At 37.6% G+C, this 258512-nt stretch overlaps 1 long non-coding RNA gene across 1 annotated transcript; it reads left to right on the forward strand.

Moving 5' to 3' along the window:
* Positions 1 to 116839: 116839 nt before the first annotated feature.
* Positions 116840 to 243259, forward strand: LOC309666685. Its single transcript, XR_014267241.1, has 3 exons — positions 116840 to 118169; positions 224375 to 237559; positions 238161 to 243259. It is a non-coding gene; the product is annotated as an uncharacterized lncRNA (long non-coding RNA).
* The last annotated feature ends 15253 nt before the right edge of the window (positions 243260 to 258512 follow it).

Below are 258512 nucleotides of genomic sequence, written 5' to 3' on the forward strand. Positions count from 1 at the left end.
GCTAAAACAATTGGTAGAAAATAATGTCACTTTACTAGAAATGGTGATTTATCCTTATTGTCAAAGGGAAATTGCACAGTAGCTATTTCTGAAGTCCAAAGGATTCACTAGGTCACCTTGTAAACTTCCATGCACAGTGGAAAATGGAGAACTGCAGCAACCAATAAATATAGGGCTACTGAGGACTTGTATCCTCTGGGAATAAAGTTTCCTTCATCCCACCAGATTAAAGATACAACCAGTCAACATGCCGGTGGAGGGTAAGAGAAATACAGAATGGGTCATGGAAGAAAAAAGCTATTTATCAACTTAGCTTTGAGATCAACTATATAAGAGGGGACTACAGTAGCTATGTTTCATGTAAATTAATTATGTTCCCTCTTTTTTCTTCTATCATATCTGAATGGCACAGTTGGTCCTAATATTTTAATTTAAGTAAAAGGTAATATTAAGACTATAGTGATGTTATTTTGTAATGAGACAAACGAGTTTTCCCTTTGTTAGATAAGAATGAAAAATGATGGGCAAAAGGAGTAGATATTCCCCATTTGTTCTCTATAACCACTTTCCGCTTTTCTCCAACCTACTCTGAAAGGTGATATCTATGAGCTGCCTCATCCAGGCTCTCTGGAGTCTGGCATCTGTTTGAGTTCACACAACAAGAAAGCACCAGCAGGAGAGAAGAGGGCAGGAGGAGACACAGGACAGAGTATTTACTGCCTAATTCCTCCCTGACAAGTATAGGGCAGTGACTGCATTTCTCTCACTATGGTTACCCATTCCAATAAAATTCTGCAAACTCTCTACACGGTGTGTCTTACTGTGGGTTCTAATAACTGCTCCTCTTGCCGCTTCAAGCACAGGGATGGGAATGGATCTCAGCTGCTGTGACTCCCTTTGTGTTTCAGCATCCCTTGTTACTTTCCTTACCCTGCCAACCCCTTCGGAAACAGTGCCTTCATTAAACTCTTTTTAGTTACTCTCGTAGCATAACATCTGTTTCCTGCCTGAACCCTAATTGAGACATATGAAAAGTACATCTTTTTAATGATGCAAGCCAACTCACATCTACCTATCCTTCTGTCTATTTTATTGCCCTTTCTCTCTTTCTTTTTCTGTTTATTGACTTTTCTTTTGCTCTAGGTCTTGTTCTCTTTCCACTATCTCCAGGTAACACAACAGAAATAATAGGTCACAAGTCTTTTGATTTTGCATAAAATATATAAAAGTAAAAATTATGCTTTATACGTAAGATGTGGAATACAGTGATTAAGAATGGGGCTTTAGAATTATCTATACTAATATGTGTCTGAATTCTCATTGACCATCATGAAGCAAGGTTATTTGAATTCCAGTGCTGGTCAAGAGGTAATAAATCTACCAAGGCCTGTCTCTATCAATGATTACAACTAAAACCCCTGAACAAAATGCTAAAAGCAACGAAACGAGGACTCTGAAAAATTAACAATAATGGGCAGATAGAGGAAGGGGGTGAATGTTGAAGAACAATCTATAACGGGGCTAAATTTCTGGGCTTTTTTCCTCTTTTGTCTTGGCTTTAAGCCACAGAGAGTCCCATTGCAAAACTGTGCAGTGGGGCATGAACAGACAAAATCCTGAGAGAAACCTTGTCTTTCTGGCCAGAGGATCAGGATAGGAGGTCCCTGTGAGCTAGAGTGTATGAGGAGGAAGTCCCACTTTTTTTTTTTTCTTTTTGCGCTGCCCCAAAGGCAATCTCATTCATGGAGTGATCCAGTTGTGGTGGTGGTGGTGGCACAGGCATCAGAACCCTGAGAGGAAATCTAGAAAAAGAGGCTTTGGGGACTGAAGACTGTGGAAGGCATCTCTGTCAACTTTTTCTCTCTCTCATTTCTTTCACTGGTTTGCCCAAAAGGGACCCAGGCAGAACTGTGAGACAGCACGAGTGGCTGGATCTCTGAGAGAAGTATGTTCCTAGATCGATTCACCAAGAAGAAACAACAATCATAAATGGGTAGATACACAAAAAAAAAATTCAACAAAATTCAACATCTATACATAATGAAAACTGTCAGTAGAATAGAAATAGATGGCAACTTTCTCAACCTAATATCCTTTCCTTTGATTCTTTGTCCTTTTTTCAGTTGACTGTAGTTATTTTCAGACCAAATATGTGCAATAATGAAAGCTACTTTTCATTCAGCGTGTACTAGCAGAGACTGCCTAAATGCCTTATGTACATTTGTGAATTTAATTCTAAGGTAATTCATCATATGTATGCATACAGATGTGTTTGTGTGTGTGGGTGCGAGAGTGTATATGGGGTATTTTTTTTTCATTGAATTGCCTTCACACCTTTGTCATTTGCATATGTTTAAACTCATCAAATTGTATATGCTAAATATGCACAGTGCATTGTATATCAATTTTACTCCATAAAGCTGTTATAAGAAAGAATAGAGAATTCAGAGTTAGCTGTCAAGGTGAATGAAGAAGGGGAAATGGTATTGAAGACAGATGTGCACAAGTCACTTCAACATTTTAACCGCTTGGGGTGTGGGTGTAATGGCCTGTCTTCTTTCTGAATAAAACAGAAACAAAGGGAATCAAAGCCTCCCTACTCTCTCAGCAGAAAGCTTCTGAGAAGCCGAAAAACAAAACAAAATACACTTAAGATTGTGTGAAGTGAAGGGTTAACTATCAGTAAGGTTATCTCAATATGCCTTGGGGAATTACCAAATTTCCAAGTATACACTAATATAATTTCCCTCATTCTTTACAGTCAACCCTGAGTAAAATTGGCAAAATCAATTTTAATGAAAAATCCTGTAACAATCCAAGACAAGTAGGATTTAAACCACTCTTTTTCACTGTCAGGGAAAAAAAAAAGACAGAGTCATTCTAAGCAACTGATCTGAATATAACCACCGCTCACCCTTTTGTGTTTAAGTATCGATCCAGCCACAATCATTGTTTTCACAGATCCTGACACATGCTGGTATTTTTAAGATAAATTTTAACCTACTCCTCCATATTTAACCTAAGGGTGACAAATTTATCATTCACCTCTGCAACTTGATTACATAGCACAATGCCTGAGAGATAATAATTAATGAATATTTATAAAATAAAGAATGAATTATGGTGTTTGCTTTGCATATCTAAAGCATTTTCCATCTATAATAATAATAATGCTAACTGCTCAATATAGAGTGCTTACTATGAGCCAGGCACTGTTCTAAACGGTTATGTGATATTAACTCATTTAATCCTTACAATTACACTATGACATTAACACTATTATCTTTTTTTTTTCCATATAAAAGAGTACCTGCAAATGCTTAAACAAATAGCCATTTATTTTCACTTCATCATCGAGAGTAAAGACAGAAATAGTTTATATCCCACCCACTTCTTTGGTAAGTATCCCTGAAGGACAAAAAAAAATATGGACTTGATATTTCTCCTGCAGCACCACTTTAATTCCCCACTTCCTCTCTACTCATTAGCTAGAGATACTATTAGACCCACAGTCCTAAGGCGGTCATCCTTTCACCAGGAATCATTTATGTAAAAGCTGTTTCCAGTGCACCAATCATAACACTGGGACATAGTAAACCAATTCGTTGTTGGATTTGCCAAGTTCAGATATGTGTAGGGGAATGTTTAAATGGGATTTTAGAAACAAATGAGTTGTTTCCAAATCATCTATAGAAATACCGAAAGTATTAACATGCTTAATTCTCTATGCAGTATATAGATATGTTTCACATTCTTACTGCAGCCTCTCTTTTCTCACCCCAAGGACTTAAGTTTGAGCTGTGATCTTGCTTCTGGTCGACTTCTCTCACTATGTCATCCTCTTCCTCTTATTCACCATTTGTTCTTTACCTAATGCAATGGCTGTTGTACTTTCAAAATCATCCCAATGTTAAAAGGCTGTGCAAGGATTTTCTATACTTAACTACAGAAAACTTCTACTGTACTCATCTGTCACACTTACATATGTTTGCGTCTTTTACACTTCCTCTTTTTACATGGCACAATCTGTCCATTGCCAGAAATTTATTGACTGCTAAAAGAGAAGCAATTTCTGAACTGCTGAGATTTGGGGGTTGTTTGTTACCACAGCATAAGGCTCGTCCTTTATTGACAACTATAGAATTTACCTACAGAGGAGGATGAAAGGGTCAGAAAAATAAAATGGAGAAACTGATCTTTTGATCGGTTCTAAGATCAATTCTGATCAGTTCTTCTAAGCAACTGATCTTCAGTATGTCTCGAATCTAATAAAGCATTTGATAAAATAGTATGAAGTCTGAGATTTGCTTTAATATATTTTAGGGAAAAAAGCTTAAATAGATAAAACAAGTGTGCCAAAATATTGATAATTGTTAAAGCCAGTCAATTTTTCCCACTTTTAAATATATTTGAAAAATTTTATAAAGCAAAACTTGAGGTAAATTTTCCCAAAGACATGACTAAAGTATAATTGATATGAAGGAAATTGTAATATACCTATGACGATTGGCATGAAATAATGATTCTTATAATAATGGATATAAAATACCTTGAAAAATAAGATTTTTCAGGATTATTTTGCTACTGAGAGATGTACTACAAAGCACATACAATCCCTTTGTCTTCCTATTGACCTAGATAAAATATACCTCAACATCATTTATCAATTGATTTTATAATTATTACTTTGACATCTTGATATTGTGAATGGGTAGCTATTCTAGTCACTGGAAAGGTTCATTCTATCTTTTTAAATGAATATATTGATGCAGTTTCACAGTCAATGCCCTGACTTTGAAATAAGAAAGGTTAGAATGGTCAACAAATATTTATTAAGACCCCATATGTAACCTATTGGAGATGCAACTATGAACAAGACTGAGTTATATGCCCTTAAAGAACATTCCAATGTTTTGCCTTCTGTGTTTTTCTGCAAACTTGAGGAAATTGTTTAATTTTGTTGGGGCTCAGTTTCTTGTCCAAAAAATGAGGTTAATCCTCGCTAACTTGTAGAACTGTTGTAGAAATTAAATGTGATATAGTGTATTAGTAAAGATTCTCCAGAGAAGAGATTTATCATAGGAGTTGGGGTAATGGAAGCTGAGAAGTCCTATGATCTGCCCTCTGCAAGCTGGAGAACCAGGAAAGCCAATGGTGCAATTTGGTTTGAATCCAAAGGCCTGAGAATCGGGTGGAGGGGATGGGGCAATGGTGTAGGTAAGTCCAGGTCTGAATCTGAAAGGTGAAGGCCAAAAGCACATTTGTCCAAGAGCAGGAAAAGTACCAGCTCAAGCAGAGAGAAAATTCACCCGTCCTCTGCCTTTCCGTTCTATTCAGTCCCTCAAAGGATTGAATGATGTCCCCTCGAAGCGGTGAGGGTGGTCTTCTTTACCCTTGAATCTGTCTATTGATTCAAATTTTTTCTAGAGACACTATCACAGATACAGCAAGAAAAATGATGTCTTACCAGCTGCCTGGCATCCCCAGTAGACATTTAAATTAACCATCACATACACTATTGTTGCTGAAACTCGGCCTCTGTTCACTGGTGCCGAATAGAAACGTGGAGACAGGGTTTTGCGTGAAGTAGAAAAGAGAAGCCTTTATTGCTTTGCCAGGCAAAGGGAGCCACAGTGGGCTATCGCCCTCAAGACTGTGTGTCCCGTCCTGGAGAGGGTAGTGAGGAGTCTTTATAGTGTTCAAGGAGCAGGGCGTGATCAGCTTGTGGACATTCTTCTGATTGGTTGGTGGTGAGGTAATCGGGAGTCATTATCACCAACCTCCTGGTTCCAACAAGTCTGGGGTCTACGTGCTTGCGGGCAGCATACAGTTAACTTCTTCCACCTGGTGAGGGTTTCAGTATCTGCAAAACAGCTCAAAGGACATGATTCAGAATATTATCTATAATCCTTAAGGAAGAACTAAAGGTCCTAGACTTTGTTTAATGGCTAAAATATTATTATTTTGTCTTGCTTGACTGTTTTCCTTTCTTTCTGCATTTTCTCACTTCTCTGATTAAATTTATTCTTTGACTAAAGTTTGTCTACAGACAAAAGGCAGGTGGACATGGGTGGAGGTCTCTTCTGGGAAGGCCTCATAGGGTCCTGCTCGGTTACAGTATGAAGCACATAATGGAGTCTAGAACATACCAAAACTATTTTTATTTTCTGGTTTATAGATAATGGATTTGTAGGTTTTGTCAGCATGAAGAAGCATTTCAAATCTTTCTACTTTTTACTGAATTCACAAGATAAAGTTTCTGATCCAACAAAGTTGAGAAGGTATGTTGTTTTCATACAATGCCTACGTTTATGAGACTTTGCCTAAAGTAGATACATGGTTACTATTTATTAATTTTTTAATTAAAAGTTCTAAGAGAATACATTGTAAACATCAGACAATTAGAATTCATCTTCATGCTCAGAGATTAACGTCCTGGGTTTCTGAGCAAGTAATTAGATTCTTTTGTGAATTTATCCAGTTAGAATAAGAGGGACTGTAAGCTTTACGTTAATTAAATTAGTATATTATTTAGGCTACATTCTCAGGGGAAAGTTCGCTATTGAAAAACTAGATGAATGCTTCCCTTTTCATTGGTTTGAAACTGTTGAGGAATTTATTTGGTGTTTGAATATACATACTTTTTTTTTATTACATTATTTATTTTTTTGTTTTGAATTACATTGCCTTTTCTTTTTTTTTTAACATCTTTATTGGAGTATAATTGCTTTACAGTGGCGTGTTAGTTTCTGCTTTATAACATAGTGAATCAGCTATACATTTACATATATCCCCATATCTCTTCCCTCTTGCGTCTCTATACTTGTCTTCCTTTTACCATTCGTTTCTGTCGACAGGTTCAGAATACCTTTTTCTCAAAAATGTTTCAGATGAACAGTGCCAAAAATATGGGTGAACACTAAAATAATAGCTAACCAAAGGTTTCTTTAAATGTTGTCAAATGTGTAGATATTTGGATGCATCCAAATGATTCATTAAGTCTCAGACAGTCTCATTTAACTCATTTTAATTAAATCTCATTTTATTTAAGTAAAGTAGCTCTACGATCTTTCTAGATTACCACAAAAAGGGTATTGTATTTTGCTGGTCAAGCCAAAGTAATCTGTTATTTATGAAATGATGGTCTGATACTGTTGTGAGTCAGGAAAGATAGGGACAAGGCCAGCGTCCTCATGCATAGGCATTAGGCAGAAAGCAGAGCCTTGTTTTGCACTTAATGAGACCATGACATACAGAGGAATGGCATCTAACACAGAAACTCTGTAGCATCTGAACAAGAAACTCTGACCATGAAAACCACGGCGCACGGGCAATAATAATGTACAAGTTGCTGATGACCCTGTAGAATCTTCCACGTGTGGCGCTGAACTAATAAGGGAAAATGTAAGGGAAAACAGCTCTTAGAGCACACGTACAGTGGCTTCAGGACCAGAAGATGATGCAACCTGGTGCAATCCAGGCCACACCTCAACCCTCCCCTCAGTGAATATTCCACCCCTAATCAAAAAGACCCCCATCCATTCAAAGGACTAAAAATAAGATAAAAGGGGGATCGACAACCCTGCGGCACTCTCCCCACTCTCAAGGATGCCTGCACTCTTCTCTGTGTGTGTCTTTCACTTTTGCCTCAATGAACTGCTTCTTTGCTCTCTTTGCTCCTCAGCCTCTGTGTGTGTGTGTGTGTGTTTCCCTTTGTGTTTTGTGTTCTTCGCCCAAAGTCTGTTGGACAAGTTGAACAAGAGCCTGGACTTCTGGTAAACTTTTTCTGGTAACTTTAACTGGGTTGAAACCTAAATGACATCTTTATGGTTTTCTATAGCCATAGTACAGATGGATGCATGGATCAAATTCTACTCTTTACTATGAAATTAAAAAAGAAATATGTGTTTCAATGTCTGAACATTACCTGCAGAAATAAAGTTTCAGAAATACTTGTACGTTAGCACAAAGATTTATTTTAAGATACTCATTGAAGCAGTGCTAACAACTGTGGAAATTTTATAACAATCTAAATATCCCTTAGCAGGTGAGAGGTTAAATAAACTGTAACATATCCATCTTACAGAATATACATAGAAGCCTCTATTTTAACCATCTCTAAGCTAATAAATATATGCTGGTATGTATCAAACAATAGCTTCTTAACCCTACTCACCACCAAAGGATGACTTTTATTGTCCCTCACATTTGAGTTTCAGAACAAACAGATTTTCAAACCCTTCCAGAACCTTTATTGTTTATAAGCTTATATACTACATGAAATATAAGTTGTTAGAGTCATTACAAAATATGAGAAATCTGTATGTAATGCTAGGAAAACAGTGTCAACGCACAAATTTTAATGAAAATAGAAAGTTGCAGGATGATATATTATTACACAATTTATCCAAGAAAATAGTTATACACACATATGTGAATGTGTATGTAAACACACAGAAATTAACTGTAAGTATGCTTATCGAACTGCTAATCACGCTTGTCTCTAGGTGAGGTAATGGATGATTGATTGATGAGGAGTGGGATAAGGAAAAGGGACTAGGGATGCTTTCATCTTTCTCATTATATATTGTTTTATTGTTTTAATTCATTACAATGATTACTTATATAATGAAAAGAGAGAAAGAGAGGATATGAATTTAAAAGAAACACGTGCATAACAAAACAGAACTAGAAACAGAAAAAGAGACGATGCAGTCTTGGCTGGGATCAGTAACAGGTCGGGTTAGCACACTTGTGTATGGGAAAAGCTTAGGAGCTATCATCTTAATTGAAATGGAAGTCTGAAGCTTTTTCGCAGAATAATGTGCAAGAGACTGAAAAATAGCCTAGATTTCATGTGAAAAATCAGGAGACTGAAATTACGAAGAGAGCTAGAGTGAGGCTATCTTTGAAGAGTAACAAAAATGGGGAAAGAAACGAAGAAAAGTACAGAGTAACTGAAGAGGTCTTATGTGAAGAGCCGTTACCTGGAGGCTAGGCATGGCTGAGTGACGGGAGTGTTGTTATGGAGAAGTTAGTGCAAACCATCCACTGCTATGGCTTCATTCTCCAGGTGGACCATAAAATGGGCGACGTGGGGGGAAGAGGGCTGAGGGGTGCCTGCTTTGTTACACCCAGCTTGGTTTTAGTCTCCAGTCTATTTGCTTGTAAAGAATTGCCCGTTGGAATGTGTCGTATGGAGGAAAACTGACCCAGTGACACTTTTCTCTCAAAACCTCTTTGAGCCTCTAGTTTTCCACTTACAAAATATGGAAAACAAGACCTACCTCACAGTGTATTCTGAGTGTCACAGGATACAATGTATATGAAAGTATAGCAAGTTACAAAGTGCCATGCAAAGTTTATATGTTATTTAAAGGGGAAAAAAATAAAGTTCTATGGATGTCAATATAAAATCTGGTAGAAATCTGAAAAACATGGGCTCTAAGCGCAACGTGAAGCCCTATATAAATTTCCCTCCTTAGGCTTGCAAATTAATTTTTTTTTACAATATGTGAAACAAAACCAAATAGAATAGTTGAAAACCTGTAGTAGTGATTCTGTTGGACTTAAATTAGCCCTCTCCTTTTTCATTACTGAAGATTTTCTCTTTTCAATTAGAAAAAGATATGCATAACACAAATCAATTATGGATTTACCCTTGATTATATATCCAAAAATTTTCTTCACAGCATACTCTCTTAATTTCCTTATTCTAATGCTCATTACATTATAAGGGATTTACTAGCACTTCTTTGATATTAAATATCATAATATTTAACTAAAAACAGGATAAAAATAAGATCACTTCATTAGAGAGAATTTTTCAAAAGGAAAATCTGCTTTTTGGAAAATCCTTGTCTTATTTTTGTGCCAAGGATGATGTGAAAGATTAAAAGTGCACACACTAAAATGCCCCTCAAAATATTTTCAGTTTCAGCATCATTAAATGAAGTAAAAATCAAAGTAACAAAGTCTTCACATCAATTATTTACTCCTTTTTAAAAAAATATGATTCCAAAACATAGTTTATCAGGTATCATTTTGTCTCATAACAACATCTATCAAATGTTTACTATTCCAGGAACTGTGTTTTCTACCATCCTGTGGATTATATCATTTAATCTTTCAATACTCCTACAAAATAAATTCTATTTTTATCCCTACTTTATAAGTTTTATAAAAACCTGTCATAGAAGGCAATTTGGCAGCATCTATAAAAATATTAAAAATGGTGTTTATCCCTTAGCCCAGAAATTCTACTAATGGCATTTTATTCTAGAAATATATATACATACTCACATATGATATTATGATATGAAGCATGTAGGGAGTTACTCATTGCAGCTCTGTTTGCGATTAGAAACAATCCAGGTTTCCATCAACCACAAAATAGTAAAATAAATCATAACTCTATTTCAATTACCTGATGCTGTTTAACAACCCACTCCAAGCTTAGTGAGTTAAAACAACAACAATCATTTATTTTTCACATGAGTCTGCAGTTTGGGTGGGGATCAGTAACCACAGGCTATCCCTACTCTGTGCAACATGGGCTGAAGTCACGTGACTGGGGGCCGGACTAGCCACTTTCACGTCGACTTATTGACAACACCTGGCAGGTAGGAGCTGCCTGTCAGCTAGGAGCTCAGGTGGGGCTGTACGCCAGGGGTCATGATGGTTCCTCTTTACCCAGATTGCTTGTTTCCTCACAACATGGCAGCTGAGTCCAAGAACAAGCATCTCACAGGAATCAGAAGGAAGCTAAATCTTCCCTTATACCTCGCCTCCAAAGTCCACGGTATCACTTCCACCTAAGACCCTAACACGCCAATCCTCCCCAATTTAAGAGGAGGTATAATCGGTCACATTTCCTAAGACACAGTAAGAAAAAATTAGATTTTTGATTTTCTACCCTTTCGTATTGTTTTGATTCTTGAATTGTGTGAATGTATGGCATGTGTGTATGTGTACGTATGTGTGTGTATGTGTGTGTGTATGTGTTTCCAGAGACACTTAGAGAAGTTAAGTAACCTACATATGCACACCCAGGTAGCAAGTCACAGAGTTGGGAATTAAAGCCTGGTATATCTAACTTTGAAATGTAAGCTCTTACCCACATTGTGATCCTGCCTCCCTCTCTGGGATCAAATCCACTCTCGAGATCAGGGCAGCTATTCTGCACGATAAGTTCCTGACACACTGGACTACATCCCACCTTCCCTGTAGAGAACGATTGTGAGCTAGCTCTCAGCACATTCCTGATTCCCATATATCTGCCTGATGCCTGCACTCCTTCACACTGAATGCAACAGACTGCTTTGATAATATGACATTTTATTAGTTTAAAAAATAGAGAGAGAAAAATGATGCCTAAGAAGAAATACTTTTACATTTCCAGGATTTTCAGTAGCTAAATAAGATTTTCTTCTAAGATCACATGTAAGAAAAACGAGCAATGTCTACTTTATATATCTCATTGGGACTGTCTGAAAATCCCACAATCTGCAACAAAGTTCGTTGTCAGTATTATTTGTTTTTCAGAGAGAGCATCCCTTTATATTTAGAAACATCAAACATCAAAAATCAAAAGCAGTCTCATAAGGTAAACAAATTGCTAACCACTAATGCTTGGAATGTTGTCTCTCCACCAAATCCCACCCATTGGTGTTCTTATGGTATGAAGAAAACATGGAAGAGAATGACTTCCTGCCTTGGACAGGCCACGTTATTACCACGGACTTTGAATTTTAGAAGGTAACATGGACTAAGGCAGGAAAAAGAACAAGATGAATGGTGACATTAACTAGCACCCTGCTCCCAGCCACCTTTCTGCCCTTCTTGCGGCTCTTTGGACCATGATGAGCTCTGTGAAACAGGTTTGCGCAGTGGAGTGACCTGGTGCATTTATTTGTGCTTCAGTGCATTGGGTCAAGCCACGTGTTACAGTGTGTTGTGGGGAAATGGGGGGACCACTGAATTTAGAGTCAGAAGACTTGAGTTCAAGTTTTAATTATACCACTGAGAATAATAACACACTTGTCCTGCTTATTTCACCAGGTTGATATAAGGCTCAAAAGTACTTTGTAAACTGAATGACAATAAGGCTTTGTTATTATTAAATTAAGGAAAACAAGTCAAGCAGCAGCTGACTTCATGGGGTTACATGGCTTGCATCAGAACTTTACCATAGTAGGAATGAAATAACCAATGTTTCTTTTTTACAAAGGGAAAAAGAGAACAATTCAATTTCCATGATGATTGCATCTTAGATTAATCAATTTTTGCTTTAAAAACTGCTCTAAAATGGAGTCAAATAAAAGAAATGCTAGTGATAACCATAAGGTGTGTATACACATTGTTATTATTGTTGCCATTATTAGTGTTTCCCCAAAATGGTCAATTTGGGGGAAATTGAAAACAAACAAAAGAAAAAATAAAATAAAATGGAGACACTTGTTTTTTGTGTTTTAATTATTTTATTCCTTAGTGCATGAGGTCAGCCCTCTTCTTCAAGTCTGTCTTGGATACAAACTTAGAGGAAGAGAAGGATCTAGTAGCTCTTTAAGTGAGAGAGATGACTTAGTCTTAATAAGAGAAACTGTCCATGCAACCCAAGTTTCCTGTTTCCCTAAAAAGTTGCCAAGAGACAACAATAACATAATATAACCCTAACATCCATCCAACCCTAAAAGAGAACAAAAAGGATGATCTGGAACACCCATTTTTATTATGGAGAGGTTGAGCTAACATTTTTATTTATCTCTGTGTGGGGAATAGGAGCCTTTGGACACCATTAGAATCTAAGTTAGCTTAATTTAATCTCCTAGGAAAAAAACTATAAAAACTAAGACTGTATATGTGACAGTCTTATTGAATTAATTTAAAAGATTCCAGATATCTTGGGTGCCACATATTCATAAATCATTGACTAAGTCTTTAAACGGCATATATATTAATAAATGCACTTCAACAAGAAAAAAAGTGCTACTCAATTGAAAAGAAATGAAGTGAGGATTAAGCTAATGTGATTCAACACTTAGGCACTCAAATTATCAGAAAATTGCTTCAGGTTTTCCATTAAGAAATGATCAGACATTTATTCTGTTTAACATAAATGGCCTTATCACGGCTGATATAAATCACTATTTCAATACAGTTTCTACTTGACCAAATCCACAAATGAATTGCAATTTGTTTACCAACTAATCATAGAAGTTTTCAAAATCTTGACTGGCACACCTTAAAAGGACCCTGCAGTGGAACTGCATGAGCTACTCCTAGTAGGAAACAAACAGAATTTATGATTTTACTGCCTTGGTCTACTTCAGCTGAAAATGATCCAGGGGAGGAAAGTGCAGACAGGCAAACAGTCAGAGGTTTAGACAAAAACATGAGGAAGAATGTAAATGTAAGCAGAAGCCTTTGTTGGAAATGCCGTTGGAGTAGCTTTTATTTCTATCTTTTCGCAATGGTGTTTTATATCACATGTGGGGTATCTGTTAAGAATAGTGGATCCTCCTAGTAGAATGCTGACAGCTCTTCTGAGGAGACTGCCCTCCTTGAGTGGTTGAATTTAATAAATAGAACCAAACCTATAGAGACAGCATAGGTCTCTGCAAAATAAATCTCTTGAACGGTATTATAGACATAAAAAGGGGCAATGGGGCTTCCGTGGTGGCTCAGTGGTTAAGAATCCGCCTGCCAATGCAGGGGACACGGGTTCGAGCCCTGGTCTGGGAAGATCCCACATGCCATGGAGCAACTAAGCCCATGCGCTGCAACTACTGAGCCTGCACTCTAGGGCCCGTGAGCCACAACTACTGAAGCCCGCATGCTGCAACTACTGAAGCCCGTGTGCCTAGAGCCCGTGCTCCACAACAAGAGAAGCCACTGCAATGAGAAGCCCATGCACCGCAACGAAGAGTAGCCCCCGCTCTCTGAAACTAGAGAAAGCCCGCGCGCAGCAACGAAGACCCAACGCAGCCAAAATAAATAAATAAATAATTTTTTTAAAAAAAAAGGGGGAAGAAGAGAATTATAGAGTTCAGATCCTTTTTGCATTTCCATCTTAAGGAGAAATCCCTACATATGCAGTCTATACTGGGAGACACACTGGGCCACATCCATTCATTTTAATTTGTATTATATGTTTAATGATATAATTTCAGACTTAAATAAAGCAATATTTTTCAGTACTGAAAACAGGTATTTGTTCATAAGCCATTTAGAAAACACTTTACAAACATGTCCACTTTGAGAAAAAGACTGATATTTATAACAGGGATATGAATGTAATTTTATTTGGCAGATAGACAACAGTCATCAACCCCCTGATGTAGGGGTATTTTGCCACCTACACAACTTACTTCCTCTGAAATACTTTGTGCTGTGCTGTGCGGCAAGCATCTTCAAACTGAGCTCTTTAAATGACAAAGGCAGAAAATAAAGTCTTTATTTCTGATGTATTATTATGAATGCCACCATAAAATCCACAAGAACCAAAAAAGCAGCTTTTAGGGAATGTATTGTTGAAGTTTTCTTCTTTTCAACTCAAGTACTTAAAGAAACCTTCCTGAACAGATGGATGGCTACAGGCAGGAAAATAACATATATTTGAAACAGCACACCACATTGTGCATGTCAGGAGGGTTCAACAGGCTAAATTAATATATGATGGTTTTCTCTTCCCCCTCCTTGTTTAACACGTGCTGTGATGAGTTTGAAGTCTGAGTGTTTCTAGCTTTCAGTATTAGAACATGGTAAGCTTAAACAATAAATATTGGCTTCTCCCCTGCTTTACAGAGAATGTCTATGCATTTTGTTGATACCCTGCCATGGTCTCCACCAGTTGGATACAGAGGAACCCAACCAGCCACAGCAAATGGGAGGTTTAAACTACTGTCTTGAAAAAAAAAATATTATGTTCCTAAAAGGCAAAATTATTTACTGAGGTTCTCCACCTGCCAAGTATTGAAATAGTAAATTATAAGTATTCTCCCCAGATGCTATAAATTCAAAGCATCTTTGAAAATCACTGTTTGATATTTCCTTACACCTACAAATATAGATACTGTTGAAACCACAAGGAGAAGCTCCTCCCCATTTTGTTAATTAATTAATTTGTTTTCAAGCACAGTTGGCTTCATAACTCTGAATTTTTCAACTAACTGGTTAAATGTTTAATTTTGTAAGTAAACAGGCATATGAGATTTTCATTTTTTAAAGCCAGTTTCTATCATTGCAACTAGAATATTCAGGATCATTATGAGCACAGATATTGATCAGTGTCATGAAAAAAACCAAAAAAACTGGGACCAGTGTCCATAAACTAGAGTTGAAGTCTTAGAAAATTCACGAATTGATGTCAACTTCAATATCTGCTTTCTTCCAGTAATATCACCAGATCAGGATTGGTGATAACCACAGGATTTCTGCCCCCACCATTTCAGTGCCACTGCTCTTGTCAAGTTCACCAGCTACTTCCATGCTGCAAAACTTAATGATAACTATACTCTCTTTATCTCAGTGCAGAAGACATCCAGCAGGGTTTACCGTTCCCGTCACCAGCCCCATCTTCTCTAGGACCACACCCTACAGGTTTTCCTCCTTCCTACTGGCCATTCTCTCTCTCTCTCTCTCTCTCTCTCTCTATATATATATATATACCACAGCTTCTTTATCCATTCATCTGTTGATGGACACTTAGGTTGCTTCCATATCTTGGCTACTGTAAATAAAGCTGCTATGAACATTGGGGTGCATATATCTTTTCCAGTTAGTGCTTTTAGCTTTTTTGAATACATACCCAGGAGTGGAATTGCTGGGTCATGTGGTAGTTCTATTTTTAGTCTTTCTGAGAAACCTTCATACTGGTACTTTACATTACCACCAACAGTGTGCAAGGGTTCCATTTTCTCCGCACCCTCTCCAGTATTTGTTATTTGTAGACTTTTTGATGTTAGCCGTTCTGACAAGTGTGAGGTGATACCTCATTGTGGTTTTAATTTGCATTTCCCTGACGATTAATGATGCTGAGACTCTTTTCATGTACCTGTTGCCCATCCGCATTTACTCTTTGGAAAAATGTCTATTCAGTTCAAATGATATGACCAATAAGGGGTTAATATCCAACATAGGTAAATAGCTCATACAACTCAACATCAAAAAAACAAATAACCCTATTAAAAAATGAGTAGAATATGACTTTTGTTTTATCGTCTCTGTGGATGCTGTCCTGAGAATAGAGACTATAGGAGAGCAAGAAAACAAGAGAGGTTGGTTAAGAGGTTACCACGTTTCTGCCTTATAGGCCTTTGTAAATATTTTTAAAAGGTAAGATGTGCACCCAGCCCATGGCAGGTCCCTTCCCTGCTCCTCTGAAGAAGATTTGAGTTAGGCAGCATCAAAATGACGGCATGGGCATCGAAATGGTGAAAGACTCCCCAGCCCAATAATTAGCTGCAGGATACAATTTTTTTTTTAAGGAAAAGGAAAGAAGAAAAGTAAAAAGAGAGAGAGATTGATTCAGTATACTAATATTACAGGCCTGAAAGGAATTCTCAAATGAACATCTTCAAAAATGAAAAAAATATGCAATTTTGAATTTTTTTTTTAGAAAAACAATTTACAGTATCTCAACTATGTAGACATGCACTTAAAACATTGCCACATCTAAAATGTGTGCTTAAAATAGCACCACAAATTACATTTTTGCACTGCAAATTTTACCCAACTGTATTTTCTTTACCTGAACAATATTATCATATATATTTGCCATTAAGTAAACCTAAATTTTTGCTAGTTCTTGTGAAGGGGAAGAGCACAACCTTTTAATCAGGATACACTCTCCTAAGAAAGGTATTGAAGTAAGATTTTGTAGAAGTCACTAAGCTTTACTTATTTACCAGCTTGGCACTGATGTAATCCATTTCAGGTAAGGGGCATGTTGACAAAGGGAGAAGATGGTCATTACTTTGGAAATCAGTTATCTTGAAAGCATTCAAGGAAAGGGAACAGAAACCAATATAAAAGAACAAAAAGTGAACATAATGAAATGAGAAAAGGCTTATATATTAATTTTTCATAAAAAAATAACACAGTGCCATAAAAGTAAGCGCCTATCATTGAATAGTCACAAAATAAGTACATTTTGGTGATCTGTTTTTAACTACCTATAGCCATGTATCTCAAATTTCTTTTTTAATTTAGAAAGCTTCTGTAACCAAAGAAGATTCCATATTCACCCTGTAAAACACTAAGTGGAAATACTTACAGTAATAAGTATAATAACAAAAATAAATATAATCTATTATATAAATAGCATAATTAGTTAGGTTCTCACCCTCCCACTAAAACTAGAAGATAAGGGTGCTAGCTTCTTGAAGTCTCTTCTTTTTAATTTGTATTTGTCCTTAGAGTGACTGAAAGCATTCTAGGCAAATTTGCCTGTAGAAAAATTGTTAGTACCTGGAAATATAGGCACAAACTAGATAAAGTAGAAAATACTGTACAAACAGTAATTCAATTGAGTGTCAAACTACTATATTTTCCCTAACTGAAGAGCTGATTGATATTAATTAATAAATTATTTTTCTATTTCTAGCTCAAAGCTTTTCCTTTAATAGTTGAAGAATAAAAGTCTTTATTTAAAATTTATAAACATACATCTTTTCTGTCTTTCCTCTTCTACCTGTGAAATTTAGGCTAATTCAGAAAATCACCGCATCTTTGAGATCATCTTTCTAATTCTTTAAAATGGAGATTTAAAACCAAAACTTTGCCAAAACACTGTTGTTTTTCTTCTTCGGACTTGGGCATTCTGGTTAGAAGGAGGAAGAGGAGGAGGAGGAGGGAGAGGAGGGAAAGGGGGAGGAGGAGGAGAGGAGAAGAATGCAGCAAATTAAGGGGAAAAAATTGAGCCAAGATCATAATTTGGTGAGCAGTTGGAAATGCCAATTGAAACTTTCTTGTCATTATGTCTGGTTGAAGAAGAATAAAATCAGTGATAGAAAAAATTCTTACCCACATTCCCATTTGCCTGATCCCCATTTCTCACATCATAATTATCAGGCACCAGACCTTCCATCTCCCTCTATTCTTCTCTCAATGTCATTATAGGGCTACTGAGGGCCTAGGTCACTCTCTGCCTACATCCTCCCCTTTAGTTTTCTCTTTTCTCTCTCACTGCTTTCTCTCTGCAGGCTCAGTTTTAACAGAAACTCAACCCCCCAGGCAGACGCAGTCAATTAGCAAGTGATAAGAAGACACCACCCTCAAAAAAAAAAAGAAAAGAAAAGAAAAAGAAGGACTAAATCATATTTGAAAGCAGCTGAAAGCAGTGAGGAGGAGATGTATGGAAATGTAATACTTTGGTCCAGTTTTTCTCTGTGTATTTAATCATTTCAATGTCCTTACTTAACCTCTGCTATTATCCCAAGTAGATTAACCTCCATTATCTGTTCTCAGGAGCCAGGAGAGAGAGTGAATAAGTTGAGTGCATCAGTGCAGCAGAGAGTGAAAGAGCTGCCCATTTCACCCGTCTTATGGTAGGACTGAGGAAGGAGACAGATAGGCCTCAGGTTAACCTGCTGCAGCCGCTTTCATGCTGACCCTTTGAGATAAAATATCAACAGGAACGATACACCCTGATCAGATGAAAGATAAAGCAACCCACCACAGCCTCCTCGTTTTTGTGGTCGAGAGGATTTCCCAGCCCAACACTTGCCCAGAAGGGGTCTCAAGTCATCCTCTAGAACACTGGCCATGTTGTAATATTATTATAATACCATTAGCATTGCAGTTTTGACCACCGCCCCACCGTGGGTTTTGCTTAGGTGCCCACAGGAAAGATTCAAAAGGTGGCTGGTGGAAACCCAAATAAAGAATTGCAGATGACATGCTTGTAGGGGAGGGGAAGGGAAGTCACCCTCATCTAAACCCCAGAAAACTAACCCCATATTAACAACTTAAGCTATCCCTATAATGTGCAACTCACTCCACAAGTGTGCCTGTGTGTACTTCCACACATACTGTGCTTACAATAAACTCTGTGCCTGCTTTGCAATCTTGCTCTCTTTGTCAAATTCTTTCTTCAAAGAAGACAAGGACTGAGATCCTTTCGCTCAGAAAACAGGACCACAGCTCTCATCATCTGGGCACTTAGTCTAAAAGAATGGGATCATTCAGTTTCATGTTTATTTCATGCATCACTGATATCTCATCTTGTTTATAAAAAAGAGTTCAATATCATGGAAGCAACCTAAATGCCCATCGACAGACGAATGGATAAAGAAGTTGTGGTACATATATACAATGGAATATTACTCAGCCATAAAAAGGAACGAAATTGAGTCATTTGTTGAGATGTGGATGGATCTAGAGACTGTCATACAGAGTGAAGTAAGTCAGAAAGAGAAAAACAAATATCGTATATTAACACATGTATGTGGAACCTAGAAAAATGGTACAGATGAACCGGTTTGCAGGGCAGAAGTTGAGACACAGATGTAGAGAACAAATGTATGGACACCAAGAGTGGAAAACCTGGTGGGGTGGGGATGGTGGTGTGCTGAATTGGGCTATTGGGATTGACATGTATACACTGATGTATATAAAATTGATGACTAATAAGAACCTGCAGTATAAAACAACAAACAAACAACAAAAAAAACAACTAATACTAAACTTTCTTTGGGTTATTTGTAGAAATATGTTAATATAAATATTTCAGACATTACATGAAATTTCTAAAAATCTTATATGTGCTGGTATAATGTTATAAGTCATAATTCTAGTTATTACTTTAAAATGTATGTCTCAGAAATAACTAAATTTCCTTGTCAATTGCAAAAAAGAAGAGTTCAATAGATGATGGACTTTAATTAGTTAATATTGCTTTTTTCAATATTTTCATTAGACTGCAGGTATATCTGTATTATCTTTAAAGGCCAGGTTTCAGGTTAATGCAGAGGTGTCAAACTGGTGACCCACGGGTTGTATATGGCTGTTGCACGAGTTTTCTCTGGCAGACACAGTGTTTTTATAAAAACTGAATTAAAGTCCCTTCAGGAAGTGCACACAACCATGTTCTCTCCAGCCCCCATCCTTCCCTATTATTTTGCACTCAGCCCGACTCACACATTAGTTTATCTGTCTGGCTCTTAGAGATATTTCAGATAGAACCCTCACAGTCCTTCAATGCTGATTTGGATGCACCAAGAAAGGAAATTTGAAATCATAATGTTTCTGTTAAACATCAACTTACTTGCACAGACAGAGCTTTTCAGGTTTCCATGTTCCATATACTTCATCTCAGTTTACCAGATGGTCAAAGAGCTAATGATTTCTGTTTCTAATTCAGTTTCATTATAATTTAACTTCTCTTTGTTTTCTACACAGAAAGGTAGCCAACTATCACTTTTTCTCTGTCTTCAAAATAAGGGATAATTATTAATGATGTCCTTTGAGATTGAAATATATATTTAAGAATTACATACACATTGATAAGTTCCTTTGACCTATTAATCAAATAGTTCAATTTGCATATTCATGGCTATCTTGTGGTATATTTTAGCAATCAGCATATAGAACTGATAAAAATATTTCCATATGGAGCTGAGAACAATGCTTGAACCTCTTTCAGGTTCTTCCGTCTGTTCACTTCACATACCTATGCCACTTCATCCCTGAACACTGTAGGGGCAGGAGAGTGTTCCCCTCTTTTCTTCTAGGTCCTTTGGCTGGTCTAATAATCAAATTGGTATAAGATAGATTAACAGGAGAAAAACAGAAGTTTGATAACATGTATACTCCCTGCATACGTGGGAGTGACCCAGTAAAACTGAGTAGCTCCCCTAAATGGCACAGCGCTCACCTAATACCATCTTCAGCTAAAGACAACAGAAGATATTGGGGGTGGGGAGTCAGGTGTGGGAGGTTACCAGGAAAAGCATAGTAAAAGAGGTTAAGGTTGTTAAGCATATTTAAGTCTGTTGCCTTCTGCATTGATAGTGTTACCGAATTGGTCAACCGACCTACACCAGCGTCCTAGCCCAGGCAGAGACCTCTTGTCTCAGGCAAGGAGGTTCTTTTTCTGATCAGATTCACACAGCCAATAACAAAATCTCTGCTGCGACTGGCACAGCTCAAGCTTTATTAAATGGCCAAAGAACAGAGAAGCCAGAATTTAGTTTACAAATCAACTTCTCAACCCAATTTGGACGGAGACACCAAATATGTAGGAGGGTCAAGGTAAAAGGGAGGGATTTGGAAAGAGTGGGAGGAATATTCATGAGTTAACCAAGAACAGGGGTGTGGTTTGGACCTGGAACTGATGCAGCTCTCCTTTTCAGTCCTTGTATGGTTTTTTCCAGTTGTTGTTATGGCAATCATCACCTGTCATGGCGCTGGTGGGTGTGTCATTTAGCTAATGCTTTATAATGAGCGTATAATGAGTCTCACAGCCTACTGGAAGTCAAATCTTCCACCATCTTGGGCCTAGTTGGTTCTAAGTGGTTCTTGTTATATTCTCTTTGCAGCTTCCTCCTGAAACTTAGATAAGAGTAATTGGTTTCTATTCGAGGGAGGGGCAGGGGTATGATTTTGGGGCTACAGCCTTGGTAACAATAGGATATCCTAGAGATAAGGTCATCTCCCTCTTCCTGGTACAGCGAGGGAGACACCCTTACAAATATTTTTCTTATATATGTAAGTGTCTCGTACAAAAGGGTAACTTCTGCTCAGTTTTCAGAACTTCCCGTATGTCTGCAGTTTCTTAAAAACAATCAGCCTAAAATAATCCTTATGCCAATAAACATATTTTAGGGTGGCAAAGTCTGCTCCCCTGTAAAACCCTCAAGGGTTTGGTTCTCAAAATAAACCAGTTTATTTTCATCTCCTTCATGCGTTTTTTTCATACTCACATCCAGTGTCTTCATTCTGCCTAAAATGAATTTTATTCTCCATTTCACAAATTCATATTCTTCTATCTCAAGCGCAACTCGATTTTTTCCCTATAATGTTGTCCCTGAATAATGTTATCTTCAGAGTAATTGCTTCTTATTGTGACTTTAAGATCCTAAATTATTAAACATTTTGTATATTTTATTTTGAAACAATCCCCCAGACATTTTCTATATTTGTCATACATTCTGAATTAGATTTTAAGTTCCATGAGGACAATAGAGCTATATATCTTCTATTCTTTTATAGTGTTAAAAAAAATCAAAGTTGAACTTAGAAATTAGAAGATCTAATTGGCTTTATTAGGGTAATTCATAAATCCAGCAGCATCCTATCTAGCAGCTGGAAGGGCTCTCTGAGGGGCTGTACAAACGGGAGGCTTTTATAGGAAGATTGGTGAAGCAAGGGACAAGAAGAAGCGGAAGAAAAAGACAAGGAAAAAACAAAAGAAAAGAAAGGATTATTTTTAGGCCAGGACTTCTTTTGAGGGAGTAGAGACAGGGTTTTATCATGCAGATTGCCTCTCCTTCCTCTGGGGGATGGGCTGGTTGATTAAGATTACATTTCTGGTGATGGTCCAAAGTAAAAGTAGGTTAGGTATTAAATCTAGGTTTGGCACCATGGGCACAAGTGACACCATTATGGGCCTGTGGTTTTTTCTCTTTAACAATAGCCACCTGTAGTTACTCTAATTATTAAAGTATTCTAAAAGAATTGCATATTTCATATTTTCTTTCCTCCTACCTCATAAACCATCAACATGTTCCACTTATTCCAACTTTTCAGCCTCTTAATTTCCTAAACTGCATAATAAGGGGGTACAAATAAAAAAACAAAAAAGGCATACAAATCTTTTGTTCCATATTCTGATTTGTAGTTTAGAAAAGATAACTGCTACGCATCCCTAACTAAAAACCCACCGACCGTGCTGGGGTTATGCAACACTTGCTTGGTTGGATTCCAGCACATGGATGAGGTCGCTTAAACTAATGGTCAAGCCACAGGGAAGAGTTAGAAACCATAAGCATTCTTTCTGAGTAGTCCTTCTGTTTGGCTGGAGCCAAAAGAAGGAGTGAAGTGAGGGAGTAGAGCCAGCATGCTCCCCCCACTTCCACTTCTCTCCATGAGGCAGATGTCATAGACTACCCCTGTTTTTCATCCTGGAACAGTTGTGGCAGATCTTGCAGACCATAACTCCTTGCCTTTCATGGAGCTGTTTGTAAATGGTAAGATCCAGCTTCAGCTGTAGCTCAGGGGGCAGGCAGAAGAATGCATGATTCTTTTGGAGGGTCATGTTTCTGTGTTCTTGCTGATTGTATTGACAGGAGAAGAATAGTTAGAACTGTAGCTAGGTATATACTCTCCAGGTCAATTGAAAAGAGTTCTTGCTATTGGAGTTTAGGACCCAAGACACTTAACAATAAGTATTACCATATATTCCTAAGCCATTATTCCTTGTAAGTTCAGCTTCCTCAGTAACCTCATTGGTATGGATAACTGTGGTGTGTGGCAGGATTTATTGATTCCTGTCTCTTGAGGCCATAATACCAACAAAAAATCCAAATTTTTATTGTCAGCATATTTAGACCAAATACAGTACTATTTGTATCACACTTACTGTATATTTATTGAAAGTTACATAACTTAATGAAGGTATATATTTTACGGTATTTCAGAGTATATATTTGAGAGTGCAAACTTTATAAAGAGCATTAGACAAAGAATATAAGTTTATGTGATACCCCAGGGATTGTGTCTGATTAGAAAGAAAATAGAGGCACATTAATGAAAAGAGAAATTTCTAGATAATGATGGGGGAACAAAGCTATATTGTAGATTCTTTCTCTGGAAACTATTTTTTTTTTAAAGCAAGAAAAATATTTACCATTTGTTAAAACAGAAATGGCAGGCCCCAAATAGAGTCATGTGTGCCAAAATCAAGACTTAATACCTAACCTAGTTGCAGTTACGACCTTACCAGGAATGTAATCCTAACCGGTCAGTGTGGAATTTTCTCATTAGTACCAATGAGGCAATGTGTCACATGGGCCCTCTCTATCCCCACTGAAGGAAGATGAGGTAACTCACCTAAAAAGACCCTTTTGTCCCCAAAGAGAGATGACCTAATCTGAAATTTTGTTTGTTTCTTTATTACTTCTTTGCCCTGCCTCTGAAAACCTTTCCCTTTCTGTAGACCTTTGCAGTTCCCCTCTACTCAATAGATGGGAAGCTGTCTGGTCCATGAATCATGCAGCAAAGGCAATTAGATCTTTAAAATTTACTCAGGTGAAATTTGTATTTTAACACCATCAACAAGCAACCGTATAAAGAGCTACAACATAATCTGAAACACATCTAGTCAAAAGATAAAGACAAAAGTTGCTATAAAACTCTGAACCCAATCCTATTCCTGAGAAGAGAGTCAACCAACTCTAAGAATTTTCACTAAATACAAAAATCTGTGGAAAAACTAAATGTTCGTCATCACTAATATGTCCAAACTCAAAGAAAAACAGAGTAAACCATGCAGTTTTTAACTTAGTCCCACTTCCAAGAATGAGTCAAACAATCCTCATTAGTGAATTCTCACTAATATGTGAATATCTGAAGAGAAACTGAGGGGAAATAGCAATTGTTACTGGGAAAGACAAGTATATGAGGAAACTGAAGAGCTGGAGTCTGGTGTTTAAATCCTCAGTTATGAACCAGCTCCAACAAAGCAGAGTAAACATATGGCAGTAAATTTAACAAATATCACATGAGAGGCAGTGTTTTTCGATGGACTGCACAGAGTTTCCACTGAGTTCTTCTCTCCCTTCCCCCTCCCTAAGTCTTTATGAGACAGAATACTTTTGAAACCAATAGAAATATATTGATGTTTGGACAGAGGTAACCCAGTTGACTTAAGTACATGATGAGACACATGGCAGAACAACTATGCAATAAAACCACAAGCAAAAAAAACCCACAAAAATTGTTTAATTGCTTGCTAAAAACAAAGAACTCAGACCAGAAGAAGCAAAAAGCAGAGGAGATGAAACCAAAAAATGAAAAAAAAAAGATGCGATTGTGAAAATGAAGGACACGAGTAAAATACCAGAACAATATCATTATCAGACTAAGTTAGATTTAGCTAGGCAGACCTGAAAAGCAAATTAATGACAACGAAAAGAATAGAGGGTTTTTCTGACAACCAAAGTAAATGGAGAGGAAACCATAAAAGTAAAGCAATTAGAGAAAACAATAAAGAGAACAAAGACAATACAACATAAATATAACTTTCCCTAAGATAGAAAGTCCAACGAACGATTAATTGTACTCCAACATTAAAAAATACTTTGCAGATACCTGGGAAAAACTAAATCTGTTTATGAAAATATATATGATTTCCAGGAAAAATTAAGAAAAAAATAATTGAAATTATAAATATTCTGGATGTTATTAAACTTCAAAAATAAAGAAAAAGTATTTTAAACATTCAAATTGAAAAGAGGGAAGAATAAATCAGGCTGGCTTTAAGCTTCTCCAAATTAATATCTGTTTGTAAGAGAAATTTTTTTAAATGTCTCCAAAGTTGTCAGGACATAGAATTATGACCTAATAATATTACAAGCAATCAGAGATGCCAAAGGTTCTTCAATTATAACATGATATGTTGTATTAGATCCTTATTGCTGCCATAACAAATTATCACAAACTTGATGACTTTAAACAACACAAATTTATTCTCCAAAATTAGTCCGAAGTCCAAAATTAGTCTTATGCACCTGAAATCAAGGTGTTGTGTATAGTATGATTTCAAATCTACTTGTTTATGAGAAAAATGAAGTTGTTTTTAAGAGTGAAGTTGTTTTGATCTAAGAATGAAGTTGTTTTTATAAGTAAAGTTGTTTTGATACAAAATGGAAATTGTGTCAGGATGTCATCACCCACATCTGTGGTTGCTGAGAAGCACTCAGTAAGCTTCTGAGAGGCACCACTTGGGGCTTACCACTAAGAACACAATGGGAAGCAACTATGGCGAGGGGACATTTAGGGTATAAATACCCAGAGCTTGTGGGGACTGTTCAAGAGTGTTTGGTCCGGGCAAGGTGACCCTCTGCTGATCTAAATAGCTCTCCAAAGACTTTGGGGCACCAGCTCCTGCCTGGAAAGCGACTCTGTTTGGCAGTGGTGAAAACCACGCAGTGGCCTCCAGAAGATCATCTTGCATGTCCTACGTCTTCATTCCCTCGAATTGTGCTCTAGCAACAGGGAACTTTTGTTCTTATGCTGGCAGCTGGACGTGAACTCATGGTTGGCTAAACTGACTCTCCCATGAACCAACTGGTAGAAGGGTACATCTTGAACTAAATTTGGACTTTATTCCTTTCATCTCCCCTTACCTGGAACGATAGTGTAATTAATCTATCATTGGTTTGGAGTAGGGTATTTCTTTACTGGCTTATTATGGGACATTATCCTGTATGTTATTGGCTTGTGAAATTAAATAAGTCCTGCAGTGAACCTGTGTTAAATAAAATATTGGCAAAAATAATCTCAGTCTCTGAGCATAATTTGCCCCAAAACAAAACACAAGGTGTCAGCCTGGATGTTCCTTTTGGAGGTTCCAAAGAAGAATTCAGTCCTTGCTTCCTTCAGCTTCTAGAGGCTTCTGGCATTCCTTGGCTGGTGGCTACATCACTTCAATCTTTTCTTTCTTCACATTATCTTCTCCTTCACTGTAATTCTACTGCCTCCCTCTTATAAGGACACTTGTGATTCCGTTGGACCCACCTAGATAATCCAGGGTAACCAAATCTCAAGATCCTTGATTTAATCACATATGTAAATTCTCTTTTGCCATATAAGGTAACATATTGCTATAGACTGAATACTTGTGTCCCCCAAAATTCATATGTTGAAACTTAATTCCCAATATGATATTATTTGTAGGTGGGGCCTTTGGGAGATGATTAGGTCATAAGGGCAGAACACTCATGAATGGGATTATTGCCTTTATAAAAGAGGCCCCAAAGAGCTGCATCTCCCCTTCCAACATGTGAGGTTATAGCCAGAAGATGGTCATCTATTAACCAGGAAGTGGGCTCTCACCGAATCTGCTAGTGCCTTGATCTTGGACTTCCCAACCTCTAGAAACGTGAGGAAAAAATTTCCTTTTTTCTTTTCATTTTTAAGCCACCCAGTCTACAGTATTTTGTTATAGCAGCCAGAACAGACTAAGATACATAGGTTCTAGGAATTAAGATGTAGACATATCTTAGGAGGGTCAACATTCAGCCTATCATGAATTTTCTCAACATATAAGAATTAAAATCAAGTGAATTAAAAGACTAGTCAAAATAATGTCCCCAGAACTTGAAGCTGTTTTAAAGAGATGAGCAGAAATTCATTCATTAGCAATTTAAACACAAAATTAAAACTAATCAACTATATGGTGACACAGCATTTTATAAATGTTACAAACCTTGATAAAGTTAAAAAAAAACTATAGCTATGAATTATGAGATGGTAGTAAGGAGTAGTAAAATGTTATGTTCAACTATTAGAATCTATTAATATAGTATGCAATTAAAAAGCATGATTAAAAATAATGAGACAAATCCTATGTTTAAAAATATTTTATTGACCTTAGTACTTTTAAGAAACAATATCACTCAGAAAAAAAAACATTTATCTGTTGTCACTTTAAAATCTATGTCTGGTAAATGTGCTTTCAATATACTACAGTGATTCTCTAAAGCTGAAAAGTAGTTATATAGTTCTTGAACAACAGCAATAACAACAAAATCAATGGTGTCAAAAGAGAGTTTAGCTACATTCTTTACTAAGAAGTTTAAACAATCACAGAACAAGCAACGTAAATACCCGTTTGTTTTTTTATCTTTTGTTGCAATATGTTATTTCTTCTGCACCCTGTTTTACCCTTGCTTCTTAGATTATTTCTGGCAAGATTCAGATTTTTGCAAGTAGTCCACTAAAATGTCTGTATTCTTTCTCCAGTTTTGTCACCTACTGGGCAAACCCTCACAAAAATATTCCCATCTGAAAAACATGCATTTTAGAAATCTTCAAATCAAGCACTAATTTATCTCAATTTAATACAATTTATGTGATTATATATATACATATATATAGCAATTGAGTAATATCAATTAATTTATTCAAAGTTACTTTTCTGATCACATGTATGTCTTAATTATTCAGTTGTTTTTCATACCCAAAATAATACGTAGTAGTTTTTAGTTAAAGTGTCTGTATTCTGCATAAATGTTTGCCATAATATTCAAATTTTGCTACAATTCCTGCCAAATGGAAAAGTTCCCATAATCATAAAGTTGTTTGGCTAATCCATTGGTGTTAGACATTACATCACTAAGAACTGAATCGTATTCACTACCACGCGGCGTTATTTTTTCTCATTTACATATAGTTTCTGTTCTGCAGCACTGATAATTATAGATTTTAAAAATCAGATTATAATTCTGAACACTTAATATTATTGTTTAATGTGCATTTCTCTTCCTTCATGTTTACCTGAAATACATGAAAAACCTGCCACTCTTTGATACATTGTTTTCTACCTCCAAAGAGTTTGAAATACAGACAAAATACAGAATCCTTTGAAACTGAATGAAGTAACCAGATTCTAGTCATTTTTCTTCCATTTGAAATATTCACATAATATTCATTTCCAAAACTTCCTACTTTTTGGAAAGTTAGAATTTCTGACTTGAGATCAATAACTTTCAAAAAGAGAGTAATTTAAGAGGCAATTTATATAGTCATATACTTAGATTTGCAAAAGCTATATTTAGTTTAATGGATTCTCTAAGATTTTTTTTTCTTGTCTTTTAGTTTTTGGTAAAAAGTATCAGTTATGCTTGATAATTATGAGTATATTTCACTGAAACTAAAGCATTTCTCTTCTTTCCCTGGCATTCTATATTTTCTTCCAAAATATTTCTATGATATAAATAATTTTATTTTTTTTTTCTAATGTCTTTCCATCTTCCATTTTTCTGCTGATTATGATACTTTTATTATTTTATTATTTTCTTTCTGGAACTTTCAAAATTTGTGGCATTTAAAATAACCACATGGTAGGAATATGTCACTACATTTTAACAGCAGTTAATATATGTTAACAATAAAAGTGTCATTAAAAAACTGCAATAATACAATCAGTAGATAATTCCATATTGCTTAGTAATCAATGAAATATCTATCTTGTGGATTATTAGTGGCAAATAGTTATTATTACATTGTTTCATAAATGCCACTTATAATATTAATAATTACCAATTGGAAACTGATTTCAATAGTTTTGGGAGTCATTTGGGATATCACTTCTAAAGACAGAATCTGTGTAAACATTTTCACTTTTCAGTATTTTCATATTTTATAAACCATATTTCCATATGCTGCTTAAGTTTCATTAGTATTCTGGATATATTCATAATTTTACTAATTTAATAATTATTGACCATTTGTCCAACAAATATTTATTAGGCGTCTACCATATGCCAGGGCACTATTCTAAGTCATATTATATTCAGTACATCAGCGCCACTAATTTGAACATTATTTTATATTAACCTTTGACTTGAGAAAATGAAAAGGAACATCAAAGTTAGATCATATAAATTTCATTACTTTGCACTTTTTCTATATATCTGTAAAGATTACAAGCCTTAAAGAGCAAGAGTGTTGTCTGTCAACTTTTAAATATTTTACATCCTGTCCGGCACGATGCCAGCCCACAATACAAGGATCACATCACGATGAAGGCAGGAGGGTCAGGAACAATTAGCAACATTTGCCATGTATGAGCTTTGGCCAGGTAAGGCTGCTGTAATCATCTCAGGGGGTGAGAGTAACAAAGGTTTATTTCTTGCTCAGGTTACATATCAGTTGCAGCTCTGCTCTGGCTGAGATTCTGTTCAATATATCTTCTTCATTCTGAGATTTAGCCTGAAAGAAAAACCACATTCTGAAATGTGCTGAGATGTGAAAAGGAGCATGAGGGCCATTGAAGCGCACAAAGGCTGTTAAATTTTCTACTTTGGTATACAGTCAATGGAGTGCAAGTACACTCCTGGCTTGGGAGACATTGTATGTCATATGGTGATAAGCAGGGAGGTATAATCCTCTTACAGGGAAGGAGTGAGCAACACGGGTTTGAGCCCTGGTCTGGGAAGATCCCACATGCCGCGGAGCAACTAGGCCCGTGAGCCACAACTACTGAGCCTGCGCGTCTGGAGCCTGTGCTCCGCAACAAGAGAGGCCGCGACAGTGAGAGGCCCGCGCACCGCGATGAAGAGTGGCCCCCGCTCGCCGCAACTGGAGAAAGCCCTCGCACAGAAACGAAGACCCAACACAGCCAAAAATAAATAAATAAATAAATAAATAAATAAATAAATAATTAAAGGTGCTAATAATTTTAAAAAAAAGATCATTATTATTACTACTACTATTACTACTGCTGCTGCTACTACTACTATAAAAACCCTGGGATCCAGATGTAAACTGCTGCCTCAAAGTACCATGCCTGATTTTAAACCTCTTGAACACAGAGTTACTATTGCTCCTTTAGATGTACCTTCTGTTTGACTTAATTATACTTGTAACAAGTTGTCAAGGCTGAACCGAAATGGACATATGGGCTTATCAGTTACCAACCGTGTGTGTCAGTGAATAGATGATGTAACCTAGAAAAGGATATTCTTGCTACTTGCAATGAACAGCATATTAGTATTGAGAGTACCTAAAGAACTCCTGCAAACCAATAAACAAAGCACTGACAACCTGATCGAAGAATAGGCAAACAAGAAGATTTCATAGAAGAGGAAACACACATAGCCAATTAATATATGAAGAGTTGTTCAACATCATTAGTGATCAGGGAATTACAAAGCAAGACTACACTTAGATGAATTTTTACACTCATTTGGCAAAAACTTTAAAAATCTGACAATATCACGAGGATGTATATATACTTGCTCTTACATCTTGTTGGTAGGAGGTTTAAATTTCTGCAATAAATTTTGCGAATGTTTTGGTACTATCTCCGAATATTAAGTACTCACATACCCTATGACACAAAAGAATCTATAAGCATATTTCCAAGAGAAAACTTTGCCAGCATACAATAGGAAACCTGTGCACAATATTGTTTATTTGTGTCTTCCTTCTTTTCTCTCTTGATCAATAATGACAGAGGTTTGTTTCTCTATTAGATTTTTTCAAAAAAGCATCTACTTTGTTGGCTGTGTTGAACATCTCTTTTGTATCCTCTCATTTCTATTTTATTGATTTCTGCTCTTATTTTGTTCATTTACTTCTTTCAAATTTTTAGCCTTATGTTTTTCTCTTGCTATATTCTTATGTAAATACTTAGCTTTTTAATTAGGAGCTCTTTGTTTACTAACAAATATATTTAGAGCTCTAACTTAAAATTATACTTATGGCATCTTGTTATTTTTGCTATGTGTGTTTTCACTGGTATGCAGTTCTTGGATTATTTTATTACTTTCAATATTTTTCTTTTTTTAAAAACAGTAAAAAAAAAAAAAACAGTGTTATTTTGGCAGAGAACATATATCACACATACCTTAATTTATGGCCACAATATAAGTAGCTTAGAAGTTAATGACAGGAAAAGAATCTTAAAATGTACATTATGAGTTTGTGTGTTTGTGTGTGTGTGTGTGTGTGTGTGTGTGTGTGTGCACGCGCGCATGCATGTGCATGAGCTGAGGGACAGAGAGAGAGAGGGAAAGAGAGAGGGAGAGAGATTGCACTAAATCTGGATTATCAATTGTTTTACACTGATATGTCAATTCTTAGACCTTTTCTGTGTTTTCTCAGTGCTTTGACTGTATCTGTTACATAAGGCTGAAGACATACTGTTTATGTAAAGAGACTTGCTCTCTTTGGAAGCACTGAGAATTGCCCAGTTTACAGCCCATTACTCCTTGCATATTAGCATACACTGATTAGTCTTTATTTTTTTTCCTTAATTTTTTCTGTATAATTTTTCTTGTGTCATTAAGCAAATCTATTTGTACCAGTGAAGTGTGTGAAACTTTCAAAGTACTCAATAAACATTTGTGAAAGAAATGAATTAATCAATGAGGTATAATTGAGCCACCCATACATTATTAGTCCACTATCAATGAAAATAAATTAGTTTTTCCATAGTGGTAACTTGTATTTCCCTAATTTGTTCAGTTTCTTAGCATTTTAGCACTTTATTGGTCAGCTTGCTCCTGCACTTCCAAATTGTGTCCAAATTTTGTTTTTCAGGACCACAGCAAGTACTGTTTAACCTGTAAATCCAAAATATATATTCTTGAGCTCAAAATTGCATGAGACAATTTTTTCAAAAACTAGCAATCTAAAAAATACAGCTATATTTATGAAATGATAATATGAATGCAAATTTTAGTTTTAATTACTAATCTGACTGTAACTAGATAGTATTTTTAGAGAAGTCATCGGTATTAGGATAAGACTGACTGGTCTACTTTTTCAGGTTCGTTTCTTAGGCTAATGAGGTACCCTTTACTAAATTAAGTATATACAGAATGCTGCAAAGATTTTCCATCCTAAAGGAGTAAAACTAAATACTTAACCAGAGAAACTTATTTGTATAGTTTGCTTGTAGATATTGTTTGCTAAAATCAAAATAAAATTCTACTCTAAGGTAGCATATGAGACTCCTAAGTTTACTCTTATTTCTGTCATTATCAACTGAGCCAGATATGCAGGTAGCTTTGTAGTAGCAACAACAGACTTCATGAAACTGAGAACAGCTTGCCAGCCATATTTTTAATCTATGATACAGGAACAGTACTTATTTAATTTCAAATTAGGTATATATTTCTGTAAGTGCAAAACTGCATATACAAAACTGTTATAGACTAGGCACCCGAAACAATGCAGAGGGATTTGAGATATGCAAAATAGAATACCAATCTTTCTCAAAGTTTTAAAACCAGGAATTAACAATTTAACCAGTTTTCAGTCCCTAGGGTAACAGTTTTGGGTTTGAAACGTAAAAACTGAAATTATTTTAGGTACCAGACAAATCAATACAACATAAGAACCTTATTAAGAGCAGTCACAAGGAAAAATGGTCATCACCGCAACTGCAGGACAGCAAGTTGCTTACTCATGGTTGCTTAGAATAGTACTGTGATATGACAGTTTGGAAAGCCTCTCTCCTATTTCATGTTCTCCAAACTGGTCAATTATAAGATTACTGAATCAGAAAAAAACAGCTGACAGGCAGGAAAGAAAATTCACAAGCAAAAATAGGCATATCATTAATTTGTGGTGAATTTAATGACAACATTTATATCTATCTTTCTACTTCTTTCAAACTTAATAATATGTATTGCTATACATGAATAATTAATAAGGTCAGGTCTTTATGGAGAAGGAAGATCTCATTTAATTCTTAAAAATCCTTCAAGAAATGTAAAATTAGCTCTTGCTATTCAAAATCTCACCATCCATTCACCACGATGATCTGCAAAAAATTTTACCAAAAATTCACTATCAAAATCAAAACATCCCTAAACAAAACTACATGTGCGTATCAGCAGACATCTAAATTGGGTGCTTCTTCTTATGAGAGAACTTGGATCATATTGCAGTTCTAACTCTGCTGTTCTCCTGACGCGACTATGACGTATTTTTTAAACTTATTATATATAGTTGCTATTGTCTTCTCTACCTTTTACTTAGAGGTTTATGCTGACATAGATTCTTACTTGTTTTTGTCAGGTAGGGGAAGGCACTACCAACAGACTTCAACTTAGTCATTTTCTTTTCTATATTTAACATATTGTTTCACTGCATGGTTGCTTTGGAGTACTAGCTCCTTGCAGTGGAACAAGAAAACTCAGAGTCACATTGTCTACTCCAATGACTTTATTACTTTTCAAGTAATTAGATATTTTGTATTTTCAGTGCTTGATGTTATCCAGAAGTCATTTGTGGACTGTTATTTAGGTATTTAAGAATGTGGCTTGGAACCCATCATGATTTTCCCAATAAAAATAAGGGAATATAGGCTCCTGCTCTCTGAAAATCTACAATAAAACACTTCTTGTAGGAATGAAAAAGATTTGGCTAATACGAGATACCTATACTATCATTATAAAAAATTGGCAGGTAAGGAAATAGACTTCCATGTTAGTTCTTTTATTTATTGAACAGATATCTGTGTGTCACAGACTGATGATACAGTAGTGAATAAACAATTATACTTGCCCTCATTCTAAAGAATCCTAGGGAATAAAAGACAATTAGCAAAATAAGTAAATTAGGCTGTATGTTAAGAGATGACATGGAGAAAAACAAAGCAGAGAAGAGTAACAGGGAGTGAGTGGGGAGTGTATGTGGTTGGTCATGAGAGTTTTCATTGTTAAATCATTCTGAACAAAGTGCTACATTAAATGTAGACCATTTTTCTCTGATTCTTGCCAGTTCTGAAGGGCTCACTGTCTGGACAAATTGAGAGAGAGTCCATTCTAGGAAGAATAAATGGAAGCTTGAAGGTTTTTCTGAGAAATCTGAGTCAGTTGGACTTGTGGATATAACTTTAGGAAGAAGATACAGGTTTGCCTCAGTGGGTTAATCTTAGGGGCAGTAACTGGAGCAGAATGGCCACGAATGAGCTGAATAAATCAGCCACTAGATAGAGTGACAAACAGAGATGAATATGAATATTTAGTAAGTAATAAATAAATCTACATCCTCTTGGACACAGAGTTCCTGAACTAGGCTGCTACATTTAGGAGCTACAGTATGCCACAAGGATAAATCTCCTAAATGAAGAGAGCACTATTAATTTCAACAATTATTATTATTATTCCTCTAATGACAAGTATTGCTCCCCACAGCATTTCTCCTCTGGCACAGATCTTCAACTATATTTAAAATGAAATAGCAATGCAGTCACACTGCAGCTCTCACAGGACCTCCTGGAGCAGGAGTTTCTCTAGGGAATCTCTCAGTGACAAACACACGACTGTGTTTTGTCTTGCTGAATTGAACTGATCTGGGTGTTTTTCTCTCTTTTGGGCATGGTTGAGATGCTCCGTGGTCCATAGGCACTAAATGTACTTTGCCCATTAGGATCAGAGCTGCAGGTAGAGAGGTCATTGCAACCACTATTTGAAGGTTGGATTAAAAACACCCTACCATATGTTACAAATCTCTCCCTCCAAATTCATGTTGGATTTTCCTCTTCTCAGTTTAGTCCAATTTGTGTTGAGGCCTCTCTAATCAATTTTATGTCTGTTCTTCTGTTACATTTTTGTTTGCTTGCAAGCATGTGCATGCTCTGTCTTATTGAGAAATCCAAGCTAATGAGAAATTATGATTATCTAGTAGAAAAACATTATAGGAAAAGTTCAGTAATTGGTGAACTAGCCTTTGCTATTTCAACATATTACCTTTTTCTCCATATCCCCTCCACTTTCAGAGGTAACAGATTAATTTACCACATCAACCTTGAAATATTAAACGTGGTTAAAAATTTATAATAGCTAAAGATAAACATATGCTTATGAGTAGAGAATAAGTAATAGTTCATTCCTGTAGAGGATAAAAGTGGGAGTTAGTAGACTCTGTAAGCTGTCCTGGATCCAAATCCCAGCAGAATTACTTTCTAACTCTGAGACAGTGTAAGTCACTTAACTTCTAGCCCTACTCTCCTACTCAGTAAAAATGCATATACACCACCTCATAAGGTTATTGTTAGGCATGAATTTAAAACTACCTGGAATGTAGTATTATGAAATGCCCATTTTTGTATGTAAAAAAAATCTTAAAATACTGGGAATTTCAAGCTAATAAACACTTAATTAGCATCTCTCTTAATTTTCAAGAAAGCTTTATAGAGCTCTTTCTTGGAAAATAAAATAAACCCTATTAAGAGTCTACAGTTGAAGAGCAATTAGCAGTATATACAAATATAAGGAGTCCAGACCCGGCCACTGACAGGAAATCCATATCTGGGCAAATGTCACACGTCTCTGAAGCCAAGGAGATCATCTCTTGGATAATGCTTAATAAGCCAGGATAAATGAACAAATGATTATAACTGAAACTGTAAATGAAGATATAGCTTTATGAGTAAATGTGATAAATAGTCTTTGCTTCTGGACAATAGTCATGAATCATAACATAGCACTAAATAACACTAATTTACATTAGCTGTTTCAATGACTTTAGTAATAGTGACATGGCAACTTTCTCACCAAAAAAAAAAAAAAAAAAAAGTTCAAGGAGGCACATCTCCACTTTCAGATCCTGGGAAGACTCTTGAGATGTACTTTTAAATTTTTTTTGAGGTATAATTGGCATATAACATTATATTAGCTTCATCTGAGATGTGCTTTTGCTGGGTCACCCATATAAAATTCAATGCATTGCAAAAATTTGGTCTGCCATTGATCTTTAGATTAAAAACAGAAAAAAATATTGAGATATACATAGTAATAGTTACAGAATACTAACAATTATAACAGTATAAAAATAAGAATGGGGCACTACAACTTGTAATTTTAAATTAAACTTGAATTTGAGAATATATGTTGTTTCTGTTACAGAAGACTATGTAACAAATTACCCCCAAATTGGGGGGCTTAAAACGACAATTTGTTATTATCTCTTGGGATTCTTTGGGTTGACCAGGTTAAGCTGGTGTTCTCACTTGGCATCTCTCATGCAGTTTTACACCCTTAGAGTCTGGGGTTGGTGTTATCAGAAGGTTCACTTGGAATGTTCATCCACAATGACCTCTTCACTCACATGCCTGAAGCTTCCCTCTGCAGCCTGAATTTTTTATAAGAGAGTCCAGAGCTCCAAGAGGTAGGAGGCAGAAACTGCTCGTCTTCTCAGAGGTTAGGTCTGGAACTGAAGCAGCATCACTATTGCAATATTCTCTTGATCAAAATAGGTATGCCACATAGAGAATCCTAAAGATGCTACCAGAAAACTTCTAGAGCTAATCAATGAATTTGGTAAAGTAGCAGGATACAAAATTAATGCACAGAAATCTCTTGCATTCCTATACACTAATGATGAAAAATCTGAAAGAGAAATTAAGGAAACACTCACATTTACCACTGCAGCAAAAAGAATAAAATCCTAGGAATAAACCTACCTAAGGAGACAAAAGACCTGTATGCAGAAAACTATAAGACACTGATGAAAGAAATTAAAGATCATACAAACAGATGGAGAAATATACCATGTTCTTGGATTGGAAAAATCAAAATTGTGAAAATGACTATACTACCCAAAGCAGTCTATAGATTCAGTGCAATCCCTATCAAACTACCAATGGCATTTTTCACAGAACTAGAACAAAAAATTTCACAATTTGTGTGGAAACACAAAAGACCCCAAGTAGCCAAAGCAATCTTGAGAACGAAAAACGGAGCTGGGGGAATCAGGCTCCCTGACTTCAGACTCTACTACAAAGCTACAGTAATCAAGACAATGTGGTACTGGCACAAAAACAGAAATATAGATCAATGGAACAGGATAGAAAGCCCACAGACAAACCCATGAACACATGGTCACCTTATCTTTGATAAAGGAGGTAAGAATATACAATGGAGAAAAGACAGCCTCTTCAATAAGTGGTGCTGGGAAAACTGGACAGCTACATGTAAAAGAATGAAATTATAACATTCCCTTACACCATACACAAAAATAAACTCAAAATGGATTAAAGACCTAAATGTAAGGGCAGACACTATAAAACTCTTAGAGGAAAACATAGGCAGAACACTCTATGACATAAATCACAGCAAGATCCTTTTTGACCCACCTTCTAGAGAAATGGAAATAAAAACAAAAATAAACAAATGGGAGCTAATGAAACTTAAAAGCTCTTGCACAGCAAAGGAAACCATAAACAAGACAAAAAGACAACCCTCAGAATGGGAGAAAATATTTGAAAATGAAGCAACTGACAAAGGATTAATCTCCAAAATATACAAGCAGCTCATGTAGCTAAATATCAAAAAAACAAACAACCCAATCCAAAAATGGGCAGAAGACTTAAACAGACATTTCTCCAAAGAAGACATACAGATTGCTAACAAACACATGAAAGGATGCTCAACATCACTAATCATTAGAGAAATGCAAATCAAGACTATAATGAGGTATCACCTCACACCAGTCAGAATGGCCATCAACAAAAAAATCTAGAAACAATAAATGCTGGAGAGGGTGTGGAGAAAAGGGAACCCTCTTGCACTGTTGGTGGAAATGTAAAATGATATGGCCACTAGGGAGAACAGTATGGAGGTTCCTTAAAAAACTAAAAATAGAACTACCATACGACCCAGCAATCCCACTACTGGGCATATACCCTGAGAAAACCATAATTCAAAAAGATTCATGTACCAAAATGTTCATTGCAGCTCTATTTACAATAGCCAGGATATGGAAGCAACCTAAGTGTCCATCGACAGATGAATGGATAAAGAAGTTTTGTCACATATATACAATGGAATATTACTCAGCCATAAAAAGAAATGAAATTGAGTTATTTGTAGTGAGGTGGATGGACCTAGAGGCTGTCATCCAGAGTGAAGTAAGCCAGAAAGAAAAAACAAATACCATATGTTAACACATATATATGGAATCTAAAAAAAAAAAAAGGTTCTGAAGATCCTAGGGGCAGGACAGGAGTAAAGACGCAGGCATAGAGAATGGACTTGAGGACACGGGGAGGGGGAAGGGTAAGCTGGGACAAAGTGAGAGAGTGGCATGGACATATATACACTACCAAATGTAAAATAGATAGCTAGTGGGAAGCAGCCGCATAGCACAGGGAGATCGGCTAGGTGCTTTGTGACCACCTAGAGGGGTGGGATAGGGAGGGTGGGAGGGAGGGAGATGCAAGAGGGAAGAGATATGGGGATATATGTATATGTATAGCAGATACACTTTGTCATACAGCAGAAACTAACGCACCTTTGTAAAGCAGTTATACTCCAATAAAGATATTAAGTAAATAAATAAATGGGATTATTGTGTGTCCCCTGGTGGAAGCATTTTTTATCTTGAGAACTTATCCCTCTAGACCAGCAAAAATTCAAAGTTGCAGAGATGGGAAGAAAAAGTAGTTTATTATTAAGTAGTTTATTAAGTTATTCTACCAGTAGTTTATTAAGTATAATAGTGAAAGGAGCCACTCATATTTCCACCCTGGGGAAGGAGTAAAGCAGCTGGCTTGTGATCAGTTTCTCTGTTGATTGCAGGAATCAAAAGAGGATACCTCAGGGAAAGAAAGAAGACAGGTAATGTTGTCTAATTAACTCAAAAGCAAGCTGATATCTGGTTCTTTTAGTAAATAAATTAATGACATTGGCTAAGAAGAGAATATCTGTTGAATACTTTTAGCAGTATATCCCTGCCTCTGGTTTAGAATTGCTTATGGTACATCAAGTTATGAATTTGTGAGTCATGGCTTCCTAAAAATGACACAAAAGCCTTAGTACTATATGGGATGGAAAAAGAAGATATTACCTACCCTGTGTTAGCTGCCCTTCCAATCTCATTAGAAATATCATCTCTTTCTCTAGGCCAGAGAGAGTATGCCTGTGGCTAGAAGGAATGACCTGGGGAGCCACATGGAATATAACAGACCTCTCATGCTTCACCTGTGCCTTTTGATTGCTTGTAACCTTGAAATTCTTAGTAAAGCATTTCACTGGGTAAGATCTCTGATTAGTGTGAGTCTGATTTGATAACTCAATCCTTTTTGTTGGTTCACATCCCTTGATTCTTGAACCCATATATTATGGTCATGGGAGAAAAGACCACCATAGATTGGCTACTAATTCAAAGATATCCTAAAACCAACTCATAGGTCTACATAACCAAGTTTGTTTTCAGAGTGGGAAGCTATTTATAGACATTTTCTAACTGAAACAGAATTAAATTTGTAATATATTAAACTGGAAGATGGAGAACTAGTAAAACTCAATTCTCATCCTACTTCACTTGAAATTAATGTAAAAAAAAAAAAAATAGGAGAAGCACAGCATATCTTCTGGCCAGGAAGAACAGCTGACAGCAAGTGTTATGCCCTAGAACTTGACTGCTCAAATCTTTGGGGATTATTTTATATGAAGCTTGACTAAAAATAAAGACCCCAAGATTACTGAGGCAAAACCAAATGGCAGGTATATAGATTTTGATAAATGGTCACCTGTCACCCATTGATTCTTTCCAGGAGCAATACCTGGGTTAGGTCACAGGTCTGTTGGTGTGTTCAAGTATCCCTCAGGGTAAAATCTGCTTCTTATTAGTGAAGGGATAGCTCACTGGAGTAATGAATAAGTTGACTGATTTAGCAATCACATCATGTATGAACATGAAGAACTATAGCTTAATCAGATCCATTGATTTTTAAAAAATAATCAGTTAGATTTCCACTGAGAAATATTCATAAAAAATGTTCCTAGTATTATATTTGGTTAATCATAGGGATATATATTGACACTGACCTCTGTTTTTCTCAGGCAGTGGCTTTCACCTACACTACACATATCTGACTGGAGAAAGCTAGAGGAAGATTGTGTTACAGGTGCAGCAGTACTCATCCTGACAGGGAGATTTGCCATACTGAAATCAATGTTGCTTGTAGATCTTGAATGATTAGCTCTCTACTAATACTCAGGGATTCAAGAGAAGAAAACAAATCAACAGTACTTATATTGTCACTGATTCTATTGTCAAATCCATGGCAAGGAAGTACAATTCTCCATCATATAAAGAAGAAAATATCCAAAGGATCTGAGTGTGTCTTAGTCAAGGTTTAGGACAAGAAACAAACCCTTATACTTTAATGCAAGAAGAGATTTAATCAGGCAATTAGGTACCTAAACACTGAAAGGGCCTGAGGAGCAGATTCTAGGGGAGATTTCTGTTAAAACAACATGGAATTGATGCCCTAAAGTTACCACCACACAGAAATTTAAAACAAGAATACACAACATCAGCCATGAATCCCTTTTATACCCAGAAGAAAAAACTGAAACTTGAAACTAGGCTCCAGAGTTTAGAACGTAAGAGCAAGAACCCTCATCACTACTGCCATTGCTTCCTGATACACTGAAATCTAGAGATAGGCACTGTGTTGTTTTGCAAGCAGGCCACACATTTCCAGGGACTTTCAGGTAGGTGTAAGTCAAGGACATCGGGCATGTGGTCTCTACCTCACACCTGACTTCCAAACACCATATGAATGTATCTAAATGGCAGAAATTAATGCCCAAAATAAACCTAGTTGCAGAAAAAAAAAATGTGGGAAAGATAGTTTTTGCCTTTCCAAATTTTCCAACCAGTAAAACTTAGAATGGAGGTTGTATTGGACAACCCCAAGTGATCAAAAAATAGCCTAGAATGTTAGGAGTTTTATGTATAAATGATAGAATGATAAGCAGTTTTCTAAAAAAGAAAAACAATAACATTATCATGTATCTGATAACTCAAGTCACAGGTTCACAGGCAGTTATCATTTGCCTGGGTGCCTCAATAAACAGATACATAGAAAAATAAAATAAACAGAAAAAAACAGATCCAACAATTTCACCTGCCTGAATACAATTTCATCCTACTTATCTGTGAAAAATTCATCACAGCAGACTAAAAAGACTTAGCACATTTCATACTACTGCTCTACTATCCAATGTGGTACTTTATGTGCTTCTAGCAAACTTATTATCTTTGTCATGTTTTTAATATCTGCTATTTTTATAAATATGCCTTTTTCATTAATAATACTGTGTATTCCTGTGTTTTGTTTTTTTGATTAATCTTACCAGAAGTTATTTTATTAGATTTTTTTTAAAGAATTAGCCTTAGCTTTATTTTCCCTAAGATTTCTTTGTTTTCTATTCATTAATTTCTTGTATTTAAAATTGCCTGCTCAAACAATCTAAATGCCCATCGACAGACAAATGGATAAAGATGTGGTACATATATACAATGGAATATTACTCAGCCATAAAAGGAACGAAATTGGGTTATTTGTAGAGACGTGGATGGATTTAGAGACTGTCATACAGAGTGAACTAAGTCAGAAAGAGAAAAACAAATATCGTATATCAACACATATATGTGGAATCTAGAAAAATGGTACAGATGAACTGGTTTGCAAGGCAGAAATAGAGACACAGACGTAGAGAACAAACATATGGACACCAAGGGGGGAAAGCAGTGGGGGGGGGGATGAATTGGGAGATTGGGATTCACATATATACACTAATATGTATAAAATAGATAACTAATAAGAACTTGCTGTATAAATAAAATAAAATAAAATAAAATAAATTAAAAAAATAAAATAAAATTGCCTGCTCATTGTCTTGCTTCGGTTCATTCTATTCTTCCTTTCCTAAATTCTTAAACTGGTTTTTTTGGCCCTATTTTTCAGTCTCAATTCCTCTTTAACAGGAAAATAATTCAATATTATTAATATGTCTTTAATTCTATAAATTGTTCCTTTATATACGTTTTTTTATTTAATTTTTTACTTTTGATAAGTAAATTTTTTTACTATTTTTCAATATGAAATATTTTCTAATTTCCTTTTTTATTTTTCTTTGACCCATAATTATCTGAATTATACCTTTTACATATTATGCCTTTTAAATATTTTAAAGGCATAATTTATGAGAATATATTTTTGTAATAGGTTTTTGTAATAGATTTTTAATGTGCATAAAACTTCATTTCTATGCCTTAAAAGTGGCGATGTATTGGTGATTTAATATAGTTTAATCTATAATTGTATTTTGATGAATGTGGCTGTGTATCATACCTACATTCTTTAATTCTTTCAGATTATTTTACAGCCTAGGATGTGGTCAATTTTTCTAAAATTTCTAGAAAATCCGCAAAGCATATTTATTCTTTAGTTTTGGAGTACATGGTTTATATATATGCTTATTAGATCAAATCTATTTATGGAGCTGTCTGAATCTTCTTAAATCCTTCCTGTTTTATCTTCATAATTTGACCTAATTCTTTCTAAGAGAAGTGTATTACAATCTCCCACTATCATGGTAGGTCTTTCTATTACATAAATTTTTGTTTTATGTATTTTAAAGTTATATCATTGGGTACATGTAATTTGAAACTCTCTTCAATTCAAAACTATCTTCAATTCAATGTACTGAATCTTTTTAAAAAAGTACAGTGCCCCTCTTCTCCCCTTTAAAGATTTCTGCCTTAAAATCTATTTTGTACAGTATTAATGTGATTACAAGAGCTTTATTAGGTTGGTTTGTCCTTGATATGGGTTTTCCATTCTTTTACGTCCAGCCTGCTTTTCACTGCCCTTATGTTCTAGCCGTGTCTCTTATAGAAAGTATTCGTTTAATTGATTTTTGACAATCGCTTATCTTTTATTAGGAGAGTTGAAATCACTTACAATGATTACGAATTTTATATATTTCCATTCACTTCTATCACCTAATTTTGTCCCTTTTTTTTCTTTACTCTTTAACAATCCTCTTGCCTTACTTGGATTGACTTTTGCTTTCTCACATTTCATTATTCTATTTTCTGTTAGTGATCATCCAAAATATTTTTACAGACACATTTAACTCTGAATAAAGTTCAGTGATGATCAGCACCTTTGCCCTCTTCCTGAAAAAATATAAAGCAGGTTAGAATGTTCAAACTAATATCACCACACTCTCAACTTATATGATGTTTTCTAGGATTTCAATTCTAGCTTGATTTTAACCCTACAAATTCCATATGTTTATTATTTTTATCCAAGTAGTGTTTCTTCAATTTACTCACCAATTTTCATTTTATATGTTGACATTTCCTTCTTGTACCCCAGACCTATTTCCCACAATTATTTTCCTTTCCCCTGAAGTACACCCTGAAAGATGAAAAGTTCCTGTAGTGAGAGGAGCTTTGTGAGAGGGACGGTTGGCAATGGCATCTCTCCATATGTACTGTCTGGCAATGCCTTTGTTCCAGTGTCTTTATTGAAAGGTATTCTGAATTTACATTTATGACTTATTACCATCTCTCAGCACAGAAAAATATTATTACCACTGTCTTTCAGCTTCCATTGTTTTGGGGGCATTAACAGTCAATATTTAAGTAATCAGTCTTTTTTCTCTGGTTGGGTTTAAGATCTTTCTTTTGTCTCCTGGATCCTTCTGTTTTACTACATTTTGTCTAGGTGTGGATTTTTTTCTTTTTCATTATCCTGCTTGAGATGTGTGGGCTTTTCTGATTCTGAGCGTTTGTGTCTTTAGTAAATTCTGAGGGAAAAATTCAGCTATTGTCTCACGTAATGTAAGTCTTTACCTCTTATTGTCTCCTGGAATGCTTTGACGCTGAACGCCTCTAATCTTTATGTGTTCTAACCTCACTTTCACTTTTTCCATTTCTTTCTTTTGTAGTTTTCTTATGAATAATTTCCTCTGCACTTTGATTTTATCAATTACATCTTTAATTCTGTAATAATTTGCTTTTGTTTCCATTACTATACTATTGTGATTTCCAGAAATCCCATTAATTTATTTTAAATCTACCTGGTGAATTTGGGGAGGCTCATTCCTTAATGATACTCTCAATTCCGTCTTTTATTCTTTCAACACAGTACCTGTATTTATTTTCTTTATCTCATCATTCCGGTACCTCTTATCTCTGTAGGGGTCTGATTCTGCAGCTGGTTATTTCTGCTGAATCTTGCTTATGGTGGATTGTTTCTTCATATAAAAATGTACCACATTTTATTTATCCTTCTCCCTTTTGATGAACACTTAATTTGTTTACAATTCATCCCTGTTGATATCTCCTTAGGCAGATGTGCTAATCTCTGGCAGATACTCAGAATTGAAATTGCTCGTCAGAGGGTTTACACTGTTATTTTACAGCCTCTCAAATTGCTGCAGCCATTTCATCCCCACTAGCAGTGTGGGAGAACAGTTATTTTCAAAGAAACCTCATCAATACCTGATATTTTCAGAATTTTACATTTTTTATCAATCCTATGGGTTACATAGCTATTTTTCAGTTGGCACTTCTCTAAATCACAATGTTATTACACACCTTTTCAAATGGTTATGGCCAGAAATTGTTTTGTTATAACTTTTGTCGGTTTCTCTAAAAAACAAGTGTTTATTAATTAGTTGGATAGCATATTGTTTTGTACTGCAGTTTCTAGTGAAAACTCATATTTGGCACTGTTCATTTGAAAGAGGTCTATATTCCTGTGTTCCAGGCACAGACATAGCAATGTTGAAATGTTTTTGCACACAAAACATTTATTAAGAATTTACTTGCAAAGAAACCCTCCTCTCTCAACCTTCCCTCTCCCCAAATCTCTACTCCTTATAACAACTTTGTTTCTGAAGTAGCACCTGGGAATAATATCACAGTAGGTGGCAGGAAAAATAATTTGCACACATATGCTTCTTCAGTGCCATGTGACAAACAAGGCTCTACACATAATAAGATTTTATTTTTTAAAGTTATATAGTGGCTTGAGTAAAGAGAAATAGACTTTAGATGAGTTTAGTCTTTAGCTATTTTCTCTTTTTAGAAGCTAAAGTTAATATCCTGAATTGTAGGCATTAAGGAACCATCTATCTTGCTGATGCCATAACAGAAGATCTGAAAGTGCAGATGTCAAAACTCAAGGTATTACTTATTTCCAGTATTACACCAGGTCTTAAAATGGATATCATGATTGCCTCAAAGATTTTGGAAACGAACAAAAAACAATCCCAAAGCAACAGTCAGCCAGTCCTACAAAAATTAACATAGCCACAAACTAATCAGCTCTACTGTGAACTGTCAGCATTATTTTCAGGTAAGATTGCTGAGAAATATCTGATTATTCCAAATGCCTGCACCTTTTCAATGATTTACATAGTCATTCTGATAAAAACGTGCTTCAGCAGAATCTAAGAACTACAAGTATTAAAAACACTAAAGAAATTATGTGAGGGTTCTCTTTGCCTAACAAACTGAAATTATATATGAGCAGAGCTATTCACTTTGACACCTAATAAAACTAAAAGCTAACAATAGGCTAAAAGCCAATTTGAACTTGTTTCCATAACCAGAATAACCATTAATAAATTTATTAATCATCAAGGGCTTGTTTATAGGTCTATTGTGAAGCATAATTATTTGCTAGCTTAAATAAAACTCTGTGCTTTGACTACTACTATTATTACGCTAATATATTTAGTAAGGCTGAATATCTCTCAGAAATATAGAAAACACAATTTTGTAGATGCCTGCGAAATTCAAGGACTTTAGGTGTAATTCAATAAGCAATAATAGCTGTCATAAACAAAGGAGACATCAGTTCAAAAAATAAATTACTACACTTGACAATTAGGTAAAATCAAATGTCTAATAAAATGTTTAAGAATTGTTAACCCATGCATGTTCCTGAGTCATGGTCATTGAATTTCCATTCATTCGATAAGCTGTAGAAATTCCACATATGTGTTTGGTGAAGGTGAATAAACTCCTAAACTGTGACATGTAGTGTGTACCTGTGTCCAGAAGCTGTGATGTTGCAGAGGGCAGTCAGGAAATGCCGTTGCTAGGGAACAGATATCTCCTAACTGCAGCCAGCCATTTTGAAAGAGCCACTGGAAGACTATGAGAAAGTATGTCAAGAACGCAAAAAATATAACCAGTATTCAATCCTTCTACAAAAATGAAGCCATTACTTGATAACCAGCTGAATCAGATAACCAGATGAATTTTCAGTTTAAGAAGCATTTTTAAACCGTCTCTGATTTGATTCTTATAACATCAGGCAACAAGACAGATATTATTATTATTCTCATTCTACAAATGAGGAAACCATGGCCCAGAGAAGCCACACACCTCTCAGGTTATAGGCAACACAATGCAAACTCAGGTCTTTGGTACTGATGTCCGGTTCTTTCTTTCTATTACACATTTTCTCAAGTATATGACTTTTACCATAAGACAAGCAGATATTCCAAAATAGCAATTCCATCATGACTGGCAGGTCCAGTTTGACATGGAAGGAGATCAGGGAAAAGCATCCTAACGAGCCTCACCAGTTGTTGCTCCAAGTGTAAAAAATAATGAATGGACAAGAGCCCAAAACAGAGAAACAACCACTGTAGCATAGAAGTAATTTGAATGTTTATCATACCTGCACACTCACACTAACCCTTCAACAACTCTATTTTATGAACAAATAAACGGAAGCTCATCAAAGGGAATCAGTGGTGCTCTGCCACCCGTAAGTGACAGAGCTGAGGTTCCAACTGTCTAATATCAAAGCTAATGCTCTTTTCAAAATACCACATGACATAACAGAACTTGATGCATATAATAAAATAGTCAGATCTTTCCAGGTAGCAAGAGACATGTTACATGTGAACTGCAGTGATACAGCATTGAAAATCAGTACTCACATTGCGTTATCTACACAGACTTTAATTTATATCAATAGGTAGCAACTACTAATTTTGTATGACAAATGTATTTACATGTACTAAAGTTAATTTTGTCCATCTTTATTTTTTGCAAATAAATGTTTTCTTAGGTTCACACACGTTCAAAGATTCATGTTATTCTACTAAAGTTAATAAATCTATCTTATAGTTTTGAAAGAGAATCTGGAGATTTAAGCAAAAGTGTTGACTCTAATATAACCATTTTGTGGACTTTACTATATAGTTAAATTAATACATTTGTATATAACTCAATTTTTTGCAGGTCATTGTGGGATAGGAAATATGATATAAATAATGTTTTAAGAAAATAAATATTTTCTATGAATATCTGTTCCCTAATTTGTAGGCTAAATTTGAAATGTACATCCATATTGTTTTCTTAAATAAATCACAACGTAATTTCATGTCAAGAGATTTGTTTAGTAAGAAAAAGAGATAATAATAGCTAATATTTATTAGGCACCAGACACTGTGCTAGGCATGTTACATGTACATCTTTACATTTAAATTTCAAAATGTCTCTAGGCCACAAGAACTATTATTTGTCCCATTTGACAGACTTACAAATGATAAATAATCAAGTTCACATTGCTAGTAAATGGAACAATCAGAACTTAAACTCATTCTAACTCCTGAATTATTGCTTTCAACCACCAGGAATCATGCTTCCCATGGAGTACCTAGAAAGATTATACAGTGAAAGAGATAATTATAAACGTTTCTATATTCCTTGCCAAGATATAATATTTCCCATAGATTTCACAAAAGGTATTATCTTTCCTAAGCTATAACTGGCATTATGAGATACGTTATTAATAAATACAATTCAATACCTATTTATTTGGCAAAAATATATATTTTTTCCTGCCACAGAACACAATTCCACTTCATTCTAACATATTTTACGTTTTCCGCGGCAATACTCTAAACTGCAAGAAGTTTAAACACACAGCAGGAAACTGCTTAGGAAAGACAAAGAAATCCATTCAATATAGATTTAATTATAAAAGCGTTTAGCTGCACTGGTAGCGATCATTACATGGTAGTTCACACAGCATTAAATGGAGAGCCTGTTACGAAAGACAGATTACTCAGAAATGAAAGCCACTTATGTGTCCCTAAATTGTTAGGCATCTTACGTGTCTCACATGGTTATTTCTTAAAAGTCAAAGGCCAGGCCTGTTCAAAATCCCTCAGCCCGACCTCAAATTTTTCTTGGAAGTAAGTTGGAATAATCACATACTTCCAAATTAAATATTTTTGTTGAACTAAGTTAAATATGTTCTAGAAGAGTATAATATTCAATGATGAGGAATTAATAATGCACATTACTAAAAAATGACTACTTGCATCTCTAATAGTTAGATCATTTTATATTCTACAGCTCTCACTAATTTAATTGAAAGAAGTAATTTAAGTTATAAAACTACTTTAAAAGAAAAGCCATTTAAACTTTATAATATACACACCACATCACACTATTTTAATTCCATTAGTGGTAGGATACAAGTTATATAACTTAAGTTATATAACTTAAGTTATATAACTACTTTAAGTTATGTAACTACTTTAAAAGAAAAGCCATTTAAACTTTATAATATACACACCACATCACACTATTTTAATTCCATTAGTGGTAGGATACAAGTCCTCAGGGATGTGCTTATAGAAGAAACAAGACAGTACAATCAGTGGATCAAGGTTTGTCACTGAAAATGACTTTAACACATACAAGAAATGTGATCACAAGACTTGGAGTCAAACCAAATTTATGAGAGAGACCCAAGTGTCAAACCATGATGACCAAATATCAACATGAAGATCAGAAATTAAGAAACAGGACAGTAAACCAAAAGCCAAGGCAAGTGTAAGAAGTTAAGGAGAGAAATCTGAGAACTAAATCTGAGTTGGGGAACCTAACGTTTAGTGCTATCTCTCATTTCCTTTTCTGCTTTCACTCAAATAGCATCACAAAAATATCTTTCTATGAATATTGTAGTTTGGGAGCCATAATATGCAGATACTAGTCTTATCTCTTTCTTGTATAAATTGTCTGACATCCTTGCCAAATAACCCATGATAATATCTTTAAAATATATACCAATCTATTTCAGGTGATAAACATGTCCCCAGTAAACTGAATATTTCAATATCAGTACATAAGCAAAAGAAAACATCTCACACATGTGACCAGTTACATTTGCACATCAATCTCAAAATAAACAATGATGAAATTAAAGTGCATTCACCCTTCATCTGGCTCAGTTTTATATAGTTACCTTGTGAGATATTTCTGAAAACTGGGTCACTTTTGAACAAATAAAACATATTCAAAATGTGAGGTGTAATAAGTGCTTAGTAAATATTTGTAGAACAAATGAATTAATGTTGCCCTCGGATTCTTCATTCTGAGGGGTGTGTGTATGTGTGTGTGTGTGTGTAAGGGAAGCTTACATAGCATTTCGCTTGTTTTCTTAACGTCTTTCTCTAGTAATACCACATATGCATATATGTGGTATCAAGATGTTTTGAAGTATTCAAAATACACTTATGTTTCTGCTAGGGGACAGATGCCGCTTGAGTCTATATATCCATGTAATAACTTTTATAAATTCTTCCCATTTAAACAGCCAATACTATTAATAATTTAACCTTTTCTCAGTGATTGATTTTTCACCTTTAGCAACATCAATAAATGCAAGATTTCAAGCCTCGAGGGCCTGCCTTCCAGAGTTCTCAAGTTGGGGATGACAGATTTTTTTTTTTATATTAAACAACCACAGAAAAGCTTTTAATGTATTTTGTCTCAATTATATGGGATATTTTTTCTGTTCTCTATGCATTTGCAGAATGCTAAATATTCCAACTTTGGATTTGTCTTAATCTACACCTGGCAGCCCATTTTACCTTTCTAAACTACTGTGTCTGGTCTGCTTCAATTAGTAATTATGTGCAAAATTAGAGTAAATAATTAGATTCTGAATGAAGGCCTAGAATTAAATATTTAGCTAATTGTACCTTCATTTTTAAAAACTACTTACTGCTGTTCTGTATTATTTGGAGTTGCCAGATAGCTGTGTGTGTGTGTGTGTGTGTGTGTGTGTGTGTGTGTGATATTTTACTACTTTAAGTATGGCCAAGATTGGGAAGACACATTGTCATCTTTGGGGACATGTATTATGTACAAAGTTGACCCCTCTGCTGTTTTTTTTTTTGCCTGTTGCTCCCATTCCCACTTCGTCTGCTCTGGTGACTGGTAGGTTTGACCAGGGAATGCACTGGAAGACAGCTGGAGAAAGGGAAAGCCAGGGTATTTCTTGCAACCCCCAGCCCTGCTTTAAGTGGCGTTTTTTTTTTTTTTTTGCAGCTACATCTCCCTTAATATTCTAGCTTCCACTGAATATCCACTCTGTCCATGGGTCTAGCGCCTCCTAGCTTCTGGGTTCTGCAAGCACATCTCTTCTCTGCATTTCCCAGACCTAGGGGTGGTACCAGTGGTATGAGCTTCCTCTTGTTGCTAATCCCTGGGTTGCCTCACCAACCCCTTTTGGCTCTACAACCCCTCCATTACCTGGGTAATCCCCTGCATTAAACCCCTTCTAGTTGAAATGCCTGGAGTGAACACCCGCATGGACCTTCCCTGCAACAACCTATCTGCTTGCTGTGCTCATCTTCCTCAGTCCTTGAGGAGACCACCACTTAGTGCCTGTAGAATAATAATCTGCAGGGAGAAAAGGCTTTTTAGAAAGTCTAGAGTTACTCACAATAAAAAGTACCAGCCTACTGTACCAAGTTTAAAGTCAAGATAAAATCTCAGCTCTTAGTGAAAAAAGTGAACGAATGACCTAAAATAGTAACTGTTGCAAAACAGGTTGTACTTTCAACAATGATTCTACTCAAAAAAACTAGTTCTTACAATAAATATTTTATAAAAATTAAATACCAGATATCCATGTGTTTCCATGAGTATTAAAACAAGATAGTCTTTATATTGCTTATAAACAATTATAAGCAGAATGATAATTCTTGGTACACGTTCAGGTACTATAATCAATTTCTTACCCTCTATGTCACAGCTTTTTTTTTTTTTTTTTTTTTTTATTTTTATTTTTGGCTGTGTTGGGTCTTCGTTTCTGTGCGAGGGCTTTCTCTAGTTGCGGCAAGCGGGGGCCACTCTTCATCGCGGTGCACGGGCCTCTCACTATCGCCGCCTCTCTTGTTGCGGAGCACAGGCTCCAGACGCGCAGGCTCAGTAGTTGTGGCTCACGGGCCCAGTTGCTCCGCGGCATGTGGGATTTTCCCAGACCAGGGCTCGAACCCGTGTCCCCTGCATTGGCAGGAAGATTCTCAACCGCTGTGCCACCAGGGAAGCCCCGCCCCTTCAATATCTTATAAAAGGCCAGAGTCATCCTCTTAACAAGTTTGAAATCCATTTTATTCTATTCTTAATAAAAATTGCCTTTTTCGAACTGTAAAATGATTACAAGTTAATTGTAATGACTTGGGCCATAAAAAGAACACAAAGAAGAGAGTGAAAATAATCTGGACTCGACAAAGCCATGGCAGCATTTCAGTTACGGAAGTCGTAGCTGGACTATGTCAGGAGACGTTATCTTTGAAATTGTATTAATGGAGAGAAGACAAAAAGTGGGATGAGCTTGGGGGGTGAGTGTTATCGCTGGCCCTGCCCATACGATTCAAAAGGGACCCCTTCCATGTCTCACTCTCTGGAGCTTGGGTATCCCTGCTCCATACCAAGTGGGCACCTTCCCAGGGCAGACATCACATGGCTGTGCTGGCGCTCCAGGGGCACCCCCTCGGGAGCTTCTCAGAGAAGTGGGGGACTAGAGTGTTAGACGGTGGTTTCAAAGGTACAAGGACGCCCTGATGTTGCTCCAGAGCTGTGGAAAGTGCAAAGCATGGACAAGTTCCCGTTATGAGAGATAAGAGAAAATGGAGGAGAAGGAGAGTAAAGCTACGGACAAAGAAGAGAAGTGGGTGCAGGTACCAGGAGGAGGAGAGGTACGATGTGCTAGAAGGAGGCACAGCCTAAGAGCTGCTTCCTTCCTCAATACTTCCCGGGACTGGAGCACAAGTCCTTAGGCAGCTGTGTGACAGCCCCGATTGTCCTTGAAGTACCTTGAGTGAGGTACTTCTTCTTGCCACAAAATGGGATTCACAACGTGTTTACATATAGTAAAGAACATAAACCTTAAGTATGGACCTAAATTATTAGTGACAACGTGAAAAATCCTTATAAACTTTATACAAGTCATTATACAAGTGATGCTGAATCATCAGCAGCTCCCCTGAAGCTTCTCTCCTGCCATCTCCCAGCCATTACCTCCTCCCAAGGTTAACTGATATGTCTACCAAACATGTTACTTTTGCTTGTGTGGTTCTTTGGAGCGATGGAATCATACAGTGTATGCTCTTGTCTGTCTGACTCACTCAGGATGAATCACCCAGATTCCTCCGTGCTTTAAATGTAGCAGTACTTTGTTCTTTCTCCTTGTTGTGTAGTATTCTGTTGTGTGAATATACCACAGTTTGTGCATTCTCTCCCAATTTATTAACTATACAATCATCCCTCAGTATCCAGGTTCCAGGTCGCCCACAGATACCAAACTCCATGGATACTAGAGTCCCTTATATAAATGATACATCGATAGTATTTGTGCATGACCTATGCACATCCTCCCATATACTGTAAATCATCTCTAGATTACATATACAGTAAGTCCCCTGCATACGAACATTCAAGTTGTGAACTTTCAAAGATGTGAATGTGCATGCCATCAACGTCAGGCATGAGTGAAATTGCAGCTTGCCCTCCATCTCCTATTGCTGACGATCCTTCAGCTCTACCATCTCCCACCTCCTCTCCCTCTTCCAGTCAGTAACTCTTCTTGCCTGTTCACTCGATGCCAGCCCCTGGATGGCAGCTGTTGTACTGTACTACTGTACTTTTCAAGGTACTGTACTGCAAGGTTAAAAATGTTTTCTTTATTTTTAGTTTGTTTTTTATGTATTATTTGTGTCAAAAGTATTATAAACCTATTACAGTACAGTACCATATAGCCGATTGTGTTAGTTGGGTACCTAGGCTAACTTTGCTGGACTTACAAACAAATTGGACTGACGAACGCATTCTCAGAATGGAACTGGTTCGTATGTAGGGGACTTACTGTAATACCTAATACAATGTAAATACTACAGAAATAGTTGTACAATGTAAATGCTACGTAAATAGTTGCCAGTGCCGGGCAAATTCAAGCTTTTCTTTTTGGAAATTTCTGGAATTTTAAAAATTATTTTCAAACTGCTCTTGGTTGAATCCTCAGGTACATTACCTGCGGATACAGAAGGCCAACTCTATAAGGAGCCAAAGGCTTACGCCTGAACACTTTATGTTGCTTAGCAGCTATTCAAACCATCCTAGCAGCCAAGTTCACGTGTCCTGTCATTGCTACCCTTACTGTCACGGGTCCACAGCTGCTAAAATGGTGTAAGAAGGTCAGACAGTCCCTGCTTCCACACAGCACACCCTTCCCTTCAGACCCCACTCCTCCATGTTACAGCACCTCTCCTCTATATTGGAACCTGCCTGCAGAGCCTTTAAGAATATAGATCCAATAAAACCAGGAAAGACGCTGCAGACTATCTCTTCCATCTCCTCCTCTGCAGCTAAGCAACGCCGAAAAAAAAGAGAATCCTGGGCGGAGATTCTGGATCTCCTATGTGTTGTGATTATCAAAAGCTCTTATTCCTTCAAATGAGTTATCCAGAATTTCTTTCAGATTATTGCACATTATACAGCTCTACAAAGAAAGGGAAGTGTGTGACGATGCCTACAGTCTATACCATTGTGCTCTCATCTATACCATACTGGGGAAAAAAATGTCTCAAACTTGTAGGGGAGAGCTGGCACATCCTTTATTTTCAGAGCTGGTGAAGATGTTACCCCTATTTTTTATTACTTTTTGTTATTTTGGTGAGTTTCTAGGAGAGGGTTCGAACCTTGTTCCTCTGTCTCCATTTTTTCTGAAGCTAGAATTTATTTTAAACTTCAATATGTAAACCAGAATCACAGTTGAGATGGAAAATAAATAATAATAATCAAGTTATTAATAATCAAGTCACAATGTTCTTAGAACAAAGTCCACAACCCTTCAGAGGAGACTCTTAATCTGTCTCTAATTTTTACACACACAAGAAAATAACAAGATAACCAAACGTAGTTCTCCTTTGCTCACTTGACCATGAAGCCCTCGCCTCCTAATTAACACGTTTCTCCGTTTAGAGATCAAATTGAGATTAATCCTATTCTTGTACATTGAAAATAAAACATAGAAGGTCAACATTTTAAGCTAATTATTAAAGTAAATACACTGATGAATTGGGAGTTTTGATTTGTGGGGGGGAGTTGATGGAACAGATAAGCGAAAGTACTCAAAACCTGACAGGGAAATGGAGACCAGTTTTCCACGTCCACCACCATTGCCCCAAAAACTGGAATATAGGTTCAGCATGAAAGTTGGGATAAATAAAGGCAAACTTTCTTTCATGTAATTTTTTTTCCCAAAGCAAGAGTGGCTCAATGTGGCGTCTCTTTCTTTCCCAAGTCTCAATAAAAATCAAATGTAAAACCAGATTAGAATTCCAAAGAAAGAATGGTTTTATAACTTACTGGAAGGATGTAAGATTTCCTCCTCCATAAAAGTTCTAAATTAAAGAATCTCAAAGCCATACTGCAGATAAACCTCTCACATATTTTTAATGATCCATGAAGTTATCAAATAAGTTATCGGGTAAGTAGAGTTTTTTATTAATGTGGTTAACGGACTAGATAGAAATTTTTCTTCTGTGTCATACTTTGCCTCCTCAGGATACAAATCTTAAGTCCAATTTGCCTTGCTAGATACATTTAGACCACATACATGTCTTAACTTTATAAAGTAATATAGAGAGCTTTCACACTGTTGCCTTTTTCTCCCAATTCAAAATCTTCTTATCTAAAGCTAAAAATACTCAAGGTATTTGTTCATATTTTACTGCATTCTGTACACTCCAGAAGTTTTCATTATGTAACTCTAAAATGCTGCAGTGTATATGTGTCTAGGGAGCTAGAAATAATTATATATTTTGAACACAGTGTATGCAAACATAATGATAATTACAGGTCTGCACTGGCTTTCCAATGAAGCAATCTATAGTGATAGTAGACATTACAAGCAGGAAAGAGTTAAAAGGTAAAAACTCATAAATGCTTGTTTGCTTTTGCCTCAACCACAGAAGCTGTGGGAACAGCAATCTGTCATAAAACCTTAGCTTAATTTCAAAACGTTTTCTGAAGCAAGAAGAGATGGCAGTGTTTTAAAAGGGGAAAATAAAATTTTGAAAATTCCAGAAATAGAAATCCTTTATCTTCCAGAAGCTGTTTCCTTAGTAGAGTCATGGTAGAAGCAAGAGATAGACTGCTTGCCACTCCAAGAATACTATCATGAGAACATACGAATCTGCCCTCCTATCACTCAGACAAAAGCAGAGCAGATCTGAAGTAACTAGAAAGAGTCTGCCAATTACTCATCTCACCTCATCTCACTTCAGTAAAGTCCAGGGGAATGAGAACTTCTTTCTCTACTACAGAAAGTACAAATCCCATAGAATCTTGATTAGCCAGTTGGGTCATGTGACTCACCCTCGGCCAGATTCCAGAGGGTTGTGTTGACCCTCTCCTTTCTAGAATCCATGGAGTAGGGGAAGAGCATTTCCCCAAAGGAAAGAGTGCTGCCATCTCCAGAAGATGGGCAAGAACTTCCGGTCAAACTAAAACCAAGTGATGTTCTCCACATATGACAAGGGAGATATGAGCACCGCTGGAAGGAAATAGAAACAAACAAGATTCGACTCACTTCTCATCTGCACTTACATATTTTAAATATTTAACAATTTTAGTGATTATTTAAATTATAAAGATAAAGAGAATAAAATGCATTTTATAACCACTTAAGGAAGTTTTCAGAAAAAAAAGAAGATGTCTTTCAGAATGCTCTTCCAGGTGAATCCAGCGTTTCTCAGCCCTGGGTGGGGAGGTTTCAAAGGACAATTATTACAGAGGGCGAGCACTGGATCCGTTATCAACGTGAATTGTCCTTGAAGACGCTGCATGTGATTAGCCATAGTTTAATAACTAAAGCATTGATCAGTGAGCAGTCTGGGCATGGAATGGGTAGGATATGCAGGTCATGCAGGACCAAGCCAGAACCAAAAGGGAATTCTGCTTCGTATCACATCTACCCACTAAGCCGTACCCAGATTCTAGGGCAGCTGTTTTCAAAATATTTTGCAGCTACATGCTCTATTCACTTTTTTTTGTTGTTAATGAAATTTACTCAGAAGTTCAATATGCATAAATAAAAGTGAAGATCTTTGGATTGAGTGTGGAGAGGAAGGAAGCGCTTTTCCGCTCATCCAGCCCCAACTTCCTCCCGCCACCAGCCCCAAAGCATCTGCTTGGAGCTGGGGCTTCAAGGAAGCCAGCTGGAAATCCACTGTCCCAGTGCACAGTCAGAGTCAGCTTAACAACAGAGGAAGGAGCAGGACCTATAGACGTTAAAATCGTTGCTCTGCTCTATGTCAACTTGCAGTCTGATGATATGATTTTAAGAGTAATTTTTGAATGTGGACAATTTCAGTAGCCACAGTTCCCTCAAACACTAAACATGTCATGACAAAACAAGCAGAGAAGCAAATCAATATGGGAGACTTCAGAACAAAGCTCAGACTATCTGGAGAAATTTCCGTTGTTATCGATGGATAGGTTATTGTGGAAGATTTAGATGCGCCGAAGCTCAGTCCCTAAAACTTACTCTTTCGAGGGACCCAGCTCTCCAGTGACGTAGCCACAGTCCAGGGCCTACAGTGATTTGGAAATCTCTGCAGAGAGAATGCCAGCAAACCGTTTAAGGAGGTTAATTAAAGAACTGGAAAGCAAATTTCCCATTTGGAAGTATCTTTTAACTGAATTGATTGCAGGATAAGATTTCAAATAGCTTTCTGGGAAAAAAAAACCAACTTGTTGAATTTAAATTAAAATAGTTGGAACACACTTATCATAGTGCAATATGTCCCAGAATAACCACAGAGATTATTATTTGTACTCCTAAAAATACAGGCAGCAACTGCTTTTCTCACACGGATACGGTTAGAGAATGAAAAGTATATAGAAAAGCAGCTTTCTTAGCCATGTGTAATTCCTACAAACCATGTAAAGTCTAGTAACTTGTAAAGGGCTTTACAAAAGCTGTTACAATGCTTCAGAATATACAAGGCAGTCAATTTAATACTCTAATAACCCTAAAGCAATTGGAGATATCATCTAATCCACCCTTTCCTTTTAAAGAAAAATTTTACCATCCCATGAAATAGTCACCTGCTCTGCTGAAAATATTACCATGAGAAAATCGAGGAATGTATGACAAAGGACTCAGATGATTTCATTCATCCATTTAGTAAACAGATATCAGGCAATGCCAGCATCTGTCCTGGGCATTAGGGATGCACAGTGAATAAGATACAATCTCCATGAAGAATGTACAGTCTAGTGGGCAAAAGAGTAAAGAGCTAACTTCAGCCTAATGTATGTATTCCGAGAAGCAGTTAAAACATATCTTTGGAAACATGAAGCTGGCACTTAATGACTCCAGAAGAGGACATTCAAGGAAGGGTTTACCATCTGAACGGAGACCTGTCCACAAGTTTGCCAGGTGAGAAGGTGGTTGAAGGCTGTTCCAGTGAGAGGGGACCAAACATGCCAAACCCTAAGGGCAAAAGAGGAAGTGGCTTATTAGAGGCTCAGGAGTAGTTTGGTGTGGTTCTAGTGGGGAGCGGGTTAAGATACCAGGCTGGTGAAATAAGCAGAACCTACATAACGAAAGGCCTTGAATATTATGTTGGGGATTTAGGGGGTTATCATGCAAGCAGTGAGGAAGCAGTAAGGTTTGTAAGCAGAAAATGTATTTAATCAGATCCGAGTATAAGAAAGGTTTCTCTAACTGGGAATGGAGAACAGCTTGAAGGTGGGTAACACCAGATGCAAGGAGGGCAGTGAAGGGGCTGTTGTAGTATTTTCTCAGTGACAGGATTCAGAATTCAGTTCAGATCAAACGAAGACGGCAGTTGTGAGGACAGAGAAAACTTCCCTAATTCAATTGCTCTTTTAGAAGCAGAACAGATCCGATTTCACAACACACAGTAAATGGAGAGTCAGACGAAGGAACTGGGATGCCTGCTGGATTTTTGGTCTTGGGACTGGGTGTCCTTAGAGGGGGAACACAGAAGGAGCGAGACTGAATTAAAGATGATGAATTCCGTTTTTAATGTTGAATTTGGGGTTCCTATGACTCACTCAGTGGAGAATTTTTATTCTTATATTTATCCTGTCTTACTGAACTCAGCTACATTATATAAAGTGGGGCAGGGGGAAGGAAAGATTATATAGTGAAGGCAAACAGTGATGAAAAAAGAGGGTAATTGGAAAACAAAACACTAAACCAGAAATGGAAAAGAGACACTTCTTGGTGAAATATAATTACATAATCATAATAAGTGCTGTTATTAGTTTTCTAAATTTACAAGATCAAAGAAACAAGCAGCATCTGAATTGACCATTTGCAAAGCTTCACTGCTGGCACAGTGTACATACGAAGAAGTCAATGAATACACGGGTTCTCCAAGGACCTTTGGGAGGGGATTTTACACAGGATCATAGAAAGTGATGCCAGGCTGTTTACCGAGGATAGGATTGCTTGTCTGGACATGACTGGCCTTAGTGTCTACATCCACATCTTTAGGACACAGTGTACATGCAAAGTCATCCTTAAACACATTTCGGACTGCATATTCTAAGACTTCTTGCCTGGAGTTCTTAAGCAAAACAAGGCAAAGACCATGTGAAAGGCCATGGTAATTTGTCACAGAACTCTTCCTTGGTCTATTTTTTGCTCAACAATCAACTTATGAACAGAATGCAGATAATATTAGTCTTGGGTTCAATGAACATTTTCTTCCATATAATATGTAGTATTATATGTCATAGGTAATTGTTATCAATCTTAACAAAGTAAAAATTAAAGTACAAATAGAAGCTACAATAGGGAAGTGCTGAAAGGAAGTGAGAGGTACAAATATCCGTATTTTATAAACTAGGGGAAAAAAATTACTGTTTATAGTTGGCAGAACAAAACATAAGGCATGAGAATATTATTAATGTTACAAATGTAAGAATTTAGTAAAAAAAAATACAACTGTGTTGGAATGAAGAAAGATTGCTCAGTTATAAGTGGGCTAAGTCCCCATCTATCTTAACAAGAGATTAATAGAAAATATCTAAAAACTGACAATCAAGAGAGTCCATTTTATTCACATTATTTGCAGAAATGCAGGTAATCTCCAGGGGAAAGAACTGTGAGTGGTAGTGATGGGTCAGTGAGCTCTTGTTTTTGTTTAAGTCCTCTGATTTGTCAACCATAGGTGAGTATTACCTTGCCAAAAGTTTAAAAATTTAAAGATACATAGAAAGGATGTATGCTATGTCACCTGAAAGATTAAAAATGACTCCCAGTTTGACTACAGCCATAACAATGGCATTAATATGTGTGAACAAAGAATGTGTCAATCAGAAAAAAAATACATGTTGAATGTGCACATGTGTGCATGTAACGATGTAAAGACAAAAGCAAGCCTCCACCAACAGACACAGGGAAGAGTGATTTGACTTAAATTAACTGCAAAACTTTCCTTAACATCACATGCACTGTTATGGTCTGAATGTTTGTATCCCCTCAAAATTCATATGTTAAAATCCTAACCCCCAAATTGATGGTATCAGGAGATGAGGCCTTAGGGAGGTGATTAGGTCATGAGGGCAGAGCCCTCACAAATGGAATTAGTGCCCTTATCAAAAAAGCCTGAGAAAGCTTCCTTGCCCCTTCCACCATGTTAGGTTACAGTGAGAAGCCAGCTCTCTCACTCTGGGCCTCACCAGAGACCAAATCTGCCAGCGCCATGGTATTGGACCTCCCAACCTCCAGAACTGTTAGAAATAAATTGTTGTTTACAAGCCACCGAGTCTGTGGTGTTTGGCATAGCAGCCAAACAAACTAAACACACTCCATGTTCTCATTCCGTACTCAGCAAGCAACCTTGTGTTTATAATCAGACTTGTCACTGCAGCTAGCCTGTAGGGAGAGAAACCTTTTCACACCATCTCAAGTATTCCAGACTGTGTAGAGTTTTATTTTACTATAAATTAATAATTGGGCATTCAGGATTATACCTAAGTCTCTGGAGAACCTAGTTATTCTATGTGAAAGTCTTTTAGTCTGTTAAACTCTGTGAGACTAAGAAAAACCATGGCCTGGGAGACTAAAAATAAGGTTTTGGACAGCGTTTAACTCATCATGGACCTCCTGCTAGACAACCACTGGGCGTCTTCTGGGAATTCCTGGGCTTTGCAACACCTGTCTTTCTGCCTTCAATGGTTTGACTAGGCCTCCCTTTGGTTAGATCAGTACACATCTTTGCTTTCCTCCAACTTCCTTGATGTCTATAATGCTGCGAGTCATTCATTTTTTAATAGTGCACACAGAATCAGTGCTCTAAGAAACAGGCAACAGTTCTTGGGTCACAATCTCAGTCCTCTGGATTTGTTCTTAACGTTTGAGAAAAAGCTGAAGAGGAAAACATAACCAGACACAAAATCAAGTGTGGCATATCTGAGACTAGAGAAAGCGGGCCCCTCCAGGGCAAACCTTTTACTCAGAAGGTCCTGTAATCAGAGGCAGATTTGCTGTGAAGCTAATGGAGCTTAACTTCAAGGCAGCTCACTTAGAGGAGGCCCTTGCAAGGCCCTAGGGGATTCCTTCGCAATGTGTTCATAGAATCACTGGTTTCTCTAAAACTTTCAAAAGTGAGAGACTTTAATACAACTGGTTAGGCTGCTGTCTCTTTCCTCTCGACTTCCTCTCCATCACAAATCCCCTGGAGTGAGGTGGTAATGGAGGAGCCACAGGCATTTTAGAATCTGGCGAAGGGAAAGTTGAGGTGGGGATATATTTACTTGGGTTTAATATGTTTACATTTCACAGTTTTTTCCACATATAGTTCAATTGTTGTTGATTCACCGGGCATCACTGAAATGAATGTATATATCCAGAGATCATATCGTGATACGAACAGGCCCTATGATTCCCAGCACAGGACATTTGTAAGTAGGAAAGAAGAAATAAGGTTTGAAATGTACGGAGCAAGAAGGGGATGGGGAAAATTCTTCTAATTATCAGACATGTAACTGTAAGGAGAGTTCTCATTGACACCAATCAAAATGCAAGCTCTATTCCTTCAGGAATATTCTCAATAATGCAGCATACATCATTGTCAGCACTATACAATGTTTTAGAGCAATCTCTCAAAATGAAAATGTATTAGAATTCCTGTGTTTGTGGTGCACATACCAGAGCAGCGATACAAATAGTAAGTATAGCTTATTGTAATATCTCATGTTGAATGCATCCCAGCTCTCAGTTATGAAAAACAAACTTTAATCAGCGACGGTAGAAAAACAGCTTAATTATCTTCTGTAGTTGTTATAGTGAATATTACAAAATCATTTGTCAGAGAACGAGATAATGAAAGAGCTTTCAACTAAATATATGGGGAACAGTATTGTGGGATTTGTGAGGCAGTTCATTAATAAATGTATTAGAGTAAGTTCGCTTCTAGACTTTTAAACATTCATAGACTATGTAAGTTTTTAAAATTTTGTGGGGTTTTTTCTTATCCTATATAAATATTCACATTCGTATCTAACTTTGTGGTTTAAACTTTTTATTCCTTTTATTAAAGAGGACCTCCCCCCTGCCCCAAATTGTATAATCTTCAGGCAAGACAAAGCTGAGCTCCAACCCTTCATGTAATATCAAACTTAAAGTAGTCTCTTAAAATACAAAGTAAAAGATAAAGGGTACTCTGTGCACAAGTTATTACCAGCCCTTACATGTCATGTGCACAGAGAAGGTTGTTTCCAGGGAATAAAAAAAATGTAGAAATATTCAGTTTAAATGTCTTGACAATTATACCAACACAAGTTTCAATCAGTTGCACCTAATTTTCCCTAACTTCCTCTTCTAGGTTACCTTTTTCAAAGACAGTTTGTTTATTAAAGGAAAGATGCCAAGAAAAAAATCTATTTGGATGTTCTCTAAAATTCCAGACACTTTTACAAGGTAAAAAGTACCTTGTAAAAAAAACTTAAGGCATGTTGCTCATTTGAAGGTTGTCAGTGGTATTACAACAAAAGAAGTCCCATGTGGGAACAAGTGAGGTAGCTGTCCTAAATGATTTCCAAAATCATAAAAACTGAATGCGACCATCAAAGTAGAAATGGATGATAAGTTGCACTCCAGTTCTGCATTTATGAAAATCAGGAAAGCACAAACTGAGATAGCAAGTAATGCTTATTCTCTCCAGGTAGAAGCCCAAATTAGACAATAAAATTTAATAACAAATATAACCGTCAGGACTATAATACTAAAATGTAACAATCTTTGGCATGTCTCTGTGAAGGGCTTATCATCCAAATAAAATGCAAAGAGAAAGCATACAGGCTCCCACTGGAACAAAAAGAAAGAAGGGAGAAATGAAAGCTAGTTCAGTCATAAGCAGAAAAGTAGGAAGTGATGGAGAGACAGGAGGCATGACGGAGTGAAAGAAGGAAGGAGGGCAGCTTAATGGAGGACGCGTGGGTGCCCAGCCATGAATTAAGTGTTTTATATCCTTGGACATCACTTAACAGTCACAAACCCTGAGTGGTAATTATTATAATAACCATTATACAGAATAAAAAATTGAAGCAAAGAGAATAAAATCACTGTCTGAGAACACATAGCTGTCAGAGATGAAGCCTGAGTTCACAACCAGATCTGTCTGACTCAAGTCCACACTCTTTTCATTCTCAAGGTCCAGATGTCAAGGATGGCACCGGAAGCATAACTTCTATTTGCACATGGTTGGTTGGCTAGACTTGGCAATAACAACAAATATACTATTGCTAATGCAGCACATACATTTAGTGCTTACTATGTGTGAGACAGAATTCTAAGCACCTGACATATATTGCTTTATTTAACCCTAACAACTGTGTATGGAAAGTACAATACTATTAATTCCATTTGACCAAAGGGGACATTTTAGCATGGAATTCTGCTCCCTAGGCTTCTTCTTTACCTTACCCCCACTGGATGATCTTAACTAAATGATATTAAGGGTGCCAATGAGATTCTTTACCTGTTGTGGCAATGACGGAGGTGAGGGAGGAGATGAAAACATATCAGAAGAAGGAAGATAAATCTCCAAGAGCCATAGAGACCCTCTTTTTATATTTTCTTCTCTTTAGCATTGTAAAATCAGTATTGATTGTAATATAAATGCAAACTCTTTGAAGTGGTTAAAGAGGACATTTCCTGCCACACCCACTGTAATCCCACTTGCAAGCAGTTAGATTGATGCACATAAACATACAATACTAAACTAGAGCTCATGCACTTAAGTTGGCTTCATGATACATGGTGCTATTTTATAAATAGTAGTCCATACTGTGTATGTACCGTAATTCATTTAAGCAGAACTAAAAGGATTTAAATCTATTCAAGGTTCGTGTATCAACAAAAGAAACTACCCTTATGTTTCTGTAGAAACATATCACAGGGTTCCTCTAGCTCCATCACCCTTCCCTACTCTTAGTAGATGCTTAGAGCTCCACTGTGTCGGCAGATCTCTGAACGGACCTCTACAAAACTGACTCCCCAGATTAGCCAACACTCTATTTCCCCAGTGAAATATAGCCGATGATGACTGAAGTTCACTAAGTACTCAAAGCTGCCAAACTGCTTTCTATTGGGTCTCTTCTGCGTCCACCAGTTTCCAAGAGTCAGTTGTGCTTCTACCCAGATAAGTTTATGCCAGTTTTACATGTTATTCTAATTATATTCTGATTATAAATTAAAGAAATATGAGTACAAATATTGTTGTTTATATGAAAGTGAAATTAAATTTTTTTAACTTAATAAAGGTGAGTCGCTAAAATAAAAGTGCTATGAAATTAGATACAAAAGAAAACTATAAAAATTGGTGGGAAATTTACAAAGCTCTACCAGGATTGTGCACTCAGATTGCTTTGCACATGCCTTTAAATTTTTATTTTAGTACTGGAAATACATCTACATACTACGGAAAAATATTGTCCTTGAAAGGACAAAGTTGATCTCTTCCCTAGTCACAGCAAAGAGCTAAAGAGGTGTGGGAATATTTGTCTACTCTACAAGGAATGCTTAAAAGGTGAACCTTATTTTAGAATATATGTAACTGACAAAATTTTAAAAGAGGAAGCATCACATTAGTAAATATGCACCTTATCTCCTTACCTCCCTGCCAAAACATGTGAAAGGAAGTAAGTATTTAGGAAATATTATCCTTGTACTGAGTATATCTTGAAGAGTAATGAGAAAGAAATGATAGATTTTAAGCTTTAATTGAAAAAATGGAGAAACAATTAGAAAAGTAAATAAATGTTCAATGCAAAGATGTAAAATATATGTTGTCAAAATGTCAGTGATGCAATTTATGTGAAATGTCTTTAAACATGTAAAGCAACATAGAAGTATAATGTATGTAGATGATAAATGAATTCTTTTTCAGAATTGAAATAAGAAAGTTTCTGTGATCTTTGTTAGAAAAAGGCTACACGCATACAAAGAAATAACAGTCTTTCCAGGGAAAAACAAATGGTTTAAGAAGGTAGAATTAATACTATAAAGGATGTTTACATCTATTTTTTAAAATTATTTGTTCATTTATTTATTTGTCTGCCCCGGATCTTAGTTGCGACATGCGAGATCTTTAGTTGTATTGCAGCCCCTTGCATTGGGAACACAGAGTCTTAACGCTGGATCACCAGGGAGGTCCCTACATCTATTTTTTTTTTTTTATTGGAGTATAGTTGCTTTACAATATTGTGTTAGTTTATACTGTACCACAAAGTGAATCAGCTATATGTATTAGACAATATAGAAACAGAATAGTTTATCATGTGCAAGTGTAATTTATCCAGGAGATGTAGAGTTAGTTTAATTGTTAAAAATCAATGTAATTCTACCAAATGACCCAGGAATCCCACTCCTGGGCATATACCCGGAGAAAACCATAATTTGAAAAGATACGTGCACCCCAGTGCTCATTGCAGCACTATTTACAATAGCCAGGACATGAAAGCAACCTAAGTGTCCATCAACAGAAGAATGGATAAAGGAGATGTGGTATATGTATACAACGGAATATGACTCAGCCATAAAAAAGAACAAAATAATGCCATTTGCCGCAACTTGGATGGACCTAGAGATTGTCATACTGAGTGAAGTAAGTCAGATACAGAAAGACAAATATCATATGATATCGCTTATATGTGGAATCTAAAAAAAGGGGTACAAATGAACTTATTCACAAGAACAGAAATAGAGTCACTGATGTAGAAAACAAACTTATGGTTACCAGGGGATGGGTGGAGGGAGGGATAAATTGGGAGACTGGGATTGATTTATACACACTACTGTATATGGTAGTGAAACTAATAGGTTACTAATAATAACCTGCTGTATAGCACAGGGAACTCTACTCAATACTCTGTAATGGCCTATATGGGAAAATAATTTTTTAAAAAAAGAGTGGATATATGTATATGTATAACTGATTCACTTTGCTGTTCACCTGGCGCTAACACAACATTGTAAATCAACTGTACTCCAATAAAAAATTTTTAAAATCAAGAAAAGATGAAATAAAGCAAAGTGCCTATAATGTTTCCTCAATAAATTCTATTCTTTCTGCTCCAAAAAAAAAAAAAAAAAAAAAAATTAGGTAGAATTTTTCTAATAGCCATTCCAAGCTTTATAAATCTTAGGAAAAACTTAAACACAGACATCCATTTGTCCTAAATCAATCCTACCAATAACATAGAGAATAAAACAATAAGTAGCAATCCTGAATCTTAATATAAATTGTTATTTAAAATATTTAGAAAACATTTACAAATTTCATAATAATCAACACTTAATCATTTGCTTATTAGAGAGAGACCCCTAAGTATAGAATATAAATTAAATAAGTTTACAGCCCAGTACCAGCCCAGCTCTTGTTGCATAGAACAGAAGCTATTCTTTTAATTGTAATTTTATAAAATACAAAACAACTTTAACAACCCCTGACTTTAACAACCCCTCCATATATTCATCAACATTCTGATCTTTAAAGGAGACAAAACAGGCGAGCAAATAAATTTAGTTTTTAACAAGGCATGTTGTCTGGACAGGTAATAAATCATTTGCGAATATAAAATTTCATTAAAAATGGATCTCTGCTTAGATAAATATGCCCAATAACATTGGCTTTTCTAGTCAACCCAGTAAGACAAAGATAAGTTATCTGATGTATCACGGTATAAATACTGGAAAGAAAGAAACAATGTTATTATTTGTAGAAAATCCTGCTGGAAGAACTGATTAATGCAACATGGCGGGTACAATTTGACAATATGGGGAAAAAACTTACCTTTGATGCAATCATTTTAGCGCAAGAAATTTACTTAAAGTAGATAACTAGAGAAGTGCGCAAATATTTGCGTGAAAGATGTTTATCATAGCTTTATTTCTTTGGTTAAGAAAAAAATAGAAACACCTTTTATGGCCCAAATCATAGAATTAGTTGAATAATACCTATAAAATGAGATGGGAGATATAATATAATCAGTTATGTGGACTTAATTCATCTGAATACAAATCGGTTGGAAAAAGTAGTTGGCCATGGGTGTTGAGCACCTTCTGGTACATCCTTTCTCAGTGAGCTCAGTTACAAGTCTAACCTCCTCTGCCCTGAGGCTGTTTGGGAATCTAGACACATGGGCAGTAAAGCAGGTCAAGGCGACCACAGCATGAAACCATGAGACTGCTCAGGTGGGGCTTGTTTATTGCCTACTACAAAAGATGCTGAGCCCTTAGCCCGGGGTTCCTGAGATAAGGTGCAAATTACTGTGTGTAGAGCTCTCATCCAAGCCACTGAGTCACCCGCTGAGACTTGGGGTCAGGGAAACTGGCGTTATCATGCTAAAGCTCCTGCTGTTTTCTGTGCCGTGAGTAATGAACTGTCTTGTTCAGACTCACTGAGAATCTTAGTCTACCTTCGGCACCTCTGTTACGAGGGTTGAGATTTTTCCTTAACCAACTCCTTGCTTCTTCATCTGCCAATTCTGTGTCACTTCACTTCTTTGTGTTCTGCTTTCTGTTCCTCAAACATAGGGCAATAATAATGCATATTTTCTAGACATATTTGAAGATTAAGTGAGATAATACATGTAAAGCACTTAGAACAGTGCCTGGCACATAAAAGTGTCCAAAAAGTATTTAGCAATCATTATCATTATTATCAACATCATCCCCATTATCATTAGAATGATACAATATATTTACTAAATACCAGAAGCTGTGTTAATATTTGCTAAATAAAACAGCAAGTTATAAAACTCTGTGCACAAATGGGGAAAATGTAAACAATTGTTGAATCTGAGTAAAGAGTATACTGAAGTTCTTTGTGCTAATCTAGCAAATTACATGTAAGTTTAAAATTAAATCAACATAAAGTTACCTAAAGATCCAGTGAGTACAATCAATACCAGTATGAATTTATCTATATATCATGCATTTATATATGTGTATGTGTGTGTGTGTGTAAACACACAGACATCCTATGCACACTTATAAACCCACATAGAAAAAATAAATAAAATGTCTCATTGATCAAAAGCAATTGCCCTCCCCGATGTGATTTGGTACAACTTTCTTTTTTTGCATTATCTCATTATTTTCCAAATTTCTATATAGACGTAAATCATGCTTAAAATAGAAAAAAAGAGCGTCTTATCAAAAAAAGAAATTAACAACTCTTTTTAAGGGAAGTTTTGCATAAAAAAAGGCTTCAAAATACAACTCAGCCCCTATGTCTTTATATCAATATTTAAATGAAGAAATTTAAATGAGGTATTTCAAATAATGTTCATTATTTGAGTAAGTTGGGAAATTAGGCATTCAGAAACCCATGAAGTTAACGACTGAATAAATACATTACTGTGCATGAAGTTTTGGGTTCCAACTCAGTTTGGACTCCCAGAAAGTTTACCACACCCCCCGAGCCTTAAATAACCATGGAAGTGAAGGAGCTGGTGCCTTTGAACCAATCGCCAGACTACTTGATCAGATGAACGCATGTTCAAGTTACATAGGGCGATTCTAATTATAAATTAACACATTGATCAGAGGAAAAGATCTGGCACTGAGTGGGAAGATCAGAATATGTGAAATTCCAGTACTGCCTGCTCAAAACAAAGGAGAATGAAAGAATCATCAGGAGTGAAGAAAGAAGAATAAAACCTGAGTTGGCAGAATCTCAACAATCAAATTTAGGTTCCAAAGGAGTCTTCGTTGCCTGGTTCAGTTTCCTGACCCACAGCACAGATCTCAAAGGGCTCCCTGGAGTGAGGAGAATAATCTCTTTGAGGAAAACTTTGCCAAAAGTTTGTTTTCTTCAAATGAGAAGGCTAATGAAGATGATTGTCATTCTCCCAAGTAATGCAGAAAGTACCAATATTCACATGTTTCTGCTGAAAAATTCATATTATTCAATAGACAATAAAAGCACACTCTAACATATGAATATATTTGACATTTTTAACCATTGGACTTTTTTCCATATTCATCTATTCTATCTACTCTTGGATATGACAACTGAATAAATGTTTAACAGAACTTCAGAGAGTGAACTTTTCCTAAATAAAAAAGGTATTAATTATAAAAGTAATTCTGATAAACAAGAAAAAGCTTCCTACATAGAGTGACAGATGAAAAAGTAAGCACTACTTTAATTCCAAATGTCCCAAAGAGAATGCAGTATTGGGTCATAGCAAGAGAGATATATCACTACAGATGCTTTCACTACAAATAATGAAATATCAAGAGAAAAAAATGCTGCCCCAAGAAGTAACATTCCTCATCTCTCATAACAATAAATGCCCAAGTAGGTGGTTCCAAGGTTGGCTACTTCAGTATCTCAGTGTAGAGAGAACTCTACATGGACCCACATTAATTGCTACTTTCCCAAGCAACACAACCCCAGACAACATCCAGAGGCTGGAAGGATCAACTTACAGTCTTGGGTTCCTTTACCAGAGGCCCCCAATATACATCCCATTACATCTCACTGACTGAGGTTTTATCCCCTTTCCACACCTAATCCAATCACTGCAAAGAGGGAAGGAATTACTGTGACTGGCTTAGACATTCAACCCCTGGGGTGCCCAATAATGAGAAAAAATGGAGATTCTGCTGACAAAGAATACTCGTGGGAGAGGCACAGGAGAGTTCCAGACAGTGTAAGACAAAAGCCAGATTCTTTACCAAAATATATGAGGCCAGCCCATCTTTTTAGCCCTTCAACTCCATTCCTCTGCAAACCCTATACTCTTCCGCTGCAGCTTTACCTGCTGTTTCCTGAAGAGGCCAAACATACTCATTTCATCTTGAAAATTTGCTCCCATCCTTATATGGCATGTCTCCTCACTTTCTTCCAATTATAATTATGTTTCTCTCCCAAAGCCTAGTTCAAAAAGCACACCTCCTTTCTCTAGCCTTCTGTAGTTTGGAACTTCTCTATCTGGTACCTTGCCTTTCTGCTTTGCATCAATCTAACGTCGCTGACTCCACTGGAATAAAAGCCTCTTCAAAACAGAAATGGTGTCATCTTCATCTTTTACATGTGACTCTGGTGCTTTCAATGTAAAAGTGATTTAATAAGCACCTGTAGAATTCATCTAAAATGTCATCTGTTTTAGAAACACTCAGTAAAATTCCTCAACAGGGCCCTGACTGTCATTCTCAATTTCTTTTAAGAATCTAGGAGATAGGTCACCTTGAAACTAATTTCAGAGTAAATTCAAACTAGATTGTTAAGATTTAATGGCATCTTTTGGTTGTCTATTTTTAGAGAAATACATTTACATTTTTAAAACATCTAGAGGATTTACAATATTACTCTGCCTCACATATCTTCGGGATATTTCTGCTAAGAAGCATAAAAAGAGATCTTAAACAACTCATTAGATCCTGCTCTGACTCTGCCCTTTTCCATTTATCAAGTCTTATTTTTTGTCTTCTTTGTGTTTATTCTAACAATCTCTCCCCTCATTTAATAATACAACTTTTCAAAATAAGAATGAATTAAATCAAATATTGCAAATTCAAAGAGATAATATAGAACAAACATTTACATCTCTCCAAATGAGAATCTTATTTTAAAAGATATCCGGAAAGGAGACACCATAATAATCACCTTGGTAAGTCATGTTTAACATTTCCTAAGCAGGTAACTTTTATTTTGATCTGGTCTAAATCTTTTGTCCTGCATCTTGAACCCCCCTCAAACTTACTCTGTTTGTAACAGAGGTAATACTAGACTCTTTGTATCTATGTTAACCATGACTAAGGATTGTTTGGGTTTTTGTGTTGGTTTGGTCACCCAGCATCTAAATATTCTAGCTTGTCTGTGGAATTCTCAAACGTACGAATCTTAACAGAAGTAGAGTGTATCTATCTTTCCCCATAGAAGCAAAAAAAGTCAGATCCTCTTAACCTTAAACCCCTTCCAGATAGCATATAGGCTTGTAACATAGACTGGAACAGTGATTCAGCCACTAGTGATACAGGAGAGATTCCATCCTTGAATGGCAACAGTGGCACTGGGGCCATCGCTGTTACCCGTGTCCACGGGAGGTCTTGTAAGCTCTGGTGTCCAGTGTTCAGAAGTACCAGCAGCAGGGTCCTGTGTCATAAGACTGGCCCTGGTGGCCTGGCCTCTTCTTCATTCCTGCCTGTTTCCCAAGACTGTTTCTCCAGTATTCTCAGAAATTGTGTGAGTTTCCCAATCTCCATTCAAACTTTTCTTATGCGTCAGTCTCTGTTACTTGCAGATAAGAACCATAGCCTGTATTTTATGTAACACTGCAAATGTCAATGCTCATATTTGTCTGGTACTTAGTCTCAAATAACTTTTTCTTTTTTTGATTTATTTATTTTTGGCTGTGTTGGGTTTTCGTTGCTGTGCGCAGGCTTTCTCTAGTTGCGGCGAGAGGGGGTTAGCTACTCTTTGTTGTGATGCACGGGCTTCTCATTGTGGTGGCTTCTCTTGTTGTGGAGCACAGGCTCTAGGTGCATGGGCTTCAGTAGTTGTGGTGCACGGGCTTAGTTGCTCCGCGGCATGTGGGATCTTCCCAGACCAGGGCTCGAACCCGTGTCCCCTGCATTGGCAGGTGGATTCTTAACCACTGCGCCACCAGGGAAGTCCTTAAATTACTTCTAAATCATTATTTTATTTGTATGTGAAAATTCAAAAAGTTAGTGTTTTAGTTCTTCATTTTGGTCATCTTTTTATTTCTGATTTATGAGTTTAGAGGAAAAAAATTTTTTTTTTTTTTAATTTTTGTTTATTTATTTATTTATGGCTGCATTGGGTCTTTGTTTCTGTGCGAGGGCTTTCTCTAGTTGTGGCAAGTGGGGACCACTCTTCATCGCGGTGCGCGGGCCTCTCACTATCGTGGCCTCTCTTGTTGCGGAGCACAGGCTCCAGACGCGCAGGCTCAGTAATTGTGGCTCACGGGCCTAGTTGCTCCGCGGCATGTGGGATCTTCCCAGACCAGGGCTCGAACCCATGTCCCCTGCATTGGCAGGCAGATTCTCAACCACTGCGCCACCAGGGAAGCCCCGAGGAAAAAGTTTTGAGGATGAACTTTGTGTAACTCTTTTCTACATTCCTTTAAAGTCTGAAATTCAGAAATGGATATAGAACTCATGTGAAGTCCTGTGACTGCTACTGATATGGTAAAGTTATCACTGACCTTTAAACATTCCATAGAAACCAAGCAGGTACATGTTTTCCATGCGTGAAAGGCCAACTGATTTTCTCTTGACCAGCTTTTCAACAAGGATGGCTTTACATTTCCTGAATAATAATAAATCTCAAAAATGGGCAAGACACATTATTTTGTTCTAAATATTCTATTAATACGTACATCTTTGTGTGCAGGAGTTTATGTTTTTGTATACCGCATGGACAATGTGAAGTCTTTACTTTTTGACCTTCTGCCTGAAGCACCTCAAAGAGCAACAAATATCCAAGAAAATCAGTGTGTTTTGAATTCAGTGGAACCCTGGAACTTTAAAAGACCCCGGCTGCTGTCCTCAGAATAAGAACCTTTCTGAAATGGTCAGAACCAAGAATTTTGATACATCACGATTATACGCAAATTAACATTTCATTGGTCCTATCAAAATTATATGAGAAAACAAACTCATAAATTCTGGTTATAAAAAGACAGATAATTGTCCACCCGGGCTACCTCTCATGTCCAGGGTGCTGTCTCTCAGTGGTCATACTGCTGCTTCTCCTCTTGCCTCCCCCATCACACCCCACCCCACCTCACCCATCTCCCCTTCATTGCCTGCCCTGTGGCTTGAGAGACTGATTTCAATTGGCATCTCCTGGGCCCTCTTGCTGGCCAGCTTCATTCAGGCCAAGGGAAATGATGAGCAAATCAGAGGGCCAGAGGGGAGAGAGGCTGTGGTACTCTGCCCTGTTCTTCTCTGCTCTAGAAGCCAACCTCTTAAAATATCCCCTTTCCTCCATGACTACAGCTCCCACTGGGTCTCCTCTCCTCCATGGTTCTAGCTTTCACTGGACTCCAATAACTCCACTTTCCTTCCTTGTCCTGTTGGCACTAAGGGTGAGGCAGACGTTTCCTTTTGCTCTCTGTGGGTACCTCACCAGCCCCTGATCATTCTCTTAACTGTGACCCACACCTGGGTAAGTAGTCCCTTAATTAAGTCTCTCCACTTGAACCACCCGGGGTATAGTCTATATTCTATCAAAATCCTAACAGCTTACAGGATGTAACAGCTTACGTGATGTATTTAACATAAACCAAGGCCTTTTTTATCATCCTTTCAGCCCAAGAACCTGTCTGTTTAGCATCCTGCATCCATTCTTTAGAGAAGGACTCATGGATGCAAAGCTCAGGAAGGCATGATAAACTCAGAATGCTCATTTATTAAAATATAATAATAAATATTGTCAGGAGGGTTGGAAGCCTGCGTCTTCCTGCCAGCTTGCCTTTTTACTGTAGCATTTGCATGAAAAACCAACAGAGAGTGGGGCTTCCCTGGTGGCGCAGTGGTTAAGAATCTGCCTGCCAATGCAGGGGACACGGGTTCGAGCCCTGGTCTGGGAAGATCCCACATGCCGCGGAGCAACTAAGCCCGTGAGCCACAACTACTGAGCCTGCGCGTCTGGAGCCTGTGCTCCGCAACGGGAGAGGCCGCGATAGTGAGAGGCCCGCGCACCGCGATGAAGAGTGGCCCCCACTTGCCGCAACTAGAGAAAAGCCCTCGCACAGAAACGAAGACCCAACACAGCCAAAAATAAATATAAAATAAATTAATTAATTAAAGAAATGTTAAAAAAAAAAAACCAACAGAGAGTCAAAATATTCAAAAATGGACTTGGTTAGTCTAGATTCAGACTGAGGGTAGTTAATTATATTACTCAAATATTTTATGATCTCGAACTAACACAGCCTGGGGTCTCTTCCATTGCCTTTATGACGTCTCCCGAGACACAACAGGCCAGGAGAGCAAGTTCTCTGAAGAGTGCCTCAGGCTGCACTGCTAAGGTGTATCTCCCTGATTCTTTCACTGAGTTTTTAAGGCAACAAATGTGTCCCCCACCTCACCCAAACTCTTTCCACATCCACAGTTCTGATAGGTACATTTCTTCTTTAGAATTTTTTTTCATTTATATAGTCAAATCATATATAATTTGAGACTATTATCTCGATAAAATGCCTTTCATTCATTCATGCTTTTCATAAGCATATGCTGAGAGTCTTCTCTGTGTCTGAATATACCTTGAAGAATAAATGTACTCTCTCCCCCATTATGTAGTGGTTTCTTATTTTAACTGTCAGAAAATACACCCTTATCCTTCATTCCAAGTTCTTTGGGGACACCACACAGTATTCCCCAACTACTGAAAATACAATTTCCTACATAAAGATCAAAGAAGAATCTAACCAGATAGAAGGGCAATACCAAAGGAAACCGAGAAAAATTTGGCAGAACCATTTTGAGCATTCCAGATATTCTGAATTTAATGAACAACAACAAGAAGCTATATTTGCTAATAATTTTGTTAGGTAGTTAGACATTAGCAGCAAGGAGGGGACAGTGGTGAAAAAAAAACAAGAAGAAATCGAGTCACACACCCAACCATCTGGGGACTCTCCCTTTACCCCACCCAGAATGGGCGAAACTAGGGTCGTGGGGTGGGCAGCTTATCCTGGTAAAGAGGGGCACAGTAACACGAAGGGACTTCCCTGGGCTGCACATGCCCAGACCAGACAGGTGTATAATCTATAGTAAACCCAAACTCATTATACCATCATTATAATAAAATCTGCATATGGTTTTTGCTTCCCCCCCCGCGCCCCCCGCAGTGGGCGTTTCTTAGCGATTCAAGGGTGAGAGCATGCGCAGCTGTAAACTTGTTCCATACCTCGGGACTGTCAATCAAATAATGATCCTCTGTCACTCACCCCCCCCCCCTCCCCGAAAAATGCTCCTTAAGAGCGCCCTTAAGCCTGTATAGGAGTGCTGCTTTCAATTCGCAGAAACAGCCCAGGTATCTCTGATATTGTACATTTGCTTCCATAAACTTTGCCTTGGGCTTGCTTCACTTCACTGAAACAACCTGCTCTCAGAAACAGCCCGCTCTCTCCCTCTCTCTCTCTCTCCCTCTCTGAGAGTGTACCTATGCTTAAATAAACTTTGCTTGGTGCTTAAGCTTAACGTGGTAGTTTGCAATTCTTTGCTTACTCTCATGGAACCAAGATTGCTGGTCCAGCCTTCCGTTGACCTCCTCGGTTGAAGCTATTTTGTTACAACGCACGTCCACCCAGTGACAATTTGACCAAATTAAGACATTATTTTTTTAGTTTATTTTTTTGAAGTATAGTTGATTTACAATGTTGCATTAATTTCTGCTGTACAGCAAAGTGATTCAGCTATACATATATATATACATTCTTTTGCATATTCTATTCCATTATGGTTTATCACGGGATACTGAATATAGTTCCCTGTGCTATACAGTAAGACCTTGTTATCCATTCTATATATAATAATTCCCATCTGCTAACCCCAAACTCTCACTCCATCTCTCCCCCATCCCCGCCCCATGGCAATCACAAGTCTGTTCTCTATGTCTGTGGGTCTGTTTCTGTTTCGCAGATAAGTTCATTTGTGTAAGACATTATTTTTTAACTTGTGGTCTCCCATTTAACTGTCAAATGTGTATGTACTGGTTGTCATTAGAAATCAGTCCACATCAAACTGTGAACTAGTAAATCTGACTTCCTCATCTCCATCTTCGTCGAACCATCTACAAAGGAACCGTTCTCCTTCAGTATGCCATGCCTCGACATCCACATACACACTCAGCCAGTACTTTTGACTATTCTCTTAAAATAGTCTTTACCAGCTTACATGCGTCTACTTTTGCTCCTCTGTAATGCTCTCCTCACTCAGCAGTAAAAATAAAAACTTTAAAATGTAAATCAGATTATGCCACTCCCTGGGTTTGAACTCCAGATCTGTCATTTTCTAGCTGTGTGACCATCAGCAGCTTCCTTTACTTTTCCGTGCCTCCGTTTCCGTTTCCTCATCTATAAAGTAGGGATATTCATAGTACTTCCCTCACAGGATTATTCTGAACATTAAGTGAGTGAATCCATGTGAAATATTTAGATAGATTCCTGACATTAGCAAGCTAGCCATTATTTTTGATTTACCAAAGTGGCTTTTTCCATATTTTCTATACTATCCTAACTGAGGCAGCTGCTAGGATATTTTATGCTTATTGCCTCAGGGAAAGAATGACATCAAGGAAATGAGGATTTTGAAACTCTTGGCAGAGGCATTTGTTTTGAAAAAACAAAAAGACATTTTGAGTTTCAAAGCTTTCAAGGCATAAAGTTTGTACTGCTGTAAACATATAATTTGTTATGTATGTAATGTCTCAGAGAACATTGAGAGGTGGCCGCAAGCCTCGTCCCCAACTGCTAGGCTAAGTCCAGGGAGGGAAAAACACAACTCTGGGCATATTGGGGAAATCTGAGAATAAGAAGGGATCCTGTGTTCTTATCTCTGAACAGAGCCTGAGACAGTTGCAAAACCCCGGTTTTGTGAGCCCAGCATGGTCTAGGAGTAAGGGAGGGGAAAAGGCCACCTCTAAACAGAAGAGAACTAGAAGATGTCCAAAAGTTCACCTCATCCCTAGACTACCCCAAGAGAGCAACCAAATGTGTCCTGTGTCTCCAAAAAGGACACAGACTGAGCAGGGAGAGTTGGCATGTATAGAGTCCCTATGGTTGAGGTGAGGCACAAAAAGAAGCAGTCAGCACAGTCATAACCAAGGACCAGATGGAAAAGAATGATGTTTTAACAGAGGCCAGCATGGAGAGATGGAGCTGCTCACACCAGCCCCCCTCCCAAATCCCCTTGGCGCATTATGAGAAACCCTCCCAGGATAACGGGCTATATTTAGTTGAAGGGGTCTCAAACATTCAGTGCAGCGGTAGAAATTTAAAACTATCTACATTCTTAATGCCTTTCCGTTGCAAGCTTCTTTAACCTACGAGGGCTGCACGACCAGGTTCCCGCCTCCCTCTCTAATCTTGCCTCACACCATTTTTCTCCTGTCAGAACATTCTAGCCACACTAGCCTCCCTTCTCTTTTTTTTTTCTTTTTTTTTTTGAAAATTTAATATTTTAATTAATCTAAAGTATACAAGATTACAATTTCATCACATAATCAGTATAAAATATTTTACTTAGGTATTTTACTTTTTTCATACAATTCTTTTTTTTAATTAATTAATTTATTTACATTTTTATTTTTGGCTGTGTTGGGTCTTCGTTGCTGCGCCTGGGCTTTCTCTAGTTGTGGCGAGTGGGGGCTACTCTCCGTTGCGGTGCGCGGGCTTCTCATTGCGGTGGCTTCTCTTGTTGCGGAGCATGGGCTCTAGGCGCGTGGGTTTCAGTAGTTGTGGCGTGTGGGCTCAGTAGTTGTGGCTCGCATAGCCTCCCTTCTCTTTTGGGAACAGGGCAAGTCCTATCCCATATTAAAGCATTTGCAGTTGGTTTTTCCCAGTGCTCTTAAAATGTCTAGGTCATTCTAAGCTTCTGGTATCACTGAAAATGTCTTCTCAGAGAAGCTTTTTCTGACTTAAAGTGGACTTCCCCTTGTGTTCTCCGTATCATCAGATTAATTTCATCCATGGTACTTAACACAACCAAAATTACCTTATTTATTTACTTATTATTTATATACTTTTCTTTTTCTAATCTTTATGAGAGCTAGAACCTTTCTGTCTGGCTCTTTGCAATGTCCTCAGCATCTTGCCTAGAGCATCTATCCTAGCCTAGAACAGATGCTCAAGAAATATTTGTTAAATGAGCAAGTGAATGCTTTCCTTCACCCAGTCACAGCGGGGAAGTTCACATTATAGTAATAGTGAACTTTAGAAGAGTGAATTTCTTCCCTTTTCATTTAAAAAATAGTGAATTTTTTCATTTTCATTTAAAAAGTATTTTTGAAAAGAAATTTTAAAGGATATTTTCTTTTTTTAATGTTTTTTTTATTGTGGTAAAAGTCACATAATATAAAACACACTATTTTAACCATATTTAATTGTACAGTTCAGTGGCACTAACTACATTCACATTGTTGTGCAACTCTCACCGTCATCCAGCTGCCGAATTTTTCACTGAAGGATATTTTCTATCCCAAATATATAAATTGCATATGCGTCCAAGGACTCCCCAATACCATCTTCAGGTTCAGTGATTCACTAGAAGTAATCAGAGAACTCAGCAAAGCCATTATATTCATGGTTAGTTTATTCCAGAAAAAAAAAAAATCCACAGATTAAAAACCATCAATGAGAAAAGGCATTTAAGGCAGGGTCCAGGAAAGATCACGTGCAAGCTTCTAATTGTCCTCTCCCAGGGGAATTATGCGACAGTGCTTAATTCTCCCAGTAAAGCTGTGTGACAGTACACAGTAACTACTGCCAACCAGGGAAGCTCACATGAGCATGCAGGGTTTTCACTGGGGGTTAGTCATGTAGGTGTGGCTAAATGCCAAAGGTCAAGCTGATACCATGTGGCTCAAGGTCTCTGCCATATATCACATCCTTAGCACTGAGAGGATGGGCCATCAGCTGTGGCCCAAGGCTCCCAGATAAACAAAGACATTCTGTTTAGGTCTTTATTCCAAGAGCTTAGAAGTTACCTCCAGGAGCCTGGCAAATACCAAGCCTTTCTTTGGAATATGCAGGAGTTGAACCTCCCATGTGTGCCAGGTTAATTCTTTACTGCATACAATAATAGATCTTTAGTCATTAAGGCAACTGGGGATACTGAGAGGTAGATAGCACAGATGAGACCCTTTTCCAAATCCCTAAAATCAAACCTAGTAAGAGAATAATAAGAAATTACTGGCTCTGTGTGTGTGTGTGTGTGTGTGTGTGTGTGTGTGTGTGTGTGTATGTTAGCACAGGACGTAGTGATGAACGTATCATTAGAATGACCCTGAAGGAGAAAATCTGAACCTCCCTCTGAGGAATAGAATATCTTGGAATGGCTCTAAAGTTCCCGCCAGGAAGAGAATTTCCTCCATATAGAGCAAGAAGAGCTTAGATATAGCAGTCACCTATTTGAGATTTTCCCTTGAGAAGTAAATTATCCAGAGGATTCTAGAAGGCAATTGGTTAACACAAGTTCACATCTATTATTTCAATGCAGCAAGATATCTACTGAGATGGACAGAGTCCCAGGAGAGAACAAGAGTGAAGGCAGGAGGGGAGGATCAATAAAATCAATCATCTCACATAATCTTGAAAGCCAGTGGGACTGCACACGTCCACATTCAATCAAAAAAGGAAGGCAGAAACAGGGACAACTTAGTTCAACTTCTTAGAATTGTGGTTACTTTCATTTTCCTCTTTCAAATTCCTCAGAACTTAGCAGAGAGACCTGTAAGGCAGAAATGGCTTATATATTTAGTTTTTGTGAGCTGAAAGAGAGTTCCTGAAGAAATTATGTCCTATTTGTCTGCAGTTCTTAGAAAGGAACCCCAGGAGATAATGTAGGCGGTGATAACTGTAATTAAGAGAGAAAAATAAATCGAATCTCTGAAGGTCTAAGGTTCATGGGCCCATAACTTGCAACCTTAAAGTAGTGCCTGCTGTTGAGGAAAAGGAATCCCTTGTGATTCCTTCCTACACACTTACATACACTGCTTTGCACCAAGAACATGTGAACACAATCCAAAATAAATCTCTGTTGCTTCAGAATTCTGTTAACTTATATTCAATCTCAGCCCAAAAGAATTTGACACAAGTTGTTTTTAATAATATGACAAATGTAGAAGATTCTAGATAAAACATCTGCATGAGGCAATGACACAACATAGAAGACTCATTTTGAGACATGTTTTGACAGATTTCAAGAACCCTAGATGAGCATTCACTACCTCCAGTGTGGATGAGTTCTGGGACTCAAGGTGATAGCGAAACGGAGCAGGACCCTGTGGGGCTCCTGGGCACAAAAGCTTTTCTGTGTCCCTCACTTCTTGATTACAGGAAATAGGCTTCATTCAGCCTCCATGACCTTCCCTGAGTTCCAACTGGGTGAGTTCAAACAGATGCTAATTAGGGAAGGGAGGGGATGGTGAGACAAGGGAGGAGCAGCCTATAAACAACAGTGCAGCCTTGGGGCTGGGTCCTGGTTCCCCCTCAAGGGATATATCAACACACAACAATATCTTTGAGCTGTTTTGCAGGTACTGAAACCCCCAGCAGGTGGGAGAATTTAACTGTATGCTACCCACCAGCACATAGACTCCAGGCCGGTTGGAACCAGAAGGTTGATGATGTTGACTCCCAATTACCTCACCATCAACCAATCAGAAGAATGTCCATGAGCTGATCACGCCCTCTTTGAACCATTACTATAAAACTCTTCACTATCCCCTCCAGGTCAGGACACACAGTTTTGAGGGCATGAGCCCACTGTAGCCCCCTTTGCCTGGCAAAGTAGTAAAGCGATTCTTTTCTACTTCACCCCAAACTCTGTCTCTGAGATTTAATTTGGTGTCGGGGTACAGAGGCTGGATTCAGCTTCACTATCTGGATACCCTTCTGTATGAATTACACGAACTAGAGGACTCACTGCAAAAACAAAAATAATCATAATGCGCCAACCACATTATCCCAAAAGATAATGTTTTATGTTGTTTATTAACAAGATATATTTTCATACTGTTTATGTATTAGCAATATATTATATTGTTTTAAAGATAAAGTAGTAAAAATTATCCCATTTATTTGGCATTTTCCTAGTAATATTCCAGATGGTCAGGTCTGAGAAGTTTACTCAGGGATTATTCTGAGCAACTGTGAATCCATGCTGTTTGGTGCACCCTCCAGAAGGTAGCCAGAGAAGTAGTCAACACCTTGGTTGATAGATGTACAATCACTGGAAGATCTTTGCCCTAATCAGAGAGCTCAAATATCTCTTGATTCTTAATCTTATTAAAAATCTTCATTAAAAAGCAGACAAAAATTCATTATATTTGCATATGCAGCCTTGCATAGTGTCATGAGAAAGGAATCAATATCAGAAGCAAAATAAATTAGAAAATCATTTTAAAGCACTTACTGGTCATGGAATATAAAGCCTCGGTAGGTCATTATATTTATCACAGTTCTCTGAACAGTTTAACCACATCACAAGCCGAAAAATGAGGAGAAGATGAGTGGGCTGTCATAGATAGAAATCTTCCATAGTCTTTACTTCCAAAGAGCTCCTTAAGGGCTTGTTTTCTTAAAGAGACAAAGGCAAATGTTCTGAAGATTGTTAGTGTCACAAATGATATGAGAAAAACTAACTTCTTTTGTTGTACTAATGTTACTGATCAAGAAAGAACAAAGTTGGGCTGACCTATGATGCCCCTGCACAGATAATGGCAGAGGAACTGAGGTTAGATCTACACTAATTTGAGGGCAAAAAGTCGTGACCTGAAATTCTACTACCAACCAAGCTGATATTGATGTTCAAAGGCAAAAGAAAGATATTCTGGGATATTCAAGACTTCAGACAGTGCACAACTCACATGCCCTTCCTACAATAAAAACCATTTCAAAATATTTCCTCGTAGAGGGTGGTTAGTCAAATAAAAGAACTCAAGTGAAGAAGCTGTTGCCCTTTTTAAAAAATTCCTAATCAAAAAGAAAAATAAGAAAAAAGAAATAAAAATTAAAAAGCAAAGTTCCCAATATTTACATGTGAAAAGAGTGTCCTTTTAGAAAGCCCAGGATGATCAAAAAAAAATGTATTTGAATAGATAGCTCACTAAAATAGCCAGTTTAAAAAACATACATAGATAGTCCCACACCTTTCTTTTACAGCTGAAATAACAAATTTTAAAAATCACAGACATAAATTACCATTCCCAAAACAAGAACAGATACCTGGGAATAATAGAACAAGATCACGGGACCTATATGTAGAAAACTACCAAAGTTATCAAGAAATGTAAATGCTAACTTGAAACAGAGAACTACCCACCCCTGTTTCTAAATGGAAAGGCTGAAGGAAATACAGATGAAGATGAAATGAGAATGAGAATGAAAAGCTATTTTAAGTGTAACACTGTAAGGAAAAAATTGCAAAGGAAAGCACTAGAATATATAATAGTATTAAGAAGTTTAGTATCTGTATACCCAAAAGCAAAATAAAAGCTATGCATCAATCTGGGAATAATACTTGCAATCTACATGACAGGAAGATGGATAATGCTCATTAATATACAAAGAGCACATACAATTCAATATAAAAATGCACTTTCCAATAGAATAATGGGTAAAAACATCAACAGACCATCCACAACAAGTGAAAATAAGTGACAAATATAAAAAATTTTCAAACATATTGGTTTTGGGGGGAAAATTTTTAAGTTAAAGCTCTTCTCTTTTTTGTGAGTCTCCTCATCCCTCTTTCAACAAGGATGAGGTAAATTCTAAAACTCATACTGCGTTCCCAAGGAAGGGAAGTACAGTTCCAATAGTACCACAGTCACAGGAATTGATCTTTCAAAAGGTTAAACTGTTCATCACATATGGAAACCATGTCTTTTCTACTTTCTTTCTTTTCAGTTGGTGAGAGTGCCATACTACATCCACATGATAAAGAGAACCAGTACTCTCTCTCTCTCTCTCCCCTCTGTGTGTGTGTGTGTGTGTGTGTGTCCCAATTTGGACACACTTTATTCTCTGGCTAAAATATATATGGCTTGAGGTCCACTTCCCCAGTAGGATATAAAAATGCATGATGTTTTAGGTACATATTTATTGGATAGACAGATAATGTGACATTTAGCTAAGGGAGAGGAATGCTTAGATAGCAAGATGCATAAAAAACATATGTAGATAGAATGGCTGATTGATTAAATGGTTGACATCAAAAAGTCTCAAACGGCCTACATTAAAATGCCAACAATGCCACGTTTCTGCTTGATGCTGTTATTCCTCCATCGTTCTAGCTGTGTTTCACATGTGGATCCTCTTCTACATCCCACAGTTGTTCCCGTCTCATAATTATTTCATTAAAATGATTATTTGTATGCAGAGCACGGTGTTAGTTGCACCTGCTTGTCTTAAATTGCCTTCCATATATCTAGGAAAGTCTGTAACTCTACAATAATAGCTACCGTTTATCAAACATTTACTATATTGCAATAATTAAGCCACTTGTTTTAAATAATGAACTCATTTATTTATTACAGCTACTAAGATAGGTACTATTATTATTTTTATGCAAATGAGTGAACTGAGGCTCAGAGACATTAAACAACTCTAGGTTAGAAGAATGGAGACAGAATGTGAGTCAAGGTGTTTCTGAATCCAAAGTGCATGCAGTGTTTAACCTTCACAGTACCCTCAGTATAACCCAAATCTCTCACATCCTCAGCTTGGGGTACAAAACAAGGTCACTGACTTTTAACAATAAAATGAATATGACTTCAAGCTCCATTGGCCACTCTGAGAAAAAACTTCTCGAATTCCTGAGGCGTGACTTCCCAGGAAGTGTGTGTCTCTTTATATCCTTAGGTCCTAATGGAACTCCTGTCTTTAACACAGGCCACTGAAAGGGCTCCCTCAGCCTGTGCACAGCACGTTTCTGAGAGACTCTCAAAGCACAGCTGCCACTATCATGAAAACAATGGAGAGCCAGTGGCCAAAGGGCCAGTACTGATAGCTGATGAGGCATCCCAGGGGAAACTGGAATCTTCATCTCACTCCTCTGACGCCGTTTCTCTTTCTACATCAACCCCACTATGGTTCGTGGAGACACCCATTCCCCTCAGTGTGAAATTCAGCAATGAGCACCCGGTTGCCACAAATAGCTTCAGATACCAGCATTCTGTTCGCTGCTGATAACCAACCATTAATCCCAATGCAGGCCACGGAGAAGCCCCTGAGCAAGAGAATGGAGGAATTTAGGAACGGCTGAAGTTAAGGAAGGGCATTTGTTTTTATTTTTAACTGATGAAATTTCATGTTTGTCTCTTTTTTGAAACATTTTAAGTTCCCATAGACTTAAAACACTGTACAAAACTCCAAGGGTTTTGGCAATTGTCCCCCAGTGTTTCCAGAATATACAGTTCTCTGTAATTCTCCCTGGATAAATCTGTGCTCAGAAATTTCCAAAAAAACAAAAAAAATCCTTTAGATAAAGGAGACCATAAGTATTCACAAAGCCTATGTTTGAGTAATTAGGATAACTATGTTCAGACTAGTTGTTCTTACATGTAAGGGAATATTATCTATCTCTCAAACTACAATATACTTCAAGTACCTTATTTTTTTATATTTATTATAATAAGTTTTAACTATTCTGATTATAAAAGACATGGTCCACATAAAAAATATGGAAAACAGAGAAAAGCATAAAACTTGAAAATTATTCATGCTCTGACTCCTTAAAGATTGCAACTCAAAGTTTTTATTTATTTCTCTCCTGTCTGTAAGGTTACCCACCACTAATACTCAGATATTTTCAGGCTTCTTCACTAAACTGTTAGGATAAAGTAGGGTAGGGGAGTCAGGCTCTTATTCCCAAGAATATTTGAAGAGCTTCTCGGGAATAACGTACCCTGAGGGAGGAGGAAACCACAACCAACTAGACCTCCCAACAGAGCCAGCAGTCAGCAGAGAGGGACACCAGGTCTGGCCTGGAGGCGGCCACTCAGGTGTGTCTTATGACCCAGCTCCAGGGGAATCTCAGGGAGCAGAATGTTACAGATGAGTTACTGAAGACTCCCGTCTCCAAGACCTCAGGGAGGTACTGAGGACGCAAGGCTGTTCTCCTCTGATCACTTTCTAGCTGATGGCAATACAGTAAGGATGGGGGACATTCTCCTCACTTCAGCAAAAAACAGGTCTGGCTTTGGCATATAACTTTGGGATTCAGGATTCCAGCTCACTGAACAGCATTTATACCTCAAAAACTCTAATATATCAGCAGCACAGGAGACTCGAGAAAGTAAAAAGGGGAGTTTGGAGTAGCAGCAGGGCTCCATTTGAGAAAAGAGGAAAGAAACAGGAAAATATAGATTGGTACTGTCAATAAGAGTCCATTTGCACTCACATGCTTGTGCAGACCGTCCAAAACACTTGATGTCTATTGATATATAGTAAGGAAAAAAAAAAGATATTTATTCTCCTTTTAGAAAGAAAGCCAATGAGCCATTTTGCTAATAGAAAGGCAGCCCCAGAGCATGCTCCTGAAGACAAAGAAATAAAACCAAACCAAGAGGAAGTTAAATTGTATTGCATTACAAAGAATCTGGAGTTTCCTAAACAAATTTGTAGAAAAAGAACGAAGGTGTCCAGAAAAGGGTAAAGATGAAGGAGGTCTAGAGAGAAGAGCTAAGAAGTTGGCAGAAGCAACTGCCCAAAGTGAAGGAACAGTCTGTGATAGTGGTTCCCAGCCTTTTTGGCACCAGGGACCAGTTTCATGGAAGACAATTTTTCCATGGACGGGAGGTGGGGAGGATGGTTTGGGGAGGATTCAAGCGCATTACATTTATTGTGTACTTTATTTCTATTATTATTGCATTGTAATATATAATGAAATAATTATACAACTCACCATAATGTTGACAGGAGGCGGAGCTCAGGTGGTAATGTGAGAGATGGGGAGCGGCTGTAAATACCGATGAAGCTTCGCTTGCTCGCCCACTGCTCACCTCCTGCCGGGCAGCCCAGTTCCTAACGGGCCACGGACCGGTACCAGTCCTTGGCCCAGGGGTTGGGGACCCCTGGTCTATGAGAAATGCCTCGTGGAAGAAATGGCTAAGGGACTTTGAGAAGAGGGGTGCTATCCTGCGATTTTAGGTTGAGAACTTGATGTGCTAAAGCCCTTCTCCACTGCCCTCAAACATTCAATACAAGTGGTCTGCCACACACAACTGCCCTGTGTACATGATACTCAGGAGAAATTAAAGAAAAGTATGTTCCACATTTTGTTAGAGTGAAAGGAAGGACAGCAGGTGGCAAGGCATTAGGAGTCTGTAGAAATAGGATTTGAAGAGGAAGTAACCGTGAGAATATAAACTTTTAGCAAGTAGAAGAAACTTATAAATTACCATATGATATTATCATAAATATATATTTATATGTAAATATATAACATTGGAGAAATGCTGGGGGGTTTTTTACTTAAAGTATATCAACATGTTTTTAAGTACTCTTCTACCTTTTATTTTTAATACTACAAAGAATTTCATAATAATAATACGAATGTGAATTTAATTGCTTTTTGCTTTTGTTTGTTTGTTTATTTTTAGCTATCTCTTTTTTGTGAGATGTGGATTATTTCCTGTCATGAAGATAAGAGAAAGTTTACTTTTTCTCTGGATGAATCCAACTAGCAAACACAAATGGCCTATATTCCCTTCCATCCAGCTGATAAAAACTCTCCAGAGTTTTGCTTCCAGAGCTGAGCTCAGACTGAGTTGTAGCCTCTCTCCCCTATTGCAGTGGTCTTCAATAAAGTCTTCCGTGCCCGTTTACCTTTGTCCAGTGCAATTTTTGCTTTCACCTTCCATAAAGCCACCCAGAAAAGCAGAATATTCATACGTGTTATAATAGTATTATTAATTGCTGTTGAAATAAACTAATTTAATTAGACAGTTTCTTAAAATTCTATTTTATTTCTTTCACCTAACATAAATTTACAAAGTATCCCCAGTGTTATGGCTTTTTAAATTTTTTTAACTTCGTAAATATCGAATTACTAAAGGCCCTTGCACAAAGGATGTAATTTCTCTAATTCTCTGCTTCCAAACTTGTAAAATGAGACTTGTTATATTGTTACTAAGATCCCCATAGATCTAGTAGTCTGGGGTCCAATTCCTTCTTTACAAAATTCCAAATCACTAGACCATCTGTTCTACTATAGAATGGGTCTCTACAACATCGATTAGCTCATACGCAATTGGGAAAGAGGAATGCCAGTATAATATGGCAGTAATCTAGTTCTTATGTAATTTCTTCTAGGCAAGGGGAACCAGAAAAGCAGGAGTAGAAATAAAACCTTCAGCAGTGAAGGATAAAGCCCTCACCCCTTGTCTGTTCAGGCACAGAACTTCTTTCAGCAACGTTTTCATAAAGTTAAAATAAGACCTCCCCAGAGAGGAACACCCTAGCCTCCTATAACTTATCGCCTTGACAGTCTGCACCCCCTACAGCACACACCTTCAAAGGACCCCAATGCTTTAGATCTCTACTTTCATCTACCTGCCAGCCTCTTGCTAATTAAGGAGTTACCAGAATTTCCACTGGATTTTTTCTGTACATTTTACGATCCTCTGGGACAGCCTCTAGCTATACTGAACTGCCTGCCTGAGTAGTCTGCTGTCTCCCAAGGTATCAGTGCCAATTCGGTTAGTGCTCTTGTCACAAAGTTGTACTAGTATGAATGGTCACCCCTCACCCTCACTCCATTTTCTCCATTAAGTCCTGTTAATTTTAGCACACAATTTTGCAAAACACCAGATTTTTGGTCTTTGGCTTTTTACCAAACACAGAACCTTTGTACTATTAAACGTAATTCCTCTCAACCTACCAAAAACTGGAAAAATGTGGTAATAAGGCCCCATACATTGCTCATCTATTTGTCCAAAAGTTATTTTAAGTAGCTGCAATGTGCCAGGCACCGTGCACATCTCTTTTACTGTCCTGTATGAAACCACCTGAAGGTTTTTCATCTCCAATAATGATAGAAATATTTTTAGGTACTTTGACATTAAGATTTTCCATTCAAATATCCTTTACATGCATCAAGCTCCATTCCTAAAGATGGAGAGTGTTCTTGTTTCAAAAATTCCATTTATTTTGTGACTTTGGCTGAGAGCTGTAACTCAGATGTCCTCTCACTGGTGTTTCATTATTTTCCCTACTTCACTTTCATCAGGATCTCAGGATGGGGACTGGTCCCAACAAGACAATCTCTATCAACCCCTACCTGGCAGCTCACTTCACAGCTGCTGGCTCTCTTACCTCCACATCCTTGGGCTTTATTTCACAGCCTAGGCTTCACTCAATAAACCTAGACCACACTTGGCTTTTCATCTTCCTGGAGGTAATTTATAACAGAGCCCCTAAAACAAAGCTAACCTGAATGAAATACACATACACATACCTCACACTAATTTTATTATAAACCAAAAACATTTCTCTATCAATTAGGGGAAAAGGGCCCATCTGATGCAGGACTTCAAAAGCTAATATTTCAAATACGAAAGAAAAAAATTTTTTTTCAGTTCCTTCAATTTACTGAGCCTCACATAATTAATATGTGAATTTCAGACTTTCAAATATATGGCTTGCTTTTATAAGCAATGGTTAAGACACAAATAATATTGAAAGGTAATCAAAACCTTATGCTAATTCATAACAGGATGATAAAGGTAAATATATATTTAGAGTATGTATGTATGAAAGCACACAGAGATAGGCATTAATATATATGACAGTACAAACTGGAATAATAAAATCAACTTCCCTCCCAACCCAAACCACACACACAGAATGGGGAGAAGTATGAATCTTTGCTACAAAACAATTTTAATCAATGATTTACACATATTATTACTGCAAGCATTACTTTAATGTTTCTTTCAAGGTACTTGTGTAGCAAAGACAATGGCTTGTAGGAGGCATGTGACTCAGCTGGAACCCAAGGGGCACAATTATCAACCAAGGGACTCAATTACTACATAATAATGTGAGCACTGATTGCGTTGTAGAGAGGCAGCCTTTCACTTTACCGTATAGTTAAGAAAATATGTTCTCCCTCCTTAAGTTTTAAAATATACTGTCTCAGGAAGTTAGGGCATGTTTTTCAGAAGTGTCTCATTTTTGTGTGTCTCTGAATCTTCCAGATGAGTGAAATAATTAAGGTGTGTATACTCAACTTACCCTGAGCGGGGCTCGTAACAGCGACCGTATCGAAGGCTTGCTGGACCAGAGGCGAAGCACAGGTCACTCCCCAGCCCTGGCCCACTGAACAAGACTTTGCATATCAATTGTTACCGCAGGCTGTCCCTCTAGAGCTTCACAGGATGTGAGTTTAGACCACTGGTTCTCCACCCCTGATGCACAATAAAATCACCTGGATGTTTTAAAATAAAATCATCTGGGCACATTTACAAAATGACTGGGCCTTATCCCAAAACAGAAACATCAGAATGCCTAGGAGTCAAGCAATTGTAAATTGATTCATTCCTACTTCAGCGAATGAACTGCCATCCGAGAAAAAAGGGTTAGGGTTAGGGTTAGGGTTAGGGTTAGGGTTAGGGTTAGGGTTAGGGTTAGGGTTAGGGTTAGGGTTAGGGTTAGGGTTAGGGTTAGGGTTAGGGCTAGGGCTAGGGCTAGGGTTAGGATTAGGGTTAAGGTTAGGGTTAGATGATGGGGATGAGGGTGAGGATAGCAAGGCTGTGAGGAGTGGTGGGAAGTGCACAGCAGAGATCAAAAACTCCTCTGCACTTTCACAGAGAGGCCCAGGCAGGAAGCAAGAAGCGTAATTAGGAAACAGGCCATTTACAAGAATCTGTCGCTTGAAGACCTCAACTCCCCTATACTATGGCAAATATCACAGTATTTTCTATTGCTGCACAGCAAATTACCCCAAGCTTAGCTGCATCCAACACTCATTCATCATCTCACAGTTATGCGGGTCAGAAGTCCAGGCACACGGTGGCTCGTGTCATGGTAGTTTCCTCAGGGTCTCCCGGGCTGAAATCAATGTACAAGCCGGACTGCATTCCTTCCTGGATCATGGGATCCTTTTCCAAGTCGAAGTCGCTGTTGGTAGATTCAGTTTATTATCGCTGGTGGCTGAAGCTCCCTGTTTTCTTGCTGGTTGTCAATCGGGGGCGACTCTCAGCTCCAAGAGTCCACTCGCTACGTCCTGCCCTGGAGCCCTCACTGCTACATTGCAGTTTGCTTCTTCCAGACCAGCAGGACCATCTCTGCTGCCTTAAATAGCTCAGACTTCTTTTTAAGGGCTCAATGGATTAGGTTAGGCCCACCCAGGGTCATTTCATTTTTTATGAACTCAAAGTCAGCTGATTAGGACCCTTAATTATATTTGGAAAGTCTCTTCTGAGATTGAAGGTAATGTAATGACAGTGATACCCCATCACATTCACCAGTTCTGCTCATACTCAGGGGAACTATTACACAGGCACGTACACCAGAGAGCAGCCAACTGGACCTCGGGGCCTCTTAAAATTGCCAGAACTTTGGAAGAGTTACTAGCTTTACCTCCATCTCCTCAACTGGAAAATTGGAATAATAATAACACTTCTTTTAGGGTTGTTTTGATAATTAAGTAAGTTAGTGGATATGAAACTTTTAAAACAGAGACTGGCACATAGTAATTCACCAAATAAATAGGAGCTGTGTTTTATCCCAACCATTCAGGAAACCCTGATACTCCCACTCAGCTATGTATGGTGATGTGGATACGACAATTAAGGGACATGAGGCCAACCTATATTCACCCCTCGTTTAGCACCCACTCAGAGAAAGCAGCATTCTGCTGAGGACATTCTAACCTGAAAATGACCTCTTTCCTTGTGAATGATCAGCAATAAAATCACGAGTAGTCCGAGGTGATGCTAAAAACAGCAGAACACCAAGAATTTCCCTGGCCCAAAAGCTTCTCTCTAAACACCTAAGATTGCCCAGCACCACCATCCCATGCTACAAAGATGGCCATTCACCTCCCAGACAATGGTGTTTCACCTGTGCATTACCCAACAATATACTACTGCATTTGGCTGTAAACACCCGGGCACAATAAAAAATTTGCGTTCAAGGTATTATAAGCAGAGCAGAGTCCCAAGGAGTTCTGTGACTCTATCTTGAAGACACAACTTACATAAACAGAAGAAGGCAGAACACCTCATTCTGGCCATTGAACACTGGTTCACTCTATTGTTTTGTGTAAGCTGGTCATTTAAAATGACGTATTTTATCAATACTTACTTGCAAACCCAAAACAAAAATGCAATTGGTCATCCAGGAAATCAATGCTGCACAGTCAATACAAGCAAAGCATGATAGAAAGCCAAGACAGCAAGACCATAGCATTTTATATTCTCTGCATTTTTAAATGTCTAAGTCACTTCTAAGGGAACATTCAGTGAGAAATGAGGTAAATTTTGTAGAATGCTTTTATGAAAAACAGAAATCTTTTCAATCAGCCACATTTCCCCAGTTTTAATGGGCTTCTAACATTCTCCCCCAGGACTTAACCCCTGGCTGGGGTTATATAATAGCTCATGGCTTTTCTATTTCCATTAGCTCTCAGCTAATGACACACGGATTCCTCGGTCTGGGAGTACGTTTGCTTGAAGCCTGTCATCGCCTCCTATGAGTAAGGGTATAATTAAAGGAAAGACAGTAACCCTACCTGGTATATTTGATACATGGGTGCTAGACAATTAAGCACATCAGGATTTAACATATTATAAACTTCCAACAGTCTAAAAACTTCAGAAATTCAAATTGTTTTGATAGAAGAAACCCAAAAGGACACACAGAAGAAATATTCTGCTCTCACCACTTTTATTATTCTGTATCTATACATTTAACAAATTTGTATTAAGCCTTTACATGTACTAACTATTCTGGCCTTGAGATACAACATGACACAAAAGATAGTTTCCTTGATCTTTGTTCTATTGGAGAAGTAGACAGTGGAAGGATGCAGACAATAAAAAAAATTGACAAATGAAGACAATTTTATCTAGTATTTTTTTTAAGTGTGCAGGAGACGAGAGTGACACAGAGAGCTGGCTGCTATTTGCAACACTGAGGTCACACACACAGTCTGGGGAGGTGACTAGGAATGAAGGCCCTGGTCACCTAGCATTCCCAGCGGACGAAACACGTGGTGCGTTGGCCTAGAGATAGGAATAGCTTGCTTGGTTCAAGAGACCAAAAAGAAGTGCCAGTAAGACCAGAGGGAGTGAACAAGGAGGAAAGGGGGAGAAATGTGGTCAAAGAGTGGCTAGAGGCCTGAACACAGGCAAACACTGGACGATTTCAAGCAGGAAAGTTATGCGATTGGATTCTTGTTTCATTTATGAGCGTTTTACTCGTAATTGCCAGGGATCTCACTGGTGTGGGAGGACAGAACTGAGAGAAGATGAACACAGTAGTAATATGTGAAGCACACGATAATTCATCTTCAGAATTCTGTTAACTTTCCTCCCTGTCTCAGATTGAGGCTGGAACACTGCATACTTCCTCCGGAATGTAGATGAAAACCTCAGCTCCACTCACTGACCAGTGCTTTTTGATTCTAAGTTATCTCAAGATCTGAATGGGCCGTAACACCCAAATAAAGAAGGTGGCAGAAAATAATACAGGTCAAATCTCAGAGAATAGTCAAATAATTAGCTAATTCGTTTTCTGATTGGTAAAACTAAACTCTTTTTCATTACAATAAGTTTGGGAGACTTCAGAGTCATTGTCATGACCTTCACCCTGTAATATTTATGGACAACAGGAGAACACGTTTTCTACTTGTTCACAATAACAGCGTGTTTTTTGGTTGCCATTGTCATTCTTGCTCTTAACTTCAAAATGTGATACACATAAGGAAAAGAGCTTGAACTGTCCTAACTAAACACACTCATGAAACCACTGCTCAGATTACAAAGCCCCAGAGGCCCCCTCCCACTCACTACTTCAGCTGCTATCCCTGCTGCTGCCCCCTGGTAGGGGGGTAACCATTATAAATTCATTATGCCTATTTCTATATTTTATATAAATGTGACAATACAGTATGCTTCCTTCTATGCCTGGCTTCTTTCATTCGATATTATGTTTCAGATTTACCCATATTACTGTGTAGTTGTAGCCCAATCATTCTTACTTATGGTAGTTTCCCGTTGGAGCTATGCTAGTAGGTGTCATTAGGTGAAAAGAAAGGAAAAAGAAATGTATTTACACATATACACACACACACACACTCTTCAGCTGGGTATATACCTAGCAGTAAAACTGCCAAGCCATAGAGTATGTGTATTTTAAGCTTTAATAGATACTACCAACTAGTTTTCCAAAGAGATTACACCAGTTTACACCAGCAGTGTGTGAGGGTTTCTGGCATTCCACACCCTGGAAAGGTCTAGTTTTGTTTTTTCATCTGGTTCTACTTTAGAGATAATGAAACAGATTATGAAATACTTTAGGAATATGTAATCAATCAAAATTCGTGTTTCACCTCTCCCATAAGTAGTGTATTTCTTTATGGAAATCATTTGTATCTTCAGTCACACATGTTACAGAAATGAGAAAGGCATGAGATGATTGTTTGGAGCTGACATCACGCTGCCACCATCACTAGTGTCCGGGGCACTTACTATGAGTGAGTCACTCTGCTCTACATGTCATAGCTCCTGTTGTAAGGACAACAGAATGGCAACCAGAACCTAAGCACCTGATGATTTGATTCTCTGGCCAATAACAAAATCTTTTCCAGAGTATTGTTTTCATACATACTTCTTACTAAAGTACTGAATTTGGTCAACTGTTACATTGCAATCAAGCCCGATTTTGTTTAAAAACCATCTCCTAACAGTTCAGAGTAGGCATGTTTTAATCAGTAAAGAAATGCACCGATTACAAAATCATAGTTTGGGGGACATTTTGACTGAAGTCATCTGGCCTATTAAAGAGTTCCATCCTTCTACAGGTTCACAAATAGATGCAACCTTAAGATCACTTCATGAAATAATTGTATTCGATGAGTATAAGGAATAGTTTACTAAGAAAACTACACACTCACACTGAGAATTTAGCATCTAAACTATGCTGAATCATTGTGCCAGGTTTACTGGAACAGTCAGCCATTAAGAGAGGTATAGCACTAACACCAGCTCTTCCAAAATGCTCACGAGTGACTCAAAGTCATGACCTGTGGGTGGCAGCTGCTTCTCCTGTCTTGGTCAACTAGCTCAGTGATTAATATGGTATATTATTCATGTATTTGTCAAGGAAAGGTAGAATATTCAATAGGACAAAGTCAATTAACGTCATGTTTAATCATTTCCAAGTAAGGGAATTACATGTATTCACCTTCCTCCACTTACTCAATCATGCTTTATCTTCTCAATTTCTAGCTAAAAATATATTTTTCAGAACAATGCAATTGTTTAGAAAACAGAGACTGGGGTATTACAGTCCTTTATTCAAGAGAAAACACTACTAAATTTTCAATGAGATTAAGAATGGTGATACGAAAAATATGATTTTTTCTGGGAGACAGTAGGTAGCAAGCATGTGTTATTTTAATGTGTGTTGTACACATATTCCGTATTATGTATTGCAAAGAGTGCCCGAAATTTACAAAACTCTGGTATGTCACTTGGACACTTTTTGAAATGCAAGAGTCTCAATCCGTTCATTATCTTGTCTATCTCCCAGGGTTTATTACTGTGGTGGTAGTAGTCGTGGTTAGCTTAAGTCATGTAGAATATTCTGAGCATTAATATCATAATCAGTCATTAGGGAGGAAAACATTGTACTTGGTATCTGGAGAATGCTGGAATTTCATTTGGCTCTTCAGTATTTATCATGTTTTTACTCTTCTGGTAAGATGGGTGCTTCTGTAACAAGTCAGGCAAAACAGGAGTTCCATGTGCAATTTGCACTGGCCCGTGGACTTGGTTTTCACAACTGCCAACCCTTAATTATCCCAGCACATACCTAAGGGTCTGCTCTGTACTTCCTCCACTCGTTCAGATTCTCTTTCAAAAATTGTTTAAGCCACAATGAAATAAGTATTTTAAGACTCCAGTATCGCAGTATTTAACTTAAAAGAAATTTAAGAGGGTTTTGGTTCAGTTGTCTGCTGAGAATTCACTTCCCTGATAGGACAAAGAATTAGGCAATTTAGCACTGTGGCTAAAAGCCCAGGTGTTGAGGGCAGATTCTGGGACTGAGTCCGAGCTCTCCAACTAACGAGCCTCCGGATTTGGGGCGAGCTCAGGAAGCTGGCAGAGCCGGGCTCCTCACCTCTAAAATGTGGATAACAATATTTACCTCCAGGATGTTTCATAAGTGAAGAACATGAGAAAACACGCATTTAGCCCTTAGCTGTTATCTAACCTCTCACCAAATGATAGCTATTATCGCTGTTTGTTCATCTTTAGGAAGAGTGGCACCTCAGGGGGAAAAATCTTTATTGCCAGGATCTGGAAAAAAAGATCCCTCCTCCAAAAGCAGCTGCCAGGAAACAAAACTAGTAGAACTGCACACCTCAGCCAGAAAATGGAGTCTCTTAATCTTGGTGTCCCTAGCCAGCCCTCAGAAAGTGGCGATAAAATGGAAAATGGTCTTAAAAGTGATTAAATTTCTGATGTCTAGTCTGAACAGCCCACCCGAGTGGAAAGGGTACTGAAGTGAGAGAGCCTGGCAACCCAGATGGCACCACAGCCGGCTCTGCCTCTGGAAAGTTCTGCATCTTGGCCAGTCAATCACCTGCTGGGCCCCCATAGCCACCTGGGGCAAAAGAGAAAGCCAGTGACATCAGGGGTGTTCAAACTTCCGGAAGTCAGGAGAATCCTTTCTCAGTCGTTGTCTTACCGAGAGTAACAAGTATAAACAGAGCTGGTCTCGGCCGTGACTGTGCCCTCCCCAGTCTGTCCTCTGCCCTCACGTGGCCCCCCCAGCGGGCTCCTCCGGGACAGTATGAAACCACCCGACTGGACAATTGAGTTACTCCTGGCTGAAATGTTCAATTCTGATGTTGCCATTCTTAACAGTGTGACTTGGCTCTTGGCATGGGATTTTTCTGAATCAAAATGGGAAAAGAACAGTGTTTTGGAATTAGACCCGAGTTTGAATCCCTCCAACTTTTTAGCTTTGTGACCTTGGCAAGTAACCTAACATCTTCCGAGCTTCTAGGTTCTTACCTGTAAAATGGATCTGGGGGGAGTTAGATTAGCCCAAGACAGTCCTGGCACAAGCAGGGGACAGTGTGTGAGCGCTGGTTTCTCTTCCCTCGGCCAACCTCTCTACCCCTCTTTTCCCCTCTCCAGTCCTCTGGAAAGGATTTAGAAACCACCTGCCAGACTACGTTCTGAAAACATTCTCTAATAGGTGTTTCTTCCCAAAAGAATCTCTTCGTCACATAAGTTTGAGAATCACCAGGTTAAACAAGGCTAATTGATTAAGCAAGGATTAACCTTGCTTAATCTGGAGGTCCTGAGTTATTTTATGTTGCGCTTTGAGATCTGGTATCTGGAAACACAATAGGAACCCTGCACTTGGGGCAGCACAGGTTATTGTCAGACCAGGGAGATGAAGCCCTGTCCCTGGCAAAGGGCTGCGACTTGCCCCTCAGGGAGGCTTCTGAACCACCGGCCCTTTCCTCAAACGAGGCAGCTTTCAAACTGAGGTCAGTACTTTGACGGCAGCAGGAGACCCACTGCGGCACCTGAACGCCCACCTTCCCCTCCAGCCAAAGCAGCTTAGCTTATTGTATATCATATCATGTATCTGACTTCCTCAAAGGATGGCATTTGAACAAAGGATTCTGTGCCCCTGAAATGGAAAGCCACTGGTTGAACCGCCACGCCACCCTCAGACCTCCTCTGTCTGTGTCCTGCTGCACTTTTATCTGAGAGGTGTGAGTGCGGTTCCAAGGACAGAAGAAAACAATCGAGACATTTTTACAAGGATTGCTGTTACCCTGTACTGGAAGTTTCCTGAACAGTCAGTAGGGTGAGGATATTCCAGTGCCTTCCTCCCAATATAATTGCTATATTTGTACAGTATTTTGGAAGGATTGTCACAAGCATTTTTCTCATTTGCTCCTCCTCAAAAAACTATGGCAAAAATAAGGAAGCTATTATAATTTCTACTAAAGCCAGGGCAAAGAGAAATTAAGTATTTCACTAGAAACAGGAAGCTGATTAGTGGAAGAAAAGAAATATAAATCTAGGAGTCCTGATTCTTTCCACTGCACCTTGACCCCTCTAGATAACTTTTTTTTTTTATACCTGGCTATCCAAAGACAATCTGAAGTTTAATTAAATAAGTGTAAGATTAAAAATCCATCTCACCTAAACCTCTCAGAGAATTAATAATACTTACTATCTGTAGCATTTGGTGCTGTAAAACTCTCAGGATCTTCCCTTGGCAAACATAAACTTCTGAATAAGCACTCCATGGATAGACAGTACCAGCCCTGTGCTCTGAGGGGGAACAGCTCACTCTGAGGGAGTTCCCACCCAGCACCCCTCTCTCTGACCGGCGTTCCTGGCATCTCTTCCCCTGAGGGTGTTCCCTCTCTCTAATGGGGGTCGCCAGCATCCCTTCCTTCCAGCATGTTCCCAGGATCCCGCTCTCTGATGGGGGTTCCCAGCATCCCTCTCTTACATCGTGTTCTCAGGATCCCTCTCTTTGTTAAATAACTTTATTTTGATGAAGGACAAAGGTCCTGGACAAAGCAGAACGAGATAAAAAATTTCCTTATATTTTTCTCACAAATAAACTTTACTATTACATTTTACCATAAATATACTTATAGATAGATATCTGTATATGTACAGAAAACTTTTATCAGAGAACTGAAATTCACTTATGCATTCCACATTTTAAAAGTAATTATTTTGCTTCACCTCTTCAGAAACCTGGGTGGGAATGCTTTTAAGCACAAACAATTCAGGATCATATTTTTTAGGCTTAATTATGAATTTTTAAATTAGGCTTCATTACTCATGACCCCTTCAGACCAGATATTCAGAAACAATTCAGGAAATATCGCTATGAGTAGGGACACAGGAACCATCTTCCTAAGTGAAAACTGTTGAAGGAAACTGAAAGTTGCCAGGAATGAACTGAGCCCTTTGGCAGGATTGCTTATTATGCTATTTCATGTACGGGATGGGCCTTTATTCCTGAGGAGAACACATTACTGTAGGCATGAATTTCTGTAGGATCTAAAGCCCATCGGCTTTTTGAAGATGCCTTGAAGAAGTCAGGGAGTGAATACTTTGGGGGACTGTACAACCTCACACACTTAGAAATAGGATGCGCCTTCAGGAGTCAAGTATCTAATTAGCAGATTCTTGGGCTCTCCCATGTGAAGTGGAAAACTTTCCCCTGAGAGTGACTACTGTCTATGGGCCCTGTAAATTGAAACAATTACTCTGCTTTTAAGATGACAAATCAACTTAATTTGCAGAAACAGAGGGATTCACACATACATTTTATAATTCTCTTCTTTTCAGGATGCTCTGAAAGCAAACATTTTACATACTCTGTAACCTATTTTTTTTTTTTGGCCACCCCACACGCCTTGCAGGATCTTAGTTCCCTGAGCAGGGATAGAATCTGGGCCCGTGCAGTGAAAGCTCCGAGACCTAACCACTGGACCACCAGGGAATTCCCGTCGGTAACCTATTTTTAATCTTCTTTACTTTTATCTAAGCTATAAATTAGAATAACAAATAACTTTAAAATGAAGGATGAAATAAAATAGACAAGTTCTAAGTTCTATAAGCTTTTCTCTGTAGTGATTTGTCACAATGTGTAGCAGAATATGTAAAATAACAGTATTATCTTATAGTTTCAGTATTTTCCCTACCTGTAACTTTCTATCTTAAAACTAAACCTCTGGGGAACACAGCCCAAAAACGCAACTCTAAGTAGTCAAAAACGGTAACAATTTATTTCATTTATTGACACATTCATTCTTTCAATCATCAAAAATAATTATGTTTTATACTGTAGGCCATGCACTCGGCCAAGCACTGAGAATAAAATGATTAGCAAAAAGGATCTCTATTGTCATGAAGTTTATGGGCAAGTGCATAGGCTTTCCCTCTCGACCTATTTATTTTTATTTTGCATACAATTCTAACAGCCCAATATATTTAAGGGCCTCACCTATATCACAATAGAAATATCAAGTCACAAAGGGAAAAGGCTACCTGAAGAGGTAATGAGAGCAGGGAGAGAGGAAGAACTACCCAGAAAGGAGATAGGAAACTTAGTAAGATTCATTCATTCAACAAACACTTATTGAGTATCTAGTATGTGCCAATACTGGTCCAGGAACTGGAGACAATCACTGAACAAAAAGTAGAAAAATCTCGCCTGGTTCTTATAGGGCTTACCTTCTAGTGGCAAGCAGACAAACATCAGAAGGCACATGAAGCTGAGGAGATTTAGTATCAGGTAAAGATGTGCAAATAATAATATAATAGTAATGACTGCTAACCATCTTCTAACACCACATACCAGACACTGTTCCAAGCATTTTCTCTATAAAAATTCATTAATCCATACGACACTCTTCTGAGATGTGAACCATGATATATACCCATTTAACAGAAGAGGAAATTGAGGCATTTCTACAGAGGTGAACTTTTGCAGAAGCGTACATACAACAAATGTGTGGCTGTCGTGGTTGAAGCAGCAGTGAGTGGCCTGTTCACCCCCACCTCCACCCCACACTCTTAGTTGCCCTTGGAGATTCTTCAACAAATGGGACCCCTAGGCTCTGCAGAAAATAATTTGAAAATCACTGACTTCTGAAAGCTCATTTCTTGTGAGGCTGAATAGGTGATACAGCACCTGCTCATTCTATTCTAAAGAGCTACTGGGTATTTTAGACGTATCCTTTCATCTTTTCCCTTCATCTTCCGAGGAAGTGAGAAGTTGAAAGAAAGGTATACCGATTTTATAAATGGACTTAAAGAGCCACAAAGAAGTAGTGGCTAACACTGTTTTTACCAGCAACTATGAGACTCACTGGCTCATAGAACTGGGAAAGTTCTTCTATTCTTTCCTCCGAGTACCAACAGGACCTAAGTCCTCCATTTAGACAAAAACAGATACGCTAGAGAAGGTCATTTCACAAACATTCCAGTAATGTTTTTCACTTGGGAGTTTTAGCCTTTACCAGTATTTATTGAATATTTATTATATGAACCTCTCACCCAATTAGAAGTTGAGACCACACAGAGGCCTATGGTCTGTAATATTGAGGTTAAAATATAGTTGAGGAGAAAGAATATAGATGCTATTTTTGATATATTTTATATCCGAAGCAGAGTGTCTGTGTGTAGGGGTAAATTGATGGGTCAATGGATGAATAGGTGAAAAAGAGAAGGAAGGATGTACAGATGGATGCATGGAAGGATGGAAGGATGGGTGGTGGATGGATGGGTAGATGCATGAAAGGATGGATAGATGGACGGGTGGAGAAGAATGGATGAGTGGATGGGTCACAGGTTGATTAATAGATGGAGTGAAGGTGAAAGGATACATATAGATAGACAAACTGACTACTAAATAAATAGTAAAGATATGAGTGCTGCTTAGACACAAATCAGCATAGTTGCCACTGAGGCTGATTAAATAGTGTTTACTATTAAGTGTTTAAGAATGCAAAAAACAGGTTATGAACAATTTAGAAAAGTTTTTGTTTGTCTAATGCTAAAAGAATGATTTCTTAAATGTCTCTAGAATAACCATCAAAGAAAATCATTATTCATAAATCCAACTTCAATACATAATTACTTAAGAAAGCGGGTTGAAGTTGAGTCTTTAAAAATAGGTAACTTGGAAAAGTGGAAAGGAAGACATTCCCAACAGGAAGAAGGAAGTAATGCAGAGGAGGGAATATAGTATGTTCATAGGCAGGAAATAAATCCGTGTGTATGATGTGGAAGTTACGCACTGGGAACAGGTGAGAGATGAGGTTGGCAGAGAAGCAGGCACCAGAATACAGAGCACCTCACACACTGGATGCGGTGTTTATTTCTCCCCCAGATACTAAGGAGACCCTGCAGCCTTGGGGATTTGTTTGCCTGATTGATTTTTAAAAGTAATATATGCCAATTGCTGTCTTGGAAAAATTACTCCATATGATAAAGACCTGATTAATGGAGGGAGAGAAAGTCTGTATTTGCTAACAAAGACCACACCAGCTCTTCTGTTCAAATATCCCTTTGGAAATGTCTTCAGTGACCAAGCAACCTGAGATAGGCTCACCCCAATATGTACCCCACTAACTCGCAATCCTTTCACTTTGCTTTATTTATCTCTATAGCACTTATATTTATCTGATATGAACATCTATACTTAATTTTTACTTGTTTATTTTCTGTTTCCCACTAGAATATATGCTTCAAGAGGGCAGGAAATTGAATTTGCTCACTGATTTATTTCTAGTGTATAGGATAGTGCTTGGCATTCAGGAAACATTTGTTTCAGAAAGAATGAGTTTAACCAATAAGGAGTCATTTATCAAAAATCCACAAATCTGTATATTCAGTTATAGTGCATGTATTAATTTATAAATCATCAAATGTTCTCTTAGAAACTACACCCTTAGTTAATTATTTAGCATACCTTTGAAATATTAATATTTATGGATTGGCTCACAAAGCAACTGGATAGAATCATTAAATAGCCAACAAGTGTCTGTGGTAACAAGTTGTTGAACTGATAGAAAACTCACTTTAGCTCTTTTACTTGATACAGTGCTGCCTTAGATTCTAGAGGAAAATGTAAATTAAAACTTAAATGCAGCAACTAAAAATTGTGTTTTCAAGAAATAATTTAAAAAATGTGGAATTGTATTTATAATACAATATTGTTTATGATACAAAATGAAACAACAGACACAAGACACCTGTTTATGCAGTATGATCTCTATTTTAGTGTGAAACAAATATATATGTATGTCTCTGTGCACGTGTGTGTATGTAATAAATAGTAAGAAAAAATAACTAAAAATACATCAAACCATGATTTATCTCTGGGTATTTTATTTTGGATATTTCCTTTCTTCTTTAGAATTGTATGATTTATAAAATTTTTATAAAAACATATTGCATTAATACTACTTTTTAAATGAGACAAAACTATTTTAAGTGAGAAAACAATTCAAAGCAAGTTAAATAATGTCATATTTTGACAAAATATACAAAGTTAAGCTAATTACAGAATATGAAATTCAGTAATTAATAATTTTAAACATCTTTGCTATAAAAAGTACTAAGAAATGACAGAGGATTATATAAACAAGCAATGACCTTTAAATCCACAAAACTCAAATCTCAGACCTGGGAAGGAAAAGAAGGATCACAGAATCTGGATTGTAAATCGGCAGAAAGCTAAAGGAAAAGAGCCACACAATGGCCTCTCTCAGAGCTAGCAAGATTTGAATGAACTTCGTATTAAATGGAAACCTGCCTCCAAGTCTGCCTCATCTAGGTTTCCCACATAGAAGAACAAATTTGCTCGCAGAGACAGAGGTAATAAATCAAAAGTCCATCCAACTCATTTAAACTTAGTCTTTTGGTTCTGGTATATTATGGAAATATTCTTCCTCAAGAAGAATAATTTAAACATCTACAATAAAGGTAGCTTCATTCTTATATACATCTTTAAATATTCTGGCCACACATTCACTTTTTATTGTAGAGAAGGATCACATCAGATTTTGGCCAAATATAATACTCAGGAAGAACCAATGCTCCAAGGGGAGTGGCTTTAGGTATCAGGTTTACTCACTGGTATTAGTTTCATGACACGTTTCCTGGGGTGCCACTGCATTGATCTGGATTAGTAAACGTCAAATTCCAGACCATCTAAACTCACATTGAAATTAATGACATCCCTATGTGCATTATTTTTATCATTCTACGAGCAAACAAGTATATTTATATATATAGAGAGAGAGAGAGAGAGAGAGCATAAAATACAGCAAAAAATAAAGCCATCGTAGTCCGTCAAAAATTTGAAGAACCGTTTGGCTTACCAAGGCACTGGCGCTGGCTTCCAATAACAAATCCAATTTAGCTCAGTCTCTGGCGGCTAGTCATGTAATTGAGTACAATTTGTCACAATTGGCCATTCTGACTAGAGAACCATTTAGGATTGAACTAGTATAAACATTGAAAACCTCTTGTCACGTTCCAGTTAAAAATAGAAAAGACGTAACATGGCAATCTGCCCTACCCCAAAAAGAATCTACTGAACTATAACATTTTTCCCTGCTTCCTTATTTACACTGAATATTCCTATTGCCGAAACAGTACTATTTGCATAAAGTTCTGATCCCTTTCCATAGAGATAATATTCACATTTAACTCTTCAGTGTCACGTGGCCTGAAATTCAGCACTTATGTAGCAACTTTCACCTGAAGATTTTTTCCAAAGTGTTTGAAATAAAAATTTTGACAAGTTGATTGTCTCCACATTGATGCCATTTGACTACATAAATCTCTTGACTCTGAGGTTTCCAAATGTACTAAACAGAATACAGTTTCCCTCGGTACCTGCAGAGGGATTGGTTCCAGACCCCTTCAGACGCCACAATCCAGGCATGCTCAAGTCATTTATATAAAATGGTCATTTTATTTACATATAACCTATGCACACCCTCCCATATACTTTAAATCATCTTTAGATTACTTATAATACCTAATACAATGCCAATGCTATGTAAATAGTTGCCTGCACGTGGCAAATTCAAGTTTTGCTTTTGGAACTTTCTAGAATTTTTTTTAATATTTACCATCTTCAGTTGGTTGAATCCACAGATACAGAACCCGAGGATATGGAGGCCCAACTGTATATGAAAATGAAGGATGAAAGCACCCACGTATTTCTTGGTCAGAGAAAAAAATATATCATGATATTTACTGTAAAGGCATTATACAGTTAAGGGAGTTAACTAAAGTAAAAACAAACCTTGGACAAGGATGGTAGCTCCACATCATTGAGGGCATTGTTACGAGTCATTAAATGTTAGGAAAAAACAACAGTAAGACTTCAGACACAGTTTTTCCAAATCATCATGGCTGAGGACATCGTAACACTGTGACATTCTGTACTGGAACAACCTCTTGGAATACATGGCTTGATAATATACAGGTAACAATAACAGTAATAATAATGGTAATAATAATAATAACAATGTGTTAGCATTCTCTAGTTCTACCTATGTGCCAGGCCCTATAGAAAGCGCTTTGCAAACATTCAATTTATAAACAAAACCCTATCCACAACCCACAAGGCTGGTGCTGTTATTTTTTAGTTTGATTGATGAGATTGGGGTTTAGGGAGAGGACTTGCAAGAATGCAAATCCAGGTCTCTCTGATTCGAAACCTTAAGCTCCTAAGCATTAGATATTCTATTTTAAAATGTTAAGGAATAATCATTTAGGAAATCTTTGCATGTAAATTAAAAGAATTTTAAATTATTTAAATTATAAAAGATTTTTATGATTTTTTTATCAAAGTATAGTTAATTTACAATGTTGTGTTAGTTTCAAGGGTACAGCAAAGTGATTCAGTTATACATATATATATTCTCTTTCAGATTCTTTCCCATTATATGTTATTAAAAGATATTGAGTATAGTTCCCTGTGCTATACAGTAGGTCCTTGTTGTTTATCTATATTATATATAGTAGTGTGTATATGTTAATCTTAAACTCCTAATTTCTCTGTCCTCCCTACCCCAATCCTCTTTGGTAACCGTAGGCTTGTTTTCTATGTCTCTGAGTCTATTTGTTTTGTAAATAAGTTAATTTGTGTCATTTTTTATATTCCACATATAAATGATATCATATGATACTTGTCTTTCTCTTTCTGACTTACTTCACTTAGTATGATAATTTCCAGGTACATCCATGCTGCTGCAAATGACATTATTTCACTCTTTTTTATGGCTGAGTAATATTTCATTGCATATATGTATCTTCTTCATCCATTAATCTATCAACGGACACTTAGATTGCTTCCATGTCTTGGCTATTGTAAATAGTGATATGAACATTGGGGCCCACATATCTTTCTGAATTAGAGTTTTCTCTGGATATATGCCAATGAGTGAGATTGCAGTATCATACAGTAACTCTATATTTAGTTTTTTAAGGACCCTCCATACTGTTCTCCATAGTGGCTGTGTCAATATACATACACACCAACAGTGAAGGAGGGGTCTTTTTTCTCCACATTTTCTCCATCATTTATATTTGTAGACTTTTTAACGATGGCCATTCTGACTGATGTGAGGTGATGCTTCACTGTAGTTTTGATTATAAAATTACAAAAGATTTTAAATTAAATTTTCTAAGTTTTTGCATACACCCTTAACTAAAAAATTCATATTATTTTTTCAAAATGTATATATAATACTTTTTTATTTCTCTTGTTGAATGAAACTTGTAAAGTGGATTCTTCTCCTTGAGGATTTGTTCACTCCTTCCCTTGTTTACACCTGGTAGTGGAAAGAGAAGAGTGTTGAGAATGCAAAGGCTTGAGCTTTAGCCCCAACTGTGCTACTAACAAGCTGTATAACTTTGGGGAAGTCACTCCACTTCCTGGAAACAGTCTTCACGTTTGTAGGAAGAGAAGGTTGGACTAAAGATCTTTTTGTTTCTTTCACATTTCTAAGATTTTATGTTTTCAAGGATATTTAGCTACTTATTTTTCACTATATTTTATTTTTGTGTGATGCTCCTTAGGTTTTTTGATTATGTGATCAATATAGAAACCTGCACTATTTTTGGACTGTTCTGTTTTAAATATGTATGAGTAGATTTATTCACTGACTCTATTCTTGCCATGGCTTTGCCTCATTGATACAGAGACCAGGGTTTGGTCAGTGTGGCAGAGAACGTTATTATGATTTTTGCTGATTTAAATAAATTATGATTCAGATTCCCGAACTTTCAGCTCACATCCATTTCAATTTCATATAATGGAAACTCCAAAATGTAGTGCCTTATAGACGTTTATTCCTGTATCACATAAAAACAAGTCCACAGTTTTGCCATCCAGATATAGCAATTCCAAGTAGCACAAAGAATCCAAGCCAGACTCCTATCCAGGCTCTACCATGCTCTAATTGTGAAGATCAGAGGAAAACATTCACTCTCCGAGACTTTCTACCTTCTAGGAAGAGAAGCTTTTTCATTTTGAAAAATAATGGCTTCCAGTAAACTTGTACTTAGGTCTAGAGACTTGGTTGGATTCAAGAAAACTTTTCTGGCAAAAAAATTTCAAAGGCGATTTTGCGTATTTCATATTAAATCATATCAGGAGGCACATAATGTCAGGTTGTTCCTTATTAGTGAGGAGGAAAACAAAATATTCCAGCTATCTGATTTTTTTTATTAAAAAGCCTTAGAATCACCCAATAATTTCTATTAGCATGTAATTGGCCACTTCTAGCTATTAGGAAGATGAAAAACATGGTGTTTTAGCTGAGCACATTCTTCCCTGGAAAAGTCAGGAATCTGTTACTATTTTATTTTATTATTACATATATTTTTTAAATTTATTTTGGCTGCTTTGGGTCTGTTGCTGCGTGCGGGCTTTCTCTAGTTGCGGTGAGCAGGGACTACTCTTCATTGTTGTGCGCGGGCTTCTCATTGCGGTGGCTTCTCTTGTTGCGGAGCATGGGCTCTAGGCACGCGGGCTTCAGTAGTTGTGGCACGTGAGCTCAGTAGTTGTGGCTCGCGGGTTCTAGAGTGCAGGCTCAGTAGTTGTGGCACAGGGGCTTAGTTGCTCCACAACATGTGGGATCTTCCCCGACCAGGGCTTGAACCTGTGTTCCCTGCATTGGCAGGCGGATTCTTAACCACTGGGCTACCAGGGAAGCCCGGGAATCTGTTACTATTTTAAAAGATGAAAATGGCCACTGAGTAGGTAACTAGAAGCCTCAAATATACTGGTAAACACTGGTGTCACAGAAAACAGAAGCACTGGTAACACTAAATGTTCAACAGTTATTCTTCCTCAGGTCTGTTAGACAGAATATTTTCTGTTTTATTAGGTGTATATCACAAGCCTGATGCTTCATATCTTTTTTCAGCAAATCATCTTAAGAAACTATAAGGATAATATTCTTTTAATTCTTATTATATTTGTCAAAATTAATGGGCTACTATTAACACACACAGTATATTCAAAGTACCATATATTTGATGTAAAATTTGAAATCTATCTTTCCCAAAATACAAAACACCTATATAATGACCTTAAAGTGAAACAAAGAAAATATTTAGGGTGTTATTGTTTCTAGAATATAATCTGACCCACCATTTTAATTTGGTTTAATAAATTTGTGCTTTAAGAATGAAGAAAATACACCTTAAAAATCTGTAAGAAAAAACTTTTAATGAATGACCTTCCGACTGTATTTATTAGAACTGTATCAAATCAGAACTGAAAGTTCCAGATCAATCCTGTCTGCCTAATACCCCATTTGTGTGTTTGTTTCAACAAAGAGTAGAATTTGCAATAAAAATCATAGCTCTTCTTATTCATTACAGCATAAACTGGAAGAAAAGTTTCAAACCTCAGAAAATGCTCCTAATTAGGCAGGGCCAGCTTCCAACTGAAATTAGTATTCTAAGTTTTCACTTGGTACAGCTGCTTCTGGTTTAAAAATAGACCACAGATAATCTTTCACATTTTCTATATAATCTCCAACCAACCAACGAAGAGAAAAATCAGGAACTCAGATTTATAATCATGATGTACATACATTTGCTTTCCAACTGTGTTTTTCTCACTATATTTTTAATTCTTATCTGATAGCATTATCAGAATATTCTACAGATAGTCCATATTTACCATGCTTTCTTTATTTCACTCCTAAAATACTAAGCAGAGAATTTAAAAACATATTTAAAGTCATCTAAATAAAAACTTTGTATATTATTTTTTTTAATTTTCAACCAAATATTTCAGCTTAATTCACCCCTAAGAGTATAGATCAAATAAAATGCTAATACTGCCTAATTATGAAAAGATTTCTTAATTAATATATATAGTGCCTTTTAATAGCACATAATATTTATTTAAACTGAATATTAATTAAATACCTAATATCGATTTAGGACTGAGAATACACAACTATATATAATATGCAATCTCTGCACAGTCTATTAAGGGACATAGATATGTATCAACAATTAAATACCATTTGATAGCTATATTTGATAGAATTGTTATCTAATACAAACATCCTTACTACATAGGATCTTCACCCATGAAACAAAAAGTGACCCAGAGTTTCCATCCAGTGTAAGTTGTCTTAAAAGACCTGGTTTTTGAAATTGAACTGAAAGGTATAAAGAAGTCCTGCACTATAGCAAAATGCAAGGAAATTTGTCATTTTATTGTATCTATCTTTCCAAATTACTCAATTTGAAAAGTTTATATATGTCAGTGGTCTCAAGACAATAAAGAAAACTTCTATCTCTTTTACATTACATTCCATCAAGACAGAAAGTTATATTCTATTCTTCTAAAATGCGCTTTTAATTTAAAAGGGAAAGTGTTACATTCCTTTACAATGAACATCCAAAAAAATGTGCTTTAATAATTCTTTTTTGAACGATTTCACCCACACTGATGCAGAACGCCATCCCAGTACACCACATTACACTGCACTTATGAGTGCAATTTTCCATAATAATGAGCATCAACTGCTGACGGCTAAGGAAGAGGACAACCAGGACCCCCCAGGCTGCAAATAAAACTTAAAACTTTCATAACGTATTTTTTTTCCTTGAAAATTAAAGGATTTCTTTTAAGCCTTATGATCAATAATGAGATGTCAATTTTCAGAGCTTCCTGGATCTAATGAGAGATAGATCAGTGTTCCTGCTAGAGTAGGTGAATTCTCATCACACCACAGCGAATTCTATGAATTGAGCTATTACAGTTTGATTCCTTTCATCTGAAGTTTAAACATCATTGGGCATGGAAACATAGTTCACACTTTGTTTTTCTGGTTGACAAAAGGGAAGATTGACTGCTATCGCGTTACACCAATAGAATTTATCAATAACTACCAACAGTGGTACTCGGGGGACCAGAGACAGGGAGCTTTCATACTTGGTTGGGGAGGGGGGAGTATGGTACCTTCTAGAAACCAGTGACCCAGCTCAGCAGGTGCCACTCAAGACTCACTCTCCTTCCGTTCACAATGCTGTTCCCTCACACATACACATGACTTTCTCATCTTCACCCTAGAGCTAACACTAATAATTTCCTTGGGAATTCTCAGGAAAGAAAAATCTACCATTTATTAAGCAATACATTTTTGGCAAGCACTATGCATTAGGTCTGCATATACAGTATTTCATTGAAACTGAACAACACTACATTGAAAAATGGGGATATTGGGCTCCATTGTGACAAGCCAAGAATTCCAGCCCAAATCTGTCCAGAGCCAAAGCCTGTTCTCTGGCCATCCTCTGGCACTGGATGTATAAGGATACTTGAGACCACTGTCAACCACTTATAAGAGCAGTAGACACAGCAAGGGTGCTTCCCTTTTACCATCGTAGAACGGAACTGGTCATGTTAGCTATTCTCACTGAACTTACCAGACTGTAAACTTAAAGTGATTCAAACATACCTAATCTCTCCCATACTTGGCTTAGAAACAGAAACCTGTGATGACCCTTCATTACTACAGAGCTACCAGAAGTATGTATGAAATGTTTGGATTTGAAGCACTTTTGCAAAAAAGACACAATACTTTGTCTAAGTCAGGGCTATCTAAATCCTTACCAGATGAATATACGAAAGTGTAATATATGTTATCAACTGACAAGCATAAGGGCTTTCCTGGAGCTATGTTTTGCAATAATTCTGCATTTCTCTCCTTGTAACAATGTCTTTGAGAGCCAGCAGTGGTAGAGCATAAATAATTTTGAAATGTGGGTAATGGAGGAAAATCTGCAATGCATTTCAAAGAAATACATGAGTTTGAATCTGTCAGAAAATTAATCCAACAAGCTGTAATACTATGTGAGAACAAAAAATACTCAGGTTTTATTTGTGCAAGGTGAGTTGAAGTCTATCCATGAATAACCTCATATTATACTGGTTGCACAGACTTTACTTTTGAACATATTTGGTTCTTGTGACTTTCAAGTAGTGAAAACCAATGAAAATCATCTACTCAAAGAACAAAAAATAGTTTGTCAACTACTTAGAGCAAATAGAGATCCAATGAAGAATGACCCCTTCTTCATGTGTATGTGGTCTCACTCAGCCACTTCATGGCACTTTGCACAAGATAAATTACAGGTTAAAAAAAAAAAGTTTGTCACACCATGCTCTTGAGTGGGCATTGTGGGGAAATTATTGCAAAAACTATGACAGACCATCTGCAAAAGCAGTTTGGAGCCTGTAAAATTTGCTGTGAATGTTACTATCATCATTACTGTCCTAGGAACTTGGTGATAAAATATTTTGACTTCTGGCAAAGAGGTCAGAAAAGGAAAACCAGGTCCAACATCACAGAACTGTGGCCTTTGAGAAACAAATAAAAGCTGAAACTTTTATCACCGGGCAGGGCCAAAAGAGCCGATTTTTTTTTAAAGCCAAGGCTTTGGATCAAAGCGAACATTTGAGTCGGTTTCACAAATGGGTGGGACCTAAAATAGTGGCCTCGAGTGAAAATCAGTCTCATTAGCTACGTGAAGGTGAGTCCTGTTCTCCATCCACTGCAAACCCAGGGCTCAGTGCTACAGCCAAAACCAGCCCAGCTCCCCAAACAAGGCTGTTTGTATGTCTGAAGGGCAAAGAATGAATCAGATGATGTTCATAAAAATGGATTTTGAAAAACTAATATATTGGTCTACCCTTTTTATTTCAAGGGATAAGTGCTTTAGAATGCTTTCTTTTCCGGGCTTCCCTGGTGGCGCAGTGGTTGAGAATCTGCCTGCTAATGCAGGGGACACGGGTTCGAGCCCTGGTCTGGGAAGATCCCACATGCCGCGGAGCAGCTGGGCCCGTGAGCCACAATTACTGAGCCTGAGCGTCTGGAGCCTGTGCTCCGCAACAAGAGAGGCCGCGATAGTGAGAGGCCCGCGCACCGCGATGAAGAGTGGCCCCCACTTGCCGCAGCTAGAGAAAGCCCTTGCACAGAAACGAAGACCCAACGCAGCCATAAATAAATAAATAAAATAAACCCCCCCCCCCAAAAAAAAGAATGCTTTCTTTTCAAATGCATCCAGGACCCTGTACATAAATTCCTTGAGCTTCCAAATGGAGACAAATTATTTCCTGGAACAATTTGTGGGCAAGTTGTTTACTGGAATTCAACCTGCGACTCATATTTCCAGCTTCATGTTCCCCTGAATGGCAGCTGAAAATATTATACTATGCTAGTGTGTGTTCATAAATGATGTATTGGGGAAGAAGTATGTGATGTTAGAAAAGGCAGAGACTGCTGAGATATTTTCAAAATCAGTGTCACAAGTACCAAAGGTTTATTGAAGGTCTTGGTTTCCCTTCTTCTGGCTGATGTTTTCTATAGGACAATAAGACAACAAAAATCCCGAGATGTGCTGAAGAATATGCGGAGAGGCATTTCCGGGAAGGGGGATACAAATAAATTGGGCATTTGAAATTTACAGAGAAACGTGAACTGTTCAAGATGACACAGAACAGGGATGGCAGGTAGGAAGGAAATCCTTGCTAATTATCAGTTGTGCCTCAGTTAGTGTTTTGTCTCATCATAATGATGCAAGTATTTACCAACCTCTAGAAGGTAGAAAAGCAATATATCTGGGAGCTTTTCTTACAATAAAAACAAAATGTTAACAGCTACAACAAGTTTAGTAACTAGAATGTGCTACACTGTGCCAGGCACTCAGCATATATATACCCTTAATTATTAGTCTATTCTCAAAATTACTCTGTGAGATAGGCATTTGTATTCCCATTTTACTCATGATGGATTGAGAGACAAGAATAAGTAACTTGTCAAAGATCTTGTGTGAGAGAGACAAGATTCAAAGCAGAATCTTTTCTCACTCAAAAACTAGGGTTATTCCATTATGCTCCATTGCCTAAAAATAAATATTTCAAGAGTTAACACCAGATGAACCTCAGCAAATACAGAAATAAGGCCAGTTTGCTGGATTGATATTTGGTAAATACCGCTTTTTATTAAAGTCTCTTTTTTTTTTTTTTGAAACTTTCAGTACTTTTGCAAGTGAGCTTTCACTAAACCCACCCCAAAACCTAGGAGAATTAATGTGTTTAAGTTGAGTCACTGTGTTAAAAGGTGTCATTATTCTGTCCTTTTGTGTCTAAATAATCCTCCTGAAGGGTTGCCCAAGGATCTGACACATTCCTAACAGACTCTCCTGTCCAATAGCACTACAGCACCAGGAAACCATACGGCTGTTAGGGGTAGAAAACGGGTTAGGTTAATTCCAGACCTAAGAAAGGATTACCTTCCTTGAAGCCCACCTGTGAGGGAGCCTGCTGTATTTATAGATGACATTTGTCAACATGGGCAACTGCTTCTATGAGTTACTGACTCAACTGCTGAATGAAAAGAGATATCTCCCATTTTCATGATCACTGCTGAAACTTAACATACTCACATATTAGAGATGTAATACATCTCTTAGGCAGTCTCTGATTGCACCTTTGAAAGATAGCAAAGGAAGGCAAGAGACAGTGCTTCTCTCATACCCAGTGAGAGGGGAGTATGTGCAGGGAACTCTTGCTTACAGAAGAAAAAATATGTTCATTTTAGAAAATTTATAAATTCACTGAAATACAAAATAACTCAACAAAGGACCTATTTTGGTCCATTTCTTCACTATCATTTTGAGGCTTACCCACTTCCTTTAAAGTCTTTATTCTTTGAATATGTATTCTTTAATTAGAATCATTTGGAATGTATCTATCATGATTTTATTTTTAGGTAATACTCCACTGTGGGGATTTTAACACTTCATTAAATATTAAATATCTATGATATTACACCATGCATGTTAACATAACTCACTGAATCATTCCCTTGTTGTTAGGCATTATTTCCACTATTCAAACAGAATGATAATAAGCATTTTCATATAAATGTTTGATACATCCCTGATTATTTCCTTAGAATATGTTCTGAGGTCCTAGAAGTGAAATTAATAGGTCAACGGGTGTATTATTTAAATAAGTCTGGCACATACTGACAAAGTGATTTCCTGAAAAGTTGTACCCAGTTATATTTATGAATTGTCATTTCATGACATCCTTATCAAATTTGGAGCCTTTTAAAGTGAAGCTTTCCCCAAGAGGTAAGGCATGCCTGGAACAAATTAATTTCTACATACTGTGCTCATTAGCTTTATGAATGAAAAAGTCACAAATATTTATGCCATCACTCAACTCAAAGGCAGGTTCTGTCTCTCTGCGTGCAGTATTTTCCAGCACAATGCTTACCATATTGTTAAGTGTTTAATAAATATTTGTTAAAAGTAATGAATGAATGAATAATCTAATTCTGCCAAACTTGAACTTGGATATGCCAGCCAACGTGTGTTTCCCAAAGCGCTCTAACCAATATGTAACTCATTAGACTGTCACAAGTACCTAGTGGGGAGATACTACGACTCCAGTTTTAGAGATGAGAAAAATGAGGGTCATTCAAGTTCCAGGATTTGCTTCAAGTCATAACTAGTAAATGACAACACTGAACACTGTCCCGGAGTGTACACTTGGTTTCTGGCGGTTTCCTCTATGCCACAGCCAAGGGTGACAGGCCAAAGGGATCCAAGAATGCAAAGAGTGCTCCACACCAACTAAGTGAAACCCAAACGATCAGCCAATATGTTGAGTTTTCTAGAAAGCACTTCTGGATAATAAGACACTTGCTTCTTCCTTTTAAATAAGTATAATGTATTTAACAAACTCAGTTTTATGTTTGTAAGAAGTGCAAATGAGTATTAAACCTAGGTATAGTCCTCAGTTTTTTATGGGAATAACAATGGTTATTGTAATGTTATTGATATAGTAAATAGATTTACTATCTATTGAGGACCAAGTAATAAACACTATGTCATTAAAGCCTGCCAAACACTACATAAATTAAGCGTTACTCTCATTCTTGCATGGAAATGTAAGTTATCAAGTCCATATCATACATCAGTAGTTCTCACACTCTAGTGTGTGCCAGTATCACCTGGAGGGCTTGTTAGAAAATAGATTGCTGGATTCTTCCCTGCATGTTTCTGATTTAGGAAGTCTGGGCTGGGGCCTGAGAATGTGTGTGACTCAGGTTCCCTGGTGATGCAGCAGGTCCAGGGATGCCACTTTGAGACCCACTGACTTTCCTCCAATAAATGGCAGAGCTAGGAACTGAACTTGGCCTGACTTCAAAAGTCATGCATGCTACTAGCGTTATCCTAAGTAGATTCTAAGGTAAGACTTTGAATTAAAATGTTCTCCATCTTAATTTGGCCTTTGAGACTTGTATATAAATTAAGAAAAGAAGGGTTAAGAAATTCACATTTGAATTCTAAGAAATAGAATTAAACTGAATTAATCAACTCTCAGTGAGAATTAAATTAGCCACCACCTGCCCACTTTACCTCTCCTATTTCATGCAACAATATTTTAAAGCTAATAGTAACCTTAGATCTCATTTGGTTGAATTCTTTCATTCTACAGATGACTGAGTTGAAGCTCAGAAAGTTTAAGTTCTTAAGATGCTTCAGTGGTCCCTCTACTATACCGGTCAAATACACACACTTCAAGGAAGTTTAAACTCTTCTCTCCTCCACCACACCGCAGAGTTTACCACTTCCTTCTCTGCTGAGATTGCTTCTTATCTTTTTTAAAAAAATTGTTTATTGAAGTATAGTTGATTTATAATATCATGTAAGTTTCAGGTATACAGTACAGTGATTCAGTTATATACATATACATGTATATATATTCTTTTTCAGATTCTTTTCTCTTATAGGTTATTACATAATATTGAGTATAGTTCCCTGTGCTATAAAGTAGGTCCTTGTTGGTTTTTTATTTTATGTATAGTAGTATGTATATGTTAATCCCAATTGCTTCTTATCTTGTTATAAGTGCAACAGAAGTCTTTATGTGATTGATATTATCACCCATATTTTAACTTACTGGTTTATATTTTTGTCTCTTCTTCTGGACTAGAATCACCTGAAAACCAAGTATTACATTTACATACCCTCTGTAGAAAATGCTTGTTGAATTAAATAAAATTGAATGGGATATCATTTTGTTTTCCTCTTTACTGCTATAGCCATTTCTCCCATCATGCTTAGCTTGCTTCTAAAATGCAATCACTCGTAAATACTTTTTACCTTTTTTAGTGTTACTTAAAAGGTCATTAAGTAATTTAATAATAATTATTAACAAATAATAATAAAATAATAAATGAATAATAGTTAAAGTAATCAATAATTAAAGTTAATAAGTACTGATTAAATAATTTAACTAATATATGACATTAAATAATTTAAAAGCATTATTTTTAAGATGATTGTTCTCCATGATATTTAAGGTATCAAAAAGCATTTTACATACATACAATATGTGTGTGTACATATAGATGTATATGTACATATCATTAAAATCTTTTACGTCTCTTCTCTTTCAAATATGTCCATCTCCCACTTTCTAGGGAACATGATTAAAAATCAGTCCATTTGGTTAATGGAAAAAAAATAAATTATTTGGAGAAAGTACAGTGACAGAGTTATGGCAGGCATAACTTCAAGTTCTTAATTATGATCTTTGACTCCTTTAGTCTAATTCAAAAGAAATAATGACTTAGATCACGCAGATTAGACAAAGGGGCTCCACCCAACTATTGCAGTGAAATCAGCAGAAAAGAAAACCCTGTCGATACTTCTTTCTGAATTAATGCAAAAGCTAATATTAAAGCACACAGTGGGAGAGGGGAGGAATGGCTGAATCACGGGTCTCTGACATTCCTGACATCTTTTGTATAATATGGTGTCATACCTAATCCTTTCTTAAAAATGTCTGGACCAGAGGAGTTTTACAACCCATATGTTCAGTGCTATCCGAGAGTTGATATTAAGATATATAACACCATCCCTTAGAGAAGGGGTGCATTTCAATAATAATAGAAATGCAACAACAATAATGATAGTATCAGCAACCCTTTAGAGGGCAGTTTTCACATGCCAAGTGCTTTGCAAACATTTTCTTAACCCAGCCTTGGAAAAAATCTTGAAAGGCAGACATAAGCGTAACAATGTTACAAATGCAAAAAGAGGCTCAGGGAGTTGAGGTGATCCGTTTGTGGTCACAGAACTGGGTGTGAGTCTAGACTGATTCCAAACCACGCTATTCATTTAAACTGTTACTTACTCCATTAGAAGTACAAAGAGACATCTATATTTCAGTAGAAAGAGGATACTTCAGAGGTACAATACCACGCACACCTCTCTTGGATATTCTTTTTTTTTTTTAACATCTTTATTGAAGTATAATTGCTTTACAATGGTGTGTTAGTTTCTGCTTTATAACAAGGTGAATCAGCTATACGTATACATATATCCCCACATCTCCTCCTTGTTGCGTCTCCCTCCCACCCTCCCTATCCCACCCCTCTAGGTGGTCACAAAGCACGGAGCTGATCTCCCTGTGCTATGCGGCTGCTTCCCACTAGCTATCTATTCTACATTTGGTAGTGTATATATGTCCATGCCTCTCTCTCACTTCATCCCAGCTTACCCTTCCCCTTCCCCATGCTCAAGTCCATTCTCTACGTCTGCGTCTTCATTCCTGTCCTGCCCCTAGGATCTTCAGAACCATTTTTTTTTTTTTTTAGATCCCATACATATGTGTTAGCATACGGTATTTGTTTTTCTCTTTCTGACTTACTTCACTCTGTATGACAGTCTCTAGGTCCACCCACCTCACTACAAATAACTCAATTTCATTTCTTTTTATGGCTGAGTAATATGCCATTGTATATATGTGCCACATCTTCTTTATCCATTCATCTGTCAATGGACACATAGGTTGCTTCCATATTCTGGCTATTGTAAACAGAGCTGCAGTGAACATTGTGGTACATGACTCTTTTTGAATTATGGTTTTCTCAGGGTATATGCCCAGTAGTGAGATTGCTGGGTCATATGGTAGTTCTATTTTTAGTTTTTTAAGGAACCTCCATACTGTTCTCCCTAGTGGCTGTATCATTTTACATTCCCACCAACAGAGCAAGAGGGTTCCCTTTTCTCTACACCCTCTCCAGCATTTATTGTTTCTAGATTTTTTTAATGATGGCCATTCTGACTGGTGTGAGGTGATACCTCATTGTAGTTTTGATTTGCATTTCTCTTATAATTAGTGATGTTGAGCATCCTTTCATGTGTTTGTTGGCAATCTGTATATCTTCTTTGGATAAATGTCTATTTAGGTCTTCTGTCCATTTTAAGATTGGGTTGTTTGTTTTTTTGATATTGAGCTGCATGAGCTCCTTGTATATTCTGGAGATTAATCCTTTGTCAGTTGCTTCATTTGCAAATATTTTCTCCCATTCTGAGGGCTGTCTTTTCGTCTTGTTTATGGTTTCTTTGCTGTGCAAACTTTTAAGTTTCATTAGGTCCCATTTGTTTATTTTTTGTTTTTTGTTTTTTGTTTTAAATGTCTATTATTTTAAATTTTTATTTATTTATTTATTTATTTTTGGCTGTGTTGGGTCTTCGTTTCTGTGCGAGGGCTTTCTCTAGTTGTGGCAAGTGGGGGCCACTCTTCATCGCGGTGCGTGGGCCTCTCACCATCACGGCCTCTCTTGTTGCGGAGCACAGGCTCCAGACGCGCAGGCTCAGTAATTGTGGCTCACGGGCCTAGTTGCTCCGTGGCATGTGGCATCCTCCCAGACCAGGGCTCAAACCCGTGTCCCCTGCATTGGCAGGCAGATTCTCAACCACTGTGCCACCAGGGAAGCCCCTATTTTTGTTTTTATTTATTTCCATTTCTCTAGGAGGTGGGTCAGAAAGGATCTTGCTGTGATTTATGTCATAGAGTGTTCTGCCTGTGTTTTCCTCTACGAGTTTTATAGTGCCTGGCCTTACATTTAGGTCTTTAATCCATTTGGAGTTTATTTTTGTGTATGGTGTTAGGGAGTGTTCTGATTTCACTCTTTAATATGTAGCTGTCCAGTTTTCCCAGCACCACTTATTGAAGAGGTTGTCTTTTTCCATTATATATTCTTGCCTCTTTTATCAAAGATAAGGTGACCATATGTGTGTGGGTTTATCTCTGGGCTTTCTATCCTGTTCCATTGATCAATATGTCTGTTTTTGTGCCAGTACCATACTGTCTTGATTACTGTAGCTTTGTAGTATAGTCTGAAGTCTGGGAGCCTGATTCCTCCAGCTCCATTTTTCTTTCTTTCTTACATTGCTTTGGCTATTCAGGGTCTTTTGTGTTTCCATACAAATTGTGAAATTTTTTGTTCTAGTTCTGTGAAAAATGCCAGTGGTAGTTTGATAGGGATTGCATTGAATCTGTAGATTCTTATGGGTCGTATAGTCATTTTCACAATGAAACAAAAAACAGACAGACAGAACTCTAGGACAAATGGTAAAAGCAAAATTATACAGACAAAATCACACAAAGAAGCATACACACACACACTCACAAAAAGAGAAAAAGGAAGAAATACATATATATTAAAAAAATAAATAAAGGAAGAGAGCAACCAAATCAGTAAACAAATCTACCAATGATTATAAGCTCTAAATACTAAACTAAAATAAACATAAAACCAGAAACAAATTAGGTGCAGAAAGCAAACCCCAAGTCTACAGTTGCTTCCAGAGTCCACTGCCTCAATTTGGGAGGATTCGTTGTCTATTCAGGTATTCCACAGATGCAGGTACATCAAGTTGATAGTGGAGATTTAAGCCGCTGCTCCTGAGGCTGCTGGGAGAGATTTCCCTTTCTCTTCTTTGTTCGCACAGCTCCCAGGGTTCAGCTTTAGATTTGGCCCTGCCTCTGCGTGTAGGTCTCCTGAGGGCGTCTGTTCTTCGCTCAGACAGGACGGGGTTAAAGGAGCAGCTGCTTCGGGGACTCTGGTTCACTCAGGCGGGGGGAAGGAGGGGTACGGATGCGGGGCGAGCCTGTGGTGGCAGAGGCCGGCGTCACATTGCAGCAGCCGGAGGCGCGCCGTGCGTTCTCCCGGGGAAGTTGTCCCCGGATCACGGGACCCTGGCAGTGGCGGGCTGCACAGGCTCCCGGGAGGGGAGGTGTGGATGGTGACCTGTGCTCGCACACAGGATTTTTGGTGGCGGCAGCAGCAGCCTTAGCGTCTCATGCCCGCCTCTGGGGTCCACGCTGATGGCCGCGGCTCACGCCCATCTCTGGAGCTCATTTAGGCGGCACTCTGAATCCCCTCTCCTCACGTACCCTGAAACAGTGGTCTCTTCCCTCTTAAGCCGGTCCAGACTTTTTCCTGGACTCCCCCACCCCCCCGGCTAGCTGTGGCGCACTAGCCCCTTCGGGCTGTGTTCACGCAGCCAACCCCAGTCCTCTCCCTGCGATCCGACCGAAGCCCGAGCCTCAGCTCCCAGCCCCGCCCGCCCCGGCGGGGGAGCAGACAAGCCTCTCGGGCTGCTGAGTGCTGCTCAGCGCTGATCCTCCGTGCGGGAGTCTCTCCGCTTTGCCCTCCGCACCCCTGTGGCTGTGCTCTCCTCCGCGGCTCCGAAGCTCCCCCCCTCTGCTACCCGCAGTCTCCGCCCGCGAAGGGGCTCCTAGTGTGTGGAAACCTTTCCTCCTTCACAGCTCCCTCCCAGAGGTGCAGGTCCCGTCCCTTTTCTTTTGTCTCTGTTTTTTGTTTTTTCTATTGCCCTACCCAGGTACGTGGGGAGTTTCTTGCCTTTTGGGAGGTCTGCGTTCAGTATGTGTTCTGTAGGAGTTGTTCCACATGTAGATGTATTTTTTATGTATTTGTGGGGAGGAAGGTGATCTCCATGTCTTACTCCTCTGCCATCTTGAAGGTCCCTCTTCTTATTAGTTTTTGTAAGCTGTTTTTTTCTAGGTTATCCATTTCATCAAAATACATTGTCACTAAGTTGTTCACAATATCCTCTTATCATTTTACTGTGTGTTGGATCTGTAGCAATGAGCATTCCTAACAGTTATTTGTGCATTCTTTATTTTTTCTGACCAAGTCTCTCAGAGAATTTATGAACTATAGTTGGTGCTCTTTATTGTTTATATGTTTTCTATATCCATAGTTTCTGCTCCTAAATCTAATTTTCTTCTTTCTATTCTCTTTGAAGTCTTGTCATGGATGCTATGCTCACTGATTTTTTTCTAGCTTTTTAAAAACTTCTAATATATGCATTTAAGGCCATAAATTTCCCTCTAAGTGCAGCTTTACTGGTATCCCACAAATTTTTATATAAAGTAGTTTCATTATCATTCAGGTCAAAGTATTTCTAATCCCCACTGTATTTTTTCTTTGATCCATGGGTTGTTTATACATGTATCTCTTATTTCAAAGCACATTGTGATATTATAGTTATCTTTTTTGCTATTAACTTCTAATATAGATGCATTATGGTAAAACATCATATTCTGTGTGTCTTCAATCCTTTCAAATGTGTTGAGACTTACTTTATGGCACAAAATATGATCAATTTTTGTCACTCTTCCACGTGTTCTTGTAAAGAATGCATATTCTGCAGTTTGAGAGGAGCACTGTTATACATATATTTATTAGGTCACGGACGGTTGCTAATGGTGTTGTTCAAGTCTTCTCTACCCAATCACTGTGCCCTAGCCCATGAGACTCCTGAAAGCTCCACTCTCAGCCACCCAGTCAGAGCTGACAAATGCCCCCGTCAAGGAGGGAGTGGTTGAGGGGAGCAAAGTTAAACAGTAAGTTCACTGCCCGAAGTCCATGTTTTCCTCCATCCTGGCCCCATAATCCTTCACTCTCTTGTTAGCACTCTGATAACTTCCAGTAGGTTTTTTGTGTGTCCAGATGTTTTAGCTAAATTCAGTGAGATATTTTATTTGAAATGCTAGTCTGCCCTCACCAAGAACACAGCCTATTTGTTCTCTCTCTTCCCCTGGAATGTGAGGTCTATAAGACCAATGACTGTATCACTATTGTGACTCCAGTGCTTAGAAGAATGCATTGAGTAGGTGCCTAATAAGTATATGTTGAATGAATGATTAAATACATACTTCCACTACAACACTACAAATGATTCTTCTTGGCTCAGCAACTTTCCAAACACTTTTTTCCAGAAAGAAAGCCTTTCAGAGGCCCAACTTTTTGGCTGGCTACTGCAGATCTTTAAGCTCTACATCTAGAATAATTGGATAGTTACCCTTTCTAATCATGTCTGTAAAAGCCCCAGGAGTGTTTAATTCATTGACCATTATAAAATGTTTTATCATCTTCAAATTTAAGGTTAGAAAGTACCAAGTGATATGCTTAATTAAAAGAACTTTTTAATTCCACATGGGCTTAAGATTAATGTGACTGCACAAAAAGTAGAAGCAATAGGGACTCTCCCTGTGAGAAAATAACATTAATTATCGTGTTTGGGTTGACAAGTCTTTCATCTGATAAATTCTGGGAGTGCGAAGACATTTGAAATGTCTGTTTATTCCCAGTTATTTCCCCAGGGAGTTTCAAAAGATTTCTCCAAGCAAGATAACTTTTGCCTTCATTTAAAACACAGTTCAGGTATTAATATACAATTTATACAAAGAAAAAAACACAGATGGCATAAACTTATTCAAGGTCATAAAAGTAAGTCATTAACTTTTGAACCCATGGCCCTATCTCTCGACTGGGTTCTGGGCCATTATATAAATGGTCGAATTTTAAATTGTTAGAAGGACATTTGAAAGACCAATAAAAATCAAAGAAGATTCTAACTTTGAAAAACAAGTGAAATAAGATTTGTAGGTAAGTGGGTATCAACCTCCTGGGAAATCTCCTAGAAACGAATCATCTCAAAATTTTTTCACACTTGTTCAAGCCTTGTTCTTCTATTGCTTTCCTTCTATCCCTTTCTAGGAGTTAAAAGGACAGGCTAAGGGGTGAGGGGCATCTACTCTGCTCTCTGTGGACAGCCCCACTGCTGACTGACCTAGTGCCATGGAAGCCCTTCATCTCGGCCAGTGATTAGTGGTTTGAGGATCCCTAAAATTGGATGTCTACAGTTGGGTATTCAAAGATGGCAAGGCGTTTTACATGTCCAATGAATTACAAACTTCACTGGCTTTAATTAGATCAGAAAAGGTTAACTGTCCAGAAATCCTAGATGAAGAGCTAAAAGAGGTGAAGTAGCCAGCCAAAAAGTGTAGTCTTCAAGGATCTAGGTCCCCAAAGCTAGATCTCATGCAGGCTGCTCAGCTGAGCTAACTTAAGAGGGTGGATATATTCTATTCACTGTGAACCTCCTGGACCTAGGCTGACCCTGGCACATATTAGGAGTATCACACTGGCAAGTGGCAAGTTGTAGAAAGCCTGCATCATTTAACCCAAATAATTAAAGTATATTGGTGCCTGGTAACAATCAGTGGACTTTGTTATTAGTATTATCATTGTGAACGCAAGAATTCTGTGTATTTGATACTTTTCAATCCATTGCAGTCATTAATGCTTTTTCAATTTAAAATGCCATCATGATGGACCTGGAGATTATCATACTAAGCAGAGTAAGTCAGAAAGAGAAAGACAAATAGCATATGATATCACTTATATGTGGAATCTAAAATATGACACAAATGAACTTATCTATGAAACAGAAACTGACTCATAGACATAGAGAACAGACTTGTGGTTGCCAAGGTGGGGGGGCAGGTACTCAAGTCTGGGACTAGCAGATACAAACTATTATATATAGGATGGATAAACAACAAGGTCTTAGTGTATAGCACGGGGAACTATATTCAATATCTTGTAATAAACCATAATGGAAAAGAATATGAAAAAGAATATATATATATGTGTGCGTGTGTGTATAACTGAACCACTTTGCTATACGCCAGAAACTAACACAACATTGTAAATCCTGCTTACTCCACATACTTGCCAACATGTGACACTTGAAACTTTGACAGTATTCTTTATCTTCTTAATTTTAGCTATTCTGTGAGGTGTTCAGCGGGAATTTACTGGAGTTTTAATTTGCATTTTCCTGCTAACTAATGAAGTTGGGCACATTTTCCTATGTTCGTTTCCCATTTAGATATCATCTTTTCTTACATTTGCTAGTTAAGTGAATTCATTGCAGGGAGGGCCTTTGGGTTAGCATTCATACGGGGTACAACATTCTCACATCCTGGGTCCACTTTGAGAGGTCTATCTATCTCTTCCCCAAACCTCCTTATTCCTCTCCTTCAATTGTGTGTCTTTTAACTTCCGGACCATTCAGCTAACCTAATTGCCACATCCTGTGAATTGGGACCGATGCCTCCAGGTGTCTCTCTTTCTAGAAAACATGGAGAAAGTTTGAGTTTCTACCTACTAGGAATTGTTCCTTCTCCACTGTCCTGCAGACCACACCTGAGGGGATGCAATGCTTCGTCAGGGCACCTTGGACTGATTCACCTCAAACAGCCTCACGCAGCCAAAGCTGTGGGCTACAGAAGTAGGCACACTAGGAGTGTGAGTCAACTCTGCATGTATCTTATTTATGCCTCAAGATCTGCTCAGACCTAACCCCATATTTCTGCTCAATCTGATAAAGGAATCCTACTGGGCATGCTCCAACTTTATAGCTTGATATATATCAACCGATGGGCAACTTCTGTTGCATGATCACCCAGCGAACTATGATAAGACTTTTGGTCTCTCCCAGAGCCTAGTAGCAAAGCAAGAGCTCTTTCTCAAAAGGAGAAGAGCTGCTTGCTGAAGAGGATCTGATTTTTCTCTAAAGTCCTAGAGACTATTGCTATTATTTTTCTAATTGGAGTTCAGCAGAGCTCCATAAAATTCTGATTTTCCCAGACACTTCAGACACCATTGGGTCTTAAGGGCTGACCAACCAACTAAAATCCACAGAAAGGATCCAGTGAAAGGCCTACAGCCATAAGTCTTGACAATAAACTCAACATCTTATACCTCTGACAAGATTGACAGAGGGCAGTACTCTTACAACTACAGTCACTATTGTGTCTAGATAATAGATTTGGTTAGTGGTACTGCCTCTGACATCCACACCCAGAATGGACTCTGCATAGGCCCTGCTTCTTCACATCACTAGCTTTGGACCTAAAGTTCTGCGGCAGGGGTCTTGATCGGCAGAGCCTAGACCCAACGTCCAAGCCGTAGCTGAGAGGGAGACTGAGAAAGCAAATACCTAGCTTTTTTCAGACATTTCTGAACATAAGAAGGGGATTCAAACTCTGAGCAGTCAAAATGAAAATAAAAGTCCTCTTCATTAAGCATTGAATAGATGTTTGTTGATCTGAATTAAACTAACCCCGCTCCTATCCTTTCACATCACGGTAAAATGTGAGAAAGTGCGAGCCAACGTTTAACAGCTGGTCCCACAGCACAGAGATGCCTGGGAATTTGACCCTGAATTTACTCCTTGCAACAATGCTCTCCAGAATATAGTGAGTTAAGATAAATATATGATTTAACTGTATGCCATTCTCTAACAAACAGATTGCACCTTGTTAAGAAAATAAATCATAGGTTCCTTAGAAAACTAAAAATAGAACTACCATATGATTCTGCAATCTCACTCCTGGGCATATTTCCGAAGAAAACTCTAATTTGAAAAGATACATGCACCCCAGTGTTCATAGCAGCACTATTTACAATAGCCAAGACATGGAAGCAACCTAAATGTCCATCGACAGATGAATGGATAAAGAAGATGTGGTATATATACACAATGGAATACTACTCAGCCATAAAAAAGAATGAAGTAATGCCATGTGCAGCAACATGGATGGATTTAGAGATTGTCATACTGCAAGAAGTAAGTCAGACGGAGAAAGACAAATATCAGATGATATCACTTATGTGTGAATCTAAAAAAATGATACAAGTGAACTTATTCACAAAACAGAAATAGACTCACAGACATAGAAAACAAACTTAAGGTTACCAAAAGGGAAAGAGGAGGGAAGGATAAATTAGGAGTTTGGGATTAATAGATACACACTACTATATATAAAATAGATGAACAACAAGGACTTAATTTATAACATAGGGAACTATATTTAATATCTTATAATAACCTATAATGGAAAAGAATCTGAAAAAGAATATATATATGTAAATATATATATAACTGAATCACTCTACTGTACACCTGAAACTAACACAACATTGTAAATCAACTATACTTCAATAAAAATAAATGAAATAAATTATCTCTTTGAATAGATGGTTGAACGTCCTGTTACAAAAATCTTGGAATTCTGTATCAGTTAGTGCTATTTATGTTGTAAAATATCAAAAATCAAATGAGCTTAATAAAGTGAATCTATAACCAGAAGTAGTTCTTAGTTCAGGCACATTGATTGTCCAGTTCAAAAAAACGTTGCCTAGGATCCAATTTATCTTTATTTCTGTGCACTGCCTTCTACAGTCTCAGTTTCCTGTACGGGCATTACACATACCCACCGACCCCTCCCACCAACACACACACACGCACACACACACACACACACACACACAGACTCTATCTGTAGTGGTAGCCAAATAGATGTCTTAGTTATAAACCTGAGAGACTCACATGCATATTTTAGTAAATGTTGTAGAAGAAAGTGGAAGCTTCTCTTTTCCAGAAAAACTTAGCAAATATCTCCTCACATCTTAAAGCCTTTGATTGGTTTATGTGTCCATCTCTGAACCCAGTATTATGACTGGGAAACTGGGATGACCAGCTTAATTTAAGATTATCAAAACCCAACCTTGAAACCAGGAATAGGTAAATCAACCCCCCCCCCTCAAAACTAACGGAGAATGAAAAAGAATGGTTCCATCAAAAGAAACATCTTAGAAAGGCAGGGAACTGTAGGTATAAAAAGAAGGAAATAGGTATGAGAAGACACATAATAAAAGCCCAACATGGATTGGTTTGAATTTTCTGTGTAATTGCAGCTACCCCCTTTTTGGAGTGACTAAGAACTATGCAGTCCATTAAACGCTATTACTACTATGCCGTTTTTAAAGGATTAAATGTTTTTTCAGTGATGGAATCCATTCATTGTTCCTAAGTGATCATCTTTCTCAAATGTTCATATGCTAACTGTTGTATGTCAATCCAGAAACTCAAGAGTGGATGTTTCTATTTGACTCTGCACTGATGATATTAAACACTGCTGTTAGGGACACCAGGGAGTGTCATATACAGACTCACAAGCTTTACCTGTGTCCTTAGGCACCATGCCCTTTGACTATTCTTTAGATCAGAATTCCTCAAGATGTTTCCAGTGCTAAGAATGATCTCCAAAATTATTGTGAAAATCATCTCTCTAGTTCAAACATCCCAAATTGAGGGCTCTGAAAATCATGATCACTTGGGGACTTCTGTCTCTAAAAATGTCTTGAACTTGTGGATTTTCACGTCCCAATAAGTGACACCACCTTGTGCAGTGTATCTGCTTCTTTCTTTCTCCAAGAGTTCCCTTGAAACATCAAAATCAATCCCTGAACTGTCACAGCAGCTTAAGAAGTCTGTCCTTCTACAGTACAATTATATTTCATGAAAAACCAATAGTATGCTAAACTATTTTTAAAACACAACTAAATTTTGCAGCACCAGTTGACACTGACTTATTGTAGCTAAGCTCACTGTCTCTGGCCCCCAACTAAGTAACTGGGAATAATGCATTTTTTATCTACCGGTGACAACCTTTGAATTGGAGGCAGCCTAGGAAGGAGGGGAAGGAGACAGGTACGTCACTTGGTGCAGAAACAGGCAGCAGGACATTTGGCTTCCTCTATACCTGGGCTCTGCAAGAACACCAGGCAAGCTGCCAACTTTCATTCTGATGCCCCGGAGGCAAAATACATGCTGGGATGGCACTGCCACTTCCAAGAGAGACATTTTTGCCTTTGTGGACGCCCTATCTGGAAGTCCACGGCTTAGAGTTACTGGCTTTCTTCACTGCCCATCTTACTCAGCAAACCCGGGAGGAGAGAGTGCTAGGAAAGCATTTTCATGTATTCACTTTTCACATCCTGTCATTTGCCATGACCTCAGGGAGAGAGTACGTGGCATCTGTCAAAGCAGCAGAGACAACCTGTCTGGGGAACTTTTATTCAGGTTGCTTTCTAATTTGGGATGGCAGCAATCTGTAGGAATAGCTCTGGCAAGTGTGGAGGAGAAGAAAACCAGAGGCTCTCTGCCTTTGTAGCCATGTTATTTCTGATGATGCTGAATTATATTAAGAGAATTAACACTCTGAAGTTGAACCATACTTGTCTAATTGTATCGCCCCCTGAGAAGTAAATGTCTTTTGTAAAGTAGCAAAATAGACCAAGTGTTTCCTTTAAAAGTCTTCCCTTTTATATATCTAGTTGTTTACCAAACCACAGAAATTCTTATGTTTTTACATTACTATTCATCATTAGAACATTAGAGAAAATATTTGTATCACTTCCAAACCTCACAATAACTTTTATTATCCCATACAGTTTGGCCTTTCACCATGTGTTAACAGAATTTACATCATAATCATGGTGTAAATCACTGTAATCTTAGAGTAAATAATATTTTATGTTCTCCCTGATTTCATAGAACATTATTTAATAAACATTATCCCAACTCATCTGTACGTAATAGAAATCATTTTATTTTATATTATTCCATTGAGTTGGTGAACACTATTTCATTAAACAATTCTTCTATTGTTGAACATCTAAGTTGTTATAAATTATACTATAAATAATGCTGCAATTAACATCTTGCGGCAGGGAAATTTGGGGGGAAAAAAAGACTTGTTTTTCTAATTACAAAAGCAATATGTGTTGCTCATTGCCTAAAACATGGAAAACAAAGTAAAACCTAAAAACAAAAAAAATTATCTGTAGACCCACTACCCAGAAATAACTATTTTCACTTCGGTGATGTCTTTCCAGCTTTTTTCCTCCACGCATTTAAGGAATTTTTTCAATGTGATATTATATGTAGTACTTTGTATCCTTTCCCTTCACAGTAAATTATGTGTATTTCTCTATGTAATTACATATTCATAAAGTCTGATAGGCTTCAGCTTTATCACCAGTCATACGTGAGTCTGAATCAAATTGCCATAATTTACCGGATATGTCGCTTTCAGGTGTTGTATAATACCTCCAGGCAGTAGGTTGTTATGAGGATTAAATTTTGAAGTATATTTAAGTGCATTAAGTGGTACATATTAAATACAGGAGTCCCCTCTTACCAGGGGGTATCTGGTCCAAGACCCCCAATGATGTCAGAAACTGCAGAAAGCACTGAACCCCAACTATACTATGTTATTTTCTACACATACCTACACCTGTGATAAAGTTTAATTTACATATTAAACAGTAACGGAGTAATGACAATAGCTAGTAATAAAATAGAACAATTATAACAATATGCTATAATAAAAGTTATGTGAATGTGGTCTCTTTCTCTCTCTCGAAATATCTTATTGAACAAATTTAATACCTTCTCCGTCTTAACGAAGCACAAATCACGCACCGTGGCCGTAACTTTTGCAGTTTGAGGTGCAACAACAAAACTAGCACAAATTTCTTTTTCCTTCTTCACAATTTCAAGAATAGAAGATTTATTCTTACCGTAGCTCTTAGCAACCTGAGCATAAAATTGTTTTTCTTGCCTTATTCAGTGGAGAACTTTTACCTTTTCACTTAAAGGAAGCCCTATATGGTTTCTCTTTGGCTTATCCAAAATGTCAGCATCGTTACTCTTGCGAGTTGGGGTCACTATTTAGTAAAATCAGGGTCACTTAAACACAAGCACTATGATACCACAACAGTGGATCTGATAACTGAGATGGCTATTAAGTGACTAACATATGGACAAAGGGATGTTTCACGTCCTGGGAGGGGTGGCGCAGGACGGTGCGAGAGTTCATCCTGCTTCTCAGAATGGTATGCAATTTAAATTTAGGAATTATTTCTGGAATCTTCCATTTAATGTTACAATTATTATTACTATTAGTATTATCCATGATTTTAATTGCTCCATCTAATTTTATTGTATAGAGAGCATAATTAACTCATCCCTAATTATTGAATATTTAAGTAACTCCCACTTTTTCAGTGTTATAAAGAAAAAGACCATAAACATCTTCGTATGACTAACAATGCATGTATCCCTCTCATTCCTTAGCATAAATACATAGGAACGTAATTGCTGTGTCAAAGGATACAATTGTTTTTGGATTTTTTAATGCATGTGGCAAAATCAGTCCAGAAAATTTGCACTAATTTATACTCCTGCACACAACTCACTGCCCTTCCAATTTGTTTGCAAGAAAAACTGATTGATATAAGGAAAGATAAAAATATATGAGCCAAGTTTTCACAAAAAACCTCTGTATAACTGAGGATGGAACTGATATAATTTGATAAGTGCAACCAATGATGTACTTCTTTCATTCAAATTTTCGTGTGCTATTACTGCTACTAAATTGAGTTTGCAAATCAACTGTCTTAGAAGAAGGTCTTCAAATCACAGCATCCAGAGTGTCAAGCTAGGGCTTTTAAGAAGTAATGAAGTATATTCCAATCACATTACTTTAAAAATGGATTACTAACACTTTTGTAAGAACAAATGTTTGAGCACATAACAAACCAAGACTCAAGAAGGTAACAAATATTCCTGATAATATGGTTGCTGATATTAAAGACAACCCATCTCACATTTCAAGAATCTATATTGTAATTTAATAATGTAAGATATTATATTGCTTCTCAAATATTCACATATCACAGGATAGATATTTGACACTTTTTACTTAAATGCATAAAACCAACAGCCTAACAAATTCCCAAATGTCTCATTATACAAAAGCTATACTATATCATTCAATAGAATAAAAGAGTTGCATTCAATTCCTTACATTTCTGAATATCATTATTGGGTCTCTGTCATCGCAAAAGCTTACACTGTACAGGAAATGTTTTAGTATCTTTTATTAAGAGATTCCTTCATGAAAACTTTAAAAAAGGAAACTTGAGATTAGGTAGTCTACAGAGATTACTCAAACAGCCCCAAATTAAGACACTTGATTGATTTTATAAATATTGGGTTGAAACTTACCATAAAGTCCCTGAATGAACAAAACGCTTTGACTGCCAGACACTTACAGAGTCCATGAACTGTCAGACAAGTGTATCTCCTGAACTCTCAAGGAGAAAATCCTTCTCCTAATGACCAATGGCTAATGACATTAAAAAGATAGCACCTGTCTTAGCAAACTATGCAGTCATTTAAAATGACTTAGTAAAGTCCCATAAAGATTTTAAGCCTTGATATCTGGAAGGGTGATCTTTCTACAGTTCAGGCTAAGACAGTAATGACATCACCCTGCAACCCTCTACTCTCTGCAGGCTGCCACCTTGCAGATGTGAATCCATCTGTTGCAAAGTGAATTAGAAAAGAGTGTGGTTGAATCAGCAAAAATTTATCACCCCCCCTTCAGAAAAGTGAACTGTTTTGCCGGACTGGACTGTTCTGCTGTTTTAGTTTTCATTTTATGACATACTCAAATTCTCAGATTTGCTTTCATATCTGTGTCCCTACTTAGGATACAAAACGGTAAGTTAAACATTCTCTGCTCTCTACTATCTGTGTTATCTTGAATAAGTTTCTCAATCTCTCTGCACCTTAGTTTTCTCATTTGTAAAATAGGAATCAGAATACATTTCTTGTAGCATTGCTTTAGAGATTTCTAAAGATCTAGATCAAAGTTATAGCACAGTATCTGGCACATAATACACCGCTCAGTAAATCATAACCATTGTCATTAATTTCAGTGTTTTATAACTGATATTGATCGTTAGATTGTTAATAATACACGCTTAAGATTTTTTTCTAACAGACATTAGGTGCACCAAGCAATTGGTGAGCAAATAAGATGTTGGCTTAACAAAAATAGTGCCATTGTTAAATAATACTTTATGCAGTTCAGATGAAAAAATATCTATTTAAAACTAACTCAGTTCTAGACATGCATGCACAGCAAGTAGTAAAAAAAAAAAATCTAAGAAACATGCTGTTTCTGAGTTGCCTAAGTGGCAACCCCGCAGTAGTCAATTTCACATCAACAGAAGCTAATAGTCCAAGGCAGAGATGGGTTCAAGCCCATTTGCTCTCCGTGGACCACCACCCCGCACTGTAGGTCACGCTGTTTGAAAGCTGACCTTGATGGCAAGCAAAGTGTCACCAGAGCTTACAGCCTACTCTGCTCTTTGTATTAAACGCTCACTAAACTCAAGCCTCATGCACTCAACAAGATGAAATGCAAGGTTTAAAAAAATCAAAACCGAATAAGGTATGCAAAAGTTGATGGCAAACACTGAAAATGACCAAAAAACAACAGAACACATAAATTAAAAGCCTCTAACAATCAAAAATAATGTTTTACATATTGAGGTAAAATTTCTACCCCACTAACTGCTCAAAAAACTACTGGGTATTCAATTTTAACTCCTTTTTTTTTCTACCTTTTTTCTCTCTCCTCTGACCTATTCTACACACCATGTCCAAGCTTACCAAACATTAGTTAACATATCAATTAAAAGTCGTCAGTGATTTTTCCATAATTCACAGGATGAAGTCCTCAATTCTCAGTCTGACCCCTCCCTAACTCTGTGATTTCACGTCCTGCCCACCTCTGCCTGCGCTTACCCTGTATTTAAGCTTGACTGCTTCTTGTACGTCAAATATCTGCCATATCCTCTCTCTCCTTTGCCTGCCTTACCGCTTTCCGTTCTCTTCCATTATTGTCTAAATATCTTACCTTTCCCTCCAGACTCAATCCAAAATCAAACCTCAGAGCCCAGCTGTTAATGGTAAATGAGTAGATTCAGAAATAAATGAGGGTTGCAAGACTATGGGACTAGGGTTGCCCTTTGATTCTTCAAGAGAACTCCAGGTTTTCATGGGAAAGCTCATGCTCACTTGATTTTAATGTGCAAGGAGATAATGCTCTGACAAACGAACTGCTGTGCTTTGCATTCTCAGTAATTTCTGACGGAATGGCTTCACTCTGCCCATCCTTCCATCACTGCCCACGGCCCCACCCCCATGCAGGTGCCCACAGAAAAGGTGCTCCTCTCACACCCACACCCCCCTTTTACACTCTAGAAGCACCAACTGATGGAGGGAAGAAGCAAAACCCAAACTGACTGAGATGAAACATCCACTAATCCGAAGAGTACAAGCTCAAAATATAAATGACATCCGGTTACTGAAAAGTTAAGCTTATTGCTCAGCTGAGTTTTGCGTCTGTGGATGTACCTGTCCCACGTATGCAAATGAGACCAGCACATAATGTGATCTTCCCAACAATCCTACTGTCCCATGATTCCTCTTTCCTCCAAAATAACTGAGAGTGTGTTGCTGTGAGCAGTTACTGAAGGCAATTTCTGTTTTTATCTCTTTGGGGGCCTCTTCCTCTACAAGACCATTCCTCAAGTTTCTGGAGGGGCCACATCTCTGCTCCACCATCCAGCCCCAATGCAGAACACTCCAGAGTTAAGTCCTTTGTATTCTGCTGAGTATTATAATTAGGGAAAAGGACTAACGGTATGAGAGAGAAGCAGGGAGCATAGGTAGGTACACTGCTGCCAAGGTTGAACTAAATACTCATTTTGAACAAGGGACCGTAGCCTTCATCATATTCTTAGAGGAATCTAAGCCACTCAGCACCCGTGAAGTCCCTAGAGTCATGGCCCAAGGCTCTCCCCCCACTGCCTGCCAGGGTATATGGAAAATGTTTCCTTGGAAATTAAGTTCCTGCTGCGTGAGTGTAACATAGCCCTTTTGCAGAACATCAGTAGGTTTAGCCTAAATCAAGGAATTTTGCAGCCCAGGGATTCCTTGATAAATTCCATGGGAGTACAGTTCTATAAGGAAAGGTTTTATATTTGCAACAAAAAACCTAGGATATGAAGATGGGAAGAAAGGTTTGTCTTTCCATAGGCTAACTTCTGTCCTGTTTCCTGCCAACACTTAATTGTGAAGGAATGAATCCCATCATAAGAGTCCCTCCCAAAATATGGTGCTACATTCCCAGCTGTCTCCCTAGAGCTTAGGAATTCCATTTTTTAAAAACACCTCTCTTCCCTGGAGTGATGATATGTGCTGTGTTCTGTATGCTAGTGTGATGCCTTGCATCACCTATTCCTTTATTTTTGTTTATCATCTAATACATAAGACAGAGTGGGACGTCGGGCTTGGGGTCATGCTGAGAAGTCCCACTGCGAAAGGGGACTTTCGTCCAATAGCATTCGAAGCATTGTTTTTTGGTGTTGACACAAGGCAGCCCTGGTGTTCATAGGTCCAGGGGGCTTTGATAAATGGCTTCACATAAATCTGCTACTTCCATTTAAAGAAATAGTGCATTTTTTAATCTTCAGAAAAAGGAACTGTTCCCTGTGATGTGTCATTCAAATAGCCAGAGGCGTCTGGAGTTTCTAACAGCCGGAACACAAAGGAAAGTGCCCCTCCCCCCCATGATGCCACTTACACATTTTAACTCAAGCCAGAAGTTCCCTGTGGTTTGCTGAAAAGTAACCTAGTACCACCCAACAATACTTAGTAATTAACACAACACTGTAAATAAACTATACTTCAACTAAAAAATTTTTTTAATTTTAAAAAAAGAAAAAAAAGGCAATAAATAAAACAGATTTTAATAAAATCTGTCAACCAAAAAGAAAGAGAGAGAAAGGGAGGGAGGGAAGGAAGGAAGGAAGGAAGGAAGGAAGGAAGGAAGGAAGGAAGGAAGGAAGGAAGGAAGGAAGGGAGGAAGGGAGGAAGGAAGGGAGAAAGAAGGGAAGAAAGAAAGGAAGAAAAAAAGGAAGGCAGCCCTCCAGGGTCAGTTAATGTCATGAACCAACCACAGCTGAGTTGCCAAATTTTTCTGTATTCTCCTAATATTTTTCTACCCTCTTTTCAGCCTTTCCTATAAACAGATAGATCTTGTTGAGCGAACCTGTATTTTTTAATTCTGGGGCAACCATAATTGCTACTTTAAAGCCTCAGTGTCACTGCTTATTAAGACATGTGATGGCTTAATGCAGTGTTTTATTTCTGCACTTCAATATTCTTTACCTTAAATGTTAATCATCAAAATTTGAAAATAGACAAAAAGAAACAATCTCCAGACCATCCTGTATCATGACTTAAGTCTAACTTTGGCTATTTTTAACTTTCAAAAAATGGGTGTTCACAGAGAAAATGATAAGGAACGCATTTCTGAGGTGACGATAGTGCAGACGCTCTTGGTACCAGGCTCACGGCTTCCCATGCTTTATTGAATTTATCCTTCACAACAACCCTGAGTCAGGTGCTATTATTATTCCAGTTTTAAAGCAGAAGAGAACTGAAGCTCTGGAGAGATTAATGACTGTGACCAATGTCACACAGCTAGAAAGATGAAGCAGGGATTTGGCCCCAGGTACAGGGTTTCAGAGTCCACAGCTGTATCACCACACAGAACTGCCTTACAACATGCCACCACTGAAGAGGGACACCCAGTAAACCCTGCTCCTAGACTGAAGAAGCCCAGAACTGCTGATTAAGGAAGGGAATTTGATTCCCTAAGTTACATTGTCAAGATTGAGTTCTTATTCCCCAGACCATGTATTCCAAAGACCTAAATTCAATGAAGAGATAAAACTGGGCAAGCCAATGTCGTAGCTTTCATATATCTCACTTACTCTTCAAAATGAAATTTCAGGTGGATTTTGTTATCTACATTGTCATAAAAAAAAAAAAAAAAGAGACTCAGGTAAGTTACGCAACTTACCCCTGGACTCACAGATAATAGAGAATAGAGCTAGCTCCAAAGATCATTCTATTAGATGGACCCACATTGGTTTGGGGCCAATTAGAAGCAGCGGAAACCATGGTAATCAGATAGATTCTTGTTCTAGGATTCTATCCAGTTCCAGTGCTGTAACAGCCCAAACAGCAGAGAATAGTGGTGGCTTACGAGTTCTGATGATCCCCTGCAATGGAATCCTCATCCAACACACTTCCCACCCCATTCCTAGTGGTTTACACTATTATGAGTTCCATTATACACACGCACACACACACATACACACATCCTTCCAGAGATTTTTCCTTTTTTATGCTCATACAAGCACTGAAGGATTTGCTGAGAATTCTGGCATGTAACCAAACCGGGTTCTTGCCACAAACATTAAGAACAATTAGTTATGGCCACAGAAAACAATTAGAAGCTGGCAACTAAAGTGAAGTAAAACACGACAAACTCTTTTTGTGTCCCTAGAAGAAACTGCACATTTTAAATGATTCACTTATCTAACTTTGCATTCCACATGGATAATATCAATGCCAGCCTAAGACCAAGACTTTTATGGATTAAAATTTTTTCGTAGTGATATAAAAGTTGTTCAACATCTCAACTGGTAGTGAAAACCTTCAAAGGTCATCCTTACCACTTTGTACATCTCACCAATTTACACACATCAGAAACCTAGTGGGCATCTTTGATAGCTCCTTACCCTTTGTCCTTATACAAGTCCTTGCCCACGTGAAACCCTGCATTTAGAAACTTCACATTGATGGGGAGGGGGAAGGGTAAGCTGGGACGAAGTGAGAGAGTGGCATGGACATATATACACTACCAAACGTAAAACAGATAGCTAGTGGGAAGCAGCCACATAGCACAGGGAGATCAGCTCTGTGCTTTGTGACCACCTAGAAGGGTGGGATAGGGAGGGTGGGAGGGAGACACAAGAGGGAGGAGATATGGGGATATATGTATATGTATAGCTGATTCACCTTGTTATAAAGCAGAAACTAACATACCATTGTAAAGCAATTATACTCCAATAAAGATGTTAAAAAAAAAAGAAACTTCACAGTGAAAACAGAGAACATACCAACTAAAAAGGACCTCTATAATAGTTCCAAAAATTGATCATATATTATATGCAAAGAAACCCACAGAAATTCCAAAAATTATAACCAATACAAACTCTATTCTCTGATCACAATGCACTAACTCCACAAATGAAAGAAAAACACAGGTTAAAAAAAAAACTGTCAGGATAAGTGAAAGCTCTATCTTCCTAACTCTTTAGTTTAAGAAAAAAATTACAAGAACTAAAAATAACAATGATGAAAATATCACAACACAGCAAAATTTGTAATGCTCAGTATCAAATAAGAGTGAACATAAGTGAATTAACCATTTCATCTCAAGAAGCTAGAAAAAAATTAAAAATAACTTAAGGAAAGCAGAAAGAAGAAATTGATAAAGAACGTCAGAAATTTATAAATTATAAACCAGGAAACAAGTAGAACTAATAAACAGTTGTTTCTTAAAAATAAAATGATGAACTAAAATAAATAAGCCACTTGCATAATTAATTGGAAAAAAGAGACAGGGATAGAGAAATCACAAATATACAAAAATTAAAATATAATGGGGAAAAGTATAAACAGGAAATTAATTATTAAAAAACAAACTATATCTAGCATAACATACACTATTCTAGCAGAACTTAATAGTCATTAATGAAATATTAATATGTTCTATTCATTCAAGTGTATAATTATCACTGCAAATTAAAGGTTCTTTTTCTTAGATACAATTCCTAATGAATCTAATAAATGAACTCCTGAAAGACCAACATATAGGTGCTTATGAATAATAAGCATTTCAGAAGGAATAAGAAGATTTTCTCATAAATCTATCCCTGAGAAAAAGTCAGAAGCTCATACAATTTCCATAAAGTATCTTATGTTCTGCATTAAGTTCAGTTAGATGTCAAAAACTGTGAAGAGTCTGAGATTTTCCCAGCTTGTAAGCTAACAAGTTAGCCTTAAATGCAAGCTGCATTTTCCTTGATGATGGCAGAAGACATGAGATTCCCAGGTCAGAGACAAAGGACTGTATTCCTCATGGCACCCAGGCAGCATGAGCTCCATGTTTGCACTGTTTCTCCTCAGCCTCTAACTCCCAAGGCGGCAGGAGTTAGAGGGCAAGTCCAAATGCGTGCTTCTCACCCCAGGGGTTTGAGTCACAGCTGAGAAACTCTGAGCTTAGTCAAACCTACCTAACCTTTGTCTCAGAGGAAGACATTATCTTTATTGTCCTGGACAGACAGCAAATCCGCCTCTGCCCCAGAGGGAGATACTATCTCTATCCTCCAAGACTGTTCACTATAAAAACATCTTTGAAAAGTTAGCCCAGAATAAAAGTTTTCAATGCTTCTGCTCATAAGACATGTAGAAATGTGAGAGACCCATAGCAAATTATCTCCCAACAGACAGCACATGCAATGCATAAAATACTAATTTCAGTAAGGTCAAGTACAAACGCAGAAATGCATGTAATTCTTACAACCAGGCAATACCCTACAGCTAGAATGTCAACATTCATAAATTGTCAGGTATGGTTTTCACATGTGTATCAGTTAACTCATTCCGAGTAAAAATTCAGCCCAAAACTCAGTGGCTAAACACAGTGGTTTATCATCTCTCATAAGTCCCTAGGTTGCCTAAATGGTTCTTCGGCAGGTTTTACCTGGTTCACTCACAGGGCTGCATTCGGCTGGAGGTCTGATTCTGCTGGAATGTCCAAGATGGCCTCACTCATATCTAGCAGTTAGGTAGGTATCTGCTGGCTGCTAGGTAGGACATGCCTATTTTCCTTCTTTTGGCCACTTACCTCTAATAGGCAAGATAAGCTTCCTTCTAAAAAAGTCTGTGGGCAGCATTCCAAGAGGGAGCAAGGCCTTGCACAGTGTCATTTTAGCCACATTCCGTCAGTCAAGGCAAGTCACAAAGTCAGCCTAGATTTAAGGAGTGAGAAAATAGTTTTGTCCTCATGATAAAGGAGCTGTAAAGAATCTGTGACCATATTTTTAATCTACCACAACATGACTCCTAGATATTTGGGATTTATTGACTGGAGTAATCATGCAAAACAATGCCCAGTTGAACACTGAAGAAATGTAATACAACCAGGCTCTGATGAACCAAGAAGTTTCACAGTAAAAACTACAACATAAAAACCTTAACTCCACATAATATTAATCAGAAAGAAAAGTCAGCATAATAAAAAGTTTGGGCCATTCTGGTTAAACATAATTAAACCATTTCCTCTACGGAAGAAGTTTTCAATCTTAATTAAGCAGAGAACCCTTATTTGTTGGTGAAATCTCTCACTGGCACAGTGTTCCAGAAATACGCACTGGGAAAGCTGATATAATGACAAATGTGAACTTCAGAGTCTAACAGACCTGGTTTGGAATTGAAGCATCACCACAACAAGCTTTTGACTTAGAAGAAGTTGCTTAACTTCTCTGAACTTTAGGTTCCCAAAGCAAAAATTCAAGGTTCATTGTACAGACTGAATGTAATCATGTATGTATTAGAACAACCTGTGAAACAGGTAGTTGATAATACTGAAAAAATACTACTTCTTTTTTGCTACTTTGAAATTGGCTCATTTATTCATCTACGTCCCAGTATCTAGATATAGAGGAATTTATTATTCTACTTAGTGATAAAAGATATAAATTTGGGTTACCAATCTAGGGGCATTAGTAAATTATTATCTGCCTTTGTATATTATACATAAGAATTCTCATCTCTCCTAAATAATGGGTCTGTCATTCTGCTATGTGCATATATAAACTATTCCCTAAAATTGGCAGAAGAAAATGATAGAACTATCCTTAAAAGGCCACTCATAGCTCACAGTGCTAGCTGTTATCTTTTTAAACTTAATATTATCTATTGGAGTATAGTACATGAGTTTGAAAAAAAAAAAAAAAACTTGGAAGGCAACAGAGAAGAGAAAGATCTAAGGAGACAGAGGATGAATCTCTGAGGATAAGGAAAACGATGGAGACTTCTGGGAAGGGGCAGAAAAATAAATAATAACTAAAATGATTTGAGAGCAAGTAATTTTCCTGCCCAACATTCTGGCAGAGCAGACAGCGTGATACAATTGAGAACCCAAAAGCAGCCACTGAGGGCCCTGGGGAGCCCTGAAAGTGGTGATGATGGTGGACCACAGTGCAAGCTGACAAAAGACTGGTGAGGAGAGCAGGAGGGAAGGGTGGCTCCCCATGGACAGGAGGGAAAGGGCTTCCTGTCAGGCAGCAAGAATGCGGGCACTGCTGTTTGAAAGGACTCGCTCTAATCCTTGTTTGCCCCATCTTGATAAACTGCCCCCAGTGCGCCCCCTAGAGAGAATCAAAGTCAGCACAGAGGTGAATTCTGCACAGCTGGAAAAGTGCAAGGTCTGAAATACAAGGTCCCCGGCAGGTAAGAATGGGCATTCAAAGCTGAAAGTTACCCAAGGATTTGCGATGCCTATTCTTTTCACTGAAATTTTAATAAGTGAGTTAGTTATATGACGTTAATTCTCTCAAAATACATTCACGGCAAGAAAAGCTACCAATTCCATGTTATAAATCTTCCAATGCATTCTAGAATATCCCTTATTTGAAATGATCCACACAAAGAAATTATCTGAGAATTTACTTTTTAAAATGCATTGGTTTAAGAATTAAGGAAGTTATTTAGATATAAAATTTAAAAATAGCTCAGAAAATAGCATAGTTAATCTTTGACAAATTTTTATTTTTTTAAATCTTTCCTTCATGCTTTTATATCCATTTGAAGAAAGAGTTATATCTGTGTCCTTTATACTGAGATATATTCTGGAAATAAGTTTTAAAAGTTTCTCCAAAGTTCATTTTTTTCACTTTAGAAACCCTTCCATTAACACATTAGAGAACAAATAAAATGAGAAAGCTGAGCAGCAACTTCTGTAATTTGTAAGAACACACCACATAATTTTCATTAAATACTTATTATAAGAGCAACATGAGAATATGTTTGATGATGGAATCTAGGTATTTTTGTTATGAGATCCTGTGTGGTTATAAGTATATCTATGTCCTCCATTAGTGATCAGATAATTCAAAAACTGATGCAGAAGTGAGAAATTCTGAGGAGTAATTGAAAGGTTGATTAAATCAATATTTAAAGAATAAACCAACTGAAGGGACAATTCATCCTCAAGGATTATGTTCCTGACACATCACCACCAAGAGAGTATGAATTTTGGTCCTACTTGTGGCCAGAAAGTTCCGGATGGAGGGATGCAGCCTTTGGACACATTGTCCCATTTCACAATGAAATCTCAGGCCTCATGAGAAAAGAGTGTAACCACCTGAAGTGACCAGGCACAGCTCACAACTAAGCTTCAAGCTACTCATTATTTGGAGTAATTATATCATACCATTATTATATAAACAAGATGATCATGTAGCCTGTGGCTTTGACTAAAAGAATGAGGAATATAGCAAATAAGGGGGGAAATGACATCATGATTTGAATATTATGAAATAGATCTCCTCAAACTCATCCAGTAGACTATGACTCATACAGGGAGGGAGACAGTAGAAAGCTTTAAATATTGGCAATTTTAATATGTAAGTCTCAATCATATATTCCTGAATCTTGGGTATTAATCTATTTGACACCCAAATTAGATTTCATTCTATAATTACCTTAGACATACCCACCAGTTCTATCTCCAACTCCTCATCCTCCAAACCATCGGAACCTTTCAGCCCCTCACCATTCAGGTAAGGAAAAGCTAACTGGTCATCCTAAGGAAAAGTGGGCTCCTCACTGGGGCGGAGTGTCCAGTACTACTGAGAGGTACCCAGGAAACTTTGCCATGAAGCCATCCAGAGTAAGACCTCAAGACTGTTTCAGGATCCATTTAGTTGGTTATTGTTCCATCTCACATAAACTGCATTTAGGAAAGACTCTCTCTCATTCTTATTTTGGAAAATTCCTTCTGTCCCTAATGTCCCTCCTCCCGTCTTTACATTTCCAGACAAAGTAACTGCAGCACTTCCGGTCACCATTTCCACCCTTATTTCTCTCTGGCAGGCTAATAATCCCAGGAGTTTGTTAAAAAATAAATCAAAGAATATGGAAAAAACAGAATGGTTATATATCATTAATGGAAATGAGTCCTTAAACATCACATGAAACTGTGTGACACCTTTCAAAGTGTTGAAAAAGTTGCTAAAACCCCAAGCACTAGAAACAATGTCTTCACTAATTTTGTTCCATCATATTACCCTTTACTTAAATTGATTCAGTCAGTTACTGTGTACCGGTCAGGCACATGGCTGAGTGTTGCAAGATGTGGCAGGTAGAAAGAAGAAGAACCTATAAAACATACTGTGCAGTTGATAGGACCTGTACATTACTATCCGTATCTCAAGGAAGAATATAAATTCCAAATCCACTGGACACAGAGGGCCTTTGCTGGGTACTTGGGTGAGCGGGTGCTGGGATGCAAAAGAAACATAAGATATAGTGATATAATACTATACAAGCCCTCTGACACACCACAATCTACTTAAGGACGTGAAATATTTTGAGGAACATATAATTTTAAAGAAACGGTAAAACAACAAAAGCTATATGGTTATGTGCTTCCTTCTTCCCAGCGCAAACTTGCCCTGCTCCTCCCCCTCTAAACCCACCTGGAGCCCCTTTTCCACGGTTAACAAACTGCCTCTCTCCTTACATTCTGCACTTACACACTTCAGGCTTCCCCCAAACCTCTGAACTGGAGGCCAGTTATTCCCCCAGGCCCTTCAAAGCCAGGAAGTGAGGTAGACATTGCCCTTGAAATCAATGTTATTTATAAACTGTACAAGGCGGGTTTCCATGCTTTCCCCATCCAGCATCAACTGGAACTGAAATACACTGAGAATCTTGAGAGTTAGTCGTGGGGACTTGACATGAGACGTCCTTGGACTCAAGGGTGGGTTGACACTGGGTATCATGTACAGACCAATGGTAGGATGAGGAAAACCAGAGAGAAAGCAGAGACAGACACAGAAAAAAATGAGAGGAACCTTTAATGTATCCTTGGAAAGATGGACACAAAGAAGCTCAGCTCCTGAGAAGCCATCTACATCCCCCAATGGCCCTACTTTGTTTCTAGTGTCTGAACATTAAACAGCCACATATCAAACTAGTTTAAACTGTATTGCTTGTTTTCTCCGAAGGGTCATAGCCGGAACATAGACCATTACCTCACTGCATTTATAAAAATCCTGTCTATTTTGAGCCTCACTAGTCAATGCCTGCTCCCAACATTGATTTCTTCTAAAAACCTGATTACTCCTGCTAACGCATAGAGACTTTGACATGTCACCCTGACCTTCCCCCAGTACTGCAACCATCCTAGGTAACTTCAATATCCATGTTGATAACTGTGATGGTTAAGTTTTATACATCGACTTGACTGGGCTAAGGGATGCCCAGATAGTTGGTAAAACATGATTTCTGGGTGTGTCTGAGGGTGTTTTCAGAAGAGATTAGCATTTGAATCAGTAGACTGAGTAAAGGTGATCCACTCTCATCAATTTGGGCATCATCCAATTCTTTGAGGGCAGCCGAGGAAGGGTGAGCCCTCTCTTTCTCTCTCTCTCTCTCAGTCTCCATCCCTCCCCGCCCACTCTCCTTGAGCTGGACACCATCTTCTCCTGCTCTCAGACACTGGAGCTCCTCCTTTTTCTCAGGCCTTCAGACTCCAGGACTTACACCAGCAGCCTTAACCCCACGTTTCCCTCCCATCTCAGGAATTACACAACCAGCTTTCCTGGTTCTGCAGCTTGCAGATAAGACATGGTGGGACTTCTCACAGCCTCCATAAGCATGTGAACCAATTCCCATAACACATCTCCTCTTATACTGATTCTGTTTCTCTGGAGAACCCTGACTAATACAGTAGCCCATCCCACAGTCTAACTGCTTACGCATTTGTTCTCCTTCATTCCCATAACTCAGCCACCCCCATCGTGACCGCATCCCAGCACGGCCACCACTGGAAACCGCTCTAAATCCACCTTTCCCTGTCTGCACCGTCCTCTCTGGGACAAACTCCATTCACGACAAATTCAGTGGGCACCTTTCCGCCCATGTGTCACTTGACCTTGCTACACAAGTGGCATCACTGGCCACCTTTAATTCCGTGACGTACTTCTGTCTCCAAGCTTCCCTGACACTGTGACTTCTTGAGCTCCCTCCTCCTTCTCTGGCTGATTTTTTTCTGAGTCACGTTTATGGCTTGGCTTCCTCTTCATGTTCTACCCCTACCTGTGGATGCTCCTCAAGGCTCTGTCCTCTGCCTGGGAAGAGTGTGCAGAGAAAGGAGAGAAGCAGGCTATCCCATTTAATGCGCTTACTATCTTTATGACAATGACTCCCCAAATCTGTAGCCCAGATCCATGTGTTTAATAGACATTTCTGCTCTATGTCCTTAGAGAGCTCAAATTCGATGCATTCAAAACCAAACTCATCTTACTTCCACATCCGCTTTTTCTCTTTCAGTTACTTCAGTCAGAAACATGGCATCCTTCTTAAATTTTCCTTCTCTCTTCCCTGCTGCGTCCAATCCATCACTGACCCCTGCTCTTCCTAGCTCCTAAGTATCTCTGGACTGAACTTCTTCATGCTTTCCATTCTCTCTGCCACCTCTGTAGCTCAGATGAAACCAAACACAACAAGAATTAAACAAATCTGAAGTTGATGTAATGTCCTTTATTTTTATTTAAACATATATATGCAGTGATATTAAAATAATCAAATAATATATTTAGATTTAAAATGTTTGCTTCCAAGAATCTTGAAAAAAGACTTGGTATTTCAATTTAAAGATGACCTCATTCCATTTGTGTGAATTGCATTGTTAGAAGATAGTCAAGCACACTCTTAAATAGTTGCATAAGCTATATTTCACCACGGTATGCATGTTATAGAATAAAGCCATTATACACCTCTAAAATGATAGACTGCTTTGGAAAAAGAGTGCAGCTATACTGCAAAAGCACTCAAGCTCTCTCAAATAATATGTTGTCACAATTTCTTAAGGAAATAATGCCAGAGAGACAAGAGGCTCCAGCTCCTCAGATTGCATGGCCCCATGCAAACATATAAATCCCAAACCTTACATGGTCAGGACTACTTTCTTCACTATTTTCCATTTTAACTTCTAGGCCTGATGTATAAGGCTGATTCTAAATATTTCTAAAATATCAGTCATATTAGAAACCTAAAACAATGAGTGTATGAAAGAAAATAAATTATTTGTTAAAGAATTCTTTGAATTTTAGAATTCTTTTGTAGAACAACTGAGATAACAAGACTTTTTCTTCATAGTCATGGCACTAAAGACTTGGTACTGAATATACACCATCACTATCAGTTTGATTCTTACACCTATAAGAAGGAAGCTGGGCTTGCTCTTCCCACATTAAATGAGAAAACTGGAACACCTGGCGTATTCTGCCTTTAGAGTTCTTAGGAAGGTTGATGTGCCCTTGCCCCGTAGCTAGATAACTACTGACTCCATCATCCAACATCAATTTAGTCCAATGAGCTCTACACTGTTATTTGCTCCAGTTTTATGCATTATGACTAATTTCACCAGTATATATTCCAAAAATTTCACTCATTCTGTGAAGCAGAATTTCTACCAGAAGGCCTTGGGGAAGCACATTCACCACAGCTCCAAAGCATTCTTGCAAACTGCTTAACCATTGATCAGTGACTGCAAAGTGCACAGCTGCAGAGAACATATTGTTTTACATGAAGGCACCAGAGATTTCACAATAAATGCCAAGTTTAATTTGAATACTGGAAACAAGAAGTTCATGGCTAACCTAAGACATGATCTGACAGTCAGCTCTGTCCATCAACCTATAGGATACCTCCTAAAGACACGCAAGGGCTAACTTACATTACCTGGCCCAAAGCTAGGAATTTTCTCAATGAAAAACAATGGCTTTAGCAAATACTTCAAGCCCTTGCTTCTTTGCTTATACAAATCAATCTTACTCTGTGTATGATTTAAATAATTCTTTTGTCCTGGACTTCTATAATCTTGACTTGATTAATACACATACAAATATACTGAGTCCCACTCAGTCAAATTAAATTAATGCTATGAAATTGATGCTACGAAATCACTGCAAAGTCTGGCATCTATGTCTAGGTGCCTAGAACTCTCACTTTTCCTCTTCAATAAATATTTTTGGATAGGAATATTGATTCCAGAACCAACATCAACTTGGTTTCGGTATGCCCATGGCTTAGACCTGCCATCATATAACGTTATGTTATATGCCTTTCTTGAAAAACCACCTTGTCAAATACATTTCAAAAATGCCTGACATGTGGCCCTGGCAAATTCTAGGTGTCACGTGACATTCTGTGTCTGAGTGATCGGGCATAATTCACAATATGTCTCTTACTCATTTCCAAGTCAGTTCTGTTGAATGATGGGGAAAAGAGTGTTATATGTTTTAGATAGTATTTTTTTTCCTTAAAACTATCACAGAAGCTTCTCTCAGAGCAAACAAGGGCCAAGTGTCACTGAGAACCAGTGTCTATTAACAAGCGTGTAAAAGTTGATCAGTCCTAGCTCTTCTCGTTAAGAGCCAGCAAGTCACAAAACTGTTCATTTAACATGTGTCCACCTCCAGAACCATTAAGTTTGCCTCAAACATCTAACTTCCCCTCTATTTCACTTGGCTCAAAAGCAAAATCGGCACAAAATCTCTCATTCACCACTGCAGATTAACTTCCAACAGTGTCGTTTGAGTACATATACGCATATGAATGGTTTGCCGTTGTTTCAGAAAATGAAGAAGGGAAGACTGGAAGAGAAATTGGTTCCAAATACTTAGAATGAGCCTGAAAATTACATTCCTGAAAGCCTTTTTTCAATTTAAGGAGAAATAACGAAACAAGCATTTACAGAGAAAATAGCACAAAGAACCATTAGCAAAAGAAGCAAGCTCTTTCAGGGAATAAATCAGGGAATAAATCAGACCAAGCTGATAGCTTTTCAGTGAAATTATAACATTGATGAATAAAGAAAGAAGTTATCTTATATGCTGTGGATATATGTAAGAAAAGAATGATTCTCTACTGCTCAAGTATTCTAACCACATAAACAATGGAATAATAACAAGCAATTCAGTCTTTTGATCGACAAGATCAATATCGGTCAGTGAAATCCTCCTAAAGTTTTGGGGTGTTTTTAATTAATTCTTATTGGAGAATAGTTGCTTTACAATATTGTGTTAGTTGCTGCTGTACAGCAAAGTGAATCAGTTATACATATACTATATCCACTCTTTTTTAGGTTCCCTTCCTATTTAGGTCACTACAGAGCACTGAGTACAGTTCCCTGTGCTATACAGTAGGCTGTCATTAGTTACCTATTTTATATATAGCTGTGTATATATGTCAATCCCAATCTCCCAGTTCATCCCACCCCCCTTCCCCCCTTGGTAACCATAAGTTATTTTTCTACATCTGTGGCTCTTTTCTGCTTTGCAAATAAGTTCATCTGTACCATTTTTCTAGATTCCACATATAAGCAATATTATACGATATTTGTTTTCTCTTTCTGACTTACACTCTGTATGACAATCTCTAGGTCCATCCATGTTGCTGCAAATGGCATTATTTCATTCCTTTTTTTTTTTCCCCCAAGGGAGTTGAAACCTTTATTTTTTTCTCTCAAAAAAATTTTATCAATTACCAAACATGAGCCATGCCTCCTATTCCCATGAAGTGCAGAGAACAGGAAGGGAAAAAAAGGCATCGACAGATGGGGTGTCAATTAGTGAGGGATGAGACCAGCCATCGCCCTTTCAAAAATACATTTTCTTCTTGGCTGTAAATTCTACAATGCAAGACCAGGCACTGGGATGAGGGCTGTCTCTTAATTAATTCTTTATAGAGCCAAATTAATCTTCCTCTAAAACATGAAATGAGGACAAGAGGAAATATATGTATATTGTATATATGTACCACATCTTCTTTATTCATTCCTCTGTCGATGGACATTTAGGTTGCTTCCATGTCCTGGCTATTGTAAACAATGTTGCAATGAACATCCTAAAGTTTTAACAAGGAAGCACTGGTACTAGTAATTTCTTAATTCAAGTAAACATTACTATTTCTAGTCTGAAAATGAGAGTATACCACATACTGAGATATTTCTAATTCACTATTTAGGAAACCTATCTATAATATTCCCAAAAGCAGAATATAGTAATGCATTCATTTAGTTTTAAGATACTTATACAATTTAACAAAAAAAATAGCTTAGAAAGCCATAACTTATCATTGGAAGACAGGTTTAGAGTGAGAAAAAACTGTTTTCAACATTAATAAGAATGAGAAGATACTAGAAAGTGTTAGCACTATAGTCTTAGTAAACAGCAATCAACAATTTATTTATGGTATATGAAGTTACTTAAAATAAGTTACTTCAGAAAAAACATTTGACAATATTCAACATCCATTTATGATGAAACCTCTCATCAAAGTGGGTATAGAGGGAACATATCTAAACATAATAAAAGCCATATATGACAAGCCCACAGCTAACATCACATTCAACAGTGAAAAGCTGAAAGCGTTTCCTCTAAGATCAGTAACAAGACAAGGATGTCCATTCTCACCACTTTTATTGAACATGGTATTGGAAGTCCTAGCCACCGCAATTAGGTAAGAAAAAGAAATAAGTCATCCAAATTGGAAAGGAAGAGGTGAAACTGTCACTTGTCATGTCACAGAAGAAATTATATACATATATACATAAAACCCTAAAGATACCACCAAAACCTGTTAGAACTAATAAATGAATTCAGTAAAGTTGCAGGATACAAAAATCAGTACGCAAAAGTCTGCTGCTATTCTATACACTAGTAATTAACTATAACAAAGAGAAACTAAGAAAATCATCCCATTTAAAACTGCAAAAAGAATAAAATACCAAGGAATAAATTTAACCAAGGAGATGAAAGACCTGTACACTGAAAACTATAACACTGATGAAAGAAATTGAAAAAGACACAAATAAATGAATGGAAAAATATTACCTGCTCATGGATTGGAAGAATTAATATTTTTTAAATGTCCATAACACCCAAAGCAATCTACAGATTCAATGCAATCCCTATTGTTGGGGCCCAGGGCAGGCCACCCCCAAAATATGCCTCAATGGCATATTGATTATTTCGAATTAAAGTTATTTAAGAAACAACTGATGCAAGAAGGACACATCAATCCCTCCTTTCTGTCTTCCTGAAAGCAGGAAATAAATTTCCCATGTGAAAGGTGCCCTCTAGTGACAAAGAAAGACATCTTTGTCACCAGAGATAAGGAATTCAGGGCCAAGAAGCCTGTATAAACAAACCTTGTTACTTCTTTACTAATTCACTACCCAAGCCCAAACTTTGCTTAAATTCCTTACTAATTAAGCACCCAAACCTAAGTTTCTTTGTCCTGTCAAATCCTCACAAATTTATTATTTCTCTGTGTAAAAAGGTATAAATGTTGCCTGCTTGTGGTTGTGCTCTGAGCATCATTTTCTGGTCTTCTGTGCACACAAAATTAAATTGGCTTTTTTTCCTATTAATCTGATGTGTCAATTTTATTAGTAGTCCAGGCACAAGAACTAAAGAGGGGTAGAGGAAGAAATTTCCCCCTCCCCAACACTATCAAAATTCCAAAGGCACTTTTCACAGAAATTGAACAAGCAGTCTTAAAATAGCCAAAACAACCTTGAGAAAAAAGAACACAGCTGGAGACATCATGCTCCTGATTTCAAACTATAATGCAAAGCTACAGTAATCAAAATGGTATGGTATTGGCATAAAAACAGACACAGAGATCGATGGAACAGAATAAACAGCCCAGAAATAAACCCACCCATGTATGGTCAATTAATTTACAACAAAGAAGCCAAGAATATACAATGGGGAAAGGACAGTCTCTTCAGCAAACAGTGTTGGGAAAACTAGACAGCTACATGCAAAAGAATGAAAGAGAACCATTATTTTATACACAAAAATTTAAATTAAGATGAATTAAAGACTTGAATGTAAGACCCAAAACCATACAATTCCTAGAAGAAAACATAAGTGGTAAGTTTTGAATTTGACACCAAAAACAAAGGCAACAGAAGCAAAAATCAACAAGAGGAACTATATCAAACTAAAAAACTTCTGCATAGCAAAGGAAACCATCAACAAAATGAAAAAGCAACCACCTGAATGAAAGATAATATTTGCAAATCAGACATCTGATAAGGGGTTAATATCCAAAATATATAAAGAATGCATAAAACTCAACAAGAATAAAAAACAAATAAATCAATTAAAAATGGGCAGAAGATCTGAATAGACATTTTTCCAAAGAAGACCTACCGATGGCCAACAGGTACATGAAAAGGTATACAACATCACTAATCATCAGGGGAATGCAAATCAAAAACACTATGAGATATCACTTCATTCCTGTTAGAATGACTATGATCTAAAAGATAAGAAATAAGTTTTGGCAAAGATGTGAAAAGGGAAAGCTTGTGCACTGTTGGTAGGAATGTAATTGGTGCAATTGGGAATGTAATTGTGGAAAACACTACGGAAGTTCCTCAAGAAATTAAAAATAGAACTACCATATGATCCAGCAATTCCACTTCTTGGTATTTATTTGAAGGAAATGAAAACACTAACTCAGAAAGATATATGAACCCGCATGTTTACTGCAGCATTATTTACAATAGCCAAGATATGGAAACAACCTAAATTTCCATGGATGGATGAATGGATAAAGAAGTTGCGACGTATACAGAAATATTCACCCACAAAATAGAAGGAAATCTTGCCGTTTGCGACAAGATGAATGGATCTTGAGGGCATAATGCTAAGTGAAATAAGTCAGCCAGAGAAAGAGAAATGCCATACGATGGTTGCCAGAGGCATGGCGGCGGGGGCGGGGGTAAAATGGATGAAGGGGGTCAAAAGGTACAAACTTCCAGTCATAAAATAAATGTCATGGGAATGTAATAAAGAGCATGGTGACTGTAGTTAACAACAGTGTACTGTATATTTGAAAGTTGCTAAGAGAGTAGATCTTTAAAGTTCTCATCACCAGGAAAAAAGTGTACAACTACTTGTGGTGATGGATGTTAACTAGACTTATTGTTGTAATCATTTTGCAATATATACAAATATCAAATCATTATAGTTACCAAAAGGGAAAGGGAGGAGGGACAAATTAGGAGTCTGGCATTAAAATATACACACTATTATACATAAAGTAGATAACCAATAAGGACCTATTGTATAGCACAGGGAGCTCTACTCAGTAACTTGTAATAACCTATAATGGAAAAGAATACAAAAAAAGAATTTATGTATATATGTATATATATATCTGAATCACTTTGTATACCTGAAACTAACACATTGTGAATCAACTATATTTCAATACAAATTTAAAAAATTTTTAAATATCAAATCATTATGTTGTACATCTGAAAACAATATATATCAATTATAGCTCAATTTTTTAAAAAGAGAAAAAAAAAATTTAGAATCCTTATCTTTCAAGTGATAACATTAAAGTGACAGCACCAAAAAAAAAAGAAAAAAGAAAAGAAACTTTCAGAAGATATGCCAAAAGGAAACATGTACCAGAATATTTGTGAAACTTCTTGGATAGCAAATGAAAACTGGAGATAAACTAAATGTATATGAAGAGGGGAATCTCATATTAAGATGTGGTATAGTCAGTGAAATACCATACAGATAAATAAAGAGGATTAAACAAATCTACATGAGTAAATCTTAAGAAAAGCAAATTGTTGGACTATTGAATTAAAAAACAAACACCCAGTTGCAAGATGATATAAGATGATTCCTTGAAAAAACACACACACAGAGGTAACCATATATTTTTCATGGATGCATTTATACTTACATAGTAGGGTAAAACATGCCACATGAGAAGTTCAGAACACATTTACCTAAGAGTTCAGTGATTCTTAGAGGAGGACAGCTTGAGTGCAAGGACTACCACACTCCAGATAGCTGGGATGGGGGAGGGGAGTGCTGCCACATGCGGAAGCCATGAACCTGGGCTGGGGGGAGGCCAGCTTGCAGGAGCATGGGGTCATTAGTCTGCCTGTTGACAGGTGGGAACACAGGGAAATGAGGATTGCAAAGGGAGATCTGTGAACTGACTGTGGGAGACCTTCATCAGATCAGGCAGTCTTACCTCACCTACAGACAACTGGGAACAACTGACATTGTTCAGGGAGGTACCGACACAGTTTGAGCCATTTTAGGAAGACTGGCCTGGGAACTGTGTGCACGATGGATTAAGATAAGAAATTTTAGAGGCAAGTGCCATTAAAAAGCTGTTGCAACAGCCCATGTATTAAATAATAAGGGTCCTGAATTCAAATGTTCTTAATCAGAGTGGAAAGGAAGGTACAGGTGAAAGCATTATCACAAAGAAAGACTTGGCAAAACTCAGTGACTGAGAAGAAGAGGGAGGCTGAGTGTTTGTGTTCCCCCAAAATTCATATGTTGGAGCTCTAACCCTCAAAACCCCCTCATATTTGGAGATGGGGGTCTTTGGAAGGTAATTAGGGTAAGATGAGATCATGAGGGTAGGGCTGTCATGATGGCATCAGTGCCCTTATAATAAGAGATCTTTCTCTCTCTCCCCCTGCACACAAAAAGAAGTCATGTGAACATACAGCAAGATGCTTGGTACCTACAAGCCAAGAGAAGAAGCCTCATAATGAAACCTGCCTTGCCAGGACCTTGATCTTGGATTTCCCAGCCTCCAGAACTGTGAGAAATAAAAATCTGTTGTTTAAATCACCCAGTCTTGATATTTTTTATGGCAGCCTGGGCTGAGTAAGACAGGAGAGGTCAAAGATAAAACTCAGATTTTCAATCTGTATTCATGGGGATAATGCCTGATAAACAGGAAGGTAAGAAGAGGACCTAGTTTGGGGAGAGACCAATCTAAATCCACAAAATTTAGGTCAACTTCAGCTGCCCCTATGATATGTAGATCAAATGGAGCTATAGGTCTAGTACATAATAAAAACAAATATAATTGAGAATAAAACGATAGCGCATGGGTATGTCTCTGTAGGATGATCACACAATGTTTTCACTTCTGAGACAACAGGATTAACAAAGCTGTAAGAATGTAAAAAATCATTTGAAACTCTCTGCTACTGGTTTATGTTTGAGTATGTGATTCTATTTATTCTTCTCTAATGACGTTGGTAATAGGTTTGCCAAACAATTTTACTGCCAGGGTTTGAAATATTATATTCAAGTTGTTTTGATTTTTATTATGTCTTATTATGATGTGACAGTGGCACATAAGAGGAAAACCATTTAATACCCATTCCGACCAAGAATAAGGTTTTTCCATTACCAAACTTAAAATTATAAAACAATCATAGGAGGTATTTTTTTAAAGTAATCACCCATGTATCAATCTGATATAACACCAAATCTTCCGGACTGATTTTTTTTTTCTCTTGCTGGGTTTGTGTTGTTTAGGATGGTTCCCAAATGATTGATGGACAGTTACCCAATAGTGGTCCATGTAAAAATTAGCCTCCTAGTATCAAGAAGACCACACCTGTGCATGAGCTTTAATAACTTAGAATTAAGAATCTGGAATAAATATTTAATTTTCTCTTGTTGGCTTTCATTGGGGTTTTATCAAAATCAACACCATTTTCTCCATTCAGTCTGATGAGGATATTAGTAGAGATAAGCTGAAACAAATCATTTTTTATTTCTCCTCAAAAATAAAGTTCAAAGAACAAAAACTCATGTCATCAAAATCAACAAGAGGCTGAAATAGTCTTTTTTTAAGTTAAAAGAAAAAGGAAAAAAAGGACAAACCAACTTGTACAGATTTCATGAAACACTCAGTGGAATGTGATTCAGCATAAATCAGTAGAAAGCCTGCTACGTAACTAGGCTGCCGTCATCCAGAGCAGCCAAAGGTAATTAAAAATTCCAGTAGTTCAAGAGCACAGTTTTAATTTGGGTAACTCCAGAAACTGACTCTGAGACAAGTGCAAGCATTTCATTTGGAAGGTGATTCTAGGTGCCAGGTGAAGTGAGACAAGGGCATCGGAATCATGTGGCGGGCTTGTTGAGGTACAGATGACTGTGTCCCAGCCCCAGAGCTTCCCATGCAGGAGGTCTGGGTTAGCTCTGAAAGTCTGCATTACTAAGGAATTCCCAGGTGATGCTGTTATAGATACAGCGACCACACTTTGATAACAACAGCTTTAAAACAGTCTGGGCAGCAACTCCTAGGAGAAGCCTTCTCTGATGCCCTGTATTTTCCCCTGTATTTCACTCTGGTACTACCTTGCATTTGTCTCCATCTTAGCGCACTTACCACTCTGTATTATAACGTTCTCTTTCCTGTTCTGTCTCCCTGAATAAACAGAGAGATTGAGATTCTTGAGTGCAAACAAAAAACAAAAAATTGTCTTTCATCTCTATTATTCAGAGATTGGCATAAAATAGGCATTCCACAAATACTGGATAAGGAAAGGAAAGGAAAGTCACAGGGAAGTGGGAGAGGAGAAAAGAGTGGGAAAAGAGAAGGAAAGAGAGGTGGGGAGAATAGAAACCACGCTAAGGGCTTTAAATCCTTGATTGGCTCACTGTCTTAAGTTCTTCGGAAACCAGCCACTGAGTCGAGGACTGAATGCAACGAGTTTATTTGGGAGGGGCAAGGAAACCCACATTGACTGGAGCCGGTACAGGAAGGAAAGGGAAGGCAAACAATTACGGACGCATTATTAAGGCAGCAAGCACCGTGGGTGAGGAGAAGCTACTGGAAACTGTGTAAAGTGCATGCCTCACAGCCAAGGCTGGGGGAACTAAAGTGAATTTACCCTCACATCCTTCAGTAATTGGATGCTCACAGGAGTACATGAATTCCCAGCACCTTCAGTTGGCTGTGCAAAGGTCCTGGATTTTGGAAGTCAGGCTGGCATGCGCAGAAATGGTAAAGGGATCCCAGGAGATGTGAGTGAAAAAACTGACAGCATCTGCTACACTCAGAGACCAAAGAGAAGTTTCCATTATGGTACATCCGTCCAAGAAAAAAAAAAGAAGCTGGGTTGGAATGTGGAAACTTGGCATGTTCTGGTGCATCAATTAACAAATTTTAGGCATTTCTATTAGAAGAACTTATTTTACAATGGCAGGAAGCAATCCAAGGCAAATTTAAGGAGAGACACCATCGTTAAAAAAAAATCTATACCTAAGCCTCACCAATATCAAGCTTTCTTAGAGACAATTTCCTGACTCAATTATCCTGAGGGAAATGGGTGTGTAAAACAGACAAAAGAGGAAGCTCTGTTACATGGCTCATGGAGAGGTCTGGAGAGGCCAAGATTCTTTCTGATTCCCTGTGGTCCTTAGCTAGTAACTGATAAGCAAAAAAAAAAAAGCAACCCCCTGCAGTATCCTCTCTCAAAGAATGGCCAATCAAGGTGACTGTAAAGAAATCTATGAAAGTATTCACCTGGCACTTATTAAGCAAAAATATGTCCTTATAAACTCTTTACACAAGCCATACTGTTGTAGGAAAATGGGGCAGGAGAGGATGGTCACGTCCCAGGTCTCCGGTGAGTTCCTGGGACAGGCTGCCAAGTGAAGTTCCTTGGCTTCTTGCAGGAAAGAATTTAGGAGCGAGCCATAGTAAAGTGAAAGCAAGTATACTGAAAGAGGTACACATTCCATATGCAGAATGCAGTCTGCCTCAAAAGGCAAGAGCAGCCCGGAAATATGGGGTGGTTGGTTTTTACGGGCTGGGTAATTTCATAGGCTAATGAGTGAGAGGATTATTCCAACTATTTTGCAGAAGGGGCAGAGATTTCCAGGAACTGGGCCATCACCCACTTTTTGGCCTTTTATGGTTGGCCTTGAAACTGTCATGGTACCTGCGGGTGTGTCATTTGGCATATGCTAATGTATTATAATGAGACTCAAGGTCCACTGGAAGTCGAATTGCCCGCCATCTTGGACCTAGTTGGTTCTAACCAGTTTTTGTCATATCCTCAATGGCTATGTCATTCTTTTAAAGGTTGTGCCCTGCCCCCTTCCCTCCTGTCTCAATATGAGTATACTGTTGTTGGTAAAGCTACATTTTCTCCTAACTTGAAAGCACATAAATCCAAAATAATTACGTATGTATCCATGTACACTTTTTTCATTTCAGACTATTTGCAATCATTTCTAAACCTAGTTATAAAATCACCTTCACGTGGAGTTTAACTTATGGTTCATTAAGCACTCAGTAAATGCCATTATGAGCGAAGCCCAGGGCTAAGCTTTGTGACACAAAGAAGCAAACACAGTCCTTGTTCTCAAGAAATGTATGATCTAGTAGAAAAATTAAGATTGCTAAGTGCCATCACAGAAAATAAGCTGTGGAAAGTCAAAGAGGGGAAAGCTTACTTCACGTGACAGAAGATAGGACCTCCTGAAGCAGGTGGCATTTGAACAAAGCTGTAAACACTTGCAGGATTGGAAAGTGTGGAGGGGAAATAGCATTCCACGGATACAAAACAGCACAGAGACATGGTGGTAACATAACCCAGATGATTTATAGACATGAACATAGAGTTCAACTTGGATGGAGCATGTTGTGTATACAGAGGAAAGAAAATTAGAGACAGAAACAGGTTTGTCGTAAGCAGTGAAAGGTCTAGAGCTTTGCCGTCTAATGGGGTAGCCATTACCCACACATAGCATTGAGCCCTTGAAATGCAGCTCAAATCACATTTCAAAGACTTAGTAGAAAAACGGAATGTAAAATATTAATAATTTTGTACTGATGACATGTTGAAACAGTAATTTAATAAAATATTGGGTTAAAAATATATCACTTTCTTTTTAACTTTTTTAATGGAACTAGGACAAAGTTTTAAGTTATGTGGTGCAAACTGTATTCTATTGGAAAATGCTGTTCTAGAACAGTAGCTAGAATGCTTGTACTTTTTTCCATAAGAAGTTGGGGACCTTAGGACAAAAAGTGAATGACTGGGTGATGTAATTAGATGTCTGCTTCAAAATGATCTGAAGAGAGCAGATATCCCTTGATTTAAAAGGGAAGGACTAGGGCAGAAAGAAGAAAGAAAAACCAAGAACACGAGATGCAACAAAGCAAGTGGTAGGTGGGTGTGCAGAAAAGGAGATGGGGTAAGTGATGCTGGGAAGGTAGCATTGGCAGTATTTGGCCGCGGATCAGAAAATGCGTGCAGGAAAGTGTAGAAGTCAAGCACCACGCCAAATTACTGGAAGAAGTAGTTGGAATAAGTGTGATGATGTTAACAGCGAGGGGGAATTGATTAAAACAAAAAAGGATGGGTTCAGCTTGAGACATAATGAGATTTAGGTCCACGGGACATACATTTGTGTCCACGGTGGAGTAGCCGAGCAGACAGTTAGAAATGTGTGAGAACAGATTCTCCTACAACTTGGGAGATTTTCAAAAACCATAAAAAAGAAGGGAAAAAACACTATCAAAACCACTATAAGATTATCATATGTCACCAGGCAATGGTGTCTTTACAAGTTCAAACTACAGAGAAGCATAAAATAAGGGAAAACGTGTCCTTCATTTAGCCACTATTTATTGAGCTCCATTAAGGGTGAGACACTGCACAGCATGTGAAGAGGTGGACATGTCCTGAGAGCATTCACGGTCACAGAGCTTTTTTTCTCAGGGAGATCGAAAATGTCACGAAATGATGAAGCTGGTATGAAAACGTGTTAAACATTTTAGCCATAAAGATTACCACCTCAAACAGAAACAAAGCCTGAGGCAGAGTGGGATAAAGAATAGTACTATTTTCCTTTCATTGTGCAACTGGTTTTAGTACGAAACAAGACTAGCCTTAACACTTTTGCGCATTCTGCATCGTTAAACATCTATTGTTTTTAATGTTGATATTCAGGAACCATTTCTTTCCAGTGGAAACAAAATCTGCTCTGTGCTCTATGTGAGGTCACGTCTCTAATTTTAATATATCATTTCCATGATCAAAGATACCTAAAGGATTCTCCTTACAGCTGAGAAGACTACACCTTGCAAACTAGAAGCAATATATATCCATTTACTAGTGAGACAAATGAAGACACCACATCAGATTCTCAAAGCATCACCTGGAATTGCATCATGGGCCACATGCAGTTGCACGGGGCTTGGTCAGAGGCACTCTAACACCCATAAACAGGACATTTTGGTACATTTGGGGGCAGGGAAATAAGGACACTGAAGCCTTAAGAAATCATTACCTTATCCTCAAAGTCTGACCCCTGAGTTAAGGGAATAGAGAACACACACATTTTTCAAACAGAGAGGTGGCAGAGAGCGGCCACAGTTTAAGAAACCAAATGGCTATAAACAGAAACTGTAATCACATCTGACAGAGCAAGTAGGGTCTGCACAATATCAGCATTGAGCTCCATCACTTTCATCAACTGAGGGTGAACCCACAGTTTTTCCAGATCTGTACTGGTGGTTCTGGCAGAGCACGATGTAAAATTCCTTAGGAAAAGAAGACACAAGTCTAAAAAAGTCCAAGTGTGATGATTTCTGACTACTGACAAATTATATAATCTCTTTAACTCACTTCCTTCCAAAAACAGAATAGAAAAGATAGATGTAAGCCCAAGATCCTGCTTTGTCAGAATCCCGATGAAAGGTTCTAGGATATAGCCATGGCATTGGGGAGAGAAGCTGATGGCAGTTCTTTAAGCTTATAATTAACCCTAAAAGAACAAAATATGATTGAATGATCATTCTAATAACAGAAGAATAAACGATGATACAGTGACAGATCAGACAAAGGAGTTCTTTCTCAGAGGAAAAATATTACAGTAATTTCCATTTTAATTTGAGCTGAACTATTATTTGATAAAACCCTATAGAACCTTAAAGAATATTAATTCAAATCTTCTAAACTGTCAGTGAAATGCACTATAACTTTTTTTTCCTCCTCATTACTTCAGAAGTCCTAACAATAGAATGAAGATGTAGCCCCCATTACCGGAAATGACATTTTGTGTGACCCTAATAGTGACTATGGAAAATCAAGGCCTTGATCTTCTTCTCATTCCTCATTTAAATGATGGCATGGTCAATCCCATTTCCCACTGTAACATTTGTTTAAGTTTAATTACTGTACAATTAGAAAGCCATCTTTTTACATTAAATGCAAGACATTAATTTAAAAAGAAATAAAATGTCTATATCCCATGCTCCCTAAATACCAGCTAGGTGAAAGTCCTGTAGAATGAAGAGAATTTAATCTTGATATTAAAATAGGCTTTTTTTGGAGGGAGACAGCTAACCTTTACTGATCTGGTACTGAATGCCAAGTACTGGCTGAAGTGCTATACATAGATTATGTCATTTAATTCTCACTCTACCTTATGAGATCCTAGAACAGGCATGTCAGGGATGGAAATGTGGAGACCCAAGAGAAGTCTACCCGCCACCACAGACCCTGACTTCCCACCCCACCTATGCACGCCCCCCAGGTTGTTGTTCCTCCACCTTTGAGGGTTGCTTGGCTGGCTACTATGACGTAGGCTACTATTGCCCTGACATCCTGGCAGAAGACAGAATACAGGCTTCAGGGGCAACAGTAAACATGTATCATGGAGACTCCCCGGGAGAGGAAAGTACACTCTAGATGTGCTGCTTCTGTATTTATTTCACTCGAGTAAAAAACATTTTTAGGGATTTTTCTTTCCTGTTGCTCATCATTTTCCCTATGAAAAATAAGCAGAAAATGGTAAGAATGCAGCAGAAATGTTTTACAAGGATAGCAGGGCGGAGCAAATGCTGTGGTTAATTGCAAAGTCAGAGGCAACAAGGAATAGAGTCTAGGAAAGCTGAACCAGAAATGATTACAAGTAACAGAAACCAAGTTGAAGGAGTTTAAGCAGACAAGGGAGTAGGAGATTGCTGGAGATTCTTAGGAAATACAAGAACAAGTGGAACATACTGACCTTGGAAAGGTCAGAATTAGAAAAACTCTGATTACAGGAGTTCCTTTAGAAATCTGTTAGGGATGGCACATGAAAAACTCGTGAAAAGAGCTAACATCACTAATTATTAGGGAAATGCAAAATCAAAACCCCAAAGAGATACCACTTCACACCCAGTAGGATGATGACTATTTTTTTTAAAAGAAAAGAACTAGTGTTGGTGAGGACGTGGAGAAATGGGAGTCCTCTGCATTACTGGTGGGAATGTAAAGGTTCAGCTGCTGTGGAAAACAGTAAGTATGTCAATCCCTCAAAAACTTAAGACAGAATTACCATATGATCTAGCAATTCCTCTTCTGGGTACATACCCACAAAATTGAAAGTAGAGACATGTTCACAGCGTCACTATTCACAATCGCCAAAAGGCAGAAACAACTCAAATGTTCACACATGGGTGAGTGGATAAACAAAATATGGTATATACGTATAATGCAATACTATCCAGCCTTAAAAAGAAAGAAAATCTTGACACATGCTACAACATGCATGAACCTCGAAGACATTATGCTAAGTGAAATAAGCCAGAAAGAGTGTATAAAAAAGTACAATATATTGTATGCAGTACTGGAGTAGTCAGATTCATAGGGACAGAAAGTAGAAGAATGGTTGCCAGGGTCTGGGGGAGGGGCAGTGGGGAGTTATGGTCAATGGGGACAATTTCAGTTTGGGAAGATGAAAAAGTTCTGGAGATGCATAGTGGTCATGGCTGAACAATAATGGGAACGTGAGACAGGCTGGGACCTGGGACCTGCGACCCTTTGCTGCAGAGCTGCAGTGCTTGCACCCGGACACACCTCACCTCAAGCAACAAAATACGAAGAAACTAGAAGGGACTAAAAATAACTGCGTGCATGCGCAGTTGGGGCAAATTAGGAACAAGATACAAAAAGACCAAAAACCCAACTGCCACTTCTGAGGTGTCGGGAGCCAAAGCAGGTACTGCGCATGCCCCCTGCACAAAGCGCCACCAAGGGGGTGGGCAAAGCACCCAAGCCACCCCTCCAGCCCCACCCCTGGACCTGCCCCTACCCTCACCCCATAAAAGGGACCAGCTTGCCGCCCCCCTCAGAGACTGAGCAAGGGCACCTGTTCCTTGTTTCTGCTCCCTCCTGGGGCAGCACGAGTCCCAGTAAAGCCTTGCCCGAATTTCTTGCCTGGTGTCTCATCGATCTCTATTGATTAAGGAGGCCAAGAACCCTGGTCAGTAACATACGTACTTAATGCCATTAAACTGCACATCCTAAAATGTTTTTTATTTTAAAAAAGATCACTAGATCTGGATCTGGAGCTGATCACTGAAGTGTTATCAGTTGCCAAAAGAGCGATTTCAGCAGAGATGCAAGATGAAAGCCAGGCTGCGAAGACCTAGGGTTCCAACAAGGTTGAGCAGAGGGGTGGTGAACAAGTGTGTTCACAGAGGGGAGGGAGGGCCCTGGGCCGTGGTGGTCAGATGGGAGAATAAACTGGAATTAAACGACTGAATGAAAGTGAAGCTTCTGCCTTCGGATCAACAAAACCAACCCTGCAGCTAAGGTCCAACAACTGATGTTTTGTGTTCAGCAAATAGTGAGTGTATAAACTACTTAAGAGCAGCTCATATACCTGTTGTATCCAGGGTATTCCATCCTGACCTTCTAATTGTCTCAGGAGGAAAACACTTCATTGGATTAAACAAGTCAATTAGGGGCCATTCAGCCATGTCTTTATTGTGGCTTCTGTGGTTTTATCCCTAGAGATAATTGTCGGTTTGGCTAAGCGAGACTCCTAAGAGAAGGCATAGAACATTATCATCTAAAATTCGAAAGTAAAAAAACAAAATGAGACAAAGTAGAGGAAAAAAAGGAGAAACAAACATTCAGGTATTTACATTTTGGCAGTCTTTAGACAGGTAACAGCTAATAGATGATATTTAATCTGTTCCAGATTTAATAATTTCCTTTTGAAACTAATTGTGCTTTTACTTCAACTATGTCTTTCTGGAAAAGTAAAAAAATTAAGAGAAGTAAAGTGTAACTACTTGTTATATCACTGCACAGAAATTTCTCTATAAAAGAACGCCTTTTTTATTGAAGTGTAGTTGATTTACAATGTTGTGTTAGTTTCAGGTGTACAGCAAAGTGAGTCAGTTATACATACATATATATCTATATTTTTTTCAGATTCTTTTCCTTTATAGGTTATTACAAAATATTGAATATAATTCCCTGTGCTATACAGTAGGTCCTTGTTTATGATCTATTTTGCATATAGTAGCGTGTATATGTTAATCCCAAACTCCTAACTTGTCCCTCCCTGCCCTTTCCCCTTTGGCAACCATAAATTGCCAAACTTATCAATAGGGAGAGTATCGTGTTACTTCATTCTCAACATTGTTCATCCCGCCAGGGGTGCTACAGTGTAGGAGTTAATCACTCAGGCTTCACAGCCACACTCTGTGGGTTTGGAACCCACCTGTGACAGTACCTGTCACTTAACCTCCCGGTGCAAACTACGAACAATGACGACGAGGATGATGATGGTGATGGTGGTGATGACGATAAACCTACCTTACAAGTTTGTTGTCAAGATTAGACACCGTAAGGTATATAAAGTGTTTATAATGGTGCCTGGCACATGGAAAGTGGTATAAAATTGTTACCATTGTATCTTCTTGTGACTGCACGTTCTGAAATCTGAAAATAATGTTAGCAGGTAGGAGAGAAAATGGTACCTTTTTATTACCTCCTGCTGAGACCAGTTTTTCTTGCGTCACATGGCTGTCTTTGGAAACACGCTCGCCAACTGTTCTCCCAAAGAGTAGTCTCACGCCAGCCCAGCAACCCTCCCCTCCCTGTCTTGCCAGCCTGCTTCATTTGATAGATGCGGGATTCTCTCTGCTGCTTCTGATAGCATTCAGCAGCTTCTTTAATTATTGTACAACTATATACATGAATGAACACACAGATATGCTACAATGACATGACCATGTGAGTAAACCCAGAGAAATTAAATAATTGCATATAGCAAATAAAATCACTGCTGCCAAAATGAACTACTTATGTCAAAAAGAAGAGGAGAATTGAAGCAGGAATTCTTATAAAAATTACATTGTTCAGCACTAAAATATTTCTTATTATACATTGTTTATTGATAGACATATAGTAAAAAGTGAGTAGATGAATATACGCCAAACTCATGCTAGTGGTTGCTTCTGAGATAAGGGTAAGAGAAATGTGATTGGAGCATGTGGTCAAAAGAAACTTCACCTGTATCTGGGACTCTTTTTCTAACTGTAAAGTGTGTATAATAATAGTATGTACCTCATAAGATCACTGTATTAAATGAACTAACATAGTAAAGTGTTATAGTAATATATATATTTTCAATACCCAGGTATTTTCCAATAAAATGTGTATTATAATGTTACCTTGAAATAAAATTCTCTGCTTGTATAATTTGTAATGAATAAATGAAAGACATTTATTTGAAATATTATTTCTAAATACACTATTTCACTCTTCCAACCTCTCATATTTTAACTATATTTGCTCAGTTTTATGTTTATAACAGATATATTGATTAGAAGTAGGTGAAAATATATACTCTAAAGAAGCTTATTTCAATGTTGTAATAATTTAGAATCCTAGTCTATCAGTAAATATATGAAAATATTATTTGCATTTCTTAGTTATAATTTAGACATGTGTTTAATCAAATGAAGGCATTTTTTTTCAGGTTAATTTTTAAGCTTAAATTTAAGCCTAATCAAGCAATGGTATAAATAAAATGAAAAAAAATAAAATAAAATATTTTTTAATGTAAAGTATGTTTAAAATATTAATATTCTACTAATGTGTTAACTATTAGGCACTGATCACTCATATTTTGTGCATTTTTAAAATTATATTTATTATTTTTGTGGTCAATGTTTTCATCTATCCTAAATGTCAATGTCCTTATAACTTTTAAACAAGGAATCATCAAAACATAAAATGAAAATAATTTTTTAATTTATTTTGTTGAAATATAGTTTATTTACAGTGTTGTGCTAATTTTTGCTGTACAGCAAAGTGATTCAGTTATACATATATTCACATTCTTTTTCATATTCTTCTCCATTATGGTTTATCAGAGGATACTGAATATAGTTCCCTGTGCTATACAGTAGGACCTTGTTGTTATCCATTCTATATATAATAGTTTGTTTCTGCTAATCCCAAACTCCCAGGCCATCCCTCCCCCTTGGCCACCACAAGTCTGTTCTCTATGTCTGTGAGCCTGTTTCTGTTTCAGAGATAAGTTCATTTGTGTCATATTTTAGATTCCACATATAAGTGATAGCATATGGTATTTGTCTTTCTCTATCTGACTTACTTCCCTTAGTATGATAATCTCTAGGTCCATCCATGTTGCCGCAAATGGCATTATTAAAATGAAAATAATTTAATGATACACTGGAAGAGAACAACCTTGTTTGGAAACTAGCATAAAAAAATCAGTGAGTCGTTAGGTAGAAAGAACCACACAGCAAACCTCAGAGGGTGGGTCTACTCATTGCTGTATCCCCACTGTCAAGAGCAGTGGCTGGCACACAGTGGGCATTTAATAAATAGTTGCCTGCGTTTTGAATGAATGAAAGAATTATTAACCTCTAAAGCTATTATCAAGAAGAAAGCTCTGGATTTTGTAAAAGAGGTCACCAGTCTGAGAAGTGGTTCTCAACTGGGGGGAGGAGCAACCTACTTACAGGTATTTGGAAATATGGTATGCGGTTGGCTTGTCAGGATGACCGTGCTATGGACAGTTAGTAGCTGGGGGCCAGGGATGCAAAATTCTCTGCAATGTGGAGAGAGGTGGAGAAGACACCAGCAGGACAGTCCAGCACAATAAAGAGCTTTTCCACCCAAAATGCAGACAGCAGTCCATCAAGAATTACTGGAAGCAGAACTGGGGTGGAAGGGGTAAAAGAAACAAAAACAAACAAACCAGAGTAAGGAGACCAGAAGGTAGGAGCAGGACTTGGGCATCTTTTATAGTGCTCAGGATTTCTCTGCTAAGAGTGGGGAAGGAACTGTTTTGAAAACTAAGCTGGCCTAAAAATGCCTAAAAATATTTAAACCAGAGCTTCTGGGATACAGGCACTAGCCACAGAAGCTACACCAAGCATTTACTTTTTATAATAAGTAAAAGAATATGGAATAATTATAAGGTAGAATGCAAATGTACTTTAAATTAAGATAAGAGATTCAAAGCAATTTCATGTTTGTGGCAAGCATCTGGGGCATGTTCCCAGAGCTCGATATACACCCACCTCCACACCATCAGTGGGTGGTACTTTGGTGGAAACTCTACCTCAGGCCCTGAGTGGTGAACAGTTCATCAGAGACAAATATCAGTACTAAGTATGGAACGCTATGGGGGAAGTACCAGGAGACGAGCAAGCAGAAAAACAGCATCTAAAGGAAGGTGAAGATGTTCAGGAGAATACAACAAAGACACGTTTCAAGGTATAAAATACACAAAGTACGTAAAACAACATTAAGGCCATGTTTATTTCACTTATTAAGTACTTATTGAACATTTCCATGTGCATCAGGCATCGTGTTGGGCCCTAGGGATAGAGATGAACAAAAGATATGGCCTGGCCCTCATGAAGCTTATAGCTTCCAGAAGAGGAAGACATTAAACAAATAAACAATAATTGAAACTCACAGAGCACTTAGAGAGAAGATAGCAAAGGGATCTATTTTAGACAGAAATGTGAAGAAGGACTTCCCTAAAGAAGATATCTTCTGTAGTTCTGAACAATGATCAAGAATGAGGTGATCTATGCAGACATGCATTCAGGGAGAGAGCTCATCCTGTATCCAGGCTCATGGCAGAACAGTTTCTCACATTCCTGGAGCAGCAACAAGGGAAATGTGGGTGCTGTCTTGGTGAGCTGGGAGGAGAGACATGATACAAGGTTGAGGACAGGCTGGGGACAGACTCCTTCAGCCTCCTATAGGAATTTGGGTTTCACTGTAATCAAACTAGGAAACCACTGGAGGGCTTTCATCAGACATGAGTCAAGTTTTGTCTTAAGAAGATCACTGCCTACAATATGAGGAAGAATTAGAGAGGGGACAAGACAAGTGGTGGGGAGACCATTGAGGAAGCTAGTGCAAGGGTAGAGGTGAGGGATGATGATGGCTTGGTCAAGAGTGACAGCAACAGAAATAGGAGATACAGATGGATATGAAACACAGAGCTGGTCATGAATTGGATGCAGAGTGAGCAATTGCAAGGGTGACAGAAGCTGCCATCTTCCAAGTGGGCAGGTTGGAGGAAGAAGAGTTTCAGGAGAGGTTGATCAAAGACTCAGTTTTGGGCTTGTTCACCAGCAGTGTCTGACAGCCATCCTAATGGAGGTGTCTGATGATCAAATCTCTAACTCCGAAGTGAGCTCTGGATCAGGGTGTGAGTTTGAGAGTTCCAGGCACACATATAGAGTCTATAAAGACATGGCATTCGTTAGGATCACCTAGGAAAAGTGTGTTTGTCTCAGTCCATGGAAAACACACTATTATGATCCCATGGGAGAATAATTTCATTTTCAATACTTTTTCCATTATATTTCTCTTGGTAATCATTTTTTCTGGTCTTTGTTCTGATAGACTAAAGTGTAAAAAAACCCAAACAAACAGAAGAGTCTCAATGTTGTGGCTCTATGTGCTTCACATTTTAATGACTGATTCCATCTCAAAATGTAGTAATAATTGCTTTTTGTTCATGTGCTTCCTGCATTATTTGTGAGTTGAGCAAAGCAGTCACTAACAAATGTTTTTCAGAAGCTCACTGTGAATCTATAACATACAGAACGTTAGTGTGGGAAGCATTTGCAGTCTACTTGCACGTCTATGTTTCCAAAATTCAAATCCTGCCGGCCCCAGCATAACCTACGAGGTAAAACCTAAACCCCAGTCTGCATATTCTTCCAATCCTTCCCTTGCCAAACCCACCTAACAGGGCATGATTTAGCAGTAAGTTCTTATACTGCTTCCCACTGCTCTGCCTTTGCCCATGCTTTCCCTATGCCTAGGCAAAATGAAAATGCATTGCTTCTTGTTCAAAAATTAGGATTTTCAAGACAGTGACAACATGGTATTGAACCAAGTGCAGGGTCCCTCTGAAGCCCTGTGAAATTGCACAGATTTGCAGGCCCATGAAGCCAGCCCTGGCCTGTTTCCTGCCCTGGGAATAATAATAGTATCTGCCTCATAAGGTTGGTATGGGGATTAAATGAGGCAATACATGAACAATTAAAGAGTAGCTGGTACATAGGAAACATGATGTAAGTGTGAGCTATATAGATATATTCAACAACAAAAGATACTCCAAGGGACTCTCATGTCATTTTTGAGTTAGAAAGAGTCATGTCTTCCAAATATTAATTTTATAACATAAGTATAATTTAAAAAAAGAATGCAAGAAAAGTTTTCATGCTGCGCATCTTTTATTCTTTACTCTCCTTGCATTGAAACCTTCTCCTGGTACAACTCAGCACTCAGCCCTTCCAGGTCATTCCCTCTTTGGTAACTCAAGGGAAGGGAAAGGTGTAAAGATAGCATCTATATTTCAACTTCTTCAGGAACTCCTGGAGTACCTAAAATTCACTGGTCAAACCTTGTTCTTGGAAAGAGGTTCGGCAAAAAGAGGTCTTCGAGAAAAGACTAATGGAAAGCAACCCAGACTCAACAAAATGGAATCTTCTCATCTCTGTCAAACTTGGAGGAGAGGAATCAGAGGAGGAAAAATCTGCAACACTGAGCTATGGCCTCAAGGCCATTTTTGTCCCTGGTCTGCCTTTTTTGTGGAGTAAAAAGTACTCGAAATTGGAATACAATATTGGAATTCATCATGTCCAAGTTGATTTTTAAACATATCTTCTGTTTAGATGTGACACTTAACTACATTGGGAAAATTTTAGGATTAAAACAGAACAACCAATTTGCTAAAGAAAGAAGGTGACTGGAGTCTTATCACTCAAAGTCCTTAATTTCTTAGAAGCAGAAAAATGATTTCAAGTATTCTGTCAATGGATCTTTACAAAGGAACAGCATTTCTTGCTGAATTTACATGAAAGATAGCATAGGCATTTTCCCTTTCCCAGACATCTTCTTTATATCCTAAAAAGGAAAAAATGACCAAAAATAGTAGCAATCATCATAATCATAGTAATAGTGATTTTCTTCCAAGAAGCTTAAAATACTTCTTAAACAGCATTTTATAATGAAAAGAAAGTAAATGGACTATTCAGCTACTGGCATTACCACCATTATTTGGACAAGGTAATAACATCTGTAGTGAATTTTAAAATAGCTGAGTCAGACATCTAAGAAATATAAAATGGCACAGGCATGTCTTTTATTTTGAACTCTGAACTTCATTTTCTCTATAAAAACACCTGTGTGATTGAGTTATGATAGCTCATAATGTCAATTACACCAGCATGAGCTTAAGACAGTATAACAATTTATAAAATGAGTGGCCAAATGGGAAATGTCACATCAATCTATCAGTCTGGTTCATGACTCGTATATGAAGCAGATATTTCAATATTGGCATCCATGACAAGCCCCATAGCAGTTCTCCACGCAAATTAGATTATTTGGGAGTAAACATTTAGGCAGTAGCGTAGGTTTTATTAGTCAGTTCTTATTAGTGAATTTAGTCCATCACTATGGACGTTGAAGGCCTTTCCCTTTCGTGTATAGGTAGGAATGATGTCATCTGCCTGAGGTTCTATTAGCACATTGTCACATTGTCACTAATCCCTGTCAACTAAGTATTTGTTCCTCAAATGTAGAATTTTCGTACAATTATTTGAAAGTTCTCTTTTGCTGCATAATAAATTACCTTAAAAGGTAGCAACTTAAAATAGCAAGCACAGAACTTCTGAAGATGAGAAATATGGGAGCAGGTCTCCATGAGGTTGCAACCAAGCTACTATCCAGGGCCACAGTCATCTCAGAAGTCTGTTGTTACTGAAGGATTCACTCCCAAGCTTGCTCCTGTGGTTGTGGCGGGTCTCGGTTCCGCCTTAGTAATTGACTGGAGGCGTCAGTTCTTCTCCATAGGACTTCTCACTCCACGGCAGCTGGCTTCCCCTCTTCCCGACTTTGCGGCCCGCCCTCCTCACACAGTGAGATGTCCAAAGGAGAGAAGGCACAAGCAAGAGAAGACTTTCAAGATGGAAGTTGCAGAATTTTTTAACCTAATATCATAAGTGACATACCATCACTTCTTCCATATGGGTCACACAGACCAACCCTGGTACAATGTGGGAGGGAACCACACAAGTAAGTGAACATCAGGAAGGAGGGACCATTAGGAGGCTGGCCAGGAGAGGGGGCAAACTGTGACTTCAATAAACGACAGGTTGACATTGAGGGGTCTCTAAGATATTTAAGGGGACATGTCAAGGAAAAGTTGGGGTGGGGGGCAGTTCTAACAAATGAGAACAGGTCAAGAAAACATCCTAATTTAAGTGTGCTTCAATGATAATCACAGCTCATGATTCATATTTATTATCAACAACACTGAGATTAAAGTTGATCTACCTTCACTTCATTTTATACTACCAGTATTATTTCTTTTTTCATTGAAGTATAGTTGATTTGCAATGTTGTGTTAGTTTCAGGTGTGCAGCAAAGTGATTCAGTTATACATATATATGTATATATATATTTTTTCATATAATCTTGTTCTGATGTACGCATTTTGAAGACTGTATATACTTATTAAAATTTAGGAAAATCTTCCACTCTATAACTAATAATTAATACTAATCTGTATAATTAAATGAACTATTAATTCATTCTGGTAACAACACTTTACTTAGTGGATTAAGGAATATTTATAAAGGATAAAATCAGAACACATAAAATTCATTTTCCATTTATCCTACACCACTGTGAAGTTTGAGATCATCAGGCAAAAACAACCCAACATTCCCCTACCTGACTCAAATCTTCTCTATTACCTTCCATTTCAGAGGGAAAAAAAAAAGGATAATCCCTCCAATCGTGCCGTGTATGCCACCTGGCCCAACCTTCTCTAAGAACTTGCCCTTGAAGAATTTTCCCACCTCTCACTTCTCAGATCACATCCTCTCAAAAGACTCGTCCCGCAGTTTATAAATACATGCACATGGCCTCTTCTTAAACAACCTTTCCGTATTTTTGCTACTTTTTTCGTCAAGTACAATCTTATCTGCTTCCTTCCTTTTTCTGCCAAACTTTCCAAAAACATACACTAGCAAATTCCTATATTTTTCATTTACCGAAATCCAATATATATTCTCATCTGCTGTACTAAAACTGTTCTCCCAAAGCCATCAGTGACCTCAGAGCCATCAACTCCACTGTCTTCTTCTCACTTTCAACTTTCTCTGCAGCACTCAACTGTGTCAACAGCCTGCTTGCATCAAAACTCCCACTTTTGGTTCACTATAGGCATTTCTGCTCCCATGCCCCCTCTCTCTTCTTTGTGGATACTCCGTCTCCTAACACCGACTCCCTTGTCAGTTTCATCCAGGCTCATGATTTCAGTACCAGCTGGATGTTGATAATTCCTATCTATGCATAGCTCTTATTTATCTCTCAAGGTCAGTTCCACTGCTTCAACTACAACCCCACATTTTTTATTGAACTAAATACATTTCCTTCGTGGGGACACCATCATCCTGAGCCCTAGGCTGAAAACATTTTCACACCCTTAACACCTCACTCTCCCTCGATTGCCAACATGTAATCAATATTCATTCTGCCTTCATAACAGCTTTAACAACCATTTCATCCTCCTTTTTCTCACCACCACTATCTTACTTTAGGCCCCTGTGAGTCCTCATTTGGAACACTGGTGAAGGCTCCAAATTGTCTCTATTTCTCTCCCTCCACATTCTGTTTTATACACGCTGCCAGAATCTTCTAACACCCTAGAAAGCCTTCAATGACCCCCTATTACGAAATGAAGTCCAAACTCCTTATTCCGACATTTTATTCTCTCCATTAACTGATATGTACTTAGATGCCACGTTGTTTACCAGTCTTACAAAAATCAACCTTCTTGATTTGGTTTCTGCTTTTGCTTAAACTCAATGATTCAAGGTTCATTATCAATAAAGTAGCAGTTTGGCCTCTGATTAATGATCAAATAGTTCATCTGTTAAAGAAAAAAATTCATGACACTTGTTAAAGACCAGTGAGGCAGACTTTATTCAGGGGGACGATCGTGATAGATATAGGGACAAAGGAGACTTGCAGCAGGGAAGAGAGATCGGACTCAGCTCCAAATACAATAAGGAAACGTGGGAATTAATAGCCAGGAACTACAAAGGAGCAGGGTGGCGGTCAGGGGATGGAAAATTACTAAGGGGAAACATGGCGGCTGGCGGGGATTCTGGCTAAGCCAACCTAGCAGGATTCTTGCTGAAGGCAGGCCCGGGCTATCACACAGCACCTGGGGATGGTGGAGAATGAGGAACTTGAGCAGATATTGAGAGTGATTGGATACCAAGGGTGGGGGACCCTGGTTACACTGACAAAGCAGGATTGTTCTTAAAATTAACAAGGCAGAAACAGACATGGAAGCCCAAAGTCAGGGCCTGATTGAGAAGAGTTCAGAAGAGTCTGAGAAGCGTTTGGTCAAGGAGAAGGTCTTTGTCAGTCTTAGCTGAGTCAAATACTAACAACCTTCAAAAATGATCCCCATGTCTCGTTTTTCGAAGATCAAGAAATGTTTTCAATTAAAGCTCTTCCACTGGCAAGTTTAATTATTCTTTCCTGCAAGAGAACTGGCTTCTTATCACACACTCGAGTGCAAAGCTTTGCTCTGTGTCTTTGTCTAGTTTGAAGGGTAATAATTCAACCATGTACCTAATTTGAAATGCACCCTTTTCCTAGTTTTCTAATGAAAATAAAATCTTAACTGATATGAAAAACTGTGCCATTGACACATACTTCTGTGCTCACAAAGACAATTAGCTAATAACAAAATATTGCTTATTTATTTGATAATAATATTTCCTGATTTAATCTATGAACTTAGAGGTAAAATTATTGATAATTAAAGTACCAATGTTTATGAGCTAGAAATCCACCAAAAATATATAAATTCTAATTCTCCAGAATGTTGGCTAATTCCAAACGAGTCAGTATCAGATACCATACTGAAATGTAAGAACATTGTAAACAGCAAATTTGACAAGAACACAAATCACTCCAAGGAAAACGTTCCCCTTTTCTGCCTGATATTAGACTAAAACAGAGGAAGGTGAGTGAACTGAACCATCAATCCCACAGACCACTTTCTCACACTCCATGGGATGATTCTTTCAGGCTCTCCAGGGTATTTTCAGCTCCACCAGCCCTGTCTTGGCCCTCACATTCCTGGCTCTAAGCCTGAGCCTAGCAGTGGTGGGTACAGAGCTGCTTTCTTAGTACAGCTGTTCCTAATATGATTCAGTTGGGCATGGAGGAAACACTTTGCCTTCGTAACCAAAAGAAGTCTTTCTTTGACCCCAATTCTTAACACTGAGCAATTTTTTTGCTTCCTAATATTTGTAAACTTTACAAATCACATGTAGTATGTAGACCTGAAAAGAAATATTTTACCATTACACTTTGACAAGCATTGGTGGGTCACCCAGTAAAGGTCTGTCGAGAAAACACTGGCCATGGAGCCGGAAGACCCAGCGTGAATCCCAGCGCTGCCACTTTTCAGCTCAGTGACCAGCATGTCACATGCCTTCTTTGATCTTCAGTTTCCTCAGGTGTAAAACAGAGGTAACCACTCTCTCAGGTAAGCACTCTGATGCCAGTAAAAAGTGAGACACTACATGAGACAACCTTTTTGTGAAAACCGTAAAGCAATACACAAATGTAAGGTATATTTTTTTCGGAGGCCTCAGAAAATCTCTCCTTATCAAACTGGGCTCCTCACGTCACATTCACATCTTCTGGAAACTCATACTTCTCAGGTTGAAAAAACATCTAGCTCTGTGTGTCTCTGTACAAAACTGAAAAGCAAATGCACTTTGATTGACTAATAGCTGTATAACTTTGAAGAAAACTGAGCTAAAATAGGACTTAGGTAATATTAAGGTGAAACTGAGCGATATTAGAAGCAAGAAGTTCTGCTAGGTTTCAGCTTAAGGAGACGAAAATATGAAATAAAAATACATATTTCTCTCAAAATCCCTACAGAAGTTACATTTACTGGTGTCAGCAGACACGTCTAAAACTTATAGATCACTTAAGGACCAGCTATAATCTTCTTGGAGAAGAAGAAAACTTTCATTTCTTTCTCTCCAAATCATCTCTTCTCTCATATGGCAACATCCTTCCTGAATTAGAAAGCCAATGGTGCATTCCTTTTTTGCCAATAATTAATATACCTCTCTATATATTTTTCTTAAATCAAACCACATCCACTTATAGTGATGTGGCTAAGTTTGCAGACGAGAGAGATCTAGTTTATATTTACACATCCATCATAAATAGAAAGCATGACACATGCATATGTCTGATTAATTGAAGCTAATCAAATATCTAGTCATTCGATACAGGAATACACCGGAAAGCACTGGTTGGCAATAACAGCTAAAATCTTAACACTTGAAGGAAAGGACTCACTGTTGGACTATCATTACAGAAGACGTTAGAAGCAGGACTAATCTTAACGAAAAGATGAAATTAAACTTTCCCTCCAGCTCTTCCACTTTTATGTCTTTCTTCCCCTACAGCAGTTTCATACTATTCTCTGTCCAGATAATATAGTAACACACAAACACACACACACACACACACACACACACACACACTTAAACACACACACCCCTACCATGACCCTTGTTAAATGCCATAAAAATCTGTCCACCTCCTTTCAAACACAGCTGCTTTAGCACCACTTAACTAACTTCTGCTTATTGCAATGCCCATACAAGTATAAAAGGTAAATAGAATATTAATATCCATTAACATTTTAAACATTTACGCATATATAAATTAAATATATTAAATAACTTTTATATTTTTATAATTAAATATATTAATTATATATGAAATAACTTTTAAATCTAAAATGTCAACTCTCTGGTAGTGGCTTTTATGGATTGTGAGATTCTAAGTGCAAAAGAGATATATAATGATAAAAAGATAGACAGACAGACAGATACCGACTGCTGGACAGATGACAGCCAAGCAGCCAGAAATTACCTGCATATATGTCTGTGTATGTTTCTACATATATCTGTTCCTATTTGGAGGAGGAGACCCTCTGTATCACACTACTTTAGAATTTTATTTTATTTACATTTTTTTATACAGCAGGTTCTTATTGGTTATCCATTTTATACATATTAGTGTATATATGCCAATCCCAATCTCCCAATTCATCCCACCACCACCACCCATTCCCTGCCCCACTTTCCCCCCCTTGGTGTCCATACGTTTGTTCTCTACATCTGTGTCTCTATTTCTGCCTTGCAAACCGGTTCACCTGTACCATTTTTCTAGATTCCACATATATGCGTTAATATACGATATTTTTTTTTCTCTGTCTGACTTACTTCACTCAGTATGACAGTCTCTAGGTCCATCCACATCTCTACAAATGAACCAATTTCATTCCTTTTTATGGCTCAGTAATATTCCGTTGTATATATGTACCACATCTTCTCTATCCATTCATCTGTCAATGGGCATTGAGGTTGCTTCCATGACCTGGCTATTGTAAATAGTGCTGCAATGAACATTGGGGTGCAGGTGTCTTTTTGAATTATGGTTTTCTCTGGGTGTATGTCCAGGTCGTGGGATTGCTGGGTCATATGGTAATTCTATTTTAGTTTTTTAAGGAATCTCCATACTGTCCTCCATAGTGGCTGTATCAATTTACATTCCCACCAACAGTGCAAGAGGGTTCCCTTTTCTCCACACCCTCTCCAGCATTTGTTGTTTGTAGATTTTTTGGTGATGCCCGTTCTAACCAGTGTGAGGTGATACCTCATTGTAGTTTTGATTTGCATTTCTCTAATAATTAGTGATGTTGGGCAGCTTTTCATGTGCCTCTTGGCCATCTGGTCTTCTTTGGAGAAATGCCTATTTAGGTCTTCTGCCCATTTTTAGATTGGGTTGTTTGTATTTTTAATATTGAGCTGCATGAGCTGTTTATATATTTGGGAGATTAATCTTTTGCCCACTGATTTGTTTGCAAATATTTTCTCCCATTCTGAGTGTTGTCTTTTCATGTTTATAGTTTCCTTTGCTGGGCAAAAGCTTTTAAGATTCATTAGGTCCCATTTATTTATTTTTGTTTTTATTTCCATTTCTCTAGGAGGTGGGTCAAAAAAGATCTTGCTGTGATTTATGTTAAAGAGTGTTCTTCCTATGTTTTCCTCCAAGAGTTTTATAGTGTCCAGTCTTACATTTAGGTCTTTAATCCATTTTGAGTTTATTTTTGTGTATGGTGTTAGGGAGTGTTCTAATTTCATTTTTTTACATGTAGCTCTCCAGTTTTCCCAGCACCACTTATTGAAGAGGCTACCTTTTCTCCACTGTATATCCTTGCCTCCTTTGTCATAGATCAGTTGACCATAGGTACGTGGGTTTAGCTCTGGGCTTTCTAACCTGTTCCATTGATCTATATTTCTGTTTTTGTGCCAGTACCATACTGTCTTGATTACTGTAGCTTTGTAGTACAGTCTGAAGTCAGGGAGCCTGATTCCTCCAGCTCCGTTTTTCTTTCTCAAGATTGCTTTGGCTATTTGGGGTCTTTTGTGTCTGCATACAAATCTTAAGAATTTTTGTTCTAGTTCTATAAAAAATGCCATTGGTAATATGATAGGAATTGCATTGAATCTGTAGATTGCTTTGGGTATAATAGTCATTTTCATAATATTGATTCTTCCAATCCAAGAACATGGTATATCTCTCCATCTGTTGGTATCATCTTTAATTTCTTTCATCAGTGTCCTCTAGTTTTCTGAGTATGGGTCTTTTACCTCCTTAGGTAGGTTTATTCCTATTATTTTATTCTTTTTGTTGCAATGGTGAATGGGACTGTTTCCTTAATTTCTCTTTCTGATCTTTCAGTGTTAGTGTATAGGAATGCAAGAGATTTCTGTGCATTAATTTTGTATCCTGCAACTTTACCAAATTCATTGATTAGCTCTAGTAGTTTTCTGGTGGCATCTTTAGGATTTTCTATGTATAGTATCATGTCATCTGCAAACAGTGACAGTTTACTTCTTCTTTTCCTTTTTGTATTCCTTTTATTTCTTTTTCTTCTCTGATTGCCGTGGCTAGAACTTCCAAAACTATGTTGAATAATAGTGATGAGAGTGGACATCCTTGTCTTGTTCCTGATCTTAGAGGAAATGCTTTCAGTTTTTCACCATTGAGAATGATGTTTGCTATGGGTTTGTCATATATGGGCTTTATTATGTTGAGGTAAGTTCCCTCTATGCCCACTTTCTGGAGAGTTTTTATCATAGATCAATGTTGACTTTTGTCAAAAGTTTTTTCTGCATCTATTGAGATGATCATATGGTTTTTCTTCTTTAATTTGTTAATATGGTGTATCACATTGATTGATTTGCATATATTGAAGAATCCTTGCATCCCTGGGATAAACCCCCATTTGATTATGGTGTATGATCTTTTTAATGTGTTGTTAGATTCTGTTTGCTAGTATTTTGTTGAGGAATTTTGCTTCTATATTCATCAGTGATATTGGTCTGTAATTTTCTTTTTTTGTAGTATCTTTGTCTGATTTTGGTATCAGGGCGATGGTGGCCTAGTAGAATGAGTTTGGGAGTATTCCTTCCTCTGTAAATTTTTGGAAGAGTTTTAGAAGGATGGGTGTTATCTCGTCTCTAAATGTTTGATAGAATTAACCTGTGAAGCCCTCTGATCCTGGACTTTTGTTTGCTGGAAGATTTTAAATCACAGTTTCAATTTCAGTACTTGTGACTGGTCTGTTCATATTTTCTATTTCTTCCTGATTCAGTCTTGTAAGGTTATACCTTTCTAAGAATTTGTCCATTTCTTTCAGGTTGTCCATTTTATTGGCATAGAGTTGCTTGTAGTAGTCTCTTATGATGCTTTGTATTTCTGTGGTGTCCGTTGTAAATTCTCCTTTTTAATTTCTAATTTTATTGATTTGAGTCCTCTCCCTCTTTTTCTTGATGAGTCTGGCTAAAGGTTTCTCAATTTTGTTTATCTTCTCAAAGAACCAGCTTTTAGTGTTATTGATCTTTGCTATTGTTTTATTTCTATTTCATTTATTTCCGCTCTGATCTTTATGATTTCTTTCCTTCTGCTAACTTGGGGTTTTGTTTGTTCTTCTTTCTCTAGTTCCTTTAGGGTAAGGTCAGGTTGTTTATTTGAGATTTTTCTTGTTTCTTGAGGGAGGATTGTATTGCTATAAACTTCCGTCTGAGAACTGCTTTTGCTGCATCCCATAGGTTTTGGATCATTGTGTTTTCATTGTCATTTGTCTCTAGGTATTTTCTGATTTCCTCTGTGATTTCTTCAGTGATCTCTTGGTTATTTAGTAACATATTGTTTAGTCTCTACGTGCGTGCTTTTTACGTTTTTTCCCTCTAATTGATTTCTAATCTCATAGCATTGTGGTCAGAAAAGACGCTTGATATGACTTCAATTTTCTTAAATTTACCGAGGCTTGATTTGTCACCCAAGATGTGATCTATCCTGGAGAATGTTCCGTGTGCACTTGAGAAGAAAGTGTAATCTGCTGTTTTTGGAAGGAATGTCCTATAAATATCAATTAAGTCTATCTGGTCAATTGTGTCATTTAAAGCTTCTGTTTCCTTATTAATTTTCTGTTCGGATGATCTGTCCATTGGTGTAAGTGAGGTGTTAAAGTCCCCCACTATTATTGTGTTACTACTGTCAATTTCCTCTTTTAGAGCTGTTAGCATTTGCCTTATATATTGAGGTGCTCCTATGTTGGGTGCATATATATTTATAATTATTATACCTTCTTGGATTGATCCTTGATCATTATGTAGTGTCCTTCCTTGTCTCTTGTAACAGTCTTTATTTTAAAGTCTATTTTATCTGATATGAGTATTGCTACTCCAGCTTTCTTGTGATTTCCATTTGCATGGAATATCTTTTTCCACCCCCTCACCTTCAGTCTGTATGTGTCCCTAGGTCTGAAGTGAGTCTCTTGGAGACAGTATATATATGGGTCTTGTTTTTGTATCCATTCAGCGAGCCTGTGTCTTTTGGTTGGAGCATTTAATCCATTCACATTTAAGATAGTTATCGATATGTATGTTCCAATTACCATTTTCTTAATTGTTTTGGGTTTGTTTTTGTAGGTCCTTTTCTTCTCTTGTGTTTCCCACTTAGAGAAGTTCCTTTAGCATTTGTTGTGGAGCTGGTTTGGTGGTGCTGAATTCTCTTAGCTTTTGCTTGTCTGTAAAGTTTTTGATTTCTCTGTCGAATCTGAATGAGATCCTTGCTGGGTAGAGTAATCTTGGTTGTAGGTTCTTCCCTTTCATCACTTTAAATATATCATGCCACTCCCTTCTGGCTTGTAGAGTTTCTGCTGAGAAATCAGCTGTTATCCTTATGGGGGTTCCCTTGTATGTTATTTGTCGTTTTCCCTTGTTGCTTTTAATAATTTTTCTTTCTTTAATTTTTGTCAATTTGATTATTATTGTGTCTCAGGGTGTTTCTCCTTGGGTTTATCCTGCCTGGGACTCTCTGCACTTCCTGGACTTGGGTCACTATTTCCTTTCCCATGTTAGGGGAGTTTTCGACTATAATCTCTTCAAATATTTTCTTGGGTCCTTTCTCTCTCTCTTCTCCTCCTGGGACCCCTATAATGCAAATGTTCATGTGTTTAATGTTGTCCCAGAGGTCTTTTAGGCTGTCTTCCTTTCTTTTCATTCTTTTTTCTTTATTCTTTTCTGTGACCGTGAATTCCACCATTCTGTCTTCCAGGTCACTTATCCATTCTTCTGCCTCAGTTATTCTGCTATTGACTCCTTCTAGTGTATTTTTAATTTCAGTTATTGTATTGTTCATCTCTGTTCTTTAATTCTTCTAGGTGTTTGTTCTTTAATTCTTCTAGGTCTTTGTTAAACATTTCTTGCATCTTCTTGATCTTTGCCTCCATTCTTTTGCTGAGGTCCTGGATCATCTTCACTCTCATTATTCTGAATTCTTTTTCTAGAAGGTTGCCTGTCTCCACTTCATTTAGTTGTTTTTCTGGGGTTTTAGCTCATTCCTTCATCTGGTACCTAGTCCTCTGCCTTTTCATTTTGTCTATCTTTCTGTGAATGTGGTTTTCGTTCCACAGGCTGCAGGATTGTAGCTCTTCTTTCTTCTTCTGTCTGCCCTCTGGTGGATGAGGCTATCTAAGAGGCTTGTGCAAGCTTCCTGATGCAAGGGACTGGTGGTGGGTAGAGCTGGGTGTTGCTCTGGTGGGAAGAGCTCAGTAAAACTTTAATCCACTTGTCTGCTGATGGGTGGTGCTGATTTCCCTCCCTGTTGGTTGTTTGGCCTGAGGCGACCCATCATTGGCGCCTACAAGCCCTTTGGTGGGGCTAATGGCGGACTCCAGGAGGGCTCACACCAAGGAGTACTTCCCAGAACTTCTGCTGCCAGTGTCCTTGTCCCCCCGGTGAGCCACCACTGCCCCCCACTTCTGCAGGAGACCCTCTAATGCTAGCAGATAGGTCTGATTCAGTCTCCTATGGGGTAACTGCTCCTTCCCCCTGGGTCCTGATGCGCACACTACTTTGTGTGTGCCCTCCAAGAGTGGAGTCTCTGTTTCCCCCAGACCTGTCAAAGTGCTGCAGTCAAATCCTGCTAGCTTTCAAAGTCTGATTCTCTGGGAATTCCTCCTCTCATTGCCAGACCCCCAGGTTGGGAAGCCTGACGTGGGGCTCAGAACCTTCACTCCAGTGGGTGGACTTCTGTGGTGTAATTGTTCTCCAGTTTGTGAGTCACCCACCCAGCAGTTATGAGATTTGATTTTATTGTGATTTCACCCCTCCTACTGTCTCATTGTGGCTTCTCCTTTGTCTTTGGATGTGGGGTATCTTTTTTTGGTGAGTTCCAGTGGCTTCCTGTTGATGATTGTTCAGCAGTTAGTTGTGATTCTGGTGCTCTCGCAAGAGGGAGTGAGTGCACATCCTTCTACTTCGCCACCTTGAACCCTATCACACTACTTTAGATGATGTTCTAGTTTGCTGTATGTGAGGTCAGCCATGAGATGAAACAATCATTTTCTCCCTGAACCAAATAAAACATCAAACAATGGACAAGACCTTTGCAAAATGCTTCTCACCTTGCAAACTGATGTCTTTTTTTAATCTTAGGTAAAAACCATTTCTAAAATTGGTTTTGGATCCTCACATTGCTCATGATTGTAGCACTCCTTATTGTGAAGCCTCTTTCTGAGGTCTTTGTATCTATGGCAGTTTTTCAAAAAAACCTATTCTTTCCATTTTCTGAAAAAAGTTACTTGCTTCAAGAAACTCTCCTTTAGGGTTCTCTTTCAAAGATTATTCAATTGGGAAACAGCTATAATATTGAGACCTATGTATAGAGAATTACATTATTACATTTGTGTTAATCCTGTATTTATGTTTTATGCAATCCTTGAAATCAAGGAAGTAAGTATAATCCCAGTTCTATGATGAAGGAAAGCATATGTACAACTTAAACTGTCAGAGCTAAATATAATGTACAACTAACAGACCACTCATAGAGGCATCTGACACACACAGTTAGGAATCACGAGTCCTTTTTCCACTCCTCCCTGTTACTTAGCAAAACAACCATTCTGGATTTCAATTTCCTCCTAGCGATACTAATATTTGCCCTGCCTTTCTCAGAGGGCCATGTTGAGAATCAAATGAGATAATATATTTTAAGACACTGTATTGCTTTATTATTACTATTTAGGCAAAGAGCACTATAAGTTGTTTTTGGCTTTTCAGGAAAACAAGCTCCCAGACTTTATCATTAACTTCCAGAACTAAATATATTTTTATAACTTAAGTTGTTTTACTATCTGGTAGAAATGCCAAATCACAGATTTGGGGCATAAAGACCTTGGTAAGGATAGGATTGGTTAAGTAATGGCTTCAGATCCTGTAAGTTTTAAGGCACAGATTTTAGGGACAGTGGAGGACTGTAGGTAGTTGAAGACCATAAGATGAAGTCCAGGAAGCTTAGGCAGCCCTAAGAGGTCAGCACAATACGGCTTCACCTCTCCACTCCCTCATCATCTCTTAACAACCTAACGGCACCCATGCAGGTAAATACTCATGTCCACTCCCTCCCCAACCCCAAATGCAATTCTTTCTCTACCGATTCAAGTTCTACCCAAGGTCACTCTAAAGATCTCTGCCTTCCTTGACAACCTCTACAGCTATTCCAAACCAATGCCACTGAACAACACTTGAAGTACTTTTTTGCATCCCTCCCTCATTTTTGCTTTTGTTGCTGACTGTTTGATGAATACATGTCTAGTTTCCACCTTTAAAGTATAAGGTCCTGATAAAGGGATAAACTTGAAAGAATGGACAACCTTCAGAACAATTGTAGGAAAAAGCAATTAATAGCATAACCAACAAAAGATGGAGGTAAACATAAGAGTTTATACTGCCATCCTCATAGACCCTCAAAATTTTCATAGTGTTGTTTTATTAGAGTGGATGACAATTTTGTTCTATTTGCTATGGAGGACACACCTTACAGTGAGATTGAGTTTCCATCCTCCGATGCTATACTTAGACAATTTAGTCTCTACTTTCTTGAAAATGCAACAAGTCTCAGAACAGAAAGACCAACTGTTCCCATTAAGACTGTCACCAAGGCATATATCCACATCATTAAAGACAAAAAAGCATGTTTGAGACTATTATAGCTTAATTTATACCAAGTGTAGGTGTTGATAACATTTCTGAATATCTTTAGCTATTAGTCATTCATTTCTTCCACTTGAAATCTTCATCTTTTGAAAGTCAAGGAGAAATGAGGAAAATAAGTAGAAAGTTTCACCAAATTTTAACCCTTCCTCCCAACTTCATCACAATTCCAGAGCTGGTCAAATTTTAGAAGGTTGTGAAGAGACCACTATCAAATACAGACCTTTGACTTACAAGAAAAAAAAAATATGCACAGAGATTGATCATGTTTCTCAATTGTACTTCCTAAGTCTTTTTGAAGAAAAGTATTATGAAATGAAATTAAATACAATACAAAATCAAAATATAAATACTGTGTCTATGTATATTACTTAAAAGGCATTTTATATTTTATAGATTTTATAATTTTCCACAATTTAATATATTTTAGTTCTTATCTGTTGGAGCAGACTAAAGGTAAACTAGAACTCTGGTAAAAAGTGCCAAGGAGAAGTGCCAAGGAGGCTAAACTTTGTAATACTGAGAAATAATTACAATACTTTATAGAAACTGCTGTGATATACCCGGTGTTGAGGCCAAGTTGAGTGTTTTAGAAATTGTGAAAGTAGGCTTGACTTTATTTGGACTGACAATTACCATCCCCCTAAGAAAGTTCTCTGAGGGCCTTCAACTGAGATTGCACCACCCACAATACTCCAAGTTCATCTGACACAAATATGCTTGTGTACAAGTTTCCTCACCTGACTCCCTCCTCCACCTGACCTAAATTCCCTCTTGGCCTCAGATTCTTATGTTCCTGCTTATTCAGGTTTGGAGATTCAGCTAATAGCTTTTCTTTCCCGTTGAGCTTCTCCAAGTCTGCTTTCGTGACCTACCTCTACACTTTATCTGACCTGTGTTCAGCTCCTCCCATTTTAGCATGAACACCTCATAGGAGACACACTCTACTACCCACCTCATGTTATGGCAATAGCCCAGTTTTATCACCATGAGAATCAGTGTTATGAAAGAATGATGTACTAGCATGCCTTGAAAAAAGAAGGAACAATTGTATTGTGCAACATAAGACCACAAGTTTTGAAGGGTTTTGAATTCTAACTAATTGAAAAATGTCCAAAAAATTTGAAGATTCAAGATAGCTTCCTTAAGAACAAACATTCTTGACCCAACAGAATCCTAAGACTTCCCTTCTGCTCATGCATTCCCTCCAAGAACTGCCCTCAACTTATTTGGCTTGGCCTTATGAGTAGAACACATACAACTTCCTTAAGCAATCCAATTTTATAATACTTTTTGTAAATGTAAATGTCAATTTCCCTTCTGTTTCCATTTTCTCACCAGAATCATAATTTTGGTATCACATGAGTTCAATATACCTTTACCTTTTCTCTCCCTCTATCACCCAGCTATTTGAACATAGTGAATGCCAAAATAAGTTCTGAAAGATAACAGAATATACCATCATCTAATACCATATAAAATGTAATCTGAAAAAAATTTTACTTTTTAGGCTTCCAATTGTTATAAGTAAATTGGTCTTCACTCTACCAATGTAACACTTCAGATAATATATGTATTAGACGATTCATAGCTCCTCATTTCTTGTAACTCTCTTCCCTCAGCCAAGAAATTCCTCCATCTCATGATTACATTAAATCCTGTGTATTCTTCAAACTTCAGCAAAAGAGTGATTCCCCCAAAAGGAGCCTTCCCAACACCACCAAACTTCCCTGGTCTCCTGTTCTCTCTCAGGGTCTTTGTTCCTTCATGTTGTCTTCTGTGCATCATAACAAAACCCACCCTCATCCCCCAGACCTCACCCCCACAAAAACATACCTGTTCTGCAATGCACTCCCTCAGAACTCTGCCAGGTAACTGAAGATAATATAATGAAATCAGATGTTTTATCTAGAACAGAGTCAACTCAATCACTAACAGGCTTTATCATTGTGAAGTTAGATTGAGTGAGTTCAACAGCAGTCTGCGTTGCTTTCAACTACAAATGGATTAATCATGGGAAATTTTTAGACACAACGCATGAAATTTTTAAGCACAAGATGTACAGAGGATATTTTAGGGTAAAAGGGGACTTTGTAACTCCTTAAGTGAGCCATTCATAGATGTTATCAATGCCAACACTATCCTTCCAGCAACTTGTAGCCAACAAAAGCTAGGCTCTGAAATCTAAATCCAAACAGGAATCAAGATAAACATAGAATTCAGAAAAACTATTCTAACTCTTGAAGATCCTCTTTCGAATCTTCAACATATTTTTCAACTTATTACTACTATTTATCAGTCCTTAGAAAGAATATTAGCTTTATTACACCTCAGCTAATTGAATCAATCTAAGCTTACTCTTATAGGTGGGGTGCTTTTAAGAATGTTACATGAGCCCCATAAGTATTAAGAGCTCTTTCTTCATTTCCTTTATATCTGAACATAATCTGGGTTCATCTCCTTCCACACAGTACCTCCTGAAATAAGTCTGATCCCTGCCATTTCAGTTAGCTTCACACAGATAAAAAGTTTACGTGTGCTGAAAACTGTAAGACATTGATGAAAGAAATTGAAGAAGACACAAATAAATGGAAAGATACTGCATGCTAATAGATTGGAAGAATTAATTGTTCAAATGTCCATACTACCCAAAGCCATCTATAGACTCAAAGCAATCCTTATCAAAATTCCAATGCCATTTTTCACAGAAATAGAAAAAAATCTTAAAAATTTTTGGAACCACAAAAGATCCCAAATAGCCAAAGCAATACTGAGAAAGAGCTGTAGACACCACACTTCCTGATTTCAAGCTATACTACAATGCTATAGTAATCAAAACAGTATGGTACTCTCTGCTCTGGATACCCCCTCCTCAGGGTCAAAGGGTAAGGGTGAGTTGATATAAAACTCAATAGAAATTTTAACTGCTTAAGGGAGGTGTGTTAGCCAGGCTTCTCCAGAGAAACAGAGTCAACAGAATGTGTATATATACAGAGAGATTTATTTCAAGGAATTGGCTCATGCAATTGTTGAGGTTTGGCGAGTCCAAAATCTGCTGCAGTAGGCTAGCAGGCTGGAGACTCAGGGAAGAGTTGCAATTTGAATCCAAAGACAGTCTGCTGGCAAAATTCCTATGTGCTCAGGGTAGGTCAGTCTTTGTTCTATTAAGGCCTTCAACTGATTGGATAGGCCCATCCCCATTATGGAGGGCAATCTGCGTTATTCAAATTCCACCAATTTAAATGTTAATCTCAGCCAAAAAGCACCTTCACATCCAGAATAATGTTTGAACAGATATCTGAGCACTGTGGCCCAGCTAAATTGACATATAATTTTAACCATCTCTGGTAGAATTTGAGAGTCACAGAGATTTGCCTCACTTTCAATCTGGAGCTCTAGCAAAAAACATCCCCACTTGAGAATATACAAGTTGGTGGGTAAACTCTGGGGAGACAGTGGAAGAGATGAGAAAGCTGAAACTAAACAAGAAGTACTGAGTTATATTAACTTGGAAAATTTGTGTTATTCATGTTTAAATACAGATCCACAGAACTTAATTTCAATTATAAGTAATAATATTTTTTAAGTTTACCAGAAAACAAAGTATATAGAAACACACACATAGACCAATGGAACAGAATCCAGAGCCCAGAAATAAATCCACACATACATGGTCAACTAACATTTGACAAAGAATACTCAATGAGGAAAGGATAATCTCCTCAATAAATGGTGTCGGAAAAACTGGATATCCACATGCAAAAGAATGAAAATGGACCCCTATCTTACATCACTCACAAAAATTAACTCAAAGTCGATTAAAGACTTCAATGTAGGAGCTGAAACTATAAAACTCCTAGGAGAAAACACAGGGAAAAAGACCTTGACATTGATCTTGGCAACAGTTTTTTGGACATGATACCAAAAGCACAGGCAAGAAAAGCAAGAATAAACAATTGGGACTACATCAAACCAAAAAGCTTCTGCACAGCAAAAGAAGCAATCAACAAAATAGAAAGGGAAAAAACATTTTCAAATCATGTATCTTGTAACAGGTTAATATTCAAAATATACAAGGAACTCATACAACTTAATAGCAAAACTACAAACAGTCCGACTTTTAAATGGCAAAGTACCTGAATAGAGACTTTTCCAAAGAAGACATACAAATGGTCAACAGGTACATGAAAAGTTGCTTAACATGACTAACCATAAGGGAAATGCAAATCAAAACCACAATGAGGGGCTTCACTGGTGGCGCAGTGGTTAAGAATCCGCCTGCTAATGCAGGGCACACGGGTTCGAGCCCTGGTCCGGGAAGATCCCACATGCCGCAGAGCAACTAAGCCCATGTGCCACAACTACTGAGCCTGTGTGACACAACTACTGAAGCTCACGTGCCTAGAGCCTGCGCTCCGCAACAAGAGAAGCCACCGCAATGAGAAGCCCGCCCACCACAAGGAAGAGTAGCCCCCGCTCGCTGCAACTAGAGAAAGCCCGGGCGCAGCAAAAAAGAGCCAACGCAGCCAAAAATAAATAAGTAAATAAGATAAATTAAAAAAAAAAAAACCACAATGAGTTATCATCTCACACCTGTCAGAATGGCCATCAGCAAAAAGACAAGAGATAAGTGTCAGTGAGGATGTGGAGCTTTTCAACAGTGAACACTTCTGCGCTGTTGGTAGGAATGTAAACTGGTGCATCCACTATGGCAAATGTTACGGAGGTTACTAAAAGAATTAAAAATAGAACTACTATATGATCCAGCACTCCCACCTCTGGGAATAATCTGAAGGAAATAAAGTCAGTATCTTGGAGAGATAACTGCACTCCCATATTCACTGCATCATTATGTACAATAGACAAGACATGGAGACAACCTAAGTGTCTGTCAATGAATGAATGAAGAAAATGTGGTGTATATATATATATATATATATATATATATATATATATGTATATATATGTATATATATATGTGTGCGTGTGTGTATATATATATATATATATATATACACACATACTGGAATTATATACATATATATATATATATATACACACACACTGGTATTTTATATATACATACATACTGGAATATTATTCATCCCTAGAAAGGAAGGATATCCTGCCATTTGTGACAAGATGGATGAACCTCAAGGGCACTATGCTAAGTGAAATAAGTCAGCCAGAGAAAGACAAATACTATATGATCTCACTTATATCTAGAATCTAAAACCTAAACTCAGAAACGGAGTGGTTGCCAGAGGTGGGGAGGTGGGAGAAGTGGATGAAGGCGGTCAAAAGGTAAAAATTTCCAGTTACCAGATGTATAAATTCTGGGGACTGATGTACAGCATGATGATTATGGTCAACAATACTATTTTGTATACTTGAAAGCTACTGAGAGAGCATGTCTTAAAAGTTCTCACCCCACTCACACCAGAAAAAGGTAGTGTGAGTGATGGATGTGTTAACTAACCTTAGTGTGCTAATCATTTTGCAATATATAGAACATTCAATTACCTTGTTGGACACATTAAAATTACCCAGTGTAATATGTCAATTACATCTCAATAAGGCTGTGTGTGTGTGTGTGTATGTGTATGTGTGTGAATTCTCCAGCCGTAGGCATTTCTCCTACAAAAACACATAATTTGCAAAAAGCCAACCAGGTAATAGTATAGTATATAAAACATAGCAAAAAAACTAGGAAATGGCCATCCCAGCTATCTTTGTAGACACATGACAGAATAAATGATAATATTTTGCACTATGGTTAATCTTGCAGACTGCCTCAAACCCTCTCTAAGGTTTAAATCCTAAATAACAGTGCAGTATGATTTTCACTAAATAAAATAAAAATTAAAATATTTGGCTTTTTGTGATGATCCCATTATCAACCTAGGAATTAGAAATTAGATAGTCATACATGATGAATATTAGAGAAGCATAAATAAATTGGCATGGCCTACCATAAATGTGAAATTGTTTAAACCTTCCTAAAGCTATTCCTAACTAGCAACAGAGTTTTGCATGAGTGACATCTAGGGGCTTAAAAGGATTAACAGCAAAACAGTCTTCATCTAAACTCCTTAAATTTTCCCATTTGCATCTGAGTAATTGACATATACACAGTTCAACACCTAGTATAGAATCTATACCACTTAAAAATTAATGTCCAGTTATCTAAAATGCCATTACCTAAGACCACGTTTTTTAAAACTATTGCAGGGGCTTCCCTGGTGGCGCAGTGGTTGAGAATCTGCCTGCCAACGCAGGGGACACGGGTTCGAGCCCTGGTCTGGGAAGATCCCACATGCCGCGGAGCAAGTAGGCCCGTGAGCCACAACTACTGAGCCTGCGCGTCCGGAGCCTGTGCCTCCGCAACGGGAGAGGCTGCGATAGTGAGAGACCCGCGCACCGCGATGAAGAGTGGCCCCCGCTCGCCGCAACTAGAGAAAGCCCTCTCACAGACGAAGACCCAACACAGCCAAAAATAAATATAAATAAATAAATAAATAAAATTAAAAAAAAAAACTATTGCAATATTGTATGAGTTCCATTGATTGAAGACTTAAGAACCAAAGAGTGGATACTAGAGAGAAAAGTTTCCGTTTTCTTAAAATTAGCAAACTTCAAGAAAAGAATATAGGTCTCCCTGTTCTTTAATCTCCTCCCATTGTCCTCAATAGATTTCATTCTATAATCCCTTCATAGAAATGTTAGAATCCTTTTTTCTTACCTTATTTCTCTGGTAAAGCTTTTGTTGTAGCTCTATTATCTAGGAACAATGCATCAGATATTAGAGGAAAGTAAGTTTCCACCTGAGGTAGTTGGATGGAAAAAGAGGTTAAGGCCTATATTATCTCCCTATACCTACACGGCACTCATGTGAGGTGCAGCAGTTCCCCCTTATCTTTGAAGGATACTTTCTAAGACCCCCCAGTGGATGCCTGAAATCTCAGATAGTACCTAACCCTTATATACTATCCTTGTCCCTATGCATACATACCTATGATAAAGTTTAATTTGTAACTTAGACCCATCTTAACTAAGTGTGTATCATGCACTGTAGCCATAACTTTTGCAGTTTGAGGTGCAACAGTAAAACTAACAGGAATTTCTTTTTCCTTGTTCACAATTTCACAGGTAGAAGATTCATTCTTACCCTAGATCTTAGCAACTTCAGCAATTTTTTTTCTTTCCTCATTAAGTCAAGAATTGTCACCCTTTCACTTAAAGGAAGCACTTTACAGCTTCCCTTTGGCAGATCCGAATTGCCAACATCACTCCTCTTGGGCTTTGCGGCCATTATTCAGTAAAATAAGGGTTACTTGAACAAAAGTACTGCGATAACTCACAGACCATTTGATAACTGAGAAAGCTACTGAGGGACTAAAAGGCAGAATACGCTGGACAAAGGGATGGTTCATATCCTGGAGAGTTGGAGTGGGACAGCGTGAGATTCCATCACGCTACTCAGAATGGCGCGCAAGTTAAAACTTATGAATTGCTTATCTCTGGAATTTTCCATTTAATATTTTCAGACCGTGGTTGACCACAGGTAACTGAAACCAGTTTTGAAAGCAAACCTGCAGATGGGGTGGGGAGACTACCGTATTTATTTGTTAAAAGTGTTTAGAGTAGTTTGAGATTGTAAAAACCCACTCATACATTAAATGTGTTTAATTCAAGTGTATTTAAATAATTTTCTATATCCAAATGTTGAAATCTACTTTTAGAATTTTGACGACTTCATAAAACAATACTTTTAGACTTCTTGCTGCTTGTATTTTTATATTTGGTTATTAACTAAACGGTGAATAAAACTATTTCAGAATGTTTTATTAGCTTTGATATTATGTAAAATAAAGCCTTTGGTATTCTCCTTGACCTTCCTTACTATGAATTAAATAGGATATTCCAGGTATCTCAAAAAATAACGCTACCTTTTTCTTTTCTTAAACACAAACCCCAGAAGCTTTTTTTAAAATTCACTGTCAAAATGGCTCTTTATATTGCAAGAAGACACTGGGATTTTTTCTAATTATTTAATTAAAGGTCTTCACCTCCCCTCAATTGTCAGTACCATATACACCATACCTTGAGTTTGGATGCACATTTACCTAGAAAATGGCTGTCCAAGGCCATGTTCCCCTTCAGAGACTCAATCTATTTGGAAGGGAAATTTCTAGGTCAGGAGTAAGTGTGTATGAAGGAAAGTTGATATCAGAAACTTTAATCACCTAGTCCTGTAGGATTGCTATAACCCTACCAGAAACTAGCCCCGTAAATATTCAGATAGCTCTTCTTCATTTTCCTTTACCCCTGGACATAATTTGCATCCATCTCCTTCCACAGAGTTTCCGGTTATCTTCTAATCAAGTCCCGACTACGTGAGTATCGGGAGGAACCACTGTACTGAGAGAACGCACCTCAGGCTGCAGCAGCTGCACAGCAGGGATAGAAAATCCAATTCTTAGGATCAAAGTACGAACCAACACATTGTATGGAGGTGGGGTAGAGTCATTTGCCAAATCATCAATTTTACATTATTTGTACAATTCACATTAAAACAAGTTAAATACGACAAAGTGTGGAAATATGGGAGACTTGGATCTGGCGCGTGGTAGGGTTACAATAATTACTTGTTGAATGAGTGAGTAAATGAAACGTAATGCAACGTAGTCACCGAAGAGGGTTCCACATACAACACAAAACAAGAAAGACAGAGCGGGAGATGTCCACTCTCTCCATCCCACTAGCAAGTCAAACCCCCCTCCACGTATCGCCTTATTTTTCTACCCTCCCTTACGACCAAGTTTATTGAGCTGTCTACACTCGTTGTCACTGCTTCACCACCTCCCATTCATTTTATACCTTATTTTTTAGTCTGAGGCCGTCTTCCTATAAGCCCCAGACTGACACGAGATGACCACAGGGGAACAGAAATGGCGGCAGGGCAGCTGTGGGGCGATAGGGCCCGGGACATGACAAACATACTTGGAGTTTCTCTCCACCTTCCCGAGACGGCTCCAAGGACAGCCCGCCGCGCTGAGCGGAGGCGTGGCCTGCCGCAGACCATGTGAGCTTCTCTAATTGGCGGCTGAATAAGACTGACAGCAAGATCTCAGGCCGATCCGCAAGCGAAAGCCAATGGGAAGGAACCACTGTGCGCGCTCTCAGTGCTGAGAAAACAAACCTCGGTTCAGCAGGTGCACGAAGACCCAGATCCAGGGCGGGAAGAGGAGGGGACGCGCATGCTCAGCACCTGAGACCCCTCACTGGAGGCCAGCAGGCTCCGCCCCTAATGCTGCGAGGTGAAATCGCGCTGTGATATTGGTAATCAGGGGCCCTCCTGCCCCCAGATACAGCAGGGAGGAGAGAAGGAAAAAGAGAAGCAGAGAAACCCTGAAAGCTTGAGTGTTTACTCAAAAGAGGCTGATGTAACCCGGACAGAACTGAGGAAACCAGGACCATTATCTTTATAAAGCAAGACTGGTCACTTTCGCCACACAAAACAGGGCTCGGGAACAGGTTGAGTTCACTTGCAGAGAAATACAGTTATAAGTCTGCATATCTGAGTTGTAACTGTGAATCTAAAACTTATTACATTTGAAAATGGAGAGACTAGAACCCAGAGAAATCTATATTTAGCACCTTCCCCTGCCAGATGGATCTCCGCAGAGACTGAGCAATTTAAGCTCATGTGGCCAACAACAATTTCCCCTCCACAAATGACAAACAGATGTGACACCATTTCCTAATTCTGCAGAAGGGAAATTGAAATGCAAAAAAAAGCTTAATGATTAACCTATCTAAATTCTGTGGTCCTAAATACCCAATTTATCAGTCACAGAAATACAATCTAGACTTTTTTTTCCAACTAGTACCAGTCTAGGGGGGCTAGGAAACAGAGGGTGAGGGCCTGAGCGCTTGGTCCATAAAAGTTAAGGTCAGGGAAAGAAGACAGCTGGGCCTTCAGTGAGAGCACAACTGAAATTACTGTTTTGAATCTGAGTTTTATGTTGTTTTTATTAAATTAGAAGCACTCTCTCTCTCTCTCTCTCTCTGATAATTGTTTTAATCACTCAAGAGGTATTTATTGAGGACCTATTTCTGATCAATTCAGTTTATTCCAGTTAAGTGTTGACTGGGAATTAGCCATGAGGCTGCCATTGTGCTAAATTCTGGGGACAGAATTAAAATTCTGGGGAGTGAGCTGGACTAATAACACAGTCCCCACTTCCCTGGCCTAAGGCAGTGGGGAGGAGGCTTTAAAGAGGTTATGATGGCTGTGATAAGTGTTAGACAACATAAAGTATAAGGTGCCATGGGGAGCACAAAATAAGAGAGTCTAATCTGGACTAGCCTTACCCTAGTAGGGGTCTTCATAGGCTTTTATTTACAGAAAATAGATACAAATTCATTTTTATTTGAGGTTAAAACTAGAATGCCAGTTTTTTCAAGGATGACATTTTAAAATCAGACAGCATAGAGAACTGAAGTAATTTATAAAAAGTATAGATTGGGATTTGAACATTCGTTGAACACAACCCCTTGTTCAACATTTGAATTCCCTCATTAGTATTGTTTCCTGAAGCATTATTTTCATATACATAATATTATACATATACACCATATTTTATATCCCACCAATCACTCTGAGAGTGAATCCAAAATCACTTTATTATGTAAACAACATAAATTAATTTTGTACATTGTATGACAGGCACAGTATTATTATGTTTTCATTTGTAATGAGCTTTAAGACCTAAAACTACAACATGGATTGTGCCAATGTTGAGAATGAATTCATTGAAGAAAATTTTACTCTATTTTTAAAACCCTAAAATCTACCTAGTCTGGAACTCTTGGTCACAGAATTTGGCAACATGATGGCTACTTCAATTACTGGGAATTATAAAAATTATTTGGCACTAATAAATACTTTAGTTTTGCAATAAATGAGAGCATATGTGATATTACTGACATCATAAGATTATTCTCACTCATTTGCATTCTGGTATGCTTTCATGAGAAAGATAAAGAGCTGACGTCATGACTAGCATATTGGTAATGGCACTGGGAGTGGTCCCATGGGATGTCAGACATGGGGATAGCAAGCGTGTCCTACAGATTAAAATGTTGGGGACCTCTGTTCTAACTACTACTGGGCCTCCCTGTCAAGGACTCTAGCCCCTGACCTCGGATATTTCCAGGAACAGAAAACATCTCTACCATGAGTCAGTTTTACTGAAGGTTCTCATTCTGTAGGTGAACCGAAGTTCCGCAAGGCAGACCAATCCCAGGAGCGGTGCGCCACTAGCGAGATGAAGCCTTAACATGCAGTGTAAAGGAGGAAAAACAGCAGTTCCATCCTTGTATATGTGTTGGGAAGGAGTAGGGAAGTTTTAGGAAAATGTCACTCTAAGATTTTCTTTCCAAGGTGAGTTAAAATAAGCCTGTGAGACAGTCACAGAGAATTAAATTCTGTTTATGCAGGTTGTAACGCACTCAGGCATTGCTAAAATATGGGGCTAAATATATATTTCTGTATAGCTCTGTAATGGTCATGTTTATAATTACTAAGAATTTTAATTATTAAACCTTATTATCTAATAACATTATTAAACATTTATCTATTATAGGTTTAATTATTAAACCTATAATAGATAAAAGAATAAACATTATGAAATTAATATAATCAAGTCTATCAATTGGACCTTTTAATATCATTTTAATTGGTTACATTCTTTAGCCTATCAATGTTATACTGAAATTCTTATTTTCTTTTCTTAGATTTCCATTAGTTGCAGTGAAGGCTAAGCTACTTCACTAACACTAACAAAGAAAGACAAAAATGCAATGGCTCAACCAAGATAGAAGGTTCTTTCTTCTTCCTGTAGTAATTAAGCACAGAAAGGCGGACTCTGCTACAGATGGGCTCAAACAAGTGAAGTGGCCCCTCCATCCTATGAATTCTAAGAGCCCATTTACTTCCCATTCCATTGGTGATAACTTAGCCACCTGAGCATTCATACCTACAAGGGGGGCTCATCTCTGTTACCTCTTGCTCGGCAGCCATGTGCCCAGCCAGCCACAATTGGTAGCCTACACCACAATACTTTGGGGTCAATTTGTTTATTATTTTAGAATTTTAAGACCCTCTTCCTTCATCATTATCTGGTCCTCTGGATATACAATGACACAGGATGTAAAGGTAGTGACACTGACATGGCTGTTTAATCCATGCAAAGAGTTTAGGGACATTGTACCTGGTCTACAGTAGAGTTTGTAAAGAAAGAATCAAGGAGTGCTACTCTAAATTTACTATATGCATCTGCCTTTTTTATTGATAAATATTCTGGAATTTTATCAAGAGTGACTATACTTGTAAAGGTATTGGTTAATAACTGGAATAGCAGCTAGGTACACTTTATTCAGCAAACATGTCAGGAAACAAGTCAACTAATTAAAGCTATGCTCATGTAATGGATTTTTTTTTTTAAAGATTTTCTTGATGTGGACCATTTTTAAAGTCTTTATTGAATTTGTTACAATATTGTTTCTGTGTTATGTTCTGGTTTTTCGGCCGTGAGGCAAGTGGGATCTTAGCCCCTCAACCGAGGATCAAACCCGCACCCCCTGCATTGGAAGGCGAAGTCTTAACCGCTGGACCGCCTGGGAAGTCCCCATGTAATGGATTTTAGATCTGATTTTAACTGAGATTTGGGATCTAATTTGCAGAAACCCAAGTAACATTATGAAGGTTGCATGGACTTAAAGATATTACCCAATTAAACAGTTAAAATAAAGGTCTGGCATATACTTCCTGACTACTTTTAATGGTAGATTTGTTTGGATTTGATTAATTGGGAAATTTGAGATTTCTGATATCCTTAACTGGTTATTTTTATCTTTTGAGGATTTGGAGGACTGATAAATGAGATAAAAATTAGACCACATGGGCCACTGATGAAAATAAAATTGGGTTTTAAATTATTGATGGACCTCCAAAATGTAATTGTTGTAGCAAAGTCTATTTTATATGGTCATGTGTGTTGTGCTGTGTATCCAAGTCAGTCTAAAGAAATAAAACTCTATATCAGAGACCCTCAAGTGTTTGGTCTTAAGACTCTTTTAAACTCTTGAAGATCCCAGAGAGTTTTTGTTTACATGGATTCTGTCTAATGACATTTACTGTATCAGAAAGTAAAACTGAGAAATTTTCAAATATTTATTTATTTAACTATTTATTATTAAACATTTTTATTTAATTCAATTATTTATTTTAATATTATATAAAGAATTATTAAATGTTTACTTATTTAAAATAACAATAAATATAAAAATAGCCATATTTTCCAAAACAAAAAAAAATTATGAGAAGAATGACATTGTTGTATATTTTTTCAAAACTTTTTAATGGGGGCTTCCCTGGTGGCGCAGTGGTTGAGAATCTGCCTGCCAATGCAGGGGACACGGGTTCGAGCCCTGGTCTGGGAAGATCCCACATGCCGCGGAGCAACTGGGCCCGTGAGCCACAACTACTGAGCCTGCATGTCTGGAGCCGCAACAGTGAGAGGCCCGCGCGCTTGCCGCAACTAGAGAAAGCCCTCGCACAGAAACGAAGACCCAACACAGCCATTAATTAATTAATTAATTAATTAATTAATTTAAAAAAAAACCTTTTTAATGTCTTAACAGAAGGCAACTGAACTCTCAGGTCAGCTTCTGCATTCGACCTGTTGTTGAAGGTTGTTACTTGCATTGACGTGGATGAAGAAAATTCAGCCTTGCAGAGATAGGTAGGTGGAAAAGGAAGAGTCATGTGGACCTCCTGAAAGGATCTCAGTGACTCCCAGGGGTCCTTCAACCACCCTTTGAGAACCACTGCTCTACACAGCACCTGTGTAGAGAAAGCCCGCGCGCAGCAACGAAGACCCAACACAGCCAAAAATAATAAATACATAAATTTTAAAATAAAAAAAAAAAGTGCGAAAACTTAAGGTTAAACATGAGTGGAGTTTGTTGAATGAATATGGTAGTTTAAGGATAAAAGAATGAGAGAGATAACAAGAAGTAAAATCTGTCATTCACATGTGTCCCAAATTTTCTGAACAATTCTTCACATTTGAAAATATGTATATATACTTCCTCCAAACATAAATATCCCAAGAAAAAATTTTCCATCCCCTCTTGCTGCTTAAGTCATGATAGGTGTTTAAATCCCACCATCAGACGTACCTGTGCATGACTTTAATTCAGCACTAAATTACAGGAAGGGATGGGAACAGAGCTTGCCATGGATGTGGGTTACAGGCACGTCAGTGGTGTTCTGAAGTCCCTGGCCATGGAAGAAGCCCTGATTCAGCATCTTACTGAGCATGACAGGCATGGCATGCTTCTGGAACTGGCAAGTAGAGTGGTACCTTCATAACTGGAAGCTCTGGTCTTTTCAGGGCTAGAAGATGGTGCTGTCAGTCTCAGAAACTCAATCTGTATCAAGCAGGCTTCCAACAGGAAACAGTCGATATGCTCAGAAAAGTTTAACTGAAGAGATTAATGAAATGACTGATACAGAGGTATGAGAGAATTTAAAGGAACAAAATAAGATGTTTAAGCAGCCAGGGAGTAACCACCATTAGGTTTGAAGGGACAAAAAAGGTAATGGTAAAGGAGCCCGGGAAAGGTATGGCCAGGGAGGAGGGGCCACCTGACAGAAGATACAGCCTTAAAGAAATGCAGCCGCTGCCAGAACACAGCACGGCAGAGAAAAATAAGGAGGAATAAATGCCTAACTTCTCTCTTCCTCTGAACTCTGATCTTCTGCTTGATGCTCCTATTGGCCGGACCCAACCAGAAGCCAGGGTGCAAAAAGGCCAGCTAATGCAATCCATGGAGGTCCGTGTCCTAGGGTACAGCAGGGCAAAGAATGCAGAAGGGGTAGGGCCAGGTAGACAGCTAGCAGGGAATAACCATCACATAGCCTCTAGTCTATTTATTCATCTTGAGCTTTTTGTGTTCCTTAATAAATCTACTTAAATTACTAGAGTGGATTCTGTTGTCTACAACTTAAAAACCAGGTCTGTATGTCGTTTGTATTTGAAGGTGAAAGACCCTTAAGGAAATGAGATGGATTGTCTTACCTAGTTGGGTTTGAAGGCAATAAAGATGAAGCTAACATTAGAGGAAATGGTACACCACTAATCCTTGGCATGGGGTGCAGTAGCAAATATTACCTAAAGTAGCACTGAGGTAACTTGCGATAGAGTCACTTGCCTTCCGGCAAGTATTTGGCAGACGAAATGGCTTCTCTGAAAACTCATTAAGAGGGGCACAAAAAAACACAGGAGCTAGAAATCAGACTAATTGCTTCTAAATGCACAGAACTTTAAAAAAATTAAGTTGAAGGTTTTAAATTCTCAACTTCAAGCCTGGTCAAAGATTCAAATACTTTTTGAAATATGTAGATAAAGAAAAGCACTGGTTATCTCTGAGAAATGCAGTAGTACCTGTCCTTCGTAGGTCAAGGAGAAGGATGAAACATGCTGCCTTTGAAACTGGCTCCTTGATCTCAACAAATAGAATGGGATACTGGCAGAGGCCAAAAAAGAGCCCCAAAGCCACTGGAACAAGATGCACGTGGTTAGTGTGACAGTCAACAGGACTGGTGTGCAATACACATAGTTTATCCTATAGAAACCTTTGGTATTATCATAATAATTATAAGGTCTCTGGAAGCAAAATAAATGGGTAGTTAATATCCTACTTGATTGTTATTATTAAAAAGGTTAAATCTGATGAATTATGCCAGATTTGAGTCACCACAATAAACAGCCTAACCCATTTCCTAGATCTGAATCAGTTTCCAGAGCCACTTGATTACAGAGAAGAATGGGTGACTCGATGTAGGACCCCATGACAGCATCACAGTAGTTCCTAAGGATGAGATTTTAAAAAGTGATTCAACTTTATTAAAATGTGGAGAAAGTATTATTCTTCTAGCAGTTGGAACAAGAAATTCCCTTAAGCAGAAATTCACTTTTGTTGAGAAAAGTCTTTAAATCATAGGGTGAGAATCTCTGCAAAGCCTGGCTATCTGCTGATGCAAAGATCTGGGACAAAGAGGAATTTGTCCAAAAGAAAGAAGGAAAGAAAAAATGATGGAAGTGGCAAAGAGAGGTAAAGAGAGAGCCAAAGAGTTGGTGAGAGGCTTCTTTGTGGAAAGTGGTAAAGACTGATACCCAGTTTGACGTGGAATAAAGTAGGCAACACGTAACAAAAAAATCTTTCAGAGATGGAGAGGACAGACCATATGGGTAAAACCTAGGAAGTTTCTGGCATTTTGGAAGGCCTGGGCCCTCCACAAGCCATGGTATTAATAGTTCAAGTCAACTTTATGCATCTTGAGTGAGAGAGGTCACAGCTGGCACTGGCTTATCAACAAGAATGCATAACTAATAACCATTATGCCTGAATATTGCAAAGGAAAACCAAATCCTGTAAAAGATCACTCTTTAACCCTCTATCCGTAACACTTAGTGATTAGAGGGATGGGGAGATTTCCTGTTCCAGCTCCTATTTCTTGGATGTATTTGTCATGATCCCACCCCTCCTTCTCCAGGAATTCTGCTCAGTGTTTTCTTGGGCGCCTCCAGAACCCACCTTTTATTTGCCCTCTGTCTCATGCCTTTGATGTCAGCCATGCTTTCGAGGAAGGGGTTAGAATGGTCAAAGTAATCACCTCCACTCCCATAGCACCACCACTGTTTTCTTCTTTCTCCAGTTCTAAAAATCACCAGCTTCCTTCTCTTTCTGGAGTTTCAGTCACGAAGTCCTAGATGGAATTTAGCCAAGATTTAATGTCCCATGGTACTTGGCTATTCCTTGAATGGAGATCCCAGAGTCTGGGGGCTGACAAGACCCCAGGAACAACTACAAGACCTGAAACTGAGGGTAGCATTGAGTGTGGAGGGCCCACAATGAGGAAGAAGTCAAATGATGAAAGAATGAGGGGATGGAGAGTTCCAGGGGACTATCTAGGAAAAAGAATCACAGAAGGGAGCCCAAGGATAACAGATACAGCACTCTTCACGTTTTACAGAGACTAAGGCCAATTATAACTAAAGGAACCATGTTTCCTTTCTTCTCTATGATGTTCATGGTAAAAATTCTGCAGAAATTAAAAGATGTTTGAGTTTTCATTTTAAAAGCAAGGAAAATCTAGAAAACCTGTGTTATGTCCATAGTGGCTCTTGACACAAATTAATCACAGTGGTGGCTTAAAAGAAATCAAAATGGGTTACATGCCTGGGGAGCTGTGAGAAGGAAAGGAGGGGAGAAAAAGGAGGTGACGGACAGTCAATTTAGGAAATCAACTGACCCTAAGATCTTAATGGGCAGAAAACCCTGTGATCTTAGCTTTCGATGCCCTGTGCCGTTAAGAGGCACCTGTCGATTCGTAAATATGGCCATGGCCAACAATTGTAGGACGTGGATCCAAGCACCTAGCTCTGCTACTTGGGGCTCACGGCGAGTTACACAAGCATAGCTAGTTTTAGTTTTCTTGTTCAAAAAATAAAAATAACAATACCTACCTCCCAGAACCTAATGAAATAACTTGTGTAAAAGAGCCTTGTCAACCCCATTAACTTACACCTGTATAGTGCTTCCCAGCTAGAAGGCAGCCTGCTCCAGTGGGCAGCGCTGGCATTTGCAGTCATCCCCATGTGGATTTGCCATTATTAGCTGTGCGATCTGTCATAGACTGCTTTGCTTCTCCCAACATTGAGTTCCTCCTGTCTGCAGCTAGGATTTCACAGCCTTCTTCATCACAGAGTTGTGGGTCAGAACCATTAGTACTTACAATAGTATCTAGCACCTAGATACTCAGTAAATGTTAGTTCCCTTCCCTAGACCGGATGAATGGCCTTGAAAACATCCCAGTAAATGACCTGAGGGAGCCTGCAACTGGCTTTTTCTACCTTGCATAGAGCCCTGGACATCATAAATATTTTTTCCCTGTGAATTACCACGTCTGAGTTAAAATATGTGATGCATTAGTTAAAATAACTCATCTTGCATTAGAATTCATATGCAGTTTGAAGTTCAGGGTCAGGATATTGTATTATAATCCACACACAGCTTTGCTCTTGAATTTAATGGCAAAAAAGAATGAAAATGTAGACCAAAAAATGATGCTGTAGGAAAAAAAATAATTTTTGAAAAGGGTTTAATAATAGGCTCCCAGTTTCTTTCTCTGTGTTACTTTCCTGTTACTTAACTACAGCTATATATGCAAGAATTACAGACAGGCAGACTCCCCAAAATCACATTTAAATTACCCTAGATTCTTTGCTTTTTTATTCTTGAATCCCTCTCACCTCTTTTTTCAGAGACGCTGACTTTCTTTCCTGTGGCAGAACCTCTTGCTTCAAGGCAAACTCATTTGCCATGGCTAAGGACAGTCCCATGAAAGAAATGACTCTTTCCTTCTTCTGCAATCTTCCATTTCTTCAGCTCACATTGAGACCTGCACCAAGTTATGGAAAGTGATCTTTCCCAGGGGAGTTCAATCTGAATTCATCTTGAAGTCCTGACTGTGTGCTGGCTGTTGGATGCTGTACATTTCTAATTTTCATCTTCCTTCTTTAAAACTGAAGATTCTTTGCATTATTACAGAGATAAGGAAGTTGAAACAGGAAGCATGTAATGCAGGTGAGACACTGAGATCTCTGGCTCAGTTCTGGTTTCCTCTATGCTTCATATGTGTCTTTGGGACAAATGCCTGGACACAGAATTTTTTCTTCCTAAAGACTCTCTCAACAGTTCTGCTATTAATCACCAGTCGGTTTCTTAAAATAACTTGGCAGAGCTAAAAGTAGCAGAGTAAGGAAGTTCTAACATATGGTGAAGTTCTCCAACAGCAATTGTGGGATTACAGTTTAACAGCCACAAATCTGTGTGCACATCTATTAAATGTGTCTTGAGACGTGAGGGGGAGGAAAGCCCCAAACACTGCTGATGGCAACCACGCCCAAATTCCCATTCCAGGGATCTGCAGAATGTGAGTGTTTAACACAGGCTTGTGAAGGATGATTAAAATAGTTTCTGATGCTGTGTCTGCAAGAATATAGACTAAGCTTTTTTCTCTAATAGCAATTTAATTCCATATCCCTACCTTTTCTCCTAAGCTGACCTGGGAAGAAAGGCCTGTCAGAAAGTCAATTCCAGGACTTACAATAAACTGGGTGGGTTTTTAAAAAATTTTCTCTCTAGAATATTTAAGGGCATCTAATCAAGCCACAAAATGTAAAAGAAATTAATTCTCTAACTTATCGTTACTGCTAAAAAGAAAGAGACAAGAGGAAAATTCAACTATAATGAAAGTTTCAATTATTTCAATTACAGTACATCTCTTTTCAAAATGAACATTCTTTTACATCAGACATCTGCAACTTAGTGCTAATTTGCTCCTCAAAATAGCATAAATTGTAATACTTTAACCAAAAAAAGTTAAAATACATTCACAAATTATTTAATGGTATTTATAAGTGTAAGAATTATAAGCATATCTGATTGGTAAAGTTTTGTCTTTATAGTTTATTCAGTTATTGCCAAGGACAGCATGTAATTATACATATATATTCTATATATGTAGTGCATGTGTGCATGTGTATATCTGTACTGTCCACCTATGCAGATAAATTGCTCTCTCCTCACAGTCATAAATACCCAAAGAAAAACATTTTATTTATTATCATGTCTTTGCCTTCTGAATCTCCATGAATGTCCACAAGCACGGAAGATCCAAAGAAGTAATTCACTGACTTTTTCTCTTACTTCGGTCCATCTAGTCCGTATCTAAGCATATGTAATTCCAGTAAGGGAAACAGTAATTCTTTCCATGGGCCTTACATTTGGCGAGAAGGATTAAATCTGCTTCTCAAATCAAGACAAGTTACCGCACAGTAAGCCTGTCTTACTGTCCCCAGGCAGTGTGGGTGTAACTAGTTTTCAATGACAGACAGGAATGGGCTCGTGAAAGTGATCTTCAAGAAATCCGAACTGGGATGAGGAGAATGGAACTTGGGCAGTGCAGGAGCTCGCTCCTACTGGAGACCTGACTGGTAAATACTTAGGACTTAGGAATTAATACTTAATTTCCTAGAACAAAAGTATTTTTAATTAAAATGAAAAAGAGTCATGATATTTTACCTCCACATACAAAGATTCATTAAACTATCACTAACAAAACAGTAATCATTACTATTACTGTTGAGTACCTGTTATAAGGTACTTTTTAGCACATTGCTACTCTACCCTATGAGTCAGAAATTATTACCATTTTACAGCAGCAAAACTGAGAGGCCTAGGGAGTTTAACATACCTAAAGTTTCAGAACATGTGAGATCCCAAGCTTGGATTAGAACCCTCTCCCTGACTCCAAAGTTCATTCGGTGAACCACTGATATTTTACTGCCTCTTGTGCATTCACGGGTCCCATGCACTCACAAATATAACTGTTTCTTTGTACCAGCTTAAAACCTTCAGAACTGTGTGCTGAGCTAATCACAATAATTATTGACAGGCTGTTTAAATTGATGGCCTTTGAGAGTTTATGCTAAATTGAGTTGTTGGTTTTAATTCATCCATCAACTAAATATTTGTATCAAAATTGCCACGATGGTCAATATCTGCAAACTCCTTCATTATATAGTGATACTAGGGTCCAAAATCTTCCCTGCTTTTCACATCTCCTCAACATTCTGTGATGAAATTTCAGTTTAGTACCAATTGCTGCACATACTTTAAAAATTCCTTTTAAGGGTTACCTTTGATCCAAAATAATAGAGCAAGTCACAAAACCCACACTTTCCTGTTGGTTTCTATATCTAAAACTTGAATCCTATGATTGAATGTGGAAAATGAATCTGATCCTACAATTCATACATCAATTTTGTCCCCATCTTTATCAGTAAGAGTAATATTTAGAATGAAAACAAAATGTTCTTAGAAATAATGCCAAGACATAGCTGATAGAATTCCACAACAGCAATTGATTGATAGGAAAATATCATTTACTTTCTGAAACTGGCAAATCAAATACTGCCTGGCATGTTGAAGATGTCTTACAAATGTTAGAGAAGGAAAAGCTTAAACCTTGGGGAAGTCACCGAAAGTTCAACCTTATAATAATCACATTGTGAGAAGAGAGATGCCCCAGGATTTCAGGGATGTTCTTAAGCCATGGGCAGACGTCCTATTGGTTCACAAACTATTTGTTAGCAGTTTGCCTAAATCCTGAGTTCTCTTGAAATTGAGAGACCCTTACCCTGCCCACTTATTTTCAAGTAATTCCAATAGGAGTATGTTATTAGATGATTTTTAAGGATGAATAAGGGAGTTTCGAGGGCGATCAGCAACTACTCTTTAGCTCAGAGTCATTCCTTATACCTTCAAGAATAACGTAATTTAGCTCAACTTCATTTTTGGTGAGAAATAATTAGTTATCTCACATATGCAAGAAAAAATTGTATTAAAAACTCAATTACTTTGCTCAATTGAGATTACCTCTTTAGGTGGAACGGGTCATTACCATAAAAATGCGTACTCCACACAGAAGCTTCTCAGATATTATGAGAAAATATATTTATTTCATTAATAAGGAGGTGAATTTGAAACCTTATGATGTCTACTTAGATTACCCTGCATTTCTCCTGATCCCAATGTAAGTTTCCATTGTTCACTGATTTCCCACAAGAAATTACACATGCAGTTTGCTGAGGAATAGTGCTATTTTTTTTTTTTTTTTGTACATTAGAACACGTTAATAGTTTATACTAGATTATTTCTAAGGTCCCTTCCAGGGCTAAGTTTTAATGACCTTATGTTTATATTCCATGCATTTTTATATTTATACCATATTAGTGCACAAAAAAGCTCTGTACATCATGTCATTTATTTATGCTATCTTTCTTCTAAAATTTCCATATCTCATATGATGGCAATATTCCATTTTGTCCTTTTTCCAACCAGTGTGACAATGAGTCTTATGTTAATGACACCTGTTCTTAAATAATTATCCTCATAAACAATGGTCTTATCTTCCTGCTCAGCAAATGCACCGCTACATCTGTGAAATCGCAACTGTTGCCATGACAACAGAGGTGGCCAACAAGGAGAAGAGGCAAAGCTATTGTGTAACATCAAGTAGAAACAGCATGTAATTTCTTAAAGTTGTTAGTCAAATTAGAGTTCATGATCTGTTTCTAAAAAAGAGAAAGAAACGCGTAACTTTCCCAATTTTGTTCTCTCTTATAGGTTAAATGGCTCTAGGAAAATATCTCTGTGTAAGATAAAATAATTCCAGTCAAATTCAATTTTTGTAAGCTTAATTGGCCTAAGTCACCTGGCCTGACCGTATGTATAAAATAGAATTGATGCAACACTGGAGCTATTGCTTAGTAAAATCAGACCAACCCAAATTACCCTCTGTTAACCAGGGCCTAGTTTCACCCACTTTGTTAACATTTCTGGGGTGGTAAGAAGGGAGGATTTGATGTAGGCGTGTTTTTCTATCTGTCAGCACGTACTGCCCTCCGAATTAGAGCACAGCGCGGCTGCAGGGAGAACTGAAAAGATTGATGCAGAGGGCTCGCACGGCACACAGACAAGGGCCCTTGGCTGTGCAGATGAAGTAGCTTTTCTGCAGTTGCTTTTTCCTCACGCTGCCTCTTAGATCCCCAAGGATTTCAGAGCCTCTGATAAGAAAACAGATAAGACTCAAGGCCAGAGACTATGTAAAACTGACAACAAGCTCTCTGAAGGAATGTGGGCTGACACAAATGAATAAATCTAAAATACAAATCAAAGCCAGGGACGTGTCGTTGAACACTGGCATCCCTCCAGGATGAATTGTGAGAAGCAGCAGAAATGTTTGACACACTTGAAGTCAGTGTGTTAAGAGAAAAGACGCGAGAGGGAGGGGATATGGGGATATACGTGTACATGAAGCTGATTCACTTTGTTGTACAGCAGAAACTAACACAACACTGTAAAGCAATTATACTCCAATAAAGATGTGAAAAAAAAAGAGTAAACACAACAGCGCGTGTCAAACTGAGTAATGTAATTTGGGAAGAGACAGGAGTGAAGGAAACTCATAGGTTACACAACTCAGGGCCTTCCCAGAATACAAGTAATTTTCGCCAGACACAAACAATCCCAAAGTCCCAACGCCGAAGTTACAAGGATTACCACGGGTAAACATTGGTTTTCCTTGCCCTGGGGATAGTAGGAACGAGGCAGTTAGTGTCGGGCACTATTGTCGCTCCTGCAGACCTGTTGTTCCACCATGATTAACTAGCTTTTATTTCTCTGCGGACATCCTGTGTTTTTTTTGTGCTCAGATTTTGTGTTGTATTGCACCCAAGGTCCCACCCTGAGCCCTAACAAGCCAGAGAGGAACATACAACCTTGGAGCCCTACGGAGTCCCCTGGGAGTGAACCCATCTCAGGAGGGAAAAACTCCCCCAGGTGCAAAGATCCCAGGTCATAGGAAAGGAGGTAAGTTCTGAAGACATTCTGGAGTCTGTCACTCTAATCTGCCTCCAGATTCCCAGGAACTCCTGTCTACTCTGTTAAGCTCCTCCTCCTCACTAGGCTGGGCTCTGAGGATACAGAGCAGGGTGAAGCTGTCGGTGAACAATTAAAACTTAACCTGTAGCACAGAAACCAGGAATTAGAGAGCAAGCTACTACAAGCAGGCTCAGTGTGAGGAGCTACGGGGCTCTGTAAGAGCACTGAACAGGCAGATCTAACCTCGGGGAGGCAAGGGAAGCTTCTCTGGGGAAGAGACAATTAAACTGAGATGTAATCAGGCAGGAGCCAGGGGCCAAGGATGGGAAGATGAAATTGTGCCAAGGCCCTGAAAGGTTCCATGTGATGCACTCAACTCCAGTAAATCCAAAATGGGGGTCGACAGGCATTGCATTGTGTGGCTCTTCTATCTTGTTTTTAAGGATATAGACTAGTATATCCTGAGGGTAATGAAGCCATTGAAAAGTTTTAAGCAGAGGAGATAAAGGGTCCGAGATGTAAATGAAAATGGAAACAGTGCAGCTCTATTTACAATAGCCAGGACATGGAAGCAACCTAAGTGTCCATCATAGGATGAATGGATAAAGAAGATGTGGCACATATATACAATGGAATATTACTCAGCCATAAAAAGAAACGAAATGGAGTTATTTGTAGTGAGGTGGATGGAGTTAGAGTCTGTCATACAGAGTGAAGTAAGTCAGAAAGAGAAAAACAAATACCGTATGCTAACACATATATATGGAATCTAAGGAAAAAAATAAAAGGTCATGAAGAACCTAGTGGCAAGACGGGAATAAAGACACAGACCTACTAGAGAATGGACTTGAGGATATGGGGAGGGGGAAGGGTAAGCTGCCACAAAGTGAGAGTGGCATGGATATATATACACTACCAAACGTAAAATAGATAGCTAGTGGGAAGCAACTGCATAGCACAGGGAGATCAGCTCGGTGCTTTGTGACCACCTAGAGGGGTGGGATGCGGAGGGCGGGAGGGAGGGAGACGCAAGAGGGAAGAGATATGGGAACATATGTATATGTACAACTGATTCACTTTGTTATAAAGCAGAAACTAACACACCATTGTAAAGCAATTATACTCCAATAAAGATGTTAAAAAAAAAGTCTTAAAACAAACAAACAAAAAATGGAAAAAACTGTTTTTGGTAAACCCTGCAACATACCACTACACAAGCAAGGTGGTTTGGGTAACTCCCCAACAGGTTAGGACACAAAAGGGGAAGGGCTGTCTTTTTCCTGCTTTGCGATCCGCAGGGTCCGTGCAGCCTGGGGTCCCGGGGGACTCAGTGCATTCCCCCACCTCGCGGGGCGGGGGGGGCGGTGTAGGAGCGTGCGAGACGCTGATGCCAGAAGCACAAGGGCTGGGCAGACTGCACCGCCTTGTCAGATGGGGCTGCTCGTCTCTTTTCCCCGGTTTGTCTCAACCAAATACAACCCCAAATCTTGTTCAGGCAGCATTTGCAAACATTGTTACGTTTGATGGAAATTTGGGGGCAACATAGACGCCACGCATAAAACAGTAAACATCCCTTTTCTTCAAAGCCCTCTAGCGCCCTCACCCCTAGGAAAAAAAAAAAAAAAACGCTCAGGCTTCAGCCTCCTGCCCTTTAGAATATTCACTCCACTGGGGATTTTTATCTGATGACCAATGAATCTCCAGTACCTAGTGCCCGCCCATATCAGGCAAGCAAATATTTGTCCATTCAAGCAATGAGCCTCCAGGCTCCTGTTTCCTGGATTCCCTTCCCAAAACTCCACTTTCTCACTTCCTTATGCAGAATTAATTTACATTCCACCTCCTACTCTTTTCCAGAGCTGCCCTTACACACCCAAAGATTCATTAATGTGCTCTGACAGAGGTTCTCACGCCCCGCCCCTCACTGCAGGGGGGAGCTGGCAAAGCCTGGATTCCAGGCGTCTCTACCCCTAAGTCTCTGCAAAATAGTCCACGTGGGATTAAAATAGCCTGCTTTCCAACCAGCTACCCACAGGTTATAGGAAAAAAAAAGTTTTCTCTTTAGAGTAGTTAGAATAACCTGTGTGGAAATTATACTTCCTAATTTCACTTACATGAAATAATATTAATGAAAATATCCAAACTGAAAATGAAATTCATTAAAATGAAAGTTCATTTTAAAAAACTTCAGTTTTGCATTAAATTAAGCTTTTAAAAGAAGTATACTGCCTATTTTATAAAATAACATGACATAGTGATTAGACCTTGTCCAAGGAGACTCCTTTTTTTCTACATATTTCTTTTGTGTCCTTTTTTCCATTTTCCTCTGAATACACATGCTCGTTGTAGAACACTATATATACACACGTTATACACACACACATATATATACACACAAAAATTAAATCAATCATTATTCTTTCCTAAAATTCCTTTTTTATGCATTTTCTATCCATTGTTGAAATGATACTATGTACACAAAACTGTGTCCTGATGCCTTGAGCCTCTTGCATGCTAGGAGTCTACTAAGTAAAAAATATTTACACTACATTAAATCAAGTGCCAAGATTATGATACAAATAATGTGGGTTGTAGAGTGAAGAAAACAAAGAAATCACTGGGATAGTTTTTCAAAAGAGCTGTGACTTCGACATGAAGGAGAAGGGAAGGACATTTAGAGAGAGGGAAACTCGAGCAGGAAGTGGTTCTCTGAAAATGGGGAGGGCAGGCATCTGGGCGAACAAGCGATTCATACTGAAGAGAAGGGTAAGGGTCACGTGGGAAGGACGTTGGAGATACGGTCTGGGTAGCTCTAGGACAAGGCATGCTGAAGGGCAGGCGGGTCTAGATGTGTCAGCAATTTCACTTGAGGAATAGGAAGAAATACTGTCTTATTGGAGGAATCAAAAGAAGTCTGTGTGGTTGAAGAGCTCTGAGCAAGGGGGAAGGTGGTCCAGGACGAACTGGAGAGATGGGCCACGTACAGACTAGGCAGTGCCTTGAGGCCCATAATAAGGAGTTTGAATTCCAAGTTTGGTTTCTCATGGAGATCTTTGGTAACTATGGACAAAGTAAGCCGCTCCACAGACAGAAAATATGTCTGTGTTATTTTATGCAGAAAAGTGGTCTCACTTAGTAGATATTTGTGTATCTGTACTGGTTTAGGACACTCTGTCTTTTTTGATCAAGATTATTTTCCAAAGCTCGTCGGAAATAAACAACAAATGCAGTGGCTTTGCCTCTAGAAGCACTCTTGAGGTACCCAGTGCCCGCCCATGAGCAAATTCTCTCTGAGTTAAGACTTAAGGACATGAGGAGGTAATTTATAAGACAGACGCGTTGGAGGTATCAAAATGAGTAAGAAAGCCAAAACTTAAAAATCCTCTATTTAACATTTCTATCTAGAAACCACAATGCCAGTAGAAACTTTTTAAGACTCTTACTTTGAAAATAGTAACAAGTCCTAGACAAAAAAATTTTTATACTGTATTACTTCATAAAATGTTAGCCCATATCCAACTTGCATTGTTACTTTGTTTTTAAAGCTAAGCTATTGGGGAGGGGACGTTACTGTGTAGTTAATAAAGGACCATAATATGATCAAAAGATATCAGTAAGAGAGTCAAAAGGCAAGCCACAGAATGGGAGATAGTCATAATATATGCATCTACCAAAAGACTGATACCCAAAATATGGAAAAAATGCTACAAAGCAATAAAGAAAAAGACAATCCAATTTTTAAATGAGCAGAGTTGAACAGGCATTTCAAAAACTATATTCCCATGGCCAATAAGCTAATTTTAAAATGGTCGACATCATTATTTATCAGGGAAAAGAAAATTGAGACCAAAGCCTTATCAGAATGGCTAAGATTAAAGAGGCTGACAATTCCAAGAATTAAGCAGGATAAGGAAAACTGGAACTCTTGTTACTGCTGGAGGGAGTGTAAATTTGTGCAGCCACTTTGGAAAGCTGGCAGAATTGACTAAAGCCAAACAGAGACCCGCTCTATCACACAGCAATTCTATTTCCAGGTGTATATTCTAGGGTGATAAGTTCACGCATTTACCAAAAGACGTGTACAAGCAAAGAGACTAACCATGGTGTTCCCTTTCCCAAAATAACTTGCTCGTTGAGAACAGTTACATTTATACACCACGGGGATTAATTGAAACCTCAACAGAGCAAAGATGTCACCCCAGCAGCACTTCTGGGTGTATATCCAGATGAAATCAGTATCTCAAAAAAATGTCTTTACTCCCATGCTCACTGCAGAATTATTCACAGTAGTCAAAATATGAGAACAGTGGAAGGGTCTATCAAAGGATGAAGGGATAAAGAAAATGTGGTACATAGATTCAACAGAACAGTATTCGGCCATAAGAAATTAAGGAAATTCTTCCATTTACAACAACGTGGATGAAACTTGAAGGCATTATGCTAAGTGAAATAAGTTCTGCAGAGAAAGACACATCCTGCGTAATCTCACAGGTGCAATATGAAAAAAAAAATTTGAACAAAGAGCCAAATGCTGTTGCCAGGGGCTGGGTGGTGGTGGAAATGGGCAGACGTTGCTCAAAGGGTACAAACTTTAATTTGTAAGACGGATCAGTTCTGAAGATCTAACGTACAGTTAGGTGACTTTAGTTAATAATATTGTATTGTATACTTGAAACTTGCTGAGAATAGATCTTAAGTGTGTTCACCATATACACACACAAAAATGGTAACTGTGTGAGGTGATAGATGATTTCATTAACTTGATTATGGTAATCATTTCACATTATATACACATATCAAATCATTTAAATACATACCATTTTATTGATCACCTATAACTGAATAAAGCTGGGGAAAATAAACATTTTTAATTTAAAAAGATATTAAAGGATTAAAAATCACAAAAATAACCATTATTTCTGAGTGGTAGGATTTTGGGTGATTTTTATTTTCATTAAGCTTTCTGTATTTTTTCAAAATTTCTTCAGTGAACATACATCATTGTAATAAAGTACTTTTCACTATCAAAGCATGTCATTAAAATGCATACTATTTACTTGTTGTTTCTGTTCTTTGTATTCTGACTGAAAAAAAAAAACCTATGAATCCTTTACAAGAATTATATGTGAGACCTTTTTATCATATGTACACAGATTATTTCTCAGGTAAATTATTGCTTAAATATTAGCTATTTCACCAAAATCTTGCCCCAGCAGATAATGAGCATCCCAGCTGAGAAAAGCATATAACACTTCTTCACAGCTTTAGTCATTACCTTAATTAATTATCAACAATGCTCGGTTGCAATACTAATGCTTTCTTAAAGTAATCCAGTTTCAAGAAGAAACCACTACCATTTACATCACTATATGATCATTAATAATCCAGTGCTTTGTAAAAATTTTAAGGTGTTATAAATTAGGAAACATTGTGAATTCATTAAATGTCCCAGATTCCCATGGACCAATAAAATTAGCATGCCATTTTTGTCCATCCAGGAGACCAATGCAGAAAAGCACTACAAGAGACAGCAAGGCAGTATTACAAACCAAAGTGCTAATCCCATCAGTAAAGTTTAATCTTTATGTTTTCATTCATATGGGTTTATGACAATGTTACTTTTGTTCACAGTGTCTCTTCAATATAGTGCAGAGAAGAGATAGGAATTTTTGTTTGTTTGCGTTCTGCTTTGCTTTATCTGGTTTGTTGGTTCCCACTTTACATCACATGCAATGAAGTGGAAGCCAGTCTGTGGTCCCACCGCCTTCACCTGAAGACGGCTGTTGCATGGTGATTATTAAGGGGTAAAATTGGTCCTAGGGAAAAGTTCACCGTTCCCTTAACTATTGCTTTCTTAAGCTCAATTACAGCTGGTACTAAGCAACACAAAGTGTACCAGAATAGACTTTTCTGGCCCTAAGAGGCTGTTGTTCAGGCTGTCCACAAGCCCCTGATTGACTGGTTCACAGTCCTGACTGGAATACTCATCATGCTGCCCAGGACTCAGCAGGGAAGGAAGGGGAGGCAAGGAAATTAGCTCAGAACTTTTAACAAGTCTCAAGAAATGGGAAGACTGCATTACAACTTAGAGGAGATTTAAGCCATAAACAGAAAAGCTTTGAAAATCGCACACAAAAATGCAGCACATCTATGATCTATATAAATGTCTTGTGCTCTGTCCCGTCTGAACTCTTGTACAGAAGTGGACACGGCAGACAGATATAGTTGGGAAAAATCCCAAAGGGCTACTCGATACCTTATGTTGAAAGAAGTATACTATCACTAGTGGATTAAAGACTAAGACTCAAACCCAGAATGGGTCAGAGACTGACCTTGGGTCAACCCAGGCAGTCTCTCAAGCCTTGCCTTCTGTCCATGACCTCTCCTCTCTGGCTCTGGTATAAGTCCCACATTCACATTTCTGCGAGCGGAGTCTCTTTTTTTTTGACATATTCACAAAATCTTTATAGAAAGTATTAATACTCAAAAAAAGAAAAAAGACAGGAGCTAAATACAGAGATGAAATGTACAAAACAAATGGGCAAGCAAACTAAAAATTCTGGAAAGTATTTTACTTCAGATTAAAAAATGAACAGTTCCCACACTGTTCATTGCCAGATACCCGATATTCATGAATACAATGCTGGTCATTTGAGGAAATGTACACACCTCAATTTCTCCTTCACGCTTTTTCTTTTAGAAAGATACTGTTTACCAAAAAGAAACTTCAGCAGTACAGAAAAAATGATTTTCCCAATAAATTTACAAAAATTTAAGATTCCCAATGGAATCGAGGTTATCTTCTTCCACCATCACCTTAATATAATCACATGCTTATTGGAACACACAACTCTGTACCCTAAGAGTTCATTTACTTTCAACAATGAGTGTGACTCTCAAAAAAAAAAAAGGATTGGGATTGACTTATACACACTAATATGTATAAAATAGATAATAAGAACCTGCTGTATAAAAAAATAAATTACCTAAAATTCAAAAATTCAAAAAAGATTAAAAATAGTATTTGCACATTCATTAAAAAAAACTTCAGTGTGGTAAATGCAACACGGATTTCTGCAAGTGTTAAGTGTCTGAAACAGGCAGCTAATACTGGATTTAATATTATTTTATAAATAATTGTCCCACAGCAGTAAACATAAATCTACACATTCACAATAGTCCTAGAAAAGAAATACTGTGATTAGGCACAATATGTTATGACAAACTAGTTTCAAAAAAGAAAAACTCAAGGGGCTTCCCTGGTGACGCAGTGGTTAAGAATCCACCTGCCAACGCAGGGGACGCAGGTTCAAGCCCTGGTCTGGGAAGATCCCACATGCCACGGAGCAACTAAAGCCCGCGAGCCACAACCACTGAAGCCCTCACGCCTAGAGCCCATGCCTGCAACAGGAGAAGCCACCACAATGAGAAGCCTGCGCACCGCAACAAAGAGTAGCCCCTGCTCGCCGCAACTAGAGAAAGCCTGTGCACAGCAACAAAGACCCAATGCAGCCAAAAACAAATTAAATAAATAAATAAATAAATAGATAAAACAAAAACTCAGTATCTTGATAAAAAAATGTGACTCTAAAATATAAAACATTGTCCAAAAAAAGTCACATTTAAGATCTTCCACAGTTTACACAAATATTATGAATTTCCAGTTTTGGAAAAAAATTTTCCATTGTGAATTAAAATATCTATACAAACATATTGAAAGCTATTAATTTCAATGATGATATCAGTTTTGGTCTTACTTTAGCATTATTTTCTTTTTTTTTTTAATATAAATATTTCTTTATTTCTTTATTTATGACTGTGTTGGGTCTTCGTTTCTGTGCGAGGGCTTTCTCCAGTTGCGGCAAGCGGGGGCCACTCTTCATCGCGGTGCGCGGGCCTCTCACTATCGTGGCCTCTCTTGTTGCGGAGCACAGGCTCCAGACGCGCAGGCTCAGTGATTGTGGCTCACGGGTCTAGTTGCTCCACGGCATGTGGGATCTTCCCAGACCAGGGCTCGAACCCGTGTCCCCTGCATTGGCAGGCAGACTCTCAACCACTGCGCCACCAGGGAAGTCCAACATTATTTTCTTTATAAAAAAGTTGCAGTAAGTGTACATTAATGGTCTGATTGGCTTCAATATTTCATAAATGTATATAAAAGAAATTCTTAAAAGTCAACATGCTTAACTACTGTGGGAGACAATAATTATCAACAGCTTTAATTAAATCATACTTATGCAAAACTATTTTCTTATACTCCACTTTGTGCTTTTGGTATTGTTGATCTTTAAAAATTAAATGGTCTTTGACAATGGATCTATTTTGTATTGCTTGTTAAGACAAAATATTTCTTCTCCTTTCACGGGATTGTTATCTTTAATTAAAACTTTTTTTAAACATGGGCTTGTTTCAATCATACTGTGAATTTTGGTTGTGGTCAGCTTTGAGTGCATGTGAGATGTATAATTCTGTTATTCATCACATGTTGAGTTTGAAACTCAGTTGGAAATATTGAATAGAATGTGACATCTCTGAAAATGCTTTCTCTCAAGGTGAACGCTCTTAAGCTTAGCATCAGTGTGTGCAACTCTGTTAATTATGGCCATTTCTGGGATGATTCTTTCATATATATACATATGAGACCAGAGCCTCTTGAACCCAACTCTCCCAGTCAATCTCAGCTCCATCAGTGACTCATCGTGTGGCCTCCAGTAAATTATTTAATCTCTCTGAGCCTCAGTTTCCTCATGTGTGAACTGAAAACAATAATTGTACCTCCCTCTTAGGGTTCTTGGGAGGATTAAGTGTGCACACAGGATGGTACACAGTGAACAGTCATTAAATACAGTGTAGGTGATACTACTCATTCCACCCCTACCTCTACACGAGCTAAACGCCTGAGAAAGGAACTGGAGATGTTTGCTTGACCTTCTTTGCCCTAGTAAAATTCAGACTGAAACATGATTGAATGGCAAATACAAATGAAAGTGTGCAGGAATGTAACCTTATTTTATTTTAGCTAAATATCCATTCAAATCAGTCTTTTTCAGGTACATACTTAAATCAATGAAAGTTCAAAGTGTCTTTCAGGTCTGTTTCTCCCCACCAGCCCCCATACATAATTTGGTGATTGCCTCTACATGTTGGAGACAAAACAGTTCTCTTAACTCCTTATGGGTTCCTCTTCTGATATAATTTTTCAAATCCTACCCATCTTTAGCAGTCCATCCTGAATAGAACTTCTGTCATTAATCCTTTCTGGCTACAACAGTCAACTTTGCACCTTGACTTTCCTCAACTTCTATGGCACTTATATAGTCTGAATGTCACTTGATTCTACTGTCTCAGATTGTTGCATATTTTAAAATTTAAAACATTTACATTTTCAAACAAAAACTGAAATTAAGTCACTTGGAAATTGTATCAGTACTTTTAATTATGTTACTTAAACCATGGGGAAAACACTCAGAAATATTTTCTGATTTCCTCAAATCCCATAGGTATAAGTTGTTGTAAAATTTTAGCTCTTAAATAAGAGTTAAATAATTCACTAAATAGTGAATGCATTCTATGTGCCATACTATAGACTAAGTGCTTTTCATATCTTGTTTAATTCAAACCCCATGGGTTTGGGTAGTGGAGAGGTAGATTAAGAAAGATGGTAAAATAGATAGCTAGTGGGAAGCAGCCGCATAGCACAGGGAGATCAGCTCGGTGCTTTGTGACCACCTAGAGGGGTGGGATAGGGAGGATGGGAGGGAGACGCAAGAGGGAGGATATATGGGGATATATGTATACGTATAGCTGATTCACTTTGTTATAAAGCAGAAACTAACACACCATTGTAAAGCAATTATACTCTAATAAAGATGTTTAAAAAAAAAAAAAGATGAGAAAGGGAATTATCATTTGTGGAGCCAAACATTATGGGTTTTGTTCATGTTATTAACTGAATTCTCCTAACAACCTTTGATGGAGACACTAAATTCTCCCCTTTATAGATGTGAAAACTGAAGGTAAATGGGTTTAAACAACAGATCCAAGGTCATGTAATTAGCAAATGTCAAGCCCAAAGTCGGAATCCAATGATTTCTGACTCAAGCACCTGTGGACTAAGCCCTGATTCATTCTCTGACTGGCTTGTGACCTTGGGAAAGCGAGTGAAACCTGCCAGACCTCACTGGAAAGGAACTACTAAAACCACAAGCTAACACTTATTGAACATGTACTTTGTTCATGAGCTGTGGTAAGTGATTGATGGGAATTATTTCACTTTCTCCTCAGAACAAATCCACAAGGCACTTATTACTATCCCTGCTTTACAGATAAGGAAAGAGAGGCAAAGTGAGTGATGGAACTTGCCCAGACCACACAGCTAGGGTGGTTGAACTGGACTTCTCATCCCACTTTCCTCTCCACCATGTACTACACTGCCTCCAGGGATTGGAAAGATCTGTCGTAAACACTGAACCTGGTATTAGAAGCACCAGGTGAAAGAACATATATGAAATGCCTAGCACAAAAATGTCAGCTTTGCTTACAAAATCGTAGGTAATACCAACTAATGTACTAAAGGACAAAACTCAGCTCTAAAAAATCCTTGACAGGCTATAAGTGTTGGCCAAATTAACATGATGAAATTTCACAGGATAACAGCCGGGCCTATAATTAAATTTTAAAAATCAAATGTACCGGTTCTGAAGGGAGCAGGTCTGGTTAGCAGCTGGTACATAAAAGGATTTTAGTAGATTTCAAGCTCCAGTATAAGACAATACCGTAATATAGCAACTCCCCCCCAAAAAAGTCAAAGTAATCTTAGGCTACATCAATAGAAATTCAGTGTCCAAACAAGGTAGACCATAGCAGGACTGAATTTGTACTGTTTGGATCACGTCCAGAGCACGGGGGTTCACTCAGGGAGTCACATTTTAGAGAAAATGATGACAGAAGGGAGAAGAGAACTCAGAAGTCTGCCACATTGGACCCTGAAGTTATGACACTGTACCATAAAACTCACACAAATGATCATTAAATATTTGAAAGATTTATATTCTAGATGGCCCTTTAAAGCAAAATAAGAATCATGGTTGGAAGATACAGGGAAGAATGGTCCAGTTCAGTATAAGGGCAATTATAAGAAACAAAGATACGTAAAATTGTACGAACTTTCTTAGGAATGTGAGTGTTCCCTGTCATTGCAGGTGTTCAAGCAAAAGGTCAACCATCACTTGTCAGAAATATTACACAGGCGATGCAGGCAAGAGACAAGGGCTCAGAATACATGGACTTGATACACCCCTTCCGGTTTTGTAATTCCATGTGTGCACAGCAGTAGGGAGAGGATTTTAATCTGACAAAAGGTACACACTCTGCTTGCTTAAATTATTTTAGACAGCACATTAATTGCATAGTGCTATCTATACTCAAAAGTGGCTTAAGAGTCTCTAAATAAAGAAAAACGTTTTCTACACATCAAAATAATGTGTTTTCTAATAAGTTAAGTTTAAAATGCAGTTTCAATCCATCCTACAAGTTTAACACTTTTATAGGTTATACAATCTACTAAGTAATTTACCATTTTGTGTGGCAAACCATATATAGGCTTCCTTTCGTTCTCACTCTACATTTTTTTTAGGGGATTGAGCTGACAAACTCCCCTCCCCACAAGATTTGAAATAACAACTATTACTAGCCCAGACCACTTTTCTGAGCTCCATATCTGTATCATCCTATAGCTATTTCCATTTAAAGGGCCAACAGGTATCTCAAAAAATTATTCTACAACTAAGCTCTTAATGGCTAGATCTCACCCACAGTCAATCTAGTCTTCCTCCAATTTTCCAAGTCTCAGTAAACCGTACTATCGTCCCCAAATTTGTTTATGCCAGAAAGCTTGGAGCCTTCCAGGAAAGTTCCTTTTCCCTATGTCCCGTAACTTGCCTGTAACCAAGTAGTAACTATTCTTCTCAAAAGCATTCCTCCTCCACTTCTCTCCATGGCTTCTGCCCACATTTCAGGCATTCCAGCCTCATTTCACACCTGAACTTCTGCAAACCCTCAGAACTGGGGTTTGCCTAGGGTTTGCCTTAACTGTTGTATCCTAATTGTACTGTCTCTGTTACAATAGCTCGTCTTCTGATTATTTGCCATTTCTATGTAGTCAATCATTGAATACAATGTGATAGATATTTTCAGTGGTCTTTTAACATCTGAAGGCGGAGGGGCAGGATTTCATACATGGAAAGAAATTCTCTCTGCTATTTTCTATATTTTGATTAATATTTAATTTATTAAATTTATATATTTTTAAATATTGCTTTACTTAACACCATAAGATAAATTGAAAGATTCTATTTTATTTCTGAACTTTTAGCTAAAAATAGAAACCTCAATTTCACTTGTTCTTTGAATCATGCACAATAATTCATAAGTTTAACAAATCAAATCCTTTTAAAACATTTAATACCACTTACATACATAGTTAATCAAACCCTCTTAGACAATTCAAATCATAATTACCCACTCAATATACCTGACTCTCTAAAATGTATTAAACACAAAAAGGCAGACTTACAAACTGAACAAAAAACATTTTCTTAGAACATCACTTTTGTAAGTCTAAGTCAGACATTGTTTTAATAGATCAAATTTTATTACACATTTCAAAAATCTTTTAAAAAACAAAACTACAATCTTTTGGGTTAAAAATGTGAAAACATACATCTACATGTCCTCTCTCCTGAAACACTACTAAAACCCAGAGTAAAAGGCACTTTTTAAACAAAGAAATACACCTCATCTCAGACTTCCAACCTCCAGAAATATGAGAAATCAATTTCAGTTGTTTCGAAGCCACCTAGTCTATGCTATTTTGTTACAGCAGCCTATAAACTAGGACAACAGCCACAAGTATACTACAGAGCACAGCAACAGAATTCTGGAAGTTAAAAAGCCTGAAGTCAAGAAAGGTAGATACCAAGTCAGTAATAAGGAAAAAGCTAAGAATCAACCCAATTTACAGCAGAGACTCTCCCAAACGTTTCAGGAAGAGGCAGACCCAGGCACTTCTGGTAGAGGGGGCTTCATGGTGGAGGTGGAGGTAGAGGGCTAAAATAAGGAAGATTGTTTGAAAGGACATGTATATTTTTAAATCTCCTGCCCCCATCCTAATCCAGATAGAAAGTTTATTTTTGGAGAAAGAAAACAGAAGGTCTCTGGACTGGTGAATACTGGAAACAGTTGAGGGCTTAGTTATTATGTCTACACAGGGGAAAATAATGAACCAGGCACACCAATATAAATGCAGAGATTCCCAACAGCCTTGCCCCACTGAGCTCTCAGAAGTCTGACAGCCACACCTTTACCCTGCAAACAAGTGATTAGAAGGTTCTTTCCTGGGAATCTGACCAGCCCAAGAGGAGCTAAGGATTCTAGGGAACTTTTCTAAGAAGCAGCCTACACTAAAGCAGTAGTGTACAACTGACAGCAATTGCTCCACCCCCAGGGGAAATGTAGTATTATCTGGGCACATGTTTATGGCACAACAAGAGGGACTGTTATTAGCATGTAGCAGGTAGAGGTCAGGGAGGCTGCTATATGTCCTACAAGGCTCAGGAGAGCCCCACCCCTTAGGACAAAAAGACAGCTATCCCAAATTGTAAGTAGTGCTGAGGTTGAGAAATCCCACCCTAGAGAGAAGTTCAAAGTTCACAAGTACTGACAATGCATCAAAGTTACCACTAAGATTTTTGTTCCCCATTCTTAACTGTGAGAAGGGAACCAAGAATTATCAGACATCTCAGGAAGACTTATAACTTGGAAGATAAGAAAACAGCATCAAAACAAAAGAAATTGAGACCATGGAGGGAGAATAAAACTTCAAAAGTATATAATTCATCTTGAAGAAATGAGAGAAAATACTGACTCTATAAAAATATAGAGAATACAATAAAACAGTCTTTGGAAACAAAATTCATTACAGTAAAAATTTTAAAATATCAGTGAAGGATTACAAGATAAAATTGCACAAATCTCCCAGAAAGTAAGCAACAAGACTAAGAAATGGAAACCAGAAAGAAAATAAAACAGAAGAGAATTAGTTCATGGAATGCAACACCCGTATAATATATGCTCAAAAGAGAGAGAAGAGAAAGTAGAAGGAAGAAAATTATTTAAGAAATATTACAAGGAATTTCAGCAGAATAAAAGAATGTGAGTTTCCAGATTGAAAGGTTATACCAAATGCCCAGCTTACCGGTTTTAAACAGCAACTATGGAAGCTAGAATTTAGTGGGATGATGCCTTTAAATTATAAAAAGAAACTTCTCTACTCAGCCAAAATATTAGCTAATTTTGATGGTATTTTTAAAGATATTTGACATAAAATGTATTTTAAAGTGTACATTGCCACAGACATATATACCAATGAAATAGAATAGGAAGGCCAGAAATAAAACCTCACGTACACAGTCAAATAATTTTTGACAAGGATGCCAAGATCATTCAACAAAGGATACTTTTTTCAACAAATGGTGTTGGGGAAAATGTATAACTACATGAGGAAAAAAACGAAGTTGCACTCTTACCTTACATAATATAAAAAATTAACTCAAAATGGATCAAAAACCTACAATAAAACATAAACCTATAAAACTCTTAGAAGAGAATATGGGGGAAAGATTTATGACATTGCATATGACAGTGATTTCTTAGATATGACACCAAAAGTATAGGGAACGAAAGTAAAAATAGATAAATTGGACTAAATAAAATTTAAACTTCTGTGCCTCAAAGCATGCAATTAACAGAGTGAAAAGGCAACCTAAAATATTAGAAAATATTTGCAAATCACTGATCGAATAAGGGGTTAATACCCAGAATATATAAAGAACTCCTATAACTCAACAATAGCAAAAGAAACAAGCCTATTTTAAAATGGGCAAAGGACATGAATACATATTTCTCCAAAGAAGATATACAAATGGTCAACTAGCATATGAAAAGATGTTCAACATCATTAATCATTAGGGATATCAAAACCACAATGAGATACCACCTCATACCATTAGGATGGCTACAGCAACAGCAACAAAATCCAGAAAACGCCAATAAAATGGACAACCTAGGAGAAGTATAAATTCCTACAAATCTCCCAGACTGAATCAAGAAGAAATACAAAATATGAACAGACCTATTACCGGCAATGAAATACAATCAGTATTTTTAAATACTTCCAGCAAACAAAATTCCAACACCAGATGGGTTACCAAGCAGTTAAAAACAAGTTAACACCTATCTTTCTCAAATTATTCCAAAATATTGAACAGGAAGGAATGCTTCTGAACTCATTCTGAGCCCAGCAATACCCTGATACTAAAAGCAGACAAAGACACCACAAAAAAAGAAAATTACTGGCCAATATCACTGATGAACATATATTCAAATATCCTCAACAAAATACTAGCAAACCAAATTCAACAGTACATTAAAAGGATCATACACCATGATCAAGTGGGATTTATCCCAGGGATACAAGAAAGGTTCAATATCAGCAAATTAATCAACATGATACATACGTTAACAAATTAAAGAATAAAAATTATATTATCATCTCAATAGATGCAGAAAAACCTTTTGACAAAATTCAACATCATTTTTGCTAAAACTCTCAGCAAAGTGGGTATAGAGGGAACATACCTCACCTTAATAAAGGCCATATATGACAAACCTACAGCCAACATCATACTCAACTTTGAAAAGCTGAAAGCATTTTCTCTAAGATCAGGAACAAGACAAGGATGCCCACCCTCACCAATTTTATTCAATATAGTATTGGAAGTATTATTATAAAACGCTTATAATATGTAATATAATATAAAATACATAATAAAATATTACATATATGATATATAATGATATTATCTATATCTTATATAATATATTATATATTATATATAATATATATTATTTATTATATATTATATATTACATTATATGTATTGTATTAAATATATATGTATATATAATATCAATATTATATGTTATATATTATACATTGTTATAATACATATAATGTATAATATATTTTATATGTTATGTTTATATTTTATATAAATATATATAATATTTTATAGAAAATATGTAATATATGCTATAATTATACAATTTATTATATAAATATTATATAAGTAACTAATATGTTATCTATAATATAATTAATCATAATAATGTGATAAAACATTATATGTTGTATTAATACCTATATTCTGTATTATATTAATGTATAACATTTTATATATTATTTAGAATTATATATTATATATTATGCATTATATATTACATATTATGCATTATATATATTATATATTATGTCATTATATAATATATATTAAATACTATCTGATATGTATTATATAATATATATCATATATAATATATATTATATGTTATAAGATATGTATTATGTAATATAACATATATAGTATATTATGTTTATTTATTATATTATATATTGTATATTATATATAATATAGGATATAGTTTATAATATATTATACAAGATATTATGAAATATATATGATATATAATATATATGATTTAACATATATGATATATATGATATAATGTATAATAGTATATAATATTATAAGATATATTTAATAACTTATAATGTATATTATATATCATTAACTATTAATTATTAATAGTTAATAGTAATAATTAATGATTCATTAATTTTTAATTAATACTGTAATTATTAATTAGTATTATATAATTCTACATAGATAATATATAATAATTTATATATCACTATATATGTACATATATATATATATAATGGACCATTATTCAGCCATAAAAAAATGAAATCTTGCCATTTATGACAACATGGATGGACCTGGAGGGTAATATGCTAAGGGACATAAGTCAGACAGAGGAAGACAAATACCTATGATTTAACTTATATGTGTATTCTAAAATACAAAACAAATGAACAAATAAAACAGAAACAGACTTCTAGATATAGACTAGTTACAGGTGGTTTCCAGAGGGGAGGGGGATGGGAGGATGAGTGAAATAGTTAAGGAAGTTAAAAAGTACAAATTTGCAGTTACAAAATAAATGAGTCACAAGGATGAAATGTATGGTGTGGATAATATATCAATAATAATGTAATATCTCTGTATGGTGACAAAGATGGTCAATAGGTACAAACAATAAGTACAATACGATTAATATAATTAACACTGTGGTATGTTATAAATGCATATTAAGAATTCTGAACACACACAAAAGTATTTGTTCTTTTTCCTTTATTTTCTATGTATATGAGATGATGGACGTTCACTAAACTTATTGTGGTCATCATTTCATGATGTATGTGAGTCCCCATTATGCTGTACCCTTTAAACTTCTACAGTGCTGTATGTCAATTATATCGCAATAAAAATAGAAGAAAAAAAAGAAAAAAGCTATACGAATATTTTGAAACAATTAGGGAAATTTGATTATGCACTCGATATTACATAGTATTAATATACCAATTTTAAATTTGGGGTGTATGATAATGGTATTTTGGTTATGTAAGAAATTATTGTGTTCTTAGGAGATACTGCTGATGCTATTAGAATTACAGTGTCATGATAACTGCAACTTTTAAATTATTTTAAAAGAATATCTAATACACAAAGACAGATATAGCAAATGTGTAACAATGTTATCCAAAAAAATTAAATAAATTTGAAATGTACTTCCCTTTCCATCTTTCTTAAAAGGCCCTTCTTCCCTTTACTTGGAAATCATCCAAGGGGCCAAGTAGGAGACAGGGGTGAGGAAGCACCCAATTTGTACCCTGGAGCAGAAAGGAAATAAAGACACTGTTAGAACAGCTGCCAAAATTTGAATGAGGTATGTGGATTGGATACTACTTATGTGTCAACAGTGATTTCCTTGTTTGAATGGTTATATTGAAAGTTACATAGGAGGATACCCTTGTTTTTTTGGAAAAACATACAAAATGATTTGAAGATCATAGGGCATCATATCTGCAATTGGTCTCAAATGGTCCAGAAAAAAATAATGATTTGGGGGCTTCCCTGGTGGTGCAGTGGTTGAGAGTCTGCCTGCCAATGCAGGGGACACGGGTTCGAGCCCTGGTCTGGGAAGATCCCACGTGCCGCGGAGCAACTGGGCCCGTGAGCCACATTGCTGAGCCTGCACGTCTGGAGCCTGTGCTCCGCAACAGGAGAGGCCGCGATAGTGAGAGGCCCGCGCACCGCGATGAAGAGTGGCCCCCACTTGCCGCAACTAGAGAAAGTCCTCGCACAGAGGCGAAGACCCAACACAGCCATAAATAAATAAATAAATAAATAAAATTTAAAAAAATAATAATAATAATGATTTTGGTTATATTTACCTTCTTTGATGAAGTGTCTGTTCATTTTGCCTATTTTCTGTACTGGGATGATTGCTTTCCTATGGAGTTTGGGGAGTTCATAATATATTCAGGATACAAGTGTTTATCGGAAAGGTGATATGTAAATATTTTCCCTCTGTGACTTGTATTTTCACCCTCTTGACAGTATCTTTAAAGAAGCAAAGGTCTTAATTTTAATGAAGTCCAACTTGGCAATTTTTTCTAAAAAAAAGAGATTATGTTTTTGATTCTGTATCTAAAAGTATTTGGCCTAATCCAAGGCACAATGTTTTATAGTTCTAAGTTTTACAATTTATCATCCATTTTGAATTAATTTTATTTATTTTTATTTTGTATCCCTCCCCCTCACCCAGCTTTCCCCCCTGGTAACCATAAATTTCCTACATCTGTGACTCTATTTCTGTTTTGTATATAAGTTCATTTCAGAGGCATGGATCAAAGTCGTTTTTTGGTATATAGAGATATACAATTAATTCCAGTAACATTTGTTTAAAAGACAATCCTTTCTCCACTGAATTAGCTTTGAACCTTTGTCAAAAATCAATTATCTGTATGTATGGGTCTAATTCTGGGCACTCTATTCCATTTCATTGACCTACTTGTTTATCTTTATACTGGTACCACAAGGTCTTGATTGTTATAGCTTTATAACAACTCTAGAAATCAGGTAGTCATCCAAGTTTGTTCTTCTTTTTGAAAATCGACTTGGCTATTCTAGATCCCTTTCATTTCCATATGAATTTTAGAATCAGGTTATCAATTTCCACAGGGGAAAAAACAAACTCTGCCAGGATTTTTATAGGGATGGCATTGAATCTAGAGGGCAATCCAGGGAAATCTGACATCTTCACACTATTTGAATGTTCTGCTCAGTATATCTATTTAGTTCTTCAGTTTCACTCAGCAATGTCTGTAGTTGTACTACAGCTATTGTACAAATTTCTCAGACTTATTCCTAATTATTTTATATTTTACATTATTATAGATGACATTTTTCATTTAAACTTCCAATTGTTCATTTTAGCATTTATTAAATATAATTAACTTTTACATGTTTACTATATATTCTGCATACTTGCTAAACTCACATATTAGTCCTGGTAGCTTTTTTTGTAGATATCTTAGGATTTTCTTCTCAAGTTATCCTGTTGTCTATGCGTAGAGACAGTATTTTCCGTTTCAAATCTGTATGCCTTTTATTTCCCTAGCTAAAACCTCTAGCAGACTGTTGAATGGAGTGGTAAAAATGGATATTCTTATCTTATTCTTGTTTTTTAGGGGTAGAGTATTCAGTCTGTCACCATTAGCGTGATATTAGCTTTAGGTTTTTCATAAATGCCCTTTATCTGGTTAAGTTCCCTTTTATTTCAACTTAACTGAAAATTTTATTAGGAATGAATGTTATATATTATCAAATGCCTTTTCGGCATGTATTCAGATGATCATATGGGTTTTTTTCTATTTATATGGTGGATTACATCTATTAACTTTCAAATGTTAAACTAACCTTGTATTTTCAGGATAAATCCTGCTTGGTCATGATTTATCATACTCTTCCTATTTGTTGTATTATATTTACTAAAAAAATCAAAACTTTTATGTCAGTTCATGATAGATATTTGTCTATAGTTTTCTGTTTTTGTAATGCCTTTGTGTAGTTTTGGTATCAGGGTAATGCTGGCCTCATAAAATGAGTTGGAAGTATTCCTTTCTTTTCAACTTTCTGAAAGAGCTTCATAGAATTGGCATTAGTTCTTCATGAAATATTTGGTAGAGTGTAACAGTAAAGCCATTTTTGTGACTGTAATGTGTGTGTGTGTGAGTGTGTGTAAGATTTTAACTACAAATTCAATTTCTTTAATAGACATAGAGGGCTTTTAAAATCATCTATTTCTTCTGGAGTGAGCTTTGATGGTTTGCATTTTTCAAGGAATTTGTCCATTTCATCTAAGTTAATTCAGTAGAATAAAGTTGTTCATAATATTCCCTTTTAACCTTGTAATAGCTACAGAATCTATAGTAATGTTCTTTTTCTTATTCCTGACATTAGTGACCGTGTCTTTTCTCTTTTTTTCCTGATCACTCAGCAAAAGGTTTGTCAATTTTATTAATCTTCTCAAATATTTAGTTTTTTTATTTATGAATTTTATCTACTAATTTTGTTTCTATTTTATTGATTTCCATTCTGAACTTCATCATTTCTTGATCATTTTCTTTATTGTGCTTAGCTTTTTGTTCCATTTTCTCTTCTTTTTCTAGGTTCTTAAGGTGGAAACTGAAGTCATTGATTTATGACCTTTCTTCTTCAACAACTGAGTTTTTAGTGCTATCAATTTCCTTTTAAGTACTGTATTAGCTGCACCCAACAAATTTTGATATGTTATTTTTAGTTAGTTAAAAAATGTTCATTTCTTTTTCTGTTTATTATTTGACTCATAGATTATTTAGCAGTGTGTATTTTACTTTCCTAATGTGTTAGGAACTTTCCAGATATATTTCAGTTAATAATTTCTTATTTATTTCCATTGTTGAACATCTCTCAAGGCAATAAACTGAGGCAATTTTAGGGCTCACCTTGTTTCTTGTCACTCAGGGACCACTCTCTTTCATTGTGCAATGTACAATACCTTGAAAAATGTTGATTTCCACATTATATTTGGGTTAGTTGTTATAAGCAAGAGAGTAAATTCTGTCCATGTAACTCCATGTTACCAGAGCAAAAGTTTCCCCACTATCCACCTGAGCTCATATTTTTTAAATATTGGATTAGCTGTTAATGGACTTTCATTCTTCCAAACACATTCTAGAATTTACTGGGTTATTTTTTTTTTAAGAAGTATGACTCAGATATCAATTGAGATTGTATTGAATTATATATTAATTTTAAGAAAATTGATACTTTTATAATATTATGTAATCTTAAGAAAGATCATGGATTTACCATTTATTCCGATTCTCTTCCATGTCTATGATCTATGCATTTAAGAAGTATTTTAATATCTTCTCCATGGAAGTCTTGGTCAGATTAATTCACAAACATTTTATAGTTTCTATTATTGAGAATGGATATTGCTGGTGCAAGAAATGTTACTGATTTTTGTAGATTGATCATATATCCAGCAACCTTTCTGACCTTTTTTAATAATTCTAGGAGTTTATTGATTTGGTTGGTTCTTCTGGGTAGATGATTATATAATCTACATATTATAATTATACCTTCCTTTCTAATGCTTATATCCCTTATTTTCTATGGTAACATTCAAGATTTGGGGGCTAAAATAAATGCATGTAGGTGCATGCATCCTTTCAAATTATGGTTTTCTCTGGATATATGCCTAGGAGTGGTATTGCTGGGTCATATGGTAGCTCTATTTTTAGTTTTTTAAGGGACCTCCATACTGTTCTCCATAGATGCTGTACCAATTTACATTCCCACCAACAGTGTAGGAGGGTTTCCTTTTCTCCACACCCTCTCCAGCATTTATTGTTTGTAGAATTTTTGATGATGGCCATTCTGATCGGTGTGAGGTGATACCTCACTGTAGTTTTGATTTGCATTTCTCTAATAATTAGTGCTGTTGAGCATCTCGATGTTCATTGCAGCACTATTTACAATAGCCGGAACACGGAAGCAACTTAAATGTCCACCGACAGAGGAATGGATAAAGAAGATGTGGTACATATATACAATGGAATAACAGCCATAAAAAAGGAACAAAATAGTGCCACTTGCAGAGACATGTATGGACCTAGAGATTGTCATACAGAGTGAAGTAAGTCAGAAAGAGAAAAATATTGTATAATATCGCTTATATGTGGAATCTAGAAAAATGGTACAGATGAATTTATTTGCAAAGCAAAAGTAGAGTCACAGATGTAGAGAACAAACTTACGGTTACCAAGGGGGGAAGGGAGGGGTGGGATGAATTGGGAGATTGGGACTGACATATATATACTACTATGTATAAAATAGATAACTAATGAGAATCTACTATATAGCACAGGGAACTCTACTCAGTGCTCTGTGGTGACCTAAATGGGAAGGAAATCCAAAAAAGAGTGGATATATGTATACATATGACTGATTCACTTTGCTGTACAGCAAGAAACTAACAACACTGTAATGCAACTATACTCCAATAAAAATTAATTTTAAAAAGATTATATTCATAAAAATCTGTTAACAGATTACTATGAAGTGGGTGAGATGCTCAGGACAGGGCAGTTCAGCTCTTGTATCATGATATTTTGTATATTCTGTTTTCATAAAATTAAACTGAGACTTTACAATGTGAAAAAAAAGAAAAGAAAAGAATGTAAAGTTTCCCCTAAATATAATGTTTGTATCAAGTCCTTACCAAGTAAAGAAGTTCTTTTCTAGTCTTCATTTGCTAAGAGATTTTATAACAAATATGAATTGAATCTAATCAAACGGTTTTACACCAATTGAGATAATCCTATTATTTTTCTTCTTTAGTTTAATAATTATAAATTTTATAGCAGATTTCTTGTGTTGAGCCATCCTTGCCTTTATGGGATAAACCTCACTTAAAACTGATATACTACTTTTCATAATACACTAGTGGATTTGGTTAGGTAATATTTTATGTAAGATTTTTGCAACTACATTCATAAGTTAATATTTTTTTGTCTTGTCCACATCTGGTTTTGCTGTCAAGATTACACTGGCTCCAAATAGTAAGATGTGAAGCTTTTACTCTTAACTATATTCTGGTATAACTTCTGAACAATAAAACAGAAATCAATCATCAAAATTTGATGCAAACTCACTTGTAACGCTGTCTGGGATAAATTTTGAAGAGGAAGAAATGCATATACTTGAATTAACACTTAAGTAAATGGATGGCAGATGGTGGAGCCAAGTTTCTCACTGTTGGAGTGGGAGGTTACAACCAAGCAAGGGAAGAATTCTAGCATGATCCATGTAGTAAAATAAATATCAATGAGTCCATACTACTAGAAATAAATGATTCAATTAATTAAGAGAAAGAATCAAATATCCTGTGCAGAATTCCAAATAATTTATGTAAATACTCCACCCCTCAAGGAGGTAGAGCATAACTCTCAATGACTTAAGTGTGGACAGTGCATAGTGACTTACTTCCAAAGGGTACAGAATGGAAAGGAAAGGGAAAAGAGTACTACTCAGTGAGAAAACCTGAAAGAAAACTACTTCAGCCAGGTGACCAAGGTCAACACCAACACTGAAGTCATGTTGAGAGTATGCACCTGAATGATGAAATGAGAATGGTACTTTACCTCTGCGGTCTTCCTTCCCAAAACCTATAACCACACTCTAATCGTGAGGAAAATATCAGGCAAATACTTACTGAGGGACTAAAGAACTAAATGATCTTTAATCTTTACTCTTGAGCCCACATGTCTGTTTTTTACCTTTTCTTTATGGGTCATATTTTTACCTTCTACAAAATACCTGACCAGTACTCCTCAAAACTGTTAAGGTCGTCAAAAACAAGGAAAGGCTTAGAAACTCTGACAACTAAAAGATGTCTAAGGAGGTATAGCATCTAAAATGTAATGTGGTATACTGAATGGGATCCTGGAATAGAAAAAGGACATTAGGTAAAAAATAAAGTAATCTGCATAAACTACGGACTTTAGTCAACATAAATAAATCAATATTGGTTCACTAGTTGGAATAAATGCACCATATTAATGTACTGTACTGTAATATACACACTAATATGTTTCCCAATAGGGAAAACTGGGTGTGGCATATATGGGAACTCTCTGCACTCTCTTTGCAACTTTTCCGTAAATCTAAAATTATTCTGATAACCTAAAATCTAAAAAATAAAAATTTATTAATAATAAAACAAAACGACTAGAAATACACAGTTAAAGACACTCAGAAGCATGCAGTGCGAATACTGAAATGACTGTTCATATTGAATGGCCAGGTAAATGCTAAGAGTTGCAATAATAGATAGAGCCATAAGAAATCACTCCATTCATTCCTTTTCTCTAAGACAGTATCAAATGTTGTTATCGCCTATATTTTAAAGAACTCAATAGAAGACCCAAAGCTTTCATCAGTTGATCATTACAATTTTTAAGTTCCTTTACTCTTCCTCCCAAAATTCTTCCTTACAATCTAATTAAATTCATTATACTACAATTCCCGCTCATCTTCCTTTTGATTTTTCTTGGTAAAGATATAAATGTGGAGTACCATACTTTGAGTAAATGCTATACAAGTACTTAAAAACAATTATGAAAATGACTTTTAGTCTTGAGGACAAATAACTTCTGTACTTTTACCTTTTCCCTCACAGGTCATATTTTCTGTCTTTAATCATCTTTATGATTTTTTTAACCTCTTTTATTAGAAAGTCTCAACAGTGAAAAAGAACACACTATTTAGCAAACTTTCAGTGTTATAATGGCATTGCTAAATTTCATCATTCAGATTTGCCCTTTTCTTAAGCCATACTCAGACTTCTGCAGTTGAAAAAAATGCCAAAATTTGCCCTAAGTAACAGGACTTATATTATTGAAATAATATCTTTCTCCAAAATAATACTGTGCAAATTGAAACATCACTATAACTTTTGCAAAACCAAGTATATAGCATTCAAAATGCATATTTTGACCTACCTTAGTACATGGTCCATAATTAGGTTATTACAGGCAATGCAGACTTCAATAAATAATAAAGAAACTAACCTCATAAAATAAAGTAATTGCTTTTCAAAAATTCTGGCCTGTTCCTTTCTACAAGTAGACTCAATGACCTCTCCTTTTTATAACTGCTTATGTTAAGCAAGATATGTCTGACAATGAATTATAATATTATAAGAGTCAATCCAGATAAATTGATCTGAAAAAAGAACCATTTTATCTTCCTAAAACTACCTATTATTTTTTTATCTTCACCTCATGAAGTTAATTTGACTTATTTATGTGTAAAACCACCAGAGTCCTACCAATGCTCAGGAAGAAAGTGCCAATATGCTAATTTCTTGCATGGCTTCATCTATCCCAATTTCTACATCTTTTACCTTTAAATTTTCATAACTTTTTTGTAGCTAATGTGTTCCTCCATTAAACTCATCATACCTGTTACAAACCGAGAATATAATAAGATTCATAAAAATATGACCTATAAATCAATTCATATGTTTTATTTTAACTGTGTTACACGGGTTAATGCCAGTGTGGAAGCGCCAGATCCATAGTTTCAGCTGGTCACACTTTCTCATCAGTTCCTCACCATCTCAAATACACTATGATTCCTCATTTACATGGGGCTAATCTAAGTAGCAAGAAGATGAAAATCTTTGCTCACATCTGATGAAAGTCCCTGTTTCTTTCCAGTTTTCATATCTTCTTTCCCATTTTCTACCTATGCTCTGGAAATTCTCTTCTCCCATAAGATTCCTTCTGTAACAGATGTATTCTGCCTGATTCATATTCCTCAGCTTTTGTCATTCTCACTTCATCGCCAGCACCCGTAACTCTGCCTGAGGAATGTCTCTGTCTGCAGAAGCTTGTCTCGATGGGAAGGACAGAAATGCCGGGAAGTTCATGCTTTCAAGAGCAGTCCTTCATCAGTGATGGACAGGAGTTAGTGAGTAAATACCCCAGGCTTGTTTGTCACTCTGGTGGACAACGCAGGTATGTTCCACAAAGGGTTTAAGAGGTCTACACTGGCATTGAGCTCTAGGTGCCCACAGCAGCAATCTGCTTATTAATGCACTTATTGGTTTCTTCCTTTTCTAACCGTGTTCCCTGGGATCACCTCTCAAGTAAAACTATTTATACTCAAATCCTTGTTTCAAGGTCCAATCTGAAAAGACATGATCTCTAGGTAAATATTTATTTTTCTTTTCCATTGTCACACCAAATACAGAGAAGTTGAATCCCCTTATTGACAGTTTTAACTACATTTGAGTTAAAACTTAAAATATAATCATGTAACTAAAAAGCTTTGCTTGATTTTCATAAGATCTATACATTTAAAATTATTGTAGAACTATGTTATCAGATTCAAAATAGTTTGAGCTAAACTTTGCAATCATGTTACTAACTCCTATCATCAGACATGAGTTTTCAGATTTCATAAACATACACAGTAATACTTTCCTATTCAAAGCATGAAATATCTTTTAAAGTATGTGTTCATTCTTTACCACATGGGACATGATGTCACGTGTAACCATTTCATGGCTTCTGTGATATCTAGTCTGACCTTCATGAAACGGTGTGCTAATTTTCTCCATCACCAACAAAATGGACAGTCATTAGAACTGCAAGTAGTCTGATAAAATATTAAAGTTTAGTGAAATATTTTAAATTAAAGACCAGCTTTCTTTAAACAATGTTGAATACACATATGGTAATGTGACCGTCCATGTGTGCTCTTGCTTTGGGACTGACAAATGTTAGGAGGGACAGAATAGGGATGGTCAAGATCCTCAGTTCAGGAGGCCCCTACCAGCTTCCATGCCCACAAAAAGAAAGTCAAAGCTGACACCAAGGAACCGGCAAAATTGGATTTTTATGAGAGAATTTAGGTGGAGACTGGAGAAAAGTCTCTCTTTCATTTACTCTAGGCCTTTGATTTTTTTTCCAAATAATTGATATAGTTTTGAGAAATAAGAGTTCATCCTCATTTAATAGCCAAAGGTATCCAGTAAGACGAATTGCTGCTTCTCGCCACTCACACTGAGAGATTACTCTCTGGGATAATTTACAAGTACACCCATAGCACCAACCAGAGCTTCTAGAGAAATATTAAGGGAAGTGGTGTTTGCTCCCTATTAAATTTCTAAAAGAATGAGGAGAGAGGGAACTGTCATTTGGAGAAAAGACAAATAGTGATGTTCTCGCCATCAACTTCTTTTCTACATGAGTTATGCTTAATAAAATAGCTTTTTAAAAATATTAGCATTCTTAGGGACAGAAATATAAAAATGCAGAGGGTTAGAATGTTCCTCTTACGAAGGGCCCTAACACAGCAGAGTACTGACACTTCAAAGTGCTGAAGAAGCAGAAGAGACAATGGGTCCTGAGCAAGCCACTCTATGAACCAGCCATCAATCACCTAGGACTTTCTCCTCTCTCTCCCTGAATAGCATCTCCATGCAGATCTAGGTGCCGTCACACATTCTGAATTAGCCCCCTGCAATGCAACACCATTGCAAAGCGAACTTAGAAATCAGGTTGCAAGGAGTACTTACATGTCAACATGTGGTTATACAGAAAACTGGTCACAGAGCTTTTTAATCTCATTAAGACAAGAGTAAACACTGAGGCTAGGTTGGCTTAAAAATGTAACTTGTATTACCATACACTTGGCAATTAGCAGCCACAAGTATAATTTAACCACAATAGCCCAAAGAGGCCAAACTGGGAAAGAGAAACCCTAGCTAATCGGAGCAGAAGAGAAGCTATCCACAGAAATATAGACCGGTACAAGTTGTGCCTCTGTAGCAGAGAACAAACCTGACTCCATATTGAATCTATTCCTTTAGCTCTAACCCTTGTGCTCTGCGGCCTGTGCTTAGCCATGCTGGCTCTGCACCTTTGTGAAGGAATGTTGCCTATAATCTGAAATATACAGGAGAGCCCATTCTCAAGGCTCTGACCTTGAAAGGTGTAACACTTTTCCATTCATACAGTGATAAAAAGTTGCAGAACAGCGAAGAACATTTGTCTCTTTGGAGGTTTACAGGAACTTTACGGCCTGACCCACGTGGACAGCTGCCAGAACAAAGGATTCCAGCACCAGGAAGTTTGTAACAACAAGCCACACCCCCTCCCCTTTTAGTATAAAAGAAGCCTGAATTCTAACCCTGGTAAGATGGTTCTTTGGGACACTAGTCCCCCATCTTCTTGGTCCACTGGCTTTACGAATAAAGTTGACATTCCTTGACCCAAAAATTCATCTGTCAATTTGTCTGTGGCAAGCAGTACGAGCTCGACTCAGTAACACCTCCTCACCCCATTCTGAAGCTGGCACGACCATTCTTTTTCCAAGTCTACTTTCTATTTTCTTCATGTAAAATGCATCAGGAGAAATCTTTTTATTTTTTTTCACAACTTTATTGGAGTATAATTGCTTTACAGTGGTGTGTTCGTTTCTGCTTTATAACAAAGTGAATCAGCTATACATATACATATATCCCCATATCCCCTCCCTCTTGCGTCTCCCTCCCACCCTCCCTATCCCACCCCTCTAGGTGGTCACAAAGCACCAAGCTGATCTCCCTGTGCTATGCGGCTGCTTCCCACTAGCTATCTATTTTACGTTTGGTAGTGTATATATGTCCATGCCACTCTCTCACTTTGTCTCAGCTTACCCTTCCCCCTCCCCATATCCTCAAGTCCATTCTCTACGTCTACGTCTGCATTCGCATCAGGAGAAATCTTGATCAACGAATGATTTATTACATTAATAGAACATTATAAAATACACGTTAACACAGTTTACAGCTGGAACATGACTATAATATTAAAATTAGTGTCCACCTATGATTTCCATTATGTGTAAGAGACAAGAAACTAACTCGGGGGAAAAAGAAAAAATTTGATCCTGAGCTCAATGAAATCTTTCTAATTTCAATTTCACATAGTAAATGACCATGACAGCAACTAACCCTCTTCCTCTAGGCTACCCTGAATGTCTTGTGACAGGAGAGGGGAAAAAAAATCAGTTAGTACTGTTATCATTCAAATGATGATTTATGATGTATTACAATATTCAGGAAGGAAAATCATGCTTCGAAAATCGTTGGAGGTGCCCAAAGTATAGGTGATGCAAGTCTGTCTTCTGCCTTTCAGTGAATGTATCGACGACAAATGATATTTACCCAGACTAAGACACCAAGTATCCAGTGAACTTTAATTTCTCCAACAGAATGTACACCGGCTAAAAATTTAATCAAACATGTCTGATGCACTGTGATGAGAGAGGTAAATGTCTCCTATCATTTTCCCTATGCCACGTCCCCACATCTTGCCTGATACTATCTTTAGGTTCCTTTATTTCCTCAGGAAAGCATATCCTGACTCCCAAGTCTGCATGAAGTATCCCTACATGTGATTCCGTCATATAAAAAAACCTGCACTTATATTACAGCTCGTATCTCCATGCACCCTAAATTCCTGTTTACCGTCTAGAATCCCCACTGGCCAGCGCACTTTGGGAATTTGGGGACCATGTCAAGCTCATTGCCTTCTCTATCCTCGGCATCTCCCAAAGTGCCTGGCACTCAGTAGGTATTGCACAAATATTCAAGCAAAATCTGTCTCAATGGGTCCATAGTCACATTTTAATTATTAACCTTTGATTATCCACCAAAAGTCACTTTTGTTGGATCAAATTTGTTAAAATTTAACAGTCAGTCATATATACCAGCATGTGTTTGGGTCATTTCTTTACACCATTATTTATTGTCATTAGGATAGGCATGGTAAGTTTAATTTAAGACAAATCACAAATGATGAGAAAAATAAAATCTACTGCCAGAAGAAAACTTGTAACTAGCCCCCATCTTACCTGGACCCCAGTTTTGCATTGCTCCAACTCAAGTCCTTCAATTCTAGTAGTGCATGATTCTCTGAGATGCAGTTCAGCCTAATTAGCTTCTACAGTGTCCTGTGGGATAACCCCACCATCACCAAAGGCCAGAGTGATTACAGCCCTCAGGTTTCTCACAGGCTGAAACAGAACATATAAATAGATCATTGAAATGCAATATGACATTGTAAATGAGTTTTTAAAAGGAGGCACAGTATATACAAAAGACAGAAGTAGAGAGCCAGAAGTGATTACATCTGCCTATGGCAGTGAGGAAGGCTTCCGAAAAGAAATAACACTTAAGCAGTGTTTTTAATTAAATGAAAATTTTGTTGATGTTTAACCTATGTGTGCATATGTGTATATATCAATATAAATATATATAGTATATATATGTATATACATTGAGTATATATACATTGAATATGTACGTATACATAGAACATATATGTGTGTGTGTATGTGTGTGTATATATACATATATATTCAACAGGAAAAGAAGAGAGAAATAGCATAGCATCCAGAAAGACAAGGGTATTCAGAACTGCCATGACATATAACAGGTTACTGCAAGTAGTTCAGGATCTCAGAGCATAAAGTGTGGGAGAGGATCACAAGAGATGTGTCCAGGGAAGCAGCCAAGGCTTGAGATGCTGTCCTAAGTGTTGATACTTGTGTGTTGTAAGCAGAAAAGTAAAACAATTCAGCAGTATCTATCCCCTTAGAAACAGCACTCTAGCTGACAAACCTAGAGAATGAATTTGAGTGTTGTGAGAAGAGAGACGGGGGACCAGCTAAGACGCTGCAAAAAAAAAAGGCAGGCAGTGCTGATGGACCAAGGTGGTATTTTTGTGTCATTGCTCTCCTCTACTCAGTAACAATCGTTAGAAGGTACTCATATTACGTGTTTCTCTAAGCCAAACTACAACTGCTAACCCTAGGGAAATGCAGAGGTGGACTCCTGTTCCAAGGGGCGGGGGAGGGGAGCACCAGGGGAGGGAAGAACAGGACATTTTTTTCTCCTACAGAATTCTTTTTCCCCTTAGAGGTACCATTTGACATTAACTATAAGATGTCACTCTATGGTACTGAGTGTCTTTGTTCAAGGTAAGCTTGTGAGACTCCCTCCATCTCAACACCGCCTTCCCTAGAGCACCTCTATAGTACAGAGGACCAAATGAGATGCTGTTTTAATTAAACTGTTTCAATTAAAAGATCAAAAACTTGTTCAATCACTGCAGACAATTCAACAAGGACTGATTTAAAAAGGGAAACCCAGTAAGGAGTTTCATAATCTGCCTTATACTGCATGAGAATGAGAATCCTGTTTTGGAACAATCTGAAGTGACTTGCACACAACATTTGTTCATTAAGATGATGATAAATTAATATAAACTGTAAGAACTGATTTAGAATCCTCATATCTCACTCTTTAAGAAAATCAACTGACTCACACAAATACAGTCACCTGATCTTTGACAAAGGAGTAAAGGCAATGCAATGGAGAAAATATTGTCCTTTTAACAAATGGTGCTGAAACAGCTGTAAAAAATGAACCTAGACACAGAACTTACACCCCTCACAAAAATTAATTCAAAATGCATCACAGACCTAAATGTAAAACACAAAACAATAAAACTCCTAGAGGATAACGTAGGAAAAAACCTAGATGACCTTGTGTATGGCAATGACTTTTTAGATACAACACCAAAGGATACCACAAAAGAAATAATCAACAAACTGCACTTTGTGAAAATTAAAAATTCTGTATGTCAAAAGACAATCTACTAAGAGAATGAAAGGACAAGCTACAGATGGGGAGAAATATTTGCAAAAGACTATTATCCAAAATACACAAAGGACTCTTTAAAACTCAACAGTAAGAAAAACAACCAGATTAAAAGATGGGCCAAAAACCTTAACAGACACCACACCAAAGAAGATTACAGATGGCAGATAAACATATGAAAAGATGCTCCACATCATATGTCATCAAGGAAATGCAAATTAAAACAACAGTGAGACGCCACTACACACCTCTTAGAACGGCCAAAATCTACAACACTGACAACACCAAGTGCTGGTGAAGATGTGAAGCAACAGGAAGGCTCATTCATTACTTATGGGAAGGCAAAATGGTATAGCTGCTTCGGAAGGCAGATTTGCAGTTTCTTATAACACTAAACATATTCCTACCATACTATCCAGCAATCCCACTCCTTGGTATTTACCCAAAGGAGTTGAAAACTTATGTTCACAAAAAATCTGCACATGGATGTTTATAGCAGCCTTATTTTTCATAATTGCCAAAACTTGGAAGAAATCAAAACGTCCTTCCGTAGGTGAACAGTTAAATAAACTGTACTGCATCCAGACAAGAGAATGTAATTCAGTGCAAAAAAGAAATGAGCGATCGAGTCATGAAAAGACATGGAAGAAACTTAAATGCGTATTACTAAGTGAAAGGAAGCAATCTGAAAAGGATACGTACTGCATGAGTCCAACTATAGGACATTCTGGAAAGTGCAAAACTGTAGACAGTAAAAAGATCAGTGATTGCCATGGGCTGGAAGAAGGGATGGATAAATAGGTGAAGCATAGAGGATCTGGGGGGCAGTGAAATTAACACTGATTGACACTATAGTGACGGATACATGTCCTTATATATTTTTTTTTTCTGTTTTAACATTTTTATAGTTCATAACTTCAAAAAATACATGAGCTTGATAAAATATACATGCTAATCATTTTTGCATCTAGCAGAAAACAAATACTTTATTTTTTTGTTTTCATTTTATAACCTTTAAAGTTTCTTAATTCAACTAGGGCAAACATATTTACACAAAGCCACCAGAACAAGGATCACTTAAAGAGCTGGATGTAAAAAATATTATTGCAGTATACTACAAATATGGAACCTTTTTTATATGAGCTACAAAAAGCAGCATTTACGTTTATAGAGTTCAGTGCAATTTTTTACATTAAAAAATCCTGTAAATTAAGAAGGAAACATCAACATGACAGAAGAAAATACACCCTTCAGACACATGAGCTCCTCTCTGGGGAAGCACATGGGCGACTCTATGTTCCGCATAGCTTCTATTCATGATAGGATCTTCTTTTCTGGGATATGCAGATGCCTCTTCTGGGATGAGGGACACGAGGACAACAGTGCCAAATGTGTGGCTGTTTGTGTGGGAAGTGGATCGAATGACAGCCTGAGTGGCACCTGGTTCCAGGTCAGACTCCCTTTCCATGTCCTTATATTTTTGTCCCAACCCATAGAACATACAACACCAAGCATGAACCCAAATGTAAACTATTACGCTGGGTGATGTTAATGTGTCAATGTAAGTTCATCAGTTGTAACAATTGTACCACTCTGGTAGAGGATGTTGATAATGGGGGAGTTTAGGAATGTGTGCGGACAAGGGATATGGGGGGGAAATCTCTGTTCCTTCACCACAATTTTGCTGTCAAGTTAAAACTGTTCTAAAAAGTAAAGCCTATTAAAAAAAAAAAAAACCCTAAAGATTTCCTAATAAGCCAGATCCACACAGAAGCTACTATACACTCTAGTCTCATTTCTGTTTTATTTTATCATATACTGTGTTTATTCAGTGGAATTATGATACAATTAAAATATCATTATCTATTTTAAAAAATGCTACTGAGAATTTACATGTTATTTTACCAAGTTGTTAATCATTTCAAAGTCGACTTGTTCGAAATTATTTTGCTTTCTTATATTTGAGTTGCAGCTTTAAGGACAACCACCCTAATTTCCAATTAATCAACAATTATTAAGTACTACAGGGCACAACACTAGGAAATTCAGGGTCTCAAAGAGCAATAAGACCTAGTTCTTGTCCTGGATAGCTCATGAGATATTTGGCAAACAAGGAAAGCCAACATGACAGTCCACCAATGTTTCTTGAATATTAATCTAAACCGAAAATGAGTTAAGAAACAACCAATGATGGGCTACAATGTAGTAAATGATTAATTTCCACATGGTTGAACTAGACAACAATTGTGTTCAGAGAGTGTGAGCAATAGGGATGGAGTGATTTATCCATAAGCATTGGTGTACAATAGAAGACTCTGATTTGTCACTTTGATAACCCCAAGTCATATGCAATGCTTCTTTCAAATATACAAATACAATTCTAATTTCTATTTTCTGCTTAAGAGACCAGTACTTGTTTGCAGTTTAGTATTTGTGGCTCAAATGTAGTCTGTGTCCTCTCCAGACTGTATGGTCCCCACCCCACAAGAGGCAGTCTGGGAGGTGAGCCTTCAACTAGAGCCCATCCTCTTGGTCACATAGGGCCTTGGGCCATGCTCACAGTCTGACCATCTGCCCACTTCCTCTTTCCATCTGGCTTCCTTTGGGTCCCCATACAGCAATGCTTGGGGGAAAAAAAAAAGCATTGATTGATCTAAGTATACCAATTCTTATCTCCAGAGCTAAAAGCAATTTTAGTTAAAGCAATACGACCCAATGTCCCTAGAAGAAATACCAACCCAAAGGAATTGCAGGCCTAGCAAAACCCTTTTCTAGCCCTGGTTGACAGATCTCACCAATTAAGCAATACTCCCTACCATAAAAGTACTACATAAATATAGGAACTGCACATTAACTGCCATAGAATATTAGAGTCATGTTCTCGTCTTGAGGTCTTTTCTCCAGTTTGTACTACCACACTGTTTTGTTTGTTTGTTTGTTTAATTTATGTTATTGAAGGATTGATTTATAACATGTTAATTTCTGCTGTATGTATACTACCACATTGTTAACTCACATGTAAGCTCCATAACTCCACTGCTTGCTATTTTCTTCCTCTTGGTTCTATCAGTTTTACAATTTTAATTACCTTGTATGGCCTCTCTTTCATTCTTTCACTCTTCAATATATAACTTCTATGCCTCAAAATGATAAGTAAATATCTTAATCCTCAAGGACATCCAACAATAAAAAATCACTCAAGTGTGTACAGTCTTTGTACCATTGGGTAATATAAGGTTATGTATACATAATTATCTTGCCTTCTGCAAATTTTCAACACAGTTTTCAAAGTTCCTGAATAGACTCAACTGTAATTGCACCTGTATGTTCCCTAAATATATGGAAACACTTTTTCCAAGGTGTTCAATATATTGAAATCAAAATCCATGGCTCAGCAGTAACAATCACCCGTTCAAACACTAAACTAGGGATTTTATATATATTATCTCTTTTAATCTACGTAACAACCCTGAAAAGTAACCATTCTTATTTCTATGTTACCAAAGAAAAAAATGGAGCGTCAGGAAGTTTATGTTCCCCCTTCCCCCAAGGTCTCATGCAAAAATTTGGTTGGTTCTGGGTCCACCACAGGTCTCTCCTTCCCCAAGCATACATCCTTCTCACTCTTCTACTGCTAGGCTTCTCTCCCTCCGGCAAGGCGACGGTGTGTCGTCACACTGGCATATCAACCTGGCAATAAACTTTGGATTTTCCATGATATTCTAGAATTTTTCCTCAGAAAAATGTACTTAAGAAATGCATATAATTGGGCAAGTCTAACAGAAACTGATGGAAAATGAAACAACCTCTCAAAATGAATATTTGCGAGTTTCTGAAAATTCATTGATTTTGATCTAACTTTTGGTTCCTTTAGGATTTATGGAAGGCAGACTGCACAGTGTTTAGGGAAATCAAGTTACAGTCAGCTGTACCATCTGGGTCTCCATTCAAGCTCACCCACTCCCAGTGTGTACACCCCAAGCAAGAAACAACTATTCAGAGCTTATTTTCGAGGCTGTAAAATGACTAGTGCTGCCCTGAGGGTTACATAAAATAACAATGCCTGAGACATAGCAAGCACACAATAAAAAAAAGTCCCTGCTGATGATTATCATGATTCCTGCAGCATAGAAATGCATCTTTGTAAGTAGAAACTTCATCATTTCACTCACCTACCTAAATCTTTCAAGGTGAAGTTCTAATTTCGTAGTGTGTCAGGTAAGACCTGTCAGAATATAGCCACTGCTTCCTCATCAGTGCCATCTCTCGGCTTTCCACGCTCTTGTGTATTTTGTGCCAAATGTGGGCTATGGTCACAAGTTCCTTCTTATCTCTTATGCATTCTGCTTGGACCTTACACATCCTTCAGCCCTCGGGTCAAGCATTAACCCCTCCAGTATGGTTTTCTTAGCCCGTGTTCCACCTACACCCCACTCAATTCAGATTTGCTTTCCCTCCTCTTCTCCCATCATACCCCATGCAAGCCTGCAGCATGGTAATGATTCCCGGGGTTATAATTGCTGTTGACTTGAGTACCTCCTCCATTAAAATTAAAAGTTCAATGTTGACTGATTACAAAGGGCACTCTTCATCCTATAGGCAATTCCCCCCTGAAATTGAGACTGATTATCACCAATTTTGCTTACACTTTGGCTACTAAATAGACATTAGATTGTAAATACATTTAAAATGCAGTCATTGCTTTCATTCTTTTAAAAAACACAACTTCAGGGGACTTCCCCAGCGGTCCAGTGGTTAAGAGTCTGTCTTCTAATGCAGGGGGCGTGGGCTCGATCTGTGGTTGGGGAACTAAGATCCCACATGCCGCACCGTGCGGCCAAAAATTTTTTTAAAAAACATGAATAAATAAGTAAAATAGAGTAAATAACAAGAAAAACGTATCCATTATATAAACAAATAACTAAATAAAATTTTAAAAAAACAACTTCAGACATTAGAAAGAAAGGAACCAAGAAAAAAGAAGCTTTGCATGAATATTATCAAAAAAGTTTTCACTATTTTGTTTTCAATGTTAAGTGTGGAAAACTTCTAAAACTTTTTTATCAAAATGGAAAATGAGCATGGGACACCAGAAGTAGCTCTAATTAAATAAATTTTAAGAAATCTGTTTTATCCTCTAAAGCACAGTTTCACTTATTCATTTTTCTATTAACTGCTGTGCATAAGGATACACTGTTTTTTCTCAAAATAGTTGCTGGCAATTTCCAAAGACATAATTTCTTGTAGCCTGATGAACTAAGTATAGAGGTGGTATAATATTGGGCTCTAAGTTTTTTCCTCAAGGACATTATTTTTTTAATGTCCGCTATCAGGTGAAATGGAAATTTTTAGAATGTTTGATGGAATGGCTTAAATTCCACAGAAAAATCTATAATTAACTGTTCCATTCAATTACTTTCATTAATAACAAAAACAATTGACCACTAAAGTTTGGGCAGTGAAAGGTATAAAGATCCATCAGTGAAGCAAGTCACTAAACTTGAGTAGAAAAGAAATGATATATCTGTTAATTTTAGCATCTTCTCTTAAATACTCCAGGATATTTTTCTGGTAACAATAGAACAAACACTGAGTAAGAGATCTTCTTCTTGTGATATGAATTTCCATGGAGCCTGTTGGAGAATTTTCCCATACTAAGCATTAACAGGCTTTTCCAGAAAAGAAAACAAAAGAAAAAACAAACAAAAAAATAGTTCAAGCAACTCGGAAATGTATGATAATGATGATATTGATTTTTTTCAATCTGTCACTATATCCATTTCTCTCTATTTCCACCCTAAAGCTAACTGTCATCACAGCTTGCCTGTTGAAACTACCTTCTCCGATAGATTGCACACTACTGCCCAACTGACCTTTTCACTATGCAGCACCTCCCCACTCCAACTTCATCCTCAAAAAACTCTCAGTGGCTTTCCATCACTGTGAATAAAGACCAAAATTCTTAACTTAACCTGTCATTGTATTGTTTACCCCTGCCGCTCTTTCTCCAAATTCATCTGACAGTTACTCCCCACACTTTACATCCTCCAGCCAAACTGGCCTTTTTGTAGTCTTTCCAAATTCTCTTGGCTCTCTCCCAGCACCAATTCCCAGTGGTCATGAAACTGTCACACTGGATCAGATGTGCTGTGTATGACTGGGGGAGATGAGAAAAGGAGGAGGGGAGCTGAATCTTAATGATCATAATGAATATGAGGAGCCATCACTGTAGATTGAGAGAAATCAGTCGTTGTGAGCTGAACGGGGAATTCTAAAGGTATCAACCAGATGATGTTAGATTTAAGAAATGTATGCCAGCTGGCTGCAGCAGCCCCATGTGACTGCTGCAGTCCCAAGTGTCTTCCAAACCACCAGGCTCCTGGTGGGCCCCCAAGAACCCAGGCCCCCAGCATATCCCAGCACCTGCCAGCTGCCATGTTCCCAGGTGGTTCCTGTGGAACCAGGATCCCCGTCCACACCGTCACTGGCCAACATTCAAGACCCTGGCCCCCAGCGGTCTCCCACAAACCCAGGCGCCCAGCCCACTCTGTTGCTGAATGCTTCCATGGCACCAGACTCCTGGCAGGCTACCCCAAACCCGGGCTATGCGAACCCCCTGAATCCCAATTCTGGCTAGCTCCTGCAGACCAAGCCATCTCCTGTGGTCTCAGGCTTTCGGTAAGCCTTCAAGAACTCAAGCTCCAGGTGGGCAACTATGAACCCAGGCTCCTGGCCAGAGTAACTACTGCAGGAAACCAAAAAAAAACAGCAATAGCTATACTTATACCAGAAGAAAAAAAGGTCTTTAAGTCAGAAACTGTAACAAGAGACAAATAACATCATTATATAATGGTAAAGGGATCCATTCATCAGGAGGATATAACAATAGTCAATACATATGCACCTAACATCAGAGTACCTAAATATATTAAGTCAATACTAACAGATCTAAAGAGATAAATAGACAAAATACAATAATAGTAGGGAACTTTAATGCCCCACTTTCAGCAAAAACCTCACAAAAAGAAAAGCCCAGGCACAGATGGTTTCACTGATGAATTCCACCAAATATTTAAGGAAGAATTAATGCCAATCCTTCTCGAAGTCTTCCAAAGAGGGAACATTCCCAAGCTCATTTTATGAGGTCAGAATTACCCTATTACCAAAGCCAGATAAGGCACTATAAGAAAAGAAACTACAGGCCAATAACTCTGATGAACATAGATCTCAACAAAATACTAGCAAACTGAATTCAACAGCACATTAAAAGGATCATATACCATGGCCAAGTGGGATTTATCCTTGGGGTGCAAGGATGGTTCAACATATGCAAATGAATAAATGCAGTAAGCCACATTAATAGAATGATTAAAATCATATGATCATATCAAAAGATGCAGAAAAAGCATCTAAGTTCAACATCCTTTCATGATTAAAAACTCTCAACAAATTGTGTATAAAGAAAATATACCTCAACATAATAGAGACCATATACGGCAAACCCACAACTAACATCATACTCAGTGATGAAAGATTAAAAGCTTTTCTGCTAAGATAAAGAACAAGACCAGTACCCACTCACCACTCCTATTCAACACAGTACTGGAAGTCTTAGCCAGAGCAATCAGGCAAGAGAAAAAAAAAGGGCATTCAAATTGGAAAGGAAGAAGTAAGATTGTCTCTGTTTGCAGATGATATGATCTTGTAAAATTTTAAAGACTTCACCAAAAAAATTGTTGGAACTAATAAATTTAGTAAAGTTGCAGGACAAAAAAAATCAACATATGAAAATCAGTAAAAATTTGTATATACTAAAAATTATTTGAAAAAGAAATAAAGAAAACAATCAAAAATACTAAAATGCTTAAGAATAAATTTAACTAAGGAGGTAAAAATCTGTACACTGAAAACTACTAGACATTGATGAAAGAAATTGAAGAAGACACAACTAAATGGAAAGATATCCCATATTAATGGATCAGAAGAATTAACATTGTTAAAGTGACCACACTACCCAAAGTGATCTATAGATTCAATGTAATCTCTATCAAGATTCTAGTGGAATTTTCACAGAAATAGAAAAACAATCATAAATTTGTATAGAAACACACAAAAAAACCCTGAATAGTCAAAGCAGTGCTAAGAAATAAGAACCAAGTTGGAGCCATCACACTTCCTGATTTCAAACTTTTATTACAAAGCTACAGTAATCAAAATCATGGTATTGGCATAAAACAGACACATAAACCAGTAGAACAAAATGAAGAGCCCAGAAATAAACTTATTCACATACAGTCAAATAATATTTGGCAAGTTACCCAAAAATGTTCAGTGGGGAAAGAATAGTCTCTTCAAATAATGGTACTGGGATAAACATTTTAAAAAATAAACACACACAAAAAAAATATTGGTACTGGAAAAACTGGATATTCACATGCAAAAAAATTAAACTGGGCCCCTATCTTACAATACATACAGAAATTAACTCAAAATGGATTAAAAACTTAAATGTAAGACCTGAAAATAAAAATACTACAAGAAAACATAGCAGAAAAGCTCCCTGATATTTGTCTTGGCAATGATTTTTTTGGATATGACACCAAAAGTGCAAGCAACAAAAGCAAAAATTAGTAAGTGGGACTACATTAAACTGAAAAGTTTCTGTACAGCAAAAGAAATAATCAAATAGAAAAGGCATCCTGCCAAATGGGAGAAAATATTTGCAAACCATGTATCTGATATGGAGCTAATATCCAAAATATATTAGGAACTCACATTTCAATAGTAGAAAAACAAACAATCCAATTTAGAAATGGCCAGAGGACTTGAATAGCCATAATTCAAAGGAAGACATACAAATGGCCAATAGGTACATGAAAAAAGTTATTCAACAACACTAAGCATCAGAGAAATGGAAATCAAACAGCAATGAGATATCACCACATCTGTTTAAAATGGCTATTATCAAAAGACAACAGATAACAAGTGTTGAGGATGTGAGGAAGAGGGAACCCTTGTGCACTGTTAGTGGGAGTGTAAATCTATATAGCCACTATGGAAAATATTATGGAGTTTCCACAAATAATTAAAAATATAACTACCATATGATCCAGCAATCTTACTCTGGATATGTATCTGAAGGAAATGAAATCACTATCTCAAATAGCTATCTGCATCCCCTTGTTCATTACAGCATTATTCACAATTTCCAAGACATGAAAACAATGTAAGTGTCCATCTACAGATGAATGGATAAAGAAGATGTAGTATGTACAATACCTATCTATCTATCTATCTATAGATATAGAGAGAGCGAGAGAGAGAGCCTTAGATATAATGGAATATCATTCCATTATTATTCCATAAAAAAGAAGGAAATCCTACCATTTGCAACAACATAGATAGACTTAAGGGCATAATGCTAAGGGATATAAATCAGACAAAGAGAGACAAATACTGCATGATCTCACTTATACATGGAATCTAAAAACGCCAAACTCATAAAAATAGAAAGTAGAATGGTGGTTGCTAGGGCTGGGGTTTGGGGAAATGAGGAGATGTTGGCTGAAGGACAGAAACTTCCAGCTATAAGATTAATCCATTCTGAGGCTCTAAGGTACAGTGTGTTGACTATAATTAACAATAATGCATTAAATACTTGAAAGTTGTTAAGAGAGTAGATCTTAAATATCACTACACACTCACACACATACAAAAAGGTAATTGTGTAAGGAGATGGAGGTGTTAACTAACCATATTGTTGTAATCATTTCGCAATATATATATATGTGTATGTATGTGTATCAAATCACACATTGTCATATGACATATAACTCACATGTTACATGTCCATACTATCTCAATAAACCTGAGGAAAAACATGTATCCTCCCTGACATCACCTGTCATGGCTTATAGTTTAAAAGTCAGAATGGGATCTAAAGCACATTGATTCACTCTGCCCCATGCGCCCTAACCCAACATGAGCATAGCAGGATCACTGTCAGAAAATAAGAAAATATGTCATAAAGTCCATGTAGGGCCAATACAACAAGGGATGGGGTGAAATCGTTCAGAGTGAAATTCCAGCTGCTGAGAATATTACTGCATTTCCCAGGAGGGGTACTTGGCAAATTTCACAGCAGATGATGTGGTGTCTATGGATCTAACCGAGAGTGAAAAATGTTCAACACAGACCCAGCCCCGGAAGTCACTCTTCCTGCCAAAAGGAATGAACTCCTGGGACTCCTTTCATCAAGACAGGAAGAGAGCAGAGAGCTCCAGAGCAGAAAGCAGTCGGAGAGGCGGTCAAGGTATGTTTCTAAGCACTTGCTTATCAACTGAGGTTTTTTTTTTTAATTTATCTTCATTTATTTATGGCTGTGCTGGGTCTTCGTTTCTGTGCGAGGGCTTTCTTCTAGTTGTGGCAAGCGGGGGCCACTCTTCATCGCGGTGCGCGGGCCTCTCACTATCGCGGCCTCTCTTGTTGCGGAGCACAGGCTCCAGACGCACAGGCTCAGTAGTTGTGGCTCACGGGCCCAGTTGCTCCGCGGCATGTGGGATCTTCCCAGACCAGGGCTCGAACCCGTGTCCCCTGCATCGGCAGGCAGACTCTGAACCACTGCGCCACCAGGGAAGCCCCTCAACTGAGGTTTTTGATGTAAAAGGTCACTAGATCAATTTTGTAAGTACAAGCCATATTTCTTAATGAAATAGATGAGACAAGAATAGAAAAATGAGTGAGTGCATTGTGCATCACAGTGATGAAAATACTTTCTCATGAACTCACTTTTGTTTCATTAATATATTTGTGTAACGGATCACAATGTAAAATGTGTTTCTTAGTGTGAATCACAATGAAAACTGTTGGAAAAATACTGTTTTGGCAAACAAAGAGAGAACAAAGACCATTAGTAATTATTAGCACACATTTTAGAAAATGCTTCCTTACAAAAACCTCTTATAGGGACTTCCCTGGTGGCGCAGTGGTTAACAATCCTCCTGCCAATGCAGGGGACACAGGTTTGATTCCTGGTCCAGGAAGATGTCACATGCCGCTGAGCAACTAACCCCGTGCGCCACAACTACTGAGCCTGAGCTCTAGAGTCCGCGAGCCACAACTACTGAGCCCGTGTGCCATAACTACTGAAGCCTGCACGCCTAGAGCCTGTGCTCCACAGCAAGAGAAGACACCGCAATAAGAAGCCCGCACACTGCAAAGAAGAGTAGCCCCTGCTTGCTGCAACTAGAGAAAGCCCGCGTGCAGCAACAAAGACCCAATGCAGCCAAAAATAAATAAATTTATTTTTTAAAAAACTCATATAAAGACGAAGTATTTAAAGTAAACTTGAGAGCCTGAGTCCTGGTCAAACTTTTATTTACTATGTTAATAAAAAAGCACCTGAATTTTTAATACAGGGTCTAAGAGCTGGTGTTATTACTATCATTGTGGTTGAGGCAAGAGCAATCATCTCTGGAATCACTGTGCTGTTTTTTTCCAGAAAGATGAGAATGGCAAAGTACGGGAAAGCTGAGATAAAGGAGGTGGGTAAAATGCATATGGAACTCAGTGCATACCACTGTAATTTGAAGAGTAACTACAAGAAGGGAAATTAGCGCACAGACTCAGATTACAAATGCATCAACGTAGGACAAAGCAAAGATCTTTGAGGATTACTGTTTCATTAGTTAACATCATATATTTGTAATGGTGAACATATACTCAAAATATAAGTAGCTTGAAATTGGCTTTACCAATCTTAAAATTTGACCGCAAGTGTCTCACGTATGCAGATTTAATTTTTTAAATCCAGAACTTGGACTGCATCATTAAAATATTTATACATAATATTGAAGAGTATACATTAAATATGCTTCCACAGTAATGGCTGAATTACTACTGTCCCATTCATCATGATTGAAAGCTTCCTACCTATTTACTTTGTGTCTTATACACATAAACTTTTTAGTGAAATATGAAAGAAAGCATTTTTAAACAGAAAAAAAAAAGCAAAAGTGAGAAAGAGAGAGAGAAAGAAAGAAAGAAAGAAAGAAAGAAAGAAAGAAAGAAAGAAAGAGAAAGAAAGGATGGAAGAAGAAAGAAATGGAAGGAAAGGAGGAAGGAAGGAAGGGTGGGAGGGAGGAAAATAGAAAGAAAGAAAGAAGAAACCATAAGCAATTACATACGAGGAACTGATTATTTTTCCCAACTTCCCTGAAAGGGCTCTGATACAGGGAAGAGGCAACTTGGTTCAAAAATGGCACATGTTAGAAACTGTATGGAATATAGGAAGAATTCAGAACATCTTGGTGGTGCAAGAAAAAAATAATCAAAAACAGACTTGAATAGGCTAAAAGCTGGGGTATTGGGTTTAACATTTCCTTAGGAAAGGGGGCTTGGAATCACACTGCAATGGAAAAGCTGTGCTTAAATCAACTACATAAACACAGTTCTCACCGGTTAGTGAGGATTCAAGCATCCTCCACTCGGCTTTCCTATCGTCTCCATAAACTCCTCAGTTAAAAACATCCCTCCAAATATAGCCATAGTTCAAGAGCTAAAGTGAAGAGATCCATCCTGACTCTCGCAGTCAAAATCCAGATATACCATCAGAGTCGACAAACCAGGCACTGAGCCGAAGTTACAGAAACTCTGCCTAGCCAGGCATATTTGGGCATAGGTATGCTACCCATGTCACACATGCAAGAAAACACAAGCAAATTTGGTTATCCACCAGAAAATTCAAGCCATAAGCCACAGAAAGTCAGGAAAATAGCTCAGAAATTTGAAGCCATAAGCCACAGAAAGTCAGGAAAATAAGTAATATGCCTGTGTTTTATCACCATCATTTCAGATGTCACACACAATCATTCACACATCTTCAGAAGTGAAGTTTTGAAGTTTTAGAACTTTATGCAGTTCCCAAAACATCTCCTATTAGAGTTCTGCCTTTATGTTCCTTCTGATCATAATTTGAGTGAATTGGGTTATCACTTTGCAGAGGGACTTGAATTCTCACAGATAAGGCCCATAAAACACCTTGGATTTTCACATAAATTAGAACATCTGCATCTGCTGCCCTCTATTCTAGGCAAGAATTTTTCTTTTCACTGTGTTCTATACTTTCAACCTATTTAAAAATCAAACTATTTTCTTATCTTCCTATTTTGCAACAGATTTTGTCTACGTGAAGCCAAAAATGACTGAAATTCTGAGCCTCCACCAAGATTTTACCAAAGTTTCATCTGTAGATGACCTACAAACACACACTTCCTACTCAGGAGTGGGTCAGATTTCTACACAATTAGGAAATTCAATGAAAAAAAAAAAAAAAAACAGAGGACAACTGGCGATTTAGCTTCGTACAAAAAAAACTAAGCTGCCTTTTTCAACACTTGATTCTTGTGGTGTCCTATAGATGAAAGTTTTATCTGATACTGATCGTATTCTTTGTATCTCACTGATAAAAATGCTTCTTTCTTTTCAATTTTATGTCATTCCTTCCTCAATAAAGTTCACATTTCTAGAACTGTCTAGCTCAAAAACAATTTTTCGCTTTTCTTATTATCATATTTCCTTAACAGAACCTCTTCCTATACTATCTACACCTGGAAAACTAATAATGAACTGGAAGTTTCTTGAGTAAAAGATTATTTTTATTTTTGTATAGCCTAAATAGCACCCAACCCCACATAGTAGACACTCAGAAAATAGTGGATGCAAGAATAAATTAATTAATTGAAACTAACACTTTGGATTTGATAAAATATGACTTCATATTCCTATAAACTCTTAAACACTCTGTAGGAAAATTTTCAGGTTTTTTTCTCTAAAATCCATTGGATCATCTCACATGGATTTAGGCTTACCTGACTCCCCATTATTTTGTCTCCCTTGTTTAGGAAGGATGCTCATGATTATAGTAAACTTTCTATTATCTGTTCCAATGAAGCAATGCAAAGGTGTGAATATAACCAGAATACAAGTTCTGATTTTGAAAAGATTCACTTTTCTGAATTGCCTCCCTTGGGCTAATATTAAAATGTGCTTGCATTAATTTGAAAAAGACTGTTAAAGTAAGTTTCAAAGAAGTGTGCTGGATTTTAGGGAGAGGTCAATCCAGGATGAAAATTTACTGGTACTTCTCAAAGTGAGAGAAAAAATTCACATAACTGCATATGGAATGTATAAATACCAAATATCACTTGCATGTTCACCTTCAAAAACTCACCCATTGGGCTTCCCTGGTGGCGCAGTGGTTGAGAATCTACCTGCCAATGCAGGGGACATGGGTTCGAGCCCTGGTCTGGGAAGATCCCACATGCCGTGGAGCAACTAGGCCCGTGAGCCACAATTACTGAGCTTGCGCGTCTGGAGCCTGTGCTCTGCAACAAGAGAGGCTGCGATAGTGAGAGGCCCGCGCACCGCGATGAAGAGTGGCCCCCGCTTGCTGCAACTAGAGAAAGCCCTCGCACAGAAACGAAGACCCAACACAGCCAAAAATAAATAAATAAATAAACAAAACAAACGAAAAAAAAACCAAAATGGTTCTTTTTAAAAAAAAAAAAAAACTCACCCATTAATAGAGTCAGCAAGTTTGTATTTTTGCTGCAAATTAGCTGTCGGTAAATGTTGAAACATTTTTGGACACGTATTTGCACTGGGGCTACATGTCATGAACAGATTAGTGGTTCCTATCAGATGGTCCAGACTTCAAAAAGGCTTTGTTTCTTTACTCTGTTTCCCTGTGGCATCGCTGAGATAAATGGTCTACATGATTATTCACGGTTAGAAGAATCCGCTTGTTCAGTGAGGTTTGTAGATGAATCAACGGAGCCAATCTTTTACTAGATTTTCATGTGCCATCTATTTCTCTCCATCAGATGTTTATTTTATACTGTTATATGCAAGTTTATAGCCTCCATTAAACAGCTTTTATTTCAAAACCTTGGGTGAGAAATTTCAAAACAGGCATAGTGGATATCTGCCTTTTTGATTGCACAAAACTAGCAAAGAAAGTTATTGTTAATTTCATCTATTACCTTGAAATTATAAAAATGTCAATGGACATTGAAAAAGAAATACAATCAAACTTCATTATGCTGCTGGAAATGGGAAAGCACAATAGATGTCTGTATTTACAATTGAAATCAATAAAGTCCAGAAATTTTTAAGTGACCATGAGCAATTTAGTAGCTACCTAGAAAAATAGACCCAAAATACAGAATAAGCACTCTAATTCCTAATTTCCTTTTATAGAAAACCACCACCAATAACAGTTTTTATCAAAAATGTAACTTTATCTTAAAAATTTTTTATCGAAGACCCACAGTGTGTAAGAACCTTTTAAGTTGCCATTTATTTATACCAAATGCAACTGAAAATTATGACTGTTTTTAATTTTTTATATCCTCTCAGAGACTGTATATAACCTGTGGATATTGTTATATACAGTCTATACAAAAATAAAAATAATCCATCATTCGAGAACCTTGACAAATAATTATTATCATTCAGAATGCAATACAAGTTAATATGCCACATTTTTTAAGGATTAAGTTAAGTAGTGTGCTTTTTGTTATTTGATGGCCCTGAGCTCTGGGCAGATTTTCTGTGATAAAAGAAAATATGGCTTCAATACTCTTCTTCTTAATGAGTTAGTTAAGTAACTGATTAATTAATCTAGCTTTTGAAAGACCTTTGTGCTATTGTTTTTGTTTTGTGTTATTGGAGCTAAGATAAAAAGTATGATTTGCCTTGAGCAAATCAGGTTTGTATCTGATACACGGACAGTACCTAAACAAAAGTAGGGACTTAGAAAATACTGTTGCTCTTTGTAGAATTTCTACAAATTCTAGGAATATTGTTATAATCATCTCAGCTTGGGAAAAAGGAAAATGAGAGTCTTCGCAAATATTCTGACTTTCAATAGTTTGTTTTCAGATTCTAATTTACTAAACATTTTCTCCCGTCACACAATGATACCACTGAGCCAATAATATTTAGACTTCACTTTTCTGAATGAGTGCAAAGAATAATAAGCTGGTGATAAATAATCAACTACTTCTAATAGATCAATCTTAGGGGAGATGAAACAATGAGGAGGAGATCTGCTTCTGACGAACAGGAGGAAACACTGTCACAGGACAGAGCCCAGGAGAAAGAATAACCTTACTTGATTGACATGTCCTTCCTGTTCAGACAAAACAGCCTGAGACCTGAGCCCAGTCACGATTCAAGAGGAGCCGCATCCATCTCAAGAAAGCAGCCGTAGGGGGCTTCCCTGGTGGCGCAGTGGTTGAGAATCCGCCTGCCAACGCAGGGGACACGGGTTCGAGCCCTGGTCTGGGAAGATCCCATATGCCGTGGAGCAACTAGGCCCGTGAGCCACAACTACTGAGCCTGCGCGTCTGGAGCCTGTGCTCCGCAACAAGAGAGGCCGCGATAGTGAGAGGCCCGCGCACCGCGATGAAGAGTGGCCCCCGCTTGCCGCAACTAGAGAAAGCCCTCGCACAGAAACGAAGACCCAACGCAGCCAAAAATAAACTTTTTTAAATAATTAATTAATTAATTTTAAAAAATATATATATATAGTAATCAGAAAGCTCATTTTGACAACTACCTGTAGGTGATTTTGGAGAAGACTAAAATAAACCACTTTCTCCTTCTTTAGTTATCTAGTTAATTGAGAAGCCATCTAGAGCAACCTTCTAGGGAAATGAATATTTTAAATGAGAAATCAAGTCAAATCCAGTATAATTACTAAGAAAACAACTCAAAGTGGGTGTCCCACTTGCAGATTCATGGTTAATTATACTCTAAGAATTAAATGACTTAATCCACATAGAGTACTTAGAGAAATGAGTGCATAATAAATGTGTGCAGTTAGTATTAATTATACTGGTTAACATTTCTGTCCCATATTATAGGATACCCTCAAGCTTATCAGCTCATTCAATCTTTACAGCAACCTTAAGAGATAACTAATACTTTTTACCTTTTATGGGTTAAAAAAAAGTCTTAACAAGTTAAGTAACATAAATCCCACCATGTCACTCCCCAGCACACGCTTTAAATTGTTTCATCTTTCATGTTTGGGATAAAGTTCAGTCCCTTTAGCGTGGCGCAAAAGGCATTTCATGATCTGACCCCTTGATTTCCCCAGGGTAACTCCTGATGTGGTCCTGCACAGGCCCTTCACCAAGCCTTTTCCTCCAATATATCAGCTCCATTCATTTGCATCGGAATGAAACACCTTCCCTCTAGGCTAACTCATGTCCACCTGGCCAACTTCTACTCATTTATCAAGACTCAGCTCAAGCACTGTGTGTCCTAAAAGGAGCCATCCTTGATTGTTCCTTCCCCACCTTCTCTAGTGACAGGTTGCTTCCTTCTGTGCTCATCTTGTCACAAATGTATCACATGACTTTAAGCCTGGCCTGCTCCCTAACGCTCCATTTAGATGCTGAGGGAGCACCTATATCTAGTTCTTATTTACCTCTATATTCCCAGCATTTTGAACACCATCTGACACAAGATAGGTGCTCTCTCCACGGAGGTAGAATGAAAGGGAAAAAAAAAAGAATGAGTAAATGAAAGAATGTGCGCAAGTCATAAGCAGTAGACCGACACTGAAACCCGAGATTTCTGAATCTAAGTTCTTTACGAAACAGACATTTGTACAGTATCCCTACTATTTTCTAAGTTTGCCACTAAACACTAGAGATACAGAGTTGAAAAGGGCATGATTCACACCCTGAAAAGCAAATATACACATGCTATCGTGCCTTAAGAAGGCCAATTATTATAAAGCTATTAGACATCTCATTTGAAATATTATCTTCCTGGATCTATGAAATTGCTCAGAGTTCCTTGCACACAGGAGGAGGAGACAAAGGAGCTGGGCTTTGTCCTTCTGTCTTAGGCGTCAAGCTGCACACCTGATGGTGACATCCTGAACTTTTCTTCAGCTTAGCAAAACCATTAGACGGGAAAAGATACACAAAAGAAAATGGCAGTTTTTACAGAATACATAATTAACCATAATTATTTCCAAGTTCCTTTGATTCTGTAGAACTTGATTGTGCAGGCAAAGGTTCTGAATGATCCTGGATCTAAATTTTAAAAAGTGCCATTTAGATGGTCATCATATAATAGAACAGTGTATGAAGTCACAGAAATTGATTGTGATTTGCAGCGATGTTCTTTGTGTCATCAGTCTAATCCAGCAACTGTTTAAATTTTTTGCATAATGAAAAATATACTTTATTTGAAGTCATTTATGAATTAAACATAAAATATTGGAACTAAAAGCTATTGAAAGAGAGCAAAACCGAACACACAATCTTTCTTCTTGCTGAGGGTCAGTTTCAAAAGTACGATTAATTCTGACAGAAGCTCCACTCTGCGATTGGAAGCGTGATTGAGTTAGAAGGGATCGTTTATGTCGACGAGTGCAGTATTTGCATATTCATAGGGAACATGCCTCCTGGGAGTAAAGAGAAAGATGCCATCAGGGCTGTCAGCTGAAAAATGCCTCCTCAAAAGCTGGCATGACAGTGCCTTCCCCCAGGTCTGAAATACTCACCACTACAGTTTACCTTTCAAACGCAGGGACAGGCCCTTTGGAAGATGGTTGTCAAATGCACTTGGGTTAATTGAAGAGAACTCCCTGGTGTTCTCTTATATAAAAGGGAATAAAAAGTTTGGAGAAATACAAGAAAGGGTTCAGTAAGAAAGATAACAAAAAGAGAAAGCAATTTCAATTTTATTTAAGATCTGCCCTGCCACTAAAAAGAATGCCACCTTTCTCGGGCTTCCCTGGTGGCGCAGTGGTTGAGAATCTGCCTGCCACTGCAGGGGATACGGGTTCGAGCCCTGGTCCGGGAAGATCCCACATGCCGCGGAGCAACTGGGCCCGTGAGCCACAACTACTGAGCCTGCACTCTAGAGCCTGTGCTCCGCAACAAGAGAGGCCGCGATAGTGAGAGGCCCGCGCACCGCGATGAAGAGTGGCCCCCACTCGCCGCAACTAGAGAAAGCCCTCGCACAGAAACGAAGACCCAACACAACCATAAATAAATAAATAAGTAAAAAATTTAAAAAAAAAAATGCCACCTTTCTCAATCTTCTATTTTAAGTGCCTCTAGAAATGGAGAATAAATCTTCCATTATGAGCTTATTTTATATGTCTTTTTCTAGTTATAATAAAAGTTTTCTTCTACTCAGTCTATACGAGGGGTCCCCAACCCCCGGGCCACAGCCTGTTAGGAACCGGGCCACACAGCAGGTGAACGGCAAGCAAGCAAAGCTTCACCTGCCGTTCCCCATCGCTCGCATTATGGCCTGAACCATCCTCCCCCCACCTGTCAGTGGACAATTGTCTTCCAGGAAACCGGTCCCTGGTGCCAAAAAGGTTGGGGACAACTGGTGTACACTACATCATAAGAATATTGCACTTCTCCACATGTTGCCGTGAAAGTGCTTCAAGCTCATTTTAAGGATTTATATTAGTCCAGGAACCATGTCTAATTTTAATTAACATTAAGTGCCTGCTATATACAAGGCACTGTCTGCTAGGAGCAGTGAAAAATATAAAGATCAACAATGGGAGGGAGAGATTAAGAGAAGGAAGAAGAGGAAGAAAGAACATTCAATGTGGGCTTGGGATGTGTATTAAGATAATGCTGAATTCAGTGGCTTAATCCAATTGAAATGTATTTGTCACTTACAGAAGTCTAGTGTGTGTGTGTTCCTGGTCTGCCAAAAGCTTTCCTCCATGGGATGATTCAGTGATCCAGGCACTTTCCATCTTTGGCTCTACCATCCCCTAGTGCCAGACAGAAAAGAAAAGGTAGAGAAAGCAAACTCACTTCTCAGCTGCATTACATCAAAAGCAACACACATCACTTCCACTTACCTTCCATTGGTAAGAGCTTATATATAAGCTTCATATAGTTGATTCTACTTTAGATGGAAGAGGGACTGAGAAATGGAATCCCAGCCGAGGCAGCCGCTTCCTGCTGATACTAGAAGCAGGAATCCTTGGTGAGACAGCTAAACATCTCTGCCTCAGAAGGGATGTAACATCAAGGGTTCAAATTTCAACATTCACGTTAATTTTTTTTAAATTCTATGTAAATAAAGTGGTTAAAAATATGGGTCCTGATCTGAAGGCAGGATAGTAGGTTAGACACAGAGCCACATCCTCAGGGGGCGCTTAGACAGCTTTTCCTGAGTCATCTAACTATTTTTTAAAAAACAAACATTTCATACAGTACCCAAAACAAGAGTTGCTGGAAAATATGCATCTGTCTCCGTGTGTATATTTATCACTAAATAAGGTCTAGAGTAGAATAACCTATAACAAGATATTAACATAGTCATATCCAGGTACTAGAGTTAGGATATTTTATTCTTTTCTTTTTAGGCTTGTGTATTTTTAAATCTATCTACAGTGAAAATGTGTTACATTCTCAATGAAGAATAAATTTTAAATACTTTCAAAGTAAACACGAATCAATGTTTTGATATTCAGGGATTTGAAGAAGTGGTTTTTCATTTTTTCTTTTTTCAAAACCATACAAGTTTATTCACATCGGTGTTGTCTATTAGATCACAGAAGTAAATTGCTTTTTACGTTAATCGATCTTTTATCATTTGTTCAGACTGATTTCTGGTTCTCTCTTGGACCCATCATACAGCTCTCTCCCATAGGACACTACCCACTACCCCCACCAATTGCACAGAATAATAATAATAATAACAACAACAATATTGGGCATTTATGATATGCCAGACACTTAATCACTTTACATGTGATGTACCACTTAGTACCTCCCATCTGGTGAAATAAATGCTATTTTTACCCCATTTATACATAGGGAAAATTGGTCTTGGAGAAGTATACTACTTGCCCAACCTCTCACAGCTGGTCAATAGCTGAAGCGACTATGAACCCAGGCAGAGCCCATGCATTCAAACACTATATTACTCTCCCTTCAGAAAAAACTGTATGTTATCTAATAAAAACTTATATGTGCAAATTAGTTTATAACAGTCAGGGCACCTTTACAAACATTATTGCATTAGCCCTTTACAATGAAATGGGAATTCTCACCATCATTTTCCAGGTAAGGTGACTGAAAGTCAAATGCTAAAGTGTCCAAAGCTAAAGAAGGTTGCATCAGTATGTATCCTTCCAGAGAAACAGCAAACATGCTCATTATTTCAATTGAAGGTGACTTGGTACAAGGAATTGATTACCAAAGTGTTAAAAGGGCTAGAGGAGAAAAAGGGAGAAGATGTTTAGTAATGGCAGGGAACCACTACCATCACTAGAGCTGAAAAAAACAGAAAAGAAAGTGCTGCTATCCGAGCCAATAGGCGCTGCACTACAGGGCAGAAGTGCAGGACCCCACCTGACTCCTGACAGCTCTGCCGAAGCTTCTGGACTGGTTGCTTTTGCTGGTAAGTTCCACAGTCTCTTGCTACTGCTTCTGCAGCTGCTGAAGCCAGAAGCAGAAAAAAATACGGCTTCTCTCTTTCTCCCGTCTTAAGATCTTATACAAGTTGTTCCATTGGCTAAGTTCAAGGGCCTCGAGGACATATGGTTTTTAGACTTCCAGCCATGTGCAATACAGAGAATACAAAATGGCAAGTGTGAAGCTGAGAGCCGAGAGATAGATAACTGACACAGTGGCAGAAACAGAGCTGAACTCAGATCTTCTGACTTAGAATCAGTTATTTTCATTCAATGTATATTTATGCAACTACTCTGAGCCAGGCACTGTGACAGCTACCAGAAGT

Source organism: Balaenoptera physalus, assembly GCF_965194825.1.
Source record: "Balaenoptera physalus genome assembly, chromosome: 9".
Classification (NCBI taxonomy): domain Eukaryota; kingdom Metazoa; phylum Chordata; class Mammalia; order Artiodactyla; family Balaenopteridae; genus Balaenoptera; species Balaenoptera physalus.